Raw genomic sequence first — 226194 nt, 5'->3', positions numbered from 1 at the left:
CGACATGGTTTTATTATATTTATTTCATTCAGAATTTTATTCAGTTTTTCCAATTTTCTCAACAGTTGTGTATTTTTTTTTTTTTTTCTTTAGTAAATTTGATAATATGACTTGCACCTGGTTCTGCTGCTGGTTGGACTTTTTGATGATAAATATCTTGATCACCATCCAAGAATCACAAAAGCTGATCTCCCTCACCCGATAGAGGACCTTGTCTCCAACTTAAAGCAATGATCTCAGATTTAGAGTATTATTTCCTTTTGAAAATCCAGATGACTCAACGACAGCTGTGGCAGATTATATGTGGCTGCTCCCAGGTAAATTTGTGAGGAAAAAACACTGTGTTTCAGCTACCTTGACATGTGGAGTATTACACTGCTGAAACCAACGCAGAGATAATGGCCTGCCAACTATGACCATGATACGTGCTTCTCATGAATAATGATTGGCTGCTTGCATGAGCTTAAACAGGCTCATCAGATCTATGTACCACAGAGGGGCCAGTCAGGCTGCAGACCTGAGCTCCATCGATCACAGCCAGCAGCCCAGAGAATTGATACAGAGGTCCACATTACTGAGGTGAGGGGCTCAACGCCACCTTGATATGCACACATCTGTCATTCTCCAACGGTCAGAATGAAACACTGCGGTAACTTCAGAGCATAAAATCAGATCCTCCTGAAAAAAAAGTACTTATGCAGTAACACGTCTATTCAAACAAGATAAACGCATGCCTGGAGCCTGGTGCTTAAAAGGCTTCAGCCTCTTATTTTCTTAGACTTTTAAACAAAATGTAACCGTTCCTGAGAGGAAATCAGAGTTTTAAATGTTTCAAATTCCCTCCCATTTGGATACATTCTTGTGACTTTCTAGGATGCGTGATAACTTATGTGTCTGCCTCTGCTTGCCAGAAAAATAGGGTCCAACCGCAACGCGTGAACACTTGGTTGTTCGGTTGGTACATTTTTAAAGGAGCATTTTGAGCCAAAAGGTGTTTGAAGTTCATGTGGGCCACATATAATGACTCAGCAGGCCGGATTTGGCCCCTGGACCTTGTGTTGGATAGCAGCTATTTTATAGAATTCAAATCTTTATCATAGAATCCTGGACCCTCCACACTCCTGAATTTAAGCACAGACAGAAAAAAAGCACGTTTTCAAAGATCTATTTTTAGGCTGGTGTAAAAATAAAAGCTCTAAAATAAGTTGGTGGGCAGAGCGGAGAGGCTGCAGCAGCTGGATGCACCAGTCTAACCTACTTAGAGGAGCTGCGCTCGGCTGCAGACTGCGTCCAAGCCCGGAGCGAATTCGGACTTTGACCCGTCGGCGGGAGACACTCACCTCTCGCGGACATGCCCGGTGAGTGGACGCGGAGGGGCTCCTCAGCCTAGCGGGTTGGTGATCTGCGGGACGGCTGAAGTGACCGACCTGCAAGTTTTCCATGCATCAGCGGTGGAGGAGCGGGCAGGCGGCGAGGTGGACGGGCGGCTGCGCGCGGTCCGCGCTGCCAGCGCTGTCCATCGACAGGGCGTGTCCTGGAACACAGCATCCTACAAGTTGGGCTCCACTTGGAAATGCGACCGAATCGATTCGGTCCATAAGGATCACCGTTTAGAGCAGAATCACAATGAGGTTGAAGCTCTATGATGAGTTGAATTTGATGTTAAAACTGGCGCGATTTCTGACGGTCCGGACGAGGCGGGGATAATCTGACACTGTAGTCACATCCGTGTACCTCAGGGGTTCAGCTTTATCTGCATTAGCGCGTGTTTCCATTGAACTCACGCGCCTGGATGATCGGGAATTAATACTAGCTTTCCAATATTGGTTGATTTGTGTGTGGGTGTGAAGCGGCTGGGCGCAGGATCAGCACCTCTAAGTCCGAGACCATGGTTCTCAACCGGAAACGCATGGATTGCTCTCTCTAGGTTGGGTCTGAGATCTTGCCTCAAGTGGAGAAGTATCTTGGGGTGTTGTTCTCATGTGAGGGGATTTGGGATTTGGAGATTGGTCGGCGAATTGGGGCAACAGGGGCGGTGTTGCAATCCCTTTGCCGCACTGTTGTCCATAAGAGAGAGCTCTCTATATACCGATCAATCTTCATCCCGACCCTCACCTACAGTCATGAGATTTGGGTCATGACAGAGTGAGCAAGGTCCAGGATACAAGCAGCTGAAATGGGTTTTCTCCGAAGGGTGGCAGGCGTCTCCCTTAGAGATAGGGTGAGAAGGTCTCCACATTGAGAGGAGTCAGCTGAGGTGGTTCAGGCATCTCATCAGGACGCCTCCCTTTGGAGGTGTTCTGGGAGCTGGGAGGAGACCGAGGGGTCGACCCAGGACCAGGTGGAGAGATTATATCTCTACACTGGCCTGGGAGCGTCTCGGGATCCCCCAGTCGGAGCTGGTGGATGTCGCTCGGGAGAAGGGCGTCTGGCGTGACCTCTGAAGCTGCTGCCCCCGCGACCCGGCAACGGATAAGCGGGCGGCGATGGATGGATGGATTGTTCTCTAGTGCGCATGTGATGATAAACTCCAAATGTTGAACTCATGTTGGAACATTACATAGTGTCTATTATCACTATTATCATTTCGGATTTAGGGATTTTAGTTTTGGTAAACTGAAAGTATGAATTATTTTAAGTGTCATTAATGGCCCTCGCAGATTACTGAGACAATATATAAGATAAAATAATTATGTGGCGATAAACATTTTCCCATTTCATGAGTATAATATGGAGCTTATAAATGGAACAGAAATAGCTCACCGTTTCTTAGACTCCATTGATATAAAGACAGTGTTTCAATGAGCAGCCTGGACACATTTACTGCTGATTCAATTTCTATTTTAAAAGGCCACATTAAGGTGAGGGGGCGCTCCAGAATTTGAGAATGACTCTCAATATTGTGGAGATTAAAACATGAATAATGTCGATTGAGGGATGAATTACAGATTGAGCTTTGTCTACGTTGTAACTGTCGAGCTGCAGCGCCGCCTGCTGGAAGATCAAGGTAGTGCTTGGCGAGTGAAGTGCCACCGTGTCCAAGGCTGAACTGAGCAGGAGAGGAGGCGGAGGAGGAGGGACGCTTCCCTTGTTTACAGTGGTGCCGACCGGCCTGTGAAGTCGTGCGGCGTCATACGTGTGTCTGGAGTTTTATTACTCTCGATCATTCTTCTGTTACAAGGGTCGCTGTATGAAACCTCCAATCTGGATCGAGGCGGCAGCAACAGGAAGAAGAGGATAGAGGAATTCTCTCGGTCTTCTCGGGAGAAAATAGTCCAGTCCAAGAACAAAATGTTCTCCAAATTCACGTCTATCCTCCAGCACGCCGTGGAAGCGGTGAGTGTTTTGGACGTTTGGAACCACGGCGTGGTTTTAAGGAGCGTGTTGTTCGTCCGAGACGTCGCAGGTTCGCAGACACCTCGTAGCATAGCGTCAGCACAAGATAGACCCTGCTAACTGTTAGCATGCTAACCACCCTGGAGACCTAAATGTGTGTGTTTTTGTTGGCCAAACGTTTGTCACACCCGTTGCATTATATCTCAGGTTTCCGTTGTATAATGTTGCCAACGACGTATGTCCAACCGTGATGATAAATGCGAGTATGAATGACAGTTTCGCAAGACTAACTCGGTAGCTGCTAATATTAGCTTAGCTACATATTGCTGTTATTAGCAGTCCCGCACAGCTGGAATTGTTACAACTGGTCGAGAAACAGTGGGGTTTAACCACGACTGGTTGTGTTTTCAAGCTACATGTTGACATTTAAAATGTTAACGTGTGCGTATAAAGTTATCCCGTAAGATAATGGATCGTCTTGAAACGTTTCTTTTAACGCAGGAGTTGAAGCAGAAGTTGTAGAACAGGTCACCGTGTTGACTTCAGGCATGAATGCTATTGAGGACGGTATGTAATCGACCTGTATTTGAAGTGAAAGGCACAGTTTGGAGTTGACACGTGGGTTGCTTTGACTTCATTTCTGGGAGTACGTGCAACTATACGACTCTGTCGCACCAGGTCAACTGAGATGATCCTTTGCTTAAATAAAAAAAAAAGTATTGACACTTGGCTTTAACTGAATGGACTTCCCTGAAATGTTCTCACATTGTGAATTGATGGCATCTTCGTTGATTTCAACTGTAGTTTCCTGTGTGAGTCATGTGAATCTTACTTTTGACATTTCCTTTTTTCAGCTTGCTCCATCGCTGCCTCTTCAGGAGGACTTTGTCTATCACTGGAAAGCAATTACACACTATTACATCGAGGCGTCAGGTGAGGATGCACCTTTTGTAAAAAGAAAATAAAGCGATCGGTTTGAGCAGGTGCTGAAAACGTTAAATTACAGAGCTGCACAATTTAGTTGGCACTTGTTTGCAACATGCCTGAACTCGAGGCTCCCGAAAGCCAGAAATGTTTGAAGACTGATCGCTGCAGTGGATATGATGAGGGTTGTGTTAAAGGACCATGTCTTTTCATAAGTTATCTTCACCAGACTTGATCATTAGAGGCCATCTAATATCAGTCAAAGTTACGCTGCCAGTCCACAGTGCTGCAAACACCTGGCCCTTTTAATGAGCTTTGTGAGCTTATCTCCAGTTGGAAAACCATCTTCAGATGACTACCTCATGAAGCTTGTTGCGAGAATGCTAAGAGTCATTTTTGTTTTCATCCTTCTTTTTACTGACAGATGACAAAGCCCCGATCACCGACACAAACATCCCCTCCCACCTGGACCAGATGCTGGACATCCTGACCCAGGAGGAAGAAGAGCGGGAGTCTGGAGAGACTGGCCCCTGTATGGAGTATCTGCTCCACCACAAAATCTTGGAGACTCTCTACACTTTGGGCAAGGCAGATGTAAGTCAGCTCTGCGCTACAGATCATGGAAATGAATCATGCAGAGGTGTAGAACTGGATCCTACAGTTTAAACCAATTTATTTAAAGGCAGATGGATTTATTTGGCTCAAATAGGTGATTATGTTGAAGTTCTATTGACTTTGTTAAAAGTCAGTAATCCTCTTGGCGACACGGTTGTGTTCCATTTGCCTAGCCAATACATTCCCCTGTCTGTTTACCATTTTTCCACCAGTGTCCCCCGGGGATGAAGCAGCAGGTTCTCACATTCTACACAAAGCTGCTAGCTCATATCCGACAACCTCTCCTGCCACACATTAATGTCCATAGACCAGTGCAGGTAAGTAGATGCTTGTCAGTTTGTTTTTGTTTTAGACTCATGCACTCTGCGTCTCTGTCAGAAACTGGTCCGTCTGTGTGGGGAAGTGCTGGCTGCCCCCACAGAAAATGAGGAGATTCAGTTCCTCTGTATCGTCTGTGCCAAATTAAAACAGGACCCATATCTAGTCAACTTCTTCCTCGAGGTAAATTCACACCTTGATTCTGTTCATCAGGAAAGAAAGAGCGGGTTTTCATGTGTCACTTGCTTTGCAGAATAAATCCAAAAAGCCAGAGACAAGTCGTCCGGCGAGGGCGGAGGACAATGTGTTAACGCCTGACACAGGTCAGTCGGCAGCAGCGTCACAGACTGAGCGACCAGAGGAACGCGCTGCGTCCGCTGCTGCCTCTCCCACCAGTCCTACCAACAATAACAGCAACTATAGTCTGGTCACCTCCCTGCTCAACCTCACAAAGAGTCCAGTGAGTGAAGCACATGTACAGACTTTGTCTAATGCTCTAAGTGCTAATGCGCTCATGTGTTTTGTTCTTTATTTCAGGACGGCAGGATTGTGGTGAAGGCGTGCGAGGGTCTGATGCTGCTGGTCAGTTTACCGGAGCCTGCAGCTGCCAAATGTCTGACTGAAAACACCGAGCTGTGTGCGCTGCTGACGGACAGACTGGTCAGCTTCTATAAAGCTCTTCCACAGTCCATGGACCCTTTGGACATCGAGACAGTGGAGTCTGTCAATTGGGGGTAATTTTTTTTTCATTTTGTCCAGCCATGTTCTTCACCAACTCCGGAATGTTGAAATTAAGCAACAGTTGAATTGAAAAGACACTAGTAGACACAGAAAACACAATGCAATGTTCTTAGCCATCTGTTCCACAAAACATGTACCTGCAAAAACAACAGGTCCATATCCTGCCTGTGTCTGCACTGTCTTCAAGTTGACCCAAATATGTGTACCTACCACCAACAAAGACAAAGTGAGACTCCCACATTAGTGTTGAATATTACATGACAATTATTTATAGATGACATGCGCTTCTAAAAAGAAAACTCTGCTGGTGACTTAGTTTATCTCTATAAGATTGACTTCACTATTTCATTGACCCAGATACACACATGCCTTCCCAAACATCACACTGTGTAGGAATCGCTGCAGAATATTCGACACTGAAGCGTTAAAAGAAGACGCTGTTGTCATCTATTGTAACCTGAAGAAAGAGTTTGAATCAGTTCAACACAAGTAGAATATTGCATGAAAGGTTGGACTCATTTCTTAAGCACAAAAATGGTTTATTCAGAAGACCTTTCTCTTGCAGGTTGGATGTGTATAACCTGAAGGAGGACACGGCCGTGTTCACCGGGAAGCGAGCGCTGATCTCCTTCCTATCTTGGCTGGACTACTGTGACCAACTCATCAAAGAAGCCCACAAGGTCTGTACCATGTCTGACTCGCTGTGTTGTGACATGCCATTGACAGCATTGATTGATCTGATGAAAGGAGTTCTGCCAGCAGCTAAGGCATGCACACTTTTGTTCTCCTGTCTTTCAGTCGGCAGCTTCGGTTCTGGCCAGAGCTGTCAGAGAGAGATTCTTTGTTCCCGTGATGGAGCCGCAACTTATGCAGACGTAAGTGCTGTCAGGACTCGTCTGTCATTCCACTTTCCTGTGTCAGCGAGAAGTGACCAGTGAGGTGTGTGGGTGTGGTTGCACACAGGTCCGAGGTGGGGATCCTGACCTCCACCGCCCTGCTGAACAGGATTATCAGGCAGGTGACGTCAGAGGCTTTGCTGCAGGAGACGGTTTACTTCCTGCTGGGGGAGGACAAGACGTCAGAGAGTCTGGCCACCATCGGCCAGAATCCCCTCAGACACAGACTCATCGAGCACTGCGACCACCTGTCAGACGAGGTTTCTATCACTTCTCTTTTTAAGCAAAGATCGAGGAAAGGGTTCTAAATAAGAAACATTTTCAGATTTGCCATGTTTGGATTCCTCCCTGTAATCCCTGTCTAGATATAAAGTGATGTTTTTTGGACTCAAATATTTCTAAGAAAAGAATTTGTTCAAGGTCTATATTTGGGCTTCTGACGTCCACAGAGTCATAAGATGACTTTTATCAGAATCTGACCGAGCCGTGACACCAGCACACTCAGGATTAATCATTGCTTTGATGTTGTGCTCTGCCCTCGAGCAAACGCTTGACATGCTGCTGGACTCTAAACCTGCTGCCTCCTCACTGTCCGCAGATCAGCATCATGACCCTGCGGCTCTTCGAGCAGTTGATCCAGAAGCCCGACCAGCACATCCTGCACAGTTTGGTGCTGCGCAACCTGGAGGAGAGGAACTACCTGGAGAACAAGCCGCAGGAGGAGCGGGAGCCGCTGGAGAACGGGCAGCCTCATGACGCCGTGTAAGGAGCCGCCGAAACAGTCTTGACCCAGACTCAGAACACATCAGTGGCAATAAAATCAATGCATCAGCTGTTGCGTGTTTCTGAAGCGCCACAATCTATCTTGTTTTGAATGCTTGGTGGATGGTTGATTTCTGAGTGGGCCCCTCTGCTGGGTCCAATTTCAGCCTTGGAAAAAGAAGGCTTTTGAAGTGAAAGTCAGATCCTTAAACTTGACTTCACTCGGTTGTGGGATAAATATGAACTTACTTTACAGCTTGTGTACTTTCTTGACTACACCATCATGATTCATATTTCAGGTGCAGCTCTGTGTACACAGACGATGGTCAATATTGATATACTTGTCTACAACATCAGCAGAGAAATGATATAGAATCCTTATAAAGACTGACCGTTGAAGATGCCAGTCTTAAAATATTGCCTGTTTATGATGAAGGTAGACATAAGAGAAGCTTAACAACATATGAAGTATTTACAGAATTATTTGCCACTGATGGTGCTGTACTTTAATAATAATGAAACTCTTTACATCATAGAGATCTCGAGGAGGATCCACTATTTGGGGATGACCTCTCACCAGAGAGTAAGCTGTCGGGTTCTGACTGGCTCAGCGCGTCTCCACCGCAGAGTCCAGACCACATGAAGTCTGAAGGCAAGACCGAAGTGCACAAGATTGTCAACAGGTACTGGGTCCTCTTCAGTGTCGAGGTCTCAGATGTCGCTGATGGCTGCGTCCTGTCGTCTTCAGTTTCCTGTGTCTGGTGCCGGACGAGGCCAAATCCTCGTATCAGGTGGAGGGGACGGGCTACGACACCTACCTCAGAGACGCTCACAGACAGGTGAGCTGACGTCCGGTTCCTCGCTGAGACTTCACGCTGATGGATCTGAAACCCTCTCCAGTTCAGGGACTTCTGCGGGGTCTGCCAGCGCTGGGACTGGAGAGGGACGCCCAAGCCTTTTGAGAAGTGCGACCTGGACCTGCCCTTCTTCGAGGGTCACTTCCTTAAAGTCCTCTTCGACAGGATGGGCCGCATCCTCGATCAGGTTTGGGCTCGGCTTGTGTCGTCTATTTAGGGGAGGAAGAGTAGCATGAAGAACCTGTCACCTATAGATTCCTTTCCCTAAAATAACCCGTCTCTTGTGTTTGGCAGCCATATGATGTCAACCTCCAGGTGACGGCAGTCCTCTCCAAATTGTCTTTGTTACCACATCCCCACTTGCATGAGTACCTGCTGGACCCGTACATCAACCTGGCGCCGGGCTGCCGGTCCTTGTTCTCAGTCATAGTCAGGGTGAGAATCCAAGGTCTGAGCTGTGAAGCTTGTGGATATTGTTGTTGAAATGTGGCCGTCGACCCTTCAGGTGGTCGGCGATCTCATGTTGAGGATTCAGAGAATCTCTGACTTCACTCCCAAACTGCTGCTGGTGAGGAAGAGATTATTGGGTCTGGAGCCAGAAGGGATCAAGTACGTATCTCCATGTTTGTGCTTCAACAACTTCTGCTGTCTCGGGGGTTGGTGAGCGGGAAAGTTCAACTGTGTTCCGATTGTTTGGCTCCCACAGTATTGATCACATGACTCTGCTGGAGGGCGTCATCGTGCTGGAGGAGTTCTGCAAGGAGCTGGCCGCCATCGCCTTCGTAAAATACCACGCCACCGCCTCGTCGTCGCCGTGACCCGCCACCCCCGTCCATCTTCTGTTCGGACACCCAGGTGGGTCAGCAGAGAGTCCAGCCCCGTGGTGCCACCACCACTTGACTGTCGACCACCACACCGGATCTGGTTCCTTAACTCCAGGCGCTCAAGGTCGTGAGCAGGCCGGCGAGCAGCCCCTGCCCCGGTCAGCGGGATTCGAACCGACCGCCGTCACTGCCCATCCCACTCCCCACGTGTCCGTCTCTCACCAGCCTGTGACCATCGCCGTCGTCTGTGTGTTCTTATTTTCCGTCGCCTTAGTGTGTGATCACACCCCCAGTTACAGACCATGGTTTCCCTCCGGACATAAAGACTCGAGGAAACTCCTGAGCTGCAGCGTTCACGACGCTCTTTTAATGCCAAGTCCTCTTATTTATTTGTGTGTTGCCTTTTAACAGAACAGTGTTCTGCTTTTACGCCCCGTTTCTCTCTGTGGCCCAAAGACGTCCTCCAGCATCATATGTGAACTTGCACATAGACCTCGTCGCGCTGCACTTGTTACACTTGAGATTCTTCTGGTGGATTCTACCAGACGTCTGAGTATTGAACAGCAGTGTTGCTTGGATGATATTTCCAGTTCTTCATTCTAGTGACTTTGAGTTTGGGTTTGATTGTATTCTGACGTGTGTGTGTGTGTGTGTGTGTGTGTGTGTGTGTGTGTGTGTGTGTGTGTGTGTGTGTGTGTGTGTGTGTGTGTGTGTGTGTGTGTGTGTGTGTGTGTGTGTGTGTGTGTGTGTGTGTGTGTGTGTGTGTGTGTGTGTGTGTGTGTGTTTCCTCCCGTCACATATGCAACGGCTTTGCACATTCGTCTTCACCCCTGTTCATAATGTAAATAGGTGCAACAAAAGCTTTTTGTTCTCCAAATATTTTCTTTCAGAAACCAAAATTAGGCTGTAAAATTGTTGTTTTGCTGAAGACTTGAATGTCAGTCATGTGTCCATCACATGTACAGTGGTGTATATTGTTGTACAAAAGCAATAGAGACAATAGAACACACTACCTGCTGTGCGCAAGCGCGTTAAGGCTGTGTTCCATTTGAGTTTGGAAGTCCACGCAGAGACAAATCCACGAGTCTGAGTGAAACACTCATCACATAAAGGCTCCTCCTCACACCTCCGAATGGAACACAGCGTTAGCTTTGTCGCTTTGCCTTACTTCCCTCTGTTTGGTGGGACATTAGCAGTCTTGGCCAAAAGTTTAGGTCCACTCTTCCCTAGCTACGAGAGCGTTCTGCTTGAAATGAGATTCCTGCACTGTTTTTTTTTTTTTTTACGAGTCAATATCAGACGTCGACTGGTAAACTCTGCCTGGTATAGTTCTCACCTGTGAGAGTATCGTAGGGTTTTTGTTTTAACTTCAACAGCTGACAAGACGACACGTCTTCCTTATGACTTTGACTTGGAACATTCACGAAAGAAACAAGTCAATATTGCGTCACGTTAAGAGTAAAAACTCCAGCGTTAACTGTACAGTAGTTGTGCAAGGTTAAGAGTTAGATTGCAGTGTCTCTTTTCAGATTCAGGTTTTGTTACATCCGCATCCACTCGTCTTTATTTTCCACTTCAGAGCCATATTTTTGCAACATGCTGCTTTGGCTTCAATGTGACCCATGTTGACTTGATAATATTTGTCTCTGTTGCCTTCTTTTGTTGCCTATTACGTGAACATTAGTGTCCACGTTTGCTTATTTTATGCAAGGTCTTTTTTGGTCTGTTTTGATGGCTCGAGTGAAAAGTGGTGCCTTTTAACACCTTCCTCAGCTGTCACCTTTCAAGTCTATCAGACTTCCACCAACCTGGTCCCAAACTTTTAGCCGAGACTCAAGTGTGAGCGAGGGACTTGATGCCAATTTAGTTTCCCTCTCAGCTGCGACCAATCACTGTTGCTTCTCTGTTTCAGTGCATAAATGCGCTTCATTGTTGTGCAATTCAAAGGTATTCTTTCAAAAAAAAAGGTGCATGTTCACCTCACTCACCTGTGGAGGTTTATTTATTCCTCATTGCCGCTGGTATTCTGATGCGTGAGTTCATCCAAAACAAAAGAGAAGGAAGTCAGTCTCTTTCAACACTTTGTTTAATCCTGTTTTATTACGAAATGTCAATAAAGCAAAAATACACCATCTTGCCAGTCCATTCACTTGTTTCAAAATGATCCATTTTCACATGATCTTGTCAAATTTCTTCCGGTGACATGAGGAGGAAGGTTTCTTGAGGCACAATGGTACAGATTTTGATCAAACTAGTGGACACACAAACGGACGCACAGGCGACTCTTGAGTTTCGTATTTGGTTGGTTCATTCTTTCATTATGTTCAGCGTAACTAACGTGAATAGTGGACGGTCTTGACATCCAACACACAGTTAACCGTGAAACACTTCCGGACCGTGGGAGGATGAGCGGTCAAAGATTGCGCCATCTTCTGGGCTCTGAAAAAAAGTCACTTCACCCAACTACTGCAAGTTTTTTTTTTTTTTTTTGAAGTTCGACCGGCGATGACGTCCTTCCACAAGGTATTATTAAGGCCATATAATCTTTTAAATCCTTTATGTCTGATTTTAAACCGTTGTTGATCTCAAAGACATCTTAAGTCATGTTCACCATTATAACAAAAACCTTTTGGGTACATTATTTATTCATTTTTAGTATTGACGGGGCAAATGGTTTCAGTAGAACGACATATTTAATGTAAACCCTCCAAATATTTCAGGCACATGATTCGGTGATGGAGTGTCAGTTTGCCAACCCAAAGGTTTACCATTGGGAGTCGACTGTTTATTTAAAAAAAGAAAAGAAAAACTTTCTAAACACGGTGTTGAACATTCGTCTTTTCAGAAGAATATGCTGTTTGATCTGAAAAATCCCTTTACATCTTCCAACATGATGCTTTGACCTGTGACGTGGCCATGTTGACACTTTCTATCACGTCTCCTGCGACAAAAAGAAAACCCCTCCAACATTTTGTCACGTAACGGTGCTTTAAATTAATGTACATCGATCTAGCTGCAAATCATTTCCATGGACATACAAAAACCACTACGTAGAAAAACACCAACATGCTGTAACACAAACTACTCGTCCTAAAAATACACTTTTTCTTGCTCCAAAATAAAACTATATACAGTTCCGAACGTCAACGGCTGCCTATTTGCAGACCTCTGATATGCAAACACACGTCTGCCTGGCTCACACTGGAACATTCAGACAGGCTCATGTCTCTTTGGCTGGTGTGAAGCTCCGGCACTTTACAGTGTGTGCGTGTGTATGTTATAGGTCAAAATGAAAAACACACACACCAAGAAAGAAAAGAAACTCCACCTAACAGCATAGAAATGTTTCCACTGACGGTGATTAATATCCTATGCAGTCGAGAATATATATATATATATATTTATTTATATAGTAAAACATCCTGTATAAAGGTCAGAGACACACATTTGCCCTTGATTGTGTGTAGTTACAGTTGTGCGACGTCTGTAGGAAGGCATCAATAAATAGTCAGTCTGTGGGGGGTCGGACAGCTGCGGTCAGTCGCTCTTCGAGGTCTGTGCTGCGTCCAGATTGACCACCTGAAGCTCCGTCAGGTTACTGCTGCTGCCGCTCGGCTGCTGGCCAATCACCATCTGTAAGACCAGCAGGGAGTCAGCGGGGAGTCAAGGCTCACGGGACAACTGTGTTTACAAGACATGTTTTTCAAACTCATTCTTCATCAGAGACATGAGAATGACCAAAAAAATGTCCGCATGCCAACTACGGAGCAGGATTAAGCGCGGGTTTTGGGGCATTTCACGTGTGGTGACCTACGCTTGATCCAAACTATGACTGAAGACATTAAAACCACAGTCATATTTCAATATTGTTTTGATTGTTGGTCACGATTTGACTCTACCCCTCTAGAAACCAGCACTGACATCCAACAAGGGACAGTAACTGTAACCATAAATATGCGTGAAGTAGCTCATGCAGAAGGACTGAGAAATCCTGACTGGTCTGAAGGGGGCGACAGGCATATTGATAGCCGGGCTTTTCGTATCCGAAATCATATACGACGAACCGATGAGAGAATCATCATGTCGGTTGTGCATTAAGAGTGATTTCGACCTGATAATCGGCTTCAAAAACGGTTGTTAAACACCTCCAATATTTACGGCCAAATATCTTTATGTGTGTGGGGAGAGCCGCTCGCTCCCGACCTGAACTGTGAGGTGGAGCGGAACCTATCGAGAGGTGATCTGACGGAGAAACAAGGAGGAAAAGGAGGGTGTTCTGAGATTCCGCCACATATAAACTAGCATGGCTCGCTGCCACGGCTCAGAAAAATGTTTTTAAACATGAAATCTGACGCGCTCAAATGTATTGAAACAAAGTGAAAACATCGAAACACATAACACATCATGGAGGTGGACATACACGACGGTTTTCGCCAAATCCAGACGGAAGCATCATAAAGACTGAGGTCTGTTGCGGGCGGAACTCTAGTCGCACATTCCAGCCGGGTGAGGACGGCTTGGATAGGACACAGATTTACTTCTCATGATTGAAAACTAGCTGATAGCTGACTAGGTAATCTCATCTAACTGAGAGGGTGACTTGACTATCTGGCGGCAGTTTGTTATTTTACTTCTAATTTTGCAGCAACAACCATCCTGAGCACAGAAGTAACGTGATCCAGCACATCTTCTATCGTGGCTTGCATGCACACGTGGCGTGTTAAAACCTCTCACGGTGTCAGTCACTCGGTAAACAAGCAAACAAAACGGCGGCAGCGCTGGCTGGTCGCGGCCCCTGTGCTCTGTTAGGATGCGTTAGTGGCTCGCGTGACATGCTGGTTGCAGAGGGAATATGAGAGTTTCACTTGTAAAATGCAGATCTTGCCGTACTGGATGTAGCTGCACGGCTGTGACGGGGATCTGCACAGTGCCCGGGGGTGCAGTGAGGAACACCTGAGGGACAGCACCTGCGGGGAGGCGGGATCCATGAGCTCAGGTACACAGCTGTGGACGCGTTTGCCGGCGCCCGTACCTGAATCCTGTGCCTGGCCGTGTGACACCTGCATGGCCGGCGTGCCCTGGAAGGCGTTGAGCACCGCCAGGCCCCCGTCGGACAGCGCCGGCGTGGAGGCGTACATCACCGCGTGGTGGCTGGGGTACATCATGTGACCTGACGCAGACGTTGGCATGGATGAGGTGACGATGGTTGCCGGGAGGCTCACTGTGGCTGCAGACACACAGGTGAGCGCGTGAGTGGGCCAGCAGAGGGCGCTCCCTCACTCAACATTCATCAGAAGTTTCCCTAAACAGTTCCATTTCTTCATATTAAAAACGCTGACGCCAGCATGCGTGAATCAACACAGCTCTGGAGCGCCCCCTAGCCGTAGCCGAGGAAAGACAAGCGTGGCGTGGTGGAGACGGGTGGACGTACTGGTGGAGTTGGTAGAAGAGTGTGACATCTCCGGGCTGCTGTCACTGTTGGACTGGCTGTTGGGATGCACCTGAATGGCCTGCAACTGCTGCGGCACACCTGCTCCTGTGCACACACACACACACACACACAGGTCAAACACCTCACACACAGACTGTCACGGCGGTAGAGAGTCAAGGGGAAGCTCATCGGCAGTGGTGGTTAGTAAAGCAGGCGGTAGTCGGGGTCACAGGGTGCAGGAAGGGTCACCTGTGAGAGAGACAGCAGCAGGGAAGCGGAAGACAGCCGGCTGTCCCTGCTGAAGCTGCGGGCCGGTGGTCAGCGCCTGAGCGTGCTGCCCCTGCAGGGCCAGAGAGTGCTGCTGCAGCTGGCTGAGAGGAATGGTGGGAGTGCCAGGGGGGAGAGCAGTGCCTGCTGGAGAGGGGTGCACACACACACACACACACAGAGAGAGAGAGAGACACGCAAAAGACGTAAGAATAGATGCAGGGAAATGAGCTCGGAAAGTGCAAGAACGGCTTCACTGGAAAGCCTTCGCCGCGACAGGCTGGACAGACAAAAGAGACGCAGCCGTTTGATCTCCGACCCCTGCGAGGAGTCACACCCTCACATTTGGTCGGAGACAGTTGCTGCGGCGTTTTCACTCTCTCCGCGGACGGCGTGGGAGGGAGTGTTGTTCCACCTGCTGCCACGAGCCGGACAGGTGGTGAGGAGGAGAGGGGGCGGGGCCAGACGGAGGGAGCAGTATAGGCAGAAGTCGGCAGAGCTGCCACTCAGTGTGTCGGAGCACGAGAAGCCGACTCATTCAAACACGCACAAACATGAATCTGCCCTTCAGAGGAGGGACTCAAGCATCTAGTCAGCCAGTACTAATACTTACTCAGAGAGAGGTTGAGCTCAAATAACAACCTGCTCTTTGGATTCCACTTGTGTTCAGCTGGTTGCTTCCAACTGTTTGATCAGTTGTTGTGTGAGGTACTCATCGTGTTTGGCGACCATTTGCTCAGTTTAGTGCTGCGGTGTTGTGTCATTGTTTTACGACGTGTTAGGTAATTTGACGCTTGTTCCTGTGTTTGTTCTCTGCAGCGATTTGTTGGTGCGTGGAGGCCATTCTTTGTTGTGCTCAGAAAAATGTGTCTTTTCTTTTGTCGTGCAGACTGACTTGTCAGGAGTTTCACGGCCTATTCACACAGTCCCGACGCTTTTCGTAGCGGATTTGGTGTCCGACCGTTCGCTGGAAATGTTCTAATCCGCAGTAAGCAAGTGTTGGAAAACAAGTCACCTCACGGAGCGCAATGAGGCACGAGCGAGGATCAGAGTACTCTAAGTGCCCTGTATGCAGCATGTAACAACAGCTAACAATGATAACGCTACATCACCAAATCCCGCTGAGGCGACCATGGGCGCCAGATCTGGGGGAAATGTGGTTTCAGAAGGTGTGAATTTTCTCAGCTCCAGTCGTTTTCAGTGACGTGGCGCCATGTAAACGCAGCCTAAACACTGTGAACCCCAAACACATGAACTGTGCAAGAGTTGATTCTGCTCTGCTAAAACAGACGCGCACACCCTCTGACTTCAAACCTAACCAGCGCCTAACAAGCACCTCCAGTGGCGCTGCCTCTGCCTCGGGGGTCTTCGAGGCGTCGCCTCAGTGAAAAGGTCAGGAGCTCCGTCACACGGAGCTCATGGTACGGCTCATAATTTCAGCACAGATCATTCATGGAATATTCATGAGCAATTACGAGCCGTGTTCTCCAGCTCCACGCCGTTTTATTGTCCCTCACCTAATTATCTCGGTCGGCCAGTGAGTCCGCCGCCTGGACCGGCTCCTCCTGGACTCTGAAGAGCTGTTGTGAGCAGGGCTGAAGAGGCCACAGCCACAGGAGGGTTTGGGGTCGCGGCTCATTCAAATTTTAATCAGCTAATAAGAGACGCAGCGACGCGACTGTCACGAAATATAAATAGAGAGACGGTGAAGTGGAAGCTGCACCGCCAGTCACCCGCGACACGGAGAGAATTGAATGGCATTTTCTGATTCTGTTAATGGGTTTACACTGGGGATGAGTGATATGGACAACAAAAGTTATCACGATAAATACATTTTTATTCTCTTCCATGTGTTGAACACACTACAGTCTCTCTTGAAACTGTTTTATGATGAAACTTGTTTATGTTTAAATGTAACAGTTAACTAAAGTGTCTGACAGACTGCTCTGCCAGCTTTATTTAGGGGTTAAACTGAGCCGTCTGTCTGCTGCATCTCATGTCTCTGAACAGTTGACTTGAACTATAGACCAGTCTGGACACATTTCCAAGATGCTACTGAAGAAACATTAGAAATCATGTGAAGAAATTATCATGTAGTCATATTCTATTCTCCAAATCATGATACAAACTGTCAGTCCTTTGTCTTGTGTGACGAAAAACCTTTTCACAATTCTCTCTCCTAAAATGCTTGTTTTTCATTGCCTTATTGAAGATTTCACTCATACTTTGACACTTTAGAATTTGTTGATGGTCCCTAACTGATGCTGGCTCGTAGCATTAGCGCTGCCTGTGAGAGTGTGTCCACAATCAGTGAACCCTAATGGGGACGCAGAAGAGGACGCTGCTGCCAATACTGGAGCGGAGCTCTGTCCAATATCCAACTATTTTCACCAGCGCAGCGTGAGACCTGCATGTGTTGATATGAACCAAGGCAGATGACCGCGTCAGAGAACCTATGAGGACCACTCCATCTAATAAAACAAACACTGATCCAGAGACTCAGAGTCGAGCAGAATCACTATCACAGTTTCCCTGTATTAAAAGTAAGTTTTATACTACGATCGTGAACCAAAGTCCACCACACTCTCCACAACTGTCACACCCCAGTGTCGGCTGTCAAACGCTGCAGAGCTGGTCTCTTCATGTTTACGTGTGCAGGTCCAATGCAGCGAGTGAGCTGCGTGTTTATCAAATTTATCATGAGATGCAGAATTGTCATCGTGGAGACAAGTTGGACGATAAGTTATAACCCATCTCCAGTTTACGCGGAGCCTGAGCCCACCTCAGTGGCTTTGAGCAAGAGGTGGTGGAGAACCTGGACAGCTACCCAGTCAATCAGAGAACCACTCACACCTAACCATCCAAAACAAAATGCTAAACTTCTTCATGATTCTTCACCAAACTTAACCCAAGTATAAGGACCTTGCTATAACGTATCTTTAAACTGAGGCTTGAACTAGTGCGGCACGGCCAAAACTGTCCTCACAAGAAGTCGTTTTGCCAAGGATTGGTCCACAGAAGAATAGTCAGACATGCACACACACTCAACAATCAATGAGACTAAATGAGGCGCTGACAACAAGCCCACAATGGTGCCCCCTGTTTCAGGGTCTCGTGGAATAGTCAGCGGAGGAAAGCAAGAGTGAGACCCTGACAGAAATACAAGCACACAGGGGGCTATTATTTCTTACCGGGCATGAACGTGAAGCCCCCAGGGAGCTGCATCACCCCGGTCGGAGCGCTCGTGGTCTTCAGGACGGTCCCGTTGGCGCAGACGTTGGCGGTGGCAGAGGCGGGCGCCATGTAGTTGGTGATGGGGAAGGAGCCGCCGCTGCTCACCTGCATGGTGGTGGAGGTGGTGGGCACGGTGGACTGGGCGCTGCTGGTGCTCCCCGGGATGCCGGCCACCGTGAAGGTGGGCTTCAGGGCGTCCTGTCATGGAAAATGTCAAGGATTAATGAGCGACTCCAAAACCTCTGTGACCCCACCCGAGTTCACCGTGGGGACCCCTGAAATAACACGTTTAATTAGCCTGCTCCTTTCTCAGCAGCTGAATGCATTCAAGTTATTTACAGTCATTTCAGCAGTCAAATTAAGGAGGGGAAGTAAGATCACAGGGGCCCGGCGGTGACCCCCCTAATGGCTTCAACATGGACACCACTGCGGTCCGAGAAAACACTTCATTGAAGGATTTAAACCGTGTAAGCCAAAATACTGCACTTGTTCAGAGGCCAGTTGGCGAAAACATTCCGTGCACAAGTTGAACCTGCATCTACTGGACAGTCACCCGAATGGTCCAGTCCATTCCATGCTCACACGGTACTGACTGGCCCTGAATTGTTTCACAAACAGTGTGGCCAGGTTCCATGACAACCTTGCATGTTTGAGAACTGAGTCAGGCTCCTGCCTACACCCCAGTACCTCAACAGAGAGGTACCGATTCCTGGCGCTCGTCGATACACACCACCGTTGCTACTACACCTTTGATTCCGAACAAATCCTTTCTCAACCCCACACCTGATAATTCCAGCATCATCAGCAGTCACGTCTCCGTCCGAGTTACTATGACAACTCTGACAAGTCTCGCGTGACGTCCGTCTCCACAAAAGGCTGCAAATGTGTTGATATGATCAAATGAGGTCTGCCACTTTGTAGAGTCATTGAAGAGCAGAATGTGTCAGTGAGTGGGCCGTGGTGACGGTGGGGGGTCGGCCCATTAGTTTCACTCCACCTTTACATCACGACAAGATACTAATGAGTCGGCAGAACATGAATAGGACGTGCTACTAAACAGGCCACAGCGGGAAGCAGAGACAATCTAATGGTGCCTTAGGCTCACGCGGGCATCTGACTATCCAAATGATGCTTGGTTAAATGACCAAATGTTTGGCCTAAACAAGCTCTCACCGCCATCATTGGACAATGAGCTGTAGTTTATATGGAAAAGTAAGAGCTTGTGAGGACAAAGAAACGTGTTTCGATATAATATCTATTGTCACGCAACTGCTAGGACCTGTGTCTGGGTCACGTGTAAGAGGGCTGCAAGTGGTCATAAGTACGTAAGTCGAGCAGGTTGTAAGTCGGATGTTACTTGTATATAGTGTACTGCAGAGCTTTATGGCTGGCAGTGTGCATCTTGGTGTAGCAATCTGAAGTACATCAACCCCATAAAACCCCAAACTGTATTTTCATTTGGAGTTCAAGTCAAAGTTGACAACTCGCTCGACTGCTTTTGCGGAATGTGTCCCAGTTTCCCAGTGTTTTCTTGGGCTGAGGGGACTTTCCCAGTGAGAGGCCTGTCATATTCTCAGTGGACGAGGCTCTTTTTAGCAAACATCTGATTGGTCAGCGGGGGACTGAGCTTCAGTATTAGTGCTTTTTTTTTTTCCACCGCGAGCAGACGGAGGGGAAGTGGACAACCCGGTCATCGTGAGACTGTTGGTTTTTATAGGTGACTGATTACATGGTGAGAGAGGGAGCAAGAGCCGCGTGTGTAGCAGGAGCTTCGTGGATTTCATCACAGCACTGATCTTATCTGAGTACCAAACCTCACTCCCGTAACGCGCACCGGTTGTGATGGTACAACGATTAAACCCAACGGTGTATTTGTCTCCATCTTGGTTGCAGACGCTCGGCAGGGCACACAACAGTTTCAGTGTCTAATGTGGCCCTTTGGGAGCATATGCATTACCCGCCCCTGCACAAGAGCGAACTCCATTACCTGCCTCTGTTTTTCAACTGCTGTACTTGTACTCCAGAAATCGATATGGAAAACTGCAGCCATGATTTCTCTTGACAATGATGAAGAAACAACCCACTCGGCAGCAAAGCAACAGTGGAACTGTCTGCCGAGGCATGGACGGGCAAACGTCCTTCGCCTCTAGTTAAACAGCAGCTGAACGTTTGACGCGGACGGTCATTGACCTGAGGACGACTGCCTCCCAAATCTCCTCACACACTCTTTCTTTGCTAGAGCTTTTCTGCTGCATATCTGGAACGCATACATCAAGATTGAAGTGATTTCTGTGGTACAAGCAGGAAGCAAACATGGTTCACAACCTCTCTCTCTGCTTTTTGAGCTCGTATTTAACACCCACGTTAGAGAGCGAGCAGCAGTGTGGGTTTGGGGACAGGAGCGAGCGTGCAAACAGCTGAAGGTACTGACAGCTGGCGGGAAACCTGAGCACCTCTGAGGGGGGTTAACCCTTCCCAGGACAGTGGAGGCCACAGCCACACCACCTGACACACAGAGACACAATGACCGAATGTGTCAGATGCTGCACTCTATTAGCACTTGCATTTCAAAACATCAAACTCACACAAAATCTGGCCTGATCAAAACGTACGTTCATTGACAGTCTACCACAGGAATCTAAACAGAATGTGATACCGCCACTGAATTATTAGAGTCTGATTTCTGGTTGGATGGTTTGAATATACACTCCTGGAAGTGCAATGGTCCATTGACATTCAACATATTCCCTTCGAGACTGCTAGATTAATTGTTCACATTTCAAATCCCCACTGCCTTAAAGACACACAACATTTTTATAGGTCTTGTAGGCCACATAAAATGACTTGGTGGGCCATATTTGGCCCCAAAGCCATGAGTTTGACGCATCCTAAGGTGCATTCACAGCAAAAGGTCCAACATAAATGACTATAACTGATCAAGTCACAAGTCACCGACAGGTTCGCCAGTCAACTAGTCGTGACATCATCATTCTCTTTTCAACGCGTGTGGCTTCGGCATCTTGGCACGATCCACAGCAAGAAGGAAAATGGCTGTTATGAGGACCATCACTAAGTGAGGAACATTGGACCGAACAAAGATTAAAGCCTTTCTAACCACTTTTGAACAATTAAAATTCTAATATAAAGCTTCAACACAATACAAAATACATACAAAAAACATTGCATCCCCCACCACCAGTTGCAGGTACTTAAAACAAAACAAAAAAACTTTCATTTACACACAAGGATTTTTTTAAATTGTGCAAACTAGGCATAGAAAAAACAAAACACAAAAAGTCATTTGATTGAAGCAGTGTGCGGGTTCGACAACTGACACGAAATGTTCTGGTCATAGTCCTTAGGTCAAGACATCATTGGAAGTATGAAATAGACAATGGAAGCAGGTGATTTGCACAGAACTGAGAGGAACTTGGAGTCAAAGCGCCTATCTCTGTGACCTAGATAGCCAGCTTCCACTGACCCACTGCTTTGTTTGACCAACTCACAGTCCAACTGCTCCGTCTATAAACAGTCCTGGCTTGTACTTCTCTGTCGTGGCACTTCATAGTAAACACTCTCCAACTGAAGCCGCATAATGAATTGAGCCTGTCTCATTTCCTCCTCGAGCCACCTCTGATATTGTGTCAATCTCGCTTTTGTTGCCAAAACTCCGGCCTTTGTGGAGTGTTCCCCGTGTGCAGCGGCCCTCGACGGGAAAAGCAGCCTGGTGGTGTTAGACTTGAGGATGCACAAGTGTGTGAAGGGAAAAACTTGTGTGACGTCTGAAAATGAAACAACACAAACTGTTTTGTTTAAAATGCACATCTCTTGAAGTACGTCAGATTTTCTGAATCTGTGCTGATCTGACCTGAAGCGGTGGAAATACAGTACATATGAAAGTTGGAGCGGCTTCACTGTGTAAAATGACTGTAGCAGGATGTGTGTACTCAGAAACCGCAGTGTCAAAAGGGCAAGAAAAGTGGAGGCACAAGTATATATATTTTATTCATTATTCCCTCCTCATGTTGTGCGTTAGGTCTTCACTCCGGCGTGAAGTTGCTTAGTAGTTCAGGGTTTTGATCTTGGTGGTAGAAGGATCCGCAGTGCACAGGTTACGGCTGGTGTGTGTCCTGCTCTTTGGAGCTATGAAACATCTGACATCTCCTCAGGATCTGATCCATCTAACTTGCTGTCCCTCCCCCGCCCCCCCAAGTGAAGTCCTCAATCTTGCTAGATTCCTAACTCTATATATGGCGAGTCCTTCACGGACGATCCGCTCCAGTATCCCAGGAAGTGCGAATAATTCAAGGGAAACACAAATGAGTTCCTCTTCATGAGGGATTAATCACTCAGAATGGAGGGCGACAACTGTCGCCAGGTCCAGTGTAAGTTGGAGAAGCATTGTGCCGCTAGCTGGTGGCTGGCCCTCTTCTAATCTCCCATTTGCTGGCTCCCATCTCCCCGCCTGTCACCCTGCCAGCGACATGGTATTCGCAGCTCCATTTGGGACTGCTAAAAAAGGCAAGGCAGCCCAAGTGGAGGAGGTGCAGCCAATGGCGGCTGACCTGTCCAGTTGCTTGCTGTAAAATACAGAAGGGGGGTTGACATAACACAACTTTCCTCCCCCCTACAGTGCTTGTCCCTCAGACTCGAACGCCTCGCTCCATGTGAACTGCGAAGAGTCCATATCACTGGATCAGAGACAGCGGAGCTTAAATTCTATCAAGCCAGCTGACAAATTTGTCACAGGGAGGAGAGCGAACAAGTATAGTTGGCTGTGTATTTAATCCACGAACAACTAAAGGTTTGCACCGTGAACACTTCACAAATGTCAAGTGAGATGTGGAAACAAGAGTCGGCGCCTCTTGTCGTGGCTGCAGTTGTATAGAAGAGCACGACAACAACAGTCAGCAGGATTTCAACAGCTCCAGAGGAGAAGAAACAAAGATGCTGTCGCGTGACGACAGAGAGAGTCAGGGAGGGAAGGCGGGGCGGGGGGAGGCAGTCGACCCTCCATCTGAAAATCACCTTCCAGAAATAACAGAGAGCATTAAACAAGTAGTCGGCGGTGACGATCCTCCACGGTCAGAAGAATGAAAACTATGATGTAAGAGTTTCATCTAAGCTAACTTTTCCCATGGTCCAAATATGGACTGTTACTATAGCTACATGATTATTAAGCAGGAATTGGCTCTCTGAAGTATCAAAACAGATCTTTGCAACCAGTACATCACAGGTGGAAACAAGTCTCGAGCTGTTCATCGAGAGGCAAATCGATGACTCATCAACTCGGCACACTCGGATAAGGCAGCTGTGACTAAAGAGCGAAAAGGATGGTGGTTACGGTAAATGTGCCAACATTTGTCATGTGCAACAAAAGGATGTTATCGGTGCTATTCAAGTACCTCAATGGCCACGGGAATAAATGTGTGAACTGTGGTTGCTATGGTGATATGGTGAGATCAAACCCCCCCGCCCCCCAAACATGTTCTTTACGGCAAGTCTCGCCAAGTCCACGGTTCCTGTGGCCTCACAACTCCGTAGCGGATGATGATCCACCGTTGTTTAGGGGGATGTTATTGCCAAAATGAGCATTTGTAGCAGCAAGCTCTATTCACACCTGTTCCACAGATGATCTAGGCGTCATGAGAGTTCCCGCAAGCTCAGATCAGTTCCGAATGCAAACTGAAGGACGTATTTTTTTCCTAAAATTATTGTGCACTTATCTAGATTCGCGGGGATCCTGACGCCCTGACTTTAGTTCTTCTGTGCTCAGGTATAAACATTGGAGCTTGACCCTGCAACAGCAACAAATCATCCCGAGCTCACTTATCCCCTCGTGTTTTTTCTTGCTTTTCTCCCGCTACTCATTCCTAACTGAACTGTTTAGACTAGAGTGTACCGTCTGTGTGACACGCCGTTCTTGATGAATCGAGTCCAGGAGCTGCAGAGATGCTCGGCTGCACGCTACAGTCCAACGCTCATTCCAGCTCGAACCTTCTCTCCCCAACACTTGTTTTCGGCTCCACCTGTGCTCACACCAGCCTCCCAAATCGAGCACTGCACCAGGGGTCAGAGGCCCTTCACGGCAACCTAAATAGATGTCACATGAAGCGAGGCATAAAGCATCTCAAAGTAGCTCAAATGCCCTCTCCTATCTGCATCCACGCCTTCCCACTGCATCGCTAAATGAGTGGCGGGCTGTTGGGGATCACAGGACCCAGAGACAGCTGCAGCTTATAAGGAATGTAAGGGGCCTCAGCCGAGGCTGCAAGCAGGGAAACCGCACCATATATGGAGATGGAGGCAGAATCTAATTTTTATCAATGAGCAGAGCGGGCATGAGAGTGCCTCCAACATCCACAGCTTCATCTCTCACCCTCAGCAGAGCATGGAGCGTGATAGCCAGCGCAAGGGAGAAACGTTAAGTTGTCAACAAAGAGGTGCTGTGGCTCAGTTTCACAACAACTGGAGATGACAGTCAAGTCTGCAAGCTACTAAGGCAGTGGTTCTTAACCTGGGTTCGATCGAACCCTAGGGGTTCGGTGAGTCGGTCTCAGGGGTTCGGTGGAGCCTCCGCCGCAGAGGTCCACCCCTCAGTCTAGTCTGCAGTTAGTGCATCATATTTTATTTTTTACTAAAGAAGGGTTCGGTGAATGAGCATATGAAAGTGGTGGGGTTCGGTGCCTCCAACAAGGTTAAGAACCACTGTACTAAGGTAACTGTGTCCACAGGTGCAGATTTTCAGAGACCATTGTGTCCCCACTCCCCGTCACGTTTTAGCTACACTGCCTGATACATAGCTTGTTGCTTATATTTCCTATGTGATCTTTTCTTTGTCCGTAAACAAATAAAAAGACGAAGCATGTTCATATAGGGGGCGCTGATCTACGTTGAAGAACTCACCCTACCCTCTGCATAACATTTGCATTGGCAGCTCCACCAATGACTGACAGACACATCCTCTAAGAAAAAAAGAAAAGCAAGGTTGGCCTTTCATTATCAATCTCATAATCAATGTGGATCTTGGTAACAAAAAAATCATTTGCACTTTGCAGTAGTGGTGAAGTGCCGTGCCCTGGAAATGACGTGTATATTTGCGTCTCCACTCACGCACCAGACAGCCAAAGTCACCGTCTGTCAGAGTCCATTTACACACATTTATGCATTGTAAATCCTCTCACCACGAGGAGAAAAAAAACATTTTGGTCACAATGTTCTCTACCTTCAGTTGAGCTCAAACAGCAAAATGATGAACCAATGAGCAGTTGTCCAGATGACAGTACAGAGTGTCGATCTAACAATTGTAAAAAAAATAAAAATAATAAAAATTGAAGTTGTATAACATGCCAATAAAGCACTGAATTCATGTTCCAGGATACTCTGGACACAAGACAGAAGAAAAGCAGCAAAAGCCGCCGCACAGCGGTCGGCTTGCCTCTAACACAAACCAGACCTGCTGTGATTTATCTCCACCAGCGTTACGAGACTTTGCTGGATAAAGGGTCAGAAAGGTAAAGTGAAGCTTCTTTTTCACGATCACATCTCAACACACCGCCCGGCTTCTCTCTGTGTAGGAGTGCAGAGACTTTCACATTCGTCAGCCACAGGTCGGACACAACACTGTTTACATCTCCTTCGTAAACTTGTAAACCGCCTGTGGAAGGGCTGGCTATCGTGCACAGCAGCCCCTCGCTTTGCTTGTTATTTTGTTTGATTCACACGGCAATTCATGTTTCCCTTGGAGACCAAACCGTTGCTGAGTCACAGAGACTTCATGATGAGTAGTCATGACTGAGCACAAGAAACAGATACAGTGTTTTTACATTTATTTTTTGGGGTGGGGTGGGGGAGGGATCGATGTTGGCCTTGGTGACCGCTGTAATAGCTATGAACAGAGATGGGAATTCAGCAATTGGCGTGACTCACATCGAGGAAAGTGGGAATTTAATGAAGAAAGAAATAATCATAAAATCCTCTCAATTGTCTTTGAACTGAGTAGATTTATTAAATATGTGTTAATGTTATGTAATATATGTTACAACTGAATAATAATGTAATATATTCAAAATGAAAATTGAATCTTCACCTATAGTCACTTAAACTGACACTGTTCAGTCTTGATATTGACGTATCATCACACAGTCGAAGGTGCTGGATATAATAAACCTTGAAGCAACTTTCTTAAAGTAATTGATGAAACTTATTAATCTGAGTATTGTGTGACCGCTGGTGGAGCCGCGTGGGTTTATTTGAAATGCTTTTCATTTTCCATAGACTGCTCTGTCACTTCTATCTCAATGTCTTGACCTGACCAGCGTGGAGTCTCTGAAACCTGTACATACACACATTTTGACCAACTACTAACCGAAAGAAAAATGCATAAATCTGCTCTTAAAAGTCAGCCAGCTCCAATAGTTCACTTCAAGGAGCCAGCTCTTCTACTTGTTGTACATTCCATTGTGTATATAGCGGTGTCATTCTGTGGCTGTTAAGCGTGAGAAATACTCTTTCTTAGGTGCAGGTCCAGTGGGGATCTGTGGATCATTGTGGGGGGAAGCGGGAGTAGAAAAAGAAACCATTTGCACTCACCTTGGTGTCGCCCATGCTCTCGGACTCAGAGACCTGGTACGTGAGGTCCGTCTCCTCAAAGCCGGTGGCGCTCATGCGCTGGTCTGTTGAGGGGTCCGAGCGTGGCGGGGAGTCTGGTGAGTTGAGGCATGTCTGGATCAGGGCTTTGCCGGTCTCACTGGTGATCATGGGCTGGAGTTTACGCGTCGCAAATGTGTAGACATGACCAGTTTCACTAGCCACGAGTAACAGGACCTGAGTGCCTGTCAGGGTGGAGAGTTCATAAGCCTGCAAGACACAAGGAGCGAAGATTAACAAAGTACTACAGGCTTTAGCTAGCAGGGCGTCAAGGAATTGCCCTGTACCAAATGATTATTGTGTGGCCCCCTTAGATTCCTGCTCGCTGTTTTCCAATTACAGTATCTGCAGAGCAGGGTCACATTTCCTGAATACAATATTAAGCTCATTTTATTATAGTTCTGGTCCATAAATGTGCATCAATACAATATGCAGAATGGGACATGGAACAAATGATTTCACTTCCGGAGTGATCCGTTTCACTGCTTTGATCCAGGAATGTTTCAAAGGATTCTTTGATATTGGGAGATAGTGTTGGAGGTGTGTCTGTAGCTGCTTGGAGGAGGTTTGCACTCTCTGTGTGCTATCCTTTGTAACCTCTCAAAAGACATCATAGGCTTTTATTTTGCAGTAGTGGTACGCCACATTTACATGTAGCATTGACTCATGTCTCACATGCATGCTCTTTATTTGCAGTAGTGCAACATGCTTGGCTTGGAAATAGTGTTCCACAGAGTTAAGATGGTCCCGCCGCATGTTATATTCTTAAAAACTAGGGGGCGTCCGCTGAAAGAAATCCTAGCTAAAAGCCAGATATATGTAAAAGCAGCCACGAAAATGAAAACTGGGCCTGAAAATCCAGTTTGTATGCAAAAGTAGGAAAACAGAAGAAGAGAAAAACAACACGTGGCAATCTCTGCAACACATGGATGAATGAAGCCTAAAGTCACCATGCCGGTTACCAAAGCTATGAAAAGCAGAGCCACTGAACATAGTTTATTTGAGGCTCAAACACAAGTATAAAGCAACAGTTTGAAATGTTTTTCTTCACCCAACAGACGGTTCATTTTTGAGTTGTTAAAAATGGTAAAACAACAGCGTAACATTGTAAAAGTGTGTCAGCCCTCCGTCTGTAAGTCAATATCCTGGATTGTTCATATGACAGTCACAGACTTCACACAGTGAGCAACCAAAGCTGGTCTCACTTGAAAGTGAAACCTTCCAATTGCTCTCAATGACAATGCAGAACACGGATGCACAAGAGCTAAAGCATTCGAGACTAAAACTACATGTGTCGTGGGCTGTGATATGCTGCACAACAACACTAAAATAACACAAGATAAGGCCCCTAAGAATAGACGGTGTGATAAAGCCGAGGGCCTGATTGGAGCCCAGGAAGGGGGAGCGGCGGTAAAACCAGCCTGGACAGAAAACACTCCGCTACGTTGTTAAACACACCAAGGTGGTAAAACGTGACGTTGCATCACTCATTACACATCTTGTTGAAATTCTCCACACAATTCCGCAGACACAGAGGCCAAGGCTGCACTGGCTGTGAACCCCTGAGAAAGTCTCCTCGACCCAGTGAGTCATCGGTAATGTGGAGGATGCATCTGAGGCTGTGAAGGCATCAAGCTGTCACCTTGGTGAACACTGGATGGAACTGGAGCCTTCTACATCGAAGGGATTCGTTGTTGTAACACAATGTTGCATTCACACAGCTCGAGTCCATTGTGAAGGGATGCACTTCATTAGCGTTGAAAAACCAGCCGCTCTAATGGAGGGTTTACGGTGTGGCAGCCTGGCTTTTGTTGGCGTTAACCAGAGGTTCGAGAATCCGATGATGGACAGATGTTTATGCTATCAACAAGGCCTTGTCACTTGCTTCCACCCTGCCCTGCCCACCGTCCACCACCATTGGCCGCTACCTTCAACTACAACTCCACTTTCAGAGAGAATCTCCGATAGTAAAAGGGTGAACGTTTCGCTGGACCTGACCATTTCAGGGCCCCTCGGCGTGTTGTACAGTAAAAACAGTTATCCATTCTGGGCTCAAAGAAACGTGTAAGGCCGAAATAAGCTGTGGAATCGCATCAAGTATGCAACAAGTGTCACTAGAAATGAATGCCACTTCTTGCTAGTCCGGGTTGACTTTGACGTTTTTTGTTTTATTTCACGGTGATATTGTCCTGTCAGCTGTTGCCTTTTTTAGATTCCTATTTTAACATTCATACGGCCACAAAGCTGCAACATTTGGGTGTATTTTTTTTTTTCTTTTCGCACTACACGGAAACCACTTTATAGGAAGTTGCAGTTGTTTTGCTTGCTTGTCCAGTAAATTGTTGCAGCTTATATTATTGTTTGTAAAAACAAAAATTTCAAGTGAACAGGTCTTGTTTTAAATAAGACCATATCCAAACACTGAAGGCCAAATCCGAAGGACAGGCTTTTCCTATGGTCAGAAAAACTGCCTCCAACAATGGATCAAGTCGCAAATACAGTCCAACCAAAAAGAGTAATGGTCCCAAAATAAAACACCCAGACCAAACAGGTTTTCTACCAGGTAGGCAACCTTTTCGGGGTGATAAATATTGGAATTTTAAGGGCTGATTCTCCACACAGACCTCATCATGTTGATGCACTGTTTAAGACCTTGCTTTATAAAGTTCTCCCCCGCCACATCTTGCCAAACGGGATGTTGCCAGAGTGGTCTCAGGTGTGGTGGTGATACACACAACACATGTTTACGCTGAAAAAACAAGATATTTATTAAATGAATTAGATGCTGTTGCATCTGTCCAATACGGCACAAACCTAAAGTTACAGAAATAATGAAAGTATATGGCAAACTATCTGGCTGTTCAGTGAGTGATCCTTTCCCCATTTACAAACTGGCAAAATCCATTTATAACATTTTACCCTTTAGTAACACTTACTTTTGTGTGTTAGAATCACTCATTCCTAGAAATCCCTTAGAAATGCTGCTTGGGCAGACTAAGACTGACGGTCTCTTCTACCAATTTCACTTGCAGGGTGGGTAAATACCATGATGCACTTCCCCATTTCTCATACTTCTTTTTTCCAAATGATTCCCTGCCTTTGACCAATTTCGGCGTTTACAATTGGATCTCAGTTTTTGGGGTGTAATAGGTCCGTGACAAGAATGAGAAAATGTTTTTTTGGAAATACCACAGTGGGGTAGTTCCACATACCCGGCGGCCCACATATGCAAACTGTGTCGGGGCATATAACATCATCATTTATTTCTCTGTTGAGTGGGGCCGTACCTGTTGGTCCGTATCAGATCCCCAACCCAGTAGTTAAATATTCTCTAAAGATCTGGTTTCAGGAAATGGTTCCATTTGAATGACATCAGTTCTCTGACAACAAACATTCACCCTTTTCAACCATCCCAGATGGATGACGGTTTTCAGGTTGGGCCCAATGATGGAATGATGTTTTGAAAAGATCTACTTATTTCACATCATTTGAAATCAAAACCTCCATAAAATATTCTTTAGATTTAGATTTTTCCTATAATAAATACATCTAATTTGCAAAATTTAAGTCTCAAAATATATGTGATCCAATATACTTGGATTAGATCCCCCACAAAAGAGGCAGTATAATATATATAATATACAAACGTAATACAAATGTCATGATCCAAAACATAAAAAACATTGTCATGGAGTAAGACTTAACTGTAATAGGAAGAAGTCAATGTTCAATTCTCCAAATAATTTTGCCAAATCATCCTGAAATGAACATTTTTGTGTCAAAGAACGTCTTATTCAATTCAAATGTTTATCATTTGCACGACTCAAATGACAGCAAAAATGTACCCAAATAGCCTGGTGATACTGGGGCACATATTGTTTGTCCATCGTTGAAAAGTTTTTTGAGAAAATATTTTGAAGTTTAAGATTTTTTTTTTTTATTTGGGAAATAAAAAGTTTAAAATACAACATTGAAAGTTGGGAATATGAAGTCGCCTTCATTGCCGGATGCACCCATCAACAATGAACCAGCAACTCCCAGATTCATTTTGAAAACTGCTCAGGACCAAACAGCAGTTGAGATCTGTTCAAAGCATGAAAAGCAAACACACAGTGGCACCTGCGACGGCTTCTAAACCAGAACTATTTTTGCAATACGCCAAGCGGATTTGGAAGCTTCCTCAAACAAGTGGTAAAGTTGCCTGTGCATTTAAGCAGCTGCAGAGAATTAGGTCTGCTGTGATCAGTCAGCGTCCTCCCATACCGTAATGAGCTCCTCCGCGGCTGTCATGGGACACGCCGGCCGACAAGGCCAATATGCAGCGCGCATGTGATGAGTTACCCGCTGACATCCTCGACTCCGACAAACCTGCTTTCCTACAATTAGAGTCAATATTTGTCTGAGTAATTGTTGTCTCGCTCCGACCGCGAGAGGTTGAAGCCGCAATCTCGAAAGGCAACTACGAAGTGGTTGCAGTCCCTGAAGAGTCTATTTGACCTGCGGGATGAGAAATCGCGGCCCTTGCCGAAAGAGCTCGCATGAGTGGAATAATTGATGCGGACGCTAATCATCCGCGACCGGATTATTCATGAATCATCAGTCAGTCAGGCAGGAACACAGACAGGGCTTCGCTTCCCATGCTGGAGTAAGTGCTTGGACTGGTGTCAAACCAGAGATAAATCCACACGTTTTATGAGGAACAGCATTTGGGGACCTCAGCTGAGGTCTGTGTGGAGAATCAGCCCTTAAAATTCCAATATTTATCACCCCGAAATACTCCATAGGAGTCAAGCAAGAATCAGCAAATACTTTTGTTTAGCGGGTTTTTGAATGACTCCCAAGCAACTGTGATGGGCGCGACCGTGACGTTGGGAAGAAGAGACTTCAAGAAGGCCTGGCCAACCCGCGGCTCTTTCCCCAGTTTCATTCCGAACTGGCTGCGATTTTGGTTGCTGTTGAGATGATCATTTATACAGGAAATAAGACGAAAAAGTAAGAGCCATTTCAGCAAAAAGTCAAAATACTCTTCAAAGACTTTCACCTGCGTTTAACTTAGAAACATAAACAATAAACTTTGCCGCACCTGCTCCAAGCTCCATGACTTAGTTCCACGTTTCACTTTGTCATTCCCTAAAATAAACGCATGGGAAGTGTTTCACCTATTATTCATTGTCGATGGTGGTGAAGTCCGTTGAATTCAGTGGAGTGAAGATGAGACGCTCCAGTCTGCAGCGTCGCTCACACGCACAGACCGGAGCCACGTTATTGGTGGCATGAGCCACGTAAAAAAAAAATATATAAGTAAAATAAATGGCACACACATTTCTATCTACGCCGCTTGATATTTCCAGGAGGATCACGGTAAAATGTATGAGTTTTAAAAACACATGCACAAGAGACATACGCCTGATGTGAACCAGCAACCTTGTTACACACACAGGGAGGTAAAACAATGTGGCTCTTAGCCTCTGACTGGTTGGTCACCGCTGACTTAGAGGAATCGATTTGCACATAAGCTCGATGAACCAACCACAGGACTTTGAAGCGACTCAAACAGAACAAAGGTGCCAAAGAAGCACAAAAGCTTTCAATAAACAACAAAAACTCAAACAAACAAGGTTGTGCAAAACCTCAGATACACACATTATTATCATGTAATGCAAAAAGAAAACAATATAAAGCATGAAGCTAAACATAAAAGCAGCAGGAGGTCATTTCATTTTCCTCCGATACAGGCACATCAGCAAAACTCGCATTGTTTCTAGCATAGTAACGTGGTTTGTGAGCCTGCAGCTGACGTTTCTGTGACTGATCATGAATCATTCACAGAAGCTGTTAATTACACGGATGAACTAAACAGTGTTAAATCTTCATGATGGAAGCGCGTGCATCATGTTTGAATAAACAACCAAAGCACTTTGTCATTGCAGAACGAAGAACGTTCTGACGGCCATGACAAACTCATATATGCCGTTTATCAAAAGTTTGCTCAGTGTGTAGGGAATACACAAATCCAGCATTGGTTTTAAGAACGTCGTGTTATTTTTTAAAATTAAATCCACAAATTAAACTCCTCTCAAAAACTGTAAACAAACTGTCAAATAGACTGCACAATACTTGCGATCCAAAACGCCATTGCTCTTATTGAGGGGCGAGAGGTATCAAAGCCCAAATTTGAGTGAGGGTTGTTAAACTCAGTGACACAAGGAACCAAACTTTCAGACACGCCTTGAACAGGAAATAAGTTGAGTAGAAACATAATGCAATATGAATCACTTTGGTCAGAATATGTCATGTATTGTCCTGCACTGCTGACACGAACATACTTCTGCTTTCCCACCCATCATCCATCTCCCTTCTATCTGTTTCCTTCGCTTGCTAGCAAACAGCCTGATGAATGGCAACGCTTCATCACCGTACTCTCTAAAATCAACAGCATTGGAGCCGAGGGAGTTTGCGGTGTGCTTTACATCCTCAATCTACAGGGCCCCTTTGGGCCCCAGGGCCTTGAGTTTGACACATGCTTAAGAGTGAACACAAGAAAGTGTCATATACAATGGCTTTCCTCTTTCTTCTATGGAAAGTGAAAGAGCTCAACAGGAAACAAACATTAAGCTGATGTACACCCGCTTTCTATAGATGCCATCTTTTACAGCGCTTCCTGTCAATAAATGCAGCTGGAGGTTGGTTGTTTCACTGCAAACACAGATGCGCTCGGTACTGTGTTCATCACCTCACTGAACATAGCGGAAACACAAGAAGATGTTTGTCTCGGTGACTCAGAAGACAACAATTCAACACAAAACTAACCGAATTTCAACACCGTTTTCCTCTTAACCAGTTCACCTATGATGTCATGAATCCACCTCATCACTACTACCTTCACTCGAGCATGGCTGTGTAGCTGACTGGCTACCATAGGGAGGGATGACCAAAGTCAGGCCAGTGGGCCACATGGGGGCCTAACACGAAATAAAAACAAAATCACAAAACATCCAAAGGGCCCAAAGGTCGCCACGGACCATCTCGAGCGTCGGTTCTGGTCACACCTGCGGTCACATCCAATGGCCTCATTGGTCGTCTCCCTCTTCGTCCATCTCTCTGCGCTCGCTGCTCTCCACGTGGCCAAAACCATCTGACCCCTCCTTACTTTGTCTCCCAGCCAAAGCTGTTTTGTTATTGCCAGAATAATCGCGTCACATTAAGAGCAACTAAAAAGTTATTAAGCATGAGAACGTTATGAAAAAGCCCAGCTCGGAACAAAGTCTCCTGCAGCGAGTGAGAAATGAAAAATGGTGTTGGATCTCAGTGTGATACTGCACATCTATTACACGCAGAGCCCAACTTTTCTGAATGCCTGTAAGGTCAGATGTAAAACATTACACAACAGCCGATCTCAAGTCTTACCTGACAAGGACAACGCAACAACACAGCATGTGTTGCCTGTTATCTAACCCTCTGAGGTGGCTGCGTCATGACAGCTTCGCTCGACAGGGAACCAAGGATTGAGAGACGTCTCAGAAAGAGGAGATCCACTTGTCAATTCAAGTGACGGCTGACACCGTGTAGGCAACATCTCCATCCCCACGGCGCGCCAAATTGTGTTGCCAAGAGCCTACACAAAGACACCTCAGTTTCCACGACAACCGTCAAGGCAACGTTCTTAAAAAGTGGAGAACATCGCCGACCACACAAAACGGTCAGCACAAGATACAGAAATAAACACAAGCTGACGGTGACAGCTGCTTCTGGTCGAACCTGGTCTCTGAGCAATTAAGTTGAAGCCAAGCGGTGGCACAGTTCAGCCGGTAGTTTTGCAAACATATTGGTGCAGCGGTTGAACATTGACATGAACTGCTGGCCACTTCCTTCTGCTCTCCTCTGATCTGCTCCCTCAGGTTGAGTCAGCCGTTCGCTCCCGATGAGCTGCTGCTGTTCCGACAACTGGAGGTCCCAGGAGAGACGGCACCCTCACAACTGTCTGAACTGAAGGTGTGCAGAGTGAGTGAGTTTTGAAGGCCTGTAATAGTTGAGGGGGGGGGTCACTTGCTATTTATAGATCATCGTTCCTCACATTTTCTGATTCAGTGGTAGTTGAGCAGAAGGAAGGTGGCAGAGCTCGGGCACTGGTGCCCGGAGCCCATTTCCTGCCACACCATGGGGAACATCCGTTAGTTCATCTGTGGCAACGCCACTCTCTTTTGGCACTCTGGTTTCCTCCCACAAAAACGCACAGTTGCAAAGTGTCCATACGTGTGGACAGAGAGACTGGTGACCTCTCAAACCAGGTAGCTGGGATGAATCGAATCAACATTGTTTTAACGTAATAGAACATGAATATTGAATTGCAAAGGCTGAAACATGTGAGAGCTCTGTGACACCGCAGCAGAACTTTGCTAGCGGGCACTAACGTAGTGGTAACGTCGTCTCCTTGAACCAGCAAATCACGTCCTCTGATCTTCTTGTGGTAACTCACAACAAAAAACGGCATGGCTGAGGGAAGTTGAAGACAAATCTGCAGATCATCGTCGTTGCGAGTTACACAGCTGATAGCAGGTTAGCGATGTGCTCAGGTCACGTCAGGTCACACACACACACACACACACACACACACACGACTTCTCCATCGTATAGATTGTTATTATAGACATGATTTGTTTACTGAAAGTCACACAGCCGCACATCACCAGCTCAGTCATAGTCCAGCTACTCAGCTACATGCGAGCTTTGTCCAGCTATTAACCGCATTATCACAATTGTCCACATGTAGTTGGACGAAGCTGTTTACATGCATTTTAAATGTCTGGACTTAACCGGACAAATGCAATAATTCAGTTTTCATGTGATTCAGAGTCAGCATACAGTGTTAAACAGTTTGAATTCACTTTGCTTTCATTGACTGAGTCCCTGTCTGAGAGATCCATTGAACTCTAGATGAATCCAGACCCCAGTCTAGACGTGGAAAGCAACAGAAGCGTGTGTTGGAGTTTTTGGGGTGGACGTGCATGTCAACACTGACCATGGTTGTTGTTGTGTTGCAGGGATTTGATCTTTTATCTGCTTTATTTAAAGTAATGATCATAATACCACATAATTACAAGGTTATTATTAATATTCTACTTAAAATAGAGCTGCAAAGACTTATCGACTGGAATCAACTATTGAATCAGTTGCTGTCATGAGTCAACAAGTCGTGACGTCACCTCTCAGGCCACCGTAAGCTGAGGCTACAGGACCATCGTGACCCAAAACGTCAAAAGTACACCTTTCTTTCACACCACATTATGAAGAATGAAAATTTAAAAAATAAAGCTCCGAAACACTATTTAACAATACATCTGTTTACAATAATTTACAAACATTTTCATTTTCACTTCATATTAATTCTATTTATGAGACTAGAGTCGGACACATTTCAGGGTTGGTGACGCCTTATGTAAACTCCTCGACTCAAGTAGTCGGTGACTCGACAACTACCAAAATAATGGTAAGATGGAGCAATAGCAGGTCAATAGTTTGACGGAGATATGTTATTCATATCAATGTACGCACCAGTGCCTCTCATTTCATCATAATTGGTCATAAGGTAGAATGATGTGTTGCTAGTGTTGAGCGTATAAAGCAGAAAACAGGTGCTGAACCATGATACCGCCAAGATAAATCACAATTCTTCTTTTTTTTTACCCCAATTACACTGATGTTGCAGCGAACTTATTCTGGTTTTTCAATGGGCTGAAAGCAGCTCACACTGTCAGTGAAAACATGAGGAAGTGATTTGAATTTGTTCCAAAAAGTGTTCACGGGTGACAGGACGTCAGTGGCGTCAGAATGCACAGTGCTGAAGTGGAGTCTCTCACAGACTTGAATTCTTGGAGACGAGCATCAGCTTGGTGCTTCTTACAGGACGATCCAACTTGTCACCTGCTGCAGGAATGTTTTGGAAGTTTCCAGGTTCATTTTGAAGCTCATATTATGGAGTGCTGCACTTTGAATTAGCACTGAATCACGTCAGAGCCACGTATTTGTACCTTTGGGGGCCACATAAAATGACAGGACAGATGAGGCCCCTGGCCATGAGGTGCTTGGTTCAGTGAGGTGTGTGTGTGTGTGTGTAGCTCATGTGTGGTCAAAGCAATGTTTACAAATGACTAAGGGAAAGGTAAAGTGAGGTCCTGAGAAAGTTTCTAGCCTTCCTTTCCAGGAGATTCACCGCCTGACGACACACCGAGTTCAGCGTTTGAAGTCAGCAGAACAAAACCAGAAGCAGGTCTGTGACTTCTGTTTTGACTGCGTCACTTGCATCACACATTCCTCCCAAATGACACACGACTTCACACTTGTGTCGCTGGTGAAACGTTCGTTCAACTTCATAGATGTGAGAACCCGAGCGCTATAGGTGACTCCAGCAGCATAGATTCAATTGTTCAAAATGAGACACTAAAGTGGGACCGGTGAAGCTACGTGACCCCGGGATCATTAATGGACTTGTCGTTTGTTCGAGTCTATTTAAAGAGCGACACAGACCGAGTGGTGCAACTGCAATATTCAACGATTGTTATTGACACCTTATTACCGTCACATCGGCGTGGTATAAAGTTGTGCACCGACCTTCTTCATGATCCCGGTCTTCCTCTTGCTGAACGTGGTGTAGCGTCTCAACTTGTTGTCAATAAATTCCATCTTGATCTTGACGCGGCCGCGAGTCTTCTTGCCCGGCTTGGCCCCGGCAACCCCTCCCGGGACCATGCCGTACGCTCCGGGGGTCACGCCGACGTCCGGCCCCAGGACCACCGCTTCCATCTCGCCTCTCTCCCGCTTCACCCCTCTCCTGCTGTCCCCGAGTGAACCCACCGGGTCGTCGTCATCCCCCGAGTCCGAGTCGTTCTCGGAGCCGCTGAACTGATGCGCGCTCTCTCGGTCCGCGTCGAACCTGGTTCCGTGCGGCAGCACAACTCCAGTGTTCAAGCCCACCATGGTGCCCTGGACGGCGCTCTGCAGGGGATTCACGGCGGTCCCGTTGCCGGACCTCACGCCTCTCGGACCGCCGGGACCATTGGCCCCCAGCATCTCCACCTCTCTGCGCCCGGCACCTTCGCCGACCCCCTGTAGAACCTGGCCGGCCCGGACCAGGACGGGACGAATCCCGCTGCCGACCGCGTGCCCCGTGCTGCTTCTTCCTGACCCGTTTCCTGGTGGTACCGACCCGACCTGGCTCGGTAACATTCTACACTGCTGGACCGGGTGGTTATGACGCCGGGAGCTCGCGGTCTCTTGAACCAGTGACACCCCGCGTGCACGTCCGGGGCAGCAGACGTCAACAACCCGAGTCAGCCACCGGCCGCGGAAGCTCCAGGAAACCACCGAGACAAACTTTCCAAGTGCCACCGGGCCCTGCACCCTCCGACCCCGCCACCGTCGGCTTCGCTATTTCCAAAACTCCCAGCACTTTCTCAAAAAGGAAAACGCGCGCGACACCCACGATGTCCTTCCGCTACGCCACGTAGTCCGTCGTATTACCAACAAACACCACGCACGCGCGACCAACTCACGACCGCGAAATACTTGACGAACACCAAACGCTTCTAAACAAATTCTAATAACACGATTAAACCCCAAAGCGTTTTTATTAGCGCCGTATCGTTTCTGTCCGCGGAGTGATCTGACCGTCAAAGATCTAGCTTCCTCCATATAAAGCGATACGACGTTTCCTTATATGGCGCGGTCGCTCCTTATTTGGTGAGTCACAGCGTCGCCTAGCGATTGGCGGAACGTTATCTGAGCGCCGCGGTCATTGGCGGAACAACCGCGCTCATTAGAATAAATACCGAAATGGTTGCGCTACCGACAACGTCACCGCCAACAGACTGTAAAATACCCAAGTATTATGTCTGTTACACGTCACGGATCCATTCAGTGCTTTGGATCGAGAACAGACCTGTTGGAGGAACTACTTCTTTTCAGGCGCAACACGTGTATGTTGTTGTGCACGACTCTGATGTGGATTAAACTGCCTGAATGTGACACCGAGTACAATAAAAAAAAGTACTTTATGAGTCGTGTATTTCAGCGTAGATCGCCTTTTCATTCAGCAAAAACACCAGCTGCATGTTAGTGCCTAGCACAGGAAGTTGTTGTTTTGAAAAAAACGCCAGACATGTAAAGTAAACATGGAAGACTTGTGTCCCACAGACGGAGGCTGAACACTGGATCCTCCGGGAAGATCTGACGATCATGTCACGGTGTGTGTGTGTGCGCTCGAGTCAACCGCACCCACGCGCGTCCTCAGGCAGGTTAAGACAAATACGCGCGTTCTATTACTCAACATCTTCCGACAAGGTTCGACTTCACCACGACTTTTTTTTTTGTTGACTACTGTTTTCAAACTGCTGTAAAAGTGTCAGTTCGTTATAAGGTGAACAGCCTCAAGTCTGGGCCTCTTGACTCCGGCTGTTGCCCACGTGACTCAACCTTTGACACCTGGGAAAATGGAACCACAGACGAGTTCTTTTACACCCACCAAGAAATATTGCGATGATACGTTTAAAGAATAAACTTCACATCAAGTTCAACGAAGACTGTAAAATAACAAAAAATGTCACCATCTAGCGGTCAATAGAAGGAAGTTTGGAGTCTCGGACACAGCAGTGTTGAAGACTTTCAAAATAAAGAAAAGTAACAATAATAATGATGATAATAAAAGGTTGATCCATCCATGTCAGAGCAAAACAAAAACAAAAAAAACAACAACATCCAGACAGTCTCTCATCTCATGGGAGAAGGCATCCCTCTAAGAAAAGTGTGGGTCTGCCCCAGGGCTTCCACCTATGTAAAGGCATACTGACAAGGTAACACAGCAACATCTACTTTCTCCGACAGAGAACCATGGTGCAAATTCAACTCAAATTTCCAGACGGAGAATTAAACTTTGTGTAAGCAGAACAGTGGCCCTGAGAAGGGAAACCCATAGACCAGAGAGGGAGTTCAAAACCGATAAATTCGGGAGTTGATTTGTGCCGAGAGTAGCCCTCTGCAGGATGGAAAGACTTGTAGTGTGACCAGCACCCTCTTGAGTAAACCTTACCTTGAGTAAGTCGCGGTAAAACCCCTATAGACTGAACCACGAGCCAATCCAGCATCAGCTCTGGTTCCATTCCGCCAACGGAAACAGGTTTGAAATGTGGCGACTCTGACCACTTCCTTCTGCCATCACAGTTCTCCAGTTTATCTGACACAGTGACTTCAACAGTCTCTTCACACAATTACATCCTGTTGTGTTCGCCATTAAAAAAAAAAAAAGTCTACATCAGTATTAACTTCGTCTTCACGGACTGTTTACCAAACGCTGTATATCGCCTGTAACATCAGTCTTTTACACGGACCAGTTGATGGTTGGCATGACAGGACTTGTGGAAGATGGATGCCCTAAGGTGCAAACGTGATCTTCTGACTGATCACCATATTGTCTGGTTAAGCTGCAGCTGTCAGGAGCCGTCAGAAGAGAAAGTATCACTAAATCCAAAGTGTGGTTGGATGTTTATTTAGACACCCGAAGACAACTTTTCTTTCGGCTACTTGGGAAGAAAAAAAAAAAAGCACAGGTGTGAAAAACACTGACTTTATTGACAGCAGGATGTATACTTTTTTTTATCCGTGAGTACTGAAGCAGAGTAAAAAAAAAAAAGGTCTAGGAGTCAGTGCCTAGCTTCCATAAAAACATTACATTACACTAAAACCACATATAAAAACAAAAGCTTTTGATTAGATGAAACAAAACAGGAACATGTTTTAGGTAATCCTTCATTTTGCCAGGCACTTAGACCGACCAGCCACTGACCACTTCTGCTGGCTCATGCACCGAGTCCACCTCAGAGAAGTACCTTTCTGTTTAAAAAAAGACAAAGAAAAAGACAGGAGCTTCAGTTGAAATAAAGAGGCGCCTGCCGAGTCCTTCTATCGACGAGGGATATTCCATTAAGTGAAGTTAGTGCATGGCTTCTACTTATGTACACATCCGCCTGGTGACGGTCCAAACATGCAGCATTGCACAGAGTAAAAAAACAAACAAAAAAAACATCGGGCCAGGTGAGAAGCTGTGGCTGGACCTCAGACTACAAGTTTCATTTACAAATCCTGATCAAGGTTGTGATCGAAAAGCACCTTGAAGTTAAAAAAAAAAATACACAAAAGCAACACAAAGATTTTAAAAGTTCCTTGGCGTGTAACAGACGACCCTGGACGAACACAGAGGTGGGAAACCAGTGCACACACACACACAGACAGACAGACAGACACACGAGCCGAGAAGGTGGTGAAGGTGGGAGTGTGTGTGAGGCACAGAGGTCGTGGTGCTCGGTTGAGTCTCCAGGGAGTCAGGCGGGTCGATCACATGTTAAGGCAAAACTCCTGAGCGTGTGTCCATGACAGAGTAGTCTCTCACACTCGAATATTGAAATGCATATATATATATTTGTAAAAAGTCTCCTCAACCGTGTTCCCTGAAATGTCATCCAGCATGAGGGTCCTTCTCGCTGCCTCTCAGACTTTGGTGTCTGACGGCAGCTCGCCCAGCTTCTGGACGATGTCGCCAAAGGAGGGACGCTCCTTCAGGCTGGGGGCCCAGCAGCTGACCATGAGCTTGGCCATCTTGGACGGACAGCCGTCTGGAACGGGCAGCTTCAGCTTCCCCGACTGCAGACCTGGACACACAAGTGGCAATGAGAACGGCGCCTTGGAGGACTCCATAGTGGAGACTCATGAGGTTGAAAATGACGCAACAAGGTGGAAAATGGAACGTTGAATCCTAACAAATGATGGGGAAAAAAACTTCTCCCATCCCCAACCTCTAACCCTTGAGCTGGGAAAGACTCTGGTCCAGTCCTACCATCATTTTCTGAGAAAATGAAAGCAAAATCTGAACTTTCTCACCTTCCAACACTTCATTGTCGCTCAGCTTGGTGTACGGCATCTCCCCGAAACTGAAGACCTCCCACATCAACACTCCGAAGGCCCAGACGTCGGACTTGGTGGAGTAGTCGTCCTCGAAAACAGACTCTGACGGGAGCCAGCGCAGCGGGATCCACGCTTGTCTGTAGTGATAGTACTCACTGCGGGAGCAGACAGGAAAAAAAACATGAAGAGCAGAGTTCCCTCACTTCATGCTGGAGCCTGACGTGACCTGCCTGTTGTAAACGTCCTTGCTGAGACTGAGCGAAGACACTTTGACGCGTCTCTGACTGTTGATCAGGCAGTTTCTAGCCGCCAGGTCCTTGTGGACGAAGCGGTGGTTGGACAGATGCTCCATCCCACGAGCCACCTGAGCGCAGATGGAAACCTGCCAGCACAAGTGTTGGTAGTGAGACAACTATCCGGCGAGAAGAAGCACCAGGCAGGTGCAGCAGACTCACTTTGGTCTTGGTGCTGAGCGGCTGGGATTTTACTTTCTCGTCTTTGTTCTTGGATATTCTCAGGAACTGCTTCAGATCTCCCTGGAAGTGACAGGAGAAAAAGGAATCAGCACACTGAAGTTTCATTATTATTTGAGGTGTGGACGCAGCTGTTTGCTGATGATGTAGTGATTCATGGTGAGATAAAGGAGGAGGAGAAGCTGGAGAGACCAGGGATGAAAGAGAGAGGGAGGCTGGATGGACAGAGAGGAAGTAAGGAGAAGAAAAGAGTGTGGGCAGGGTGGAGACTTGAATCGGACGAGTCAGTTTACCAGGTCGTAGTACTCCAGGATCATGTAGTTGGGCTCGGCCTCTCTGCACAGACCCAGCAGCCGGGCAACGTTGGGGTGACTCAGCTTGGCGAACATCTCTGCTTCCCTGCGGAAGTCCAGCTGCAGCTGCTCCTCTCTGCTCTGCAGGCTCTTCACCAGCACCACCGTCTCCTCCTCCTGCCCCTCCATCCCTTTGGCTTTGGACAGCAGCACCTCGCCGAACTCGCCTCTCCCTGTCAGCGAGAGGAGCGTGAGCGGAGGTGGCAGCAGCAAACCTTCCGAGGTCGCGACCGTCACCTAGAGCAGTGATGGTCTGCAGGTTGGCGCGCGGGAAGTGCAGCTTATCGTGGCTGATGTTGCTGTTGCGCTTCTCGCTGGGTGCCACGGTGCCCATGCTGGTGAGCGGGACTTCCTCCTGGATCTCAGTGGTGGTGTGGCCGTTCTGCTGGAGGGGTCCTCCTGAAAAACACCATCCTTTAAGATCATCCCTCGACAACATTTACAGTGAAATCATACAAAATATAAACTTGTTTTAACAAAATAAAGATGGTGGGAGACAAGTTGAGCGGCTGGTCTCACAGGCAGTACCCAGAACCGCCACTAGATGGCGTCCTCACCGTTCAGACACTCCATCTCAGGCTCCTCTCCCTCCTGGCCCTTGAGCCGTTTGGCGTGGCGTCTCTTCTTGCAGTAGAACATGAGGCCGAGCACCACGATGATGTAAGCCACGGCGGCGCCCACCAGCAGGCCGATGGTCTGAATCATCTTGTAGGGTGCTTTGTCCATGTCGTCCTCGGCAATGAGCGCAGGCTTGTCTGCAACACACCAGACAAACGCCTGCGGTCACTTGACAGTTTTCTTTATTTCCTCAGAGGGAGCCAAGAGGAGCGTCCTTGCTTTTCACCAGAGAATGGCAGTAATTCCAGCAGCACACAGTGAGTATTGTAGCAATTATTGGATTCAACATCGACCCGAGCCGGTCGCCGTGGTGACGGACGGTGGCGTTATGAACTAGTGCTGGTGATTGACAGGTTCTAATGAACATCCGCAGACGTGGACATCTCTGACCACAGGGCTGCGGCGGTGCGTCCGACTCACCGACCACATACAGCTGAGCCACGCGGTCTTTGATGCTGCAGCTGTTCCCTGCCACGCACGTGTAGCGGCCCGTGTCGTCGGTGGTCACGTCAGAGATGATCAGGGAGCCGTTGGGCATCTTCTGGAACCTGGAACGTGTTTGGAGAGTCTCACTTTGGGTCCAGATCCTCCACATGTGCGCCCACAGTGGAGCTTCAGTGGTTTACCGTCTGCTCTTGTTGATGTCCAGCATCTTGTCTTTGACCATCCAGTGGATGTGAGGCTCAGGGTTCCCGGAGGCCTGGCAGTGGAGGACGGCCGTGTGACCCTGGTACACCGTCGTGTTCTCCGGCTCCACTTTAAAATGGATGTAAACTAGGAGACACAACGTTCATGAGCACATCTCCCTGTTACCAAACCACTCCCACACTAAAACCCTGCGGTCTCTTTCCACGAATTAAAACAAGTTAATGTTTCTCTCTGTGGAGCAGAACCACACTGGAGACCGACACAGAAACCGCCATCTTTTGTGAAAAAAGTGAAGCTGTTTTACCAGCAACAGTCAGCACCACCAACGCTCGGATCTCCCCCTGCAGGCTGTTGGAGGCGACGCAGGTGTAGTTGCCGGCATCGCTGCGTGTGACTTTACTGAAGTGAAGCTGTCCGTTCTTCTGCTTCACATGGGGCGGCAGTTCTCCTCCGTCTGTAGAGGGCGACAGAGAGCATGGAAAAGCACATCATTTCAAACGCGTTCTCATGTGAAACTCTAGTGTATCTTTTATAACTTCCAACCCAAAGTGTAGTAAGTCGAATCAGCACATAGTTAAACATCTTACAGGAGGTGAGCCCATCTGAAGAATTTATTATGATTTTAGTGGTGTTAAATAGCAGATACAAAGTGCAACAGAAAGCCAACAACCACGTCTAACTTTGTGGCTGAACCACACAGAACGGAGCATGAACCTGTTTCAACACAATCTAATGTGTTGCAGTCCCTAAAGCTCGGCTCCTGCTCAGCATTTGGATCAGTGGCCACACACAGAAGCAGTCAGGACGACTTCCTGGTGTGTTCAGCAGGTGAGTTCTGCACTAACTCAACAACAAGGATTTCCAGCAGCTTTTGTGCCACCAATGGAAAAACAAAAACAGATCCAAGAAGACATTCTTCACATCTATGATTCCAAACTGAATAACTGTACAGAGTTGGAGTCAAACGGGTCGGGCAGTTGTGAATCAGAGCCGAATTATCCTGAATCATCAACACCGTTGTCAGGACACTGTCAGGCAATCCTTATCTGGAGAGTCACATGAATAATGATTCAGAAAAACTACAAAAGAAATATTCTACCTCCTGGACTTATTGACCTGAATGTGAGTTTGTCACTAACCGCTCACAATCTAGAGTCATCAGTGCAATATTGAACTGTGGGAGGAAACCAGAGAGAGAACTGAAAGCTAACCAGTAGGGATGGGCGACATGAACAAAAAAGTTATTGCGATAAATGGTGTAATTTCAGCTATAACAATAATTATCACAATAAATTCTCATTCTATTCCGTGTGTTGGACAATTTATGATGGAACTTATTAGTGGAGTTTGTCTCCAACATCATTATTTGTTTATGTTGAAATATAATAGTTAGCCAAGTGTAGAGATGAGAAATTCCATGTTTCACGTCTCTGGTAGAAGCCGCTGGTGTCTGACAGACTGCTCTGCCAACTTTATTTAGGGGTTAAATTGAGGCGTCTCATGTCTCTGAACAGTTGACTTGAACTGTGGACCAGTCTGGACACATTTCCCAGATGCTATTGAAGAAATATTATAAATAATGTGAATAAGTGATCAGTCATATTCTATTCTCCAAATCATTATCCAAACTGTCAGTCTTTCGTCTTGTGTGATGAAAAACCTTTTCACAATTCTCTCTCGTAGAAAGGTTGTTTTTCATTATTGATAATTTCACTCATACTTTGACCACTTTATAATTTGTTGACGGTCCCTAACCAAAACTGCCACACGGCGGTGTCTGGAGTCAAACGCAGCGGAGCTGAAGAACGCGGCGCGCCGTCAGTCTCATCATGATCACGTGTGCAGGTCCAATGCAGAGAGTGAGCTGTGTGTTAATCGAATTTATCTAGAGATGCAGAATTGTCATCGTGGAGATTGTGTTGCGGTATATCAATAACTTATGGCCCATCCCCAGGAACCAGCCTCTGTGAGGCGGCAGCTGCTCCACCACTCTCCTGCCAGTCCTCACCTGCTTTGACCCAGCGGATGGTGGGACTCTCTCGCCCCTTGGCCGAACACTGGATGGTGATCTCCTTATCCAGCTCCAGACACTGGGTCGGCTGGGGGGTCGGGGTGAACTTCAGCTTCTCTGAAAGTGGGAACGGCACACACACGATTACTCACACTGCAAACATAAAGACTCAACGGCGGCGCCTGCCAAAGCCTCTTTTGTGGGAATCACACTGCAGATAAAAGGCGATGATCGTGTCCAGACACATTCTGGAGCTGCATATGGAAGCTCAGAGACAGTGGGGACTGAGACGCACAAATAATAACAATGAAACAAGTGATTTTAATGGCCAACAGCTGGTGTCAGATGGAGCACGGACTTGTCTTGGGAAGGACGGTGAGCCGACTCACCCAGCACGGTGACTCTGGCCTGCCCGGACAGTCGTCCACCTTCCGTCCTGGTCTCACAGCCGTACATCTGCCCATCATACACTTCCACGTTGTTGATCCTCAGTGTGCCGTTGGGGAAAAGCTTGAAGCGCGAGTCCTGTGAGGAAGATTCAGCAGATATAAGAAGCAAGTCTAGTCTGAATCTGGACACTTCCTTGACCCAAACAAACCTCTGGTGTGATCTGGATGTTGTTGCGGAGCCAGGTGACCTCCGGTTCTGGGGTGGCCTGAGCCTGACAGTGGAGGTAGCCTGGCTTCCCTTCCTCCAGTCGGCTGTCCTGAGGTCTGGTCACCCAGACAGGGGGCGCTATGGCACAATACATGTCACTAAACTGCCGCAGGATAGTCACAAGTCATCACTGACTTACTGGCAATGGTGAAGGTGACTTCCTGCGTCTTGCGTCCGGCCTTGTTCTGAGCTACGCAGGTGTAGAGCCCCGAGTCTCCTGCTTCTGTCGGGTTGAAGACCAGATAGAAGCCGTCCTGGTAGACGCGGCCCTCTGCGGGAATCCTCTGACCGCCCTTCTCCCACCACACCTGGGGTTCCGGTCTCCCCCGCGGGGGGCGACAGGACACCCGCTGCTGCGTGTCTGCGCTGAAGACCTTCGACATCTTTGGCAGCATATCTTCGATCTCTGAGGGCATCGACAACAAGGAACGCTCAAAACACTGCCGTCACAGTAACGTCACACGAGTCAACACCGGGGCAGCTAAGACCTCGAAGTCGGACTCACGAGACTTCCCACTGCACAGTGACATCACAGCTTACGCCATAAGTCGCCGGTGTTAAAAGTTTATCGGCCAACTCTGCAGTCAGCTACGACCGGATTTGAAGATCATCCAGAACAGAGGAACATTTTTCAGAGGATGAATGAAAAGCTGGTAGTGCAGAAGTAGGAAAGTGGATGTGGGGGGATCTAGGGTGTTTAAACTTGTCCCTAAATGCTGAATTGTACTGTGACACAATCCCCTATAATGCCAGCAGAGATTACCATCAGATTAAGGGAATTAAGGTATTTAAGTGGAGCTGTGGGTTAAAACTGTGCAGCCAGTCACAGTTGGGGGGGAAATTTCGCCTTTGGGACCCAGAGATGAGGAGAGAGCTCAGCCTTCAGCTTAAATATTTGACTTGCTTGCACATGTATTTTCATGTATACGATGGAGGTAGGTACTTAATAAGGGTGAGGGGGTACAAATCACATTTTGGCTCCGCAGACGGTCTCTCTGTCGGCAAACCGAAGAGACTTGAATTCATTTCAGGGAGCGGCAGTGAAGGTCACGACATATATGACAGACACTTTGCCCTTTTAGCTGATAGAACTCCCGATCCCGTCTCAGAGTTTCTACTGCCTTATGAACACGTCCACGTCTTGAGCGCAAACCTTGAGATTAATATGATGTAGTTTATTTTTAAGTTTTCTCAATGTAGTTTTTGATCATCTTTAATCCGCACGTGTCCTACACAATAATAATACTAATAACACGTATTTATTCATATGTCTCTTAATCCTTAATAAATATTATTTTAATTCATATTTTAGTTTTAGACACATACTCTCAAATAAAACTATAAACTATTGAAAACTTAGCCAACTGTAATATACAAGCTCATACTTTTAAAATAAAAAAATCCTTGTATTGTGTACCTTTGTCTTTCTGCATGTGCTCACAAAGGTTTCCTCTGGATATTCTAGTTTCCTCCCCCAGTCCAGAAATACACAGAAGTTAATTGGAGAGTCTAGTTGACTCCAACCAGCACAGCGCCTCTCTGTGAAGGAAGCTCGCTCACTGGTTATTCGGCTGTAGCTCTTCACGGCCACAGTGGACATGATTGTTTCTCGATTGAAGTCACACACAAGCTGGCGGCTTTAACAACATTCCACGATCTCATTATCACACGGCACGTCGGCTATTAGCCAGGCGGAGGTAAACAAGCTAACAGCTGTGCCGCTGCAGGAAATAACATGAACGGGAAGCAGGAGAGGGCAGCGGGCGCGCAGCTGGGCCGGACATCAATAAAGGAATGCGATTATCTAGATCTGGAACTAAGTGAAAGATCCAGCAGGAGGCGGCGGAACATGGAGGATAAACATGGAACCTGAATTGCACAATCGCAGGTGTTTACAGTGAAGAGTGTGTGTTTACCAGCGATAAGCAGAGAGGCCTCTTGTACCACTTGGGATCCAGTCAGGCTGCGTCCCACACACTTGTACTTTCCTGTGTTCCGAGGTTTGACTTGGGTGATGTGCAGAGAGCCATTGGAGAGCAGGAAGACTCTGTGGAGGGAAACAACAACAATGCGTGAGATGATACCACAAAACGCAAACTTCCCAAAACACTCCTATGAAGGCAGTTTCCGACTGAACCTGGGTTAACTCATGTCTGCTCTGACTGGATGAAGGAGAATGTGACAGTGATGCATGAGATCCGACATCATCACAGACTGATCTGAGAACAGCTCCGGGGAAGAGGAGTGAGCTCACCATCAAGTCATCAACATGAGCTGCTTGACATGATGTAACTGTAGTATCAGCTTGTTATCTACAGATATCAAGTACTGCATTAGAGGAGTGTGTTTTTTTTCAAACACGAAGATGTAAAGCTGTGCCTCTGATGGCTTCAGTCCAGCTCCATGAAGAGAACATTTGCCTCAATGAGAAATAAACAAAAGTACAAAATGTTTTTACCACCTAATTTTTCTTTTAATAACATTTTATAGATTAAAACGCCAATATTTTTATTCCACTTAAAAAAAATTCATTCAATTTTTATATTATTAACGCTATATATCAACTAAAACACTACGTTTTTTCAAAACTATTTTTATTCGTATCGAGCTGGTTACTGTTGAAGAGCGGAGCTGACTGCTCCAAAGTCAAGCCTCCATGATGGAAACATCTCTTTCAGTGATGGGGACGGGAAACATTCAGTCAAGATTTCTTAAGTATTAATAATGAATGTTGACGGATGGAACAGAGAGGCTTCAAGGTCCAGCGACTCACAGAAGGTAGGAGGTTTTGTATCACACTTATTCATCTTTTTTACAAGAAGGAATGGGAAATTCACATGCTCCAGCGACAGTTGGTGCCTAATAAGAACAATAATAATAGAGAAAAAGTGACTATAATCGAGCAAATAAAATGGTCAGACCATGTCTCATCTTCCTGTGGTGCAAATGAAATGCTCAGTTTTAATCTCAGGTATTGGACTTTTTTTCGCCCCACTGTCTTCTGCATGTTTAATTCCTGAAGAGTTCCCTGCAAATCTGCACCTCAGGAGAGGAGCTATTTCCACTTCTTCTCATCTTTGACTGCGAGAGAGAAACACACTCTGCAGTGCACCCCACAATAAGAGCAGCTTCCTTTCGCAACAGAGCGACGTCAACAGTTGTTTCTACTTCGGTAGTGTGTCTCGCCTACGGGGGAAATTGATTCCGTCTGCAAGAATAGCCTCTGGATTGACTGTAACCATCACAAATAGAAGGCGGAGTGTAAATAAGGCAGGTACCAGAAGTTTCCCCCGCATCCATGTTGACCAACAACAACAGGAATTACTTTTAAAATACCACGGCTAAATTAAAAAACAAGCAGCATAATAAAATTGCTGTCATAAAAGTGCTGAATAAGCAAGAATGCCCTGCATGAATGCAACACAGCTGAAAAGCACGTGAATGTCTCACAGCTCCCACTAAATCACAACTGGCTTTACAGTCATTTGCTGCACACAACAATCATCCACCCCTCTGTTTGTGCTGACTCCATTAAAACACATGAGGTGACGTGACCTTTGACACGGCGCGTTATTATCCCACACTTATGCTTTTACAGGGTCTTGCCGTGAAGGCGAAGGCAGCCGGAGGGTCGTTTCCGCTGGAGAGCTGCAGGGCTGCCTGTGATTGGCTGCGAGGTGTGCGAGTGCGCGGTGAAACTTTACAGCTCTCTCTTTCATAATAACCTTTCTGTAATGTGCAATTCATCTTGGGCTGGAGCTGTAATGGGACAAAGAGACTGAGAGGTTCCAGCTCAGTGGGTTCCAGGGAGCCGTGTGCAGCAACAAACTGAAATCACATTCGAGCCGACACGATGGAGAGGAACCAGAGCTGTGGTGGGAACACGCTACAGACTCATTTGAGTCCTTGTATTGGTGCATGAATGGAGGTGCTAAACAGGTAGAGCAGCAGACATGTTGATACCCAGCTCCAGTGAGTCACCAAGACGTCATGAACAACAATGATGAAACTGATACTGGAAGTAACAGAATATAATTGCTGAAATTATGAGTCACTTATATGGTGAAAGGCAGATATTGCAGGGGGCTGGAGCCCACTTTAGGGTGATGGGCATGGGACACCCTGGAAAAGCAGCTATTCCATCAAAGCATACGTATAGACACTAAACAACGGCATAAGGAGTTAAAATCTACATGCAATACATGTAGAATTTGAGCTCAAAAGACATGAGTAAGCTCCTTATTCTTCTTCCAAACAACCACCCAAGAAAAACACAACAGCAGCACGTGTGTAATCAAAGGGCTTTAGTGGTGCATGGAAACCTCTGAAGAAGTCAACCAAATGATGACCTTCATGTCCAACATTCTTGGTCCACATGACCACACCATGTGTAAGCCGTAACCGTCTCCCTCTCTCCGTCTCTTTATCCTTGATAGCTAGTTCCAACAACAACTTCAGTGTCTCCATGTTTGACTCTTCTGACACTGTTACTCACAACCATGTTTAGAAACCGCTGTTGTTCTTTATAGTAATAATACAGTACAGTTGATGAGGAAGTGAGTGAAGACGCGTCAACATACCGAGACTTGTTGAGCAGCAGTTCGTTTTCATGGTACCACTCCAATGTCGGCGGCGGCACGGCGGTAAACTGACAGTGGAAGACCGCCTCCTCGTTCTTCAGAACCACCTGGTCCTCAGGTGCGATCACAGGCCGAGGGAAGCTCTTATCTGTGGGAGACAAACATCTGTGAGATTGCATCGGACCATCAAGTCCCATCTGCCTATGTGTTATTAAAAACTGCCAACAGCGGCGCGGTGCTGCTTTCAGGTGGAGGAGCGTGTCAACACCTCCAGGGGCCGGGCGAGACTTATTGAGGTCAGTGAACATGTGACTTCTTATTGACCCCAGCTTTATCAGATCAATCACCTGAAAGAGGAGATTTATTACAACGCTTCATTATGAATACAAAAGCATCTTTTCAAATGAGGAGACAGTCGAATGAGCTTTCTCATAAATCTGCTGAAAGAATTCTTCAACTTTCCTCTGACCTCACTTATCCGACAAGCCTCTGTTTGGACCAACCTGCCAAAATGGGAGATTTGCTGCACGGGGAGAAGCGATTACACATTGTGCGACATTGTTAAATCCAAAACTGAGGGATACTGAGCTCAATAGAGAACTTGAAAATTCCCCTAATCCAGCTTTATGCTTTCAATTCAGAGGGGTGTTACAGGTGCCAAGGGCAGTCCACAGATTGGGTTTCTGGATGGGGAAGACTTGGCCCACCCAGCAAGTAAACCCATACGCCACGTCTAGGAATCGAAAACCTGTCTAAATCCGTCAACTTTCTAATAAAGGGAATTCTTATGGAAGTGCAGACGTGAAACTGGAACCTCGGCACTTATCCATTCTTCCTCCACCAGGTGCTAAACTTGCATGTGTGTGTTGCAGGTGGCTAATTAGGGAGAATGGCGGCGTCAGGTTTCTCACACGACTGTGAGCTGGAGCCAGCGGACTCCCCGAAGGGTCCGGCAGGAAGCACAGAGGAGCTGTGGCACAACGATATGCATGTAGCGTATGCTTCTCCTCTGGTCTAATATTGATGTGACATTTACTGATCTCCACCAGATATGACGCTTTCTCCATGGCAAATGGACAGAGGACACACACTCTAAGCTCTTCTAACATTCAGCAATGCTATTTTAATGAATAAATACAATATAGGAGGAATACCAATGCAGCCAACTGGTGTCTTGCAAATATGATTTACACAAGAAACGTCAGAGAAATTTCTAAATCTTACTGAATATACTCCCACTTGCCTTGGTTACGACTATCTTGGCAACATTTACAATGCCACAATGTTGTGGTATCCCTTTATTCACAACAGTCCAAATTCCTTTTTTTTCTGTTGTAGGAACCAGCAATTGGAAAGTTATTGCATCCATGGAGCGGTAATTTGTGCCAAGATACAGCAAGATGACAATAGACACTAGCTTATTCCAGAGATACTGGCAAAACTCAAGTCTCCATTTCAATCTCCACCATTTGTTGGAGCCAAAGAAGCCGCAGCTTACTGCTTGCACACTGCCGAAACACAACTAAAGTGGGGTACATGCATAAGAATTTACTTAATTTTCAGCTAAATCTATGTCTTTTTTTATCTGTCAGAGATCACACACATCGAGATTCAGTCCCATCACAAATTTAGAAGCTCCTCCTCCTTCAAGCCAGGAATCTCATGTGATAAAACAAAACAGAAACATCGCAACATGAAACATGGAAGTGGATGGTATAACAGTGGTCTTGGGTGTTTTACTGTAAAAATCTAAATAACAAAAATCATAATTCAACAACTAACTGGAACACAGCGACTGCTTGTCACGGACACCAGACGGAAAAGATCAGGTGAAGACGCAACAGATGAGAGTGACGATTCCTCAGGAATAAAAGCCACCACTGCTATTGTCATCAAATCAGTTTTGCTTCCTAGTTGGTTCACTTCTTGACTGCTAGCTCAAGTGGGGAGCCCGATCATTTTACCCCATTCATTTTTCCCTATAAACCAAGTCTGTGAGAAGGCTCCTCCCACTAGGCAAGAGACATCCTGACAACATACCCGAGTTTCTGCCACTGGCTTCTCTTGCTCATGAACACAGACGAGAGTACGAATCAAATGGAACCGTGGGGAGCTTTGCCTTCTGGACCAGCTCATTCTCATATCCCCATGACTTAAAATGTAGCTTTTAGATGCAGTTTTTAGATCTCACATCCCAGTCTAACCCTGTCTGACTAAAATAAGGGCAGATTTCAGAGAAAGCGTATTGTTTTGCTGCCACTATCAATCAAAGTGAACTCTTCCCTGACAAGTTCCAGTCTCACTCAGCCACTACATCATGGTCGTGGATAAAAGCAGCAGTTAGACTAATGGCTTAAAAGAACGGACGCTGTGCTCAGGGAGGTGATACCACGCTTCACTTAGCTAGTGATGCTTTTATGTCAGGAAGAAGGTTTCAAGGCTTATAACATTATCAGCTTCAGTCCCGCTTCCTGCTCTCTGACCATTACTGGCTCGGGTTTCTCGCGCCGGCATCTTCTCGTCAGGAAAGGTGTGGAAATATCACACCGAGCGATAGTAAATAAACATATCGACCGGTAAATCAAACTCACCGATGATGTTGAGGGTGAAGTTGTTGTTGCTGCAAACGTGCCCGGCGGCGTTCTTGGCACAGCAGTAGTAGAGGCCGTTGTCGTCCGGACTGGCGCTTTTGAAGGTAATGGTCCGCTCTTTGTTGTTGATCTGATGGCTTTTTTCGGTCAGCTTGACCCCGTCCTTGAACCACTGGCACGTGGGCCTAGAAGAAAGAGTTTGGAGGTTAGAGGTTGGACCTGAAGTGTATAAAATGTAAAGTTTAGTCAGGACTCTCGTATGACAAAATAAAACGTTCTTCTTTAGATCGGACAGAATGCCTGGTTATGATGGTTCATGTCGCCAAGAACACTGGGACTGGGAAACTGGGAAGTGTACCCATCATTGACCCTGTTCTTGTGCTTCAACATCTCACGGGTCAATGTAACATTATCCATGTGGGTGCTCCATACCAGGACACTTGGAGGGTCGAACATAACAACCTGGGTACTGACCATTGTCTTTTGTGGGATAAACAGAGCATAAACCCCAAAACTAGAGGTTTTGCTGGTATGGCAGTCAACCTGATGACGTTGGTCTGTCCCCATATTTCTGTTCCCCAGGGCAGCTTCATCCTTGATGCTACTTTGTCAAATATCTCACAATTCAAAACACATACTTGGGTCCTTCACACAATGTGCAAACTCAAACTTCGCCGTTCCTCAAGGAAGTATAACCTTCACTGAACTGGGACCCTGTAATGCAACATGGCAGTCGCCCAGTTGACTATGCATAAACATCCCACTTGTGACACCAAATGTCAGTCAAGTAATTCGAAACTTTCACACAGTCTCGTGCAATTATGGTGCAATGCTTTAGCTGTTTGCATGTTTTCACCAGGTTGGTGGAGTGTGCGCCCACGTCTGGTCATGTATTAGCATTACACATAGACCTGAGACCCTTCCTCCTCAGGTGAGAGCAGATACTCACCGTGGGTGTCCATCAATGTGACAGCGCAGCGTGACGGGCTCAGAGCTCTCGATGTCGCCCTCTGAAGCGGGTTCCTTTAATGTCACGCCACCACTCTCCAACCCTGCACCAGAGAAAGACAAGACAAGCCTGTGAGCGCAAGCAAAGACGTAAAAGAAAGAGTTGAGGGGAGAGACAGGAGGAAAAATTGAGTTAAGTGGATTCCTGTCATTTGTCTTGTCACTGGAGACGTGATAGAGCAGGCCGGCGGGGACGATGCTAATGGCTGCAGCAGAGACGAAGACAGAGGCGAGCACATCGCTCTGACTCAGGATGAGAAAAAGAGAATAGGATGTGAACAGACTCCATCTCCATCATCTGAAGCATTAGAGATCCATGGAGGTTATTCTAAAGGAAATCTAACAATAGATATTAAGTCAATAAATTGTAGGACAGTCATTAGATAAAGAATCATTGGCGTCTGTGGTATAACAGGATCAGATAGCAAAAGACAGCGATAAAGGCGTCAATCATGAGTAACGTGAAACTCGACCAATGTTGTAAGACAAAAGTAAATATGTGTCAATGCACCACTGCCACAGGAAAATATGTAGAAAATGGTTTGGCTTCACTATCAATGTGTTTCCCAAGGCATAGCGTGGAACATACATCAACCACACAGACTGTAAAAATGGTTGTAAATCAATCACCCAGCCTTGTAAGAACACACTCATTTTCTCCGTCAGGATTCCTAGACTCTATGGGGGGAAATCGCAAGAGAAAAAAAATGTTATGTGGCGCGGAGATGTGTAATAAATCCCTACATAAAGAAGGCTGCAGCAGGTGAAGCTTTCTTTAGTTTCACAATACATTTTATAAGAGCGGATGTCAGGAATGAATACATTTTGTTAAGGTTGCAGCAGCTGAGGAACAGGATGAAATATGACTAGTAGGAATTTAGCGACCGTGAACATTAAGGTCTGGTTTCAGTTTGAATGTTCTTTCTCATGGATGCAAACTACTTAAGGCAATTCACTGGTGTTTGTCGGGTCAGTTCAGAGGAGTAAAGATTGACTGTTATCAATTTAACTCTTTGCTTAACTTGGATTAAACAATATTTATAGTATTTATAATAATAATAAAAATATAACATATTATTATGTTTGCTTCTGCGTTTTTCTTTTTACACCAATGAATCAATAATGTGACCAGTGTGAAATAAAAAAATAAAGAAATCTTTATACATCAGTTTTTACAAGGAGACGTCACTGACTGTGTCAATCTTGAGTTCGGCTCATGCCGAGTTTTGTAAGTTAGTTTGGGTGTAACAATGTTGATCTAAAAAGTATTGATCTAAAAGTATTCAACTTATACTTATGTCAAATGAGGAACTGAAGCATTTCACAGGAGTTGAACGGGAAATTAAAGTTTGCACACTGAGCAACATCACATTGGGAAGATTGGCATGAGACACCGAGCACCTCTTTTAACAAAGACAGACTTTTAAGTTTGTCCCAAAAAGCAGGGTGAAAAACAGTCCAATAAACTAACAGGACATTCATTCTAGTTTCATGTCTCTTCACTGAAGCCTGCAGGGATCCCCCCCGCCCCATCTACACACCCCGGGTGATCACACCGATGCAGCTAATTATCACTTCTGCGATGATAAATAATCTCTGGAGCCGACATGGAATGGCTTGCTGGCATTTTTGAGCGCGTCAGTGAGTGCAGGTTTGTTTGGGTTGCCCTGGGTTGATGCACCAGTGTTGTGCATGTGTGTACGAGACATTCCGTCTGACTGAGAATCCAATGGCCGCCGGCTGAATAGTGTGTTTGTATCATCTATGAAATATGCATGGCATCAACCTGAGACAGCGGTGCAGAGGGGGAAGGACGCAGCGGCTGTGTGAGGTCAGAGGGGGCGCCCGCGGAAGACCTGTCACAAGGAATTAGGCAGAAACTTGGCAGAGGTCTGCAGCTAAAGGCTTTATGGGGAACCATCACGCCGCTACAGTAACACTCAGTCCCTCATGCTTGTATCCCCAAATGAGCCAGACAGAGCTCATTAGCTGTGTCTGAACATGAACATGTGTGTGTACACGAAATAAGTGTGTGTGAATGTGGGGGTGAGCGGCGGGACCCAGATGATGCTGCAGCAGAAACAGGAAGCCCCTCGGAGCAACATCGCTTGCGCACTGGAGTTGAGGATTCTTTATGCTAATGAACTCAGTCAAGGTCGTTCCAGCTCCAGCAACTGAGTGAAGAAGAAAGAGCAGCTGATGAGGCCGTCCAAGTGACCGGGACCTGAGGCCAGACAAGAGCGAGGACAGACCAGATGGGGAGGTGAGTCACGCTAAAAGGCAAGTTCAGTGAAACAACAATCCAGCCCAGCAGACGACTGAATTAGAGGGCATGAGCTGCAAATGACAATTTTACAAGTGATGCCCTGGTCTTCACTCTCATGAGTCAGTCTGCTCGTGTTTGGAGAAGAACCGATCGTTTCTCAGGGGCGTGACAATGAGTCATCTCAACTCACCCGAAAGACCTGTGACACTGACAGTGTTTCGGGAGCAATAAAAAAAAAACATTTCATTTGTGATCTCCAGTCCAACAAACAAAAATTAGTGGTGGGACTTTAAAGTTAATCGCGATCGATTAATTACTCGTAATAAACGCGTTAAAATATTTTAATCGCAATTAATCGTTTTAATTGAATTAAATCACAGTTTGCTCTCCACACAACAGGGAACCTTTGTAAGAGCAGGAGTTCCTGGTCCACTGATCACACTGATGCACAAGACACGTGGCAGCTAGGATGAGAACAACAACAACAAACATGGAGGAGTCCCTGAACAAAAGCAAACAGATGCTTGTGTTTGCTTTTGTTCACGGAGGTTTTTTGCTACACAATGACCAGGGTTTCCACTACTCTGAATGTACTTGTTGTAAATTCTTATAAAATTGAAATTCTTATACAAATATTTTCAAGACATATTTATATAAGAATTTCAACAGCTTTAGTTTAAATAAAATATAAAACCTTGAATGTAACCATCATTGTGATTTATTGTCAAACTGATGCAAAATAAACAAAATATTTTGTTGTTTAAATGTATGTATGGGTTAATCATTTGATTCAGTAATATACCAAATTCATTCAAATTGAAAAATGAGCTTCTTGTGGCAAATATTCTTATACCATTAAACTGCGATTAATTGAGATAAATTCATCACAAATTCTCTAATTCATTAGATTTGTTTTTAAATCGAATCCTACCCCGAATAAAAATATAGCAAGTCTCGGTTTTCCTAAAATAACAGTGGTCTGAGAGGTGTACGGGGAGGAAGTGGACGTAGGTTAAGAAACAATGGCGAGCAGCACAACAATTGACCCACCTCTTGACCTCAGTGAACCCAGCGGACAATGACCACTGGCGACACTTGTGACAGGCGCTCCACTGTTTGGGCCGCTCCAGACTCACTCCATCCAGTTAAACCCAATTTAGAGAATTAATTTGGCTCCGGTTTGACCTCAATTTCCTGACAGTCACACATTCCCTTTCTCACTCACTCACTCAATACACAGTTCAGGTTTCTCCAGCTGTCCTACGGCACCGAACAGAGGGCGCTCATTCATAATCTATAAGTGGCAAATACTTTCCCGTAATCCCTCTCAGATTGTATGACTAAGCGCTGGTGGCATAATTAGCGGAGTGTAGTTATTATGTTGGAGGCAGAACAGGAAGTGCCACCGACAAGGCAGCGATAACAGATTCACGGGAGGACGCTGTAAAGACAGACGCTTACACGAGTCCCTCTCGCAGAACAAGCCCGTGTGCGTGCTTCTTTCACTCAACGGGCTGATTTGTTGCCATGGAGAAGAGCTTATGCGCGAGCAGTCATAAACGAAGCGCTAGCTTTCATCAGGGATACAACTTGTAGAAGCAGAGGACTTTATCAGATGCAAATAGCCACCAATCAGGACAGACGAAGACAAGTCAAAGTCAGCAGGACAGCAGCTGATGGACTGGGTCACACGGTCCCATCGCGAGTCAGGATAAAGAAATGTAGGTTAAGAACCCATGCTGTGAGATGTGTTTTCCCTCTGAGCTTTAACATCACACTTGTATTTTCCGTGATCGGCCTGCGCTCACCAGAGACGACGCTTGACCCGATGGCTTGCTCATGGTTAGAAAAGACAAACCTGAGCCACAACTACACAGCGGGCACAGAAAAAAAACAAATTATACAGCATTTAGAAACATGCAGTTGACAATAGCGGTGCCTGAGCCTGACGCCGTGGAGACCCACTGACCAGCAATGACAAAGGGATAAAGCAGGAGGGGGGTTTAAACCTCTATTAGTGAAAACATAGGGGGGATAATTACTCAGAATAACTCTGGACTCGGAGGGATTGCCCACCCACCATTGTGCGGAAGATAAATTAACCCTCTCTGGGTGTGAGACAGCAGAAGAGGGGAGGAGGAGGTGGAGCAGTACACTCCGGTACAGTCAATGTACAGTAAAAAAATATCCCTCCTCCACCTCCTCCTTCCATCAACCCACATTTACAGCAACGCACGCAAGCTGGCACACACATGAGTGGACGCACACACGAGATTAAGCCCTGAGGGGCTGTTTACTCTGAAGCTGCTTTATCGCCTGTTAAATGTATGTTGGGGAAATAGGAGCACATCTGTCACAACATCGTGTAAAGCGATCCAAGGATGACCACCGTCGTGCTGAGACAATGATGCGAGGCTCACGCACATGTGGCCTAAGTAGAGGATGATGGATGACTCCTCCAATATTTATGCAAAAGAAGTGTGTTAGGATAAGAACAGCTCATCTAGTATGGGACGCCACTGCTCAGCAATTATAGATTTTCACTAGACGTCAACGGAACGTAGCAATCAGATGAGGCTGAATTAACATCTTTGGGTATGAATTGCAAAACACACAAAACAAAACAACATTTCAAGTGCCACAATATGGGAGGCACCAATCCCGATATCAGTGTTGGGTATCGGTACAATGCCAGGCTCATAGAATGGCCACCGATACCACAAAACCGATAACACCACCAGTTGTTGTAAAATTTGTGTTTGTACTGCAGTGACAGTTCTGACCGTCACCCATGTACAAGATAAACATGATGAGGAATGGTGTCCAAATAACAATGAATATGGGAGCTGTGGCGAGGCCAGCAATGTTGTATGGTTTGGCAACAGTGGCACTGAGGAAAAGACAGGAGGCAGAGCAGGAGGTAGCAGAGATGAAGATGCTGAGCTTCTCTCTGGGAGTGAGCAGAATGGATAGGATCAGAGGGACAGCACATGTGCTCAGGTGTTTAGGAGACCAAGTCAGAGAGGCTAGATGTAGATGAAGATGTTGAGGTTGGAACTGCCAGGCAGAAGGTGGAGAGGAAGGCCAAAGAGGAGATTGATGGAGGTGGTGAAGGAGGACATGAGGTCTGTAGGTTTGAGGGAAGAGGAAGCAGAGGACAGGGTGAGATGGAGGAAGATGATCCAGTGTGGCGACCTCTGAAGGGAGATGCCGAAAGAAAAAAAGAAGATGGGAAAATAAAAAACCTCAAAGTAACATGTGTAACGGTGTAAGTGCTAGTATCGGTAAGTACTTGTACACTATTCGTTTTGAAAAAAAAAATAAACATGTTATTAGTGCATCCTTATCCCATAGTGCACTGCTACAGTTGAAGCTTTTAACAAGTAACATAATAAAAGTAAAAAAAAAAAGAAACGAATGAATAGGAAAGAAATGAGCAAAACCTTTTACAGCATTCACACAGCTCCTTCTACTGTTTGGAAACACAAATCCCCTTAAATAAGTGAAATGTGAGGGAATGTTAATGACCCGGCAACAGTTTATTTAAGGTCATGAAAGCAACAGCCACAAACTAGATCTTCATGTCTGACATGTTTTTTAGTGGCCTTCATGTGCATGAGCATGTCTGCTGAGGTTTATTGATACACAAGATCACTCATACTTGTCACTCAGATCAGAACGACAGATTTGGATTTCTTAGTTACTTTGAGGATTTTAGTCAGCATTTCTATTCGTAATTAGATCTTAAAGTAATCCAAGTTTACTGAACTCCAGAAAGCAGATACAGAGCCTGCTTGCTTCCAGGAGGTCTGATTTGGGGTAATGATCCTCTGAACAACACCACCACCACAAAAGGAAACGTCTGGGTATGAGCAGCGAGGAGGGGGAGGTGAATGATGTACTCCAGATGGAGACGTTTCTTAAACATTGCAAAATTTGGCGCAATGTTTCGATGATTTCCCACCTGAGGCCCTTCCACAACACAAACCACTTGGTCCAGAGGGGCTCTGCTCCAGCTGAGTTAAGATGTTCCGCAACAAAAACTGAAATTTGTCTTCCTCTACATGTTTGACAGTGAGGTGGGGGGGGGCGGAAATCTGCCATGAATTACAAGAAAGAAGGGGGCGTTAATCTGAATGATTTTAAAGCTCGGAGGCGAATTACAGTGCTCTGTAATTCCGGGACAAAAGGGCTTTTGAAAGAATATGGGAAAAGAGAGAGTAACAAAGAAGAAAAAATGATACAAGCAACAAGAAACACATGCATGGTGGAACATGTATCCAGTTTCCTTTGGCGAGGAAGCCACAAAGAACAAGGTGGAAACATTCCTGCAGCTCACTGACTGTCACTCTAGAAGCAAACTTTTGTTTTGATCCAGCCAGTCCTTATGAAACCCTGTCAGGTGGCAATTTCAAACTGGGGTTCGATGAGAAAGAGGCACTCACACTTGATATTGAAGGAGGCGTTGGTGGAGTGCAGCTCCTCTCCTGTGACCTGGTTCCGGGCCACGCACTCAAAGTTCCCCGCGTCCAGGAGCCGATCCACGGCGGCAAACTTGAGGTTGCCGCCCTCCTGGAAACGCCGCTCGGTGTGTTCCAGCCGCTGACCGTCATGGAGCCACTCGTAGGTGATGTCAGCCGGGTCGCTGACCTCGCAGCGGAGCATGGCGCTGCGGCCGTGCAATGCATCCTGGGACTTGGGCTCTTTGGTGAACTGGAGGGCAACAGCGTGGACGGACAGAGCTGTCGGCAAAAGAAGTGAAAGTAAATAAAGAGATTAGAATGCGGCATCTGTCGACATTTTACAGCTTTTTCCGTTCATTAGTGCGTCAGCGACCACCTACCCCTGGAGAGGTATGTGATGTTTAGACAATACAAGAGAGCAGTGAATTATTTTGTCGTAAAATGACTAGACCAACGACAGAGGAAACATGTCCGCGGGTGATCTCACAAACACATGGACTCACAGGCTACAAGCTCACGTTTCCCAGATAAGACATGATGTGTTGCTTATGCACCTTAAATCTTTTATTTCCTCTTCTATGATGCAGAGCAGCAGGTCAAGTTTTCCACTCTATTTCCCACACACTGCAGGACAAACTCACAGAGACACACAGTTGCAATCTGCGTGGGAGCTAACCCCCTTGTCTTTATATTAATTTATCCCTCTATCCATCTTCCACTGCTCATCTTAGGACTGGTCACGGGGGCAGCAGCTGGAGCAAAGATGCCGAGACCTCACTCTCCCCACAGACCTCTTCTTCTGGAGGATTACAGAGGTCTTAGGCTGACAGAGAGATATAGTCGCTCCATATCATGGGTCTTTCCAGAGCCTTCACACAAGTTGGGTCGGACGACTTCACCAGGCAGTGTTCCCCTGTCTTTCAATATCCCCCAAAACAGTCCACCTTAAAAGCCACTGAGACTCGTGGTTTCGGGTAAGAATGGGAACTTAGACATACAGGAATACAGTAAGAGTGAGCTGCAATTTGGCTATCTTTTATATGCAATGAATCTTGCAGATGGAGATATTAGAGACAAGCAAGGAATTATGTGTGACTAGGGAGAATGAGAAAATTAATTCAGCAGTGGCTACTCCTGATACTCCATATTCTAAAGATAATTCACCTTTGGGAGTCATAGAATTGTACCACTAATAATCTCTGTGTTAAAACCAAAAGATGTCTCCACTTCCCCCCACAGAGAAGCATGTTATCATACCTGTTGTCAAGTCCTGTTATGATAAGGTGCGGTCCAGCGCCTGCTCTGACTAAACACACCGCCACCGGCGTGACAGTGTGTATGAGGGTTCAGGACGGGAGCCAAGTGACGAGAACGATCTTTCACTAACGTTAAATCAGAGAGCTTGTTTAGGATGAGACAGCGCAATCCCTTCATCTCTCTTCATCGGGCCGCTCCGTCTGTTCAACAGGATCTCCTTTATTTTGAGCGCAGGTGGCTCCAGCTAACAGACGGGTGTGAAAGAAGGACGACAATGTAGGGGGGGAGAAGAGATGCGTCGGCCAATAACAAACGTATATCATTACCTGTCAATCAATTTTGATTTATTCTAGCCCATGTATTGATGGAATGTAGCTGTTTTAAAGGTTTTGATGGTTGCAGCTCATGACCTTTTGCGTCTGCACTTAACTTGTGTGCACATATGGCATCTCTGCGAGCAGCCCCTCTGATGTAGGTCAGTGTTTGGCAGAAGTTTACTCTGCCGTCCTGCCTGTCGTCCCCTCTGGCATGTGAAAACACCTTATCTTTGTGTGCTGTGTCAAGCGTTAGGCCCCCCTCACACTCCGACATGAAGCAATAACACATGCATCTTAATGCAGAAGTGTTGACTGCATTCTTCTGGGCGACACTGTCTTCGGGAAAACTCGCAGAGTTACTGGACCGGAACGTCTGAAAAGAAAGCTGGCACGCTCGCTCGCTTCCCAGCTGTGAACTTGGCACAGAGACGGCTGCGAACCTGATGGATTTTTCGAGGTGAACATAGGGGATAAATCATCTGTCTCTCGCAGAGGGAGCGAAACCACAGCTTGTGGAGGGAATTGTGTTGGAAGACGTGCGAAGGGTTCCTCAGTAAATCTCAGTTTTATTATTGATGGAAATCTTAATGTACGACGGCTGTCGGATTATGCTTACATTACTTCTCAATTCAGAGAGATGCATAAAAATGTCAACATTTACAGTAATTTCAATGTCTAAAAAAACAGTCTCTCGTAAGTGAGTCACAGGAAAGATTCATCTCACCATGTAAGTCCAATGATCTCAAAATCTAATATCAAGACAACTGATTCAAAATGATACGTTTTGTTGCTCCCTACTACACAATTCTGGTTTGTCAAAATTATCAAGAGATGTAAATGAAACGCTCGCCGAATCCGTATGAATTAGGGGGAAAAAATCCTGAGGAGAACCTCGTCTATATTGCCAGTGTTGCATGGGAATTTGAGCGTTAGGATACAAAATAAAATAATATATTCATATCAACTTGTGGAAGGTGGCGCATGAGACAGAGGGATCAGTGCAATGCTGTTCCGTGGTGAAGAAAGATCTGAGCCAAAGGTCGAAATCGATCCCAACCCTCACCTGTGTTCAAGAGCATTGGGTTGCAACATGGTTGCAGATACAAGCAGCTGAAGTGTATACCGAGTTTCTGGACTTTTCCCACATAGGATAAACTCAGAATAAAGGAGCTGTGGCTCTGACGGTCTCCTGGTCACCTCCATAGTGAGGTGTCCGACGCATGTCAAACAGGACAGAGGCCCCGGCACAGACCCAGGACCCCACCATGTTGACCAGGATGGCCCTGTATGTATGTATCTGACTAAAAAAAAGCAGGATAAAGTGTATTGAAACTGCATCTAACATGGGAAAAACAAGCTTGTCATTAGGACACAGATGAAGCCTGCTCAACCATGTGTCAGTATCAAGGGCTTAAGAAAAGAGTGATCCATTTACAGCTGAACTGTTTAAACCTGTTATTAGAATAAACATAAACAATAGTTCCTAAGGTAGAAGACCATGACAATTCAGATTAAAGAAAAAAAAACAACAACTACTTGGTGACACTGTTGTGTCACAGCAGTTGTGTTTACTGACAAATACCGAGGTGAAAAGGCTGAAAAGCTGAAATGTCACTTTAGACGACATCCTATAAAATGAGTGCCAATTATTCCTCTCCAAAAACCTGTGTCGTATTTACAGCTGCGAGGGGAAACCAGAGGTCTGTGACATCTAACACAACAGACGGCTTTGAAGGAGCTGTCGGCCGACCTTCACCACAAAACCAACAAGCAAGAAAATCAAACGGCAGAGATGAAGAGCGCTTCTGTCAACCCAGAAACTGCGTGGCAGCTATCTGACATTCTAACTGACACCTCCTGCATTTTTTAAAAATTTATCAGCAGAATTGATTTAGAAGACTTTTTGGTGTGTTAGATGTGCAAACACGACATGACAAAAATGAATGAAGTCAATAGCAGAGATGAATGTATAACTAATATTGGCAGACAGTGAAGCAGCAGAGATCAATAGTGAATGACTGAAAGGCAAAAGTTTATAAACTTATCTGAGACAGAAGGGAGAGTTCAATCAGATCAATAGAAAACAGAAGACCAGACCTGCTAATGCACCATCTCATCAAATATTAAAAGTTGATTTTGGAAACTTGATTTAGACTCCCCGGTATTTGGAGAGGGGTATTCAGCTCCAGCTAGCAAGCGTGTGGGTTGAGGACTGTGGGGAAACTGCTGAGAGGGCTGGAATGTCTCCTCCGAGGGAATCTCCTCACCGACGACCCCATTAAGCCCGGCTCGGCTGTCAGGGATGTCAGGTGGAAGACGCCTGTAAGTCGGCGTGACAGCCAGAACTCCCTCGAACAGGCTCATCAGCAGCCCCACACCCCGTCTCTCTTTCACATCTTCGACTGCTGGGCCAGTGGGGTTGATGCATATTTAAATGAAACAAACAGACAAAAGAGAATTCATATAAAAGGACAAGAAATCCTCAAAACTTGAGGTGATTCACGAGAGTCGCTAATGCTAGTTCTTTATTTCGATTCGACAGTTACATTTCTAAGAAGGAAATTCATTGCTTTTAACTACATTGTTTGGGGTTCAAGATACTGGGAGAGAACGTTTGAGGCATTGATACGTCACAAGAACATGACTGATAATTATCAGTGAAATAAATTACCAGTATTAATGGATCATTCACTACATCGATATTTCAATCATTAACGGACATACAAAATAGTAAAACCTCAATCTGCTATATATTCAAATACTTTCCGATGGAAAATAATGAGTAACATTGGTTACCAAAAGCACTGTATTAAAAAAATAAAATATATATTTAATTTAGATTAAAAATAATTGTTAAATGTGAAGTTAAACTAGTATAATGAAATAAAAACTTTTGGGGGAATGATCCCAGAAATAAAATGACATGCAAATAAAAAAAAACTGAAGTAATAAAAGGATGAGTCCCAACTTAAAATTAGATTTGCAAATTTAAAACTAAAAAGAAAAGGTTTTCTCAAACTGTTGCTCGCCTCCTCCGATCATTACAGCATCTACTCTTAAATTCAAGCTTATTGTTGCTGCTCAGAACTTAAAAAAAAAAAAAAGTTGCCAACAAATAAAAAGGACTAAAACGTTCTATTGTATTGATTTTAACACTTGAACAGATTCTCACAGATAAGTTCCAACATCAAAGAGGATGTTATCTCGTTTACGAGGATCCCTCATTCAGGATCAAGTGTCCTGGGCAACGTTATCTCCGAGACCGCAGTTAAATGAGTGGCTCCAGGGCGATGACAACAAGAGATGCCAGAGAGAGGCCCCAGGCTGACAGAAGGTAAAGGAGATGACACCCACGCAGACATAAACAGCAACACCCACAAACACTTGGCTCCGGCCACGCCCGCTCTGACATCTCAAATGGCCTGTGTGTGTGTGTGTGTGTGTGTGTGTGTGTGTGTGTGTGTGTGTGTGTGTGTGTTAAACTCTCTCTCAAGACGACAGCTGCAGCGGAATGTTTCACGGTGACAGAGGGCTGCTGATGGACTGAAGCGATGAGTGGAGGCACACGGAGACATCACAGACAGAAACATTTAAATATGCATTTTGCCATGGCACAAATCTCCCCCTTCGCTGCTGCTACTCGCAATTAAAGATAAGAGGAACATCAGTGATCTCTCTATTTGCACAGCTCCCTCTTGCTTGATGCACTTTTTTACGTGACCCAATTACCGATCAGAGGAGCCATCAACCCCTTTCTTTGTAAAACAGCAGCAACAAACATCAAAGCAGCAGCAGGGACAGGAAACGATTAAGAGTTCATCCGATTGGATCAATAATTCACTACTGCAAGAGTTTGCAGACAATTTAAAAAAGAGTTTAGAAGCTTCGAATGAGATGGAACATCTCACTTCATTTACGACCCTCAAGAGGTCAGACGGCTGTCAGGAAGTGCAATAAAATGCAGTCAATTTTCCAAAAGCTTTGCCTCTCACTGCAGCGTCAACTGGCTGAAGCCTCATGATGGGGAAGCAAAGACGTTGATGTGGACAGCAAGGTCCAACTGAGCTGGTCCAACCAGCATTGGCTTTTTAAACAAAAGAATATAAAGCAAAAATACTTTACAGAAATCGAACACATGACTAAACCTGGTATTTAAGTCAGAAGCAGTTCATAATACCTAGCACATTGCTATTTATTAATCATCCTTTTAACCATTAACCATTACAATATTAATTCACTATTGTCCACCATGACGGTTAATGGAGCCCCAGCCAGAGTCTATACCTGCTATTTGATGCGAGTGAAGGGGACACATGGCACATAAAACAAGCGGGAGGAAATCGGTGTGCCACACAAACGCAGTAAGAAAATGAAAAATCCACACAGAAAGGACCCAGGTTCCTTGCAAGAGTTGCCTGAAGATGGATTACAACCCACAAGCTTTTAGTAAGAGGCTGGCCCACAGTCAGTTTTGGAGTCCAAGACCCAACCATAACCAATGGCCAACTCACATCCGACCTTTATGGCAAATTTTATCTGCAGGTGTAGGCTGGAATCACATTTTCTGTGAAAGTGATGTTCCATTAAGGATCTCACCCACCACAATGTTTATGACTTTCTTGCCATATTTTTCTCCTGTCCGTCATCGCGGAGCAGCAGCCCTCTGGGCGACATCGAGAAAATCCTTCACCCTTCAAATCAAACTTAAGAGTTCCAAACATGTCCCACAGGAAATGACTTGTCCTCGAAGAGTTTCTCCAACTAAACCAACAACATTATGAATGAAATTTCAACGGTCAACAGCGACGTCTGATGTGAGGGTCGCAAACTGTTTTCAGTCCAAACGTTTCACAACAGAGTGAGCTCATCTGTATGTCCTCCAAACTCTTTGAAGTGCTTCAGCTCCACATTAGAATGAAGACCCTGGAGATCATGACTGAAGTGCTTCACTGAATTAGCCAGCCGTGTAAACAGAGTCCAGGCCAACAGAGATCATATCGGGACTGTCAGAAACTTAATGGCCTGGCTGCTAATCGGGAATGCAGATCAGTCCACCAACCCGTGGGTCCTGAATCAGAAGTATGTCAACTGTTGCGAGCACAGAGTGGTTCAACACCTGAGTGGAATAATGAGTGTCTCGTACGGCTGACAAGGAAGATTCAACATCACCCGTTGAACTTGTGAAGATGCAGATCGAAGAACTATCCAAACATGACTTAGTAGACGAGTAAAGTTTTTTTTTTTTTTTGTATTTGCAGAGGAACTAAGATCAATCAAAGTGCACGTTGGATTGACAAATGCGCTGTTGTGTTTTATGCCAAGATGTCAGTGAGATAAATCAGACAAGGAATGATGGGTACAGTCATGGGAAACACTCCAACCCTGACGAGGTTTTCACAGCCTGTCAACAACTGACTCGGAGTGTGAGTGTGTGTGTGAGTGTAGATGTGACTGCACTGCCTCAGTTTCTTCCGCTGGCTGGTTTCTTGAAAATTGGCTGGCAGAAGCTTTTCAAGCGCAGCAGAAGGAAAACCCCAAACAGGTCGGCGAACGCTGAAATTTTGGTTTTCATGAGTCGAATCTCATTTCTGCTTACTGTCAACACCGAATTTATTAAAGCGAATTCTCATGCCTCAGCAGGTCTGGTCAGTATTTTGAACAATGGAGAGTGTCAGCAGGACTTTGGTTCCTCCAGAGTCAAACACGCAGTGGGTTCACCGGAGCATGAAGCAGAATTGGCTTCCAAACAAAGAGGTCAGTCGTCCTTATTTATCTTGACAGCAGAGACGTTAAACAGGACACAGTCGGAGCAGGTACCATGTCTCTGTTGAGCCATTGTGGCAAGAGCGACAGTTTGCCTCGCCATAGACTGATCTCATTATTGACCTCCGCAGGCCTTTGTCGACTTAACAAGCAGCTTTGTTCAACTAAATTAATGCGGAAGATAGGCGGAATCATTTACTTTGGCAACGTCTTTATGAGGATTATTTTGTGCAACAGCCCTGAAAATAGTTCATGTTAATGGACATCAGACAAAGACTTCCTTTTCATCAAGCACAGCTGTGGACATTATATCATTATCAAGGGCACCATTTTGGGCACCTTGTATTCCTGAGGCTGGCGAAACTCTTAAAAACATCCATGAGCAAAGTTTGTTTACTCATTGGCAAAGGACAAGGTTGGTGTCACGAGAACATCCTAGAGAAACATTGAAGAAGCATTGTTGGTATTTTTCTGAGCGTGAACGTGAACTCTCTTCCTAGTTTCTCAGAAACTTTCCTGTCCTGTTTCCAAATCCCATTCAGAAAACACAAACACAGGGTCAGATTTAACAACTGGCTTTTCTTCTGCATCATATTTTGAAAGTGAGCTTCAATGTTTTTGAAGATGAACAACTTAACATTTGCACCATAGTCTTTGACCACAAGATTTTGACAGAGGGCAGCAAATACAAGTCAACACCAAGGATAACCGTGGCGCCTTGGGTGAAACTCTAATGCTCATCTTCATGCGCTCTTCTGTGATGTGTTCTAGGTAGAATTGGGAGGAGGTCTAGGGACTAAGCAAGGTCACACTTAAGAGATTACATCTCTCAGGCAGCGTTCAGAATAGTTTCTGGTTTGGACTACTGGATGTGTAAAAACAAAGCAAAACTTTGACTATAAACTCTTTTTCAGTAAGAATACAAATTCATATTGTAGTTGAGTTGGAACCAAAATACGACTTCTGCACCTCCACTATGATAAATGGCGCTGTGAAGAATATCGCAATATACAACAATATAGGTATACTGTGATATTGTGACCCTAGAATTGTATCTTACCATGGGGTTCTTGCAAATACCCCCCTCTACTCACTACAACTGCTGTCCCTATGTCCGGATCTCGGCTGAGCGGAAGACAATGGATGAATCACTCATGACTGCCAACCCACAGAGAACTATCTGGGTATTAAGACAGTTGAAATTAGGTAGGAGACCTGGTTGGCTGTGTGACTTGCTCCCCCAAATACAACCACACATGCAACTACCAATGTCAGACAATGCAATATTCTTCCACCAGTATGTGAGGGAATCCTCACACATGGTTGGAATCCACCCTTCCCACTTTTCAACTACGATATCGCACACCAGCTTTTATTCTGACATCCTGCAGCACCATACTTATTTGTTATCAGTGATCACAACCTACTGATTCACAGAGGGTTTGCTACTGAATAAAAGGAGTTCACTTCCTGTCAAACCTCTCTGGATATGCATCGGCTGGTAGTCCACTCCTTCCAATTGAAAACCTCATTCAGGCAAGCAATGTGCACCTTAGTAATCTCTGTCAAAGACACACGACAGCCGACGCTTCAGTCACTTTCATTGTACCAGGTAATTGTAGCGAGCGGAGGTAAGAATTAGAAAGGAGCTCATTGAATCACTCAGGAGATCAGCTTCTTTCTCTGCTTTCCTTCATTTCAACACTGACAGCAGGGAACGCGCTCTGAACCAACCGCACAAAGGCCCTTCCCATCAGAAGGGAACATCGTCATGGCAACAGACATGCTACCTCTCCAGGTGGACGAGGCCACAGCGTCACTTTGCATTTCACCTTCCACAGTAACAGAAGCTCACCAGTGAGGCTTTTCGTGATTAAGTCCTAAAAACTGTAGTCATAGACATGGAGGAGCGTCTCTCTGGAGAAGGTCACTGGAAGGTGGTCAGACCAAAGTGAGCATTAATTGGCCACCGAGTCAGTCATTACTGCTTTATTACCAGTTGTACCAGTCGGCCCATGACAGTCTTAAAGCAGGAGCCAGGACTCCATTGGTAAAGCGGGAGATATAATAGGAGCTCCATCACGTCCCCAGCAGGGACAACATTCATCACCATTACAAGTCCAGGCATTAAACATCGCACAACACAGGCGTTTTGTGCCCAAACATTTACCTCTTAAGACTGGCTTTTTGAATAATGCATACCTATTGCACATACCTGTGTCCATAACGAGTCTCAAAAGACACCTGGACCCCTCGACAAGCAACCAAGAGCAGAAGCAGATATAAATACTGTCCATTAATGATAAGCTACAGTAGGAAGAGGGTTCATGTTTGATTACAAGGCTACTCTTAACAGAAACTCAACAATAACACATTTGAAAGGGTTAAATTTTCCAGTCTTTCAGGCATGTTTCTGAAAAAAAAAAATAAATAAATAAAAAAAGAGGATGATTTTTCAATAGTCCTGTGCAGATCAACAAGACACCAATGACTGTTTGACGCAGAAATATTTCATATAATACTACAACAAATTATAAAACCTCTAATTAATTAGATCAATTTATTAGATAAAGCTCCACCTCAGGATTCTATGCTTGAAAAAACTAAACAAAGTTGATGGGAGAAAAAAGAAAACTTGACAGCTGATAAATATAAAACCAGAAAACTCAGCATCTATCCCAAATTCCCATCAATAGAAATGATTATTCTCCTCTTTCAATGTGGACAGAGAACTTTCCAAACTGGTGCAGTAACCTGTCCCGTTACATCTGTGATGATGAAATGACACGGGTGTCAGATTGTTGTGACTTAACTCTAACCACCAAAATGAAACAAAAACTCAAAGGCCTAAATCCAAGAACAAGATGGAGGCAGCACACTGACACGCTCTTTCTTCTTATTCAATGAGCTGTTCCTGTTGTAGAGTGATCTACTCCTGACAGGACATGAAGAAGCCTTTCACGGCGCGATGAGCCTCGTCGCTCATCATCCTCCCCCCTTTGTCTCTCCACACCCGGCTTCATAACCGTCAAGAAGTATCTAAAATAGAGACGAGTGTGCATGGCCAGCTCTCACCAATTTTCAACACCCACTCATAAAAGGCTGGCGGTTGAAACCCAGCCAGACTAATGCACAGATTGAGAAGAGAAGAAGCCGGGAGAGAAAGAATTCGGCTATAGAATATGGTCTGAAACATCAAGTTGAATTAAAAACTGCATTATAAGATTGAAGTTGAATAACTTGTGTCTGCGACACACAACAGTTGAGCCCTGTAGCTGCAGTCAGACATGCTGAATGTGGTAGTAATTATTAGATTAAGGCAGATTCCTTCGCTCAGGTAAAGCAGGTTTCTGTGCGAGTCTGTGGTCCTGGAGTCGCGGCACTAATCCAGTAATTAGACCACTTTCAGAGGGAAAATTGGAAAAAAAAGGAGCGAAAGAGAATAAAAGCATCCATTTATCAACATTGTACGACGACATGAAAGTGCTGTGCAAACTGTTTACCCCACTTATTGCTAAAACTACCCAGCACCGAGCAAAAGCAGGAGTCCACGGAAGACTTACAATTGGACTTCACCTCAAAGAGCAGTCATTTCAAACATCTGGGGTCACACATGACAATATTTTCCAGCATTATGAGCCAAAGATGAAGGATTAAGTTCCAGTGCGACAGAGCAGCTCGGCGGTTTGCAGCTAAAACACACAAGGCTGATAGATGTTACAGATGTAAGCGGCCTGTTTAGAGTGGGAGTCTCAGAACCCCGGCTTCCTACGAGGTTAAATCTTTCCACAGAGATGTCGTCCAAAAAGGTAACAGAGCAGATAAAGCCGAGGGAAAACTAAATATTTTGTGTGGAAGGAACACAAGGAGACAGAACCATTCTTGAGAGGCCAACTTCATTTTAGGAAGTATTATAGAGTGCAGCGTTCACAGGACAACGAGTCTCCAGAGTGACAGGAAGCTGCTTTTCGCATCAGTGGTAGTAATAAATGATGTTCTCTCGCTGGCTTTGGCAGGAGATGGGTCTTTGGCTGCTGCACTGCTCTCCACGGGCACTTTGGCAGAGTCCAGACTTCTTGACTCGACGAGGCATATTGCCATGCGGATGTGAGTTATTTATGTGCTGTTGATGGAACTACAAAGGTGAAGATCAACTGTGAGGGCCTCAAGACGGTCGGTGGCTGCGCACGCCAGATTGTGTCCACACTGGAGCTGAGTAATTACAGTGATGTGAAAGGTTAATCGCAGAGCGCTTGTGAGTTTGTAGTAGAATCAACCACACGTTTGTTGAAGTCACCTCCAACACTCATGACCGTTGTCTATAAATCAATTAAATTTAACTTAACTTTAATTCAAACTTCCAGGTGATGCACTGAAAAGATTAAGGCTGTCCTTGCTTCATTTGTTTGTTTGTAGTTTGGTTTACGAAAGTTGAGTTAAACTGTAATGTCTCTGTTGTGGTTGTTTTGGGAAGGAGCCTTGTCACACTAGTGAAATCTCATCCTGCTACACAGCAGCCTCTTGTTGAAGCAGACCAGTCATGCCTGCAAGAGCTGGTGCCGACATGTGATTGTGCTTTTGCAATGTATTTCAATATCAAACAGTCGAGAAACCTTTTCGAGAAAGTCTGATGGAACACTTTCACGATAGTATTTCCACAAACATGGATATGGAGCATTCACAAGGGCGTAAACCGAGCAAGTGACATGTTTTAGCGAATCTAACCTGCTCTACATACAAAACAAAAGTTCCACCACACTAGTGGATCCAACCTCTGGATTCTTCAGAAGTTCAGATCCAAGAACAGCATGTTTGGTCCATTAGATCCACTTCCAAAAGCTATCATTCAAGCAGTTCCAAAAATGACTAAGCCACACTAAACACCTAAATGAAGGCAGGTCTCTGTCTGCTCTTCCTTCTAACCACTATAACCTGACACAGCAATTACATTAAACAATCTGACATCAAAAACATGATGAATAATGCATGACTGCTAGTCAGCAAATGCCCATGGTGGAATGGTGACCTGTCCTGGTCATCCCTTCCCTTTCAGCTCAAGTAGGTGGAACAAGCACTAGTGTTCAAGGCAAGATCACAAAGAGGAATTCACATCCAGGGTTCAGTCTGTGTTACAGTCAAGCTGATGACAGTTAATATTATACTGAGTCGTTTCGGCTTCATAATGGCTCCAGCAGAGACCCTGCTACACGCATTCATTAACCACAATAAGAGCGGAAAAGTAGTCCACGTCACAGCCTGATTCAAGGTCGATCTCATTCCCAGACAGTGTTGTAGCAGCATCGTCGGCAGGCTGCAATTACGGCAAGGTTGAAAACAGATTCCCCATTGTCACAGATTAAATAGGAAAAAATGTCAACGATTAGAAAGCAGAATAGTTACCAATAGATGGTAGGTGATGCTGTTGCTCAAAAGCTGCAATGGTCCAGTCCCTCAGAGAGTCTCCAGAGAACAATATGGACTGCATTAGACCACAATATCAGAACGCATTATTATAGCGCACAAGAGGGACAACTGTTGGCGTTCAACAACATCCTTTCTCCCTGTCTTTGAATCGGAGAGTACACTATGTAACAGAAAAGCTAAAGCACGAAAACAACACATGAAAGCATTGGCCATGAATGTATCAACACTGATATGTTATAGGAGCGACAAAGCTAAAGCCTCACACAAACACATGGAGACTTGTGTGGCCCCGCGTCTCTCAAGATCACCTACACACAAATATGTGTTGACACTGGCAGAGGAGAATCAAACACACCAGGTAGCAGTGGTTGCCAGTGCCATTCAGCTCTGCAGCGGTGGAATCCGCGCAGTGCTGGACTGAGTCAGCTTAGTGTGCTCACGGCAGCTTACATTGAAATAGTCGAGTACAAAGGTCTTCTGTAGCTCATGTTCCTATGATTGGAGCGAATATAAACACAAGGCTGTTTTTGAACGAGAGAAAAAAGCAGCACTTTGAGATTTTAAAATAAATTTGACTTGCAAATCACTCAGGTTTGAGCGAGCCAATGAGCTGTTGGAAGTTCTGTCAAACGCGACCTTCGTGGTGGCGTCGCAGTCAGCAAAATATCCCTGCTGTTGAGACAATCATCGCGCTGAATCCCTTCCTTTTGCACGTAATTGTTATCAGGCGAGCACAGGCACCATCTTTTCTGAGGAGCGGATGCAAAACACGAGGAATTAATCACACACTTTTTTGCGAAAGTGTGTCATCTAAACTACATCCGACATCAAAAGCCCCTCGTAATGAGAGGTAAAGAGACATTAACTGAGATGTTTCAACAGCCTTCCTCGAGTGTAGCCGGCAAACGAAGCCCAAATGATTTTAATTAGAATGCATTGTCTTTTAATTAAGGAACGCAGTTGGTCTTGTCGTGTTTGCGGGCCAGCAGGTGGTCTGTTAGCACGGCTATGAGGAGAACAAGAGGGGAGGGGGAGCAACCCACTTTTCTATGCTTGTTTTGTAGAGAACTAATTTAACATTTCTCACATCGCCATGGACAAACAGTCGATGAATAACAGCCAATTATTACGTACCATATTGATCCTGACTCTATGTTGGGGCTCCGTTTAAAGCCCTATTGTCATAATTCAAGTTGCAGAAATACAGACCCCTGTCATCATACATGTACCACCTCAACCGCAATAGCTCTATGCATATTTTAACTCAAGGATTAAACTTGCAGAAGACATTGAATTTCATTGTCATTTATAAAGACCTGGTTCCCTTGCAAGCCGACCAGCAAGGCTCATTAGAAATTCTGTTTTGTTAAGGCAGCTTTTCACTCTAAATTAATTTCAATGCACCCAGTGAAGCGTTAACCAGGCAAGCCGTCAAGTGTGTGATCAGAGAAGTGCTCAGTTTATGAAGACATCAAGAAAGACAGACTTCTCCTCAAGACCTTAAATCAACGGCTTAAAAACATCGGAATAAAAGTGATGCCAACACTGTGTCTGCTTTCACTTTTCAATTCATAACAAAGAAAGAAATCGCCAAGTAGAACAAGATGGCTTTGACTAGTCCACTGCAGCAGACATAAACATCCTGTAAAAAAACAATAACGTAAAATTACACCCTGCATAGCATGGTCACAGAACCTGGCCAGGCTTTGCTGCCTGAGTCACAGCCAAAATATTAACTATTCAGTGTCAATTTCTTGAACAGGCTTCAAATTCCATGAGGAGCAGGTGACAACTGCAACGTCTTTCATTATTTAAATGACGAGTATGTAAGCAGGAAGTGGCCCACCCCGTTCGACAACTACATTAGCATTTGCATGGTGCTGTTACTTTAAACATTAATGGCCTCAAGAAAAACAGGCCTGATTTACAGTTCACAAGAAAGCCTCAGATTTCTTTGATCCGTAACCAGTTAAATGATTTGGGGGTTGATGTAACAGTTGCATAAATTCAAATGAAGGATACAAAGCAAGACATCCAGTCTCTCATGTGCACTTAAATGGTCTATGTTATGTCCTAAAACGGTTTCTAAATTCCTTCAGTCGCCCAAGTCCGCCTTCAACTAACCTGGCTGCTTCATTCAGTCTCTGTTGTGGAGCCACGATCACAAAACCACTTACCGACAGTGTTACCTGGCAACACGCGGCACTTGTCGTGTTTCAACCCCCAACAGAGGCAGCCGAACAAGAGTTTATTTTGTGTTTCAGTGTAGCAGTTGGACCACCATTTCACACCTTGAACACAAAACAGCGACTGTGTTTCTGATTCAGCGTATTGTTGCACCACATGTACATGTAACTCAGATTAGGCAGGAAATTAAATGTTTGGTCTTTTCACAGTGGAAAGTTTGCCTAGGCTTCGAAGGAGCTGACGCTGGCGGAGCAAGATTAAGATCAAAGATAGGACAGAAGACTGGAGCAATAATTCTGGATTCAGCATGAATTATAAAGAGCTACAAGGTTATGGCAGAGTTTGCTGCGAAATAATGTAGATCGTGAATTTGGCACAAACGTTTACATCATTTTTCAAATTATTTTCATCTGCTTATCCACTATTCGCCACTTTCCGTTCAACACTGAACAGAAGGAGCAGCTCTACTCCACGTGTCTGGGGGATGACGGACCATGACACCTCACACTAAAGAGGACGCAGCTAGAGAACAGAAAACAAGTACAACCAGCCAGTTTTTGTTTATTACCTTCTACATTGGTTGCAGGGGGCAGTTGCCAGTCCTAGTAAGATACAGGGGAAAGCCTGGACAGGTCTCGAGTCCATAGCAGGACACACATAGAAAGACCAGTGAGAACTATGGATTTGATGGTATGTTTGAGGAAACTCACACAAACACACGGAGAACATACAAAGTCTGCAATGAAAGGACACACTCCAAAACCAAAGTTGACCCAAGCTGGATTTGAATTGTCTTGAAGCGATGCAGCAAAGAATCATTATTTATTTTATAAATGGTTTGGGTTCCGAACATTAGTCGCCATAGTCGTGAGCACAAACTGCTGTGGGATAGATTATATGAACTGACAGTAGCACACAAGAGACCAATGGCGTTTCAAGATCCTGTGGTTGTGAAAAAGTTTCTCAATATTTAATTCCATCTTTGGCCTCAGGTAGAATGTTTTGAAGGGGCCACCTGGGCATCATGCCAGTGATCGCCCAGGCACAACTTTTAATAAGACGGCTCTGTCTTGCTTCAACTGCCTGTCTAACGTGGATTTCCTATGTTGTTGTGGGACACTGCCATTCGGGCATGGATGTTCCAGCTACGGCCCCTGTGAGAACTGCTTACATTGCTGTACAGCCTCTCAAAATGGTGTAAAGTTCTAAGCATCCAAATATCTTCTCAGTCAGCGTGATGGAGGAAACAATGAAGACGGTCATAAGGCTTTTGTTTCAACTCCCCATTCATGTGAAACAGACCGAAACCTCTGCTAAGCTCAAACAATAATTTTCATTTACATAATCAGAGTGTTAATTTGTCAGTGCATTCAGCCTCTTACCAAACCACACCACTACGGCTTCCTGTCGCCTAAAAGTAAACAGCATTTGTGAGGCATTGATGCCTGACTGACACAGTGCCCCCACCCTCTCAGCAAACTGTCACTCACACTCAGGGGAAGAGACTCCTCACAACAGGAGGTGGCGCTGCCCCCTGAGACGTCACAAAATTACACCTCCACAAATACACAAAGTCACAGACACACAACTGACACGCACACAATTACATGTACCAAGGCCACTAATTGGCTTGCATGGCTGTGAGAGAGTACCGACTGGGTGAGGGGCAGCTGTTGCTAGAGCCAGCGCTCTCAAAAGGTGAAGGAGGAGAAAGAATCGTGTGCATGTGTGCGCCGGCACGGACTCACGCTGTGTCGTCCCTCAGCTGACAGCCAATTACCTGTAGCTAAAGCCCCCGCCTTTCAGAAAAGCTCTTTCTTATGTGTGTTATTGAACAATGCCGCTTCCTGTTCAGCTTACAAATTTCCTCGGAGACTGAAGGGAGAGCCATCGTGACTAAAATCCTTCCAGGAGCCACGCTCATATGCGTTGACTTTTGACAAAGAAATCGTTTGCTCATTTTCGATAGAATGCTTCTTAGAATAACCTCTACTTGTTGCACTTGCTGTTTGAATTCTGAGTAGTATCCTCCAACATTAACAGACTATTTTACAACAACTCACAATCGATGCATCTGAGTTCGGCATCATATTAAACCCAGCCAACCACACTTTCACACTGCCACATTATTGGCGTTATTCCCCCCGAGGTCCAGCAACAAACCCATTATGATCCCAGCACAGTTTATCAATTTGTCATTTAGCGTTCCCTTGAATACAGTTCAGCTCCATATATGGAGTGAATCAAGAAGAGATAGGTTGAAAGATTCTGCGGGAAAATGTCTTGTTAGAGACAGTTGTTTGATTCCATACGTGCCGTCGTCCAGCTGGGGCTCTAATTGACGCTTGAATCAATTTATTCCACAGTGATGTGACGTGTTGAACATTGCTGCACTGAAATATGGACGTAAAACATGAGAAGCTATTGCTCTGTACAAAGGACCTGATGCACGTTATCTTCCACAAACACATCCCTGGGGCTGATATTATACAACCTCGATAATGTAACTCTGAAGTCCTCAGATGATGCTTCATGGAGCCAAAAGCTCAACACTCCCAAATAAGAATATCAGTCATCTGTTCAGATTCAGAGTAAGCTCCTTTCGACTTTGATTGGTACAGCCCATGTGTCAAAGTTGATGTCACATCCGACTTTGCCAGTTAAAGAATAAGAGCTGGAATTTTCTTTCCTCTTCAATGTACAGGGAAAAGCATTTATATTTTGGTCCTATTTTTGAGGATAGTACTTAGAATGGACAGACGGCTCTGAGAAGCTAAGAAGCTGCCAAAAAGATGGTTGTATAACCAAACAAAGGATTACACTTGGAGGCAACCATCCATCCATCCATCCATCACAACATACACCTCTTTTCTCTCTGCTTCATCTTCATAAATATTGATGTTCAAAAGCGTGCAATGGCATGATACTCTGCCTGAAAAAGGGATGCATGCAACACAAAAATTCAGGACATTTGCATCCATTCTTGATTCAACAGACAAGCTATGAATATGATTAGTCCACATCAAATACAGTAGATATTGCAGTGAGAATCTTGTTTTGAAATTCAAAACTTCAAAAATCCTGTTATGTGCAGAAAATACGGGGTTGAAAATCTCTTACCTTTGTGGTGGAAGAGGAGAGTGGTCACATCCGCGAAGACATTAAGAGAAAGAGATGGAGAACAAGAGAGTTAGCCAGAGGCTCAACAGATGTAGCCAGCTGAAAGCCAGAGTGCATTCTCCCCTTGCAAAATGACCTTCAGGTCTACATTTTCTTTTTCATATTCGCTCAACAATGAGATGCCTTCTAGCAAAGTCCATAGAGAAATCAATAAAGCCAGGTAGCAGGCATAAACACCTATTGATTCTATATACTGTGTTTCCCCAAAACCTGCCAGACCCATGAAGGATTTATGGGGCACCATCAGTGCTATGGGAGTTGGATGAGTACTATCAAAACATGGGGCTTCAGGGTAAAGCCCACTGAGAGCAGTCCAGGTCAGGAACTCACTCTTGCCTTCTCTGCCTCTGAGAGCCGTAAAATGGTGAAAATGCTTTTACTGAAGGAAGCAAAACTGTTGTCTCTTAAATGTCTCTAACAGAGCACTGATGTTAAAGAATGACGAAAAGGTAGGCGCCATCTCAACCACACGACCTTTGCTACCAAGGGCGACTCCTCGCTCTCCTGCCAACCTGCCGAACCTCCAGTGACAAGCTCAGAACTCATTGCTCTATTGCCTGTAAAATAGACACAGTGGCCTATTTATAAGAGGATTAACCAAAGAAAGGAAGCCAGCAGGAGGCTGCTCTGTCTCAGCCAATACTCTCAGCCTGAGGGGCTGAAGCCATTGCAAGCTCAATATACGTAACCTGACGTGATCTGCGCCTCAACCGAGTTTGTCCACATTTAATGTCTGTGACGGAGATGCTGTGCGTGTTTTTTTGGGACATCAGCTCGCAAGTAACAGTATCCTTCTGTGTTGTAGCTCCTGGGCACTGAGGTCATACAGGTAGACTATATTCAGAAGGAAGTCAATAACAACCGGTGCTATTTAACTCTAGTAACCAAAACATTATCCAGGAAACACAGTCTTAGTCAGGATTCAAGTAAGCATCGCACTGTTTGATCAGCTCATGACTTCAGAAGACTATGCCACATTTAAAAAACCTGTTCAAACGAAAGTTAATATTAGAATAGTCTCGAAGGGCAGATAAATCCTCCCCCCCAATAATGGTGTAAAAGTATCCCTTGCTGGTGGACATGGGCTGAAACACCCCCTCCCTTCGGAGTATCAGTAGCACAAAGAGCAGAGCCTCCTTACTTGTGATCGCTGCCTTCAAACCATAGCGATTTAATGATTTTCTCGGGTATTGAGGCACAGAGGTATTTGGTAAGTGAGACTAGCCCTAAATTTACTTGCTTCTCTTGTTTAAAACAACAGCTGTGGTGTAATGTACAGGGCGGTCCCGGATCAGCAGCAATATCCTGGTCTGAGAGGCCATCTATAGAGTTATAACAACTTAGGTTCTCAGGTGACGGTCCTATTGAATACATGCATAAAAGGATAGATTCCCGTGCAGAATTGTCTAGCGATTTCAAACTCATTCTGGACTAGAGGGAGCAGGGAGAAGAACAAGAGCAGGACAAGGGCAAAACACTAAGCCGGGAATCGATCGTTCCTTGTAGGCTTCTACACATAAACTGTTTGTTACCATTGTTCATGTTTGACGGGGTATTGATCCACCACTCAGAGTTGCTCTGGGTCTTGTCTGTGGAAAATCCAGACATGCCCTCTTCAAGACCAGATAAGCTTACACGAGGAGGAGATGGGCGCAGCATTATAAAAGGAAGGGAGCTGGTCAGATGGCACTGGAAGAGTCATTTTCTGAGAGACTTAATGGACATCATCTTATCATTTCAAGGGAGACAAAGCTTTGTGTTGCATCCATCAAAATGGTAGCCGCGTAATAATTCCAGGCACAGAGGGTTTTCCTTCAAGCCATTTCCATGGCAACAAACAGCAGGACAGCGATTCTCCAAGGAGTGGATAACTCCCCAGTGGTCAAAGGTCAATTAAGGGTAATTTATTTGTGCTGTGTGGGGTGATGATCCTGCTATCTTCAAGAAGCCATTCCCCTGCCATCCTTCTTCTTGAAAGCAGAACGCTCAGCCACCAGAAAGTGATGCGTTTGGCATTTTGCTGAGATTTAAAATGCAAATTTTGCAGCTGAAATATGTGCACACTATATTTTTTGAGTCAAAGATGTTTTTCAGCCTCTGCCCAAATAGCAATCTAAATAGCCGTTTTAGGTGGACAGTGTGCCCTCAATATTCACAAAGGCAACATTGCTTCCATGCTCCCTAAGTGATGGAAGCAACTGGAGGACAATCTCCCCTCAATAGAAACGTTTGGTGACCTGAATAAGCCTGCACGCAAGTCAGTGACCCCTGGGCCATTTCCAAGCAGAATCTTAAGTAATATCGACTACCGATGTTGCCCAGTTACTTCCAGACGGTAGTCTTCCAGGGTTAAAAGGCTATAGTGTCAGTGAGGCCAACAGTGAGATGGGCCGATGCCACTTGAATGTTTAAGATCCATTTGACAAAGCTGCTGCACGGAATTGACCTAAGCCCCTGGGCCAAGCGGCCAAGAGTAGATCCGCTCAGGAGGTGAACAGTCCCCATGCCTTATTAAACCGCAGCACTTAAGAGCACACGGAGGGAAATCAAAACAGGCGCAAATATTTCTGTACAACGCACAATGCAATCCATTGCCATAAGGAGATACTATACCACTAATTCGGGCAAATGACATTTACTGAAGAGTTATTTAGATGCTATCAATGTCTAAGGTCTTTGTACTTAGGGGATTAGCGCCACCATGCCCAGTGTTGAATGGCGTCTTTGTGGCTGTAGTCTTTTTGCAGGATGCTTGAGAGGTTCAGATGCCTGGGTGGAGGGTGTCAGTTATCAGGGATCCTGCCATGCCTTGGTAATCTCTGGCGCAGTAGAGCTCCTGTACCCCAGCCAGCAAGAACTACGCAAGCCTCTAGAGTTCCCTTAATCTGAAGGGACAATGATAGGTATTCAGGGGGTAAACTCGCTGGAGCGCCAGGCTCATCTACTCGAAAGAGCCGACGACGGGCATGGTGAGAAGCAATGTTGCTTCCTACGATGAGCATGTGACCATCATGCATAAAAATTGTCTTTCAAATCGTGCCAAAAGTTAAGCCGAGGCAAAGCATGAGGCGGTCGCCAATTCACCACTTTGACTTCTTAGAACTGCTGACAACAGCAGACAAAAAAAAAGCCACAGCTTCAGTTTTGGCTGAAAAATTATCGATGCTTTATATATTGAACCAACATATGGAAGAATCAGCGTTCAGACCAAATCCATTCCTTTCAAAAACAAACTTTGGCATCCAAACACAGGGCAATGAAACCCATTCAAGCGCTCCACATATTACTCTTCATCAGTTCTGTGCCAAGCCAGTATCCAATTGTGTTGTGAAGTTGCTGGTACACTGTTTCACAAATTAGAAGTGGGTCAGAGAAATACAGTGCCATATGTTCCTCAGCTATCAGCACTGTTCTACTCCCCCAAATTCAGTGCTCGCTGATGCTTGAATTAAATGTAGATGAGTGAAAAGAAGGGAATGTTTGCAACACAGCTGAAAACATTCTCAGGCGTGTGTACAGGAGGGGAGTGGGCCACTACAAGCTTCGTTCAGCCAAATGAAGAGACGATTCATTAGTATGTTGAATGAATTTGGGGCTGTCGGGACTCCTTTTCACAGTGGAGTGTGAAGGGAGAGGGTGTTTCTGCCCACCCTATTCCCTCTTCCCAATGCCTTCACCAACCAGTATCCTCACATGGCCTTATTTCCACCTCAGTGGGGAGCAGACATGCAGTGAGCTATCGTAAATGCTTGACTGCATAACAGAGCGGCGTCTCAGCGCCTCCTTGGGGCACCCATTGTTCCGCAAACTAGGTTTTACAGTCATTTAAATTAAACACAAGCATTTTTTAATGTTCAGAGAGTAACTCATGTTAGGCATTAAACTTCATGAAACGATGACATCGTTGTTAATATAGCCTTCATGGATTCATGAGTTCTTGTAAGTCTGCCTTTGACAAGAAACCTTCTCAAACATGTTAAGAAATTGGTCTTTGCACGAAAGGATTCCCCCGCCTCGGGCTTATATCCAGGTATTTCTACATAACACCTTGGCCATCAGCCAAATTATACAATGTAGTACAGCGCTAATAAAGTTTAAAAAAAGGGTTAGACTTGGATGGTAATTGCACCTTCACAGTAGCACATTGTATATCTAGTCCCAAAAGCTTGGGGGGAAAAAATGACGTCTTACTTACTGGATGAACACTGGGGACGCAACACGGCCAGCCAATCTTTGGCGTCTCAACAACACTCCCTAGACACACACTGCTTCTGGTGCTGTGGTGGATCGCAGTCGCTTAACAGCTCCGTCTCATCCCAGCGCTTTGTACAATGTCTCTTTTCAAAGGAGACACCAAGATGAAAGAAGCCAAGTTAATTGCCTTGGCAACAATAGAAACCTCCCAGCAAGGACGTTCTATTTCCCCCGGCAATTAGGGTTCACTTCCCGACAGGTACTTACGAACAAGACATGGGGTCACAATCAGTGAGTGAACGGAGGTATAAACACGAGATTCAACCAGGCGACTTCTAATCCTTCAGATATTGTCTGCACAACACCTGACAGTGAGTAAATGGTGTGAGACTCTCTGACTGAAAGAAAATCAAGCACAACAGGGGGCTTTAGCATATGTGTAAAACAAGTGTATGTTTTAGGAAAGTGGTGTCCTCGCACCACCGTACCATTCCCAAGCACAATTCTTTGCCAGTTCGCTGCTTAGTGTAAAACAGGCTTAGGTTTGGTATAGACGGTTGGGGCACGTGGCCTTCACTTTGTTCCATGCTGGCACCACGTATGTGACTGGAACTGTCAGTTACAGTCATGGCTCTGACCTACAAAAACTATATACCAAAGTGGGGTTATTTCCAGTCGTACGGGTCTTGTCACATGATCTCCATTAAGTTGGTGTTCTCTGAAGTGTTTCTATACAAATCACTCTTTGTAATTCATGGTCAACTTTTCAATGACAAACACGCATGACACATGAGTCAAACACTGCTGGGATTCATTTACCTTCAAATAAAAAGTATTTTATGTGGCAATAAAACACCTTACATTAGTGATTGTTACGGTTAAGGGGGACGTGGGTTGTTACTGGGATATCAGGTGATGTCATGAGAACAGCACATCCTTTAGCCATTCTTACACCCGTTATTGTAAAACGCTGTAAAACATAAAGCTGTTAAATCTGGTTATTACCAACAGTATTTGTAGCTAGTCATGCAGTCCATGACCATTGAAAGCCAGTAAATAAATAACTAAAAACATCTAAATAGCCCTGAGAAAGTTCTGATGCAGTCATGACTCACATTAACTGATCATAGTGGGACATCAAGCTCTCCACTCCCACAAGTTGGACCAACAATTACATGGGAAGAACATTTGGTATTTACGATGAGGTGAGGGAGCAGACGAGGAGATTTTTCGATGATGAAAGCAGAATAATTAGATCTAACTACATCCTGTTTTACACTCCTGCGGGTTCAGCACACCGAGAATGAACAATGTTTAGCTTTTTCCCAGCATTCAAGCCGGGGGCAGGAAAGGGGATGGAGGTGGAGAGGGGGGCTCACTTAAGTCTCTCCTAAAGTATGGATGTTTGAAATATGCTTGTACACACACAAACACGGATGCAGACGGGGTTTGTTGCTGAGATTAAACTAAGAAAGATGTGAGTGACAAAACCACCTATTATGGGCTCATTTGTATGTACATCACTGCCTCCCCTTTGTAAAGGAGTAAGATGTGTTGAGGCGTGCTCTTCCTTTCTACAATGAGAGAGTGACAGCTCTGCTAAACCCAAGCCCACCCCTCCTCTGGAAACTCTTGAATGAGCTCTCCACAGAGTTGTTTAAAATCCTGGTCACCATTAGCACGAGGACCAGCTCCCTCACACTGTACAGGAACTGGTACCAGAAAGAGAAACAACACGCACAAAGAAGTGTTTTACCTGGGACGCAAAGTCATGTTTGTAACTTCCGTCTTTATTTTGTATGTTCATTCCTAAAGGTTCAGCATAAATTATTTCCACCTAATGGCTGAAGAACAACTGAACCCATATGAATATACTTCATAAATATTTAAGCATGATATAAAAGGCCACTCAGGCTTCAACTATTGTGAGGTAGGATGATGATCTCAGAGCTGCAAAGATAGAATCATGTCTGGTAAAACGACATCAATCAAAAAAGAGTTTCTCTATGTTCAAATGTCTGCCAAACTGGGGACATAAACCGGGGCAGGCCAAGTTTTCCGACCTGCTTCCTTCCACTTACTGGAACGAGTTGTGAATTGAGGCATAGCAGCGGAGCTGGAGGACTCATGCTGACCCCCTGGTGGTCTCACTGGCTGATCAAAGTCTTCTCTAACTCAAACTGTGTATTCCACAGACCTCCTGTGTAATATTAACAAGCCTTGGAAACCACACTCCCACCGGTTGGAATGTCTGGAGCGCTCTCCCACACCTCCTGCCACAGGTTAACAGAGAGGTAAACATCCAACGAGAGTTAGTCAGACAACTCACAAAAGCACTTTCAAAAGGACGACAACTCATCCGTCATGTGGCGTGTACATGCGGGGCGAAGTAAGAGAAAAGACTCAACAAGTGTGTGCATGCAGGACAGCCACAGCAGTGACCCTGTTCAATCCACTCTCCAGTTATCCATCACCGATGCTGTAGCTCCGACAGCATCCATCAGCTGAGATGCAGCCGCAAACGTCACAGGATCTGGTCGACTGAGTTTCACTTCCCTGTGTTTTTGATTGTTTTTTGTTTTTTTGTGCCAGAGGGATCGTGGAACGGGAGACAGTGGAGAAGTGGTGCTGAGTAGGCAGACACCCACTGTGGGCAAATGCCCAAGACTCGGCGCCACCTGGCCAATAGAACACAAGCACCTGGACACTGCAAGCATACGACACAAACAAGAGCAATGATTCCCTCGCAACTTATTGAACAAGAAAAGCCCTGACACAGCACATACTCCAGCAAAAAAGCTCATTTCAAATGACTTAAAAAAAAAAAAAAAAAAAAGATTAAGTTGTAGCCAAAAGTGAAGGGGAAAAACCACGCTGTCGACAAGTAACGCCAGTAAAAATAACAGTGCCAAGGAATGAAGCTGGCCAGAGGATGTAAAACAAGCAGGATGTACAAACAGAAGCGGAGCCGGCATGATGAGGATACAAGAGAAAGCCTTGTCGACTCTGGAATGGACTGTAAAGATAAAAGACAGAGGATAAACCGTCATCTCAAAGGACTGTGCACAGTTCTTTACAGCAACATTCAGCAATAGTATAATGAAGGTGAAACTGTATATTTGTGAAGGGATTTTCTTTAAGCCTGACAGATATAAATACACAAAATATTCAGCCTCTGCATTTATTTAGCATATGTGTTTATATGTAGGGTGACGCGACCAACAGCTCGAACATAAAAGCTTCTGAACTAAATGTATTTTTTGTAAGTATCCATAAAGCGCCAACAATTTAAGCAGCAGGAGACAAATATCAGTTTTCTGGGATGATATTTTTGTGCCATTACTGAATAATAAAACCGTAATTGACACTTGAAATGCTGGCAATCATAGCGTAAATCCTTCTTTGGTCATTTCCCATCTGCAGTTCCCAGCCTTCATGTCTCCATTTAAATTGGACCATTTCCCAGTTACTTCGGGTAAGAGGCGGGAGACACTCTGGGCAGGTTGTAGGTCCATTGAAGGCTGAAAACCTCTCTCTTACACAGCGTTTCAACCACAGGAAATGCCTCAAGGTGAATTTGAACCTGCAACCTTCTTGTTGTGAGGCTGCAGCACTAACCACTCCTCCACAGTCCTGGCCTTTAAAATCTATCGCTACAAAAATATATTAAATACAGGCTACTTTAACATCTCCTCTTCTCTGTAATTTATGTCAAGCGTTTGATTGATCACATAAATCGGGACTTTACCGCTCATGTGAAGGATTTAAGGAACAATAAAGCTTGAGCTCAAACGAAAGGGAATTTTTCAACATTTGTTCCCCGACGCCAATTACAGACATCAGGCATTTAAAAAGGTTTTATTCGAGAGGGCAGACACAGATCAAATCTGTCACCGTGCTTCTGTAAAATAAATCTTCCCATCGACTCCTCTTCCTCCACACTCGGAGTCAGAGCCTTTAAGAAGATGACAGCAGCAGGAGGGGGCTCAAGTTACAAGAAAAAGCATGACCCCGTGTCAGAAAGGAGACACTTTCCAGAATGGCTCCGCCATTTATCACTGGAAACCTGTTTTTCTGCCTGACGCCTGACTCACCCTGCTTTGCTCAAGGGCTGCCGGACAAAGACGAGATCAGCACAGTTTACAGTTACATCAAATTCCACTCACCAATCTTCGCACAGTAGCAACAAACACACACCCTTTAATGCTATTAACAATGGCAACAGTTTCATAATAAATAACTATATTTCCCTGACCACTATAGCTGAGTCAAGAACACAGAGATGTCCACAAGTTGCACAATTAACACAATTAGTCGCATTGACCTCGATGTTGGTCAATTTTTATTAAACTCAACGTGTCAGTTTAATCTCTACATGCAGACCTAGATAGTTCTGCTTCTGTCAGCATCCCATAGCAAACCCTCCACCTCTCCCTTGACCATCCATTAGCTGCACCTATCTTGCTCTTCCTCGTCTTCCATCTCCAACACTCTTGGTCCAACACAGTCTCTCCTCTCAACGAGTCCAAACCTTATGACCTCCCTAACTTGTCTCCTTCTAAAAACCTCTTCCAAAATGTAAAGGTTAACTTTCTGCAGTGTGCACTTTCCTTTGTGTGCCCGTGTTGATCATGAGAACCAGAGTCCATTACGCTCTACAAAGGTATGCAAGGTGACACCAACCATGTTTGAGTTTCACGCAAACAAAAAGAGGTTTTGGGAAGACCCCGGGCGAGTCTGAACCATCACAGAGTTCATTAACTTAAAAAGATAAATGGTACTTTTATGCGAGATTCTACACAAAAGGGTCTAACAACTGCAGAGTTCTAAACATCACAGCGGTGGCGGCTTGACCGAGTAAACAGACGGTGAAAAACAGCCATGTCTGTTTAGAGACAAGTGACAATTTGTCAGGATTTAAAGCCTTGTAAAATACACAAGCTGTCTACGACCGGCTAAATTGCAGTTTCCTGTGTGAAATTGCAGAGTATGGGGCATAACTAGATAATAGGCGCGTAAGGAGATTTGCCTTGTTCAAAGGTGAGAGGTCGAATCATACAGACGGACCAGTGTTCCAGCACTGGGGGTTAAAACGCCCCGGCATTTGATCATAAAGCTACAGTTTGGCCTGGGTCAACTCAACACCCCGCCAGGTTGGTTATTAACATGCAAACAAAGAGGCACTTATCTCGCTGTTACATTTCGAGGTACGCAGGTACCCCCTAACTCGACTTCAGCAATCAATCTGAACTATATCGTTACTTTAACAAAAGGAAAGTGTGATCGCTCACGGCATAATTGGAGAAAGCGGTGGTGAAGTGCGCAGAAGGCTGGGAGTTTGAAGCCAGTAAGAGGTTGTAAACATTGCTCTCGTAAATATCAGTGCAGAGGTAGACAAGAGTTCCGTTACAAATAACACAAAAATAGAGTCAGACATTTTTCAAAAACAAAACAAAGAATTTCCAACGTTCCAAACATCACGTGTGAAGATGCGATTAGATAACCATGTTGGGGGACAATTGAGTTGAAGTCGTGTGAGCGCGGCGGACAAGGAGGACATTTGTGGGAAAGCTACAACAGTGAGAATCAATTATACACAACTTCTGAAGAGAAAAGCACGGTGGACTTTCTATTAAACCACCATTGCTTGGTTTCTATCACAGACAATAATGAGCCAACAAACCACACAAATTGTTATTTGAAACCCTCAAAAGACACTTCAAATGCGAGAATTAAATAAAGTTGCACGTGGTCACGAGATGATCCTCTTTCACTTCAGCAATGAGTTCGTAAAACAATAACCATGACTCAAACTAGCAGCCAACTAGATCTGTAGGGATTTAACTTTTACATTTTCCCTTCACAGTACCATGAAGTTTACGTTGTTGACTTTGGATTAAACACCACGAGTAACCAAGAGCAAAGCTTTCAGTTGAATAGTAGAATCAATATCTAACTTGCAGTGAACATGTTGCTAGAGAACTTAAGGGAATGATTCAGGATAATTGACACAAATTTGTTCCATAAAGTCATGAAATATAAATGAAAATGCCTAAAATAGCTGAATCTATAGCGAGAGCTCTTGTCTTCATAGTTTTCTTTTGGTTCAAGACAAACTGTTCACTCCGCCGGGGCACGTTTGATCACACGCAGGATCACCGACACATGTATCATGGTGAAATTAATCCGAGAGCAGAGCGGCTCCTTTCATCAGTCGATCCACAGAGAAAATCCAATCAGCATCACAGGATCCGGTTCGAGCGCCAGCGCAGCAGAACAAGTTCAGATGTGGCGAGAGACCCGACCCTCAGAGTTCTGGGAGACATTTTTTGTCTTCCCCAGTAAACCCCACCTCGTCCACATGTGCTTTCCTTTAGTGGTGTAATGAAATTAGCCTCCCTCACAGCTTTAGTAAGCAGTGTTTCGCTGGCGGACACTTTTGTGCTCAAGTAAACGGGAACAAATGTGGCTGCTGGAATTCTCAGAATAAACCAAAACTCAAGCACCTATTGTCAGCGAAGCTCTTGGGAAAGAGCACAAAGAGGAAGAAATACAAATGGGCCCTTTGGTGTGGCCCTGACCCACAACCATTAATTGGACTTTTAAAGAGCTGACACGGCGCTTTTGGGAGAGTCACACTCGTCTTCAGAGGCTGAAAATGTCTTTCCACCCCGGTGTGAATCAGGTTAGTGTCCATCTGCACTGAAACATGAGTAGGTCTTCTGGGGGCTGACCTCAGCTTCTCCTCAGTAACCTTCCTCCCCCTGTGTTGTCTGATGTCCTCCAGCTGCGGAGAGGACCACACTCCCTTCCAAAACTTACGTTTTTGTTTAATCTCTTTCATGGATGAATGCCCAAAAGCCAGAAGATGCTCACGTCTGGCTGTTCTAACTACCGACGCTTTCAACTGAGGAGACACAATATAGCAACATATTGCACATAGTTATGGATTGTAATTTCAGTAAGTTTGACTTTTCTGTCTACAAAGTGGCTTTTAGTGGAAACAAGTCAAGTATGAATCAAACTCCAGACGTACGAGGAGACTGGAGAGATGTTTTCGTTGCGCTCAGCTAACTTTATTAGAACAATTAAGTTGACGGAAGGTTTAAAGGAGAGACTAGCCAAGGAAAGCTCCAAATGCACTAAATACTTTCCTTCGCTCCATAAACTTCAGCACAATCACCACTTTTCCAAAATAAATCTGCCATTTACCAGAAAAAATGGCTTCCCATGTGGCAATGGGATACATTTCTTCAAGAGATGGAGTGTTTACAAAAGGATGAGGGGTGCAAAGGGCCAACTACTCATAGACTGCAGAGCGTTCCGTTCTGCAGCTTGAATTCCCTCTCGGCATGTTCGTGAAAGTCTCTCACCATTTCCGTGCGCCAGGGTAGTCGCTCATGTTTAATGCCTTTTGAAGAGGCCCAGCGTTTTAGATAGAGTGCCAGAAAGTAAGATCAAACAGCCGAGGAGGGCAAGAGAAAAAGCTGCGGGACATCCCCACTTTTGTTTCATTCGGGATGAAAACTTGTACGAGTAGGCTTTGTTTATTTTATGACTGCTATCACAGTTAAAAAAGGCATGTGACATTTCCTTCGAGAGCCATTGACAAAGACACTCATCTTGGATGTGACATTTCTTCCGCTTGATTTCCTTCACGGATGACAGAGGAGAATATTTTATTCTGGCTGTCGCTCCTTCTAAATCAGAGGAGTACAAGATGTTCAAAAGGTTTGATGAGGGAACGGCAAGTGCGGAAGCCAGCGTAGAAAAGTCTACGCCGGGCTCACGTGTCACCTGACCTCATTTTCAAATGAGCCCACAAGGTAGCGGAGAAGGCAGAGGTGTACCTTTCACTCCAGCCTTTTCTCCGCTTCCTCTGAAACGACACAAGAGGAGGACACACACAAAGGCCGGGCAAGACGTTTGCCTGGAAACCATCCGCAGGGAGATGAAAGAGCTCGAGTGAAGTCACGGAGCAGGAACGCAAACAGGAATACAGAGCGTGGTCATCCAGACTTTTTGTTGTGAACACCAAGAAATGAACGTGAACCTGACAGTATTCCCCACACTGTCAGACTTGTTAGACAACCAGGGGAGGCAAAGGCTGACTAGGACATGTGACCAAATGAAACGGTGGGTGAACGAACGAACAATGACTTACAAAGGCAAACTCATAAAAGATTAAGTGTAAAATTATATTTAGAAAAATACCCAACAAAAACACAACAAACAAATGTGACGAAGCGGTGCCTCTATCATTGTGCCAACCAAGGGGACATAGAGTCCCAAAGCCTTAATATAATAGGACAAATAAAGACAAAATCAAGGCCTTTCGCCGTCTTCTACAATGAAGATGAACTTAAAAAAAAACAATTTTTTCAAAGGTTTCTCAACAGTTTTTCAGTGTAATACATTTGGCAAGATGACTTATTGTAATGATAACTATATGCTCCTAACGTTTTTGTTTCACCTCATACGATCCTGACATGAAAAATTAATGACATTATTTTGCATAACTGCCTATGAAATCTCTTAAAAAGTTTACATTGTGACCAAATTAGTTAGAAGTCAACAAGGTTTTATCACCATCTGTGCCTACAGTCGGAACATAAGGACTGCAGCTTATTATTTCCATCATATCTGTGCCAGGTGTACAGGATGTGATTAATTTCCTTCATAAAGATTCCCCAAACGTTGACGCCAAAAAGAATTCCAGAGGCAGAAAATGTGAACTATGTGACCACGTGACAGGGGTCCCACCTGCATCACAGGAAGACAGAAGCCTCGTCCGTCAACGGCTGTTGTTCGGACCCTGAGGGAGACCTGCCCTGCATTCTGGCCACCCACAAAGGCAGACGGGCAACAGTCAGGAAAGCCACCTTGACCCTGCTAACCTGGATGAGGAAACGTGGCGCAGATCAATGGACGGGACCAAGTGGGAGACCCTCATCCGCAACAAACATTTACTTCCTGTGCTATCTGACATTCGGGGGGTGCAGGACTATTGTTGACTGTCAGCCACAACAATTTGATGTCCCTCATCACCCCGGCAGATAAGGACAGGAAACACTGTCCTGTGCTCTGTCTGCTGACTGCATCTGCACAGAGGAGCCATTGTGAAAGGAAAGATTGTTTGTCCACATTTGGAATCAAATGATAGGTTTTTGCCAAGCCTTGGTGCTGACAGAGGGCGGAGGGTTCTGAACCATCCTTCAGTGTCATGTCAGGAAACAACTCAATAATCACACACCCGATGTCAGATACATTCCTCTAACAAGCCTCACGTTTGAAGAGACCTAAATATTGTGACGTACAGTAGTTGAAAACAATATTGCTCTTTTTGTCAAAGATGAAATAATGCGCCGGGAAAAGAAGCAGTGAACATGAATTAAAATATCATGAAGAAAATATCTCAATACAATTTAATAGTCTAAATGAAAAGTGACAGACTTTTTTCACCTTTGAATAGAAAATAATTTATACCTGTATTGTGTTTTTGATATTACATAATATTGGTGTTATATTTTATTTTATTTTTTTTTCTACATCTCGTTCTTTTTAGCTAAAGCACCATTCATTTTTTTGTTAACACATTTTTCCCTCTATAAATGTGGAGAGCTTGGAATATCCATCAATCCATTTTATTTTAGTAAGCATGTTCGTTCCAACAATTTGTCTGATACTGATGAGTTGCTTGCTAAAGCTAAAAACACATCAGAAATACATGAGAATATGATACTGATAAGGAGTCCATAATGCCACTGGCCATTCTGTAGAGAACAGCGGTCAAGTCAGTAGGAACCGAGATGGACCGTTGAAAGCTACATCCTGCTTTATTATTATTTATTTATGACAATCCATGTGATATCAGGGGTGAAAACACTTGACTGACAGCACTGCTTCACCATCCAGAGGAGATAGTGGAACTGAAATGACCTGAAATTTAGAGATCTAAACCCAAGCTCCAGAAGGAACTCAGGCTATGAACATTGTCTGCTGTGCCATCTCACTGAAGACTGGCTTGAAAGCAGAACACGCAGGAGGTTCAGATGGAGGACAGACGGGAGGAGGCCGGGGGTTTAAAGGGAATCAAGTCAGATGACACAGTTTGTGAAACTCAAGCGATCAAACTAAAGGGAGCAGACGGAGGTGAAATGGAGTGCAAACAGAGCAGTAGCCAGAAAAATGGAGTGCGTTTAACCGTATTAGAGCCACAGCCTAATGATTTCCCTGCTTCAGTAATTACTGTCAGGTAATGTAGAACAATGCTGCTGACCACAGTCGACAAGACTCGGACACAAGCTCCCGAGTCACAGTAGGAACTGTGACTGGTCAGTACATCAACGACAAATAACAATAGAGAGGAACGAAAACACCTTGATCTCATACGACTCCACTCCTGCAGTCACCCTTTTAACAAGCACCGTTATTAGCACCATCCCAAATCATTAAGAATCCATATCCAAAAAGTGTCAGCTTTCAAATCTGGAGATTATGGGCTTCAATCATCCCCTCATTTGTAACAACAGCAGATAGAGATATCAGATTTTACTGACGACAGCTGCGGCGCAGCGGAACAAACATGACACATGTGGCCGCTCTGCTGCAGCTGCGGCCGTCATTAACACTGAGCAGGAGTCCCCCTCCCCAAAAACAACCGGGATAGAAAGTTTTGATTCTCCTTCATTTCAGAGTTTATAAACAGAGATGACCTATAAATGGAGTTGTGGGAATTCTGGAATTATGGTGGGGTGCCGTCCGGACCATTTTACCTGCAAAAATTCAGATTGACAGATGAAAATCGGACCCCATCAACCAGTGTCCAGTCAAGACTGGGTTGTCCACTAGCAACAGACCACCACACATAATTTTAATTGAGAACTTCACTTATATGTCTGTGTAAATGGAGCTAAGACTCACATATGCAGCCAAAATGTGCGTGCAAAGATTTTGATGACGTCGACTGTATGGCTATTCTATACGGAATAATAACTCATTATATGCAACATCATGTCCAATGGACCTCTTAAAAAAAAATCACCCTCTGTCCAGGTGGTGACTACAAGTAACATCCGACTTACGACCGGGATCGGATCTCACCAACCGGTCGTGTGTGAGACTGGCCATTCAAAACAGCCGACACGAGGGTTATAGGTGCCACTGTAGTGGTAGATGGCTGTGTGAGAGTGAGATGCTGGGATACTGTGCTGCCGTAACTGTTGTACGCGATGCCAGGCTGCTACGTGCTGCGGTGCCAGACATTGAATAAAAATTAAAAAAAAAAAAAAAAAAGCATCTGCTGGCTGTGGTCGTAAGTACGGGTGGACGTAAGTCGAATGTTACTTGTATTTACCTCTTCACCTATTGTGTAAAGAGGTTTCAGAAATTGGCAAAAAATAACAGCAAAAGCTACCAAAACATGACATAGACTGGTCTGAATGTTAAAGGATTATGTTACACCGTATGTGCCTGGATTCATAAGAAAAACCAGGAGCTCTGACACATTTCAACAGCTCCTTGAACCAGAAAAGCAGCGGCACAAAGCGGACGCCGCTCGACAGGTGGGGCTTTGACCAGAACCTTGAGGGTCGAAACAACATGCACTCAGGTAACATCAAGCCAAACAAACTCCTCCATCACCAACTGGGTGAACAAAGGTCAGCTGTGGCCTGCCGACCCCATTTGTCTGGAGACCAAAGTGAGTTGAAGGCCTCTCTCATTAAACACACCCGCGCCATTCAGCCTGCCTGGATCTTCCAGGGTGGCGGGGAGCAGGGCTGATTGAGAGCTGCCGAGTGTCACGATGCCTGTGGCCCGTTGCTATGATGAGTTCATTCAGCCTCGGGGCACAAAGAGTTAATGGCAGCTCGGATTATGCAACGGCATGCCAGACGGCTTTCTCTTCTGCTGCCGTCCTTTTCTTTCCCTCCGCCCTTCGCGAGCGGGCCGACGCTAAATTAGGCATTCCTGCACGTTTTGGATCAGATGCTTCTGAACAGAGCAGCAAAGCTTGGCTAGCGCCGGCATCATCGCGGGAACAAAACAGGCTTTCTCTTTCCCTGAGAAGGGCCTCACACCTGCCCCGCGGGGAACGCAGTTGCTCACATTCAACACAGGCCAGGATATCTGTGTTAAGCTGATACGAAAGTGTGCATCCAAACTAGAATCATATTCAGCACTGGCAGATCATACACTTGGTGGTAGGCCACAAACAGAATGGGTCATCCATGAGGTAACGCGGCGCCATTTCCCATAAGCAATACCAAGCTCGGCTCTTCCCGACTACTGAAGCATGACTGGAGTAATTGAAAACACTGCGGAAAGGCAGAAAAAGTACTCATAGTTGAGTGAAAAACAACAAAAGTCGGCAGCAGAACTGGGCATGGGGTCTCAGACTAGCCTCCCTCCCCTCCTCCAGCGAACCCGAAGCAAGAGAGAGAGAGCCGTTCATGCCGGCACCGAGTCAATAAACAACAGAGATCCTTCCAGACAAGGCTGGCAGACACACAAGTTTGAGAGGAACTGGGTGAATAGTGGGGATCTCTACAAAAGGTCGACTCCAATCTCGACCACAGAAGCCAGATCCAGCGAGAAACCGCACCACACCGGAGCCAGCAGACATGCACGCCATCGCACACGGGTCATTAGACGTCGTAATCATCGCTTAAAGCGAGCGGCTCGGTTTTCACAGTTATTTATGTGGCTTTATTGATTGAAACCAGTCAAGGAGAAAGAAAAAAGGCATGAGGTGGAGCTGTTTTCTAAGCACGGTAAACATGTTTCATAGACTCTTTCCCCATACAGTTAAATGCTACCGGGACGCCAGCTCAGCAGAATCTGCTGAAAAGAATGGAGGTCTAAGCATCGAGGAAACATTAGTGACCGTTCATTGAAGAAAAAAAAAATGTGCTTCTAATAAAACAGCAGGGCACAAAGAAACTGCAGATTCAAAAGACAGCATTGTGTGTTTCCAATTTGGCGAAGCTTTCCCTTTACTCATTGGCTCCCAAACCACTTAAAAAACCTCAAACCACTTAACCAAGTTCATTCTCAAAGATAGTGGACCTGGATGGATTTCGGGGTCATGGCCTGGAGGACGGGCTGCCAAGAGGAGAGAGAGGAACAAGGGGCGCATCCATTTCAAAATGACAAGAAACCCAAATCTGCCAGCGCAGGCAGCGCCACGATTGCCCCGGCCGAGCGAGTGCAAGAAGATCCTCCTCTGGGAGAGAAAACGGCACATACCAGCCGTGTGAAAAAGTGGACCCCGGCAGTTCAAAAGGTTTCGCCCAATCCTGAGTAAACAACGTCTGATAAATGAAGAGAAACTGGAGTCGGAGAGAGGGAGATCCTTCTCTGTCTCTCCACTTCCAGTGGAAGTTCGGGAAGTGCCCAAACACATGAGAACCACTTTGGATTATTCGGGTCTATTCAGGAGGGTTTTGCTGCCCCGGGCTTTGTTTCGCTGTCACGCTCATGCTCTTCAAGTGCAGCAGCCTCAGTGGCCGAGCTCAGGCGGAACATAATAGTGACCACCATCGCTGCATCCTTCACTCTGACGCAACCACTTACGACATTGCCTCCAAAAAAAGACGTTTATTATGAAAAACTCGGCGCCCAAACTCACGTAAGGTGCCAAAATAACAAACACAGTCCTGGTCTGGGGCTAAGCAGGATTATCATTTATTTACTTGATGACTCCAATAGCTGTTATTGTGCTTCAACTGTTGCAGTGCATTATGGGACTTTTTCCCAGGAGACCAGTGGAATCCCTAACAAAGAAGCCACAGCAAACCAGTATGAGGTGAGAGATCGATGCTTAAGTATGCTTCATTACTTTCAAAAATACTTGTGTTTGCCAAGAGACACATTTTGTGATTACTTCATATATCTTCATGAATTTAAGAGGATGAAGTCATTCTTTACTTCAGTGTCTTCATATCACCTCCCTTCCTTGTGGGAGTTAATGACAACATAAAGCTCAAACAATTGTTAAAGTGGTGACCCTGTGCAATGATCTCAGGACATCAGAATATCAGTGGTGGGAGAGAATCCTCACATGGGTCAAGTCTATAGTTTCCCGGTTCGAAAGCTCCTGTAGAGTAAAGGCAACCTGGGGGTCTATTTGCAGTCAGGTACACACCAGAAAATGACATGAATGAGGTTCTTAGCACACATGTTTGGGCTACTTTAAGGCCCCCAGACAAGACAGTTGTTTAACTTCATGTCATAGAACGAGTTCTGCCGTCGAGTTCTGGTTCTGAACCATGAAATACTTATTGAGACATTGACCTCATTCCATCCCCTCAGACTCCAGCTCTGAAGAGAACCAAGACGAACAAAGACTCCTGGCTACAGCAGATAGGGAAGACACAAGTTAGTCTACTCAGAGCCCTTCACACCGACACGATTCTGGTTCTCAAACTGGTACAGTTCGGAACTCTCAGAACCTTGGTGCTTTCTTTTGAACTGGCCCTTGTTGCGCAACTGAAGTACGAAGTCTCCTAAATAGCGTCACTCAGGTAGCAGTAAACAACACACTGGCAAAAGTTGCTCCGATTTAGTATGAAAACGCTTGTTGCTTTACTTGAACTATTCACTTTAATCCAACAAGCATCCATTGACTTTTGATATCGCAGAGCCATTGAACATTATCATGTCGGACGATGTGATACATTTCTTTCTTTACGACACACCCAACGACAATGTCACGTTTACAAACCGGAAACAACATTTTTTTTTTGGTTGCTGGTGCAAACAAACCTTTCAGGTTCCGAACTATTTTTTGTCCCGTCTGAACACGCCGGCCGGTTCAAAACTGCTCTTGTTTGGGAACCGGCACTATAGTAGCAGTCTAGTCATGTATTTTGTGGAAAAAAAAAAAACTTGATTGATTTCTGTGCGTTCAAGCTTCACTCACTTGTTTCCCATCGCAGAGAGACCAAGCACAGCTGGAACGACTCCCATGTTTCAGTCAATACTTCACACTTTGTTCTCTCTGTTATTGTGTTTTCACACCAATAAAAACCTATTTACAAAAGAGAGTTGGAAAGACTAGCCCTGGTGGTCAAATACATTACCTTAAGTAGTCATGTCTGCGTCAGCCATATTGCTTTATTATATACCTCACAGAGCTACATCAACAGTCGGAATATATAGCGGCCCCTGAGGAACGGAGGGATTCTCTGCAGTCACAGACTTGGCGCCAGAAATGAAAAAAATGCCATCCTCACATATAGAATTTAATAATGTAGCAGAAAAATATAAGTCGAGCCGAACCTCAGTATATGATGCACGGTGAAATTTCCGGCTTCCTTATTCCTTTATCAACTGAATTGTTGATGTGCAAAAGAAGCTGACATGTTGATGAACCATGAAAAGAACTTCAAAGTGGAGGTTTTGTGAGGACAAGAATGAGTGAGGACGTTACATAAACACTTCACATGCATCTCCGCGATAACCTTAGTCACGTTTTCTCATCAGAAGTTGGTGCCCGAGGAAGACAAGAAGACGAGAGAGAGCACGAGTGGGCGAACATTAAGATGGTGGACGTCTTTCATCTGCTCTAAAAAGCTGCACTAATAGCACTGCGCTCGTCCACAAGGCCGAGATGCAGAAATGTAAAGGAGTTGAACAGTCGTGTGTTCAGAGGCAAAAATAAAAAGAACCCGGTCAATATTTATCTGGCAGATTTCACAGCCGCTTCACAAACATGGCATGTTTGGTGTGGAAAATGAAAACCTTTATTTAACCGCCTGTTCACACATTCTGATGCTCTAAATAGGACATCTCCGGAGAAAGGCCGGGCTGTAATGACACTACCTGCCTTGGCTCTATTCATGCATCTCATAAACACAGAGCCACAAGCCGCCGCTGCAGCCCGACGTCTCCCCTGCTGCCTGCGCACAGAGGACACATTCATCTGAAAGTGGGCACCATGAGGAGACAGAAGGGGGGTTGCCAGACACACTTCAACTTGTGCAGCCATTTTCGGAGCTGAAGGTGTGCGAGATAAAATTGACTCTGTTTCAGCGCGAGGTTAATGATCCTGATCTTTGGCGGGATAAGAACATTCCTCGAACACACTAAAGAGGATGTTTGAATGGATTTTACGCCCAAATCTCCCGCTGGGGTTATGAACTTTGTGGAGGAGACGGTGGAGCGCGATTATGTTTCAGTCAAAACAGCATCACTGCACATACAGAAGCACACCATCACCACGGCGCCGGAAAAGCCAGGCAGGCCGAGACTCCCTGAATGAGAAATGGCGGACGATGCACGAGGATGGAAGTGTACTATCGGGAGCACATAATGGCGAGGAAACTCTTTTGTTCTTCATCATCTCTGGATTTAAGCACCATGAAGAAAAAGAAGAGGAGCACAAGCAAATGGACGGTTCATATAACCAACGGTGATATTTAGATGATCCATCTGATGGCCATTCAAGTAGGAAACATTTTTAAATACACAGCATCTCAGAACTGCCACAGATTTAAGTGAATCGAACCCATTATTTAAACCTAAACAGCTTTTTAATTCAAAGAAATCGCCTTTCAGGAACACATCATAAAAGGCGTTACTTTAATACTAAAATTTAATTACCTAAAAATGTATATACACAGTATGTCTTTGTGGTCATTCAATTCCACAACCGCCCTCAATGTTAAGCCAGAAAATAAATATGAATGGATCATTTTCTATTGTAGCGAATTGGTTTCATACGAAACTAATTCTCTCCAGCATCTGTGACTATCTGTAAATGTTCACTTTCAATCACTAAATGTGACCGTGAGAAGACATAACTCAGACCAAACTCAAGTTACCCGTCGAAGTGGGGTCAAATGGGGGGGGGGGGGGGCAACCCATCCCCCCTAAACCAAAACAAAATAGTTGTTAATTCAAGAAGCAGCGTGTTTAACGACAACAGTTGCAGCCCAACACTGATGCTGACCAGCAGTTCTGCTAAACTGGGGCGCTATATTCGAGGAGTTGCGGTGAGGTGAAGGCAAAGCTTGTAAATAAAAGTAAGAACCGACCTTGGAAGAGGATCAAACAGGCGATGAGCGGCGCTGGTTGTAGGTTCCTAACCCCGGTGTTCCTCCTGCCGGCGCTCCGCCGCTTCTCTCCGGCTGCTGCTGCTGCTAGATCCATGACGGTGCTCGCCGCCGCTCCTCTCCGGCTCCAAAACTAGCGTCACCTTGTATGAACAGGTATACTCTAAAAGTCGTCACAGCTATGACCCCCCGGGAGAGCCGGACCTCGCTCACCTGGCGGTGGCCGGTTCACATGTGTCGGGAAGAGTTCACAGGCCGAGCGGAAGAAACGCTGCTCGGGCGAGAGGAAGCGGAGAACCCGCCGAAAGTTTGGAGCCGCGAACCAGGTGTTCTACTGGAGCGAGAAGAGGGGGCTGTGTAGAGCAGTGTCCTGTCTCATGTCAGCCCGGGAGGTGAGCCCGCTGCTTGCTTGCTCCAGAACCAAGGAGCACCGGTCCGCTCCAGACTGACGAGAGAGTTGGAGGCTCCGCCGTGTTGCACAGTTGTTTCCTCCCACTGCTGCTCCCGAGTGGCACTCCACTATCAAGCTCGCAGGAACCACACATGCACTTGCTGGCCTTCAGAATAAAAGCACGCAAGCTAATGGGTAACAAAATACGCATTATTTAACTGAAAAAAAAATAGATTAAAAACTTATCCGTGGATAATGACTATCATACTCGAAACTTATCTAAATGATTATTCCAACCACAAAAATGTTGAGTGCGAAATAATTACTGGACTAAACCATATTAAATGTGATCCCATACTTATTTCACAGAGCGCATTTAAAAGACTATTCTACCATGTAAAAAATAATATTTCTACAATGCAATGAACGCATTTACAAAGACTTTAAATTATATATTATTGATAGGGTGCAGTTCCACCAGAGGATGACGTGGGCCGTTGTTTTATTTTGAAATTCAAGCACCACCGTGACCTCAGTGGTTTCACTCAGCACAATAGTCGGCAATTGGGACACAACACTGCCCTCAGCTGGTCAATACTTCACTGCGGTGGGGATCGTTCATTCAAGAAGAAATAATTTCACACTTGGTAGAAAACAGCCGACCAGCAAACTAAGTTTACATTTCCTGAATCGGTGGAGCTGAGCCTCGTTCCTGCGTCTCACACACACACAGACATTCAGATCCTTTGCAAAGCTACGCATCAAAACAATTTTAGGACAGAAAACAATGTGAATAGAAGACTTTATTTTTCAATCAAGTTTGATATTGTATGTACAGAAGTCAGTTTGACTCGATTTAAATCATGACAAATTTAAAACATTGTAGATGGCAGGAGAAAAAAAAGAATATTCCAGTTCTAGTTTGTGCAAAATGATACGGACATCCCTGTGTGACGGAAGGTTTTGGACGAGAGGAGGGTTTCTCATGGCACTTCAAGAGGAAGGAACGTGAATTTAAGATCCAGCTTTCATCATATGACACAAGTTTGGCCATTGAATTTGCAGCGTTCAAGATTAGCAGCAGGAAACACACATCTGGGTCGGAAGGCTTTTCAGTAGCATTTCAAAATGTTCAGTCACGGGACTGAACATTTCACCCTGTACCCCAAAATCCAGGAGGAAATCTCACCAGGCGACCGCTCAGCCCATAAAAAGATGAATAAAAAAGAAAAAAAAATGACTAATGGAGTGAGGAATCATGGCAACAGAATAAAACGGCAACTAACCTAAAAGATTTTTCTGATGTCATCGACGGCAGTGATATTTACAAAAGCGAGAGCATCAAGTATGGCAACTTTGGGTTCAAGTCTTTGGGGAACAATCTTTGGGTCAGACGCAGGTGGAGGGAGTGTGTGTGTGTGGCTGAGAGTAGGTCAGTTCCCAGAGTACAGATCCACGGTGCTGGAGCTCAGACCTCGGGTCTCCCTCAAGTTTCCACTCCGGCGAGTCTGAGGGAAGAGACAGGAGTGAGGAGAGCTCTTCTGCAGCTGATGGGATGTGGCACCACTCACCTGGAAGGCGTCGTCGCTGGTCTTGTTGAGATAATTTAAAGAAGCAGCTCTCTTCATGCTGACAGGGAAAACACTGGCTTAGAGATGTCAATCCAAACCATCAGAAGTTAGAAAATAGTTTCTCACTTGGTGCTGCGGGGTTCTGGAGGTCCGTTGCCTTGAAGTTTCTTCACCAGCAGCTCGCTGCTACGACGGAGAACGTCCCTGAGCTTCCCCAGGGAGCCGCTGCGCTGAAGGGCCCCACTGCCGTCCTGCACAGCCAATTACACTTCAACACTACATCCTGTTTTTCATCTGGCACATATAGCTTCAAATGGAACAAAACGGCATGATGAATACATCTCAGCAGTTCATTAAATAAACGATAATGAGAATAATATATATATATATATATATCAACATCTAAATCAATAGCGCTTCAGCTAGGACAAAATGGTGACCTTTTTCTGAGTTCAAAACATTAGGTGCAGGAATCTTTTAAGCACTGACTGCTTCAAAAACAGAGAGGAAAAGGCCTTCGAAATTTAGGAATTAGCTTCACCACTTAGAAGAAATTTGAGTTTAACTCAGGAGCTCAGATGAGACTCCTGAAAAGACTTTGGCTGAGGGTGGGGTTCATGTAATACCTGGCGCAACCCGTCATTTAGCTTTAGCCATTCGACTCTAACCTATAACACGTACATCTCAAGGTCAGAGAACCCGTCTCAAGAGTTCCACCATGGACTTGTATCTGGCTTAGTTTAAGTTAAACAACTATTGTCAGTTTATTATTAACAAGAGAACTTTTTTTAAAGTTAATACTGAGACACAGTGACATGTTTAAAGACTCACAATCACCTTCGGTGGACCACAAACACATTCAAATATCACAGCAGCTCACAGTACAGTTGATCATAATTTGTGTTGGCACATGGACACACATTCACTCAACAGCTCAAATTCAAGTTTCCATCAATCCGTCCTTCCCACATATGTCGATGTCTCTTAAATCTATTCTTCCCGCTTTGATTTATGGTTTCAGTTTGGAATAACTCTGGTTCCCTGTTTATTGTCTCAACAGTAAGGTGGAAAAGGGAAGACAGTCATTGAAGAGTCCATGCTACTGTGATTGTTTACATTTGCCTGCTTTTAATTCATGGAAGCCAAGACAGGCTGAAAACAACACTCAATATTCAGCTCGTTTATGACGATGCAGTGTAACCCAGCAACCAACAGAGGGAGCTGTAGTTCAGAAGAATAATTCATTTACAGATAGATTTTTTTTTCTTCCGTGTTTCAACCCCAACAAAAAAAACAACAACAAAAAAAAAGAAAACGAATCTCGTATTGACGCAGGTTTCAATGTAGTGGACAGTTGGAAAGCGCCAGTGAAACAAAAGAGGACAACAGACGTCACAAATGAAAAACTTTATTTGAGAAGACCAACAAGTGTTGATGCAATCGTCGTCACAATGCAGAATGGTAGATATAATGCAGTTCTACTAACTAAGATGGTGCTTATAGACCACGTATGTATATCCCCTGAGGGCAACTCAAGTCAACACTATATATGTCGCGAGTCAATAAATAAGCATTCCACTAACACAACATTATTCGTCCTAAGTATGTGATGAACACATTTATTTTTATCTTTTTGTTGAGCTTTGCATCAGGGCTGAGAGGAATGAAGAATCAAGGCAGGTAAGCAGAAGCTGTACACTTTAAATACAGTAAGAAGCCGACAAAATTAGACCACTGTACATTCCATTACTGATCTTGTCGGGAAAACCATGACTCACACGAGTGACAACGGTGTGTAAGAAAAGCGAGGCGCCCCGCTGTGTTTGACTGTACCACACACCAACACGACACTACTTGCTTCGAGTAAAAACACTTCTATTCCTACACCTGCTAAAACCACGCTGTGCTGATCGGTTTCCTTGGAAGAGTCGGCCACGCTGTGTTCTCTCTAAAGCCCAGGTCAAGGACCCGCGAGCGCTTCGGTCCTTGAATCACGGTGGCAACAACAACCGCCCAGACCATCGAACATGTATGGCTTACTTGGAATAACACTGCCTCAATATTCAGCCACAAAAAAAAAATAGTAAAAAAAATGTAAACAAATCATACAAAAAAATATATAAAACCTCAATGTTGTTCAAAACTATAAAACAAAGCAGAAGAAGCAACAATAGATGCTCTCTTTGCAGTTTAATGAGTGACAAACCGTTACAGTACCTTATCATAACGGAGGCATTTGATCTCAGGCATAGGTCGCAAGTGAAACATAAGACAAAACCAAAGACTAAAAACGGCTAAATACAGGCACTGGGTTCCAAGCCTGCTGTGGAGATGCTGTGTGTTTGGAAGTGAACGTTAAAGGCCACGAAGAGACACGATCAGTTGCTACACTTAGATGGCCGTGAAAGTAATGTAACACACTTGTATTAACACTCAGGAATCCACTTTCATATAAGCTCTTTTGCACCAGGTTAGGTTGTTTAATGGGGCTACAGCACATTTGCGCTTCACCGTTGGACTCAACTATAACTCAACTTAATATTCTACGTCGCCTCACTTCGTCCCTGTCACGCACCCAGACCTCAAAATCTCAAATATTCAACTATAACAGCCGCTTTGTCCGTCAACCACCCAGATTGGCTGTCCATGTAAACACAGCAACTGACACTGAAACCCACTGCACATCCTTTCCGAAACCTTCTTCCCTGCAACTCTAAGATGCATCTACAGTTGTGCGCATGAAAACGATGTGCGAGGAAAACGATGTGCGAGTGACTTCCTCGGACTACAGAGGGTGAAAAGATTTACAAACTGGTGTCGAGTTAGTGGAGAGGAAAGAGAGAATCGCACTAAATGGAGAGCAGAGACCAGAAGACCAAACGTCCCGGGAGCTTTCACTTGAAGAGGGGACAGAGAGGGAGGACGTCCTCTGCCAGCAGGAGCTGTTGATTTGATGTGACAGAGGAGACCAGAGGGGAACGACAACACACATCCGAATGAGATTTTGTTTGGGGAAGAAGAGAAGGATGGAGGAATAATCTTGATGGCTTAGGCCTGATGAAAAAGAGAGAAGAGACAAAACAGACAACAACACACATCGTAAGATTAAGAGCGTCTCAGTGTATCCCCAAATACTAAACGTAGTTTCCACTTATTCCTTGGCGCTTCAGCTGGTTTCTTTATTTAGCATATCTGTATGTTTTAATAACTCCCCTGCCAGAAGATAATTTAATATCTATTGTCAGTTTTTGTCAACACAATTATTACCTCCTGATTTGTCAAGTTATTTTTGAACGCCATTTCCATCTTTATATTTTTCGATCTAAATCCAAAAGTGTATTCATATGGCCCTCTAATGCAGCCTTCTGGTTCACATTTTACTACGTGTTCTACAGGACAAAAACTCCAGAGAAAGGAGATACTGAAGAGCAAGGATTGTTTCTGCAGTTACTCTGTTTCCAGCTGCAACAACAAGAGAGCCAATGATGCAGTTACTGTGACATTAGCATTCACTGTGACTCAGCTGTTTCCTCTCTGGGTACCAGAAACACTGAGTCACCCAGCAACGACACAGACGAGTCCCTGAACTGCAGGCCACAGCGGCTTTTCTGTTTAATGCCAACCCACTTTAAAAAGAAAATGATAAATGCATCGAACTAAATTGTCCCTAACTATCCTCTTTTCACTCCCACTCTGACGTTCAATCGCCTCTACTTCATCCCTGCCCACCCAAGTTTGTGGTGTGTGGAGGAAAGGTCAAGAGGGAGCATACAATCCACTGAGTACAGAGAGGAAATCTGATCAAGAGGCTGATTGGTTGTCATGGCAAGATGAATCATCAAGGTTAGTGTGAAGCTGAAGGAGTGACACCAAAGCATCTTGTTGAATGCGTGAAGCAAGGCAGGCTGACAAGCACACGTAACCATGCATGTAAAACAGATGACATGTACAAGGCATTAGTGTCGACATCACAGTTGTTCTCAGCAAGTCAACCAAGTCATCAGAGCAGGCACGTGCGCAGACATTTTGGGGGTGGAGGGGAGCGAGGCTCAAGCCAGAAAAAAAGCCACCCAATGCAAAAAAGTATAATCATTACTGTTGTTGGGTGAATAGTGATCGGAGAACATCCTCAGCTGGTTCGCATCCAGCAGATGATTTTGAAATTCAATGCATTTCAAAATACACATATCTGGGATAGTTTGTGTGCTTTTAACAACAAATCAACATTCAAAAATATCCAAATAAATCTCATCAAGACTCTGAGGAGCACCATATGAACAGTGTGTTGCTGTTGGAAGAGACGCTGGACTGCCGCTCTGTGAGCATTAGGAGCGGGAGGGGCTGCGGCGCGGGCTAGTGAGCTCTGTGGTGCAGGTCGATTCTCATCAGAACTCAAATAAATGCCCCGTCAGAAATCCAAAAATGGCTCCAGAAGGGGCACTTTTCTCAAGCAGGAGAAAAGGGGTGGTGCTTGAGCGCCACTTGGGGTCTATCTGTGCACGCCCCGGCATCAGTCATGATGTGTGTGTGTGGATGTGTTGAAGCAGATATGTACGAGAGGAAAAAAAAAATCGGCATTAACTAAACAAACATTTTATGGAGTCAATGATCTGCTGGTAACATCTCCGAAACGCAGCTTGCTTTTGGGCGGATAATGAATGGAAGGACGGATGACAGAAAAATGAAGTGACATTCTATGAAATGAAACCACATTAAAAGCAAGAGACAGTTTCTCCTGAGAGCTAAACTCCCACTGCAGTGCAATTTCCAGTCGATGCAAATAAAGCAACAGCGCACACCCAGCCATCATTTGCATGCCATCACTTGTTCAAAGACACACAGATGAACACGCAGACTTTTGAGGGGTTGTGGTGTTATGGACTACGACATTTGAGGAGCAAAGCCATCACAATCACACAGGGGGACAGGTTTGGTGAGGACAGCTATTTGTGGTAAATGAGGCAACATCCACGCCACTACCTGGAGATAAGATTTTCATCCAGGACATTCAAGTCTTGTTCACCAATAACAGTTGGTCATTGTGGAAAACACATGCCTGTATAGATCAACTTTCTAGAGTGCAGAGTTAACAGAAAATAAGGCTTCATATAAAGTAGACTATATAAGTAAACTGAGCTGAGAGGATTTTGAAAAATCAAGTTAAAGGTGTGCGGTGTGAAAGACTGTGATGAAGGCTTAATCCGGTTACATCACAGCGTGACGCACACACCTTCAGCATACACACCCTTGTGGTTAGAATTTAACTGTATATTGTCACTTTATTCCTACCAGTTTATTAGACTAGATATCCTGGAGGATCCAGTGTCAGATTACTGACAAAGAATTGCTGCTATCCTTCAGACACTGCTGTTATCTGGTTCGTCTTCTTTGCACTTATATATTATCCAGCCAAGAATGTCACATAAAGGTGACTTGGGTCTTTTTCTGTGTTGCAATCATGAACTTAAAAGCAGTAATTGTCGTCTCCAAAATGGTCTCCATCTCGACATAATTATGTAGTAGTGTGGATGTGAGGACACAGAAGGCACACATGGTACATTAGTTTGCATGTCTGGATCCTGCAGGCTGGCAGTGCTGCATGCATGAGCAGGTCTGGACTGGAGGGCGTGGTGGAAAGGCACAAGCAGAGACTCGGCATGCCAGCTAGGACAGTACTGCAGTTTAAGTTATATAATGATCAGACAGAGGACACCACTGTGATCAGCATCTCTCCCACTACCATCAGAACAATTACAAGTACATACACCTTTTTTGAATTTGCTGTGAGTCAGTCGGTTTATGATCAAATTTAAAAATATGGATTATTGCTAGCATGCCATGGTATGTGCTTGTGCCTTCTGTGGCTCTGCTGCATTTGCGCAGAAACATTGCAGGGCAAAATACAACCACATATTAAAAGAAAAAAAAAAAAGAAACACAAACGCGTTTCAAAGCAAAGTTAGCAGCTGACGTGAACCACTGTCCATGTGCCAAGACAATAAATCAGCTTCCAGAATTCTGAAGCAGCATCACAGACAAAGCAAGGACAAAAATTAAAAAGTCAATGGACCGGTCGACTTAAACCCAATTAGGTCATGAACCCTGGGAATTCAATTGAAGGGACTGCTTGGCCTTTTTGAATGATGCAAAGCCAAAGCTTACGGGTAGAAATGCTTTTGACCAGGATTTTATTGTAAAAGCACAAAGTTGAACTTAACTTATGAACATTTTTTTAAACATGTCCCTGACAGAGAAAATTTAGACCGGTCCACACTCCTGCCATGCTCCTTCTGTGATGTTGATTTCAACTCGACTACTGTGGATTTGTACTCACCCCGTTCCACTCCACGCCCATACTCACTTCCTCGCCGGTCTCAGAGCCGCTTTCATACTTAACGCTGGTCAGGCTGTCACGGCTCCTTCGCCTGTCTCCCTCTGTATCCTTCAGGATCTCCACCACACGTGTCTGGTGAATTGGGTCAATGCCCTAATGGGAACAACAGAGAATCAAAGCCATTAAAAAACAGCAGTGACACAGAGGAAGACGCTAACTGGGTGGCATGGAAAAGAGTGCACGCCTATTATTAAAGTGCATGTTCATGACTGTGAGATGGTAGTGATGTTAGTGAGAATTAATTCTAGGTAGGCTACAGAGACAAACCACTTACTGTGTTGCTCTGGATCCAAAGCAATGTAGAGAGAGGGGAGAAGATAGCATCAGATTGACTGTCCTACCACTTTCAATTTTAAGGAGAATCTGCATGCACAGACTTCTACGTGGAAGTCAGAAACAGCGCTGACCTGCTTACGTGACCTAACAGCACACTCCTCCAGCGTATCAGCGGCCTCCATTTTGCCCTGGCGGCGGTACAGGGCGCCCAAGTTCCTCAGGGTGGTATTCACCGTCGGGCTTTGAGAACAAAAGGATGTGGATTAGAAATAATAGAACAGCAGTTCTCCACTTTAATAAGTGCTGCAGCCTAATTTGAAACGGATTTATATCGGAAATAAAATCAGTCAACATAACGTTTCCTAACCAATTTGGACATTGGCTTGTGAATTTAGAATGATATGTGCTTCGTTCATGCACAAACTCTCACCTGTTCACTTTGCAGGCTTTGTACCAGCCTCCGTACTCTCCATAGGGTGTGTTGTCTCTGTGTTTGCCCTGGAAGTAATAAGGAAGAAAGAGGAAGAAATACAAGTGAGAGGGAGTGGTGGTGGTGAGAACTGGTTCAACTACCTTTTCCTGTGTTTACCTTAAACCAATACTCATCCACTGGGACTACTGGGACTTATTTTGCACAGGAAGGTGCACGTTAAAAGACTATCACGTTTCCTGATCCATATCTCATTGCTGATGTGATTTATTCATCTAAAGCAACAGTGTTTTTGCATTTATTTTTGTCTAAAAATCCTCACCTTGCTCATCTCCTCTCTCTCCTCCGCATGCATCCAGATGGGCTTGTTTTCAGCTGCGGATACACACACACACAACAGAAAATTGTTCCACGAGCATCATAACAGGAAAACAACTCACACTTGATCTCTGGAGGTTTATTCTATCCTCTGCAACAATTTAAAATGCATGAACAGTCTCGAGGGGAAACAGAATATCAACATCTTTAGGATGTTGATTCAGAGTCTTGCGAACATCACCCTGTGTTAGTTCACTTTGAGTCACCTTCTCAAACGTAAAATGACAAAGATAGGTTTAAGTGGAAACAACACAGGTTATTTATACAGATAAAATAAACAGTTAATTCAAATAACAGCATTTACAAAGCCAGTTCTTCTACAATGTACCTTTAGATTCGTGAAAACTAAAGCTAAATCCTGAAGCATTTCAATACCCAAATTCAAACAAGCAAAGGGAACAAAGCAGTTCAACAATCAAAGACTTTTCCAGACTTTGAAGACGCCTCTGAACTTTTCAATAAGTCAATTTTATTCTGTTTTCAATGGGAGTTTTCAAGCTGTGAAGTGAAAGTGTTTTGTTTTATATCCCAAAAAGAATTGCGTAAAGATTCAAGGCCTCTGAGTGACGGTGGTTGCCTCAGGGCTTAGGACATGATCCAGTTTAAGCATCAGACCATCACAGACTCAGATCACTGGAGACAAACATTAAGTGTTGGTTAACAATGGAGGTAAACCATAAGAGTATATTAATTTACTATCACCATAGCTTTCATAAGAAGCAGTCTATTGTCAGGCAAATGCTTACCATCAACAGATCCAAACTCTTTCTCATGAGCACGAGTCAGAATCTCCTTATACAGAATTTCGGCTTCCTTGTACTTCCCTTGTTTGAGAAAGCATGAAGCCTAAGGAGGAAAGGGACAGGAATTTTAGAGGTGGAATCACTTGTTTTACTCTTTGTCTTTGCATATTTTTAAAATGTTTCCTGCAATCATGACTGCACAACAAAACCTCTCAAGACTGACTGGATAACAACAACTGGTCCTGTAAGAACTTATTGAAGAAAACGTCTCACCAGATTGTTCTTTGTTTTGGCCACATTTGCATCATCAGGGCCCAGTCTACATTCATAGATCTCCAGGGCTCGACAGTAGTAGTACTCCACCTCCTCGTATTTGCCTTGGTTCTGACACAGCAGAGCCAGGTTGTTCAGCTGTTTGGCCACGTCGGGGTGGTCTTTCCCAAGGACCTAAGGGGGTCAAAAACATTGTTTATGAAATCTGTCTCTTTAAACAACTGTGTGTTTCCAGCTTTGCTGCATTCTCCAGATATTAATATGCTATGAAGAATCAATATCTGGACAGGATATCAGCACTTACAGGAAAGACTCCTGCTGAGAACCACAGCTACAGTATATCCCGGTTCCACCTCTGATTCTCTGTACCAGAATACTTGTGATCCACTTGAGGCTGTGATCTCAATTAAACTATCTGACACCAGCTCCCCCCCTGGAAACCTCACATGGTATAAATATAGAAAGGACTGTTCCATGGGTGACCTTTTTAAACTAAACTGCTAATTCCAGTGAACCATTGTTCAAGGCTAAGACTTTGTCTATTGAAACTGTAGTCCAGGGATGTGACCCACCTTCTCTCTGATCTCCAGGGCCCTCTTGCACAGTGGCTCTGCCTCTTTGTACTTGCCCCTCTTTCCATACAACACGGCCAGGTTGTTCAGTGTGGCGGCCACCTGGAAACAACCTTAATCATTATGCAATTTCATGAATAGGCAGTTTAGCATTACATGGGTGAGTGCTGTCAACCACCATTCATAAAAAATAACAATTAATTGGTGAATCATTACTCATACGAGGAGACAGGTTAACTGCAGAGTGGTGCAGACTGCAGCCATAATTCCAGACTGGCGTTTGGAGAAAACATTGATCAAGCACAAGCAATGTGAATTTTCATTCAATAGCGTAGCAAATTTTGAGAAGTGATTTATATTTATTTTTGCAAACACTGCACAGTGCACTAAAGTCTGCTGCCATATAATACAGGGTAATCTTCAATACATGAGGCATGAAATCTCAGACTTAGAACGCGATCTCTGCACATGAATAATAGATGACAAGAAGACTTTGGTGTCTTACAGCTGGATGGTCTTTGCCCAGGGTTTTCTCTCGGATAGACAAAGCATCATTGAGAAGATGAGCAGCCTCTTTGTACTTATTCTGATCCCTAAAACAAGACAAGATACAAAAACATTAACCATGGGTTTAATGGCTGAAAGCACAAACATTATTCAGGATAAGCATGATGTGTACTTCAAATTGTAACCGTTTACTGGGGTGAGTGGTCTCACCTGTACACCAAGGCCAGGATGTTGAGCATGGTAGCCACATCAGGATGGTCATGTCCAGAGGTCTTCTCTAGGTCCTCCAAAGCCTGCTTGCACAGTGGCACAGCTACTTCGTACCTGCCCTGAGAAGCGTACTGGATCACCAGGTTGTGCAGAGTCCTCAGCCGGGCTGGGATCTCATAGCCTCCCTGCTGAGCTGCTGCCACTGCTGCACTGTTGTGTTGGTGCTGCACTGTAGAGCAAACAAAGAAAAAAAATCCATTATTAATATTCAAGGTAACATTATGAATCTGTAATCACAGCCTACGGAATAAGAAGTATCGTAAACAGACAACCACATAGACTGACTTCACTGTCATCTCCAAGTCAAAGACAACGTCTGGATTTGTTAAAGGAGGGCAGATGGAAAAAGGACAGCTTCTGACTTACTTCCTTGTCCATGTTCTTCCTCATCATTGGGGAAAAGGTCATCCAGAGAGTCTTTTGTCGTTTCCTTATCTTTCTCCTCCTGCTGAGAGAATATTGGAACGTTTTGCTATAACCTCAAGACATGACTGCAAATTCTTACTCAACAGAACAATCCCTCTCACAGTTAATGAGGGAAATTTACTCACTGTGGGTGAGATGTCTTCATCATATTTCTTGAGCTGGTTCATGAACTCCAAGTGTTTCTTCTCTTCCTCCAGCTGGGCAACACTCTGCTCACTCTTCTGCAGCTTCTGCTGGGTGTTGGCCAGCTCGTCCCGAAGCCACTGGTTTTCCTGGCAAAGCCTCCTCACCTGGGCACGCAGCTTCTGCTTCTCTGACTCCACAGCATTCAGGTGATTGGACAAAGCCATCATGACCTTGGATGGAGACAATATGAGGGTTTATGAAACAAACCTAGCATCTCCTTTTCAGAGAAGCAGAAGCACCAAAATAGGGGATTTTTGAACGTGTCACACAAGTTATGAATAAAAAAAGAGGACGTTCAAAAAACACCCTGCAAAACCAAGAACTAGCTTTATTACCTGAGCTTCGCCCAGACCCAGCTCAATCATCTCCACTGACTTGCGCAGCAGGTTGGACTTCTCATGCACCAAGTTTGCCTCCTCATCTTTCTTTAGGCACTTGATGGTTTCCAGGAGGCTGTGGAGGATGGAGTTGTGCTCGTTCTTAAGCGCCTCCAGGCCCTGGATCACCAGCTTCGTGTTGGAGATGATTTCCTCTTGAGACAGCTTCTCAAGCTTCTCTTCACGAGGGTACACCATTGTGGACATTGTTTTTGTAGCTCAGGGGAACCTGAAACAAGTGGACACAATGCATGTTAAAAAGAAGCTAAAAGTATGTAGTGAGCATACAGTATATCACCAATATTGTCCTGATTTAGTGGCTTCATTCTAAGCCATGAGAGAATTATGTTTCAACATTTTTTATTATTAATTCATATTTGGTAATTAGTCAATTAATTCTTTCATTCATTGTTTATAGTAAACACAGAAAAATATATTTCCAAAAGCATTGCTCAGCAGTCACAGTGATCTAATGATTAGATAATTGTCGTCATGTATGGATTTTCTGGAACAGATGAGATCAACATGCTGCAGCTTATTCAAATTAGATGAGTAGGCTGAAAACGGCCACTTGACTGGCACAAACATTTCACTCTCTTCCAGGGCAATTTTCCCCAATACTAAACAGTATAACAAAGAGACCGGTGATTCTGACCAAGACTCAAGCAAAGAGACAGATATCAATCAGTTTTTAAAATAGCTTAACAATAAAGATAATATTATAGATGACAATGGTTGGTAACTTCCTCAGGCTTTGTTTTGTCCCTGCAATCAATCCGGTCATTTTGGTCTTCAAATCTTCTCCTTAGTCCACTATCATTAATTTTTCGACCACTGAGACGAAGTGTGGAGTCTTGGCATAGACGGGCCAAAATTACATTTGACATTGCTTTAGAAAGAGGTTCAACATCAATATTAGTACAGTGCAAGATACACAAAACAGCAGCAATTAAAACCATCTACTCATAACAGAGGAAGGTTTATATATTATTTTTTCCAAATTTTTTGAGAAAAAAGGTGACTATTGCTGTATATTATTTTTTACCAAATCATATCTCAGAATATAAAGTTGTGATCAAGACTCCGTGGCTTACATGAAGCAATGCTCACAGTCAGTGTTTTGAAGATAACAGCTTTACAGAAGAAGTAAGCTCACAAAGCAAAGACATTTCTGGGGAACGGAGCTGCAACAGATTCACTTTGATAAAACAAAAACATAAAACATTTCTTTCTGTAAAAAGCCTACAGAAGTAATTTTCTTTTTATATAAAGAGAGTCAAACAGGCACTTCTGTATAAACCCAGATCTGCAACTTCCTTTACCTCTTAATAACGGCATAATAAACAGCAATCATACTGCCAACCACGACAGAACAAGTGTGATTAAGTATCATGTCTCTGCATCCCACAATAGATAGAAAAAACAACTATGTAGGCTCAAGCCATGTGACATTCACATGTACAACACCAAGGGCTAAACACACATGTGACCCTATCAATTTACAGTTTTGGAATTGATGCCTTTACAATCCCACACTTTGGTTTTCCCGTGACTGGCTTACTGAATGAAAAGCTTGTAAAATTAAAGGTTTGTAAAAGATTGAACATGCAATCCTCAGGTCAATGTTTACCTTGAATAATTCACTGAGCCAAAAACGGCAACCTTGGCTGTAGTTGATCAGTGTGAAATGGAAAGAAATCCATCCATAATATTTTATTTCGAAAATAGTCCAAATTAGTCCAAATAGCTTTGTCCTCAGAGAAACGCCTTTGTTTTCGAATGGAAAATTACTAGACAAAAAAGAGTTTGATACGCAGAGATGATGAAAAATACAGGGCTGGTGCTTCCAGCAAGATGATGACGACCTTCGCTGCTGACCAAAACCACCCAGCAGCTCAAAGTACCAGCAGAAGGAGAGAGCGAGATGGACCCGCCCACAGCAAGAGGAGAGAGATGTATGGCCGGGGAGAGCAGGGTGGATGGGGGAGGGAGATGCTGCGTGTTCTCTCGCTGAACTCAGTGACCGTACACCAAAAGCAATGATTGATTTTCAAACAACCACTTGATACTCTTTCTGTATCGGCAGCAGATCCTCAGATTGTCGATCCAAGATATTTGAACAGACGGTGAAGCCTGAGAAATATACTGCGAGACATATTTAACTGACTCGGCAGATTTGATCAGCCAGAAGCTGCACCACTAGGTTTGTGACTACCAACCGCAAATAATAATATGAAGAACCACTGCAATAAAAAGTCTTTAAAAAAGATACCTGGAAATTGCTCACCAACAGGCATCCATCACAACCTTATATCTACCAGTTTAAGAGTGATTTTGAAGTAGCCAACCATTTTGTACTGCAATGTCTTATCCACTCTGTTCCAGTATGTTGAAATTAATACTTCTTTGAAGACAGCCAAATCCTATACATGGTTGTAAAAACTAGACAAAAATTGCGCAAGATTGTTTTGTCCAGAAAACTATCACTTATAGGTTATTTTTTGAGTCGGGCCATTGCTTGTAAGACCCTGGTTAAATGAAGGAACATCAGTCAGTAATGTTTAACTGAGCCATCATATGACTCAGGTATGCAAGATGGTCAAAGGTCAAAATACCACAGCAAAACAGTCCAAGTCCAAGAAAACATGTCTGATGTAACTGGCCAAGTAAAGCTTCACCCACTCTCAAATCATGACAATTAAACCAACACAGCAGACGACAGATCAGAATAGCCGATAGTTCAGTTTCAAACACTGTACACTGATTCCCATGGTGAAGGCCAACTAATGTGACAACATGTCTACATGGCAACAGAGCATGTGAACTCAATGCTTACCATTTGTTTTCAAATACCTTAGCAAGGATATTCACCAATTCATAGAAATTTGATAATCTTCTTCTTAACATTCTGCAAAAGCTGAGCTGTAGTGAAAATCCCTATTGAGCGCATACCACAGAGGAGTGGTGTGCAAATGTCACAAGAAAATACAAACACTGTGAAGCAGCATAAAGCGTGTATTAATTTAATTACTTCATCATTCATAACTGAGAATAACTTCAAGTCACCCAACCTTAAATTCAAAACCCTTTGAGCCATGGTGAATTGTGATTTCATACATCCACGGTAACTGAATCATTTCAGAACCATCAGGATGACTTCCCACAGACACTGGGCTTCTTTGTTCATTAGAGCCTCCTCATGAAATATTGCCGCCACACAAACGGCAGACAGACTCGGCTGCTTGATATGTCCTGACTAAACACTCATTCATGTATTTTCTAGCGTTTACTTCAACAAAACATTTGCTTTGCCCTCTGTTATTAGTAATGAATCATACCACAATGCACAAAGGAGTAATGACTGAAGCACATGAAAGAGTGACTTAAGAAAGTCATCCTTGATACTGTTGGCATCATCAGACACAAAGAAGAGGCAGCATTCAGGGAGGGTGTGGCAGGACTTGGGACAACCAGGAGGGAAGAGCCAGAGTGCAGTTATCTATCTCAATGTATGAGGCCTGTGAACTACTAAAATATTCTACAGGCGAGCCTTTGTCGTGGGTTTTATTTGGTCTAGACATCGCGCATCTGTCAAAATTGACACCTGTTAGTTGGGTGAATCCGGCATTTGTAAGCGCATCTCTACGGTGACGTAAGCACGGAGCAACAGAACACTTTAGATTATTATCGTTACACTAGATCTGAAGATAAACGAGGCTATTTCGTAACTTGCATAAATAAATAGGACGTCAAGGTGGGATGACATCCACAGCTACTTAATTATAGAGCCTATGTAACAGGTAATTTTCCGCAATGAACGCGATATTTCTAGATTTTTGTCACAACTGTCGCCGGGACGTAACTTGTTCGGTTCAAAAGAAAAGCTGACCCACTTCGATCTGCGGTTTCTACCGACTGACCGACGAGCTAGCTCCGGCTAACTCGTTAGCTCCACCACTCCCTGTTTGTTGTGAGTTCTGCTAAACAAAATCTCCAGGAGCGTTCAGTTATCATATTCACCATTGCTAGAATACTTTGAAAACGGCAGAGGAAACACACACACTCACTACGTCTTTGATAATAGGTGTAAAAATGCATTCGCTTACCGAGAGCTCGGACTGACGGCTAGCTCAGCCCCTTTAAATCCAAAATGTCTGCGGCACCGCAAGATTCTCCCGTCAGCCAGTGCGGGAAGCAATGAGGTGACGTCATGGTTTGTTTTCTTTTTTCGTTTTATGAATCATTCATTTTTTTAAAAACCTCATTGCTTCCACTGGGAATGGGAAATAATCTTAAATTGAAGGGTTTACCTTATTATTTGTAATCGTATGTATATATGAATAATTGGTCGGTAATTATTGTTATTACGTAAATTATAGCTGTTTGCAATGCTACATTTCCACGACTTTGCTGATATTTACGGATTTCCCCACATCATTAATACATTACAATTACCGCAGTGTGGCGCAACATAAGTAATGTGAATTCATTTCCGAACAAAATGCTGATATATATCATGTTTAAATGCAAATCAAAGTTGACCATGACAACTTTGTTGGTGAAAACAAAAGACGGAGTTTGGCTGTGTCGCTCAGGCTGCGCTGCAGCGCCTGCTCTCGGGCGCGATCCCACTACTGTCGAGTGCGGGGGCTTTGACCTGCTCCGTTTCCGGCCTGGGCCGGTGCACCCCTCTTTAGCCGACCTGCTGGTTCCGAGCTTCCCCGGAAACAGCATATCGACACCCAACTTAGTGCGGACACCCGATCCACACAGTCCGCTGGAGCTCAGAGCTCCTGAGCTCAAACCATCCTCCAGTCTCAGCCTCCCAGTCACCTGGATTACAGGCGCGCGCCACCGCACCCGGCTGCCGGGGATACGGGTCACCTCGAATTTGGAAGTGACAGTTGGTGAACCTCTTTCTTGTTAAAACACCGAAATCCGTGCTGACTCACTGAGCAACTGAGAAAAAACACTTTACCATATTCCTATATGTCATGTTTTTATTTTTATTTTATTTATTTTTTTGTACAAAATTTAAAAAGATTAAATGTAAATTGAAAAATCCGTGAATGACGCCTTCACTAAAAAAAAAATAAATAAATAAAATAAAATAAAATAAATCAATATAAAATCCTGCGGGTTAAAACAAACTAGAGTTTTGTGTGTGAGACGCATTTCCACCGTCTCCTGCTCGAAGTGCGAGGTGACCTGTGACCCCAGCAGCCGGGTGCGGTGGCGCGCGCCTGTAATCCAGGTGACTGGGAGGCTGAGACTGGAGGATGGTTTGAGCTCAGGAGCTCTGAGCTCCAGCGGACTGTGTGGATCGGGTGTCCGCACTAAGTTGGGTGTCGATATGCTGTTTCCGGGGGAGCTCGGAACCAGCAGGTCGGCTAAGGAGGGGTGCACCGGCCCAGGCCGGAAACGGAGCAGGTCAAAACCCCCGCGCTCGACAGTAGTGGGATCGCGCCCGAGAGCAGGCGCTGCAGCGCAGCCTGAGCGACACAGCCAGACTCCGTCTTTTGTTATTGCTGTGCGTAACTCTATCAACCGAGACGTTATAATTCATTTTTTAATTAGCTAGCGATCTTTTTTTTTTCTTTTGACAACACTGCCCTCATCTGAATACAGTGAGAACTACTGTTTGAAATTGAAACGATTTAAAAATAACTCAACATTGCAATTGCATCTGCACAATTATAATTTAGATTATTTTTATCTTTTAAATATTTACGTTATTCTTTGCTTAAAGTCCATATTAACGTTAAACGAATGAACGCTTTCCATTGACGTCATCAGTTCGCGACACGGCGTGTTGTCAGTGAAGGACGAAGGGAGATAACTGGAATGAAATAACAGCCGCTTCAAGGTTCGCTTCTTCCGTCCTACTCTTCTCTTGTTTGACACAATTTACAGGAGAAGCTCAACAGGTCGCTTACGCAACTGAAATGAATCCTATCAGTGGGCGAAAACCAAAACAGTTACCGGTGGCTAGCGGCTCAGTGTCAGGATGCTAACAAGAACCTGTGTTATTTTAGTGCGCCGTTGCTTTAATAAACACGTTTGTCTCGTGTGGACGTGCTCTATTAAACAGTCTATTACAGTAGGCAGTTCTAAAGTATATGTCCACTTCCGAGTGCCTTTTGAGTGCATGCATAAGACGGATAAAGTGAGGAAATATCAACTGGATATTTCGACCTTTCCATAATGTACCAAATGTTTTATTCAAAGACATTTTCTTCTGCATTTTACCTGACTGTGTTTATGAGAGACGTTTTCCAAAAGCCCACCTTGTCGGGAAAAATGTCTCATGCTGTATTTAAGTGCATTACATAGTTGAATATCTTGAGTTCAACACATTTGATGGAAGCATTGGTGCTATTTTCCAGATTTGGAGGTCTCATACCATTAAAAGTAACTGCAGTGCAATCTCACTTTACTAATCCAGAATACTGACTTGCAGGGGGTTGACAATAGGGGCAGAGTGATGGCGGTGTCGTGTCTGACCCGAGCGCTGCGCTCACTAACAGTTGCCCAGAATGCACCGCTGCTGTCTCAGGTGAGTAGAGGAGCACTTGTCCAGTCGGAATTATACAGTGGTGCTTATATCAGTATGTGTGTGTGTGTACAGGTGGTGGCACAAGTGAAGCCAGCACCACAGAGAAGTGTGTTAGGTGCTGCTGGACTTAGCAGAGGCTTCATGACGACGACCACACTGGACCAGAACAACAGGTTCTGGAAGATCAGGGAGAAATACACCGTCAGACCCATCGGCATGAGGAAGACTGGAGGGCGAGATCACACAGGTTGGTTTGCTGCTGTGGAGTGTGATGAAACCTTAGTAGTAGTGATGAAGTGTGAAGAGTCTCAAGATGCTGACACCTTTCTTGTTTTCTCACAACACCAGGAAGGATCCGCACTCATGGCATCGGCGGTGGCCACAAACAGAGGTACCGGATTATTGACTTCCACCGACTGCGCTACGAACCTCAGAAAGAGGGGGTGCCGTTTGAGGAGAAGGTGGTGGAAGTACGATACGACCCATGCAGGTGAGCCCAGCCAGCTCACACACTTGTATCACTGTGGGAACATTTCATTGCCATAACCCTTTCCCCAGCTGCTCACCCTGAACCTAACCATCCAAAACAAATGCCTAAACTTTACCAGGACTCAAACTGAAACCCAATTGTAATGACCTTATTATTATGAAGTCTCTATCCTATTCCAAAAATTGGTCCTCACAGGTATACTCTACCTAAGCCTGCTACACACACACACACACACAATGTAGGGGTTGACCTTGTTGTTGCTCAGATCGGCTGACATCGCCCTTGTCGCTGGGGGGAACCGCAAACGTTGGATCATTGCTACGGAGAAAATGCAGGCTGGGGACATCATCAAAACATCTGGAGTGATCGGACGCATGGCAGGTGTGAGGAGACATGAGGACCGATGTGTTTTGTTTTGAAAGTAAGCTGATTCGCTGCGCAGTCTCGGCCAATGAAGGAGACGCTTATCCACTGGGGGCTCTTCCTGTGGGAACGCTGATCAACAACCTGGAGGTCCAGCCTGGAAAGGGGTCGGAATACATCCGCGCAGCAGGTAAATAGTGATGTTTTAGTTCTGAATATGCTGTAGTAGTATGGATTATAGAGTATATGGATCTTTTTATTTATTTATTTTTTTCAGGAACAAGTGGTGTTCTACTGCGCAAAGTAAATGGAACGGCCATCGTCCAGCTGCCGTCCAAGCTGCAAGTACAGGTGAGTGCGTTAAGACGGACCTTCATAAACCAAACATTGACTTGAAGACGTGGTTCATATCATGAATGTGTTCTGTCCTCTCAGGTTCAGGAGACCTGTATGGTAACAGTAGGCCGCGTGTCCAACATCGACCACAACAAACGGATCATCGGCAAAGCTGGTCGGAACCGCTGGCTCGGCAAACGCCCCTCCAGCGGCTTGTGGCAGAGGAAAGGCGGCTGGGCCGGACGCAAGATCAAACCTCTGCCGCCCATGAAGAGTTTCGTCAACATACCGTCGGTCATCCCCAAATGAACCCTGTAAAGACTGTGAATAAAGAGTCCGTTTCTACAGAAGATTACAAATTTTATTTAACACAACTGCTTGTGAGAGCATGGAAAGAAAAACAATATAAAAATCCAAAACATATTTACAACTCTAGTAAAACATGCAGAGTTAACCCATATTTTAGTGGTAAATTTCAAAATACTGTCATGTTTTTTTTATCTTTTTTTAAATTGTGCAAAGACACTGGGCAGCGTTCCTAAGCCACAGGCTGCTTGTCGAGCCCGGCTTGTGAAGCGCTCCCATGCTACCTCTAGATTCAGGGCAGAACAGAATGAACTTGAGGTCAAATACATTGAAATACGCTCGATTTAACATCCTTTTTTTTTAAAAGAGGCGAATTCCCTAAAACGTCTCACTGAAGCTGGTCCAGTCAGAGGCAGCCGCAGATACATCATTTGGCAAAGCGCAGTAACAGACAGCCACGATGTTCGCCACAGCCGGCATCTGATCTCAACCCCTCTTTAGGTAGTGGTTTCATTTCATCGTCATCTCCCAACATTATCCCAATTCAACGTGTAAAAAGTGCATCATAAATACGGGGGCGGGGAGGGGAGTGACTTTCTAGGTCTTATATTTGGCATTTAGAAATAAGGATTTGTGCTTTTGAGTTTAGTGGAAGGGCGAGTCTCAAAGTTGACAATAATACATTTGTATATAGATTTCTATACAATACTACAAAAGCCAGCCTATCAAAGCTTGTATGTCTCCACTTTATAAAAAAAGCAACGACACTCTTACAGAAGGCCCTTTGTCTGAAGGTTTCCTATTGCAAAAAGGTTCACGTCAACACTATCCAGGGAGTACCGTCGAACACGTAACGCACACTGACTCACACATACACACAGGCAGTGACTTAGATGTCTGGCAAAACACTTTCCATCATATTTCTACAAGTTTAGTTTCAAGTCAGACCTTCAATACTGAACGACATTTTTTTTGCATTTATTAAACGACGACGACGTTTAATTGTTGGTTATACTTGATATGAACGAATGTGGCGCACGGTTAGGTCAGTCATCTGAATAATACTGGGGAGACACGCATACACTATATGCATCGGTTTCGCACTGCGACCACCGCCTTTGTGGTCGGGCTGAAACAAGCAAGACATGATTTTGGCACATCACTGCACATCTGGAACATCCAGTGTTTGTAGAGAGAAGCTCACGGCGGCCATGCTGAACGGTGTTCTACCTTCACCCACCCACGCCACATGTCCTCAGTTGGATCCTCAAATTCCTGAACAAGTTACAACACAATATTGTGGATCTAGAAAATGACCTGCTCCCCAATGAGAAATGGGGAGGTTTTACATGTAGCAGTCTTATCCTTCACACCTCTATCGGTGTGTTTTGTGCTTGCTACTGAGTTAGGTTTCAACCTTGGCAAAGCCTTCTCCAGGTCTTCTCAAACTCAAGTGGATCAATGAAGAAGCAGGTAGGTTTAGATGAGCACCCCAAAGTCTGATGTCAAGGCTCTGAAGAGGGACAAGCCTGTTGAGGTAGTCGCCTTTCTTAAGAAGAAGGTTCAGGCCAGAGTGATCCCAAAAGCTCCACAAAAGATTCCATCCAGGATGGGAAAACTCACTGGAGTACTCGAGGAAAAGCAGTGGGTTCCCCACGCAGACCTGAACACCCCAAAAGTGGCAGTTGTGTCCAAGTGTATAGCAACACTTGTTCACAATAGGGGTTCGACTTTAGAGGGAAACTGACCTCAGAATGTTCAGGGAGCAGCAGCTTTTGCTGCGACTGACCAATGAACAGCCATGGCACCGTCTTGGACTTGGAGCCAAACTACTGCCTTTCTACTAAAAAGCTCCTAAAAGAGGTGACATATATTTATATAATTCTACCGCGACTCTTGTTGGCTTCCTGTCAGACAACTGGGAACAGCGTTCCCTGGTTACATCTGGATGAAGTGGCGAGGGACAAAGGAGTGTGAGGCTGAACTGTTACCTAGCAACAGGTGAAAAGGGAATTATTACTGACTCTCCCAGCGCATTTTTAATTGAAAGTTTAAGCAATTCCAACCTTACTGGTGTATCGCAGCTACATTCTGAAAAAGCCACCGAGTTGTTTACTGCTGCTTTTGAAGCAACAAGGCAACTGCTTCCCCCCGTGTGTTTTTGCCAGCGAGACTCTGGGTGAAGTAAAGGGTCAGTTAGTAAAGAAGAGTTCGGTCTGGATTCACAGCAATTGTCCACAAACAAACACAGCCTTCCGTCTCACGCACAAACACACACCACTGCACGTCACCATCACACGCCTCCATTGTCTATAGAGTCACAATAAATGTAGGATTTCACAGAAATAATAAAAATGTCGACAAAAACAAAGTGCAAACACAGCTGCCGTTATAGAAATGTGGCAAATAGTTGAAAACCTCAAATCACCTCCAAGGCGGTAGCACAAATCTTACAAAATAGTACTTGTTCTGTTTGTAGTGTGTAAAAAAAAAGAGCGAGAAAGAGAGAGAAACAACAGCCGACGACATCGAAAAAAAAAAAAAACCAACAAACATGAAATTGTGTCTTGAACACATTGTGGTTGCGAGTCAGTTAAGATTTCCACAGGAAAACTATTTCTGCCCTGGGCTCGTCCCCGGACCCTCTGGAGCCTCCGGGTGGGACAAGTGCAGTGGAGAGTCGGGTCGGTTCCTACGTGGAGGGTCACATGGGCTTTGTGTAACCAAAGATTCCTACTGGGAAGTGCTTGACGTGTGTCGGCCACTGGGCGGCGAGCTGGAAGAACTTGACGTCGTTCCACTCCACTCCGTCGATCGTGACTGAGCAGGGAACAACAGAGAAAACAGAGAAACACGTTTTAATTCATTTCAATCTTGTTTCATCATGACAAATAGATTCATATTCTGTTCATTTTAAGAGGACTACATATACAAAAAAGGATTGTAAATTCCGCTGTAATACAACATGACCAGGATATTAAAATATTGGGGACAAACTCTTCATATTATAAACAACAACGCAAGCATATCATTATATTTTTTTTTTTCCAATCTGCGTCCAAGGATATGTAGATGCACTGTGAAAACACAATCACTAAAGATGAAACTAAAAATGAATTATAAGATAGAGGACAAAAAAGGTTAAAAGTAGAATAATGCAGAAACAATGCCATGGTAAATGTGACACAACTGAGGGAAGAATTTAGAACATGACACCTCGAACAGGTAATTTTAATTTAGTAGAACACATTTCAGGTGTTTCTCATGGATGATGAAATGTACCATAAAGATATTTCTTTGTAATTATTCAGGGCTTGGAATCAGAAAAGCTCCTATTATATGCATTGTATTTTTAACGTACATTATAATTCTAAATTGTTGTTTATGTCAACAAATATTAGTCTAATTTACGTATTTTATTTTGCTGTTCTACTGGACGAAAACCCCAAAATAAGGCCTGTTATAAATCTATCTATCTAACATATCTGGTAATGATTTTCACGCCGCCAGCAGGTGGCAGCAGAGCGTCGTCCCGCCTCACCTCTCAGCATCGTGTGCTGGTGCTTGGCAGTGCAGATCAACCTGCTGATTCCATCGATCACTTGGCTCTTAGAGTCCAGCTCCTTCTCCTTGGGCTTCTTACTGAGGAAAATAACTACAAAACAGAAGAGCCAAGTGAGAAGTCGAGCGCTTCCAAACAAACACAGCTGCAGAACCGACCTTTCTTGTTCTTCTCCTTGGTGACCACGGTCATGGCCATGCTGGGGGGAGGGGTCAGTTCGCCCCCACATGGCAGACGGCTGACCTGAAGAGAGCGGAAATTGCTCTTCAGCGTGTTCTTCAGCCCCACGTCCCTCTTCTCGCCCTCCTTCTTCTTCTCGGGTCCTTGCCACGTCCAGTAGTCCACCTGCAGACCCATGACCTCGCTGCCCGAACACGGAGAACTGTGAAGAGTCACCAGTTCATCAGCAATTACGTGGCCTCAGACGTGGCCGTTTCTGAGTCATACCCAGCTCCTGAGAGGGCAGTGGACACGGACGGAGACTGCGGCGGCGTGCTCCCGATCTCTTTCCCGTACGGACCGGCCGACGGGGGCGTAGGGGAGGACAGGATGCTGGTGTTGACGCCCATTGCGTCGTCTGAGTCGACTGCCGAGATCACACAAACAAGTCAGACTCACAAAACTCCGAAGATATACCCAACATTTCAATCCCCTGTATGTAGTGCATGTGGCAGAATTGACAATAAAAGCAACCGTAAAAAGCTTATAAACATTCCTGACAATAGCTCGGTGAACGGAGCATATTTGTTCACCTTCGTTCAGGAACTAGCACATGAACGACTCCTACCTGAGGTCGACAGGCTTTGCTCAACAATGCCGACTTTAACAACCTGCGTAAAAGCAAACAAACATCGTAAAACTATAAGAAATGAATCCAGACATGTCTATACAGAACACAGATCCAAAATCCTCACCCCAATAAATGGCACAAACTTCTGGCACGAGTCCTCGTCGGGGCTGTGGGAAAGAGAGGAAGAGGCTGTGAGTGCGTCCACGGGCTCGAACACAGCAACACTCCAGAGGTGCAAGTCAATGGTCCTGGAGGGAAGATGGCGGGTCTCAGCCTGTGCCATGTCCCGTCGCAGCAGAAATGGCACAAGACTGGAAGTGGACATGGTGGGTCATCTTGGAGAGGACGGGGTCGGGTACAATGAGATGAATGAGGGCACCGCTCCAACAATGTACACAGCTCTATATATCGACCAATAACAAGAGTCGTCCAGAGCGCCATCTTCGCTAATGTAAACAAACACAAACTCCAAAATTTCTTCTTCTTTCTCTTTCAGCTTCTCCCTTCAGGGGTGGCCACAGTGGATCATCTTCCTCCATCTCACCCTGTCCTCTGCTTCCTCTTCTCTCCAATCTACAAACCTCATGTCCTCCTTCACCACCTCCATCAATCTCCTCTTTGGCCTTCCTCTCCACCTTCTGCCTGACAGTTCCAACCTCAACATCTTCATCTACCAATGTACTGTCTCTCTCTCCTCTGTACATGTCCAAACCATCTCCATCTAGCCTCTCTGACTTGGTCTCCTAAACACCTGAGCACATGTGCTGTCCCTCTGATCCTATCCATCCTGCTCACTCCCAGAGAGAAGCTCAGCATCTTCATCTCTGCTACCTCCAGCTCTGCCTCCTGTCTTTTCCTCAGTGCCACTGTTTCCAAACCATACAACATTGCTGGCCTCACCACCCTTTTGGACACTTTCCCTTTCATCCTTGCTGACACCCTTTTGTCACACATCACACCTGACACTTTTCTCCAATTATTCCATCCTGTCTGCACCCGCTTCTTCACCTCTTTCTCACACTCTTCTTCGCCCTGGACAGTTCAGACAACCTGTAACTTCACCTGTCCACTTGGGTCCATCTCATTCACAGACATGTATTCCATCTTACTGCGGCTCACCTTCATTCCTCTCCTTTCTCTAACATTCACTCTTGGGGCTGTTGCAGTAATATTTGTCACCATCACTGCCGCTGTTTTGTTATGAGCTGGTGTTGTGCTATCAGTTAGACAAACTGACAGTCAAGTAGCTGCTGCTACCAAAACCAGAACAACTGAAGACAACAATGAAGACAACTGTAACAAGAATCACAACTGATCAAATAACTTCAAGAACTGCACTTAACTGATCTACAAATTTAAAAAAGTAACAACAAATATTACAACAAATCAACAGAAAAAAACTAAAAGAGAGAGAAAACACATCTCATGTGATCCCTTCAACAACACAACTGCAGCTACAACAGGAGACATTTATAGATACACAACAGCAGTGAGAAAATAGCTATTAATACTACAACACCGACAAAAGTAGCGCCCACACAAAGGCAAGTACTACTATTACAGGTCAACCACAACACCTATGACAAATACTGATTTTTGTGTATAGACCTGCTCAACGACATACAACCACTTGATAACAAGAGTACCAGTAGACAGAGAGTCTAAAATACCACAACACAATTACGACTTATACAGAAAGTTGGAGTGAAATTTCAGTGGCATTTTGAGTCTCAGAATAAGAGATGACATCTCTCAGTTGAGTTAACATCTAACTACTCCACAGGAAGAGCTGTAGGAGGTTTGAAGGGAGAAAAAAAGGTTGGGTCTCTGTATCCCACCTGCTGCCCCCTCAACCTAAATGCACAGATGAAAATGAATGGATGTCTGAGACACTGCAGTTGTGTCCAACGTTCTCAGGCTCATTTATGTCTTGCAAGTGTATTATTTGTCTTGATGATGAAGCTATCCTGTGTGACCCCAACTCCTCCCTCAGAGCTCCCCTCAAAACCATGTGAATAAACAGCAGAAAATGAACGGATGAACGCGACTACAGTCATCAGTTAATATGTTCACCTGGAATATGTTTGCCAATAAACAAGATTTTAAAACAGTTAGAAACGGTTTTCTATTATCAATTCAGTTTAGTATTGTCCTTTTAAGAACGCTACAAACCCAAAAGCATCAACTCTGACTTCGCCTCCCAATCCGATCCAACACTTTTTCACACCAAATCCCCAATTGTTCATATCAACACATGCTAGGGTGGAAAAAAAAAAAAGTGATGATGCACAGTTGCACTGTTGCCAAAGTTGAGGTGAGTGGGAGAACAAAAAGTCTACAGTGTGGTGCTCCAGTGTGATTTAGGACACGGTTCACTCATCAGTCCGTGTTAAAGGCCATCTACTGTTGGTACACGAGAACACAGAGATCCATTCCACTCGGCAGGGTTACTTTAAAAGGCTGTTAGGCAGATCACAGCAACAGCAGCAGGGAGTCAGTGTTTAAGTCGCACACAGACACAAAAAAAAAAATTGAAAAAAAATCAAGACACAAGTCCAGACAGAGTGCAGAGTGAAGTCACAGTGAGTGAGAAAAGGAAAATGTTAGACACATTAAGGAGCTCAAGCCAGATGGTGGAGAGGAACAAAACAAACAAGTTGAGTTCGATACCTGATGTAAAAATCAAAATACAAACTTCTTTTCCTTGAATGCAAATAAAAGGGGAAAGGGAGGAGAAGGAACGCAACAGTGTTAAAACGTGTCGTCTTTAAATCCTGGTGAGCAGCAGGACGCTTACATCACACCGAGGGGAAGTCATCTGGTCACACATCAGAGAGTAACAAGCAGAGTATTGAGGACACAAGCAGCACGCTCTCCCACCTCCGTCCAAAACACCTTATATATATATATATATATATATATCACGGCACCAGTCCCGACGTGAGATGCTACATGCTCAAGAATCAAATGTATTTTTTCTAAACCACACAGCTGTGTAACTGCACTGAAGGTCATTCCAACACAGACATGCAAATGGTGCAGCAGAAGCACACGAAACAAATGCAAACGCTGGTGTGCTTCACTCTGGGTCTGCACCTACCTCTTCTGTTTGTACGTGAGCATCGCCTCTGAGATGGGGAACTGGTGCGACACGTTGGCGCCGGCTAGGTACTGAACAACACGTCCTGCTACATCGATGTTATCTGCAAGGAGAGAGGGAAATGAGTAAAGAAAGTTTTAATTCAGGCGACGGCAAGAAGAGCGTTCATTCATCTCAGGCAGAATTAGGCAGAAGAAGGCCACCGGCGTAAAAAAAAAAGGTCATTAAAACCTGTGTGATGTCGACCTTGTGACACACAAGATGGATCATCTGCGTCTCGTGGGCAAAATCGTCTTGAATTTATAGATTATTTTAGATAGAGAGTTTGCTGGACCAGAAAACAGGCTGTAGATGTCTCTAACATTTGGGAAAAGGCTTCCCTCCCTCATCCATCAGCTCCTGACCTGCGATCTGAACCTCATTTCTCTCCGCTTTCAACTTGGCTGAGCATTTGACACACAGTCTCGCCTCGGAGCCGCGCATCACAGAGGTGCAGGGGAGTACCTGAAGTGGGCCGCTCCGTCCTGCAGAACAGCTCCCTCCAAGCAGTGTCCATGAAGATGCTGTTGAACTTGCTGTCGAAAGAGGCCACGTACTTCGCCAGTGGATGAGATCCTGTGTGCGAGTGGTTGTTTTCTCAATGGTTGTACATGGAAAATAAAAATGTTCTTGCTGTCGTCTCGTCGAGAGCTTACCGATCGGGATGACGAGGAAGCGAATGTAACTGAGCCAATCAGGCGTCTTGTTGGCGAGCTGCTCCACAAAGAACCTCAGGATGGTGCTCAGGTAACACTGGTCGCCTGCCACTGCCACCTTCATGGTGGGGGGTGTTTGTGCGTTGCAGTTACAGCTGACGGAAAAGCAAAGACCATCAGTACTTCATGAGGATTTTGCATATATCTTAAAAAAAAAGAAGCATTTAAAGGGTACATATCTATGTGTGAAACGTTTTCAATCATTAAGAATCTGGCATGTACAAATCTATTAGGTGGACAGTTAATTCTCCAATTTAACTGCTACAATTGTGAGAGGACAAAAAACAGAAGTACAGAAGAAAAAGGGTCTTAAATCTGACATCAGTTATGTGACTTCAATTTTAAAAATAGTGGTTGGACTTTAACTATTTTTAAATTTATTAATAACAAAAAATGATGCAAATAATTGAGATAATTCAGGTAAAAACTTTCTTTCGCAGGCAACAAATAACCATTAATTTTGATCATTCTGGTAATATTAAAACGGGATTAATCGTTAATGTTAATACTTTTAAATTCATTTTTTATTGAGTCCCACCTGTAATTATAAAACAAAGGGGAAAAATATATATTATTTAATTTTATATACATTTCATTGAAGGATTCTCACTGTAAATCTAAAATATTGGAAGATAATATTAAGAAGTAAATTTCTTAGCCACAGAACTGTAAATGTTTTATTATATAATGCGCTTTGACCTCATTTGAGACACATATATACAGACACATCTTGGTCCAGATGTGTGTTGTGCAAGTGAGGCCACTACTGCCACCTGCTGCCCCGATGAGCTCAATGCGATAAACCATATTTCTAATGCTAAGGAGTGTATTCGTTGATATAGATAACATGATAGGGTAATAATATTGCATAGTATAGGCATAAATAAGTGGCTTGAAAGACAGCTATGATATTCTAGTTTCTTAACGCACTGCATTTTGAAACTCATCTTGGTTCGAAAGGCGATATATTCTACCTTTTTAATTAGCATAGCACTAACACTTATGATTGACACGAGTGTGTGTGGGAGTCTTACAATCGCTGGATGCGAGTGACGATGGTGTTGAAGGCGGCCTGGATGTCTGCCGCGGAGCAGGTGGAGACGATGGGCTGACTCTGCTCGTGGAGCAAGTCAGCGACGTACTGCACACATGAAACAGGTTCAAAATAAAAATTTGCATGTCACAAAATGCGACCGAAATTCAAAAATATGAATTTATTAACCAGCGACAATGAAACACAGAGAGACATAGAGATGAGCTGTAAACAGAGTAGCAACAACAAGCTAACAGACGGCACCTGCTGCTGAATTGGTTTCACACGTCAGTAAGAAAAGCGCTCGGTGCGAAAGGAAACAGATTTAAACACACACCTGTCCTTGCCACTCCGTGGTGTTAATGAGAATGATACTCTCTGGTAGGCGTTCATCTGAGATGAGGATCTGGTTCAGCTGGTCGTACACAGACTTCCTGGGAACCTTCGGGACGCATCATTAGCACAGAGAGCGAGCGTGAGCTGGCGCCTTTTCCTTTATGAAGGACAAACATGCTGCTGGAGATTTCTCCTGCGGCTGAGAGTTGTTTACCTGTGCTATGAGCCGTGAATCTGGTGAGCACTCGCTTTCCATGCTGCTGGTTCTGTCGCTCTGAGCCTTGGAATTCTGCCTGTCTTTCATGGAGGTGCTGCGCGGACGCCTCGGCAACCTGTTCTCCACTTTGCTAATGAGGAGATAAACAAGGTCAGCGTCGCAACCTTGACCTTTCGCCCCAATAACCGGTCCATAAGCTTCATCTTTATTTCCCAGTCTGTGCTCAGCTGGATACCTGGGAGACATGTGGTTCTGGGACTCCGTCTTGCAGAGCTTGCCAACCGTGCTGGTCATCCGTTCAGTGTTGACATCCCAGCTGCTCACCTCCCCTGGCACCGTCCTGCTGTCATCAGTCTCTGGCTCCTGTGCCAAACAAAGGGGAGCCAAGATTTGAGCTGGGGGGGCTTTAGCGAACAATACTGTTGTTTATCACAACACAGGTGCCGTCATGTCGCATCGGCGGGCATCACGTTCTCTTTCACACTCAAACAGCTGAGCGCAGGGCATTTATTCTTTATATATCACCAGTTGTTTAGGCGACAGCAGTGCAACTTCAATTCAATAAAGTGCTGTCATGCTGACGAAAACAGGGAGAATAAATGGGCCGATCGCAAATTAACGTGAATAGCTGAACAGCGCATGACATTTTTTGGAGAATAAAAAAGAGAAATTGCTGCCAGAAAGGACGAGAGAGGAGTGATGAATAATGTAACTTTTTTGAGTTTGTTGAGTGACCCTGCCGTGGCAGCTGAGCTATACGGTCATGGTCTTTGAGTCGGTGGCGAGGGCTGCAGCAGCTTCCACGGCCAGTTTCAACTGGGTTAGTGGAACAAAGCACACACAGCCCAGGAGGGGTGGGGTGCGGAGTCAGTGGGACACTGCCAAGGTTAGACTGACCTGACAGCACAGAAGCAACAACAAACACAAACAAGCGATTTTTCGACGGTCATCCGTCAGGATCCCACACGGGGGTCCGGCCTTGTCCGGTCTGCTGATTTATAATGAATGACTGCGCTGTTTGGTTCGCGTGTGTTTATGTGACCTCTTTGAAAAAGATTTGACAGGAAGGGAAGAATAAGATGCTAGTGGGAGGTAGAAACAACACATCTGCAGTTCTGGAACGTACCCCGACAGTGGTGTCTGCGGCGCTGTCATCTTGGTAGCGGGACCCTTGAACTTTGCATCTCTCCACAGTGAGGAAGTCTCCGCTCTAGAGGGCAACAACACATGAAAACACTTGTGTTATGCAGTCTCTCAGTTAGAAAGACAGCACAGATATAGAACTTATAGCCCACAAAATGCTCTTTCCTTTACCACTGTTGCTTTATGTTGGGACATTTTAGCTACATGGTGACTGGAAAGACATCAAAATCAACCAGTGGTTGCTTAAGTCTGTTGGAGGAAATGACCAAGACAAAGCTCATCATCATACAGAAGCAAAATCTCATGAATTTATGCCAGTTGGACAAATTTCTTTTAATCCTGCCGTTCACAAATCATGACTGTAGCGCTCCTCTGTTATAAGCTACTTAATGCGTCCTTCTTAATTCAGATGCTCCGTTTGTATTTGTCACATTTGTAAGTCATGTTTCAGTGTAGTCCTGGGCTCAGTATGGCCCGGGGGCCACATGGGGCCCTTGGCCTTCATTTATCTGGCCCTCATGAGGTCAGAGCGAAAACAGCGCTAAATATATTGTACTTTATCATTCATTACTAACTGAATTCTAAATCCTAAAATAAGTAAATGTCTATGTTCTTCTTGCCCCAAAGTCTTTAACAGAATTTGATTCTTTTAATGAGTAATGCTCATGTTAGCAGTATTTCTCGTTCGTAAAAATATGAAAAAATACCTTGTAATGACGTTCTAATGATGTTCTGTAGCCAAGATATTAATACTTCAAAAGATTTTCCAGGAGTTACGATCCTTATTGGGAGCAAACAACTTGATGCTCAGTAGAACCAACTGACTGTGCGATGTTTGACAAACTCTGCATGCGTTGACTGAAATAGTAACTCAAAGTGAGTTTATCAAAGATCGTAGTCAGTTTAACATCCTTCTTTACACAACAGCCGCTGTAACTCTCTCTACATTCACTCATTTGGTAAACGAATCAAACTATTTCCATTTCAAAGGCCTTTAAAAATCTGAGTAGAGACATTAAGAGAGTGAAGTGGAGGACAACATTAGCCCTGAAAGCCACTCCGCTGTTTTATTACGGACTGAAATGGATTCTCTGATATCTATAAACAGCGCGGTCTCCCGTCACATTTCTCTGGCCTTGTTGTTTCCTATGGCCCATAAATCTGGGAGGAGGAATTCAAGGATTGCTCTGGCCTCTTTTTTTCACTGCGCTCGGGAGCATATTTATGTCTGAGTGTGTGTTGATGGTAGTGGAGGGGTCACCCTGTGTCAGTGCCTATAAATACTAGAGGGATGCAGGGGTGAAGAGGGTAAGGGCCACGGGACTCTGTCCTGTTTAGGGGAGGGAGTTGTTGCCTTACATTTCCATCATTCCCAGAATGCTTTCCCATGTAGCATTTTGGTTCTTGGGAATCCCTGACCCAGTCTAAGCTCCAACGGCTGCCAGACATTTAAAGAGTGCCCATGGGCGCATGCGTTGCATAACAGTGTTTACAAAAAGAGGCTCTTGAGAGACAAAAAAGAGGTTTATGGGTAAACAGAGAGAGTGGAGTGGATCAGAGGGGTTTGTTGGTGATCTACTTACGGGACATGACAGCTCTCTCTGCTGGCTTTTATGGCTGTGTATGCTGCCGATCTCAGTCTGGGAGCTGGAGTGAGACATCCCTTCGAAAAAAGGCCTGGACAACAGAATCGAGACCAGAGAATAGTTTTAATGACTTTTTTTGTTTTTTGAAGAGTAAACGTCAGCAGTCTTTCCCCGACTTGTTTTGCTCACAGCAAAAAATTCAGCAGCAAGTTCAGTGACCTGGACTAGCAGATTTATCACACATAAAAATAAAGTAATTCAACTGAAACAAAAATAAAAAAATATGCAGAACAGTTAATACTTATACACTATGTGTAACATTATTACCCCTTTAAATTGTACATTGCGATGGAGAAATTACAAACTGACAGTGAGGCAACAGACATTTAATATAATAATGTATCAAATTAAATTACAGAAAAAAAAGTTGTGTTCCAGAATGCCTCCAAAATATTATCATCTGTTCCCTATCTATATTCCCACTACAATTGCAAAATGGCATTGTTCTTAGTTGTTTGGCAAAAAGCCAGATGTAAACGATCCCAGGTAAATAAACAGGCGCATTAATCCACCTGATGCCAAAGCAAAAGTCTTATCTAGATGTGGACACACTCAGATGTGTTTGACTGGGGTACGAACTTACTTGAGTTTGGGTTTGGGTGTGCTCAGGACGCTCTCGTTGTCCTCCATCTCCGGCCCGCTGTCACTCTGGTTATACACCTCCAGACTGTCATAGAGCAGGTCCAGGTCCTCCTCCACTTCCTGGGTCTGGTCTACAGGGTCGGAGTCCAGAACCTGCAGAAGAACATTCCAATATAACAGGGATTTGTTCCCATGAAAAAAAAAATGTTGTTGTGCATTAGCATCTTGTTCAGATGCAGACCAATTGAAAGCAATTGGTGGAGGACGCCTCCGGCTGCCGACCCCGGCTCGAACTTCCCGCAGGGCATCTATCATAAGAAGTGCACGCAGGCAGAGGTTTGGACTAATCAGGTGATTAATGCCACTCCAGAAGTGCAGGAGCTGGCAGGGCGCTGATAAACACACTCTGCCCTCTCGTCTCCTCCCGGCTATGTATTTATAGAGTCCTGGCAGAGCGAGCCGTCTCACCGCAAGGAAGAGATTAGAGACGGGAAACGTGATAAAAGATCACCTGGAGCTTCCTGAATCACCAAAGCGAATCCCGGACAGGATGACCCACAGACCAGCGTTCACGTCACTGGGTTAAGACTCTGCTCTGTCACAGGTTGTGTTTTATTCATAGTTGTAAGTGCATTTTACATGTCTTAAATTCATTGTTTAGGGTGGCACAGCGGTGCAATGGTTAGTACTGTTGCCTCTCAGCAAGAAGGTTCACAGTTCAGCTCTGAATGAGGAGTTTGCATGTTCTCCCTGTGCCTGCATGGTATTTCTCCAGACACTCTGGTTTCTCCTCACTCTACCTCCACTTACTCTAAAATTGCCCCTCGGTGTGAGTGTGTGTGAATGGTGAGTGAATGGACTGGCGACCTGTCGAGGGTGTGTTCCTGCCTCTCGCCCAATGACCACTGGGATAGGCTCCAGCACTCCCTGCAAACCTGAACAGGACTAAGTGCTGGTTAACTGAAGATGTATATATGGAAATACCTTGCTTATTAAGAAACAAAAAATATTTGGCAGCCTAACAAAAGCACTTATAAGCGATTGTATCGTTGTTATGAATATTGTGTTCAGGGTTTCTGCCATAAACATATATATTAGGTGATGGTTCATGCATTAAACAAGTGAGTAAAACTCTCATAAATTGAATGAATAGGACTTCAACTTCAGTGTTAATGTTAAATCAAATGTAGAATTCATACTCTGTTGTGGTCCCTGTTTACTGAAAATCATTATCATACGAACGTGCAGCACTCTGTGCTGTGCAGCAGCCACACACTCAGGCGCACATCTTGCTGCTGACCGAATCAAACATCCTTTATAGAAACCACAAAAGGCATCTGGTCAAGGACACAAATGGAAAAAACACATTTGAATAAGATAAGTATGCAGGCGGCCCACGTTCGTCATTCGATTAAGTGGTGTGGAACAAAAGGCTGTAATGGATTCAGGGTAGCTGCTAATGGCAATGTATCATAAATCATCTGCGGCAGCTGAATGAGTCTAATACCTAAAGAGTGGTTTTATTTTCCTAACAGGCTGTTTGGACTGTCGATGCCAACCTCACTGCGACCCCCCCCCACTAACCTTCCGTCTACACTTTTGTCATCTCTGATGTCCCCCAGTTGTCACAATAAATAGCTGGTTATTGAGGACGCGAGACTTGTGTGGCAGGAAGGCCACGGTGAACCCTTCATGAACATCACGGCGACTGAAAAAGCTTTGGCAGGACGACTCACCTCGTCTGTGACTTTGAACCTCTTCAGCAGGGCAACAAACTTCTGCTTGAAGTTGGGTTGCTGAGACAGGGAAAAAGCGAGCAATTAGGACTGTTGCGACTAAGTAAGTGTGACAGCTGGACTCTGGCTTATCAGTTCTCCCAGTTACTGTCCAGTGGATTAGTCATTCGCAGCCACTCTATGTAAAGACCATTAGAATCAGTCCAGTGAACCCACAGTATTCATTTACATGTTCATCCGCATCGCCCTAATGGCTCCTGCAAATGGAACACATTGTGTGCTTTCCCCTAAAAGCTTGGGCGACAGCAAACTTGGGTCAACTCTCACAGTTGGTGATTAGTGGGCCGATACTCACTGGGGCAGAAACTCACCCTTGTCATGGATGTGGTACGGATCATTTTCCTTCTAGCTTTCTTGGGCTTCCGCACCTCGTCGTCTTCATCATAAAGATCCTAGCGTGGAATGAGATGGGAACATAATATTTAATGGCGCTGAAAAATGAGCTCCCTTCTAAAATGACTTGTCAGAAGCAACAGACCGGTCCGTGAGCTGCGTCATCACTGGCTTCCTGCTCTGAAGAGTAACTGTCATCATCCTCCTCGGAATAGTTATCCATGTCTGGAGAGCGGTCTGGAAAAGTACCAAAACCGGATTAACATCAACCCTTTCATGTAGGACGGGGAAATCATAAGTCATAAAAGTATGTGTGGACAAATTTTAAAGGTTATTAATCCCACCGGAAATGAAAATTGCAGCGAGATAAAATCCAGTCTGTGTCGAAGACAACTAATCCTAAGCTTCGCAAGAGTGGAAAATGAAGCTTAAAAAACATCTGATGCTGAACCAGATAGTTAGTCTATCATGTCTGTCTGTCGAAGGTTTTCAACTTTTGACAGTACAATACACTAAAGGCACAGCAAACACTTTGTGTGGGACGGACACAGACACAGACAGACAGATGGACAGAAGGACAGATAGGCAGACAGGAAGATGAAAGACAGAGAGATGGACTGACAGGAAGACAGACAGATAGACGGACGGACAGACAGGCGGACAGATAGACGATGACAGACAGGCAGACAGATGGACAGACAGGCCGACAGAAAGATGAAAGGCAGACAGATGGACAGACAGGAAGACAGACGGACAGACAGATGGACAGAAGGACAGATAGGCAGACAGAAAGATGATAGACAGAGAGATGGACAGACAGGAAGACAGACAGACAGACAGATGGACAGAAGGACAGACAGGCAGACAGAAAGATGATAGACAGGGAGATGGACTGACAGGAAGACAGACAGATAGACGGACGGACAGACAGGCGGACAGATAGACGATGACAGACGGGCAGACAGATGGACAGATAGATGGACAGAAGGACAGACAGGCAGACAGAAAAATGAACGGCAGACAGATGGACAGACAGGAAGACAGACAGACAGACAGACAGATGGACAGAAGGACAGACAGGCAGACAGAAAGATGATAGACAGGGAGATGGACTGACAGGAAGACAGACAGATAGACGGACGGACAGACAGGCGGACAGATAGACGATGACAGACAGGCAGACAGATGGACAGATAGATGGACAGAAGGACAGACAGGCAGACAGAAAGATGAAAGGCAGACAGATGGATGGATGTTTGGTTGGACAGGCAGATAGACAGAGGTTGGATGGGTGGTTAGACAGATACCGTGCGCGTTCACGTGCCTGCACCACACTTGATTCCATTATGTGACCTATAAATTCATTGTTGTGTATTGACTGTTTCTACAAAATGCCAGTGTAAGCCGAAGGACACAAATCTCATGCGGAGAATTCTGATTGATTTTTTTGTTGCCATTTCACACTTATCGTCACCGTTTATTGTGTATAATAGTTGGCGGGGGAGAGGAGCGAGGAAATAAAGGCGGATGAAATCTTCGATGATTAAATGTCAACTTTCGCTCCGCGGAATGAAAAGAAATTAATTTTATGAGAAACGGCTTATTTTCTAGTCTCGGGATCAGATTATGCAGAATGGCCTTGAAGCTGTTCTTTCATTAAACACCACTTTAGCAGAGGACTATTTTAATATAGATATAAATAGGGGCATTAAAATAATCCTGTCTTCCTTCTGTGAAACATCGGGTGGATGTTATTAAAGACGACTATGGAGATGAGAAAGATAAACAGCCTGCTTCCCTTCAGTGTGACACAAACCTAATACCTGCTGCGTGAGCTCATCTGTTATGTTTGAGCGGCCTCTTTAATAACATCCAGAACGGTGACGGATCGGCATAGCGGGACCAAGGCGTGGAGGCCGAGCAGGAGCTCCAAATTTCCCCCTCGTCCAGAATTAGAGTGGTGTAAGGTAACAGGCCCTACATCTGCTGGGCCCGCAAATCAACATTACACGCATAGCTGACGTGAGTTACATATTCTTGGCCACGAGCTGCTCTGGGATTAATAGACTTTATTTTGCCCGTGGATGGGAAATCGAAGCCATGTGGAAGGAGGTACGCAGCGAGGGAAAAGGGCGGAGGCTGAAATTTGAGCATGTGTGACCAGCAGATAAGAGATGGAGCCACACACCTGAGGTTTTGGTTTTTCGGCCAGGCTGTCCGCTGCCATCCTCGTGGTCGATGGGCTGACTGGAGAGGGAGAAAACGCTGATCTCTGCCACTCGCACCGGCGCCTCCTTCACGTTGCTATGAAGACCCAAAATCTGACCGCCATCCGTTGGGTGTTGCATCACCTTACATGCGAGCGATGAAAAGAATGATATCAGTGAAACCTGCTGGTAGAGTGCTTGCTTTGCAATGAGTGAGCGCTCCCTTTTTTTTCAAAAGATAAACAGCATTTTTGACGGAGCGATAACACAAAAGCAACTGCATTATTCAACATCATAACATGGTAAAAACTCTAAACTGACAACAGGGAATTTGAAATGATGAATTTAAACTATTTTACACATTAACAATAGTAAACTTTCACACATGGAACTTTTATTATTCAAACATCCACAAGGTTTTAGCCAGTAAGGTATGAGAACGGTCTGGTTGGACAGTCCTCCTCAGAAGTGATGGCTGCCAACCAAAGCTAACAACAACTATACATGTCTTGTTCTCTGCTTTCAGTGTTTGAATTTTCTAGTTCGAACAAACCTTCCATTGGGTTCCACTCTGCAAATTATGTGGTTCTTAACAAGGTCAAATAAATGCAAGATTTAAAAGTGTCAGATTGATCTGGTTTTAAGAGCAAATTTCTTATTGCTGGTGCAACTTTTCACTAAAATCTTAAACCAAGCTTAGCCTTGCCTTTTTTGTCTTGAATAGACAGGAAATCTCAGAATGAGGGAAAGTACTGCCAACATATATATTTTACATCACTGGCCCTGTAGCTCATCAAAATAAATCTTGTTGTAAGATGTAGTGATAAACTGCTTATCTTTTTGCTCTTATTTCAAGCATGTTGAGGTGCAGCCATATCACAACTCATCAAACAGGCATTTATTTCACCTATTTTCAGGCTGTTAGACGTTAGAATCTAAGCAAAATCATCTTAAAACCAGATACTGTCTGTTATTCTATGGTGAAATCTAGTATTGTATACTTATTTTGGGGCTGTCAAAATTAATGTCAACTTAAAATCCACATTTTTGGACCCCTGGATACATCTCATAACTAGACATGCCAATCTCAATCTAATAAATCTTGTCAAGTGAAATGATTAAGTACATATTTCCTGACAATGCGTGTCTTTATCTTGTCTTTAGATGTCCCTTATATGCACTGCAGTAATGTTCAATGAGCATGCGACAGTCAATACACCAAGGGATTAAAGGGCAACCATGGAGAGGCCTCCGCCTTGTTCTTGCACGGTCAGGGTTGAGGATCTTAGTGAGAGTAGTTACGAGCAACTAGGGCTGGAAGAAAATTTCAAGACTGGAAAAATACTAGTCCTGCTTAAATGTGAAGAACAAAAAACTCGCCCGTGAAAGTCCAGGAGAGGATCTTGGGTTAAAACTAATCAAAAGGAGATTATAGCTGCCCTTTACAACATCACACGCCGAAAGCAAAAAAGGCACTGGGGTTGTCTATGACAACAGAATTCCTGGCCCAGGTGTTATTAGATGGCTATCACGCAGTCCAACAGTAAAGCCCTGTTTACATTCCCTGTTATGAATCCAACGAAATGTCGTCCAATATAACACTTGATGAATTCCTCCACAGGGAGTGAACTCATTTCCCCAAAACACAAGCAGGGGTGTGTTTGAGAACTGCAGGCGACGTGCAGTCAGCGACTTCCTACGCTACACTGCCCTGTCAGACCGGGCATGATGGCACTTGAGGGTTTCAACTGACAATGTAATTACAGAACAGGACCCAATAATGGCCACTCATGCTTCATTCACATTAAATTGTGGGCTGTGTACAAAAGCCAGGAACAAAACAGAGTGGCCGGAGGGTGGCGGCTTAAATTGAAGCGACTTATTAGTTGTGTTTTCAGATGCCAGTCAATCCATGTCCTGCAGCTTAAGCTGAAAAGTTCAAGCAGCAAACTTGCTGGACTAATGCCTTTTTAATTGACCTGAATTTGCTGTGCCCAGCCATGTTTCCAATTACTCAATATCCTCTGTTATATCGCCGGAGTGTATTTGTTTTTTTTTGGAAGGATTGAGAGCGGACGACCCACGGAATGGCACAATTACCAGCATGCTCTTTCAATTTATCATTTTCAAGCTGTCAGCGAGCAGGAGAACTCTGTTTGATCCGACAGCGCGACTGCCCTGCAGTCTGGTTTGTGGTGACCGTTATTTCCGATTGGATAGGACTTGGAGACGGGCCAAAAAACAACTTAATCAGATAATACATCCACATAAAACAAATGCCCACAACAGGCTGGGTCCATTATTTCTGCATGCTACGCCGCAATAGAGTCATTTCGGAACACAGCGCAGGTCCAGATGGGCCGTAATCTCGTACGTCAGTATGTGTGAAGAGCATGAATCATTTAAAATAATCTCTTTTTCTCTCCCCGACAGAACACGCGGTTGTTTGTCACTGGATCAGAAGACAAACAAGAGCAGACATGGACGCTTTGGTAAACACAGCAAGCATCAAACTATTCTCAGATTGGAGCCACCTTACCTCCGCCATATTGATTATTCCCACAGCCAAGGTCTTGTAGCCCAGGATTGTTCGATTCTTGTAACGTTTCCTCCTCTGCAGCATTATCTGCAGTCGATTGGCATCCCTCTTCAGAAAGTGGGGATACTGTTGGAAAGGAAAAACAGAAGTATTCAACAACATTTCACCCAAAACAGAATCTTATTAAATTTACATTTCAAAAAACGAACCCAATCCATACACATAAACTTTGTGTGTAGACTGAGGATTTAACTCTGCATTTGTGGCCACTACGTGTCTGAATTTAGGAGGTAGTGATGAGCTGCGTGAGGAGACAGTCACCATTTGCAAAATGTATGATAGAAAAGAAGGAAAGTAAGAAGCAGAGTGAAAGAGCTCATGATCATGAGCACATTTGGTTCCATCCATCTGCATAATCGTAAGTTTATGGCGAATGCGAGACATGCCATTTAGCTCAAATCACAATCAGCTCTTTTCTCTGGGAAGAATGGCATCATCAACCAGTCGTTTCTGCCATTTGTTCTGAGTGGAATTGTTCGCTTTCAGCGTGTTCATGGGTCTGACTGGCCCACCACGGAAGCAGATGATAAGAGACACATCTAGGCAGCCTGGTCTTAGACCAACAAACTTCCATAGCAGCCTGGAGAGCAGTACTTGAATGTCACATGCTTTCCCTTAATTCACAAGGACCACTTTCATACTGCTCATCACATTTACGATAAAGAGGAAGATTTCTAAATGCTCCTATTCCAATATGTTTTGCATGAAAATTAAGTGTATTAAAAAATAAGGCTATTTAACTCAAGGCCGAGCAAAGCAATGGTTACCTTGATATAAATAAAAAAGGTAGCTATATCTTTATCGAACACCCAGTTGGATATATGCTCCAGTGAAAGGGAAATGTATGTCTAAATAGGCAGAAAGACATTTTCATATCCACAAGATGAATTCAGTGGAAATTCCATGTTACCTACCCACAGTCTATTTTTATGTTCCTTGTCTGTTTAATCTAGCTAAACGCTTCTTCCGACAGGTGTGAAACTCAACCAACAAAAGCCATTTTGTCTGAGGTCGGTTTCATTTCGCTATCAAACTGCGACGGCTATAAAGTGGTTCCATTCATCCCCAGAAGTTTTGAAGACTGAACACCAGGATGAGAAAAGCGATGCAGAGTAGAACTGCTGAAGACTGAAACACTGGCCGTCGAGTAGGTGTCACATCAGTGTGAGAATTCACAGCACGACGACAAAGTGCTTGCCTGGAGTGAGAATGTGAGTTCCAGATCCGTCTCCATCAGTCCGCTGGGTGGGAGAACGTACTCATTTGATCTCAGAAGACGCTTGGAGCCCTGGAAGCAAAGTCAAACAGTTCACATTAGCACATCCATATATTTCCTGCTGCCACGAATAGTGCCAGATCAGAGAGATTTCACATTTAGGGGGACAGTTCAATATGAATATTAATAATGCCTGAAGGCAAAAGTAATAATCTGCGCAGCTAAATAGTGGAACCAGCATGGCTTGAGAGTTCCCTGTCATTTAAGTTCTCTCTTCTAATGCTGCACTGAGTTTGACAAAGACACACCCATGAACATCTGCTGTCATTTGAACGATACAACACAAACATACTTGTTTCAGTGACCGACTTCAAACACTGTAACACTGCTTCTTCCACATTTATCGAGGGACCAACCAGCTGGAACTGGTTTCAGGGTGTGCAACACTCATACATTAATGCAGACTCACAACTTGCCTCATTCTGAGAGTGCTCAAACTCTCAGTGGAAAGTGGAAAGGGCAGGCGGCTAGTTTGAGGACATGTGAAGAGCTATTTTGAAAGAAGCACTTCCTGCAGAAGGATTTCTTCACTGGCGTCAGAATTCAGCCGAGGCGACAAACCAAAACTAAAGTCTGTCTGAGGGCAAAATGCTGATCATCCAGAGAGACAGCCAGCTTTTAAGTGCATTTATGTAATGCGGTGTGTCCCATGTTATCAACTGTGACTCAGGCAGGATGCAGTTGATGCATGTCCTGTTGGATCGCAAATTATATACAACATTAGAGTGAACGGCAGCAGGTCAGATCCGGGCTGGCACTTCACATAATGGAGCCATTTTCCCTGCAGCGTCACACATGCTCTAACCATCTCATGCAATGTCACACTGCAAGCCAGTCCCAGGTGAATGGTTTGATTTCGACAGGTATGGAGGTCAGAGTCAGAGGGAAGGACAAAGCCAAAGGACGAGGTGACTCCAACATTCCCTCTAGCTTTCTGTGCTGTGAATTTGTCGACATGAAGTCAGAGAATTTTTAAGTGGGAAGAAACAGTGAGTAAAAAACAACTTCTCTCCATTTATGCAGGGACTGTAAATACAAGTTAAGATGCAAGAAAGATTGTGCATGATATTTGATGAGTGAGTGCAAATGTTTACTAGCTCATGCAGACATATCAAGTTAAGTAACTGGCTCAAACCATTTGTCAAACATCCAAAACGGTTCAAGTGTTGGGCAGTGATTGCAATGTCAACTCCAGGGATCCAAAACATTATACCATTTTAATTTGCTCACTTTTACGGCAAAAAAGAACCAGACAGCAACAACAGAAAACCTTCCATCCAGTCACATGTCAGAGTTTTGCAGGCAGAAGTGTGAGGGTGAGAACAGAAACGGCTTGTCAAGTTCCCAGTTCACAGCTTAATGTCACGATTGGAGTGATGGAGACGGCATCTGTTGTGTAATAGTTGGCACCTCTCTGGCTGTGGTAAAATTTCAGAACTCTGCAGAGATTAACTAAGGAATCTGCAAACGCAGCCAAATGCAGAATGTCATGCCTAGTTAAGGGCACAGGTCAAAGAGGATATCTGGAATTAGATACCACAATCTACTTCCTTTGGAGAGTTCTTGATAGTGAACATTTAAATCCTTAGCAATAAAATGTTATGACCATACACAGGGATGGGGGAATGCATCTGCCATCAATTAAACCTCTCGCTATTGTCCAAGTGAAACTCATTTGAAAACAACCTTACAACCTTTGGGGTTCAAATACAAGAGGGCCAAGTCGGGCATCTTGGACAGAGCCGTCTTTCATTGAGCCAATAGAAATCCAGTGATTAAAAATAAATAAATAAAAATCACTCCTTAATCTCAATTGAATTTATGAGCAGGAAAACATGCGTAATGATTTTTCTCTTTCATCCCTGTGTTTTGCTTTCGTGATTGTTGCGGCGTCAATACCTTGGTGGAAGTTGCATAACGATCAAAAGGAGAAGAAGAAAAGAGCCAGCAGATCTCTCTCTGTGTCCGACCTTGTCACGGACTGGAGCCCTACAAAGAAGCCTTGTCTTGTATGTGCTCTTTCTCGTGCTCAGTGGCTGCTACAATGAATCAAGGCACAAAAGCTGAGCACTTTCAAACTGCCTGACATGCATTTACCATACAGAGCCTTGGCAAGAAAAGCTTGGACTCGATGTCCTCTGCCCCCTCCCTCTCTGTCTCCCCCCCCCTGTGCTCTCTGCTAAAAGCTTCTCCACTGTCTATCAGGGGCCTGATGTGGGAATCATACCATGCCTCATCTACACCGGCCTGTTGGGAAAACAACTCCCCGACTTCTGAATGTGACATATGAGATTTTCTAACTGGCTTCACATATTGCAGCAAAAACAGGAGGTTTGAAAAGTTCTTTGTCCAGTTGCATAATTGGGAGTTTAGGGATTTGCTTCTGCTTTCATCAAAAGCACAGCCATAGCAATCGTAATTGGACCACGCCACTATGTGAAGCAAATGGATTCATGTAAGAGAGAAGCTCAGATGTGGACCAAGCGGAAACCCGGCCAGGCGAACAGCAGAAGAGCTATGGTATGAATAATTTTCTCAGGCACGTACAATGATGAAGGCTAATGTGCACAGATCGGAGCAGAGGTTCATGTGCAGTGGACTGATGAACATTTAGTGACCCGGCGGTTTCCAGGATGAAAGCCGGAGGCCCATGACGACGTGGCAGAACCCTCCAATCTCTGTGCTTCGCAACACTACCCACATGACAACTTTGGCCTGCATATGCAGGCTACTGCTAATTCAATTCAAGTACCATGAATCAATGACATGCAGCGGCACGACTCTGTTGTTCCATGTCTCAAAACAAACCCTGTAATTCCTCCGTGGAACGTGTCAACTGCCTCTTTATCCCTTCACTGTCTTTTGATTCCGGCCAAACCTGCTGGAAATTGCATTTAATGCTCCACTTCCAGAGTTGTGGCGAACACAGCTTTGCTCTGCTGTCCTGTGGGCGGCTCAGCAGAAACGGAAGATTTCACGCTCTACAGACGACGCGGCTCATGGATAAAGTCACACTTGGATGGCTGCGATTGCTTTCAGAATGACTTTAAAGTGGACCGATTTGTTTCCTTAGCGAAAGAGAGCTGCAGAGCCAAGTATGTAATTCCAATTTGAGCTGGTAATTACACCACAAATTATAGAACATGAATCCATTTGAACACCTTGATTTGTTGCAGCTAGCTATTTTGGTTAGGGTGTAATTACTAACTAATAATAGAACTTCTAGATAGGCTTCACTAGGATCATGTTATGCAGCTTTTTATAGATGAAAACATACAAAGCAAAGAGTGAAAGGTGATAGAATGTCTAGTCAGGAGGGGATTGGCCTCCTATCCTTAGGAGGCTTTTTAAGCAGGCTAGTCCATAACACAGTCACAGGGAATTAGAACTGACTCTCGGATTTCTTCACAAACCGATAACAATCATCCCATTCAGGTCATTTAAAATGATATAATATAATCAAGAAAAAGCATTTTCTACAGCTCTAGACACCATCGAAGCCTTCACAGTTGAGAAGAGTGGCACCCTTCACTGGGACAAATCTCATTTTTCATCTTGCCATTAGAATGAAAAGTGCCAATCCTCCTGAGCCAGTGCGCTATGAAGAGCCAATGACAACATTCAGATTACAAGAGACATGTTGGGACCTCACAACAGTTGTCAAGGAAACATGAGCAATCAATGCAAGAGGCAAAATCCTTCTTAGAGTGTTAATACGCCTACTTAATAGTAATTCTAGTCCTCCGTTTAAAGCACCTGGTCGACTTTGACTCACCAAGGCTTTCAGCACAGCTAAGACGGCTTTTTATCAATTGGCAGGATTAGCACTTGGTCTCATATTTGTTTGGGCTGAGTCATTGGGGCAGGCTGACAGACAACCACGAGCTACACATTACAAACTGTGACACAGCATCTGATCCAAAACGTTATTTTAAAAGTGTCACAGTCAGATTATCCTACCGACCTGAATCTTCACGGCGATGGACAGTGAGTTGAGCTCCTTATCCAGCTCCTTGAGAACGACCAGCTTCTTTAGTGTGAGGCTGCAGAGCCTGTTGAGATGAAAAACAAAAGGGAGAAAAGCTTAGTTTCATCAATGACAGAGAGATTTTCAACAATAATACAGTAGCCTTCAGAGACAGAACGGGAGGAGTTGTGACGTTAGGAAGCAAAATGAAGGGGGCCAAATGGTTTGGACAAGAGACAACGTCCAAGAATGTTGGAGATGGATGAAGAAGACGGCAACCAATGAGGTTCAAGGTCGTGGTGAACAAGGTGACAGAGGACGAAGGTGGTTGGTTGGATCAGTGGCTACCCCTAATGGATATTGCAGATTGAAAGACGAAGACTTGCCCACATAACACCTCCATTAGAGCTAAAGATAACCCTTAGAGTTCTAGCTGAAAACACCTTGAAGAATGAGGACACTGATCGAGCGAAAGCTTCAGGTTGTGGATGGATGAGAATGACATCATCTGCAAATTTGCCTCTGTGAGGCAAAACACAACCTCAGAATGGTGAAACCTCACTTTAAAAAAACTCAACTTACTTAAAAAAACAACATGTATGTACAGAGCTGAGACAAATCACTAATGAAGAAGCGATCTAATAATGACTGATGGGCAATAAACGTCAGTCTCCATGTGATTCAATTACCTACACGCAGCACAGATAGCATCAATGTAGGAGCTGAAAAGCTCCTCTGAAGCAATTGTCAAGTGAAAGCCATAATTAACAGCTGTGTCTGGGGTAAAACTGTCATCAAAGACAGATCCATCACTCCTTAAACGAGTGATGTACTGAGGAGATATTGCTTCAAGATTCACCGTCAGCTTGGAATGGCTCAATCCTTCATGAGAATTGACGAGGCACAGATGCCCTGGACAAGCGAGAGAGCAGCAAAACATCTTGGCTCAGCCCCGTTCAGCATGTTCTTACTCAATAAAATGGTAAGCGCGGCCGCTTCTTGTGACTCACCACCATCTGCCGAACATCAAATTAAACTACGAGATCTATGTCAGAGAAATGCTCGATACAGTTGCCAGGCTGATGTGCAGAAAACACCTGGCGCAGCGGGAAAGGATCTTATCTCGGCCATTTTTATAGACCGAGAAAATCCCCTTTCTCTGTCATGGTAAACAACATCTCCCAAAACCCCTTAAATCTTAAGGGAAACAGAACAGGAGAAATCAACAACGCTCAAGCCTAGTTTGCAGAACTTCCTCTTGACCTACTTTTCACCATCAGTCATGCTGCATTCAACTGCAATCACTCCCAGTCGAAAGGGAAAAAAAAACAGATACACATCCAGACACACATTTTCTGCGTCATTCACGACTTCATTCAGGCACTCCTTTCGACCGCGCATGATTCACAAAGACTCATCAAGATCAAGAGCTTCGCAGCACGGATTCCAGGTGTGTCACGACAAAACGTGGAAGCGTTTCTGACTGAAACTTTAAAAATGAATCGGTTATTACTTCCACAGTTAGTAGTGAGAGTAACATATGTCTATTACCTAGTGTCACCTGGTTTAACAACAATACATGGACCAATTCCACAAAAACGATTTGACCACTGCACTATTAGCTCAGTAATACAAATGGAAGAATAATACCACTATTTTGAGGCAGGAGTACTTAAATGGTGAACTTCGGAGGTAGCGTCTGGGCATCGCTAGCCTTATGGCGAAGATGAGTCATCAGGCAGGAGCAGCTTTCTGCAAGAGGGGGAGGGGAAGGATACAGAAACCTGGAGTGGTGGTTGACCAGCAGCAGCATCCTTTTCAAAATCTCTCCCTGGACTCCACTCACATGTAATTAAACTACCTATGAGGGCTGACGCCGTCACCTAGGGAACCATGTCTTAACTTCTTTGAGATGCCGTGTCATAGCGCGGCTTAAAATAGAGGCCATCTGGTCTTCTCCGACAGGACACCAGTTCACTTCATTGAAGTCGGAGTAAGAGACATTCAAAGGCACGGGGGAATACCAAAAAAGGACCACGGCAGTTTTATCAGTACGAGAGGAGTGTGCGAGCAGGCGAGTCCATACAGCAGTCGACCACTCAATGAAAGGCAAAGATAACAAGGCACTTTCTGTCTGTGTTTGGCTGATAAGAGAGACCTGGGAAGGCCCTTTTTTTATCTCAGGGTGTACCTCAACTTCAAAACAAAACATTGAAATATTGCTAAAAAAAAAAAAGAAGAAAGGGCAGATAAAAATGGTGACTTCCTGCCTTAACATAACTAAATGGTCATCTGTGTTTTAAAAATCAGTGCATCTCTATAAAAGAACATATTAGCAAATTTTGATTTAAACCTGGGAGGGAAAGATGACTTGTATATTACCCCATTAGAAAGTGACAAATTATTGCAATATTTACATGCAGCACTTAAATCTTGTAGCTAAGTGTCACTTCCAGTCGAGAGCATAGTCTGAGCTACCTTTATCAAGCAGAACAAAAGCTCATTATACCCTTAATATATAGGTTGAAATGACTGTTATACAGCTCTATACTCAACGTGAGACCACAATAAACAGCCATTGAAAGCTTCCAGGCATTCAGCTAATGAGAACTGGCTGCTTTAGAGCTAATTCATTTATAGATTTAACATTTTTCACAGCCGGCTGAGACATAGCACACTATCTAGTGGAAGTCCATTAGCGCATAAAAGTCACCAAGCGCTGACCTTTTCTCCCTCAGAAGCATTAGCAACCGTGGCACACTTTTAGATCACTCAAAATATGGATGTCATTGTGCTAACTAGGCTTTCCTCCGATCCTGATCCAGCCCATCTTCATGAATCAAAGTGTGAAACAGATCGGTGACAGAACGGAAGAGCTTCACGATAAGCACTAAAACGTCCCGAGAGTCAGGACAAGAGCGCTTCCTAAAAGGAACACATGCAATTTTAACTTCACTCAGACAGAGAAATGCGGCGCTCTCATGAATAGTTGTAGCCAGAAATGTTATATAATGTGCTTGCAGTTAAATTTATAATAAACGGTAGACAATTAATTTAATGTGCGAATGTCAGAATTAATTTTGAATATCGCTCGCACGATGGGGATTTGACTCGATCTTTAGTCATGAGCGCAGTGTATTGGTTTGTGGTGATGAAAAACTTGAGTCAAAGACAAAGCTGTCAATGTAAAGGCAAGGGTCCGGAAAAACTTGAGTCAAAGACAAAGCTGTCAATGTAAAGGCAAGGGTCCGGAATGACTTTTCTCAGCTGGGTAGCGTGCAAGGCTCAAAAAAGCTCCACCTCACTGAGGAAAGCCAGTTGGGATGGCTAACCCTGGGGAGGTTTTTCTAGGTATGTCCAACTAGGAGGAGGCCCTAGGGCCGTTCTAGGACATGATAAAAGAGGATGACCTAATAGCGCATCTGCATTTCTCTAGATGGGGATATGGTCATCTGAGTCGCTCTGCTTTTAACATAGGAAATTCTTCCAAGCACCAACATTTGTGGTACACCAGAGCTTAAGGTTCACCTGGTGGCACATAAACAAAGGACCAGAGAGCAAGGCCAGAACTTCTGTTTGTATCAGATCAATAATAATGGTTTAAAATAAATCCGGTACAGTCATGTGGTACAAAAGTAAAAAGGAAGACAACATGAAGTGAATTTCTTTTTCCAGCATCACACAAGTAAGTCCTCACTATCAGGGCTGGACAAACAAAACCAATTATCAGGCCGCCACCTCAAACAGCAGCAGTCAAATATTTGGTTTGAGATAAGAAGCCTGATTGCAGGTTATACGGTGCAGCGGCGGTATCTTATCTTTGCTGCTGAATCCATGTCTATTGCTCCAAAAACAGGAAGACGTCTGACAAAAGTATTTCACGTGATGGCAAGAGCTGGACATGAAAAATGTGTGGCACGAGTGTGAAACTGCTCCATGTCAGTTACTCTTTCATTTTTCTCTTTTGTCTTCTCACCATGTGGCTCAGCTGGAGTGAAGTCAAGGCTTCACAGGAAACCAAATCAATTGTTGAAGTGGGATTTAAGGCGGACAGCCAGGGACACACAAGTTTAACGCAGCGAATAATCCCTCGTGTTAGCCTCGACGTGACCTTCCCCTGAGTCAGACTGAACCGGAGCCTTCACACTGGAGTCGAGTCTCAAAGAAAACTTCTGGCTTCCAACCAAACTTCAATCTTGAGTTCAGCCCTTTGGTACAATGATACTTCTATCCTGTGAAGGCAGGCAGAATTGATGCCAACATCAAAAGCTATTTAAAATTATAAACCTGATATTTCCTGAGGCCTCTGAGATTTGAAAAGAATAAGATGGAGAAGTGATGATTATACTCCAGAAGAAAAGAATGTGCAAGCACCAAAGGTTTACTCTTCGTTTGATGCCTTGATTTGCAAAGCTAGTAAAACTAATTCATAACTGTTAGAAAGCAAACATAAATCCAGACTTGCAGCTTGAGTCTCAGATTTCTGGATGAAATCATTTGGGGTAAACAACCTCAGATCACTGTGACACCCTGAGCTTCAGGAGGACACTGTCATTAGAGCTCCATTTAAGAACTCCTTCGTGAACATCTGTGTATATACAAGTAAAGTAAACGCGGAATACTTATCACGTACTTGCTAATATACTCAGACATTTAGTTCTCACCCAAGGTTCACTTTTCCTCCTGCAAGAGCACTTACAGCCTCTATTACTGAGCTATTTATAAGACCGCAGCAACATCTTGAACACTCAGTGACAAAAAACACAGTGTACTGCCTGAAGTTATTAAATTATTACAATGTGAGAATAGCCATATAAAATACATGCTGCCTCAACAAAGAGATTCCTAAGTGATTCCCCCTGGTCAACATGCCCAGTCCGTCCCATGTCCTCGCCTCAATGCCCACCATTCGTCAGAGGCACAAAGCTGAAGAGACTTGAAGGATGGAGGACAAGTATTCTAGCATCGTGAAGGAATGAAATGAACGTCTGTGTTTGTGCAGAGAAAAGGAAAAAGCTTTTAGTCCTTTCAATGTATTCCGCGCTTGTACTCTGTAAGAAATGTGGTCAGGGTCTTTAAGGAGCGCAATCTGTATATCAGATGCAGGAGAAGAAACCCATTTTCCCTGAAGTCAGCCACCGTGACAGAAGCCACTGCATTGTGTTATTTAGTGAGACCTGTATTTGTCAAGACCAAGTTGCATTACTTATTCCACAGCAGTTCAACTCCTTTTGGTCACATTTAATTTAGACATTGCTTCCGTGTTAATAATTTTGATTTTTTATCACTTTGTTTTGTCATATATACTGTATATACAATATATATAATCTAAACAATGATTATTACCATGGGAATATAGAAGAGCTCACACAATACGCTTTCGTCCCGATCCCATTTTGATTGTGAATTCATGCGATTCTACCATTTCATACTACTGATGGTTGAAATATTAACATAGCAGAAGCTGAATCATGCACTTTATAATGCAACTTATACAGTTTAGAAATACACAAGGCAGTTAATACGCAAAGGCAAGGAGCAAGAACACCTTTTGTCAGTAAAACTTTGGGGTTAAATTGCAAGACTATGCGGATCCAGCAACAAGTCCTCTGGGAAAGTTTTGAGTTGTAGGTTGATTCAGGTTTGAAAATGTAAGTTTGCCTCGAATAATGAGAGGATGTTTAAGAACCTGTCCCCGATACCTATTAGCAATGTACCCAGGCAGAAACGGATATGCCCCCAGTTGAAGTGTGAAAGAATTATGCTGGGGAGAAAGAAATTATACTTAATAAAAAAAAACTGTTGGGCCCTTATATGTCCACTATTTTTAAGAGACTTTTGCAATTTGATATCACTTTTTTTTACAAAATTGCACCTCTCAAGGCCAGAAATAGCAGACTGTCTCGTGATATTTCAGCCACACTTTGCCATAAAGCGGCAAAAAATTAGGGCAAGATAGTTATTTTAACTGGCAATGTTTTGGATCAAAAAGGAGAAAAGATTCAGAAAGATGTCAGAGCATGGGAAGATGAGAAGAGCGCAGGTTGAGGGGGTGAAACGTAGGTGGTCTCTTTGAAGATCGGATGGAACGAGTGAAACAGAGGTTAATCTGCTGTGGCGGCACCTGAAGGCGGAAGACAAAAAGGACGCTACTCTATAGAGTTTTCTTCTTACATTCCATTAAATCCTGGAGGATGGAAAAATATCATCCCTAAAACTACAGTGAATGTGGAAGCAGATTATCTGTAATATGTTTTTAAACTAATCACAGAAAATGTGGGACGTTTCACAGTGGAAGAGAAGAGTTCTTCCTGGATTACCAAAGAATTACATGTCAAACTGCTTATGCCGAGCTGATGCCTGTTTGCCAATTTTTGCATGAATGTTTTCGGTTTTAAAGTGGAAAAAAAACGAGATGTCGCAGTGTGAGTAAAGAGGTCTTGTTACCAGGGCACTACTTTTGAGTGGGTGGTTTGGCACAGTATTTAAAACACAAATTTTGCATGAGGAATTGTGTTCCGGCAAGCAACACACTCCACATGTCCCACAAAAAAAAGGCAGACACTGCCGAGCACAGTGCTGATGGTCAACTATACTTCCTCTGGCCTGGCCGGAGACAGTGGAGAGCGGCTGTTGTTTCGGTTCTGCCAAGCTCGACAAATGTTTTGTTCAACTTTGTTCTTAGAAGGGATGAGGTCAGCTGTTTTGTTTGAATGTGCACAAAGGCAGCAGCATGTTTACAGTCCAAACTGAAGCAGAGGAGTCATTTCTCACCAAATTTATCAACGAAACACAAATGTAGAGACATGACTGCCGGTGTGGCGTTTGATTGAATATAAATACATTATTAACACGCTATAATAGCTTTTCCAAACTCACTCCTTCATTCACACATCTTTACTACATGTATATTATGACAATACAGAGCTATAAAGTCTTATTTTATCATGCTGAAGAAGCTGACTTCCTTGCTCTGCTGATTTGTGCTTTCCCTGCGAAGCTAGTGAAATATTAAAATGAAACTTCCTGCTACATTTATTCCGGCTGGATCCAACGTCAGCATTGTGTCTAGGGTCACCGGCTCTAAAGATAGAACGACTCAGAGCGACTCGAAGGTTATGACTGGGCTTTAAAATCCTATTTAGGAGGATGGTCGGCCTGATCTGCTGAGTCTTTCGGCGAGAGAAGGATAGTAGGAGCTAAAGCTCCGGTGGAAAACCCTGTTGAAAGCCATCAATCTCGACTCTGTGCTACAAAGAAGCCACAGCTATGAAAGGAGATAACTAGAATATCGGCATAGAGCACTTTGAGTGCTTCAAAATATAGCAATATTATGCTATCTCTGTTGATGAACGTTACTGTATCATTACTCAGGGAAGGAGTTTGCATGCCAAATCATTTGTTTTTAATCTGATATTACTTGGCAAAAACAAGGTTGAGTCATTTTGTTAATATGAAACTCTTGCAACAGTGAAAGCCCAGGAGTGATCTGCTCATCTAAACGATTCTATATTAAGAAACAGTGGCATAAGGGTCATGCACAACGTGGGAATATTGATTTGTGTTTATGCACAAGACAGTTAATGAGATTCCTCAGAGATTAAAACGAGTCCTTCCGGAGCACACCTCCACCAAGAATCACTCTTATCTATTATTTGCAGTCTCTACCGAGAGACAAGTCAACAACAATAAGATGACATCCCCTTCAGCGATGCAACGTATCAAAAACACACAGGCAATATCAGAGCGTGCAACATTTAGAGCTTGCAAAGATTATGTAAGCCCTTTTAAAACTGAACGCTATTCATCTTTCAAAACCCAGATGGATTGTGCAAGCATGAGTCTAAAAGCAAAGGGATGAAGGGGGACGGCCTGCCAGACATCTGCGTTGACCTTGAGGGATTTTACACATCTGAACATCTGGAGCTCATGGGAAGTCACTGGAGACCTGAGTTCTGATTGATTGACACAGGACTGAAGTGCCCTTATCTGTCAACATTTGGCACAACCCATTGCTTTTGAACAAAGGCTGACGTGAAACTGTTTTTCAGAGTAGCAAAAATAGATGGAGACTGATAAGAAAACAACATAGCTGCGACTATTAGATTTCCTTCCAGCTTGATTCTGCTGTTCGTTTTGCTTTTGTTATTTGTCCCCAAACCATTAATTGGAATCAGACATGTTCCCTCGGTACACTGCGTATTCTCCCAGAAATCACTGCCTTTTTATCACTACTATTATTAAAATCATACATGCTATTAAGAACCAACCCCATGACCTATTGAAATACGTACAAGTCCTGAGGAACTTTTTCCCAACAATCTTTGTTCAAATATGACTGACTTGAGTTGAGTCTGGTTCTACACAGGTTTTTGCTAGAATACATTGCGTGTCTAAGAAACACATTCTCACTCTGAAGCCATGACACAATGACGGTTGTCAGGTGACTTTCTCGAATTACGTAGAAGTCAGCATTTCGCGTCGCATGCTAATCATACAAGAGGCTTTTAAGTGAATGAAACGTTTCCTAGGATATTCCCGACATTGGGGAAAGGCGGTACCTCATAAGGCTCCAATTCTTCAAAAATATCACGTCACTTTGTATATAAGGTACATCATGTGACCATGACCTTGACTCAGTATGCCACATTTCCAGCACCATGAGACAAGCTCATGGACAAAGAAGATACTATATTTTCAAAGTAAACATCAAGTATCATCTAACATTGAGCACAAATCCTACCCTCATCCAAACCCCCGCCATCCTCCTTGTATAACAGGAAAAGAGAAAAAGCCCTACCTAAAGATATCACTATATGACGTCCTAATGGCACGTGATTCTTAGTGATAGTCACTCAGACATTGCAATGCTGCCGTCCAGTATTAACATGACATATGGAGGCTCTGAAAGCAGACTGATTAAATCCACTGTTTGTCTGTAAACAACCAGAGCTTTTCATGAGAAGTGTCCTCATATTTCTAGGAAAGTAACCCGAGTGGAAACAGGTTTCTACTGGAATCAAGTGAAGAACCAGATTCATGTTCTTTTTCCCAAGAATTTTCATACAAGGAATCTGACTGTGGCTTCATTCACTCTCCTTGCAACATGACATGACAAGAGCAACAACATTAGGCCTGCGGAGGCGTAATATTTACCCAATTATATAAATGATATCAACATGTAATGGAAAGGCACGGGCGCTAGTGGTGGGATGTGACGGATAGCTGATCACAACTGGAGCATGTAATTTTGTGTTTTCATCATAACAGGAAAGGAATGATGCCAAGTCGAAAATGCTTTCCCAGCGCTCCCCACAGTCATCCCTGGCTTAATGTGTCCAGATGACAAACGAGTGGAGTCTACCATCCAAAAACTGACATCACCAGTTTTTGTGTGTATCCAGCACCATTTTCTGCTGGCCACTGCATTATTTGTACAAAAGGAAACTCATTGCAGTGAGGAAGGTTGAAACATCACCACTTGAAATGGGACATATCTATCTATGCATTAGAAATGAACCCATTCCAACCATCACGGTACGGGACAAGGTTGTGAAACCAAATGCAACAAACCAGGCCTGTTTCATTTGTGCACCTTGAAGACGGACTCTACGTGAGAGTGGTCACTCTGCAGCTAATCTCAGCCACATGTGAAGGCTTGCTCCTTTGAAAGGAATACTTCGCAGTCATCTGAGTTAACTTTTTAATATTCAGCAATACAGGATAAAAATAAAAAAATAATAACAGGAGACGCTGATCACGTTGACCCTATGTAATTACAGCTACACTGCTATTACAGTGCCGAGCTTCAACTGGCTACTAAAGAAGAGCCCCGTGTTAATAATGAAATGTGAAGTAAAGACGTCACACAATGACAGACTGTATTAAAGGATTAACCTCAGTCTGCTGTTACAGACAAAAGATATGCTCTATAAAGAGTGAGTAACCGAGGATGACAGGGATATCTATAAGATTAGAGCTAAAATAAGGGTCAAACATAATAAACAAATGCCAATCGAAACACACAAGTAAACTACTCGAGTATAAAAGTTGGATCAGGTAGTAATACTTACTCTATCATACCATGCTAAACCCTGTCAATAATACATCAACTAATTCATGTTTTCATTTGACGTTCTCACTTTCTGGGTTTAAGGTTCTCTAAGAGCTCCATTCAAGTGCTTCTCACTAGAAAGAAGCTTTGCATGCGACCTTGTTTGTTGATACCCCTCCGCGCTGTTGATAAACAGTGATAATCTTAATGCCTGGCCCTGCTTTTAAACGCAACACATTCAACTGTCTTATATTTGACTGTCAGCATCCATGGCAGGTGTCACAGAGCTGTTGTAATAGGTTGAGGTACATCCCATTCATAGCTCCTGTCCTGCTGTCTGTGTGGGCCAATGGAGCTTACCGGAATGCAAAATGACTTGCGGTGTAGGCTGTGTAAAGGCAAAGACCAGAAAGGGGACGAGCAGACAGTTCAGACTGCTTAATCCGTGATTAGACAAGTGGGCAGGGCATGAAGCTCAATGCTATTTAAGAGTTGAAACTGTCAGGGAAGTCATGCCCTCAGCTAAACTGCCGCTATCCTAAATAACTGAGCCACTGATGGGACCAATATACACCCGCTGTTCTACAATATCCTCGATAGAAATTAAAATAATCCCAGTAAACAAGTAAGAAACAAGCAGCAATAATAAGAAACCAAGCTTCATAGATGCCAAGTGAATTTGAGTATTGGCGGATGCTTGCTTGCACCGACTCACACTTCAAGCTTGAAATAAATGAACATCCTCTCTTTCCAATATAAATGATTTCAGCGAGTATAATTTGTGTCGTCCGACGCCACAGAGCCTCATGATCAACTTTGTATTTTTGAAGGCTTTTTTAGCACAAAAAAATCGGAATTGACAGATACGACTTTTCTCCCACTCTTCTTCTCCTTTTGAAATTGCAAAGCAGGTTCTCTCATCGACGTCGACTGTTGAAAAACAGAGGCAGAATTTCTGAGCTATGGCCCAAATACACGATTTTGTTACGGTCAACTTAACTAACTTTTTGCAGTAAAATTGTTTTGCGATGACACCACCTATCAATTGATGGGATAAATTATTCCCCTAATCTGTGTTCCTTCAAGTCAATCTTCTGGCTCATTGTAAAAGCATGCTCTCTAATTCAGAGCTGTCCAACTACAACATTGTCTGAAATAATGGTAGAAATAACATGGAGAGTGCGAGATGTTAAACACTTTGGGTGTCATTCCAACACATTTCATGTGCTGACTTCATCCTCCTCCCTGCATCAACGGGTTTTCTCCACTTATTTCTTGGCAAGTGAAGCTGAGCAGAGACCCTAGTATCGACTCACACAATGCTCTGGCTTGACTCCAGTGCTGAGGTCCAGGCAGGGGAAGAAATGTTTTCCCTTCATGACAAATTCAACATGAGCCTGACCACTCTCTGCAAAGCTCCTAGCTTACTTAAACTTTTAAACATTGTTCTCTCTGCAGGTCTAACAAAGGTCTGCGCGCTTGTGTCCAGCAGGTTTGTTGGTCAACAACAAAAGTGTGAGGAAAAAAAGACAGAGGTGGAGTTTACAGGCAGTGTAGATTCAGCTCCGAAAGAATGTGAAACCTCCCCAAGGAAATTCCTACTTCAGGAAGGCAAGGGAAGGAAACCAAAAGATTTTGACACATTTCAGGCAGTGGGAGTGAGTATGAAAAAAAGACACTGCAGAAGGTGCCGATTGACACTTGTGAAACCTTGAGAACAGCTTGCAACATGCAAAAGAGGCAAGTCATGGATGCAACTGCAATTTCATTCGGTGTCACAATCATGAAGGAGGCAGGACACAGCGTATGAGACCTTGTTTATGATTCCAAAAAGGAAGAAGAGGATTAAACTGCCGGTGTCTGTGTGCAGCATCTGATTACTCGCTGCAATGACGGCTTTGTTTCCTGTTATGAAACCCGATTATTGCCAATACTATGCCACAGATGATGAAATATAGGGTTAATGGAGAATGATAAGGGGCGCATCACAAAATATTTAAACCAGACACAGCTCGGATCAGAGAGAAACAAACACTAATTTAAGCACAGTTCACATCCATTGGTGAATAACTGCGGGATAAGGTCATGCTGGGACTCAAATTGACGGGAAGATAAACACCAGAGACGAGGGAAGATATGACGTTTATGGGTTTTTCTTTAATACCGGGATTACACTGAGCCTGTGAGCCGCATCGGAGATGAATTTAGCTAAATACCCTTGTATTGAGAATGAGCTGAAATGTAACTACATTTACAAATCTTGCTATTCCTCCCACCCACAAAAACAACCCAGAAAAATGTGTGCTATCAGGACAAGAAACATGAAATGAATTACAGATCAATGGAAACGGAAACTGAAAGAAATAAAGATTGATTCAAGCCGAAGTCAAAAAGAATGACGCTAACTACATAATGTAGCACAGAGATTGTTCATGGACATGGTGTGAAATATTCAGTGAATTTACACCAGCAACACCCACCCAGACAACATTTGTTGGAATGTCTCACAACGCCTTCCCACACTCTTTGCTGTATTCAATTTGACTATAGGGCAGGAGCACAATAAATGTCAAATTCCTCTCGACAACGCATCTTTTCACAAGAGCAAAGTATCCATCTTTAACCTGTTACGCCACTGCGCTCGAGCCATGAAAGAGGTCAGTGTGTCAATTGAGAGGAGCAGTTGAACATTCATAACAGGCTCATCACTCTAATAACCTGAGGATGACATCAAACAGGGAGGACCCTTCACATCGAATTAAAGGAGAAGGACAGAGGACGCTTTTTGTGTTACAGTGGATTGCAAAGCCATGAGCTGTAGAATGCCACTGCAAGTAGCACTTAAAGATGAAGGAAAGCCATCGACTAACTTACAATGATGTACTCCAGTTACAGCTTGCCATGATAAAGAACAAACCCCTATGTATCCTATTATATTAACAGTCAAAATGAACACAACAACTACATGGTCATACAAACCAAAATCACAAAACAGCTACGCTATTACAGCTCATTAAGTTGATATTGCTGTGTAATGCCACACACTCCTGTGGCGAAAAGACACAGCTGCACGGGCTAAATCCCTAAATCGGGCCACGGTCTGAGCTGCATGAGCGGCACCTCTCAAACCAGCCTACGATACACTGTATAACAAGACACAGGGCAAACAAGGGTCAGCGATAGGATGGACAAATTACCGCTGTGAACACTTGAAACTACACAACAAGAGGAGGAGCACATGCATGACTCAACTCGCTTGACACCTGCCATTTTACTTGGCTGCTTCACAAATGAAGCGGATATCACGTCCGGCGCTAAGACAAGGAAATGTTTTATTCAACACCCCAGACTCATGTATAATCCATCCACACCCCCATTCATCTTTAATACACACTTGTATGTTAAGAGCAAGATGTGAGCAATGAACTGGCACAGTAATATTCTCGTCACTTCCACCTCATCATCAGTGATCTGAAATCACGGTAAAATGAAGCGACCAGAAGCCTGAGCGCTAACGCATAACCACATTTGCAGATTACATGACCATACATTAGCTTCATCCAGCTGTGACAGTATGTGATGAAATCAAACCTTGAGAGGGAATGTTAAAACACTGGCAGAAGAGTTATCGTTGACGTTTTTAAATAAGTAAGTACTTTCTGTTTTATACAGTGGATGTATATATATTTGTTCCATACATGCATGAGTTAGCACAAAACAGAGAGATGTATGAGGCTACACAACCATCGTGACCGAATAGATCAGACTAAAGTGAGATGCAACATTTGCCAAACAAATTATTTTATTTCAGCGGTTCTGTTTTTTTTAATAAAAACATACTTTTTACTCTTTTTTATTTCTATTTACAGCCCTACAATCAGACGTGACTGTCAACCCATACACGTCACATGCTGACTAGTCGACAGACCTTTGCGATAGTCGGTGACAAGTCGACAATTTAAATTGTTGTTAGTCGTAACCCATGTCAATAGTGAGTCTAGAGCAGACCTGGGCAAAGTGTGGCCCGGGGGCCAAATGCGGCTGGAGTCAGAGTATATATAACTATAAAACTTACATTGTTGTTGTCGCTGACATTTTTTCCGTATGCATTGTTTTTTCATTATGATGCAACTGAAACATAACTTTCTCATTGGATTATTTTTCGTAAATTTTTCGAGTATTTTTGTCACCTCAAATACACTAGAATTAAAAGTAGATTTTGACCAACTATTATGAGCATTTTTAAGTGTCGTTTCATAATCACACATGATGTCATCACTTGATTTTTATTTTCAATTTTCTCTTAGCCTCCATTCTTTGGGTTTGCCGGCCCCTCTCAATGGTATAACTAACCTGGCCCCATAGGAAATTTGAATTGCCCACCCCTAGTCTAGAGCATATCAAGACTCTTCTATCTGGCTGGGAAAGACTGACATTGGAAAAGGAATGAGGCACAGAAAATGAAATGCCCATTCATGTATCAAATTCTCTGCATCACAAGCAAGTTATTTTTCACCAGCAAAAACTGAGCAATACCGATTTGACCGTCAATAAGTCAAACCTGTGTGTAATACATTATTCTGCTCAGCGTAAATTACAGCAATGATTTCATGAGATCCAATAGCGAGTCCCACGGTGAGCATTTGGACAAGAATAAATGGAGGAAGCCGTAGTCATTGCATTATCAATATCTAACTAATGAATCCCAAACATACCCACAGGATGCCGGCAGCCTCAAACACTGATGTCAAATCAGTTCCGTCAACATTAATATTCAATGAATTGCATTAAAGTAAGTCAGTAAACAACCTGGAGTGTGGAATTAAAACTGAAAGGGTTCACACTAAACGTTATCCATCCGTGTCTGCAGCACAACTGGAAGAAGCAGCAGAATATGACTGAATAATAGGGCGGCAACAGCAATGACAAGTCACCGACTATCTTTAACAACTAGTGAGCTTGACTCTTGTGAGTACTGAGATTACTAGTGTTGTAAATAGTGGTTAGAAAATGCATGTAAATTGCTGCTAAGACCGAATAGAACGGTAATTGAATAGTAACAACAGGTCCCGGAGCCTCAGCATTTAATTGTTTCTAGTCGACTATGTTGACTTGTTGTTTTAGAAGAATACCGAGTACATAAACATCTTTGAAGTTTTAAAAGACTCTCATCACTTTGTTGACACATGACTGGTTCTAAATCGCTATTCAGTCACGAGCAAAAAGACGGCGATGAGATGAAAAATAATTGCATCATGTGTGTTCTTTCACATGTGATGCTTGATTCTCACAGCAGTCACCACATGCAGGCAGGGACTGGAGGAAGCGGCCCTCCCCCCTACAGGCCCACTTCTCTCCCAGTGAGTGGAGCAGATCTAGGTCAAAGCTGATTAATGTACCCACAGCTCCCGAGAGCTTTCTGGTCAGTTGGCAACACAGAAAATACTACAGCTACAGTCAACACCGAAACACTACAACATGGCTGACTTTGACTAAATAGGCACACATGACTTGTGTAAACACACTTGTCTGTTCACAAGGTCGGATTTGTTGATAGACAAATCTGAGGTAGACAATTCCTTATGAACATAAACAGAGTTTTTTCTCATGATTTTAAAGGAGCTGTGTCACAAGAATTTGCTCCCACTGTTGTGTTATGTACTGTGAGGATGGAAATAGACACTTGTATTTATAGACAGTTGTTGCTTTTGAGTGACATGCATTCCATGAATGGATGCAAGCACAGGCCTGCGAGGACTCTTTAACAACTGGAATTGTAACATGTAACACACGCATTACACAGTAGTTACGCACAACTTTCCCAGCGCTGGTGATCATAACGGTCAGTTGTGTTCGTCATAAATCAATAACACTTGATAAGCCAGCGAAACGAAGGAGTGACAGCAGTATTTTAGAGACCGGGAGCAGCACGTAATAGCTTCGTTCGAGGATAACAGCAAAAAAGCAGCTGCTATGTGACATTTACAGCAGTGTTGTTTTTTAGTAGCTTAGCATTAGCCACCTAGCAAGTTAGCTCACAGACATGCACGGCAGCCTGTCTGTCGCTCCGGACAGCGAGGGCGTTGTTTACCCCACGAGAAGCAACTTTGTGGTCATAAAAAAAACACCAACCTCGGAACGCAGCTCGGAGACGATCGGTCTATCTCCCAGGTAGCGAAGAGATTCATGGGCACGGGCATGGTGCCGGAGCCCGAGCCCAGAACCACAGCCCCGGCGAGGGCTCCGGCAGGCAGCGCCGCCGGTGCTGCTCCGCCACCGCCGCCGCTGCTCGGGTTCAGGAAGGCGGCCCGGACGCCTCCTCGCTCTACAGCCGCCGCCATCATCACCTCCACCGCCGAGGGAGCAGCTCTAGCTAAGTGTCGGTCTAAGGCGGGCTCCGCTGTGCTCTTGTGTGCCTGCTCCTCCAGACTCCCAGCTCCTCCACACCGACCGGAGATGCTGATGGAAGGGGCGGGGCATGTCGCTGCCGGTGGGGGGTAGCACCTCCCCGATAGCAGGGGGCAACTCAGTAAAGCGAACATGTACCACACTGACAACGATCAGCCAAAAAAAAAACGTTTCTCGAACGGGCCCTTGCATCCACTCAACTGATCAGACTGAACAGGAAAATCACTGGGCCACACTGAAATAGTCAGCGAGTGAGTCACGGCAGGTCGAACCTGATCCAAAAACTTTCCTTTTGCCTTTGATGTCGTTTCCACGAACACGCGTACCGTCGCGACGCTTTGATTCCAGACGCTAAACATCTTTCATGCAAGCATATGATCGATCCAAGATTAAAGTTTGTTGTGCTGTTACTTGTAAGTAACACCCACATCAGAGATTTTACAGTTTTAAACTATTAGTTGTGGAAATATACTTGCCATAAAAAGTAATAGTACTGCATTACATTAGAAACACCAAACTTTCAAAGATGGCATTATCTATAATGCATTGTAATTACACCTTAATACCTACATTATGACAACAGATCAGATGAAAAATACTTACCATTAATACACACGGAAGGTTAGACGATTGAATACATGTTTATTTGAATGTCCACTAACACAACTTTACGCTTTTGACAAATTGACGTTTGTACTATCCTTATATAACATGACTTGATCATTATTACATCGCATACAATTTTGTCAATATTTCGTCTCAAATTTCTTGAAAGATTGAAATGGGGCAGTGTGAAGAACAGCACTTATGGTTATCCCCACCCTTCCAAACAGCGAGAATATTCATTTCAGTTGTCGTTTTTTTTTTTTTTTTTTGTATTGTTTTAAAAACAAAGCAAATTTATACCAGAAAAATAAACCACAAAATGTGCATTTTATCCTGGTCTTATTGGCTATTATGAGTTTATTACCTCAATATTGTTGGATTTATTTATTTTATTTTTTGTGATTTGATCAGAAAAAGGAGTGATTTCACATTAGCAATAAAATAAAATCAAATGTTTTATTGAGTTTAAGACTAAAATGTAAACCTATTCATTTCATTTTTAGTTATGACTCTCAAATTACACTCCAAAGTAGTGTATAATGTTGACATTCACTGAGGAGAAATCTATTGCTGTTCAGTGAGTTCATGTTTCATCACTTGTTTGTGAGAAAGTGATAAAAGCGGTTCATATGATTAACCCTCAGTCACTGCTGTGTTGTGAAACTGTGACGAGCATTTCAATGCAGGTGGCTTGACTCGACATGTTTGGAGGGTTGGGTAATATGCACCTTTGTCAGACTGGAATAAAAAAATAAATTGTTTCCTTTCCAAAAAAATACGAGGTCATGGAATGTCACATAACCTTCAGCATACAAAGGGAAAGCACCACCACGTTGTTTCTATGAAAATGAAACTAGGAGAATAGTCTTCTTTCTCTATTCTTTCATCGTGCAAATCTGCCTGCACGACTACACACCAGTTTTGTAACATCTCCTGGGTAAATCAATCATAATCGTAAAACTGCTATATTTGAAACTCCATCTTAAAATAAAGCAGTATGAGGTTCTCAATAAATAAAGAATGTCATGAAGTTGAAAAAAGAAATGGGGAAAGAAGACATTTGAAAAAAAAAACTATCAATTTTTGGGTGCACATTTTCCTAGAAAAATATTAATAACTTATATTTTAGTGGTGCCAGGAAAATATTTGTAAAAAAAAAAATAGACATACTAACTTATATTTTAGTGGTGCCAGGAAAATATTTGTAAAAAAAAAAATAGACATACTAACTTATATTTTAGTGGTGCCAGGAAAATATTTGTTAAAAAAAATAGACATACTAACTTATATTTTAGTGGTGCCAGGAAAATATTTGTCTATATTTGTCATAGGTAGGGGAACTTTATAGCCACTGAAATGAACTGAACTCAATTATGAGGAATTTAAATGAGGCTGAAAAAGAAGCTACAACACTTAAATATACGAAGTCCGTATGTGATCTCTAGTCATGGAGCATTATTCATCATAAGATTTTGACATTATGTACTAAGAAAATTATAATAAACAGATATTTGTTTGCAAAAGTAGAAGAGGGGAAATAAATTACAAATGGCTTGTAATTATTTTTATTGTCACAAAAGCTACTGGAGAGCAAAGGAAGTGTGAGGGAAAACACAAAGATAAATATTGAAAGAAATATTTTTGGGACTTGAACACGTTTCCTTTTGAACGCAGTCTGAATGATAAACAAATATTACTGTGTAACACATTACTCAAACATATCGATTTTCTACTGGACTGCGTTCTCGTGTGTGCGAGAAAGATTTGAAAGGATGATTCTATTTGGTGAAGAGCGCCATCTGATGGTTAAAAGGACGCCATGCGTTTGAGCAAACAACCACGTCTGTGGCCCGGTAGGTGGCACAATGACTTCATCTTGTGGCAGCATGAGCTCTCAGGCTGGATCCTCTCGGGAGGAACTGGCTGCTGATGTGAGACCTTTTTGACACCATTGAAGTTTGAAAATATTCAGACTCCAGTGCAGGAGATTTGAAAAGCTTCTTTATTGTCTGAGCACTGATCAAATAAGTTTGCGGTAACTCTTCCAGGAACAGCAAACCGATTCTATAAATGTTCTGAAGTCTCAATATTAATAATCAGATCCAATAAATAACATTTTGAAAAAATAATATTTATAATAACAAAAAAAAAACACACACAAAAAATGAATACCAATAAGGAGAGGATTTAAAAAAATAAATTAAAGAGTATTTTACAACTCATATGGGCACATTTTTAATGGGCTGTATACTATAATATGGATTTTAAACCCAAACAGAAATCACATATTGACCATGGTACTTCATCGTGTAATGGATGAATGCGGCCTTCAGCCTCTTTGGTGTTTGGTATGTTTCAACAGGTGGTGGTGAGCATGTTCTCCGTGACAGGGGAATGTTCAGCCATTCCTTTTGCTGTTCCGTTGAAGCGCTTGTGGGACAGGAGGGAAATGTTGTATTTGATCCTGCAAGAGATGCAGCTCTATTGGAGTCACATCTCCTCTACACTCTTCTGAATACTGGAGGCGCCTTCCTGGAAGTGCTGCAGACTTTAAAGGGTTGCGCAAGAGATCCAGATGAGAGTTACATGGCAGTTGTCGACGCCGGAGGAGATAAAGACGTGAATACAGCATCCAGGAGGCGGCAGTGGGGATGCAATGCAAGGGTGTTTGATGTGAGATTTGAAAGGTGAGGTGGAACTCTGCTCCTAGCTTGAGGGCTGAGGAGACAAGGGGAAGGTGGCGGCTGCTTACACCGAGCATGAAGGATGACTGGATTTGCGGTTTAATGTTGGAGAGAGCAGATCAAGCAGAGCTCCATGACTGTCTGCTTTCATTCTCAAGGCTAAGTGTTGTGTTCCATCTGTGAGGGGCGACTGAAGCCACATGGTGGCAGTGTCAGAGAATCTAATCCTGCTGGTTACCAGTTAAGGTGGGTGATGAGATGAGCAGAATCAAATGCTGCAGATGAAGAAGGCGAACCAGAGCCAGGCCGAACCGCAAACAGAAATATGGACTATGATTCAGAAGGCAAAATGTACAAGCCTACACACTCTTTATTTATTGAATTATTTTACAAAAACAAATTCAACTGAATTGTTTTTTAACCAAGACATGAGAAAATAGATATATTGCTGTCCATGATGTCTTAAAAGAGCAATGAAATGCTATAACTATCATAGTTCAGATTTTCCCTTCTTCAAAAGAAGGATTAATCTTGTGTTTTTGAAGAAAAAAATTGACTTTATGAAAGGAATTTTTTCCCTCCTTAAGTCATTCACGTATGGAAATGAGATTTCTAGCACGTCCTTCAACTGCTGCGTTTTCATGTTGTTCACGTAAGGCCAGAAAGTAAAATGTAATAACGTGTTGGTAATTTATTCTTTGGCACTTAAAGCTCATACATTTGAATTTTAATGGACTTTACCGTTATCCACAGAATTAATGAGAGTGGATGTGTTAAAACAAATGATATAGGTGACTCACTGGCTGAGGAGTAACAGAGGCTCCGGAAGACTGTCCAAACATTCTGGAGCGGCACCTGCCTCCTCTCAGGGAGGATCTCACGACATTCTCCAGCCTGAATGGAGATTCATTGTCTCTTTCGGTTCTACTAAAAAGGGCCATAAGTGCCACGCCTAATGTCACCCACTCAGGGACTCTCGTAAATGACCGGAGAGTTTTGCTTGCTGCTGTAATCACATTCTGTTTGCAGAATTGGACTAGGTTGCTTTTTTTTTTACCCCATTCATTCTGTCTTATGTAGACAGAGAATCATTGTGAAAAAACCACTGTAATTGCCAATGGAATTTAAGTTTTGAGGGTGTGAGATTGCTCTTTTTTTCTAAAATTTACTTCAGATTGAGCGTGATACTGACTGACAAACGGCTGCCGACTTTGAAGGCAACATATTGATGAGTGCTCCTGTCAGTATCAGACCAAAGCTGGCGAGAAACGTATGAGTTTTAAAACATTCCGAACTTGTTAAAAAACTGCTTCAGTGTCAACTCCTCTTGTTTGAAGTGAACTTTCGCACCATGAGGCTTGCAGAGTAATGACAGAATATGCTGTGAAACGGCCTCCTGTCTTATGAGAACCGCTTCATCTCAAGGGCGCATGTTTGGATCCGAATGTGGAGCATATGAGCTGCTGCGAGACTCAAAATAGTTTGATGGTAACTGAGCAGGAAGTGGGGAGAGGACGAAGCAGCGGTATGAGTGGAGGGGGTGATGGGAACAGCTTGGGGGGAAATGAGGAGATGGTCCAGGTAAAGCGGTGGAGACAAGAGGAAGGCCAGGCGGAGGAATAGGAAACAAAAAAACAAACCCAGAATACGGTTGCAGAAGGAGAGAAAGCAAAGAAAATAGGCATGAAACAGATGCTGAATCACATCTTCTGGGCACATCTTTGGAATTTCAGTGGACTGTGAGTTAGCACATGTTAAACATAAGCTTAGAATTTGAACAGTTAATCCTCATCACTAGAGTTGCATTTAAGCACAATGATGGTTGTGGACCAACTGGATCACGACCGCACTGATAACCATAAACTGATTTTTATCTATTTCAAATTCGGACACTGATAGCTCAAACCGGACAAAAATACTTTTGGGGAGTTTTGATGGCGACTTTAAAGATATGCATTCTGCTGTGGGAGGGGTGCTACGACACACAACTCCCAGCGTGTTAACAGGCGAAACACTATCAAGCTGCAGCCAAAGAGTTAATATTCTGGTTGAATGTAAGGCAATTCCACTGAACTGGAGTTTAAAGGTGCTCCCATTCATCACTCAACTGTGCACGGCGTTACAGTTATGTTTCTCATTTCACACTCACATTAGACTCCACTTTCAGCTCTGAGCGATTGGTCTCCAGCGAGCAGTCAGGCGCAATTTCAGCGTCCTGCCTATGTATTTGTAATCTGCTGGAAAGATTGCCACATGCCCTGATGCCGAAGAACAGATCAATTCAAGGCAAAGCTCGGTTTCTGTCATAAGATCTGGGCTCCCAGGTGCAGACTCATTACATCTGAAATCACTGAGGGTTGTGGATACGACGCTGATCTTATTAAGGTTTTGCAGTCCAGGCAAATTAGGGCTAGCTTTGTCTGCAGGACGCTGGCTTTGACGGATTTTAAATCAATGAACAATTTCCCACTTTAATCTTTCATTTAAGTTGTGGTTGGACTGTTGACGCAAGGAGTCAGATTCAAAGAGATCTATCTATCTATATATCTATCTATCTATCTATCTATCTATCTATCTATCTATCTATCTATCTATCTATCTATCTATCTATCTATCTATCTATCTGTCCATCTGTCCGTCTGTCCGTCCGTCTGTCTGTCTATCTATCATCTATCTATCTATCTGTCTGTCTATATAGCCCTCTATCTATCTATCTATCTATCTATCTATCTATCTATCTATCTATCTATCTATCTATCTATGTAGCTATCTAGCATCTATCTATCTATCTATCCTTCTATCGATCGATCTATCTTTCCTTTTATCCATCTATCTATCTGTCTGTCTGTCTGTCTGTCTATCTATCTATCTATCTATCTATCTATCTATCTATCTATCTATCTATCTATCTATCTATCTATCTATCTATCCATCTATCTATCTGTCTGTCTGTCTGTCTGTCTGTCTGTCTATCTATCCATCCTTCTATCCATCCTTCTATCCATTCTTCTATCTATCTATCTATCTATCTATCTATTGTTGGTCAACAGACTCTCCTCTTCACATGTCCAAAACCATCTTCAAAACTCTGAATGACATACACACTTCTGACCTTGTCCATTCTCATCTCACAAATTGGTGAGAAATTCCTGCAGCCTCTTGAACAGTCTAAAAGCACGTTCTAGCCATGTGAAATATCTTTTTTCTCTCCAAAATGCGACAAATTCTCTCTAACACTCCGGAGATCCGAAAGCCGAAAGAGAAATCGTACTCCAGCATGTTTAAAAGTCTCGGCACCGGCTCCCTGTTTGTTTGGGGATCGATTTTAAAATCCCTTTATTGGCTTATAAAGTTCTTAATGGTCTCCGTTCCACTTATTCATCAGGTTTTGCTCCACTGTATCAGGCCCCTTTGACACTCATGGGCTGAGCTAGTGGTCCTTTAATCATTAAAGTGTCCAAGCTGGATCTTATGGTGAAGCATCTTCTTGCTGCGGCTCTCTGCATCTTGATCAGCCACTGCATCAGGACCAGAGGGGCATCTCTCTTTTTGTGCACATGTTGCAGACCGTGTGTTGCAGGCCTATGCTAAAATGATCATGAAATTATGCCTCCTCAAATTTACTCATCACACAGTCCTTTAGATATTTGTTTGAGGAAACAAACTGCAGCAGACTGTGCTAAATAAATCCCTCCTTTATTCCTCTGATATCAACAGATTTCCAGAAATGCCTTTCAACCTGCACACACTCAGATGGAGGTGACTGTTTGGAGAAGGATAAGGGATGAGAGACGGCCAGGGGAGAGGATGGACTCCCATGAAGTCAAAACCCACCTTTGAATCCTGTTTTGATCTCACAGTCCATGAACTCTACAAAGCGCAGCGATAATTTCCAGCGGCATGACTGATGTCTGCTCCATTTTCCTGCCATTTTCCCTCGATACGTATTGTTTTTAACCATTCTGGACAATGAAAGAGCTTTGAGACAGGAAATTCATTTGCATTAAAATCATCCGCAGACTGAGGAAAATGTCCTGCAGGAATACCAAAGACAGCCGGCTTCTCCTCTGAGCGAAGACCTGGTCCGACTGCCTCACAAAAGACAACACTGGACCAGATCCAGCGCATAAAGAGAACCGTTCCGGAGATATTGAAACTCCCATTATGTTTGAAGCAGGAGATCCACCTGCCAGCTATCTGTCTCCTACACTCCCCCTAATATGCTCACACATTGTTGCGGGGATTCATTTTGAATTTAGACTAACAACAGGCTCTAATGAATACCGCTAAAGTGTCTGATCATTTTCCCGCTGAATTGCCAGCGCATGTTTACTCCACTATTAGCCCAGTTATCCAAAATGGCAGCCCAGGGGTGTGTTTGTTTTCTCCCCCACGATCCTTTGAACTCCCCAGCAATCACTCAACTCAAAATGCATTTTTTTCATCCTCCTTTGAAAAGGTATCTCTGTATCACAGAAGAGCCCCACAGTTGTCCTTCAGAGAAACAACTCTTTGTCCTGGGGCGTCGACTTTGAACCGTGGCACCAGGGGGAAGCTGGCGACAACAGTTTCTGCTGCTCCCTCAGTCTCCCACGATGCGTATTAGGCACACATCATTAATTCTGGAGCAAATATTTGAAGAACATCACATGCTTTGGTTCGACTTCCAGTTGACAGAGGGTTTTATCAAGTAGACTGTAAAAATAAGGAGCAGTCTTCTTCAAGGGCCCCTTTTTTTCATCTCTGCGAGGACACTTTTGTGCTTTCAAACACACACACGCAACAGCAGGTAGTCGGAGCTGCATATTTTAGCCATGGATTGCATCAGACAACTTGTCATTGGATTCACCTTTAAGTCTGTGTCAAACTCTGTTTGGGCTGTGGGTGAGGAAGTGTTATTTGGGAGGTCTCTTTGTGCTTCTTGATCTTTGCTCGGTCTATCTTTGTATGCCCATTTACTGTTATACATACTGCTATACATCCCTCAGTACTGACCACAACAACGCAGCTTTGGCATGAGGTTGGAACAGCATGGGCTTGAAGAGGTTGTCCTCCCGTTTCACTCATGGCCAATGGCTCTTTCTTCTGCAGGTTCTTCTTCTGCCTGACCTCTGATTCCTACTTCCTCCAGACTGCATATCGTAGCTTCTTCCTTCCAAAAGCTTGAATGATCGATTCCTTCTTGGGAACTGACAATTCCACCATAAAAACGTAGCAGGATTTGGACCCAAGTACCAGGTCTGGGTGCACGTCGGTTGCTGTGATGTAATGTGGAAAGGTGAGCTAGTTTGCCTGTTTCTCGCCCCCTCCAAGAAGAAGACTGTTGCAAACCAAGTTCGAGTTTCTAGCATCATGGTGTTAGTGGTAAATCTCATGTACTCTAGTGCCTCTGCCATGCATTTCTGTACGTGGTTGTGGCGCCAGGCTGTTTGAGTGTTGCAGGTGCACAGAGTGGATCCTCTGCTTGCCATTGAGGTAAGCTGGTTGGAGATGGCAGGAAAGTCGTATGTCGCTCTGACATATTAGTATGTACTGTTGATGAAGAGCAATGGATGATGCTAGTATTCTTTTTATGCCTTTAAAAAAACCTTATTTTTGATACCACTGGTGAAGCCAGTTTAGCTGAGATTTATAGCCGATCCACAGACACACATCCACAACAGCACCTCGAAGAAAATTGTATTCTTGTCACCTGCTGTTCATACTTGTTTTCTCCAGTTTGATTTTTCAGTGAGCAGTAACCTTCTGCTTGAATCCTCTTCACCCCACATCTCTAAGGAAGACACTTGCCATCATTTCTGGTTTGAAACGGTTTTGTCTGTCACTCACCAGGACTCCTTCTCGCTGAGCAAAGGCCACACCTTTTTTTCCCCTTTGAAATCACTGTGAGACAAGCACACACCTTCACAGTGGGTGGAATGAGACTGGTGCATTTGAAGGGTTGTGAGAAGGATCTCTAACCAGCAGTGCATCTTAGAAGCCTTAGAATATTGCTACTGTCCATGTGAGGTGTTCAAATAACGGTCCAAATAGACTCTCAAAACGACTTTGCCAAGCTTTCAGGGAAACTATAAAGTGTAACTTTAAAAACAAGGTCAACAACATTTCACTTTTTAGTGTGAATGCCTGTCTCCATTTAAGCCCCTCAGTTCTTCTGTCCACACTCATTGAGCCGTGACAGAACAATAGATGGCCACTTAAAGAAAACAGCATTTCCTCAGAGTTTGACGGGATGTTTTCCCACCTCCTCCCACACCGTACTGTCAAAATAATACATTCATCACAACTGTCAGTGACAAAAGAAGCAAGTGGCGGCGGTCCAGCATGCGACTGAATTGTGTGTGTTGCCTGATAAAGTTTACATTTATTCGCTTGTCCTTGCTACCAGATGTCAGTGAGCACTGAGATGTGACAAAGAGAGAGCTTGCGGCGTGCTGTGAATGCCAACAGGAAGTGTCTTGACCTCACCTTTATCCATATGTGGTCTCAAGTGTCCCTTGCTGCGTGTTTGGATCTGTTTTATTTGCCACCACAGGAGCTGGTTAAGATAAAGGGGGCGGGGGGAACCTTTCCAAATATTAGTAAAATGCTATATAAAGCCATATATAACTTAAATTGAAAGAAGAATTTAAATTTTATAAACAGAACAGACATTTCGGTGGCCTACTATGCACTTACCTCAGTTACTTGGATCATAACAGATAAACTGAAAATATATTCTTATATGTTTATATCATTTTTGGCACAGTATTATAGCATTCTATTTGCCCTGTGTTCAATAATATAATAGCGCACTTATATTTTCTGGCTATACAATGTATGGATTATAAAAAGGCAAGGACAGTACACAGGATTTACTATATTTATATCCAAATCATGGTAATGTCATCTTTCTTTTTCCATCTTATTAGCTGGGATTTCATGTCAAACAGCTTAGTCGTGTAACTCGGGGGATTCGTGTTTGACTCATCAGGTTTATCCTCTAATCCTCAAGTTTTTAGGTCCAACTACACCTCCGCTTGGACACAGGGTAGCAAATTAAGGGAGCACCAGGTGAAACAAGCGCTGTGTTTGAACAAGATTCAACCAGAAACACGGAATTACCGCAGGAATGAAAGGGTTTAAATGGTGCAACTGTTATTTCCAATGGATCAACAATGACTTATGCAAATGTTGAAAGGATCAAACAAAGAACAAAGAAATGTTACTATCAAAAGCCTGGATGTTTCCTTCCTGGGTGATTTGACTCATGACAGTCATGGGGTCACAGAGGGTTGGCTGCTTGGGGTGAGAGGTGGAGGACATCCTGAACAGGTCACGTAACTTGGAATTCAAATTCAGATGCATCAATCACTGTGTAAGTTTTTGGAAACTGCAGTGCCGAGAGGAAAAGCACAAAGGGAGAACAAGTCAAGTTGCCTTAAAGCAGCACTGCCTTGGCTAGTATCTCTACTTTAGACAGCTATGACTTTTAGCTGGGAGATGTTATCATCTAATAAGCAGTCCAGGGACGTGAGCAGGTCAAGGTCCAGGACACTGGGCTCTAGATGAGACAGGAGGAGTGTAATTAGAAGCAGAAAGCAAGAGCAGATCAAGAAGACAGTGGTCGGCTTGCTGTGGCAGAGAAAGCTCCGGCTTACTGCGAGGAGCTGAGGGTGTTTAGAGGAAGCTTCCGCTTTCGAAGAGCAGAACTGAATGAATGTGTCAATGCAGTTTAAATAATGTAATGATTGAATGATTCAGCACAAACCAGGGAAAAGACATAAACATTTTCATTTATAATGACCTCATATCTAGAGCAAGTGCGTTGGACTGAAGAGCAAATGCTTTCCTCATGTGTTCAGAATATTTTAGTCGTCTTTTCAGTGTTAAGCAAGCAATCATTCCAACTGTATTTATACTCCCAACTCAAGGTGCTTTACAAACAAATTTTAAAAACAAATTACAGGGTTGAAACAAGAACCGCAGAAACACCACAAAACATATGAGCACCGACACATTCACCCTCTTGCTTGGGCATGGGTTGATCGACGCGTGGAGGAAGTGCTATTGTAGGACCGCTCACACTTGGGACCAGGTCAGGAAGGTGTGTGTGGACCACTATATATATCACCATTTAGATGCAAGACCTCGGTTGGCCATCTGAGTTGAGGCCCGTTGTGAGCGGTCAAATGTGAAGTGAGAAGACAATATGACGTTTAAATAGCAGCATATAGACAGTACAAGAAAAAGTCATACATAAGTACACACAGATGACACAGCATGGCTCAAAAATGAACGTCAAGAACAATATTAAATAGAAGATAAAGACAAGCGAAAAGACAGTACGGACAGGTCAGGTCACAAAACTGAATAAGAACAAAATGGTATTCATGCAAAAGCAACATTAAAAGATTCGTCTTAATAGTAGCGATTCTGCTGAAATGAAGGCCACATTTACATAAAGCCATGTATTCAGAAAAAAAACATTTCCACTTCTCCGTTTTCAATTACAAGCTACATTGACCGGCATAATATTAGTATGTTTGGCATCAATACTGTGACAGGCAATGTACCTGCGTGTTGGAAGAAACGCTGATCGATGCACACTCCTTCACCTCTGCTCCTCCATATAATGGAACAGTTATGGGTTATTTGGTTCAGACTCTTAACTGATGTTTTTGGCGTCTCAGAAATGAGTATCAATGTGTGCCAAGATTGTCTTCGAGACTGGGTCAGTTAAACGTACAGTAGTCTAATAGCACAGGAATATTTTCAGTGGAGACAATCTGAGAAGCGAGCTGGGTTTGGAGTTGCTACAGAAGCAGGTGTGACTAGATGTGAAACGGTGTCGGCTCTGATGGAGGTGAATATGGATTTCTACGTTCTGAACCTGAGTTCAACCGTCTTTGATCCATATGTGCATGCTATGATCTTGTCAAGCATGGAATCTAGTTCATCTTTGATGATCTGTTTTGACCCATACATTAATGTTTAAGTTGTGACACCACTGCCTAAAAATAAATCATCCTTATCAAAGAGTTTTGACTCCGTAGGTGGGTTCCCAGCGGGGTATTTGACCCACATATGCGCGGCAGAATCATGCATGCATCACTCATAGGAAGGTATCTCTCCATGCATTATTAATTAACAAAGAGAGTTGAACAAATTCAACACAAAGCCGCGCATTAGCAAGCTGACTCTTCCGCTGTGTCCCATTTCTCACCCTAACACTAGCACTTGGTTTTGAGTGCGCTCCACTATGAAGTGCCCTCTGACGACAAAGTGAAGTGATCGACGTCCATAAGAATTGTGACGACACTTCATGAAGTCACACGTAAAGACAACGTGCCGTGATTTGTTTCCTGCATATCAAGTGAAGAGACGTTTTGGAAATGCCAGCTCCAACGTTGTTGCAACCTCTTGCATCGGCGCTGATAATCTCACTTGGTTTGGTGAACCAACGGAGGAGAAGTGGGCGGAGCCGAAGCCGGCTTCGCCGCTATGTTGCGGTGATAGATCTGTTAGAGGTATGAGGATGTTAACGTTAGCCTGGATGCTAGCTGACTGTTGTTGGTTAAGAAGAAATAAAAACATACTGTAGTACATACATGTTGTATTGTTGATGTTGTTGGACACGGTAGACCATTTGGCTCGCTAACGTGTGATACAAGAGCAAGTCAACAAACCGCAGTAGTGCTTGTTACTAAAAAGCCCCTGTTGTCCTATCCAACATTGTTTTTTAAACAGTTAAAAAGTACTTTGGCATCCTGGAAATCTATCGACACTTCATATTCCCACTTGGTTTCAAGTCAGCTCCGGAGCTCTCTCAGTTTGAAGGTATCATTTCAAGTGGTGAATGGCGTGTGCCCTCTGTCTTAGGAGTATTGGGACGAGGCTTTTAGCTAGGAGGGCGTCTGGGCGTCTGCAAAACATGAAAAAATGGACGCCACCGTAGTTTGGATGCTGCCGTATACCAGCGTAATCTGGTGGCCAAGATACGGTCAAGAATCGGGGGTCCATTTTTTCATGTTTTGCAGACGCCCAGACGCCCTCCTAGCTACAAGTAAAAAACGAGTGCTAGGGTGAAAAAGGGGAAACAGGCTTCATCGTCATCTGGTAGAATCTTGTAAATAAGCGCGACTGTGGAACCTCCAGCTGAAGGCGCCACTGGCATCCGATCAAGCGAAACAATCTTTTCTTGATTTGCTTCTTGCCACCTGGTGCAGATAAACAAAAGACAACTGTGACAAGGTTCACCTTCAAGACTGCTCTCCCTCCCCAGCACTCTCTGCTGTTTACCTTCAAACAGCTTCTATCCCACGAGTGGCCGCATTTCTGACGGCCATGCATTAATAAAATAGACATGAGTTGTGAGGTGGCACCGGTAATTACATAAGACGTGAGGTCATTAAGTCTGAGGGGAGTGTAATGTGGAAAAACACCAGTGTGAATACTGATGAACAATTTAGAGCACAGTCTGAGCTCGCTGGTGAATTCAGGTCATAGTCAGCTTGGAAACAGCTGCGAACACTGATACCAAATGGGCCTTGTTCAATTTTCCTGAAGTTTTGGAACGAGACGATGAAGAGTTTTATTTATATGTGGCTGCGGAGACGATTACGGGGATGACTTTCATGGCGGCAGCTCATGGATTAGAAAAGACACTGAAATGTAAAATAGCGCTGGAGAGGAGCGTGGCGACCAGATGTTATCGTTTTGTTGGGGATGACTTATCACATCTTGGGGCTCAGATTACAGATACGTTGTCCCTCTCTGCCTTTATTGCACATAAAGCTCTATCCTGTCCACACACTGTCAGTGAGTCGGCTTGTTTCCCTCCAGCCTGACGCATCTCAAAGCAGCTTAGTTGCTGCCACCTCGCCACCGCCGGCTGCATTTTAATAGCATTCACCAGCACGACCAAATCTCTGAATTCAAACTACTGATTTGGTTTATAGGGGTAATTTTAAAAAAAGTAATGGAGGTTCGATCAGTAATTCATGAACATGAATATCATTTTAATATTTGATACCAGAATGATCAAATGTCAGTTTTTAAACTTAAATTTTCTGTCCATCATCGCAATTTAGTGTCTATTTTCTTGGATGTTCTGGATATGACATCATATAATCTGGTCTTCTACTTCTTCTTCTTCTCTCTCTTTCAGCTTCTCCCTTCATGGGTGGCCACAGCGGATCATCTTCCTCCATCTCACCCTGTCCTCTGCTGCCTCTTCTCTCAAACCTACAAACCTCATGTCCTCCTTCACCATCTCCATCAATCTCCTCTTTGTCCTTCCTCTCCACCTTCTGCCTGACAGTTCCAACCTCAACATCTTCATCTACCAATGTACTGTCTCTCTCTCCTCTGTACATGTCCAAACCATCTCCATCTAGCCTCTCTGACTGTGTCTCCTAAACACCTGAGCACATGTGCTGTCCCTCTGATCCTATCCATCCTGCTCACTCCCAGAGAGAAGCTCAGCCTCTTCATCTCTGCTACCTCCAGCTCTGCCTCCTGTCTTTTCCTCAGTGCCACTGTTTCCAAACCATACAACATTGCTGGCCTCACCACCCTTTTGGACACTTTCCCTTTCATCCTTGCCGACACCCTTTTGTCACACATCACACCTGACACTTTTCTCCAATTATTCCATCCTGCCTGCACCCGCTTCTTCACCTCTTTGTCACACTCTCCATCGCCCTGGACAGTTGAGCCTAAGTACTTAAAATCCTCCACCTTCTTTATCACTTCATCCTGTAACTTCTCCGGTCCACTTGGCTCCCTCTCATTCACACACATGTATTCCGTCTTACTGTGGCTAACCTTCATTCCTCTTCTTTCTAAGGCAAACCTCCACCTCTCTAGCTTATCTCCCACTTGCTCCCTGCTCTCACCACAGATCACAATGTCATCTACAAACATCATTGTCCAAGGGGCTTCTTGTCTAACCTCTTCTGTCAACCTGTCCATGACATTATGGAGTATGGAAAAGTCTATCTACCACGAGTAAACAGACTTCTGCACTTGTACATGAAGCTGTAATCTCAGATGTAACAGTCCAACATTGTATTATATTCATGGATTGACAAACAAAATGTAATGATCCCTTCGTTATATAAAATTTTCCGTAATAATTTTCAGGGTTATAGTGTGCGGTATTTCATTACCGCCACTTAGATTCTTTACTTGTTTGGGTTTGATCCAGATGGTTTTGTAAGTGCAGGACTGGGCGGGGCGTTACGCGCTGGTACTTTGAACAGCAAGACCGATGCAAATAATCGAGTGTGACGTGGATGTAGGCGAACTTGCTAAAGGCTTTCTTTATGTCAAACTTTATTGCCTGGCCCGGAGGGGAACACCAGGGGAATTAACTGAGATTAAAATATGCTGCATGAGCTGTCACTTTACCATGCAGAGGCATAAATGGGATCATGTCAAAACAGTGGAGAGTCCGATTTTCCCGTTATGCAAGCGTCTCCATAAGTCTGGGAAATGACGGAGGAGTGGTGTCTTTAAAACTGACATGTGGATGTCAAACACTAAAGGTTTCACTGTGTTTGTCAAAATAAGAGTGAGAAAGTGTTTGGATAGACCCCAGGTCAATCCAGGACAAATGTGTCCATCGTGAAAAGAAGAAATCATGTTTACGGCTAGCAGCAGTGAGAGTTCTTGGATGAGATCTAACGCGCAGCATCTCTCGTCCGTTAGATCCAACAGATGCAGAATCACTTATTGATCCTCTGTCTGCCCACTCCCCGCCGCCCGACCCTCTGTCAGCGCCACAGCCAGCGCACTCTCACCGACATTTATTATGGATGAGCGGGCCGGGATCTTTCCAACTGGCCAACTGATCACCTCAAATCTTCCACACGTGCTCTTAGAAGCAAAAGTAAGATCATCACAATGGAATCTTTAGAAGATAAACTTGTTTTGTTAAAATGCTAGCACCTATGTAGAGGGCTAATTTTCTGTTAGTGTGAATGAAACAGTTTCCCTCCATGAATTTTGAGGCCCGCCAGTTGATCATTGGCAGTGTTATAGATAGCATATCACTTGTTCACCCATGAGATAAATCCATTCTTATAAAATCCTTGCTTTGAAAGGTTGACCTTCTAAAGTTTCTTCTTTCATTTTCTTCCTCTTATCTGCGGCAGGTGAAATAAAGAGGCCCAGATTTCCCTTTCTTCTAGCTGGTCTCGAGGAACAGATGCGTTTCCAGGTCAACTGAGAGGTTTCTTCAGTGTGTCTTGGTTTGGTCCTCCTCCAAAGGACTGGATCTGGTTCATGTCAGCATTTGTTCGGAGTCATGCTGTTGATGCCTTCATTTACCTTCTCCAAAGATGCTGGTCTCTGAATTCTTCAGAAGTTATGAAACATCCCAGCCTCCACTAACATTCACAATCTCTTTATGAGATTTATGTCCCTTTTACTCGACAGGTTTAGGTGTCTATCATGGAAGTCCGTTTTGGTTTCTACAGAAAATCAGGAATCTTTTTGACCCTGTTGCTACACTTCCTTGACCATTCTTTATGACTTCAGAAGGTTTCTGAACATGTAACTCTGTCACTCGATGCTCCTCATTGCTCTCTTCCTTTGGTGATGCAGCAGTGGACATGACCACCACACTCCCCTCTTGGATCATGACTCTCAGCTTTGCAGGGAAGAGAATGTCAGTCTTCAACCCCTAGGAATCTCTTTCTCTTTCTTCTTGCTTCTTCATGTCGCTCTATACATGTGTGGGGTTGAATGTTATCCTGGTCTTATTGTTTACGGTGGCGGTTCTGGCCAGCCATGCGGCCTTTAGAACCTTGAATTTCATCACTTCCTGTTGCAACTTCATGAGAATGGGACGTGGTCTGGCACCCTGGCAAACAGCTGATCCTCTGAGCAGCGTTGATCCCAAACTCCTCATTGTATCCCACCTTGTACTTGATAAGGTCTGCTTCCATGTCTTCTGGCACTGAGTGGATCATCATGCTCTTGGCTCTTGCTTTGACAAATTCTCTCCTCATAACTCTCCGTTGAGATCTTTGAGGCTGGGTTTTTATCAATTCTGTGTTCTCCCTCTTTGGATCTGCTGCTTTATCTTTCAGTGATGAAATCTCCACCAAACATTTTTAATCATTGTTTTGACCACATCCTCCCTTTTGTTTCTTGTTCTTTTTCAGCTTGTCTATTCCCTCTTGCTTACTTTGAGTCGTCTTTACCACCATCTTTAGCTCTACATTCTCATTTGTTTCTGTGCTGTGGCTCTCCTGCCACTGTTCTCGTGTTGTTAATCTCAATGTCTTGTTGAGCTCTGGCTGTTTGCGACCATCCCCTCTGATGGTTTTCATTCAGTGGGTCATTGCAGGTTCAAAGTTGACCTTAAACTTTAATCTACATTTTTACAATACATCATTTCCCACCTTCAAGCTGGAGCCTGTAATGAATCGCAATTTCTGCTTGAGGGTTAATAAGGTGATTCTGATTTGATGACTCAGCAATTGACCTCAAATTGATGTCAGTGGGATTCCATCCAAAATCACCTCGATTGAACCCAGATATAATAACGGTAACAGCCGCAGACTAATACATATATTTTTGACTTCCATTGCTAGGCAACCTCTTGCTTGCTGTGGCTGACATTATAGATAATGATAAACCACCATGCAATGCAAGAATGAAAAGTTAGAACCGAAAGAAAAGTTTTAAACTGCGTGTCTTGTGTGGGCCGCTTGTCAAACCCTGAAGGTTGAAATGGCTTTGATCCTTCTCGCAGCTGAAGTTCTGTTTGTTGGTAAATACTAGTGTTTTGTTCTCCTCGCACTCTTGGCCCTTGAAACAAGGACGGTGGCTCGAGTGTTGTATTTGACTGGTCAGTCTTACCAGGGTTTCGAAACTTAGTTGGAACCTGCAAACTCTGAAAAAAAATTTCAGCTTTGGTGTTTCATCATTTCTTAAATTCTGTTTTCACTTGACTCTCATTCACAAGCGCCACATCTTCACCTCAGTCGAGCACCATAAATCCCCTTTGTCATCTGAGACCCAGAGTGGAACCACCTCTCCTGCACCCTGAAAGAGCTTGAGGTGCATAAAGAAGCCTTGAGCATCTCAAAACACTGACAGCCCCTTTGTATAGATATTCATTAATGAGATGAGCTCCCGAAGTCATGACCTTAAAAACAGACAGAAACACAAGCTGCTGCTTTTTCAAACCTTGCCAGAAATGTGTCATTGAAAGGAACATTCTCCTAATTTATTCATCATGTCCCTCCATGTTTTGCATGACTGACACTCGGCACCACGATACTTGATTCCTCCGACTACAGATGGCGTTCATGTGGATTTAATGAGTCACAGTTTTATGGACCACGACTAACCTGTTTGCCATATTAAGGAAATGCCACCTTCTGGTGGTTAGTAGGACCTGACATGGCTTCTCACCTAGTGTGGAATTTTATTTTGTGTTCTAGTAAAGCTCATGGAGCTTCAGGTCTTTTTTTCTTCCTCTGTACTACTTTATTCCCTTGAAGCACATGTGTCAAACTTAAGGCCCAGGGGCCAAATCTAGCCTACAAACAATTTCCTGTGGCCCTCAAGAGTTTTACTATATAATGTATATGTTCAACAAGTCATCATTTTTTATGTATTATTAAATGATAAGTATAGATCACCTCTAACACATGGAGATGTCATGACCTATAAGTAGCAGTGGCTACTGTTTCATGGAAAAGCAGAGATCAAAAATGAAAATGCAATACATTCATTTTATCATCTTTGTAGGTTTTTATTTGAAATATCTTTGATAGTTATATCCTCACTGGGACTGCAGGTGGCAGCAGTGTTCTGGGACACTCGTGCGCAACACACTCACCGTACACAAGCGTAAGAACTGCACTCAGAACTACAGAGAATGTTTACTCTGTTTACTCTTTTCCAACGACATACTCTCATTTCACACACACATTTTAATAATCCCAGGCTGTATTCTAATGTTCAGCCTCTTTCCTCAGTCTAGTAGTTTGTGTTTTCCACACATACGTTCATTCTTTTCCCCCCTCTGAGGAGGGGTGCAAGGCACACACTCTATAAATACCTGAATCGATACAAATGGGCTGGTATTAGATGTTATTTGACGCAGTTGTTTGGGGATATTTCTGTAATTGGATATTTTCCTCCCACAACACAAGACAATAATCGATGTGCAACCATCATGCGGCACAGAGAGACAATTTTTCATCTCCTTTCTCATTCGGGGACACGGCACTGTATTGGAATATTCTGAACCCACCCTTGCAGAGGAAATCCTAGCTTCCACCCAGGGAGCTTTTTACCTACATGTTCCTGTTCAGCGACAAAGAAAATCCTCAGTGTTACTAAGCCAAATCTGCATGTGTTGCTCACCTTCTTGATGCATCTGGTATCCAGCTGTCGAGATGGGACGTTATCTTGTATTAGTCCTGTGAACGTTTTCCTGTCACACTGCGGCAGGCGCTTTGGGCTCCCATTTGTTTTCCCACCTCTGTGAATTCAATGCATTTGTCCTGCATATTAGAGACGACGTACCCTGACTGTCACAAAGATAGATACTGTCTTACACTATAATAGTTGCCGTGACTGCGACGCGTCAGGAGTTGTGCTTGGAGACGGATGAAAGAGAAGGGAAATTGCATCCACATCTCCTGTGAGATTTTACATAGAAAAATAGTTCCTGTCAAACATTAGTTTTGCTTGACAGTTAGGACCGATTCGAGCAATCATACTTGGATGTGTAACCATTTATCTCAGCGGCCTGCGACCACTAATTACACACACAAAAACAAGGTGACTGTGCGTCTACAATGGTTGGATTATAGTAACGTATCATCACAGTTGTGGAGCCGGGTATATGATATGATATGATGATAGTTTTTAAACCAAAATTCCATTATATATATATATATATATATTTATATATATATATACTGGATTTATTTATTTGGTTTATATATATTATGTGTATTTATATATTATATATATTTTCATGAACTAATGTGTTCAATTTTTTATTGGAGCAATTCTGTACGGGGTTAGAATAATGTCAGCTTTCATTGGCAGTGGGGGATTTTTTTTTTTTTTTTAAACAGAAAAATGCACAAGAAAAAAAGATAAACACATCAAAAATATATTATTTATTTATTTTTTTTTAGCTCCCCTGGTTGACATCACTAAGAGGCAAATACAATTTTTATTTCATTCATTATTTTTATTTTTTTTATTTTTTTTTTATTTTTTGTTTCAAAATGAGAATAGAATGAATTCATTTCACATGGACCGAGGAAGCTCTGTGACAGTTTTTTGGTTTCTGTGCTCTGTGAGCTTGTTTTCCACACCAAAATCCAAGATTACAACGGATGAGTCGCCCAAAGGAAATGAGTCATGTAATCGGCCACAGAGCCACCTGTGTGTGATTGACTGGAAGGAACCATCACCAGTAGGTGAGAAAAGTCCGCTGCTGGTGCTAATATTATCTTATATCTACTGCTCACTCGCCCTACTAACATGAGGCTTTGATTTACTTTTGCTGTTATTTTGCCTTGGACTTCAAATCTTTCTTTTGAGTCCAAGCATGTTCATGATAAGTGGGTTTAAATGAGTAACCTGAAGACATCTCAGTCGAGATGAGCCACTGAACGAAGAACAAAGAAGCTCTCCAGCTCCCTGTGATCCTCCATGACCAGGTCGACCTGGAAAAAAAAAAGCCCTTCATGAGCAACTAACTTTTGTCCCGAACATGAATAACTGAGATGATTTGTGCTCCAAAGTCGTAGCTGTAGCTCCACATAGCCACTTTAAAAGCTCTATAAAAGTTGACGGTAGTATCATAAAAAATAAATCACATCCCTCTTTTACCTGAGTTCTCCTTTTTTTTGAGGGGAAAAGAGCCGGCGGCCTGAATAAATGTGTCATTTTCAAGGAAACAGGAGTGACTCGTTCATTATTAAACTCGCTCCTCCACTGTTTACCACAAAGTCGTTCTGTTTTCAGCAACTTAACAAAACCAGCACAACAGCACTGGTTTATAGCAAATGGAAATAACCATTTTTTTTAAAAGCATCCAAACTATATTTAAGTGTCAAGTTCAAGCCGTAATGAGTCCAACACAGAGCTGCTTCTCGCTCTCTCTGGACCACCAGCTCCCTGTAGCTGAAGTCTGTTCCACTTCTTCTGACGCCCACCAAGTCTGCAGAATTTTCACCAACTGGCTGACACATCGTGGCTGCCAACAGTGAGCCTCTGTAGATTATGACATCTGACACGAATGCAGGCGGGGGGTTTGGATGAGTCATGGAAAGATAGAGACTCCATGCAAGCTACACTCACTCCAGAGGTTGAACATTCAACAAAACTGACTTCGAAAGAGTCTTGAGACGGAAGCTGTTTTTGTTTGGATAAGATCGTCCGCTTCCTTAACTTCTTACTCTCATTCTTGTTCAAAGTTTGATTCACATAAAAATTCTCTCTTTATCTGTCACCTGAAACGTTCCTTTTCTTTAGAACTCTCATCCCCATTGCACCATATTTATACACACTGCAGTCTTTATTCAAGCAGAGTTTAATAAAAGTGTAGCATTCATCAACAAATATGTATTTTGAAAAGCGAGCAGGGTTGAATCAGGAAATTGAAAGAGGAAATGCAGTGAAGAGAAGAGCTGACGCAGCTACATTTTTAATTTTTTGCTTCTGAAAAGCTTAATTCAAGGATTTATCTGGTGCTATTTCCAAGGGAGAGGGAGGGATCTAAGTGTCCTGTTTGAAGTGAGCAGATCAAACAGCTGATGCTCTGAACGTTTCAGACTAAATGATTTTCAACAAATAAAAACGACTGAAAATTCTTGCTCTGTCTGACATGGTCTTATCGGAGTAGTCTGTGACACTGTTACCTCTTCCTCATGTACCTGCAGGATGTGATTTCCTCACTCGTGCTCTTATAAAATACGGGAAAATCTTATTCACATCAACAACCACTTCCCTGCCAAAAAGTCATCCCTACACAAACCCATCAAATGGAGCCGTCACAAGGTGAATATAGCTTGCGTAAATGGACACCTTGGATGGCTTTTAAACTCGGACATGTCATTTCAGATTATGAATTAAGAGATGCTAAAGCGAGCAATCACTCAGTCGACTGTGTAAAATGGCCTCAGAATCCATATGAGCGTCGGCAGCGGCTGTAAGTCATCTGTGTTCTAATATAAAGGCGTGATCTCCAGGTTTAGGTGCCTGAACCGAGCACGGGAGTCAGCACTTTTTCCAGTCGTCCTCACATGAAGGAGGGGGGTTTTCGAGGACATGTTTTATTTGAAAGGTTAAACCACAGCTCTGACAATCTGGCCTCTGGTAAAGAGCGTGGACATATTGGAAAGCGGTTCCAAAACTCAATATGTTTGTTGTTGCTCCAGGCTGCCGTGAAATTCGACAGAAAAAGTTCCTTGCTCTCAAGTGTTTTTGTGTCTTGTTCATTCCTCTGAAACACAAGTTTACACTGGAAGGTCAGTTTTCTAATCTCTGGTTCTTCTACGCCTTTTTATAGCCATGTAATCAAGTAGTAAAGGATTTGTTGTCTTGACCGACAGTCTGCATGCCTGACCCCACCACTATTGCTGGCCAAAATGGAGCAAACCATATCACTAAGATCAGCATGTTTTTGGACTGATACGAACGCACACGTAGGGACTCTACACAGTTTGCTGTGGAAGGGGATTTGAACCCATGACCTTCTTGTTGTAAGTCAAACTCAAAACATGAAGCAAAATTACGTAAACAGTACAAAAACAGTCAATAAATAAACTGTTTTCAGTAAAAGCTCCTCAGGAAAGATGTAGAGTAGTAGTGGCAAAGTCAAGGCATGGGGGCTAAATCTGGCCCACTGTTCCTGTGGGTACTGTGACCCATGAAGATGTTCCACCTTTGCTGTCTGAAAATCTCTTTTCTACCAAGGACAGAGTCTAAATGTCAAAAATGAATCTGGAATGGAGCAGGATGGAAGGGATTTTGATGAAAGAGGACACATCTTAAACATCTTAAAGAGGATGGAGTCAGAGAGTTAAAATGTATCCTGTGTGCTGTGAAAGGAGGACTGCTCAATTAAAAAAGACTTGGACTGAGGTTAAAAGTTAGCCCTTTGCATCAACATCCCCGATCTCAAAATAAACAACCCACACTTTTGTTGCACCTTTTTCAAGACTATATTGTAGCAAATCGAAGCTTCACACTGAGCCTCCTTTCAAGGAAATTTTGCACACTGAACCAGAGATAATGCACCAAAGCATCAATATTCATGGTACTAGTAGCACGCATGCATTAGTGAAGAACAAAGAAACACTAAAGGCGTTTTTACATGAGCTGGAGCGTGAAAGGGCCCCGGAACAATGAAAGCTCTGTTGGCATTTCGGAGCTGATGTACGATAGTCAGTGGCAGTGTTAGGGGCGCGGGTGGGGTGAGGTGGGGGGTACATCACTACTCAGGGCATTTTTGATTATTTATCAACTGTGAAACCGCATACATGGTCTCAATGGTAATTGTAAAAAGTTTTATTGCCCTTAAATGTATCAGCGGAGCGATACTGCTTTTAAAGAAGCGCTTCAAGTACAGCACGATCTATTCTCACTCAATTTCATCTGGTGCTGCCCATGGTGCTTCGTGTTCCACCCTGCTCTGACTCGCTGTGCACATGAATAAACAAGTGATCTGGAACACAGCCATCACTCTATCAAATTATGAACTAAACAGCAAGGATCTGAAGTCATCCGACACGCGGCGTTTGACCTTTACAGCGAACTGTGCTGTCATTGAGGTCATTTTAGAGTCAGTCCGGGAGCGTATGACGGAAGACTTAAATATGTCTTGTTGTTGTTGCCATGTCATAAACCACTCCTTCTACTGGGCTGAATGGGGCTGCACTTCCTGGTGAACACTTTGTGGTGTGATTTGTCTTCAGTACTTGGCAGTTGTGAAAGCAGTTTTGTGGGTAATGGACAATAAATGTGCTACATAAACTTTGTGATCCAGTTTACGTTGGCTAGTTGCTTTGAAAGTCTAAAAGGGCCCCGGGAGGCTGCGCTCCTCACTTTTAGAATCTAGTGTGCCCACTCAATTTCTTCAAGGCTCCAAGAGAAAGTTTTTTTTTCGATATTCCTGCGCTGTCCTTTTGAACTTCTCTTGATTCATAGCCTGGACTGACAGTTCAAGACGACGTCACACCCTCCCCATCACCCCCATGCCGGAGGCCAAGACGTTAAATGCTGGTGTCTTCTTTTATCACTTGAAGGTCCTTGAAAAGTGAAGCCTGGAAGCTCAAAGAGCGGGCTGCTTGTTGGTCCCAGGGTATGCATTTGAAAACACCTTCTGTCTCTGCTCTGGAGCGGTGACAGCTTACTCTTCTGCTCTTAAGGCTGCGCGGGAGAGGCTCTGATCTCTTGTGACACTGTAGGTTCCATTCTGTCTCACGCGCAGTGCCTTTCACCCCGACCACAAACAGGCACACCGTAATTCCAGCTCTTTCCATAAGACCTTTTTTTTTTTTACGAATTCTGCAGTCACATTCACGGCTTCTCTGCTGACCTTTGTCTCAGAGCGTAAACACTACAGGGCACTGCCAACACTCTGCAACTTGTGTCTGAAAAAATATGCACCAGTTCTTGTGGATATTCTTGAATCACCTGAACAACAGGGATCATTCTACACCGCTGGTGCCATTTGCATTTTTTTAGAACATCTAGGACATTCACAATATGTAGGAAGAAAATCTTCCCTTAGCATAAATCCCTATTAATATCACACTTTTTACTGTCAGCAGGTATCAGTTTTTTCATCACCCCGTAACTGACAGACAGCATCCAATATGAGATATATTACTTACATTTATTTCAGTGTTTCCTGACAAAAAACTACCTTTCTGTTCCATATTGTTCTAGTTAGAAATTGGAGTTTAAAACATCTCACATGGACAGATCTCACAATACATTAAAAGAGATTTCGTATTAGCTGTTGTAGAACAATAACTTCTCTTCATTTGAAATTCTAAGGGCTGACTCACGGACGGACCCACAGCCGGGAACATACTAGATTTGATCTTCTCCCCTTCTGTGACGAAGGTGCACCCTTTCCACGTTGACTTCATTACATTTAAATCGTCAAGTCTGCAGTCACACATTGGGCGAAAACGGCATATGTACACTTTGAAAGAACGTAGTCTCCGGTTCAATAAAATGATCAAAGCTCAATAAACCCTTTGTCGCTGAACAGACATGTTCCACAAACTGTTTTGACTTTGAAAGTGGCTCGCTGTGTGCCTCACAAGCTTTGTTACAGGTAAGAAAAACACACCATTACACACAGTTTATGAAGAAAACAAACCAAAAAAACATACATTACCAGACTCAACAAAGCAGCAACATTTCACCCTCATATTTTAGTATTATATTATTATATAATTATTATTACATAATCATTATTATTTTTACATTTCCACCATTTACGTCAGCATATCATTTAAGGGTGGATGAGAGGATTTAGCCAAAGACATGACTCTTAACTTTTAGTCTTTTTTTGTCTCATTTTTCAATTCATTAATTGTAATAAAATACATTATGTTAGTAAAAAAACTTTAAAACGTGGCATACAGTGGCCCTCAAGTCTGAAAGATCGAATGTTTACGTAGGTAAACGAACCGCACAGCTTTATTTCTGGAGGCACCACTTGGCTGTTTCAGGAGGTGAACAGAAAATGAATTTCCACACCTTAGAAACGGTACATTCAAGTGGCACACACCTTAGTTCTGAAATAAAAACACTATAACAGTCAAAGTGATGGCAGCTCTCAGAGAATTTAAAGGCAGGAAAAATAGCAAATATCAAAATCCCTGTCCATGGATTAAATTCAAACCGTCCACCCGGACTCACGTTTTCAAGAGCAGGCGTGCGCCAAACATTGTGGAACTGACATTTGAATGAGGTGACACAATGATGAAACGACAAGAACAGTCAGGTTATTTGTGGGGCTTTCCATCTTTTGCACTACTTGAAAAGAAGTTCAGAGAGATGATCACAAATGCTATATTTGCCAGGCCCATCTTAGAGCTTGAACATAAGTCAGTGACCCATAGGACGGGACTCATGTTTGATGTCTGACCTTTCAAGCTCTTGTCAACTCAGGAAGCCTTTAATGCAGGACACATCGCTGGTGAGGTTCTGAGCTTGAACACACTTCTAAATACGTTGAAAAAAGTTCAGTCACCAGTACAACTTTCAAACGCAGACAAATGAAATTAGCGCTCTCCACTCCAAACAACTGCAGCTCTTGTTTTTGCTCATTAATTCCTCTTTTTTAGAGACCACTCTCACAACAGTCAACTCTCCGTCTCCTCACATTCCTCTGCATATTTACATAATTCCGCAGATATAAAGAAATGAAATTCCGTGTGGTGTTTTCACATGTTTAATGACGCAGCACAGTGAAAACACTGGTGGACTCTAATGGCTACTGATGGTGCAATAAATGACTTCAATCCATGCAGGGCACTTTCTGGACAGAGTCCAACACTCAGCTACACTGCTTGGCTCAAGAGACCAACTGGAAAAAAACGGAGCACTCAGCAGTCTGTGAGGGAGCTGAGGTCACGTCCTGTAGACGGTGAGTTGGCTCCAACCTGCACTCTGCTGACGTGAACAGATGGAGACGGAGCGGTCAGTTGAATGAACAAGCTCCTCCGAAGATACACACCAGTCCAGAATAAACACGCACACCTCAGTCGGCCGCTGAAAGGAAAGTGAAGCGTGAACACTTGTAATGAATTGTAATTCCAGTATCTGTTTTGCAGCCAGTTGTAAAGTCTGACAACTATTAGCATTTAAGTGGGGAAATACACTGATCACTGCTGTCAAACAGGCGGGGATGGATGAGGTGCCGGCATGTTAATGGAGGCGCAGCAGAGGATGAATAGTGAAGAGGCAACGCTACATAATGAATGAGCATCCTTTAATGGAAGTCGTGGAAGGTGGAGGAAGATAAGGCGATGCGGAGACACTTTTGGGCAACTGGTGGATGATGTGCAGGGTTATCTTCAAACACTCGTCTGGATCTAAAACTTTATGTGGCATTGAGTTTTCCATATGAACTGGGAAAATGAATGGATTCATTGTTATTGAATATGTATTTTATGTAAAAAAATCTTCAAGTTTTCTGGTCTTCTTATCATTATATATATATATATATATATATATATAGTGGTACCTCGGTTTTCGAACAAAAATTTCGAGATTTTTTCTACTTCTGATTTCCAACAATAATCCAGAACTGGAACGCCCCGGAAAAAAGCCGTAAAAACATAACGTGCGCGGACCGATCAGCTGACCCACGACGCGCTTTGTTATTGTGTATAACGCAGCCTCTGTATGCAGATGTGTCCCGTTAGCTACATTTACTGACTGTTTTTTCTTCATATTGAGGGGTAAAACCTTTCCTGTCTCCGCACTGGACCGTGGTAGAGTGTCACAGGGGAGGTGCTGGAGCGCTCACTCCAGGGTTTGATGTTGTGGGCTGGAGCTGGGACAGGGATGAGGCGAGTCTGGGACAGAGCGTTACTTGGTTCATGACTTTGTCACAGCCAAACTGCACAGAAGCGCACATTCAGAGCTGGACACGCACCGGGCACCTCTTCACTTCTGGAGAGACGTCACTCACTCGGCAACCCCTCCCACATGCAGCGGCCACACACATAGATGAACAGCGCACCTGCAGCAGACAGGAACGCATTATTTGTTTTTCCATTCATTGTAATGGGAAAAATCGATTCAGATTTCGAACAAATTGCTTCTCGAACGGCCGCCTGGAACGGATTGTGGTCGAGAACCGAGGTACCACTGTACATGTATATATGTATATATATATATAGATATATAGTGAAGAAAGTGAATGAAAATGAATGACTGAATGACAAAACAGCCAGAAAACTTGAAGATATGAAGATATAAGAGAGAAGCTATGACAAAAACCTGAAGTATGAGGAAAAAAAGAAATGATGTCTGGAGGTGGATCTGGAGCTAGTCACTGCAGCAGGTGCTGCGAAGGTGCGGCGAAAATGAAGCAGAGAGGAGGAACAACACTAAAACGAAAAAAACTGAAAAAAATAATATTCGATGATGTGTTATTTGGAGAGTGAGAGAGAGAAAAAAACCCTCAGAGATAATGAAACTTGGTAGGTGGGATCCAGGGCACGAATATACATATCGTAGGATGGTAGGGGAATGTCTGCCATCCTCGCCTCTGACTGGCTAGAACGTCTCTCCTCCCCCTCTCCCTCACCTAAAGAAGGCACGACTTGGGCACTTGGTATAAAACATTTGCCGCTGTTCAGCTACTTCAGTCAGATGAAGTAGCCAATCGGAGGAGAGCCAGTCTAGCCAATCGGAGGAGGGCGAGGAAAGCCATACCTTCCCCAACCTACAATTGACAGCCAAGCATCCAGAAACATAGAAAGGTTTGGGCTGGGGTCGGGGGAAGTGGAAAGTTCAGAAGAGTGGGACGAGGCAAGAGGGAGGTCAAGCAAAGGAGACCAACACTGGCGTCCAGAATACATCCAGGTCAGTTTGTTAGGGCAGAGGAAACAAGCTGGCCGGAAGACATCAGACAGGAAGCAGTCAATGACTTAGCAAGAGGCTCAGAAGTCTGAATCAGAGGTCGGACACAGCAGGACGACATCAGCCTGGTACTGAGTGGGCAAAAAAAACAAAAAAAAAACAGTTCTGGATTATGCTCTCTGCTTAGAAATCAATACAAAGCAGCACAATGATTTATTTACCAAGGTTTTATGGTACATAAGGCGCGATGTGTAAATGCAATGTAAGGTACTTTGAAGATGTTTCCTGAAACTAGCTGGATTCATTTGCATTCATTCCACTATCGACTTCAAAAACGACTGACTTCCAACGTCCAGCATTTTTTTCTCTCCCGCATCAAGCTACCGATCCATGTGATATGAAGGAAACTGACTCGATACTTCTTCAAAAAAAAACTGCAAAATCAATCAGGAACTTCTTCCTTTTGAACCGCTGGCCTTCACGCTTCATGAGAGAACTGTGTCACTGAGAGAAATCCTGCTGCTTGGGTGAAGGCTGAAAACACCAGCCGAGATTCGGGGAGAGAATTGTTCAACACACGTCAGCCGAGCGCAACACGTCACACGCAGTCATCGTTGAACTGGATCAGAGGAAGGAGCGTTAGATAGCTAGATATTTTGCCTTCACTGTTTCATCAGCAACTATGGCATCACATTTAGAAGTTGGTTTCAAGCCCACTACACAGCGTGCAAACAACAACCTTTGGATTTCTATCACTGCAGGATTGCAGAAGAGGCAGAATGAAAAACAAAAGTTACTGTATCTCTCACATATGACAGAGCAGTTATGAGCTTTAGACTCTGCACTTAGTAGTGCCACCACTACTGCAGTCCTGTAAGATAACTGTGTCTGTAAAGTATGATAAGTATCATAATATGAACTCGTTCACCAGTGAATATGACTTGTGTTTGATTGTTATAAGTGTAATGAAGGTCCAATTCTCCGGTGTCATATGAGTCCCACCCATTTTCGATGACATCAGAAGGGCGACAAAGGTCACTGCCTCACATGCGCCTCCTCTGGGGTCAGGTAGATTTGGACTGAACCATCTTGGAGATGAACTGACTTTCTGTCTTATGGCTACATCTTCCTTGTGTTCATTTCAGACTTTAGGTTCGTAACTTGATTGAATGGCATATTTGACCAGCGTGAATTTCATTGGCTCGTCCTGGAATATCACCAAGATATAGCGCAGTTCCCCTCCTTCAGCACACGGGCCAGTTGGTGCACTTTTTTTTGGCAGATATATCGTCATATTCTTCACTCTTGCCTCTTTTACTGCCAAGGCTAAAGTAATTAAACAACTTCATTGTTTTTTTTCTTCATTTTTTTTTTTTTTTGTCTTTGAGTTTTAAAGTTTGGTGGCTCTATTTAAAAATGTCTTCCTTTTCATTTTCGTCTTTTATAACAATCCATCATTTATTATCTGGGGGAAACTTTCTCTGCTTATTTGTAGGACTTGTTATCTCCCACTTTTTTTTTAAATACTTAACAACTAAACTACCAAAAGTCTAAATACCACTCTGCTAGTTGAGTCTCTGACCTCCATGCTGCTCTGTCCCTGGCTCCTCGCCGGTGCCTGGACCGGTGAGAGGCCTTTCACAGCAGCCTGGCTCTAGATTCTCAGAATCTTGGTACGTAAGATTTAAGCTAGAGGGAGGATACTATGAAGTGCTATTCAAGTGGAAGCAAACTCTGGAAAAATGACAAGACAAGACTGAAGGTATTTGTTGTCACCTGCCACTCAAACATGCCATCCCACCGATGACGTCACAGTTTGCGAGCCTCAACTTTGGTTTCGTGGGTCCCAGCCATGAATTTTTCAGGTTCCAAACCGGTTTTTTTCCCATCTGAACACACTTTATGTTCTGGGACGTGTGAAGGACCTCGGAATCCATAACTGAAAGTGTCCCTTCCGTGTCCAGCACTGACTTCTGACTGCACATGATCAACTTTCGCTGGCATCCGACCACTGTAAAACTGAAGCCTGCAGTATAATCAATCTAATCTGATCATGAAAAAAAAGAAGACTAAACTGATTCGCAGTGAGGAAGTTCAATTTCCGTTTCATTTTAACTGGAAATCCCAACAGGCAGCAGATCAGACGGCTACAGAACCGGGATGGGAAGCGAGCGATGCTTTCTCAGCTTTTAACATTAATGAAAGTGTGCTGCAGTGTTCCACTCTCTTTGCTTGCAGAAAACAGCCCTGGAAAGGAGAACAGCGAAGTGGACACACAGAGGCCACGTCCATCAAGGACCATCATCTTGACCTGGACAACTTGTTCAGATCAGGAGTACACATGTGGAGAGGCGACATTCAACACCAGCCATCTACAATGAATCAGCATTTGGTCATAAAAGACTTCATTTTTCCTCGATTTGAACGGACCTTTTGAAGTTAATGTCAGAGTTCCGCTGTTCCAAGCACTTTTCCCAATGAGCGATGATTTCCTTTCTTCTCTTTAATTTCTGCACCTAGGTGGTAAATTGAATAAATCATTCCATTATTGCAGCGGAATTATTCTCACCTCTGCAATGTCGAGGTAACCTTCATGTTCACACATGCTTCCATTAATCCTCCATCCTCTCCATGCCCACGCTGCCCCCGTGGAGCCGTGGGAGCAACATCATATCATACATGGCATGACATAGAAACAGCAACTCCACATCTCTGATTTTGTTTTCTATGTTGTGCTCCGAGTGGGTGAGTCTGTTAGATGGCATCTCTGTGTTTAGAGAGAATCTTTCTTTCTGTCTTTTTTCTTCTAAACCTTTCTGTTGTATCGCTCCATGCTTTAGTAGGCTAGCGCCAGACACTCCGGTTTCCTCCAACTGTTCAACTACATTCAGAGATTAAACGTCCAATCTCAGTGTGTGTCGGTTACACATTCTCACTCTCACTTTGAAGAGCATCTTTTGCATCCAATATTAACGCCAAAGTCAACAACCTCACGTTGCAACAAATATGATTTTAATGAAGGCGACATTGGCGAGAAATTGTGAGCGCTCGACTATGTTCATAATTCAGCATCTCTGAAAGGTGCTATATAAATATATAACTGGCTATAGCTGAGCACCATATACAATGATTGACACCAGTAACTATTCGGAGTGAAAAGCGCACCGCTCCATGGCTTAACTGTAAACCCAGCCTCCATCTTTCTTTCATGTGACGCGCTGCCCATGGCATCAGGCAATACAGGAGCTTGACTTTGGACAGTCGCTGTTTGGCGCGTTGGGAGCCTCTGTGTGTTGGTGGAAGTGATCGCTTGACTACGCTGTATGTGTCTCAAGCAGGACTGTCCAGAGTATCCCCCAACTGAATCCCATCCCAGCTACATATTTGCCCCCTCACAAACGGATTCATAGATACGTTGGATGAAAAGATTGTCAGGATGTGTTCCTACACTCCCCTATGGTCAGAAGCGTTGGGTAGTGACTGAGGTGTAGACAACTGCGAGAAGGGCCACTAGCAGACCTGCACTCCCTGAACATATTACGTCTCTGAGATTCTCTGGGAAGGATGTGGTGTCCTCCCAGAAGATCTGGAGAAGCTGTCCAGACAGACAGGCGTCTGGGCCTCCTTTCCTCAACTCCTGCCTCAGTTGAGTCTCAACTGTGTGGATGTTTGGTTTGTTTTTTAAGCATTTATCAGAAGTATTCAAGAGTCTTTAAGCCAGTGGGGCGAACCTTTTCCAGAACAAATGGGTCTGGGGCCCACTCAAGGAATAGAATTGATTCATTTGTGTTCAATAACCACACATGTAAACAAACCAAAACCGTGTGAACCATGTGATCATGGAAAAGCCATAAGTCATATTCGTCAAATGTATTAAAGAAAAAAGAAAAGAAATACAATTTATAAAATTGTTGAGAAGATTGAAAAAAAAAACACTATCATGAATAAAATTATAAATGTAATAATATAATAATAAATGTAATAATAAATAAACTCTTAAGAAGATCAGTGAGGTGTAAATGCAAGTATCGCTATAGTTGTTAAGTTGTCAAGTCAATTCAGTGACACACTACTGCCACCAAATGTGGCAAGTCTTTTAAAACTGAGCATCTCGCCTCCTAGAGGTCTGAAACAAAAAACTTCTAGCGGCCCTCTAGAAGGCACTCGCGGCCCAACCATGGGCCGGGCCCCATGCTTAAGAACCACGGCTTTAAGCAACAGGAGCATGCCCAATGTACATCCTTATTGTGGACCCTCTGCCTGAAAATGATCACTTGATAAACACGAGTCACATGTCTTCATCATAGAGTGGCAATATGAATACATTCCAGTGGCAAAGATTTTAAAATAACAATGTGCAAAACTAAAGTTGTGATGCATTCAAGTTGTCCCATGTTTGTTTAAAGTTTTATCTGGGTCAGGTGCTGTGGACTGGGTTGCAACAAACTGGGGTTGAGTGGAGTCCCTTGGGGTGACAAGTGATTGAAGTGGGTCCACGGTGCGGCTGGATTACAGGAAAATGGGCCAAGGCTTCGGTGCTTAGGTTGCCAGCACGATGGGTTGGCAAAGTGGCGGCAGAGCAGAGGTGACTGGTAAAATAGATTGAAAATATTCCCGAATCGTGTTGACAAATGATGATAAATGGAGTAAGCAGAAGTGCGATAGAGGAGGCAGGCAAACACAAAAGTCATCGGAAAGACAAGGCATCACCAAAAACATCCCTCTTTAACCCTTTGCCTACACAGTTTGAACAAAAGTTTAAGCCAGATTAAAGCATCAACGTACGGTTCTAGAAGTTTTCCCATTACTCTTCTCGCCGGATGGAGAATCCCTGCAGTTAAGATTCCGAATGACTGTGGAGAATCAGCGTGGCATGACTGGGGGCTGAACTGCTGAGGGCAACGCAGCATATTCTTCTTCAGATTTCTCCCTTTTCTTCATTCTCTGAGGCTGCAGCTGAGAATCAACATGCGTCAGATCATCTCCACCACAGTGCAGGATGAACCTGTTTAAACCGTCCATATCCTGAACTATCACAACAAATGTCGGCTCTATTGTTGGCGATACTTCATCTAACGTAAACACAATGATTCTGCTGTTTCATGTTTTATTGGAGAATAATCTGCAGGTGTTATTACTGTTGACGCCTCTGTTAATAATGCCTACATAGGTTTGTGTTTCCTCTACTGGCTGGTGTATCATGGAGTTTAGAGTTCCACCTCTATTTCTGGAGATTTAAGCTGGAAGCTGAATCTCATCTTTATGTCTCTATGCATTACTCTGCCTCCAATGATGATGATGAAAGGTCTTGGAACTCCCACTCTTGACCCCCTGTGGTTTGCCTACAGGGCAACTACGGATGCAGTCAACTCTGATCTGATCTCACCCGGCAAAACCAACTCTGTTTCGTGATCCAAGGCATGATTCAGGGATTTAAATAGGGCAGCTGATCTCAGGTCCATATATTGAGAATTATTCCGCTCAAGTCCAGGGGGCGTCTGCAGTTCAGAATGGGCTCATAGCTACTACAGTCCTAGACATGCTGCCCCCACACGTCAGGATCACCATGAGACCAAATAGAAAACTGCCCCCCCAAACCTTCACGTGAGAAACTTTATTTCAATGCAGCCAGTGGATGCTACCACTATTCCACTGATACCTTCTAGCCTCACTTCCATTGGGTTTGAATGAACCATTTGGGACTTTGAATTTGGAAATTCACAAAGACTGAGATCATATGCATATGACTCCATTAAACAAGCCGGTGACCGAAACATTTCTCAACAGCAAAAGCACTGTGACAGTACATACCTCCGCTGAGGACCGAGCAAGTGTCAAATCGATAAAACAATGTTTTATCGATTTGACACCCAGAAAAAATAGCATCTAATAGCATAACAGTAAAATACCTAATCTGGTCTAAACAATCTTTAATCCAGATGAAACTTCAAAACATAAGAATTACTCTTGGCTAAGGTAACAGTTCATCTCCATATATGTCATTAAATTTACAGCAGACAGGGCCAGCAAGTGCAACTGTGGGACGTCAGCTACAGCGAGAGGCCTCGTGTGACCTCTCATGCTGCATCTACAACAACACCACAGAAGATCAAAGTGTGACAGCCGTAAAGTTTATGGATGACACTGTTGGCATCTGTCCAGTTCAGAGGATGTTTCTGCATACTAACAAGGACTTGTGCCCTTTGCTTGCCATCTGAAGCTGTTGCAATACTTGCTCATGTTTTAGACCCGATGTCTGGAAATTTTTTGCATCCGAAGTTGGTTTTATATAGAGGTTATTTTCGTTGACTAGCTTTCAAGATGTGGCAGATAAACACAACAGACATGAAAGGACACTCCTGCCATTAAAACCAGTGCATGGAAAATATAACTCAGACTGAACTAGTGGCTTTAAAAAATGGCTGGCTGGTTCTGCATGTACCAAAGCAAATTTGAATTATGAGCCCTATATGGCTGATCATCTCATGCCTTAGTTGAGTTTAGTTGGTTTCCCCACTGAACAGAAGACTCATTTTTGCCACCTGTTGAGCTTGTTTTTTTTAGTAACATACTGTATGAAGAGTCAAGAGTCTCATGTCAAGAGCCAATGCCAAGTCAATACAACTGAAATTATATAAATTATATGTACTGTGAGGCAAACAAGTTTCTCACAGATGCGACCCAGTGGTTGTTTTAGACGACTAATCTCTTCTATTTTGGGGATGAGATTTAAGACCTCAAATGAAGCCCAAAACAAACCTAAAACTTGTCTTTGGGCATTACTCCAGTATGTCCAACTGAAAGTCTGAAACCACATTTTTATCGAAACTGTTTCTCCGCCTTTAAGCAACAGAAATCCGCATACATCCTTGCCGTGAACCCTCTGTGCACCGAACTACTTCTCCGTTCCTTAAAGAAAAAAAGATCACTTGACAAATATGAGTCACTGAGGCGTCTTCCATCCTCCCTCCCGGAGACAGCTGTATATATTTTAAGATGCCTTCATCTTCCATCACACAGTCACGGCGAGAGGTTATAAAGCAATATCATTCTGAACGTCTTTGAGCGTCCCTGTCCCAGAGAATAAATCACTGTGGTCCATTCAACTCTTTTAGCTGTTAAAAATATTTGGGGGGATCAAACACAAACATGGCGAATGATTTATACACAGGAATATTACTGAGGTCACTTTACTGTCTGCAATGTTGTTATTGATGATATTTTCCCGCGGTCCGAGAGACGAGCGGCAGTCATAATAGATTGTGCGTCGTGGTGAGGGACGAGTGTTGAGGCTGGAGAAGGGAAATGTGAAAAACACCTCAAGGTTAAAAGGCCCGTAATTTCCTTTGATAACCACAAAGGGAAGATTTGCTTAGTATGCAGGTGCCGTTGTGTGTCGGATGCATTATTCATAGCGCACATGCTTTTCTGAAGGCAGCACAGCGCCGTTGTAAATTTAATTTGGGGAAATATTATTATATTCATTCTCTCAGATAATACTGCAGGTAGAACAGTGAAGTCAGCTGACGCTTAATAGAAATCTTAAACAAGCTGATTCCCCGAGAATGTAACTCTGTTAGGTTATTCTAACCTTTACTGACCATCGGTCCTTCGCTCCAAACTTAGCCTGATAAACGCAGCTCACCCCTTCACTCTCCATCGGATTAACTTATTTACAGAGTCGTCCATCCATCCAGACCTCTTCTCTCCACGAGAGCCTCGCTTCCTCAATTCTTCTTCCTGCCTTAGAACTGATCTGGACTTCACCTCACCTCTCAAAAAACATTCAACTGGGGAAATCCACAGTGACATGGAGTGGAATAACATACATGCAGAATCAGAATAAACAAAGCACCAGGAGAAAAAACAAAAAGGCGAGAGACGGGAAAACTTTTCCAAGGCACGAGAAGTAACCATCTGGCACTGCAGACTGGAACCAGGAAGTGATTGTTAGATTACTGGGTGGCGTAACATGGGAGAAAGACACTAACAGGAAACAGTAAAAAACACAACCAAAGGAAAAGAAATAAAAGCGCAAAAGCAGAACGTGACACCACGAGGCTTTCAATTGAATCACATTTCCCGTCCCATAACATTTCCAGTCGCGTCACCAGGCTGTCCAAAGCATCAAAAACAAAACAAAAACAAAACTTAAGGTTTGGCTCTTGAAAGACAAATTTCATGTGACTTATTATATATAATCCCTTACAGGCTTGACTCGCGATTGTCAAGCACTTCTGAAATATGTGACTTTTCGGAAGTGAAAGTGTAGTACAGTAACAATAAGGACTTATAATCTCAGCCCTCGTGTCACAGTGTCACAAAATGCCATGGGGGGGAAACATTTCATTGAATTGAAACACCTCTGTGTCAACATGCAACCTACAAGACTTCAACGTTGGACACCAAAGTTTACTTATACTTTACGTATTTACGCTTTATATGTTGACATAGACCGACAGTGAGTTTTTTTAATCTAATTTTATTGTTCTATTTTATTAATTTCATTTGATACCTTTCTCTAGGATTTCAAATTGGACAGCAGGAGCCGGAACTTGCTCCATTAACACACAGTAGAGAAGAAGGGGAGCCATTTGTATTCTTGCTACATGGTAGGCAGCAAAATATACCACAGAAATGTAACCAAAATGTTGTTTTCTGACTGATCAAGTTGCTATTTGGGGCGTTAAAAGGTTTGCTGCTTTGGTGAAGCAATAACCTTTCACCTCCAGTGGGGTTCAATTTAAGATGAGACAAAAGTAAGTTTTTAACATTTTAAAAACACTTCTATTATTTACACGATGATTTTTAGTGCAACTACATGCGTGACACTGGTATAATGGAAGTCTCCCTGTTGGACTGTATTTGAGAGTGGAGAAGTGGTCACGTGGAAGAAGACTTCAGACACAACTGGAGAGTGAGTGTGGAGTTTATGAGTGAAATTCACTTGCATTGCTTAGAGTTCATACCAAGGACGACTAGGTTTCTGATACAAGTCACAGAGACTCTGTGACTCTTCTTTACACTGGTACACTGGTGCAAAGAAACCCAGAGCAAGGTGACAATGTGGGACGTTTTGGTACATTATCATCAATTCTAACTTATTTTAATTCCAGATACCTCACAGTAACTACACCTGACATAGCCTTAGCAGTAGTCCGGTTGAGCGACAAAAAACTATCTGAGGTCTTGAGCCCTTGATACACAAAAGTTCTCGACGTGGGCTCTGTTCTCATCTGACTGGTCCTCAGCTGTTGACGCCAGTGCCGCTCCCTCGTAACCATGGCAACAATCACAAGGTGTGCTCCCCTCCTTCGGACCCAGGTCGCTCTTATCAGGACCAGCTCCTTCCAGCCCTGGCGAAGAAGGTACTTCGCAGCCTCCTCCGTCTGACCTTGGGTTACAATGTTCACTCACGCCTGCAGTGTGCTTCACTCCCACCTTTGTACTCCACCTGTAACTTCTCTTTCTCACGCACTCTTCACTCAGCATTCCTCCTCCTGTACATAACTTCTTTATTAGTAGCAATTCCAACAATATTAATATTGTATAATAAATGGACAATTCCCATAAGCACTGAAAAAAATCAAATAAACATACAATTTAAAAAACTTTCACGATCACTTGTCTGCAAGTGATTCATTTATTGCTTCACACATTATTCCACTACATTCACTTGAGCAACCACAGAAGAGGAGGAGGATGTCTCCACGTTCAGAGATATCCTGGTGCACGCCAACACCCCATCATGACATGGCATTTATGGAGACCACTGGGTCGAGCGGCACATAAACAAGAAGGAGAGGCAGATGTATCATTTTATGTTTTAGTTAATGAGCCGGTGCAGCCGGGTGGTCGTGGGGGGGGAGGGAGGGGCGAGCCCCATATCCAGCAGATGCCTTCACCATGACAGCTGGCAAGGCAAATGGTGCAGAGTGCAAACATTCAAGGTAATTACTGAGTAATTATCCGGCATTGCCGCCATATGGAAACCAACTGAATATCATACATCTTCTTCTCATCCTTGGATGGAACATTTGTTTGGGAGACGTCTTCCTGGTCAGTGTGACGCTGATTAAACTAGCGCAGCAACACACAACCTGTCTGTTTTTGTGTGCGGCACGAAATCTTTCATGGAGGCTGTGTGTTGGCAGGAACCTTTGTCCGGATCAGTGCCCAGAGATATGAGTCAGGAATGCAAAATAGACGGCTCCCAGATGGAGCCATTATTCATATAAGCTTTAAGCTATGTGGCAGGAGGAGGCTTCGGGATGGCAGCAGGTTTCTAGCTTCATCAACACGTTACGCATTTCCAAGACGACAAATAGGCTTTGTAATTACTGCGACATCACTGTCGGGGATTCAGATCTCCACGGAAAAGACGGGAGATAGATTGGATTTCAACTTTTCTATACCTGCTTTGTTTCCATCGCCTCTTCAGTGACGCCCCTCCTGCACCAGCCTCATGGTTAGCAATGACTTCTTTCACATGGAAAATGGACATAATGAAGAAACTGTATCACCATGGTGATTTACTTTTCACACTTCCAGCGGTGTGAACAGCTGTAGCAGTAACCTCCATCATTGATCTTGCATGGCATAGAGGCAGCTCCCAGCTCGTAATATTTTTTTGATGTTTACGCAGTTTCTCCATGCTGCGGAGAAGCCTTGCCCCTTGCCTGAAGCGGGTGGTGGATAACCACCTCCGATGAAAGCGACGCATAATCGCTTAACTGCGCTTGAAATGCAAGGCGGCGCAAGAATCCATAGCTGCTTTTGTATACCCCGCATGTCCATGCCTGGTGGAACGTGGTCAGGAGTAAGAAGGAGGCGAAGGAGAAGCTGAAGAAAAACTTAATTCAGTTGAAGCAAGACAGAGTAATATAAAAAAAAGTCAAATGAAAAAGTGAGTTTTGGAGGTCAGTAATGGACAGAGATGAAGGGAGGTGAAGAAGAGAGTGCTGACAGGGTGGCACAGCTGAAGACTGCGGTGACATGAGAGTATCTGCAAGACTCAAGCTCCATGAACTGTAATGTTCACTGCCGTGGTGAGGAGTAAGAAGGAGGCGAAGGAGAAGCTGAAGAAAAATTGAATTCAGTTGAAGCAAGACAGTAATATAAGGGTGTGAGCAATGGAAAACCAGGGGAAATAAATTTAGTTTTGAAAGTCAGTAATGGACAAAGATGAAGGGAGGTGAAGAAGAGAGTGCAGACAGGGTGGAGACTGCGGTGACATGAGAGCATCTGCAAGACTGAAGCTCCATGAACTGTAATGTTCACTGCCGTGGGTCAGGAGTAAGAAGGAGGCGAAGGAGAAGGTGAAGAAAAATTGAATTCAGTTGAAGCAAGACAGTAATATAAGGGTGTGAGCAATGGAAAACCAGGGGAAATAAATTTAGTTTTGAAAGTCAGTAATGGACAAAGATGAAGGGAGGTGAAGAAGAGAGTGCAGACAGGGTGGAGACTGCGGTGACATGAGAGCATCTGCAAGACTGAAGCTCCATGAACTGTAATGTTCACTGCCGTGGGTCAGGAGTAAGAAGGAGGCGAAGGAGAAGGTGAAGAAAAATTGAATTCAGTTGAAGCAAGACAGAGTAATATAAGGGTGTGAGCACTGGAAAACCAGGGGAAAACTTTGAGTTTTGGAGGTCAGTGACGGACAGAGATGAAGGGAGGTGAAGAAGAGAGTGCTGACAGGGTGGAGACTGCGGTGACATGAGAGCACCTGCAAGACTGAAGCTCCATGAACTGTAATGTTCACTGCCATGGCTCAGGAGTAAGAAGGAGGCGAAGGAGAAGCTGAAGAAAAATTGAATTCAGTTGAAGCAAGACAGAGTAATATAAGGGTGTGAGCACTGGAAAACCAGAGGAAAAAATTGAGTTTTGGAGGTCAGTAATGGACAGAGATGAAGGGTGGTAAAGAAGAGAGTGATGACAGGGTGGAGACTGCGGTGACATGAGAGCACCTGCAAGACTGAAGCTTCATGAGCTGTAATGTTCACTGCCATGATGAATGGTTTAGAGCAGGAGACTGATCTGTGGGTGCAACCAGTCAGGACCACACAGAGACCCCTAATCTAGAGACCCAGGGGGCAGAGTCAGAAGTGTCAGAGATGAAGATACTGAGACTGTCATTGGGAGTGACTAGAAAGGACAAGATCAGAAATGAGAATGTCTGGGGGAACCTTGTTTTTTTTGTGTATATGAGCTTCCTCTGCTTGTGGGAGTTCTCTCTAGGGACCCAGTCATCTCCAGCAGGCAAAAAAAGGTGGTTGACATGTGGCTTGAAATTGTCCACAGGTGTCTGCCTGCGCTCTGCCATGAACTCGGGGCACCTGTTCAGACGAATGAATGCATGAATAGAACCACCTTGCCATTGATGTGATTCTTCCTTGGAAATGTGCTCCACATGACAGACAATATCACATCTCCTCTGGCTCATACAGCAGTTGACCTCAAGTAAAGATCAGAACGAGAGTCCAGACTCTTCATTCATGCGCTGTGTGTTGTATAAAGTTATTCATGTTGTAAAGCCCTGATGACATCAGACAGTATGTCCTTCTGCTGCGCGGGGTTACATCATTTCACCAGTCTCTTTTAAACTACTTTACTTTACAATGAACTCTTCTGGAACTCTTTCTTTTTTAAATTGCTTTGGGACCCTCCGACAAGAAAAAGGTATTGAAATCAGCGCATAAAGAAATGATCTCTGTTACATCCATAATCACAAGACAGTCCCACCTCCTGCACCGAGAATCTCTGGAATAGCAATTGAAGAATGGCCCCGAGTCACCGTGTCCTCTGTTAAACTGCTGCAGAAATGAATTTAATAAAGGACAATGGGGATAGAGTCGCACAATTGGGTCGCTCTCCCCGCGTTCACACAATAGTGTTTTATTTCATTGAAAGCTGAGCTTGGTTTGCTACACAAGGCTGAGGGTGAAATAAAACATTGGCACTTTTGTGTTGGAAAAAAGTGAATGGGATTATCTGGGAACAGTCGGTGCTGTTTTAGTACTGTTGCAGGACTGACTGGGAACCGTTGGCTTTGGATGGGTGATGGTTCTGCGCCAGAGACACAAAATAGCTGATGAAATATTTTTGGAATCCACTGGTGTTTCACCCTTGGGACTTACTCCAGTAGAACCATCGATTTTCCCGCAAAATCTGTTACACACTTTTTACCATCACAAATAAGAAGAACAGGCCGAATTTGTTCTTGACCCAGGAATATACTGTTGAGCCCTGGTGGGTGCAGGATTCTCTTTAGGGAGACCATCCTACGGACCTCCTAAGGGGACATGACAAAAAAAAAAGAGAAGTTTTGCAAGATATCGCAAAAGTATTGCCAGATATCGCAAATGTATTGCAAGATCTCGCAAAAGTAGTACGAGCGTGAAGTGATGTCGTAACTACTTCCTGATCAAACCACCACAAAACTTCTTTCTTTTTTTCTTTTTTGGGGGGGGGGGTCACGTCCCCTTAGGGGCTCCTTACCATCCCTATCATGTTGGAAGGTGAGAACAGAAAACACTTGACTAAGAAAGGACCACACTCTAGACATCTCATGACGTGGACTTGGCTTGGCAAATAGTAAACCTCCTTGTGGTGGCTGAAGGGGCCAGATCGATGCTAGACCACAGAAGGCTCGGACCAGTGAGAGTAAGCTAAACAAGTAACTTTAATATTCAAAGAAAACAAATAACGCACGAACAACAGCGATAACCCAAAGGCGTCGCCACCAAACTGGAGCAACAGGACAGAACACAGACAGGAACAGGAAATAATAAATAAACGCAATCGATGGCTGGAAAATAAAAGCGCAAAAAGGGAACTTGACAGACCTCAGAAGTGTGAATGGATATTGGCGATGATGACAAGACAGGAAGACGAGACTATACTTATCAAAACAAAACCGGAAATAGACATAGTAACAACAACAAAACTGAACCAACCGCACATGGGATGACTTGGTCAGAGAAAAATATTACAAGAATAAACTAAAAATAACATGACTAGACAAAATTAAATAAAACCTGTGGCTCAAAAAACCAGACCTCCACGATGTGAGTTTCTTCTTACTATATTATTCCTATATTTGGTGCCATATTTCCGTGCAGTCACTATCATGTTACAACAACAACTAGCTTTGACACGGAAAAACAAAGCTCATCCAAGTGGCTGTCCACGTCTGCAGCAGTCCAAACGGTCTCTGCACTGACTGTGGTTCTGTCCTCATGAGCCAAATCCCCATTCACACTCCAATAAAAGTTGGTAAACATGTATGAACACTAATAAAATGTGCTGCCTCGACCAGTGAAGAATGTAGTTGGTGGGGATCCAAAAGACTCTTTGATGCCTGGACTGACTGTAGTCTTAAAACAAATCATGAACTGTCCTTAACACTAACTCATTCACGTCTTGCGGCGTGTTTTCAAAGTCACCAGATCACCTGCATTTTTGCTTTGAATCTTGACTGCGTATCTCGTCGCAGAAAAACAAGTTAAAAGCACCTTAATGAGATCCTGACGTCTCCACGGACACACAAGGCCTGCAGGAAGTTTCAGTCCTTGACTCAGTTGCAGTCTCATGATGAAATAAATATGTTACGAAATGATGTTGGAGTTGGTGTGTGTGTGTGTTGATGACCCAATTCACACTCAAAACCATGAGTTTGTATTGTTGCAAACTTCCTGTCCTTAAATGATGTATGTAAATGTGGAGGCTTAGACCGTATATTACATTCCAAAACCATATTATGCTAAACCGCTCTTATTTTAGTTTACGTGTTTAAGTGCCATTATTATTTGTTGATAATGTCAAGTGTTGGAAGAGTCACAGTATAGAATAAGCGTGTTATTATACGGTAAAATGCTTTTCATACTAGTAGCATAATTGTGAGAAGTGAGAGACCAAACCAATATTTGGGAGGTGTTCATAATGTTTTGTATTATATATGCTGTGATTTCTTTAACTGAGAATTCAATAGTAGATGCTTCTGAAAATGACGCGACGCTTCAGTTGGTAAATGCAAGCATTTTTTTTCCGCGTGCCGTTCGATATCCATGTCCCCGAAATGTTCTGTCAAGAAGTGGCGGAGCGAAAACGAAACTCGGAATGTTGCTGTTTGTCTGGGTTCTCAGGAGGAGCGCAGTGGTGTCTTAAAACTACTCAGCAGTGAAATGTCCTTGTGTGTCCTATTGTGCTTAAAAAAAAAGTTTGAGAGTGATGGAGTTGTGGATTCTTGTCGTGTGCAAAAAAGTTTGGATGGAATTCAATTGAGGTAATTCAACTCCTGACTCTGCGTGTTGTAAGAAGAAGCTCACTGTGGGGGATGAAGTGAAAATCTCAGCTTTTACGTCAACGTTCAGCGACTATTAGAGGTGAACACCAGCAAAAATAGAATGACTTTAGAAGGAGGTTTTGTGTTTTTGAAGTGATTTACTGTGGAATCTTGAGAGTGAGATCGATCATGGATAAGAAGGGCTTGTTAACCAGTGTGGACACTCCGCTGGAGACACAGTGGTCAGCTCAGGTGGACGGGACCCTAGTGTGGCTGTAGGGACGCCACTAGGCCGAGTGTGGAAAACCAGTCAGAGGCTAAGAGCCTCACTTGTTTACTGTGTTAGTGCAAAGAGCTACATCCTACTACTACATAAAGTACAAACAAGGCTGTAAGGTTAAAGCACACAAGTGCCACAAGGTTGCTGGTTCCCGTATGTCTCTTGTGCATTTATTTTTAAAATTAATACATTTTACCATGATCCTCTTAGAAGTATCAAGTGCCGTAGATAAAAATGTATAAGCCATTTATATATTTTACACATGGCTCATGCCACCAATAACATCGCTCTTCTGTGTGTGAGCGACGCTGAAGACTGGAGCGTCTGATGTTGACTCTTTGCTTCACTAAATGAAACGGACTTCGCGAAAATCAGTGATGAATAATATGCAAAACCGATGCCACACATTCAGTTTAGGGAATGACAAACTGAAACTTGCAACTAAGTCATGTCAAATCTGTTGATGGATCTGATGACGGTCCAAGTCTGAGGACTGCGACTCTCACCAGAATTGAATGGGGGGTTCGGTGCATGTGTGGCAGGGCGTATTGTTTATGTTTTAAATTCAAACGCGATGCAAAGTCTTCGAACCATATTTTGAAATTTTGTAAATGTGCATTGCAACTGCAACTTGACCAAAACTGCGGCTGGTGTGGTGGTTCATTTGGTGAAGAGCCCCATGAAACTGAGCAAAGATCTGCATTCGGATTGGGAGCAGCGGGTTGGCCAGGCCTGCACTAGGCGCACACAGATACAATGGAGAGAAAATGCTGAAAAATGTTCTGTTTTTAGCGACCGCTAGCACTGATGAAGGAGTGTCAGACAAATTTGTGTTTAAATAGGAGATTTAAGTTTATAACAGTGGTGCACACCCTTCAGCAAACTAGGATTTTAGATAAATGAAACCGAAGCTCAGGGACATTTGCGGAAGAAAGTCCACCCTCCTTCCCCCAGGAAACCAGCAATGGTGTCATCAAAATTCTCAGCAGAACAAGAAATGACTTTGCAAATAACTGACTGAATTGAAGCCCAAAATGACTCCAACCCTCTCTACTCCCTCTTAGCACTCTCACTTTCATCAGATGTTAACCTCGTGTCAGATCCAATTGACATCCGCGAGTCCGGAACGTGCTGAAACCAGCAATTTTAGTTATCACTGGCACTCAAAATCAAAGGTGCTGACAGCCGATGTCTGATGATGCTTTGTGATGAGGATCCATCAAGCTAGAAGCTCCTATCTTCTTTGCATGAAAACTGTCATTTCAGTTACAGGACTCTCGGCGAGCGCCGCTGTCATCATAAATTTTCCATAGATGCGTCTGTGATCTATAGTTCTCGTGAGACAGAGTGCGTCTCTTAAGTGTGAATTAACAGCCGCCCCGCTGCTTTATGGCGGCGCATCAATAACGCCGTAGTATCTGCCTCTCGATCTGCTCCCACTCTGTTCTGTGCTTGTCCTTTTTATTTTCATTATCAGACATGGCGCCGTTCAGGGCTCCCTCCACTATCAACGCTCGTGCCTCTTTTGGACTCCATCCTTCATGAACATTTATCAATCGAGGTTGACATCTTTCAGCCCGCTGGTGATGAATGTAGCGGGAGCAGGCTCTTCACAACCCGGAAATCTGTTGCTCTGTGTAATAGATCACTGAGCGATACTCACAAGTGTCTGACGAATCGTCTTTTGTTATGGAGAGCTTTTTGTCATAAAAAAAATCTATCACACTTGGTGGTCAAGTGAAAAGGAAAAGATGACATGTTTCCTACCACTTGACATTGGACAAAGGAGGGATCATGTTCCTGCTTTACGGAGTATATGGAAAGAATGATGTGACAATGGATGGCAACAAATTTATTCCATTTAATTTATACATCCCTGTTCACAGATTAAAAAAGTCATAATGGACAAACATTTATAACAGAGAATATTCATCAAGACCCGACAGAGTCACTGAAGAACCACAACCCATCTGGTGTCTGAGTCCAAAAGCAGGGTAGAGAGGCTGAGTGAAGGAGGTGTAGAAGGTGTAGATGTGGATCAGTGTGTCATTCGTGACCCTGTAGAAGGACACAACGCCTGCGCTCCAGTCCACGTACACGCCCACTCTATCAGAAACAGAGTGGAATGTCATCGACCATTTGGTGTTATTGTGACAGATCTCGTAGCTGACACCATCCAAACATCTCAGACTCCAGGAAGAATCGTTCTGTCCAAACTCAAGTTCTGCTGTTCTTCTGTGCTGCCTGTGAGTCACAGCGATCAGAACGTCTCCTTGATGTTCCACCTCCCAGTAGTGGTGAGCGGCGAGACTGTTCTCACAAATCAGCTGGGGTTGCGACGTGAACCTGCGCGGACTGTACGGATGCTTCTGATCCTCCCGCATAAGTTCCGCTGTCTTGTTGTTGTTGGTCAGTCGGAGGCGCTGGTGTGCTGTGTCTGGGTCCAGAGTGAACTGACAGAAGTCTGTGGTGCAGAAGGAACATAGTTGGAGGACCCATGCTTTTACGTGCTTGTTTGTCCTCTGGTGCCAGGTACAAATAAGCAAGAAGGAAAAGAAAGATCTGTATGTTATATTTTGGGATCCTGGCCAAAGCTCTCAGGACAGTACCACATGAGGCGCTGTGGGCAGCCTTCAAATTTTTCCAGAGCCAAAGGGCATCACAGATTCCAGTTCCCAGGTCCTATGATTCTGCATTACGAGAATAGTACAACTGCCCAGTCACACGAGCAAGCTGCACCATCTGCCTGCTGGTCTTTGCCATGAAGCTGGAGTTAGTTATTTGAATTTGTGTGGTTGGAATGGAACATTTGTACAATGGGCTATGTCTACCTCCAGTCAGAATGGATGACATGACAACCACAACATCGAAGTGCAAGCACCAGACGGCGTTACACAAACTGCAAGGCAACATCAGATGGGCACCAAAATCCTGCAGTATTCTATCGTACTTCATGGTCAAGGGCCAGGCAACCAGAGGTTCTTTATCAACAATGAGCCAATACCAACAATCCTAGAGGAGCCTATTAAAAACCTTAGCCACTGGGATAACTCAGGGCTCAAACACTCAAAAGTGGAACATCTCAGGTGGGATACCATCGGTGGCCTCAAAAGGACATCAGCACTACTCTCCCTGAACCTATAGTTCATTCCGGTCAGACTGTTCCTTTCTCCCATGAGGCCAGTTTCCATCTATGCAATGCCACCCAAGCACTCAACAATGGGCTGCAGATGATGGTGAATATGCAGGTGGGGAAATGGCTCGGCTTTTCCAGATGCCTCAGAAACAAATGACTGTTGGGACTGGAGCCCTTGGGCTCCAAATTCTAAGCATGGTGTGCAAGTACAAATGTACTCCAGTAGGGATTCAAGGAGCATCCCAGGAGCTCTTTGGTCAACTGTACTCCCGCCTTTGTATGCAACCCTTAAAGACATCCCGGTTGCAAGACCAGCCTTACCCAAGCCATGTACAACTAGGGCCACAACTCAGCGCTGGGATGTCAAGCGGCATCACCAGAGACAAACCATCAACTGTTGCTTCAGTGACAAGTCAAGGCACACACTAGTGGGTGTAATTGACATGTTGATAGTCGGACTCTGACGCAAGAAACTGTCCAGTTATACTCACACTTCCTCAGGCCTGGAGTCAGTCTCTGCTTGTCACAATTCATTGTCCTGGTGGAGAAAACCGAGAATTACACCCCACTGTTCAGATGGAAACCTGTTCACCTGTTATATGTCACAGTTTGTGACATGTGATTTAGCGAATGAGGTGATGGTATGTATAAAGTGTTCATGTGGCTGTGGCTCTTGATCATGGTGGATATTCCATCGTCTTACATGAGAGTCTCCAGCCTCCAGCTTTGACTCAGCAGTGCAGCAGACAGTAGATCCAATCCTTGTCCTTCTGGATGATTCCAGCTCAGGTCCAACTCTCTCAGATGGGATGGGTTGGATCTCAGAGCGGAGGCCAGACTGTCACACCCCACCTCTGTGACCAGACACCCCAACAGACTGTAGAAAAAAAAACAACACTTAATGGATTAGGCCCTGAATTTGAGGCTTGGCCAAGCAAAGGAGTCCACCTGAGTGTCTCCAGGTGGCAGTTTAGGTTCTTCAGTCCAGCACACAGCAGGTTAACTCCTGCATCCTTCAGGTCGTTGTCACTCAGGTCCAGATTCTTCAGACGGGAGGAAGGACAGCCGAGTACTGAAGACAAGTGTGGACAGCTTTCCTTCGACAGCCCACAGAGTCTGAGCCTGTAAGTGTCACCAAATCAGTGATCAGGTAAAACTATGCTGGGGTTCCATTGATTCAACTGTCATGCCCCCGTCTCCTATTATGACTATATTAAATTCCAGTTTACGCACTCATAGTGTTTTGATGCTCCACAAACCAACTGCCTGTCTCACCACACCACCCTGTCATACCTTCCATTTACACCAGACTACTTTCCATATTCCTCTCTGTCTCCCAAACTAACCACACATGGACCATTTCTGCCCATTTTCCATGATTTCCCTTTCTCCTTAAACAGATCATTCCTCATTAAATATTGTCTTTTTTCCCATTCGCATGGGAATGACAAGCAAGAGTAGAAGCACTGCGAAGTTTGTCCCCAAGTTTTCTGTCGCCCACCCTCCTCCTCCTGCAAAACGTCTGAGAATTTCAGCCAGTCTGAACTCCTCCATTCTCTAACTGCACTCTCTTCACCAGGGTTAAACCCAACTTTAGATGAATGGGTCCAAATCTGACTTAGATTGAAGTCATCCCATCCAGGAACAACGAATAAGACAAGCAACATATTTTTAGGTAAAGAAAGAATTGTAGAATAGGAATATAGTCGAGGCAAATCATCTATTGATATTTGAACATTACCTTCAGGAAATTGTGATTTTAAATGATCATATTTGCAAATGTCAGTTAGCAGAATGAATGTCATGGATGAAGAAGCCACATGAGCTCAGCAGACATATCGCAGAAGGTTAAAGTTCATTGGCAGGGGTCAGGGAGGTAACGGTGGAAAGCATTTACCTGAGGGTCTCCACCTGACAGTTGGGGCTCTTGAGGCCTTCACACAGGAGCTTGACTCCACAGTCTTTCAGGTCATTGTTACTCAGGTCCAGTTCTGTCAGTTTAGAGGATGGAGACTTCAGCACCGATGACAGGACTTCACAACAGTTCATCGAGAGGCTGCAGCATCTCAGCCTGATGAAGATAAAACAAACATCATCAGTCATGTTTGTGTCTTCCAATAAGTCGTGTTGGATCACCTACAGCACTTTGTTTGAAGCTCGTATGACAGGCAGCAAGTTCAGAAAAGCTTCAGTGGAAGCGCCATATTTGTTGAGGTCAAAGGGATCTTCCTGTGAGGTCAGTAGTAGGAAGATCAGGGCAGACCAGTGAGAAGAAGACGGTGGATCTGTGTAGAGACGTCCTGATCTAATCATCTTCTGGACCTCCTCCACTAGAGAAGTGTCCTTCAGTTCATCCAAACAGTGAAACAGATTCATGATTCTTTCTCGAGACTCTGTTGTTCTGATTTTCTTCTGGATGAGCTCAGCACTTTTCTGGCTGGTCCAGGAACTTCCAATCTCTTCAGACAAACCTCTCAGGAGACTCTGGTTTGACTTGAGTGAAAGACCCAGAAGAAATCGCAAGAACATGTCCAGCTTCGGATCCTTCACACCTTCATTCAATGCGCTTTGGTAGAACTCCTCATGATTAAGACTAAATCCAAAGGCTGCTGCTGGCTGTCCTTCATGCAGAAGATTGACGCCATACTTGCTAAACTTCATGTGAACATAGAGAGCAGCCAGAAACTCCTGAACACTCATATGGACGAAGCTGAACACCTTCTCCTGGGACAGTCCTCGCTCCTCTCTGAAGACCTGTGAGAACACTTGGGAGTAATCTGAGGCAGCCCTCAGTTTGATGCCACACTCAGCCAGGTCACACTCACGGAAGATGAATTTTCTTTTTTGAAGCTGCTGGAAAGCCAGTTTTCCCAGATACTTGATCATCTTCTTGCTGTTGCGAGTCCAGTGTGACTCTGTTTCAGCTCCTTTGTCGTATTTCATCCTATAAAATTTGGTTTGAACCACCAGGAAGTAGATGTACATCTCAGTCAGGGTCTTGGGCAGCGTTACTATCTCTGTCATCTTCAACATGTCCTCCACAACTGTGGCAGTGATCCTGCAGAAGATCGGGAGGTGACCCATGACGTCGAGGCTACGCGAGGTCTTGATGTAAGCGATGATGCTGTGAGCCAGCTTTTTATCGCTGAATCTGTTCCTGAAGTACTGCTCCATCTGGTGGTCATTGAATCCTCTGACCTCTGTCACCATGTCCACCCAATTACAAGAGATCTTATTGGCTGCTGCAGGCCGTGTGGTCATCCAAAGACAAGCTCTTTGAAGAAGATTCCTCTTCAAGAGGTTTGTCAGCAGCACATCTAGAGAGGCCGGCTCTACTACTTTAGTCAGGACGGGATTGTTGTTGAAGTCAAGGGGCAGGTCACATTCGTCCAGACCTTCAAAGATGAACAGAACACGCACTTCCTCAAAGCTCTGGGGTTTCACTTTTTTCGTTTCTGGAAAGAAGTGATTAATAAGTTCCATCAAACTAAACTTCTTGCCTTTCAGCACATTCAGCTCTCGGAAGGTGAAACAAAATATGAAGTCAAAGTCCTGGTGGGCTTTGTCTTCAGCCCAGTCCAGGGTCACCTTCTGGGTGAGGACTGTTTTCCCGATGCCAGGCACACCTTTAGTCAGCAGGCACCTGATGCTTGGGTCCGTTAAGAGGTCCTGGTGTTGGATAGTCTTTTCCAGACCAGTGTGTTTCCTGGCTGGCGCTTTCACCTGTTGGACCTCATGCTTCTCACTAATGTGGTCCTGACTCCAGTTGGTGACAAAGAGCTCTGTGTCGATATCATCTGTCTGGGTTCGTTCTCCTTCTTTCGCGATGTTATCCATGTGCCGGAACTTTCTCTGAAGGCTCTTCCGCACATCAGTGGTTTCAACAGGTTTTCCTGAGAGATAAAAAGTCAGTGAGCAAACTCTAGAAGTTGCAGGTTGCCTGTTGTTGATCTGACGTTTCAGCACAGATGAACCGCAACATCTAATCGATGGTTCAGGTCTGCATACTTCTCCACAGACGTTCGACCAGCTGCTCCTGGTTCATGCTCAGCAGGATTTTCTCTGTGATCTTCAGGAATGCTTCTCTGCTGCCCTTCATCGTCTCCTCTTCCTCCTCCTCCTCCTCCTCTCTCGCTTGACTTCGGTGGTCATGAGGCTTCAGAATTCTCTGGAGTCTCAGCCACTCCTTCTCCACATAGCTGAGGAGTTTGCTCCAGAGAAGCTGCAACAGAACCACGGGATGCGATTATGTGATGAACCTGCTCTACATGCCCTGCCCCTTTTAGAAGAGAGTCTTGCTACAAAATAACAAAACACATCAAAACAAAAAATACAATATTGTTTCCTCCCTGCCCCCTGAGCAGTAGCAATAAAGAGCAGCAGCATTGAACATTCTCATTTGTTCATCATGGATCACAGGATCCTGTGCAGTACTTTCATCTGCAGATGGGTTATTTTCATATAACTTTATATCATATTGCCACTATGACAAGTAGCCAAGAGGAGATACCTTTGGACTGACTCCTACTTGATGGCTTTGCTCATGGCCATTGTTTTCCACCAAGTGAGTCAATTACTCTGATACTGACTTCAGGGCCCAAGCTCAAAGAGAGTCTAGTTTCACAGGTGAGAAGTTTCTTCTTGTGTTTCCGTACAGTCTCCTCCTCCTTTGACTTCCAGATCTGGCACAGATCGAAGCTGAAAAACCTCCAATATATCTAGAATATTCTTCCTATTCGGACTCCATAAAATCAGAGGCAGAATTGGAATGTCACTTGCAGGTCTACATACCTGAAGGGTAAAGTCCTGAGGCTGCTGAGGTTGTTGGTCTGTGAGAAGACCTGGTCGTTTTTGAGCATCTCTGCAAAGAAGAGAGAGAAGGACAGTTGTGAGAACTGTGATTTGGTGCACTCTCGCCCGAGATCTTCATCTGACAGTCCATTCATCGATTTCATGATGAAAACATGATTCCTCAGGTGACCGCAGCACACACTGCACGAGTCGGTTCTACAATTATTTAAGGAATTCCATTCCACTACAGAGCGTGATGTGTGATGTGTGCAAGTCAGAGAATAATGGCTGCCCAACAGGAACAGAACCTATTGATGACCTATCTGAATGTCAGCATGATCTTGGCTCAGAATGACATTGACCTCACCTCTCGTCTGACCCCTGGTGTCCAGTCCTCGGAGGTACACCTGTGGGTGTGGATTGAGGTTCTGGCCGTAGTCCATCAGTCTCTGTTTGTTGCTGTTTTTTACTAAGAAACACACGTTTCAATGAGAAACATGTTTAAGCTTAGATGAAAGACACTGAGCTCACCTCGCAGGTCTGTCCTCATGACGCTCGGAATCGGGCGGCTTTTTTGGAAGGAGCTTCTCTCTCCTCTTTCTTTGACCCCCAGAAGAGTGCCCACCTTCACACAACACAACAGCAAGATAAACCCCGATCCGTCTGCGACAACTGTTCAGTAGACACCTCGACATGTTTGCCCAGTTCCACGAAACACCTTGAGATACTGTAGCAGCTTGAAGTGGAGTGTGAAACATGTACATACTTCTCTGTCTGTCTTAAAATCACTGCCATGTGATTGTAAAATCATAGTAAAGTCTTAATTCGAGTCCGTGAGAGTGATCTACTGCACCCAGATGTAGTCCTGATACTGACACTCAACAGAGTCCATAGTTTAAGTTAGGCTTTTAATTCAAGCAAGAACTCAGTATATCTCTTAGACCAGTTCACTCAGAGTGAGACTGCACTCACCTGGCTGTACTGCTTGAACCTTCCAAAACTGGAGCAGATCCTTCACCTTTGCAGGAGAGTCCTTCTTCTCCATTTTTGAGTTCAGTCATATATATCCATGATCCAAGAAGCACAGACACAGAGCCACACACACACACACATTCTCAACGCCACCCTTACACGCATGCACACTGGAGGACATTTTATGTCCCAGCCATAAAACTAGATAATCTAGGTGCAAACCTTCCAGCTTGTTGAGTACATTGCCCTGAGAGTCAGTCTAAATGAACTGGGAGTGGTTGTTGGTGGCACTTATTGTTTTGAATAAACAAATGCGTTCCCATGAAGCTTGACTGACCCTCGAGTGGACCAAACTGAACCTCCAATAAAACCACCTCATTTTAATCATTCACAGTCATAGTCGCAGAAACTCTTTTTTTGAGATCAGCGTAATGTGATAAATGTTGAATGTTAGGCAGAAGTGTCCCAGAACATGTATAGTTTCAGAGTTGGGGACCCTTTTTTCTTCCAAATAGGAGAAAAATCACCTTCACCTTCACCTTCACCTTCTTCTGTCGCTTATCCGGGGTCGGGTCGTGGAGGCAGCATTCGGAGCAAGGAAGCCCAAACTTCCCGGTCCGCACAAACCTCCTCCAGCTCTTCCCGGGGAATCCGAGGCGTTCCCAGGCCAGACCAGAGACATCATCTCTCCAGCGAGTCCTGGGTCTTCCCCGGGGTCTCCTCCCGGTAGGACATGCCCGGAACACCTCCCCAGGGAGACGTCCAGGGGGCATCCGGATCAGATGCCCGAGCCACCTCAGCTGGTTCCTCTCGATGTGGAGGAGCAGCGGCTCCACCCCGAGCTCCTCCCGGATGACCGAACTCCTCACCCTATCTCTAAGGGTGCGCCCAGCCACCCTGCGGAGGAAACTCATCTCAGCCGCTTGTATCCGCGATCTCATCCTTTCGGTCACTACCCAAAGCTCGTGACCATAGGTGAGTGTGGGAACGTAGATCGATCGGTAAATCCAGAGCTTCGTCTTGTGACTCAGCTCCCCCTTCACCACGACGGTCCGATACAGCGACCGCATCACTGCTGCCGCTGCACCAACCCATCTATCAATCTCACGCTCCCTTTTTCCCTCACTCGAGAACAAGACCCCGAGATACTTAAACTCCGCCACTTGAGGCAAGAACTCTTCACCAACCTGGAGAGAGCAAACCACCGTGTTCCGGTCGAGAACCATGGCCTCAGACTTGGAGGTGCTGATCCTCATCCCGGCCGCTTCACACTCGGCTGCAAACCGACCCAGCGCATGCTGAAGGTCCCGGTCCGATGAGGCCAGCAGAACAACATCGTCCGCAAATAGCAGAGATGAAATTCTGTGGTTCCCGAACCGGATCCCCTCCGACCCCTGGCTACGCCTAGAAATTCTGTCCATAAAAGTGATGAACAGAACCGGTGACAAAGGGCAGCCCTGGCGGAGACCAACATGCACCGGGAACAGGTCTGATTTACTGCCGGCAATAGGAACCATGCTCCTGCTCCGGTCATACAAGGAGCGGACAGCCCCTAGCAGAGGGTCCCGCACCCCATATTCCCGGAGCACCCCCCACAGGACATCGCGAGGGACACGGTCGAACGCATTCTCCAAATCCACAAAGCACATGTGGACTGGTTGGGCAAACTCCCATGAACCCTCGAGCACCCGATGGAGGGTATAGAGCTGGTCCAGTGTTCCACGACCGGGACGAAAACCACACTGTTCCTCCTGGATCTGAGGTTCGACTATTGGCCGAAGTCTCCTCTCTAGTACCCTGGAATAGACCTTTCCAGGGAGGCTGAGGAGTGTGATCCCCCTGTAGTTGGAACACACCCTCCGGTCCCCCGTCTTAAACAGGGGGACCACCACCCCGGTCTGCCAATCCAGAGGCACTGTCCTCGACTGCCACGCGATGTTGCAGAGACGTGTCAGCCACGACAGCCCTACAACATCCAGGGATTTCAGATACTCCGGACGGATCTCATCCACTCCCGGGGCCCTGCCACCGAGGAGCTTACAAACAACCTCGGTGACTTCGGCCCGGGTGATGAGAGAGCCATCCGAGTCCTCAGTCCCCGCTTCCTGAGTGGAAGACGTGACGACGGGATTGAGGAGACCCTCGAAGTATTCTTTCCACCGCCCGACAACATCACCAGTCGAGGTCAGCAGTCTCCCACCCACGCTGTAAACAGCACTGGTGAGGCACTGCTTCCCCCTTCTGAGGCGACGGACGGATGTCAGAATTTCTTCGAGGCCGACCAATAGTCCTCCTCCATGGCCTCTCTGAACTCCTCCCAGACCCGAGTTTTTGCCTCCAAGACTGCACGGGAAGCGACACGCCTGGCCTGCCGGTACACGTCAGTTGCCTCAGGAGTCCCACAGGCCATCAAGACCCGATAGGACTCCTTCTTCAGCCAGACGGCATCCCTTACTTTCGGTGTCCACCACCGGGTTCGGGGATCTGGGAGAAACTCTCCCGAAGGTGGGAGTTAAAGACCCCACTGACAGTGGGTTCCGCCAGGCGTTCCCAGCAGACCCTCACAATACGTTTGGGCCTGCCCGGTCTGACCGGCTTCCTCCCCTGCCAGCGGATCGCACTCACCACCAGGTGGTGATCGGTTGACAGCTCTGCCCCTCTCTTCACCCGAGTGTCCGAGACACGTGGCCAAAGGTCAGATGACACGATCACAAAGTCTATCATAGACCTCCGGCCAAGGGTGTCCTGGTGCCATGAGCACTTATGGACACCCTTGTGCTCAAACATGGTGTTCGTTATGGACAAACTGTGGGTGGCACAGAAGTCCAGTAATAGAACACCGCTCAGGTTCAGATCGGGTAGGCCGTTCTTCCCAATCACGCCCCTCCAAGTCTTGCTGTCATTGCCCACGTGGGCGTTGAAGTCTCCCAGTAGAACAATGTTGTAGAACAACAGTCCCCGGTTGGGGCACTGTCGAGTACCCCTCCCAGTGACTCCAAGAAAGCCGGGTAGTCTGCACTGCTGTTCGGCCCGTAAGCCGCGACCGCTGTGAGACACCTGTCCCCAACCCGTAGGCGTAGGGACGCGACCCTGACCTACCCCGTTCACCGGGGTAAACCCCAACACGAAGCTGCAGAGCTGCGGGGCTATGAGCAAGCCTACGCCAGCCCGCCGCCTCTCCCCGCGGACCACTCCAGAAAAGTAGAGGGTCCAGCCTTTCTCGAGGAGTTGGGTTCTGGAGCCCAGGCTGTGTGTGGAGGAGAGCCCGACTATATCTAGCCGGTACCTCTCAACCTCCTGCACAAGCTCAGGCTCTTTCCCCCCCAGCGAAGTGACATTCCATGTCCCAAGAGCCAGAGAATGTCCACACGAACCAGGTCGTCGGGCCCCCCGGCCTCGACTGCCACCTAGTTCTCTTTGCACCCGACCCCTATGACTCCCTCTGTGGGTGGTGGGTCCGCAGGAGGGACGGCCCATGTCATTCGTTCGGGCTTGGCCCGGCAGGGCCCCATGGGCAGAGGCCCGGCCACCAGGTGCTCGCATTCGAGCTCCAACCCCAGGCCTGGCTCCATGGTGGGGCCCCGGCTGCGTCATGCCGGGCGACGTCACGGTCCTTGGTGTTTTTGTTTTTGTCATCGGGGCTTCTGAACTGCTCTTAGTCTGACCCGTCACCTAGGACCTGTTTGCCATGGGAGACCCTACCAGGAGCATAACGCCCCCGACAACATAGCTCCTAGGATCATTCAAGGTACACAAACTCCCCCACCACGATAAGGTTGCAGTTCCAGGGGGAGGGAGAAAAATCACTGCCTCATAAAGTACAAGTTTGAATGACCTCAGTGTCTGATAAGTTCTGGGAATTGGACTGGACCAACTTCCTTATTGCCTTATTGTTGACAAGCTAGGTCCACTAATGACAGACATGTTTATACAATCCTATGAATCAGGTTTCCTTCCCAAAACCTTAAACCAGGCAATAATTACCCTCATTTTGAAAAAGGGAAGGGACCCTCGTTTGTGTGGCTCATATCGCCCAATTGGCTTGCTAAATGTAGATTTTAAAATCTTGTCCAAATTGCTTGCTCAGCGCCTCAAAATTATACTTCCCTCTGTTGTATCTGTGGATCAGACAGGGTTTATACGTGGAAGACATTCTTTTTTCAATTTACGGCAGGTGTTTAATGTTCTATATGGCCACTCTTCCTCAAAAATGTCTGAAGCACTTATTTCTCTCGGTGCAGAAAAAGCATTTGACAGAATTGAGTGGCAGTATTTATTTTTTACTTAAAAAAATTTGGTCTGGGAAAATCTTATCTCTCTTGGGTCAGATTAGTATATTCATCACCACAGGCTACAGTGAAGACTAATGGAATAACTTCAAATTATTTTGATCATTACCGTTCCACCAGACAGGGATGTGCATCGAGTCCATTACTGTTTGCCTTAGCAATGGAACCTCTTTCTATTGCACTACGTAGTCATCCTGGATTCTTTGGTATAACACGAAGGGGAGTGGAGGTGAAAGTTTCATTATATGCAGATGATTTGCTTTTGTTTGTCTCTAACCCTTTGCAGTCCACACCTATAATACTCTCAATTCTTGAGTCCTTCAGTGAAATTTCCGGCTACGAATTGAACCTCAGTAAGAGCGAGATTTTACCAATTAATGACATGGCGAAAGGGCATTCACTTGATACATTACCTTTTGAAATAGTAAAGAATGGTTTAGTGTATCTTGGAATACATATCACTACTTCAATGAGTAGTCTCTTGAAAAGAAATTTCCTTTTTCTATCAAATTAAAATTGACTTTGAAAAGTGGTCTCTTCTAAACCCGTCCATGACAGCCAGAATCAACTTGGTCAAAATGAATTTATTTCCCTGCTTTTGTTATTTATTTCAATGCATTCCCATTTTTATTCCTTTGTATTTTTTTCGTAAGTTAAAAATATTATACTTGACTTTGTTTGGAACAAAAAGACACCAAGACTTTCCCTAACAAATTCTACAAAAACCAAAAATACTAGGAGGAATGGCACTACCAAATTTCCTGTATTACTATTGGGCAGCGAACATTAGAAATCTAAAACTTTTATGCAAATATGGAAAACCCTCCTGCTTGGCTTGCTATTGAAGCAAACTCTTGTCATCCTACTTCCCTGTCAGCTTTCCTTAATTCTCAACTTTCATTACATATCCCATCGCATATTAACAATGTCATAGTTTCTTCCTGCCATAAAATTTGGACTCAGTTTAGACGGCACTTTGGATTTCAATCACAATGCACAAGCTTCCCACTGGCATCCAATCATGGTTTCCCCCCCTCATTCTCAGTTTGGTCTGGATTGGGCTTGAAGACTTTGAGAGATTTGTTTATAGATGGTTTATTTGCATCTTTTCAACAGTTAATCGATAAACATAAATTACCTAAAGAGCACTTCTTTCGTTATCTTCAAATTCGAAGCTTCGTATCCAAATCATTTCCGTGTTTCCCAAATCTCCCAACAGATAGTGATATGATATGATATTGTTTCTATTCAAAATGACTCCACACACTTAAAAACAATATGGGAGACTGATCTAGGTGAACAAATTGATGATCAGAGTTGGTCAGAGATCCTGCGTAGAACTCATAAATCATCAATATGTGCAAGATTTGGGTTAATTCAGTGCAAAGTACTGCACCGTTGTCATTATACAAAAGCACGTCTGTCAAAAATGTTGTCAAAAAAGGTGTTTCCACATCATGTGACCGATGCCAACAATCCCCTGCCAATTATATCCATATGATGTGGCCTTGCCCAGCACGTAATACATACTGGTCTGAAATCTTCAAATTATTGTCTTTGATTTTTGACAAGAAACTCACCCCAAATCCTTTCACGGCTTTGTTTGGTGTCACCAGATTACTAAACCTATCATCAAATAAAAAGGATGCAATAGCATTTGCAACGTTACTGGCCAGAAGAAGAATATTGCCTCACTGGAAATGTTCATCCCCACCCGCTCATACACTGTGGATCAATGATGTGTTATACTTTCTAAAATTAGAAAAACTTAGACTTAATCTGGCAGGTATATCCTATAAATTTGAAAACATTTGGAACCCCTTACTAAGATACATGAAAGAATCATCACTAAACTTAACTTGACTTTGACAAATGTTATTTTATTTTTGCCTGTGGCCTTATTTTTTTGCTTATTTCTGCTTTGGACTGCTGATTGTCTGACAGTCGTTGTGGTTTGGACCATTCATTTTTTCTTCTTCTTTTTGTATATGTATGTGACTATACAGATATGTTGTGACTTAGTTCAATTTGGCTTAATGTTTTGTGTCTTTTTTGTGTGATTGTACTTTTATATGGAAAAAGACTAATAAATAGAGTTTGAAAAAAAAAAAGAAAGGAGAGGAATGAAGGTTAGCCGCAGTAAGATGGAATACATGTGTGTGAATGAGAGGGACCCAAGTGGACAGGTGAAGTTACAGGATGAAGAGATAAAGAAGGTGGAGGATTTTAAGTACTTGGGCTCAACTGTCCATTGCGATGGAGAGTGTGACAAAGAGGTGAAGAAGCAGGTGCAGGCAGGATGGAATCATTGGAGAAAAGTGTCTGGTGTGACGTGTGACAAAAGAGTGTCGGCAAGGATGAAAGGGAAAGTGTCCAAAAGGGTGGTGAGGCCAGCAATGTTGTATGGTTTGGAAACAGTGGCACTGAGGAAAAGACAGGAGGCAGAGCTGGAGGTAGCAGAGATGAAGATGCTGAGCTTCTCTCTGGGAGTGAGCAGGATGGATAGGATCAGAGGGACAGCACATGTGCTCAGGTGTTTAGGAGACCAAGTCAGAGAGGCTAGATGGAGATGGTTTGGACATGTACAGAGGAGAGAGAGACAGTACATTGGTAGATGAAGATGTTGAGGTTGGAACTGCCAGGCAGAAGGTGGAGAGAAGAGGAAGCAGAGGACAGGGTGAGATGGAGGAAGATGATCCACTGTGGCCACCCATGAAGGGAGAAGCCGAAAGAAAAAGAGAAAGAAGAATCTCCAAAGATAATGATTGTATGTGCTCAAGTGGTACTCAATGTGTGACCGGGCATTTATTTGAGTTCTCCACTGACTGTATTCACAAAGCCCCTGACTGATTACTCCAACCTCTGTCTTATTTTACGTGTTGAACTGACATTGTGTCAACATGGAAGGCTGGAGGCTGCCTATGTCATCAGTATGGAACACAAAAGCCCACTGTCCTAACGTCAACATGGAAGTGAGGATGGGTGGATTGAGAGTCTCTGGCAGCTATTGATATCTCTACTAGCGATGAAGTCTGTCGTCCTTCTCTGCCATGAGGCTGATGCTCTGATTAGTGGTCATGGGATATCCATCTCTTTGTTCCTCATCTTCCACATGACAACAGTGTTTCCGAGGCATGAGGTGATGAAGGAGTCAGAGACAATCGTGTTGATGCTTCAAGAGTTTAATGATCAGAAGGAATCAAACTCAATGAAGTACAAAAGTGTGTTATCACTCAACAGAAAGTGACATTTGCTTAAAAGGATCCAGATGGCAATTCAGTGCAGCACAAAACCATCACAATTACATTGACCCCTTATATCAACGTGCAGAAAAATGCAATGCAAAAAATGTAAAAATGCAAAATCTGTTTTTTGGTTATTTTATAGTTAATCAAGTGAACGCAAATGATCACATAAGCTCATGGGCAGAGGTCACATATGGGATCATGAAACTGTTTTAAGTAATGAAAATGCACTTTTAATTTATCAATGCAATAAATCGCATCAAAGTTCAGGTGAATACTTTTAATTCGTAATGAGCGTAAATAAACGTAATGGACGCACATTCACAGCACATAAAACTCATCAAGACCAGACAGAGTGACTGAAGAACCAAAACTCATCGGCTTGAATCCAAAGGCAGGGTAGAGGGGCTGAGTGAAGGAGGTGTAGAAGGTGTGGATGTGGATCAGTGTGTCATTGACCACTCTGTAAAAGGACAACATGCCTGCACTCCAGTCCACGTACACGCCCACTCTGTCAGCGTCAATGTCGAACTTGATCAACTGGTTGACCTTGTTGTGACAGATCTTGTAGCTGACACCATCCAAACATTTCAGACTCCAGGACCAATTGTTCTGTCCAAACTCAAATTCCTTTGTATCTCTGTACTGTCTGTAAGTGACAGCAATCACAACATCCCGTTGATGCTCCACCTCCCAGTAGCTGTGACCAGCGAGACTGTTCTCACTCACTAGTTGAGGAAATGACATGAACCTACGTGGACTGAAGGGATGGTTCTGATCCTCTCTCATAAGTTCTGCTGTCTTGTTGTTGTTGGTCAGTCGGAGGCGCTGGTGTGCTGTGTCTGGGTCCAGGGTGAACTGACAGAAGTCTGTGGTGGAGAAGGAACATAGTTGGAGGACAGCTTACTAGATATCGGTTCACTCTATGTGAAGGATGTTCTGATCTGATTGATTCCCAGTCAGAATGGCACATACATTTATATCAACACTTGCTTAAACTTGGAGCGCACTCATCTGCTTGTGTTAAACTTGTAATGACCAATGATGTAACAGACAGAGGAGATGATGAGACAATCTCCTCAGCATCTCTACATTTCCAGAACCATTATTTAAGCTCAAATCTATTCTGTCTGTGTTGTTCAAAGACAGAATCATTCATGACCCCTGCTGAAAGACCATGTCCACATCCAGTACATAGTGGAGTTCAGTGTCAGACTGATGCCAGTGTGTACAAACAGGAGTGTGGTCACTCGTGGCCCACGTCACAAGTCAAAACAGAAGCTAGTTGCTGTCATCACTATGTCAATTGTCAGACTTGCACCAGAGTTAAAGATAAATAGTTTTAATTTGGGAACAAAGACCAAGAAACGGTCCAATTATACTCACACTTCCTCACTCCTCGCTGCAGTTTCTGCTGGTCACAATTGAGTACCCTGGTGGATAAAACAGAGCATTACACAGCAGAGTTCCAAAGGAAACGTGCTAATTCTCAGCAACAAAGTAGCTGACTGAAAACTATTGCCTTTGCTGAGATGTTCACTGTCTGTTGGCTGAGGGAATATTTACATGATAAATGTGATGTCTAAAGACTCCAACTGCAGACATACCAGCAAAGAACAGGCAATAACAATTGAGGACAACTGAAAATGTTTAAGGAATGACTGAAGAAAGACTGTCTCAGATCAACAATATTTCATTTGCGAACATATAATTGACAAGGCCGTCATCATGTCATGTTATTTTATATCTTTGCTACTGAAATCGCAATGCTCGCTGAAACTGAATAGATAGATAGATCGATAGATAGATAGATAGATCGATA

The 226194-nt window shown here is 44.3% G+C and overlaps 8 protein-coding genes across 18 annotated transcripts in view; 2 read left to right on the top strand and 6 right to left on the bottom strand.

Annotated features, from left to right (window-relative positions):
- Nucleotides 1-3027: 3027 nt before the first annotated feature.
- Nucleotides 3028-10050, top strand: fhip2a (FHF complex subunit HOOK interacting protein 2). The gene is made up of 17 exons (XM_053874652.1): nt 3028-3336; nt 4191-4269; nt 4685-4854; nt 5088-5192; nt 5254-5376; nt 5447-5653; nt 5731-5927; nt 6500-6614; nt 6733-6809; nt 6898-7090; nt 7429-7592; nt 8129-8275; nt 8341-8431; nt 8493-8636; nt 8744-8884; nt 8955-9058; nt 9156-10050. The coding sequence occupies exons 1-17, from the start codon at nt 3292-3294 to the stop codon at nt 9265-9267; spliced, it is 2214 nt and encodes a 737-aa protein (XP_053730627.1). The 5' UTR covers nt 3028-3291; the 3' UTR covers nt 9268-10050.
- A 705-nt stretch (nt 10051-10755) lies between these two features.
- On the bottom strand, nt 10756-38436 carry srfb (serum response factor b). Of its 3 annotated transcripts, none has more exons than XM_053874654.1 (8): nt 37463-38436; nt 26798-27064; nt 18163-18403; nt 14954-15118; nt 14705-14809; nt 14306-14500; nt 14139-14240; nt 10756-12906 (listed from the first exon to the last, which is right to left on the bottom strand). In XM_053874654.1, the coding sequence occupies exons 1-8, from the start codon at nt 38075-38077 to the stop codon at nt 12869-12871; spliced, it is 1728 nt and encodes a 575-aa protein (XP_053730629.1). In that variant the 5' UTR covers nt 38078-38436; the 3' UTR covers nt 10756-12868. The 3 variants fall into 3 exon arrangements, with proteins under 3 accessions (XP_053730629.1, XP_053730628.1, XP_053730630.1); XM_053874653.1 differs by having other exon boundaries at nt 10823-12906; nt 14164-14240; nt 37463-38435; XM_053874655.1 differs by lacking the exon at nt 14954-15118 and having other exon boundaries at nt 10835-12906; nt 14164-14240; nt 37463-38432.
- Nucleotides 38437-40783: 2347 nt separating this feature from the next.
- On the bottom strand, nt 40784-101343 carry ptk7b (protein tyrosine kinase 7b). The gene is made up of 21 exons (XM_053875340.1): nt 101064-101343; nt 100833-100993; nt 61454-61750; nt 54684-54786; nt 53735-53919; nt 51144-51291; nt 48480-48610; nt 46703-46969; nt 46505-46641; nt 46296-46431; nt 45904-46023; nt 44200-44349; nt 43874-44021; nt 43668-43795; nt 43187-43384; nt 42867-43028; nt 42570-42802; nt 42259-42339; nt 42030-42185; nt 41780-41954; nt 40784-41550 (listed from the first exon to the last, which is right to left on the bottom strand). Exons 2-21 carry the CDS (start codon nt 100945-100947, stop codon nt 41390-41392), a joined length of 3231 nt encoding a protein of 1076 aa, XP_053731315.1. The 5' UTR covers nt 100948-100993; nt 101064-101343; the 3' UTR covers nt 40784-41389.
- A 676-nt stretch (nt 101344-102019) lies between these two features.
- Nucleotides 102020-117844, bottom strand: klc1b (kinesin light chain 1b). Of its 6 annotated transcripts, none has more exons than XM_053874799.1 (16): nt 117751-117844; nt 113603-113873; nt 113207-113437; nt 113022-113100; nt 112596-112824; nt 112384-112471; nt 111879-111980; nt 111307-111480; nt 111037-111136; nt 110235-110287; nt 109913-109980; nt 109614-109722; nt 109147-109299; nt 102939-103063; nt 102813-102870; nt 102020-102749 (listed from the first exon to the last, which is right to left on the bottom strand). In XM_053874799.1, exons 2-16 carry the CDS (start codon nt 113849-113851, stop codon nt 102675-102677), a joined length of 1893 nt encoding a protein of 630 aa, XP_053730774.1. In that variant the 5' UTR covers nt 113852-113873; nt 117751-117844; the 3' UTR covers nt 102020-102674. The 6 variants fall into 6 exon arrangements, with proteins under 6 accessions (XP_053730774.1, XP_053730772.1, XP_053730773.1 ...); XM_053874797.1 differs by having other exon boundaries at nt 102021-102749; nt 113022-113103; XM_053874798.1 differs by lacking the exon at nt 117751-117844 and adding an exon at nt 115275-115501 and having other exon boundaries at nt 102021-102749; nt 113022-113103.
- Nucleotides 117845-119414: 1570 nt separating this feature from the next.
- Nucleotides 119415-121729, top strand: mrpl2 (mitochondrial ribosomal protein L2). Of its 3 annotated transcripts, XM_053874459.1 has the most exons (8): nt 119418-119510; nt 120105-120200; nt 120273-120447; nt 120549-120690; nt 120956-121071; nt 121133-121243; nt 121331-121404; nt 121489-121729. In XM_053874459.1, exons 2-8 carry the CDS (start codon nt 120129-120131, stop codon nt 121696-121698), a joined length of 900 nt encoding a protein of 299 aa, XP_053730434.1. In that variant the 5' UTR covers nt 119418-119510; nt 120105-120128; the 3' UTR covers nt 121699-121729. The 3 variants fall into 3 exon arrangements, with proteins under 3 accessions (XP_053730435.1, XP_053730433.1, XP_053730434.1); XM_053874460.1 differs by lacking the exon at nt 120956-121071 and having other exon boundaries at nt 119415-119510; nt 121113-121243; XM_053874458.1 differs by having other exon boundaries at nt 119415-119510; nt 120105-120447.
- A 593-nt stretch (nt 121730-122322) lies between these two features.
- On the bottom strand, nt 122323-163688 carry zmp:0000000755 (phosphofurin acidic cluster sorting protein 2). 2 transcript variants are annotated; one of them, XM_053874456.1, is made up of 25 exons: nt 163224-163688; nt 147035-147122; nt 142993-143082; nt 141735-141860; nt 139177-139339; nt 137134-137225; nt 136967-137047; nt 136596-136655; nt 134861-135012; nt 134215-134308; nt 132615-132698; nt 131724-131851; nt 131486-131618; nt 131273-131377; nt 130937-131043; nt 129843-129997; nt 129652-129762; nt 129148-129250; nt 128718-128750; nt 126172-126214; nt 126045-126087; nt 125705-125843; nt 125416-125639; nt 125237-125350; nt 122323-124515 (listed from the first exon to the last, which is right to left on the bottom strand). In XM_053874456.1, the coding sequence occupies exons 1-25, from the start codon at nt 163631-163633 to the stop codon at nt 124400-124402; spliced, it is 2994 nt and encodes a 997-aa protein (XP_053730431.1). In that variant the 5' UTR covers nt 163634-163688; the 3' UTR covers nt 122323-124399. The 2 variants fall into 2 exon arrangements, with proteins under 2 accessions (XP_053730431.1, XP_053730432.1); XM_053874457.1 differs by lacking the exon at nt 128718-128750 and having other exon boundaries at nt 163224-163687.
- A 46164-nt stretch (nt 163689-209852) lies between these two features.
- On the bottom strand, nt 209853-215195 carry LOC128764618 (NACHT, LRR and PYD domains-containing protein 3-like). The gene is made up of 7 exons (XM_053874524.1): nt 215084-215195; nt 213216-214968; nt 212973-213146; nt 212024-212197; nt 211779-211952; nt 211567-211613; nt 209853-210403 (listed from the first exon to the last, which is right to left on the bottom strand). The coding sequence occupies exons 1-7, from the start codon at nt 215172-215174 to the stop codon at nt 209853-209855; spliced, it is 2964 nt and encodes a 987-aa protein (XP_053730499.1). The 5' UTR covers nt 215175-215195.
- A 9498-nt stretch (nt 215196-224693) lies between these two features.
- Nucleotides 224694-226194, bottom strand: part of LOC128764617 (NACHT, LRR and PYD domains-containing protein 3-like) — a 4933-nt gene continuing 3432 nt past the window's right edge. Inside the window, exons 6-7 of the mRNA XM_053874522.1 lie at nt 225759-225805; nt 224694-225241 (exon numbers count right to left, since the gene is read on the bottom strand). Coding sequence (XP_053730497.1) covers nt 224694-225241; nt 225759-225805 — 595 coding nt within the window. The remainder of the gene's footprint in view (nt 225242-225758; nt 225806-226194) is intronic.

Source organism: Synchiropus splendidus, chromosome 9 (assembly GCF_027744825.2).
Source record: "Synchiropus splendidus isolate RoL2022-P1 chromosome 9, RoL_Sspl_1.0, whole genome shotgun sequence".
Classification (NCBI taxonomy): Eukaryota; Metazoa; Chordata; class Actinopteri; order Syngnathiformes; family Callionymidae; genus Synchiropus; species Synchiropus splendidus.
This window is presented reverse-complemented; position numbering and strand designations above follow the sequence as displayed.

What these genes read in the sequence shown, in the direction of transcription:
- fhip2a (XM_053874652.1), top strand. Translation starts at nt 3,292, where the DNA reads ATGTTCTCCAAATTCACGTCTATCCTCCAGCACGCCGTGGAAGCG. An exon ending in GTGGAGTCTGTCAATTGGGG is followed by an intron (nt 5,928 to 6,499) that starts GTAATTTTTTTT and finishes TTTCTCTTGCAG; the next exon opens with GTTGGATGTGTATAACCTGA. An exon ending in CTGGAGCCAGAAGGGATCAA is followed by an intron (nt 9,059 to 9,155) that starts GTACGTATCTCC and finishes TGGCTCCCACAG; the next exon opens with TATTGATCACATGACTCTGC.
- srfb (XM_053874653.1), bottom strand. Translation starts at nt 38,077, where the DNA reads ATGTTACCGAGCCAGGTCGGGTCGGTACCACCAGGAAACGGGTCAGGA. An exon ending in AGACCGGGATCATGAAGAAG is followed by an intron (nt 27,065 to 37,462) that starts GTCGGTGCACAA and finishes TGTGTCTTGCAG; the next exon opens with GCTTATGAACTCTCCACCCT. An exon ending in CTCTTCTACCAACTCCACCA is followed by an intron (nt 14,501 to 14,704) that starts GTACGTCCACCC and finishes GTGTGTCTGCAG; the next exon opens with CCACAGTGAGCCTCCCGGCA.
- ptk7b (XM_053875340.1), bottom strand. Translation starts at nt 100,947, where the DNA reads ATGGATCTAGCAGCAGCAGCAGCCGGAGAGAAGCGGCGGAGCGCCGGC. An exon ending in CGCCTCCTTCAATATCAAGT is followed by an intron (nt 54,787 to 61,453) that starts GTGAGTGCCTCT and finishes TCTCTGGTGCAG; the next exon opens with GGTTGGAGAGTGGTGGCGTG. An exon ending in GGCCTCTCTGCTTATCGCTG is followed by an intron (nt 46,970 to 48,479) that starts GTAAACACACAC and finishes CGATGCCCTCAG; the next exon opens with AGATCGAAGATATGCTGCCA.
- klc1b (XM_053874797.1), bottom strand. Translation starts at nt 113,851, where the DNA reads ATGTCCACAATGGTGTACCCTCGTGAAGAGAAGCTTGAGAAGCTGTCT. An exon ending in ATGAAGACATCTCACCCACA is followed by an intron (nt 113,104 to 113,206) that starts GTGAGTAAATTT and finishes ATATTCTCTCAG; the next exon opens with CAGGAGGAGAAAGATAAGGA. An exon ending in CCAGAACCCCGCAGCACCAA is followed by an intron (nt 102,871 to 102,938) that starts GTGAGAAACTAT and finishes TTTCCCTGTCAG; the next exon opens with CATGAAGAGAGCTGCTTCTT.
- mrpl2 (XM_053874458.1), top strand. Translation starts at nt 120,129, where the DNA reads ATGGCGGTGTCGTGTCTGACCCGAGCGCTGCGCTCACTAACAGTTGCC. An exon ending in TGGAGGGCGAGATCACACAG is followed by an intron (nt 120,448 to 120,548) that starts GTTGGTTTGCTG and finishes TCACAACACCAG; the next exon opens with GAAGGATCCGCACTCATGGC. An exon ending in GGAATACATCCGCGCAGCAG is followed by an intron (nt 121,244 to 121,330) that starts GTAAATAGTGAT and finishes TATTTTTTTCAG; the next exon opens with GAACAAGTGGTGTTCTACTG.
- zmp:0000000755 (XM_053874456.1), bottom strand. Translation starts at nt 163,633, where the DNA reads ATGTTCGCTTTACTGAGTTGCCCCCTGCTATCGGGGAGGTGCTACCCC. An exon ending in GGTTCAAAGTCACAGACGAG is followed by an intron (nt 135,013 to 136,595) that starts GTGAGTCGTCCT and finishes GTTCTTCTGCAG; the next exon opens with GTTCTGGACTCCGACCCTGT. An exon ending in TATTTTGATTTTTACATCAG is followed by an intron (nt 126,215 to 128,717) that starts GTATCGAACTCA and finishes TCTTTCCCACAG; the next exon opens with CCCCGACGAGGACTCGTGCC.
- LOC128764618 (XM_053874524.1), bottom strand. Translation starts at nt 215,174, where the DNA reads ATGAAGGGCAGCAGAGAAGCATTCCTGAAGATCACAGAGAAAATCCTG. An exon ending in CGAGCTTCAAACAAAGTGCT is followed by an intron (nt 213,147 to 213,215) that starts GTAGGTGATCCA and finishes TATCTTCATCAG; the next exon opens with GCTGAGATGCTGCAGCCTCT. An exon ending in TGCCACCTGGAGACACTCAG is followed by an intron (nt 211,953 to 212,023) that starts GTGGACTCCTTT and finishes TTTTTTCTACAG; the next exon opens with TCTGTTGGGGTGTCTGGTCA.